General features: G+C 36.2%; 6 protein-coding genes across 16 annotated transcripts; 5 read left to right on the forward strand and 1 right to left on the reverse strand.

Annotated features, from left to right (window-relative positions):
• Nucleotides 1–3,276: 3,276 nt before the first annotated feature.
• Nucleotides 3,277–93,472, forward strand: LOC137399358 (integrin alpha-8-like). 2 transcript variants are annotated; one of them, XM_068085439.1, is made up of 20 exons: nucleotides 3,277–3,639; nucleotides 26,063–26,262; nucleotides 37,899–38,020; nucleotides 38,779–38,934; nucleotides 73,998–74,154; nucleotides 75,300–75,422; nucleotides 76,816–76,929; nucleotides 78,375–78,512; nucleotides 78,895–79,064; nucleotides 79,796–79,884; nucleotides 80,549–80,640; nucleotides 85,129–85,265; nucleotides 85,394–85,520; nucleotides 87,325–87,701; nucleotides 88,248–88,446; nucleotides 88,754–88,874; nucleotides 89,282–89,409; nucleotides 89,808–90,022; nucleotides 90,757–90,942; nucleotides 92,674–93,472. In XM_068085439.1, the coding sequence occupies exons 1-20, from the start codon at nucleotides 3,548–3,550 to the stop codon at nucleotides 92,866–92,868; spliced, it is 3,138 nt and encodes a 1,045-aa protein (XP_067941540.1). In that variant the 5' UTR covers nucleotides 3,277–3,547; the 3' UTR covers nucleotides 92,869–93,472. The 2 variants fall into 2 exon arrangements, with proteins under 2 accessions (XP_067941540.1, XP_067941539.1); XM_068085438.1 differs by lacking the exons at nucleotides 3,277–3,639; nucleotides 26,063–26,262; nucleotides 37,899–38,020; nucleotides 38,779–38,934 and adding exons at nucleotides 59,166–59,294; nucleotides 64,601–65,073; nucleotides 65,917–66,263.
• A 6,200-nt stretch (nucleotides 93,473–99,672) lies between these two features.
• On the forward strand, nucleotides 99,673–115,217 carry LOC137400793 (centrosomal protein of 170 kDa protein B-like). Its single transcript, XM_068087131.1, has 4 exons — nucleotides 99,673–99,687; nucleotides 110,949–111,161; nucleotides 112,408–112,497; nucleotides 115,065–115,217. The coding sequence occupies exons 2-4, from the start codon at nucleotides 111,051–111,053 to the stop codon at nucleotides 115,215–115,217; spliced, it is 354 nt and encodes a 117-aa protein (XP_067943232.1). The 5' UTR covers nucleotides 99,673–99,687; nucleotides 110,949–111,050.
• A 2,110-nt stretch (nucleotides 115,218–117,327) lies between these two features.
• Nucleotides 117,328–164,836, forward strand: LOC137399316 (serine-rich adhesin for platelets-like). 6 transcript variants are annotated; one of them, XM_068085374.1, is made up of 20 exons: nucleotides 117,329–117,563; nucleotides 118,206–118,411; nucleotides 118,812–118,903; nucleotides 119,165–119,374; nucleotides 120,028–120,227; nucleotides 124,204–124,385; nucleotides 127,882–128,085; nucleotides 130,041–130,170; nucleotides 138,257–138,326; nucleotides 142,657–142,884; nucleotides 148,770–149,361; nucleotides 151,723–151,914; nucleotides 152,164–152,298; nucleotides 155,498–155,729; nucleotides 157,403–157,531; nucleotides 158,061–158,282; nucleotides 160,321–160,479; nucleotides 162,100–162,270; nucleotides 162,443–162,656; nucleotides 163,976–164,836. In XM_068085374.1, exons 1-20 carry the CDS (start codon nucleotides 117,378–117,380, stop codon nucleotides 164,251–164,253), a joined length of 4,032 nt encoding a protein of 1,343 aa, XP_067941475.1. In that variant the 5' UTR covers nucleotides 117,329–117,377; the 3' UTR covers nucleotides 164,254–164,836. The 6 variants fall into 6 exon arrangements, with proteins under 6 accessions (XP_067941478.1, XP_067941475.1, XP_067941476.1 ...); XM_068085375.1 differs by having other exon boundaries at nucleotides 119,168–119,374; XM_068085377.1 differs by lacking the exon at nucleotides 152,164–152,298 and having other exon boundaries at nucleotides 117,328–117,563.
• A 4,109-nt stretch (nucleotides 164,837–168,945) lies between these two features.
• On the forward strand, nucleotides 168,946–217,323 carry LOC137399366 (26S proteasome non-ATPase regulatory subunit 10-like). 3 transcript variants are annotated; one of them, XM_068085446.1, is made up of 9 exons: nucleotides 168,946–169,025; nucleotides 182,746–182,875; nucleotides 202,180–202,340; nucleotides 208,424–208,575; nucleotides 209,009–209,236; nucleotides 211,582–211,706; nucleotides 214,780–214,936; nucleotides 216,034–216,236; nucleotides 216,812–217,323. In XM_068085446.1, exons 2-9 carry the CDS (start codon nucleotides 182,765–182,767, stop codon nucleotides 216,947–216,949), a joined length of 1,275 nt encoding a protein of 424 aa, XP_067941547.1. In that variant the 5' UTR covers nucleotides 168,946–169,025; nucleotides 182,746–182,764; the 3' UTR covers nucleotides 216,950–217,323. The 3 variants fall into 3 exon arrangements, with proteins under 3 accessions (XP_067941547.1, XP_067941549.1, XP_067941548.1); XM_068085448.1 differs by lacking the exons at nucleotides 168,946–169,025; nucleotides 182,746–182,875 and adding an exon at nucleotides 186,822–186,905; XM_068085447.1 differs by lacking the exons at nucleotides 168,946–169,025; nucleotides 182,746–182,875 and adding an exon at nucleotides 188,234–188,359.
• LOC137399367 (maleylacetoacetate isomerase-like) lies at nucleotides 172,880–229,755 on the reverse strand. Its single transcript, XM_068085449.1, has 7 exons — nucleotides 229,689–229,755; nucleotides 220,435–220,486; nucleotides 219,128–219,195; nucleotides 217,653–217,814; nucleotides 177,305–177,437; nucleotides 176,571–176,673; nucleotides 172,880–173,253 (listed from the first exon to the last, which is right to left on the reverse strand). The coding sequence occupies exons 1-7, from the start codon at nucleotides 229,695–229,697 to the stop codon at nucleotides 173,115–173,117; spliced, it is 666 nt and encodes a 221-aa protein (XP_067941550.1). The 5' UTR covers nucleotides 229,698–229,755; the 3' UTR covers nucleotides 172,880–173,114.
• A 212-nt stretch (nucleotides 229,756–229,967) lies between these two features.
• LOC137399881 (protein FAM98A-like) lies at nucleotides 229,968–263,635 on the forward strand. Of its 3 annotated transcripts, XR_010979187.1 has the most exons (10): nucleotides 229,968–230,060; nucleotides 241,587–241,732; nucleotides 242,805–243,037; nucleotides 244,827–244,957; nucleotides 245,857–246,031; nucleotides 251,254–251,430; nucleotides 251,732–251,840; nucleotides 256,538–256,687; nucleotides 260,266–260,375; nucleotides 263,420–263,635. XR_010979187.1 is itself a non-coding variant. In XM_068086136.1 (9 exons), exons 1-8 carry the CDS (start codon nucleotides 230,023–230,025, stop codon nucleotides 256,666–256,668), a joined length of 1,140 nt encoding a protein of 379 aa, XP_067942237.1. In that variant the 5' UTR covers nucleotides 229,968–230,022; the 3' UTR covers nucleotides 256,669–256,687; nucleotides 260,266–260,565. The 3 variants fall into 3 exon arrangements, 2 of the variants coding, with proteins under 2 accessions (XP_067942237.1, XP_067942238.1); XM_068086136.1 differs by lacking the exon at nucleotides 263,420–263,635 and having other exon boundaries at nucleotides 260,266–260,565; XM_068086137.1 differs by lacking the exons at nucleotides 229,968–230,060; nucleotides 263,420–263,635 and having other exon boundaries at nucleotides 241,691–241,791; nucleotides 260,266–260,565.
• Nucleotides 263,636–266,622: the final 2,987 nt, after the last annotated feature.

Genomic DNA, 266,622 nt, shown 5'->3' on the forward strand with positions numbered 1-266,622 from the left:
GAGATATCAGTGCTCAAAGTGACAGCATTACAATGACGATGAAATAGACGTGTATAGACGCATGAAATGGTAAACAAGCACATCGTGTTCAACTACGTCCCATTTGAGCTGTTTTGGAGAGGGATTCCAACCTATGACGTTTTTGTGATGGCTGCGATTAACTGTTCATTTTTGATCTTGGAAGAGCTGGTAATCACATTTCCACATATTTTTCACCTACAACACAGCAGAGTAAAACATGGTGAACCTTTTAATACCAAATAACTACTGTTAATTTTGTTACAAATCAACCTTTAAGAATAACTAAAACCATATTTTAATTCAAACTCTGTGACTTTTGGTACCAGCCATTATAGATCACATGGCAAGGATTAGAAGTTCACCCATTGTGCTTCTCCCATGTAAAAATGTTTGCCATCCTTTTGTGAAAGAATAGATTTTAGCCCACAAAAACACAGACTTTTGTACCCAATGGCTGATGCATCTATAGAATTTGTTATTTCAAATGATTTGAATATGTTAAAAAAGACAACTCAGTCTGAACACGTGAACATTTCAGCGGGTCTCATAATCTGGTATAAATAGTGACAGTCTGCTGGTTCTTATTGTCTTTAGATCGCTCAGGTTTAAATTCTGTTGTATTTTGCCTTTTGTCATAATATGACAAAATAATATGCCTTCCATACACAGACTACCAATCTTTTAAAACAATAATATTATTATTATTTTAAATGATTGATAGTCTGTGTATGCAAGGCTTTAGATTGATGAAAATAAAGATATATTGGCTACTACTTCATGTTGGTGGTAAATATAGCTAGCACATTCGACTGGCATATCACCCAGTGCTGATCAAGTAGTTCATAGTAAACTATGAACTACTTGATCAGCACAGCAATCAGAGCTGCTAGAGTTCATAGTAAACTATGCACATAATCCTGCTAGAGTTCATAGTAAACTATGAACTCTAGCAAATTAAACTAAGGTCATACAGCTTGTCTTAATTACTTAATTTTATAATCTTCATTATTAATAATATAATCTATAATAATTTGATAATTTTGCAATCTTCACATAGTCTAAATTGAATAAGGTAGCAAAAAAAAATTATCACTTGTTAGTGTGTATGCAGAGTTCTAATACATAATCTTTTCAATTCCAACCATGACAAGTGCTGCTTGCAACTTTTGCAAAAAAAATTTAATAGTGGATACTACTCTGGTAAAATATTGTCTGTGAAAACGTAAGCATTCATTCACTCTATGCTCTGGTTTTGGAGGAATATTGGTACTGCTAAAACTGTAATAACGTTTAAATGATGATTATATATTGCGAATAGATTATCAACTGACTCTTTTTTAGTTCTCTCTAAAGTTAATTCTTTGATATAAGCCAATTATTTTGACCCTATTGCATCATTCTTCTAACTTATTGATTCTTCACTGTCTGTTCGACCCCAATTTTGGTATTTAAGGTCAGTTTTTACTCCAATGAAAGTTTTACTGTTCAAAGATTTTAAAAATGGGAATACCCGTGTTATTGAAGAACTCATTCCCACTGCATAATCTCACAAAACGGCCTTCGGCATGCATAAGTGTTTGTTTAGTTCATTTTATAAAAGTAAATAATCAAAATATGCAACATATCAATAGTAATGACAAAGAACTAGTACAATTCATTAGTCACAAATTCACAAATGTATAGATAAAGCTTATAACACCAGTAAATCATGAACTACAGAGTTGTAATTTCTGTTAAAAACAGTAAAACTGATGATTCAATAAAAGCAATTAAAACAATGTAATTGGTAGATTGTTAAAATACACAAAATTTTACAAACATCTAAGCATAGTTTAAAATCAAGCGAGCGCTGTAAATAACAATTTAGCAAAGTTTATCATTCAAATCAACTACTAAGATGGGAAATTATCAAACTTGTTCTTTTTGGTGCGGTATGTTTTAATTTAATTTTAGCAAAATGAAAAGTTATTTTACAATTTGATCTACATTGAATCAATACATTCAGACCATAACGAATAGTTTTAGAAAACTTTGGAAATTTTTAAAGCTTTATTTTTAAAACTTTTTAAGATATATGGTGAACATTGGTATAAAAGATGTTTGTATATCTACAGCAATCTATAATGCTTTGAAGTGGTTAAACCTTTTATCTTATTCAGCCAATGTGAACCTTGACAGCATCAGACAGTGTTTCTGTGTATGAAGTTACAGTACATTGAATTTGCTACATTACAATTTTGTTAACGTATACCTATAAACAGTTACCAATATTTTCACAATTTAATTTTTTATGTTTCATAACTTACTAACACTTGATGGATTTTGGAATCTAAAAAAGGGATGTTATTAGTAAACAAATACATCTTACAAATGAATATTCGTGTTGATGTCGCAGTTATATCTAAACCAGTCTCTGTTGTCAAGCCTCATATAGCTGGGCATATCGAATAATACAGTTAATAAACGTTTTTTTTTATACAAACGCAACACTCATTTCAACACAATGTACGCACTACATGTAGTTACAAAAAAATTATTTCCAAAACTTGAGTCATTGTGAAATGGTTCACTTACATGAATCCTGCTTGAAACTTCGCTATAATAAGCTTTGTCTAAATCGGATTGCAATAACCACTTAAAGGAAAATTGCAAAAGTTTGCACGTTGACATAACTTCTTGAAGGCAGTATTGGCACTGTAAGGAGAGTAGGATTCAAACAGCATCTAGTATAACTAGGTTCTATGTTTGGTTTATGAGAGACATCTGAATTTCACCTTCGTATTCAAAGTTTCAACTTTGTTCATTTCCAATTAGCTAAATTATGGGAGTGAAATCTTGCTTTTCGTATTCAATTTGGCACTTGTGATTGAGATAGCCACATCTAAGCACATGACTAAGTGATTTAGACAATTTTTTTGTGCTTGGCAATTGCCCATTTTTAATTTTAAATGTGATTTGCAATTTGTTTTATCCCTGGTAGTCCAGCACAGTAGTTTAGTTGGCTATAGCTTTTAGCATGAATCTTTATAACCAATCAAATATTATTTTACTCCCAAAACCTTCAATTATAGCTCTCATTACTATGATCTTGTCTTATAGTTTTTCAACCGACCACGTGCTACTCGGAACAGCGCACTTTTTTAAGACCCTATTGGCTGTATTAATGTTGACCTTTCACCTTAACTAATTAGCAAATAGAAAGCTGAAGACGCTGTAGAGGGATTTACAGGTCAGTCGCTAAAAGGTTGACTAGGAGGAAAGCTCTTAAAGGAGGATTTATGCGTTGCATAAACAATTTATCTCTACAAGTTGTCTGGTAATTGCTGTTTGTCCTAGAATATTAATCAGCTCAGTGGGTGGACAGCTCCTGATTGGATTGGACCTATGCTACAGGAATGCTTTATCATTATCTTCCAGGACCCCCATCTCTATAGTCGACCAGCTGTACTTGCACTCGACTGTGTCGACTTGATGCTGGCTGGACCAACATAACCACTAGTACAATTTTGAACATTATAATATAATAATGACAACCTTCGTTCAGGCCTTAGCCTTAATTTCACTTGCCACTCTTTGTCAAGGATTTATGTTGGACTTGGAAACTGCCCACATATTCAGGTAGGACTGCTGGTTTGTTGTTTCCAAATAAAACTTTTTCGTGATAATAAGGTAGAATTTTGTAAATGGTGTTTGCAAGCTGTAAGGTTTGTCCCAATGAAGTCGGTGAGGCTTAACACAGGAACATAAATTTTTTAGTTGTTCATAAGGAAAGGCTGTTAACCATAGACTTAGTCATCAGTCACGAGGATTGCCAAGTTTACCTAAAGTAAACAGAAACTCAGTCAATTGAGTAATGTCATGACAAAAAAGCAATAAGTCACTTGTGCATTACATCGAGATTTTACATTACATGCCTATCTCTTTTTTGCTGGCGGACGAATCTCACACTTCAACTCTGTCTGACTGAACAGCATAACCTATTATTTGTTTTTCATCATAACATCATAACCAGCCAATGTTTGCTTGATGCAAACTACTGCTGATATTTCATACCTTTCCACATGCCACTTTAGCACTGCAATCCTCTCCACTAGGTACTATGCAAACATTATTCTTCAATTTTTCACACTGGTTCTAACCTTTCAGCAGATGCTAAGATTCAGCGTAATTAATTAATTTCATTACAAACAGTTACGAATTTATATTATCTCATAAAGGTTTCTGAAGAGCATTACAAACATATGGCTGGTTGAGGGAGCTGGCAAAGTACTGCCCTTGGTAAGATAGGTTAGCGCATTGCCTTGTGGCTGCAAGTAACATAACTTGGTGTCTAACAGGCGTAAGACCGTGTAATTAGTGCTTAGGGCATACTGATCGCTACACATAAATGCCCTGGTGCCAGACGCATTGCAGGTCTGCGCTGATGTCCCAATGACTGGTCATTAAAATCTAATTTCAGCTACACTAATATTATTATTGCATAATATAAAAACTTTGTTGGGTTACATTTGTTCAGAATTTCACATAAGGAAATCAGCACATGACCTACTTGTTACTTAGTCATACATTTGCGTGTGGTAAAGCTGAACTTACAAACCCCTTGTCTCTATCATCTTGATGCCTGTCTAGTTATTCAGCATTCTGACACTACCTGCAGATATCTTCAAGGTAATCCTACCTATCCCTGTAATTGTCAAACTTTCTGAAGTTATGAATGACCGTAGTTTCAGTTGTGCTATGCTATGTTAAATTGACCAACACTATGAATTTTCATAAGAAAATGTTGGCAGGTGCATACTCGAAAATAGCCAATGAGTGATAGCAAGGTTTTAATAGCTTAGTGATTTATTGTTTACAATACATTCTAGAGTCGGTTAGAACATTCATATTAAACCATAACTGTCACGAACAACTTTTATTGTATTTACTAGGTAAATCAGACACGCTGATTCCAATTTTGTACTCAAAATAAAGATTAGTCCACTAACCTTCAAAGTCATTTAGGCTTTTTTAAAGCGTTTCAATATCCGTTTCGAAAACAACACAATCGGCATTACAAGCTCTGCCCATAAATATGTGACGAAACCTAGCTTTTTCAGAAACGGAAATTAGGAAAGTTTAGTCCGATTTAGAATAATACGGATGGGTGTCTTAAAACCCATTATTATCTAAATCCAGCCTGTAAAATAATTTCAGTTTTTTATGAAAGGGATATAAACTATTTAAAATTGCTCGCAGCTTGTTACATGACGTTTAAATGGGCTGGACGCCGAGAAAAACGAGCTCAAAAAGCGCGGTTTTATCACGAGCTAGCGTTGTTATCGCGCTTTTTAAATATGCAATGCTAAATAGCTCATCTACCTTTCAGAAAAGACTGATATTATTTTTAAAGCTGGATTTAGATATTAATAGATTTTAAAACACCCATCTCTATTATTCTAAATCGGTCTAAACATATCTACGTAATTTCTGTTCCTAAAAAGCTAGGTTACGTCAAGTATTTATGGGCGGAGCTTGTTATGCCGATCGTGTTGTTTTCGAGACCGATATTAAAACGCTAAAAAAAATCCTTTATTACTCTGAAAGTTAGTGGCCTAATCTTTATTTTAATTACAAAATCGGAATCAGCATGTCTGATTTACTTAGTAAATACGATAAAAGTTGTTCGTGGCAGTTATGGTTTAAAGCTATGAGTTCCTCTAGCACTTTCGACTTCATGTAATTTTCATCCTTCCAATTGATGGGACTTCTCCGAAGGTTTGGAGCAACATGATACAGCACACTGACTGCAGTGCTGGTCTGTCAGTAGACCTAGTTCTTCTACTGGTTGATACAAATGCTAACTTTGTTTTCACTAGCTTATATTATCCTGATATTTTTTATTTATTCGGATAAAAACCATTCAAATTTATTTTTAATTTTGATCAGCTGACCTGAATAAATACATTATCAGTTACACTTGACCTCAAAAAGGAAAGCTAGTTCGCTCCCACATCAGCTTCACTTCTTAAACTGTTATTCCCAAGGTTTGAGATGTGTATGTTAACTTTGTCGTGTGTTGGAGCAGGTATTCCTAACCATTAGAGAACAATAATTTTATTCAGTGCACAGCTTGAACACTCACAGTAATTCATTACTGTGAGTGTTAATCACAGTAATTCATTACTGAATACTCCAAACTACTGGTTCTTAATCTTGTAGGGCGTATTGTGCCCTACTAGTTTCACATGCGCCTTTACCAAAGTCCTTATTGAAAAATATAGTATGATTTGTTCTCAGATTCAAGACATATGTATGTTTTACTGGTGCACAAAATGAACTGTGCATTAAATTTTCTTTGTTCAAAGAACGAAACCAATACAATTAATAAACTCACAACAAATTACATATCTTTTTTATAAAACAAACATTACCTTGCAGATCAGTATAACCCCTGAGATGGACTCAGTAGACTCCTAGGGTTTGATTGAACTCAGTTTCATAGACACTGCTCTAGATAATCATTGAAACAATAAAACAGGCATCCTGTGTAATTATGTAAAAATTAAATAGATTATTAAAATTACATGCAATAAATAATGTAACGGGCAGCCCTAGCGTAATCAGCACACTTGTGTTTTGAAGAGTTACATGGTGCTGCCATGATTCATGTATTTGGGTTGGCTGTCTATTTTCCTGTTTGCTGTTTATTTGACCTGGTGGATGATTAATTGGTAGGCTGCCTGAACTGGTCATCATTGCCCTATGCACTAACTTTCAATGATGAAAATGTAGTTACAACGCTGTCACCTATAATAAAAGCAACAAATGAATCGGTGAAACCCTATTGCTTACCAATTGCAAAAGTTATTTTAGTGATTTATAAGCTCTAGTCTTATACTTAGCAGTAGTTGTTTACATGTTTACAAGATTGCCACTGTATAAAAGCGAACATACAGCACGTACGTATACAGCACGAACAGTGAAGAGGTGCACTCAAAGGTACGAGTGACACTTTCGACTGTATCTCTCAAGCAGATTGTAGTATTAGCTAGTTTCGTGACAGAGAGTACAAGGTATGTCATTTCTCATTTTATGTAGCCACTATATATTCCTCAACTGCAATTTTATAGTTTCAGCAGAATGGCTATAGTTTAACATTTCAATGATTTGCATCTGTTTGTTACTGTGCCAATACTGAATTTATACCTCAGTATAATATACCGAGGTATATTGGTAAAGATAGCATTGGTAAAAGTAGCATATTATGCTACTTTTACTAATGCTATCTTTTAACAACTGCTTAAAGAGTGATGTAAAACTTTTATATATCATAAAACTGGTGTAAATTTTGACTGAATGCAAAATCTTGTTTATTGATGCTTTTTATAATATGCATAATTCTATTGTAGTTTTTACGTTGTAAACTTTGGCCAATAAAGTTTGCATCAGTCACAAACCCCTCTCATATCTATACGAAACATAGCTACAAATAAATTAAAAAGGTAATATATTAATCCATCCTTCACCTCAGACACATACAAATGAAAGTGTAGTCTTGGCGATGCATAGGTTTGGATACAAAGTTTTTCTAGAGATAAACAGTGTACCCTGTTCTAATATACATTAGACTAGGTAAAGTTCAAACTAACTTATATACATGTATATTTCACTTCCGCTTTTCACTTTGCGTGTTGCATCTAATGGGGGGGAATTTCAAATATGAGTAATGGTTCGGCTTGATGTTATTCTATAGATTTTTTAATTCTGAAATTCATCTAATTTTTAGTTTGTGAACTGTTATGCATGCCTTGACTTTCAACTAAAAATTATTGTTATTCACTATATACATTTAATTTTTACATGTCTCTTTCATGAATAAACAGAAAAGAAGCAAGGAGTGAAAGTATATTATTCAATTAATTAGTTTAACTATGTAACCAGATCATCTCATCAGTTGAATTTAATTTATGGTTCATTACATACCGTCCCGCATTATTTTTTGATGAATGTTGGAGAAGCAAAAACTGTTTTTATCGCAAATTAGTTGTGCCAAGTTGGTCACTCCTAGTTTGATGAATATGCAATGCGCAAGTAAAGTATCATATGCCATTGTTCACCTAGGAAGTTTTGGTACAAAATAAATGTTTACTCTCCTTTAAATAAATGCCCACAATGTAACTCACTCCAAAACATTCGACCTTCAAGTGAGGAGGAAATATTGGGCTTCGTATACCCTTTGCGTTAGAAGGCATTTTTGAGAATCTGTCTCATTTTTCATTCACAATTATGGCAAGAAGCAAAGGAATTTTAAAAAAGTATAAATATTGTGTTGCTGCTTTTCTATGAAAGAAAATAAGTTAAGTACACTGACTCACGTCATCCAATGTTTATGTTTGAAATAGTTTATGTCATCGTATTGTCATTCATATGTTAATCATATAGCCAGTCCATTTAACTTCAACAAGGACCTGTCTGTGGTTGACGTCGTAAGCTTCCTTTGATTCATCTGTTGCTATTATGCAACAGGTTTCTGAATAGCTTGAGTAAACATCTGTAACCAGTATCTGTATCAGTTTATTTGACTTTGCTCAATTCTGTCAAAATCCTCACAAATTGTTCACAAGATTCTATCAGTTTGTATTTTGTCTTGCGGATTCTATTTTGTCTTGTCCTTTTTATAACTTCATGTTTGCCATGACCTGCCAGGCTATAAATTAGACATTATTACCAACCTTCTTTAAGTTTTATTATATTAATCAGAGATGCGTGTTTGGTCAGATACAGTAAGTTTGAACAAAACCTCCGCTTTAGCAAACCTCACCAACCATTTACCGCCAGTTCATAGCCAGTAAGTGGAGAGCCAATGTGCTGGTTGCCTCTGGTTAAAAGCATATTACATGGCATAAGACCTCATCTTACATGGCACAAGACCTCATCTTACATGGCATAAGACCTCATCTTACATGGCATAAGACCTCATCTTACATGGCATAAGACCTCATCTTACATGGCACAAGACTTCATCTTACATGGCATAAGACCTCATCTTACATGGTATAAGACCTCATTGTACATGGCATAAGACTCATCTTACATGGTGACAGACCTCATCTTACATGGCATAAGACCTCATCTTACATGGCACAAGACCTCATCTTACATGGCACAAGACCTCATCGTACATGGCATAAGACCTCATCTTACATGGCAAAAGACCTCATCTTACATGACACAGGACCTCATCGTACATGGCATAAGACCTCATCTTACATGTCACAAGACTTCATTTTACATGGCATAAGACTTCATCTTAAATAGCACAAGACCTCATCGTACATGGCACAAGACTTCATCATACATATTATAAGACCTCATCGTACATAGCATAAGACTCATCTTACATGGTGACAGACCGCACCTTACATGGCACAAGACCTCATTTTACTTTTTTCATTTAATGTCATGTCAAAGACAAATACATTTTTTCTTGTAGAAATGTGAATTTTTATGTATGGATGAAAATCATCAATATTTTTACAATTTGTCAAAACTGGTTCTGGTAACTATAGAATATGAATGTTCCTTTTAATCACAAATGTAAATGAGACCAGCGTACATTCCGCAAACATACTTATTTACCAAAGTGCATATGCGCATGCCTCTTCTTCTGTAAATGGCACACGTTGTTTGTGGTTCTTGCTTTGCTGTCCCTTTCTCGCATGAGTAAGATGTACAGTATGCTTTAAGAACAAACTGAAAACCCTTCTTCTCGTGTAATTGTAGCCAGACATATTTGAGTAGCAATACAGAGGGTATGGAGGTCATTTTACCAACTTCAATTCATCTATTCTGACAACCTGCTTTCAATATAGATTTTGTCACTCTCACTATATCTTAAGCTATATGCAATAAGGTATATATTTCCATTCACATAACAAATATACCTTCATGTTAGTTATTACCTGCACTTAATTAATGCGTTGGGCCTAAAAGTAGTGTGGTTGTCAGTGAAGAGCAAACAAGGCACCCATTACAGTTAGAATTACAAGGGGAGTAGTAACACATACCAGCAACAGTTGAAGTGAGATTGTATGATAGGTACTTATTAGCTGTTAGATATGATCAAGCACTACTTTAGTGATATAATCTGTTGACTCAGCTAATAACATCTTTCCTTGTTGTCAGTTCTCTTTGCTGTTTGTTTCTTCTAAATCGCTGACTCAGTATTGTGCAGCCGTATGCAGAGTTTTTGAGATGATCAAGAATACTGAGCTCCAAACTCTGGACTATACGCTTTGATAGACTACAAACTAACAGCTGTAGAATATGAACACAACAACTATAGACTATAGCTTATAGATTATCAACTGAAGGCTATCAACTATAGGTTATAAATTATAGGATATATATGTAGATCAAAAGGTATAGATTTCAAAATAGAGAGCTGTAAGCTATAGAGTATAGGCTATTAACTATAATAATAATCTATCAAGTGCTACAAAATTATATTAAAAAACAAATGCAAAACAAACAATCTTTATTATGCATGAAAAAACCAAAATAACAACTTTTAAAAAATTATTTAGTGTCATTTGCTGGGTCTCTCTTCCCAGTTCCAATCTGATTGTAGCTTTTACTTTGACTCATCTCAGCTTCTTCTGGTTGTTCAATATCTTCTACGCTGTCTTTTGACCTGCAATCTATTTCTGCGCTGCTGATCTAGTCTATATTAGCGTCCAAGCCTATAGACTAGTTTACAGGCTATACCGCATATTAACACATGTTGAGAAATGCAGTGATTACAGTGACTCCCCACCACCTAGAAAAGAGTAACAGAGTCTGTCTTTCCTCTTGGTGCAACTTCTCTCCGAAGTTGGATAGACTCTCTTGTACATTTTTGTGATGATCTGTTGTAACATAAAAGTAGAGGCGATAAAATATATCATAAAACTAAACTGGAACCGCTGAAACTGCTTCAATTTCCCTTCCGATTATTGAGTGCACAGCGGTTTTACCTAACACTGTTGGCTCACCCAAGGAGTATTTCACAAAACCTATAGTGTGTCTGAGTTTTGGCTCGGTGCAGTTGAAATTAATATCTTCACCATTGCGAAGGGATTTATTGTATAATTGTCAACCAGACTGTTGTATAGAAACCTATTAGTACCAAATATTAGCTCAAACTTATTACTTAAAACAGTTAACAGTTTAAATTAACTTATTATGTTTATGCTTTTCTATGTGCTATTCTAAATGTTTCATCAGTCTCGCCATTTTTATTTATTCTATCTTTTGAGATGCTCTGAAAGATTTTTATTTAAAATTGCTTCAGGAGTGGCGTCATATATATTTTTTGAAATTGTATGTCGTATGTTGAAAAATTCATTATGTCATGGTTATTGTAATTAGAGGTTGATGTGTACCCATGTACAGAGATGATGCTTTAGATGTGTACCCATGTACAGAGATGATGCTTTAGATGTGTACCCATGTACAGAGATGATGCTTTAGATGGGTAGATATAAACATTCTTTTTGAAGCAAATTAAATCATGAGACAAAAAATAAAGAATAATAAAGTTTTTGATTATGTTGCAGAAGTCCATCACAAAATGGCTATAAATTCACAGACCACTTGTCTTAGGTGACATTCAATATAGCTATTTCTAAAATCGTGGTTTAAGACTTGACATAGCATTAAAAACCTGCACGCAATGATGTAGTAACCCCAGTTTTCAAAAGTTCAGAAAATATTATTCCATATATATATTAAATTATATTATTTTTGTTTAAAAAAACAGTCCAATATAATATTTAAACTCATAATACAAGTAGTTGCATCTCAGCCATTATCATTTACTATGGATACAGAACAGTGTATGTCTGTGCATGCAACTATCCTTTTTTTAATGTTGCCATAGTAACATGAACACTTTCTCTGAAGCATTTATTGAAGCCAATTATTTAAAAAACGGGCTCATGCGTGCCAAAGTGAGCTACTCTTGCCAGCTGTCATTGTTGTACATTATACTAACTCACTTGATATCTTTAATTCTAGACTTTAGCCAGCTCGGGTCCCAGATAATTCAATTTATGGAATGAAAGTAATTGCTACAGACATACTGAAAGCCTTCAAGAATTGTGGTCAGCCTTAACCACCATAACCGAGTATTTTTATGAAATATTCACTACATATTGACCCAGTAATTATAAGCTCTGGATTCCCAGTTTATGCAGCCCGCCATAAAAATGTTCATTAGCACCGGTGCAGTAATTGAACCTTTTAATTCAATTACCGCTAACATTAAACTCGGCTGACTAAATTCTCACTAATGCATTTGCTGCTTAAATCTCATCATTTGGCTGCTACGGAGAGTCTCGCAGACCCGTGTTCTTTGTCTCATCCTCAACAGCCACCTCTCACCATCTCTTTCATTGCCGCATTTGACAGCCTCCTTCATGCATCAATTATGAATTCCTCAATGACTCTTTGTTTAAAAGGTTAGGTTATCCTTAGCGTTGTCTTGAGACCTAGTTGTTCACCAAAGCTAAAGCTATAGTATCTTTGTTCAAAATGTGAACTAAAATGTTTTAAATGTATTTTAATTTTTTGTAGTTTTTACCTTCCCGACAAACATATGACAGATTGTTTTCTTACGTATATTTCGCATAGTTTTTTTCAGACAGCAGTATTATTTTTCTCAAAGCAAAGTACCTATTTGATTTAAATATCAATTAAATTAATAATTTAGACAAATTAATTTTGTCTAAATTTTTTCTATAATAGCCATGTCTGTCTGTACAAAGACTGGGTTGGAGGTTGCGAGAAAAAAAAACGTTTTATTTTTTTGGGATTTTAAACCACTATTTTCAGCTTGTGGCCTGATACTCTACGACCTGCTCCAATCAACCGCCTTCAATCGATTTGGAATAATTGTACACACAGTTATTCTCTCTGCTCCGCACACTCGATCTCTCACAGCACACGAGACAGCCAGAGTGCTAGTACATATAATGGTGGAAGGCATCAAAACTGTTTAGCTTCGTTGGAATATCGTGCTGGTCTAGGAAATGCCTTATGCGCTGACACGTAAACCTTGTGTGAAATAAGTCATACTCTTTAGCCAGCTAGTTCTGCGTAGTTTATACATGTACATTCCTTTAATTTATTAATACAGTCTTTGATGGGACAAGCTCAGCCCAAGTAAATAGGGTATCATGCCACTTATATCAAAATGACTGTGCATTTAAAAACAGCAAGAAGGAGGGGACCATTTCTACTACAAAAACAATAAGTCAACACATTGTCAAATATGAACAGACATGAGGAGGAAAATCTATATTTTATCTTTTCATTATATACTAAGTTTTTGCGAGGTGAATGACTCAGCTACCAACTTTTTGGTGTGAATTTTAAAAGGTACTGACAGTAAGCGTGGCATGTTGGTGTTTATCTGGAATGCATTTTATCACTCAATTCCTCATGCTGGCTATTTCTGTTGGCAGTGAGTTCAGTTTCTGTAAGCTGAAAGCTTGTGAGAAGCAATGCGCTTGTCATTTCGATAGCCCTTTTTGCGTCAATTTTTTTTTCAGTATGTAATATGTAGATGACGTGGTAACCAACCACTCTATTGGTGACAAGGGAATATATATTATGTTAAATATGATATGAACAACATTATATATAAATATATATATTATATACTAGTGTATATATATGTATATATTAAAGGTTGACTTGCAATAAAATTCACATCACAGTTATTTGGTATCAAAAGATTCACCATGTCTTACTCTGTTGTTTTATAGGTGCCAAATATGTGGAAATGTGATTACAAGCTCTTGAAAGCTCAAAAACGAAAAGCCGCCGTAGATTGGAATCTCTTTATTTCGATGACGTAGCCATGAAATTTGGTTATTGTCTTGTCACATGATGTTCTCACGTGAATTGAAAGGCCAATAAAAAGCTCAATATAAAACACATCGTAGCACTAGTTTATGACAAACACTTCGGGTTTTACCGAAGACCCCGTATCAAATATAGATGTTCGCTACTTTACAGTTTTGTTTCAGCATTATTCAATCGTCAAGTCGTAATCTAATCATGTGACGACCCAATACTTCGCAAATAATTTTTGCAGCACTTTTGGATTATCACAAGTGACCAACAGGCTCGTCATGATTATCAGACAATGATATGTACTCCTTCAAGCTAAGGCTAAAAAATGAAACGATTTTTTACAGTAAGTTATAAGATATCAGTGCTAAAAGTGACAGCATTACGATGACAATAAAACAGAAGCGTAAGAACAATAGAAATAGTTTTATTGAATGCGTGAAGTATATTTGTGAAAATATTTCGACGAATAAGGTTGCATGAAAGTGTAAACAGAAACCATCTCTCACAACTACATCGCATTTGAGCTGTTTTGGAAAGGGAATCCAAACTACGGTGGTCTCATGTGGCTGCGATTTTCTGTTCATTTTTTAGCTTTTAAGAGCTTGGAATCACCTATTCACATATTTTGCACCGACACCACAACAGAGTAAGAGATGGTGAATATTTTCATATCAAATAACTGTAATGTGAATTTTGTTGCAAGTCAACCTTTAAATATAATCTACTTTATTGGCGAATGATTCCAATATAGCAAGAGTTCAGTTATCGTAGCTTAAAAGCCATGTCTTTATCCAATATCAATGCATACCACCCAACTTAATAAATCATGTATTTTCGTGTAGCCAATTTAACACAAAAACAACCATCGTTCACTTGCTATGGTGAGGAGTATATGATTGAAACCAGAAAGCACCTTCAAGCTTCCACATTATGTCTGAGGTTGCAAATTGGTCGTACTGTAGATTTAGTCGTACTGAAATAATCCCTTTACGTAGATGACCGAGTCTGCAGTGCAGCTCTGAGATATCATTATTAGCTGATTAGCTGCTGTCAGCAGACTGTAGAATGAGTCATAGGAAAGGCAGCGCTTATAAGCTTACATACACATCCTCCTGATTGCACATTGGCCTTTTTCTTTTATTAAATACTGGCAAGGGAGTTGCATGTTCTTGATACCTGTAGATCCATACAGTGTATTTATAGCATATTTTTTTGTCAAAGAATCATTTCACAACAGCTTTAACAGAAGGTCTTTATCTAACTTAAATTGGCTAAAGCAATGTTGTTTATTACTATAAACTATTATAGATATATACGTAATCTAAACGCTGTTTAAATGCAACTTGACTGCAATTCTAAATGTTTTAAACAAGTGGTAGTTCCAAAAATACTGATATGGTTGTTTTAACAGTAACAGCAAGTGTTTACTATAATAAAAACCATGTCCATACCCTCGTCCAAAGATGTAGTTGGAGATTATGAAAAGAGATTGAATGGTATGAGATTCGAACTCGTAGCTTTCCGGGTGTTGTACCACCACTCTAACAATCTCAACAATCAGTCACATTAAAATGAATCTGAATAAACTACAAATGGTTATTATTTGCGCTTTCCTCACTCACCTGACAATCTCTCACGCCCACTAGACTGCCAAAGTACTAGTGTTTATAACAAGAACAATAGCTACCAAAGAAACTAACAGTAAGTTTAATAAAAATGCCTGAAATTCATCCAGTGTCTACCTGAACTGTCCTTAAACTGTCTATGAAAAACCGCAGAGCCCAAACAATATAGGCCTACACGATTGAAACTAGTTATGTGGTTCAACTTAATTTGCAAAAGAAAGTTAACAGTTTATTTTGAAAATTTGTTATTATTGAGGGTGAGCATCCTCAACATCTTACACCATATTTGAGTGAATTTCAAAGCAGTTTGGACAAGTTACTGTATTAGTTTAGTATTTGTTGCTGCCATTCACAGTGGCCATACTCTCCTAGCACTTACTGTAAAAACTGCCATAATTCTCTTTTCTTATTCACAAATAGCTGACAACTTGGCGTTGTTTGGGGAATAAAAAAGTTTTCGAACATAAGTTTTTATTTAACATATACAAAAATTACTATTTTAACTTTTAAATGAAAATTCTTATTTATGTATTTGATTATTTGTATATTTGGCCAGCATGTTTGCGCTGGCTGACACCTACTTATGTTAATTCAATCACGAATTACAACTTTGCGAAATTAGAAGGAAAAAATGTGTAAACTAATACACAAAGCAAGTACTGTAATAAACCTTCGTAATAAACGTGCATAACAAACTCGATATTCGTCTGTTGAGGAAAGGAAATGGCACATGTTAGTATACTATATCCATAGTAAATATAAAATAAAAAATCTTCGTACAAACGATAATGCTGATGATGATTATGATGATGAAGTCCATATTGAATATGAAAAATGCTTTGGTTGGCAGACAACAAAGAAGTGTGATATTAACAACATAAATAATGTAGTCAAAACAAAAACATGATATTACAGGATGCTGCAACCATAAACCATAATAAAATAAATAAATGGTAATTACCTCGTTATGGTCGCATGGCATTATTCCGTTGGTAATGGTAGTTAGAATACATGTATAACCGAACGAACGGTAGTGTGATGAAATGCGCTGAATCTTTTACCTCTACTGGAGAGAGCTTCACTGAATATTATTGATTCAAATCCATCTGTAGTGTTTCCATGACATCGAATAGTAGTCTTAGTGCAAATGCCTCCGCACAAATTTTGCGGAGCAAAATTGTGTCGAATCTGTTCGGATTTCACCGTTTTTATTATTCAGAGTGGAAGAAACTCTGGATTCATTCGAAGCATGGAAACTCAGTAAATGTAACGTAGTAGTTAACTCCTGTGTCGGCAGTTTGGAGGTTCTGAGATTGAATCCTTTAGCAAGCTAAGTTTTCCTTCCTGAAACTTTATTGCTATAGCTGGACAGACAGACACTGACTATGTAGACTAGAAGTTGTGAGTTTAGATCCAGTTTGCAGCGGATTCCTCATTCTTAAAACTTTATTGCTATAGCTGGAGAAATGGATGTATAAACGGACAAATGGACAAACATTGAGATTTATATGTATAGATTACTAATGAATGTCAGGCGTTGCCTGGGTAATAAAAAAAGTCTGCGCAGAAAACTTATTTTTGTTTTAAGGTTGACTTGCAACAAAATTCACATTACAGTTATTTGGTATCAAAAGATTCACCATGTCTTACTCTGTTGTGTTGTAGGTGACCAATATGTGGAAATGTGATTACAAGCTCTTTAAAGTTTAAAAGCGAACGGTTAAGCGCAGCCATCACAAAAACGCCGTAGGTTGGAATCTCTTTCCAAAACGGTTCAAATGAGACGTAGTTGAACGCAATGGCTTCTGCTTCTGTTTACACTTTCATGCAACCTCAACCTATTTTCACAAATATACCTCATGCATTCAATAAAACCATGTCTTGTCCTTACGCGTCTATTTCATCATCATCATAATGCTGTCACTTTGAGCACTGATATCTCAAAACCTACATTGAAAGTTCTTTAAATTTTTTAACCTCTACTCGAAGGAGTACATATCATCCTCTAATAAACATGACGAGCCTTTTGGTCACCTGTAATAGTCGAAAAATGCTGCAGATTTTGTTCGCGCTATTTGGCAAGAAGTATGGGTCACATGATCAGATTACGACTAGATGATTAGACCAAGCCGAAACAAAGCTGTAACGTAGTGAGCATCTATATTTGATACGGGCTCTTCGGTAGAACCCAAAGTGTTTGTCATAAATGATTAAAAACAATAACCACATAGTTTGAGTACGTCGTCGAAATAAAGGGATTCCAATCTACGGTGTTTTTGGGATAGCAGTGATTAACTGTTCATTTTTGAGCTTTTAAAAGTTTGTAATCACATTTCCACATATCTGCACCTACAAGACAACAGAGTAAGACATGGTAAATCTTTTCATACCAAATAACTGCAATGTGAATTTTGTTGCAAGTCAACCTTTAAGCAAGCTTTAACCGAAACTAAAAATATGAGTGTAACGGCACATTTGAAAATTACAAATTAGAACAATAGGATGTAATGGTAAAAAGATTAGCCTTTAAAAAATTAGAAAAAAAACGCAATAGGTGATATTAATTAATACATGTGTGAACCCTCGCCATATGATATTAATTCATTCCAGTGTTGGTATCGTTAGGCGAACATGTATAGAGAGGTATCTAAACCCATATAGTAATTATCTAATGCAAATACCCCTTGTAAAAATCATCAAAATTTTATATACATACAGTAGTACAGTACATATTAAAAATTAGTAACAAAATAATATGTTAACCAAAGTAACTATAGTTACCTACAGTAACTTTCGTGTGTTTAGTGGTTATGGTCTGCAATAAAATGTAACATTACAATTTACTACGTACATTATGTACCGTAGGGAGTTGTTACTTTCAAGACAGACATATAACATAAACATTGGATTTAACTTCGATGAATTTAGCTCACTAAATACATACTTCAAACTAAGTTTCACTATGTAGTTTAATAAACTTCAACTTTGCCATCGGCTGAAATTTTATTACTTATCTGTTTCCGGTTTCATTTTCACGATAACTAATAGCGAATAACGCTGAACTGAGAGAGCGAGCACCATATACCTTTTTTATGCGTTGTGGGAAGGATTTCGGCAAATAGCATATCATCATCTTCATCTGCCTGCCATATTTCAATTTTGAGAGAAATCTTTGTTGATATCGCATGGCGGAAAAATGTCATAAGGCGAGGGCGAAAAAACATTGTGTTCCACAAGGCGAAAAGATGATATAACAGAGTCATCGTAACTCAAGGGCACACCATGTAATAAAAAGTGCAGATTTAGCATGTGCAATCTGAAAAGGATAGGCAGTATGTGGTAAGAGCGATGGGAATGATAAGAATGGCTTAGCTTTGCGGTTACACATGCTTGTTGGTAGACTTGCGGATTTGCAGCTTACAGAGTCGAGAGTTCAAAACCACTACAAAGTTGATTTTTCGTTGCTAGTACTGTATCGCTATAATTGAACAGATGAACAACAGGCAAACACTGAGTATCACCTGAGTTGAACTAGCTTGAACTGCAATATTAAAAGTTTAAACTGTCAATTATACTAGGATTTGTAACTGTTGTCTATTGTGTCACTCTTATGTTTTGTTCTCTATTCACACAATGATTTGGTTATGACACATCCCTGATTTCAGTTTTTTTAAACTGAATACCAATTGTAAAGAATTTGTAAGTCAAATACGTTGTTGTTTGATTAAAATCATGACAAGATTTGGTTATACGTCTGCAGGCAATCTTTCGTTAGTTAGCTATACATTGAGTAAACCTTCCTCTATCAAATTTGTCAATTAGACTTACCTATTAGAGCAGAGCTGTCATCAATTGGAAATTGTGTTTTATTGAATTATTCAATTACATTCAGTCGGCATTTAAGTATGCATTCTTGAGACTAGGAAAGCTCCCTATGCTCCATATCAGAAAAGTATTTTGAGCTGCTTGACCAGTTTTTTACCGATGAAATGATCGCGGTATACATGTATGTAGATTTTGTTGTAGTGTCGCGTAAAAGATTTCCGACACGAGGTGGTCAGATCTTTAGTAGTTCCTTATGATTCCTATTAACTCAACGGGTAGATGCAAAAAAAAACTTCTATACTCCTAGTCATTGTGGTATATCAGCAAAATGAGGGAAGAGGCTAAGGCCTGGCTACACACACACACACACGCACGCACGCACGCACGCACGCACGCACACACACACACACCTATAAAATGTTTCGTTTGTATATCTAGTGGTTTGGCAGCACTTTTTTTAATGCGCCGTGTGAACAATGATGATGTTGGTCTAAACCAGGAGAGATAAAACCGATGCAACTATGGCTGGCTGAAGTAGATCATTATGTCAATATCGATTCATTTTTATTTGTTCCTAATATAAAAAGTTGCATGCGAGCTTGACATCTGAATGTCAGCGACAGCAATGCTTCACACAGACAACTATTTATATATGGATAAAGATATTTTTATGATAACAGTTATATGATAGAATTAGAACAGAAGATTTGATATAAATACATTATATTATTTTGGTACATTGTATTAGATATAACTTAGAACCTTCCATGGAACATTTCAAACAATTATTTTGGTAATTAAATATTTTACAATCATTTTTTGTAGCTCATTGTATGTCATGAATTAGGCATATTTTTGTACTTTTCTGTTTTCGTCGTTAACGTATAGCGTACAAATAAGGCAATATAGCAGTCTTAATAGGTGCAGAAGCATTAATGCTATCACAAATTTGGGTTATCCGTATTAGATGATAAATTTGCCAACCGTAGCTAAATAATTTTCTTATAAAATCCTGTAAAAACATGACTTCACATGAATTAAGTCAATTCTCATTGGCCAATCTATTTGTCAACATGGCGCATTGTTTAACAGCGCCAGAGTGTGTAGGCACAACAATTATAGGCTTAAAACTATGAAGCTTAGAACAAAGATCTGCAGAGACATGTACTTGTATTTGCATGTCAAGATATTGGAAGACTGGATATACACATAAGTTGTTGGATAAAAGCCTATCAAAGGGCTAGTGCTGGAGAAAAGTGCATCAAATATTAAAGATAGACGTTCAGTGTTACTCGGTGCGTTTTTGATAAAAATAAATTTGTGCACTCTGATTGGCCAATATTAGTCTAGTCTTTGTTGATAATAGGGGCTGGGCAAGGCTGCTTTGCAAACAGTTTTAATGTCGAATAAAGTAGGAAGCATTACTTAGGCCGGTATCATGCTGTTGTCTAGTAGTGACTAGCCAAAGCATCAATATTCTCGAAAACATCATACTCCAATTTAGCTCATCACAAGTAAGCTGCAATGAATTACTCACGTAAAACAATCTGTCTATGTTGTATGTAGACACTCCATTGTATAGTCTTAATAGATATGTAGAAAGACTATGGGAAGTTGAATTATAAATTCTCACTCCCTTAAACACTCCCCATAAACACTCTCGTTAGCGCTGTAATATTCAGCACAGATTGCGCAATCCTGTTCTAGTTCCCAGCCCCAGCGTTTCTGAGCATTAAATAACTAATTTTATTGTTTCATTTTCAAAGTTTTTGGTATTGAAAAAATATGAGTGTGTACTTTATCTATTTGGAGAAGTATTCAGGTATATTTTTAGTAATACCAAAATCTATTTATAGGAATACCGAATTCAAGAGCAACTAAAAACAAAACAAAGTTTGGAAACTCATATCAGCAGTGAGAACATGTGTTTCTCACTTGTGATTACACCATCCATCATTTCTACAAGTTGTTTTTCTGAATGTTTTAATGAAGTCATTTTGTATATGCATAAGCTTTTGGTGAAATAAAATCTAATTGTTAATGTTTTGCCATGTGCATTGACGCGCACCGACAGTGGCTCTTGATAAATTCACAATTTATCTACTATACAGCCACCTAAGCTTGATGTAGATAATTTTATATATTGCATCACTGCTCTGAAAACGCTGCATTATTGAATTTACTTTGGCATTGAACTTCTATATATTAGAGTGGGTGGACAACTCCACTGTTCTGATAGTACCATATGGACATAACTGTAAAATATCTAGTTATACATTAGATAAGAATATACACACTTAAGTGTTACCGCTGAAACAAAAAGGATTTTAAAAAATTCTGTTCCTATTTCTAACTAGAAACTCCCCTGTCATACAGCCCACGACCAAAGTGATATTAGAAAAAAGAAAGGGTACTGATGGTTGAGAAATGGAATATTAGCAGCCAAATGGCACTGCAGTGCAATAGGATAAATGCGATGGTAGCTGTAACGTACTGGATGTGGGTGTTATTATATACAACAAACAGCAATAATGAAAGGAAAAGATTATATGTTTATATCTCTCCCCTGCAATAGGAGAAATGCAATACTGGAAGTAAAATGCACTGATATTATTAGAATAACCAATATGATTAATATAGTAATAATAGAAAACCAATGCACAATTTTGTTCACATTTCAAAACGTCATAGCTAACAATATCAAGAAGTTGTGATATTTATATAGATTTTTAGAAAACCTATTTATCAAAACTATTTAAAAAAATAATAACAGTAACATCTGCCCATCATCGATGTTGTTAGTGTGACTATAAGACTTCAATAGTCATCCAAACTTATAATTAAATATTGTAATAATCTCAAAAGAATCGTTAGAAAAAATATCATCGTCATTTCCTTTACTTTCACTGCTTTGGACATCAGTTAGAATACCAAAGTCACGGGCTAGCCGGGTCACGCACTCAAGGATTTCCGCCACACACAAAACACAACAAAAACAACGTTGTTTTTGTTGTGTTTTGTGTGTGGCGAAAATCCTTGAGTGCGTGACCCGGCTAGCCCGTGACCAAAGTGCTCAAAATGTCAGTTACATTGAAATCGGCAAAAAAAGAGATTATATTTCAGTACTTCTACGTTAATTACAGAAACCTTCGGCAATTCGACAATGCTATAGACTGGTGAAATGTGCACATTATTTTCTCGTGAAATGCAAAGGACTTAATGGTTCTATTCTCTGTCGCTAGGCGTTTTGTTTGCCGGTCTTAATTTTAAAAAAAGTAAGGCTTGGCAAGTTTTAATAACGATTTTCGACCAAATTAATCTGTCTATTTGTGTATAATCCGATCATATGGGGAAGTTTTAAGATACTGTCAACAATTTTCAAAGACTTGGTAATATATTTGAATAGGTTTATATGTGTTTTGTATCGTTATTATACTTAAACGACTCTACACAAAAATGGTTAAATTTGTTGATGAGATTTTGATACAAGGGTTTGCGACGTTGTTGATGAATAATTTTCGTGAGTTGTGTGCACATGCATTTATCATAAAACTCTCAACCAATCGCTCCGCTCGTGTTTGGTCGTGGGATAACTTTCTTTGAGTTTTATTGATATGCAAAGGACATTAGTAGCGTCCGCAACAGGAATGAAGCATTGTCAAAGCTCCAAAGCATAGCAGTATTTTCCCATTGTCCCATGGTTATTCCAAAAACAGTTAACTCTCTTTATAATAATATGCAAAGCATAGCAGTATGACATACTATAAGGAGATAGTTGCATATTGTTAGTATTACAAAGATAATATGGACTATGCAAGAGACAGCCAATTATTCTGGCATGATTATTGTTGTCTGCAAGCAGAGAAATAAATTAATAATATGCTACTAGTGCTGACAGGAGGAAGCTCCTTGAATGACCTACTAACACGCGGCGTCAATCAAGTTTGTCTGCTCTGGCTCACTATGTTTATTTTCATTTTCTTCGTTATGAAGCGTTTCACTACAAAAGTTTTTTGCTCTAAAGCAGGGCTTTCAAATCGGGGTGTTCACATCTTTAGGAAATACTTGAGGTGTTTTACGCAGAGTGGAAGAATCAGTCATGAAAATGAAGAATGTGTATTTGTCGTCATACCAACTTGCCTATGTAGATCCAGGGTTTCATCTCTTTTATATATATTAAAAATAAATATCATAACGCCATCAATCCTGAAAATGATTGGCACATTACACTTACCTACAAGAAAACATGTTTCGATCAGAGAATAGCGGAGAAGAGACAAGAAAAAGTCAAAGATCATATAGAAAGTTGTTTTTTGTATGTTGCTGTTGTTTGGCAACGTTAGTCTCTTCTTAGACTGACCTTCCAATAAATAACGTATTGTTTTCATATATTGTTTTATATTAGGTTTTAAACAATTTTTATAACATTTAAAGCAAGGGAATGGGAGATTACCTTTGTCAGTCATAGGGGTTTGGGGATGAAAACGAATAAGGAATCGATGCTCTAAAGGCTAAGAAGTATGTGGGCTTATATTCTGCTACCTGATTTTGTCATTTTACCTAGTTTGGAACATTTAGAAACATTTAAAGTCTCTCGTAAAGTACCTAAATGTCGTAGTAATTAGATCCAGAGTTAGCAGTCACCAGTTAACTAGAGCAGGCAAGCTTGCATAAAAAGCTTTTGCCACTTGCAATCTTTGCTCATAAAAGCGCAGCTATAGAGGTTCTGATTTAAAATGGCTGCATGTGGAGCAAACAAATCCATGCTCTATTTTAAACAACTACCTACATGATAGTTCTGATTTACTAATTATTATGGTTATATGGTTGCATGACAATAGCTCTCGCAGTACTGGTCAAATGTTCATGTGAGAAAACAACTTCTACTTTAATATAGTTTGAGAGGAGTTTGTGCAAGTATTGTGAAATTTTAAACATCACGGCCAACATAGATCATTAGAGTGATATAGATTTTTCTAATCTACTTCAAAAGGGTTGATATTTGAAAAGACTCGGATTGGCTTGTAATTCGTATTACCGTTTATGAGTTTACTATGCAAGAAGAATGCTCTACATTTTTCCAGAATGAAACATGGTATCTGATTCAGCGAGTATCAATTGTTTACTGTCGAACTATGCCATACAAGAATCATAACAAGGCAACAGTAAGTCAATCAAATCAAATAAATGGTTTGACTCATAACATTTAAAATACCTTTCTCTGTTAAGAGAACGTTACTACGTGGAACATTATAAAAGGAGCTAGCGATAATATATTCAAAATAATTTTCTGAGGTTGTATGCAATTTGCTCATAGCACATAAACTGCAATGAGTTGGAAAGCTGTTATGGTCACGTAAAATATGAAAACATGAAATCATTAACTTGTGGAGATGTGACAGCATATCTAAATTCAGTCTTTTGATGTACTATAGCTCCTGTAGGTCTATTCAGGGACTAGCTGGTCATTCTATTACAGCTGCAACCTGTGTACTAAATTACTTCACTTCTTTTCTGAGTTTTAGTGATCTCGATCTCAATGAATGAACATGAACAGGAAATGTTAAAACTATTTTTGGTTTTGGATATTGTTTTGATAATAACAAAACAATATATATAACAATATATATATATATGGTATAACAGCTAGTATGGTCTTTCATGCTAGCTGTTATACCATTAATCTTTGATTATACTTTCATCATATGTCAGCCAGTACGCTCTATAGAAATTAATCGCTTTGCTCCATGTATCACTCTATGATAGAGCCTTGGACACCCCAATGCTTACTAAAATCTTGCCATTTAGGGGCTTATATTTGACTGCAACTCGGCGAGGTTTTCATACTTGTTATTTGCATCAATAAAAAAATTAAAACATTTAAACACAGGTCCATTGATGATTGCGCTTGTAGTACAAGTGCACGTTCATCCCCTTAGGGCTGGTTTACACTATAACCCCGTATCTCCTTAGGGCTGGTTCACACTATAACCCCGTATCTCCTTAGGGCTGGTTTACACTATAACCCCGTATCTCCTTAGGGCTGGTTTACACTATAACCCCGTATCTCCTTAGGGCTGGTTCACACTATAACCCCGTATCTCCTTAGGGCTGGTTCACACTATAACCCCGTATCTCCTTAGGGCTGGTTTACACTATAACCCCATATCTCCTTAGGGCTGGTTTACACTATAACCCCGTATCTCCTTAGGGCTGGTTCACACTATAACCCCGTATCTCGGCGTTAATCACACAATACTTCGGTGATTGTAGAGAATAAAAATGTTCACGCTATTACAAACCCATCCGCGTATGCATCAGCAAATATTCTGTGACGTAATGTTCTTATTTTTTTTTTTAATTTTACGTGAAGAAACTTCTTTGTTTTTTGCAGTCTTGAATCAAATACCAGTCCCGCAGCAACTACTATAAACGGAAATAAGTAAATCAAACTATCAGCGACCGCGAATTACTATGACCAAAATGGTTCACAGGCAGTCGTTGATACTCGGCAAAATATCGGGACGGTTTGTCAGCTACAAACTTTCCCAACGTATCCGCGTTGCTTCGTCGATGCTATCAGTTTATGGTTCACATAATCGATGGTGAATGCCAAAAAGGACAACGCCGATTTAGGGCAATTATAGTTTGAACCAGCCTTTACTATGTATTAGTGTCCAGGTGTACCTCATCGTTTAATTTTATTTCAGTGACAATGACCAGGCAGCGGAGTCGACCATGTTCGGCTACACTTTAGCATTCCTAAACGAGTCTCTCCTTGTTGGAGCCCCACATGTTGCCGAGAGTCAGCATCCTAATATCATACAGCCTGGTGGAGTCTACTCTTGTAACCTCGAAGGAAACCAGCAGTGTTCTCTGCTCAATGTTGACTCTAGCAATAACAATATAGGTTAGTGCTGGACTCTAACTCAGAATACAATGTTAGATATTATACGAAACTGCTGTAGAGCGGGGAACAGCAAACTTATTTTTCTTTTGAGCATTTTAACCGCGATCAAGTTTTGTCGATTTGAACCTTGAAACATCTTGTCATTCAAATCGCCTCAAACATCAAAAACAATTAAAAATGATTGAAAAATATTAATACTTTCTGATAGAATTCGTTGGAATTTTGTGCAAGTTCTTCTCTATGCCATAGCTACCCAGTCAAATATTATACGAAACTGCTGTACAGCGAGGGGTGTTGTGTCAATTTCGCCTTTAAGATGGCTCGTAAGGAAGACATTGACACTCGCTGGTGTAATAATACACTTGCTAGTTGTATGTTGACCAGAAAATAAAGCATTTAAGCTTATTTTTATTTGCTATGCCCACAATTCCTGATTAATTAAAAGAGCAAATAGTGTGTTCAGTACTTGCATAATTGTCCAATAAAATATGAGCGATGTAAATCAATCCAAACAAACATGAAAATGCTAAACCTAGTGTTGATGCTGTTGATACATTAGCACTAAAGTTAAACTTACACAGAATTTTAGTAGATTTGATCAGAAAGTATCAGTATTTTTCTATCATTTGAGATTGTTTTTGATGTTTGAGGTGATCAGATTGCCGGGATGCTTCAAGATTAAAATTGACAAAACTCGATCACGGTTAATAAGTACGGAAGAAACTGACATAATCATGAAAATCATCGCACTTTCGTTTGAACCTGATCGTTTTAAATGTGATCGAATTTTGCCTACTTCAACCTTGAAACATGCTAAAAGTCAGATCAGAGACTCCTACGATGTTTCAAGATTGAAATAGACAAAACTTGATCACAGTTAAAACGATCAGATTCAAGCGAAAGTGCGGTTATGGTGTCTATAATTGCACTTCGGCAAAGGGACCGATAGAATAGAGATGTGTAACACTGCACATGGATGACGACATGGCCAATATGGATAACGACAAAGGCAGAAAATAACAGCTAAACCGCGAAATAAGTGATGTCATTTGTGTACATGTTTTTCTTCTGAGCTCATTAACCGCGATCGAGTTTTGTCAATTTCAATCTTGATGCATCCTGGCAGTCAGATCACATCAAAAACAATCACATGATAAAAAGTTCCGGTATTATCTGATTATATATACTAAAATTTTGTTTAAGTTTGTCTTTAATGCCAAATGTCAGCCTGCTTTGACCCTGTTCTTACTCACAAGTTTTGACCTGCATTGTAAATGTTAGTGATGATGATGATAATAGGTGACTCACCAGAATGTCTAAACATGCAACATTAACCAGTGTATGTACTTGGTTATATTGCCAGAGAGCCCAACTCTGTCTGGCACATTTGAGATTGTACATTGATCATCAAAGGCTAAGCAACTAATTGAACAATAACAGAAAGAATGACTTTGGGTGCCTAGCTTTTTAGATAGCTGTCATAAAAATATTTGGAACAGACCTTTCCACCTGCTTTACGTAACTGCTTGCCCTCAGCTGTCACATGTAATATATGCAGAGGCTGCGATCCCGCCTTGGCTGACACAGATTCTGTTATTTGATATCTGGGAGATGGAATATCTCTCTCAACTTTTGACACTAGTGGCAGGTGGCTGAGATGATCAGTCAATTCAGTCAAATCGCAGCTGCTAAGTACAGTTTGCTTTTTATACTTCATTTAGTAGTTTTTCTTGCAGAATGCCTGATAAGTTTTTAACAGTCTCCTTGAAAAGAAATTAAAAATATTTTAAACAACTCTAAAAAGCACAGTTGTCCTCATTACAATATCATTTATACTAGTACCATGGCAGCCCAGGGTTGATACTCTGAAAGAAACACCCACCTGGCTAGGCCCAGACTTGGATATTGTACCCCCAATCACTTGGTTGGTCAATTTGAAATACACTCCCTATACACTGGGAGTTTCCTAGGAGATGCCCAGGTTCCACGCCCCGCTAAACATCCAGTATGATTCAGAAGCTACAGTGTTAAGAACGCTGTGAGAAACATGGGCCCTTTCACTGGCTTGGCTGTGGATAACCCCCTACAGTAGCAAATTCACTGACAGTGGCCCATGGTCTAAAAACCCTCCTGAAACGTAATTTTGGGCCGAGCCTAATGGGCCTTTTGGGGGGATTATCAACCCTGGGCGTGGCAGTTCAGTCAGCTGTGAGAGATCATCAGGAGTGTCAATAAAGCGCAGAAAATAGGAATCTGCACAATAATTCTTAAATTTGGAAGGTGAATAAGTGTTGCAAGTGGCAGCGTGTTGGGATGTGTTCTTCTCAACCTCTAACTATAGCTGCGGACAGACAAACAGAATTCTTACTATAGTAAAGATTGCTCATCAACCCCACTCAGTCTGCAGGCATACTACATAGATGTTCAGGAATCCTGATTATGTTAGCGCAGCGCGATTACTTTAAATCCAAGTAATGTTGGTGAATTTTACTGTGTAACCATCAATCCTAATCATTGAAGTAGGCCATGTATAGACTTGTATATTCACACTCCGTGGCGCGATGCTAAGCTAATGAGTCACAGAGTATATAGAGCCAAAGATTCTAACACGGTATACAAGAATATTGAGAGTGCTTTCTTGCATGTATAGTTCTCTCATAACTACAGGCAAGCCACGACCTATGAAGTTAATTCCTTCTGATATTTGTTTCAAATTGTGAAAAAATAATGTTGGAGCAATTACTGATATAAAAATGCTTAGCATTTTGTTTAATTCTTTTCAGAGACCAGCAAACAATAATAAGTATTTTAAATTCTTATATGTAGAGTTAAAATAAAGCCATTATATTAAGCTGTGTGAAAATTTAAATCTAAATACATAAACTACTGTAAAACCTTTATATGAACGCCACCCCTATTTAAACACCACCTCTAATAGACTGCCACTTTGACGTTCATTCACATTTAATTACTAAATAGCGTAATAGCATCAGGAGCCACCATTTTTACGGTGTATCGAAGTTCATTGTCTAACTCAAATGTTTTCAGGTCTTTCCTCATAACTTTAAAAGTAGCACAATCAGCTGGTAACAATTGTATCAGTCTGATGTTTTATTCTGATACTTCAATGTATATGAAAAAATGTTTAACAAAAGAATTTAACTTTGACGACATTAATGTCGCTCTGCCTGATGGAGAGTGCAACATACAGGCAACATAAATATCGCTTCATCAGTAAAAGGGTTCAATCTATTTTTCTAAAATTCTAGTTGAAAAATGTTACACCACCCTCTATTTGAATGCCACCACTAATAGAACGCTGCCATAAGAGGAAAGGTTAAAAATACAGTGCTATGACGCTCAAATAAAGATTTTATGGTGTATGTAATAAATAAATTTATTAAGTTATATTAAGTAAAAAGAGTTTTTTATTGTTAATCAACCTTGACGACAGGAAAACAAAAATGCTGGTTCAGCAATGCATAAGTGCATTAGACGAGTGAGTGATACCATATCACGTGCCATACCTTACTTAAGTTAAGATTTCATCTAGCTTCACTTCACTTAATTTATGAATTTATAGTTTCTTTCTTTCGTGGTTTGTTTATAATTTTACTAGCCTTTTACTTACAAATCTACGTTTTGAGAAAATTTGGGCGTCATACAAGGGGAGTTTTTTTATATATCAAGACAATTGCTCGCTCAAAGTTTACATCATACGTAATTAATACATCATACATATTTGCATGTAGAGGTGATTGTAAGTCAAGGTTTAACTGTATACCAGACTGCACAAATGTAAAATATTAGCGTGTCATAGCTATATAAACAATATACAAGTAATGAAATCCTGGGTATAAGATATAATGAGAAAATGCTGGCAGCAAAGACCATCTATGTCAGTAAAGCTCTAAACACATCATTTCTCTTGTATAAGATAAAAAGTTTTTTAAACTGGTTGTTAGTCTTTTGAAGAAAGTGAACCAATTGTGAAGTCTGCGACGGCTATTAGCATTTGTAATTTGTTTTTTATTGAAATACTGTCTATAGTCATTTGTCACGCTTGTACTTGAACAGAAGCGTATCAATAACAAACAGAGTTTATACCACCATTGCTATATACATGTACATGTAATTGACTATTAACTAAGCCAAAAGATTAACTTTAAGTGATTGGTAATGTAGTAACATGGACCATTTTTATAAGAAAGGTTATTGGACAAAATTTGTTTAGGATATTCCCAATGTTTGTCAAGAAACATATCATGCTACAGATATATTCATGGCTGTTTTTTTAGGTATGCATGGCTAAAGTATCCAAGCCTATTACTCTCTGTTGATACTAGTCATCTCGTGCCGCTGTTGCAATATTTCATACATCAGATAATTGTATTACACCTTATAAACGAAGTTAGAAATTGACCTCTTGTGATGTAATGAATGACTGAGATAATTTGTAAAATTATAGTGACCTGTATAATATTGCTCTTGTAAGACTGTGTCTACTTTTGCGTACCAATTCTTGCTTGTACCAAGAATATTCTAAAGGAATCTGATCAGTTCAGTCATTACTTGTTACATTTCAGTAATCATCTGCCAACTGTTGCCAGAGTTATTCAGTTTGTATTTATGCTAGCTTCTAATAAATTATGTAGAGGTCATTCATATCAGTCTGTTGTGACAAAGAGAATTCAATATAACTTCAATTTAAAACAAAAATCCTAAAAAATGATTGTTGCTAACATTTTAAATATAAATAAACATGTAAACAACCAAAAGAGACTGAAAAGTGTGTAAAATATCTCAGTGGTTTATTAACTCAAGCTATTTTGGTTTCAACATAAAAATGGATGAGAATTAATACAACTTGGCTATCAACTATTTTTTCTATACAAAAACCTGTCTACAGTTATTTCTCTGAAGGTTGTCATCGAAACAAGGGAATGTAGTGTATGATAACTAACTTTTATTAGATAATTGTTCTCATTAGCTTGCAATTGTTACTTGGACTTATTTTACTGATTTTAAACAAGCCACTAATACTCTCTGCATTGTTTCACGTGTAGGGAATCAAGGTTCGTTACCACATTGATATCTAAGAATGGAGGCCATTTTACTGGCCGAGTGATAAAATATGAAAAAAGAACATAGAATCTAATCAGCACTTTTATACATACCCTAGGACACTTATGTATTCGCCTCATCTAACTTTCGCATTTTTACCAAGTCATCCTCTCGCAAAAATTTCATGTGCAAAACTAAACTATCATAACGAACGAGCGAAAACGCGAAATTAAATAACTTTGTCCATTGATAGTCTAAGAAACAAATGGCAGCAAGCGATCAAATTGCATTATCGACCTCACCCACACCATTCTACCTGCGGTTCACAATTACAAACTAGTCCCAAATTGAATTTCTTTTCTTATCGGTGAACTGAACCTGAGGAATCTAATTATGTTTGTTCCACTGCATTTATTTTCACATCACTATATTTTCGTACTCATCAGAGCTGCGAAATTAAGTTGCAGCAAAATTTTACTCTGTATGCTACTCATGAAACTAAATACTAGTGAAATATAAGTGTCCTAGGATAGCTGAATTGCATGTCCATAAGGGTTAATGAATGATCATTTTTATCTTCAAAAGAAAGGATAACTCCAAAATCTATCATACCAGTTTTGATTAAGAGTGCTTCATTAGTCATAGAAAGTTTTTAAATTCATGCATTATCTTGCTTTTAGTAAATAACTATAGACAATCTCAGCAGATGCAGTTTTTATGAATGCAGAAAATAATTAGGAGTGACTTGATTCAGGCGTTCATTAATGCATACAATAGCACTAATGATATCTGTTTGATGTTTGATACTTCGGAGTTGCGATTACAATGGGGAGACAACTTCAAATATAATAAGTTACTGGATTGATAATGTGTCAACACTTAAAAGTTGGCTTGCAACAAAATTCACATTGCAGTTATTTGGTATCAAAAGATTCACCATGTCTTATTCTGTTGTGTTGTAGGTGCCAAATACGTGGAAATGTGATTACAAGCTCTTAAAAGCTCAAAAACGAAAAGCCGCTGTAGATTGGAATCTCTTCATTTCTTTGACGTAGTCATTACAGTTTGGTTATCGTTTTGTCACGTGATGTTCTCACGTGAATTGAAAGGCCAATAAAAAGCTCAATATAAAACTTATCGTATCACTAGTTTATGACAAACACTTCGGGTTTTACCGAAGACCCCGTATCAAATATAGATGATCGCTACTTTACAGTTTTGTTTCAGCATTATTCAATCGTCAAGTCGTAATCTGATCATGTGACCCAATATTTTGCAAATAATCTCTGCAGCACTTTTCGATTATCACAGGTGACCAACAGACTCGTCATGATTATCAGACAATGATATGTACTCCTTCGAGCTAAGGTTAAAAAGTTTAACGATTTTTTACGGTAAGTTATAAGATATTTGTGCTAAAAGTGACAGCATTATAATGACGATAAAACAGACGCGTAAGAACAATAGACATGGTTTTATTGAATGTGTGAAGTATATTTGTGAAAATATTTTGACGAATAAGGTTGCATGAATGTGTAAACAGAAACCATCCTGTAACAACTACATCACATTTGAGCCGTTTTGGAAAGCGAATCTAAACTACGGCGGTCTCGTGTGGCTGCGATTAACTGTTAGTTTTTTAGCTTTTAAGAGCTTGTAATCACCTTTCTACATATTTTGCACTTACAACACAACAGAGTAAGACATGGTGAATCTTATGATACCAAATAACTGTAATGTGAATTTTGTTGCAAGTCAACCTTTAAAGAAATTTTTTTATAGTTACATTTTTGTTTATAACAGTTAGGATTAGGAGTTCTATGCAAAAGTCACATCATATATATCATATATGTAAAATTATTTTCTCACCCCTTGTTAACCCAAGTGGGTAGTAATGTCTACTCAAACCTGGGTTCCCTACCACAAACTTTGGAGTTTGAGCACTCGTCTCATAAACTTAAGCCATTCCCAATAGCGCACTGCTTTGCAACTCACTTATGTTGAATGCTGCCACTAAGTGAGTAAGCCGAATTTGACGTTTACGTGAAGTATGTGTACGTGCAATATGTGTACGTGCAATATGTGTACGTGCAATATGTGTTTGTGCAATATGTGTGCGCGCATTATGTGTACGCGCAATATGTGTACATGCAATATGTGTATGTGCAATATGTGTACGTGTAATATGTGTACATGCAATATGTATACGCGCAATATGTGTACATGCAATATGTGTATGTGCAATATGTGTACGTGCATTATGTGTACGTGCAATATGTGTACATGCAATATGTGTACGCGCAATATGTGTACATGCAATATGTGTACGCGCAATATGTGTTCGTGCAATATATGTAGGTGCAATGGCACCCAATGCTCCAATGACTACTAGGATTACAGTTGTTCTTATGTGCCAGCACTTTTCTATCTCTCCAAAAATCACAATAAGCTTTATTAATTTGATATTCACGTAGTTCTAGTTAAACTAGCTTGGTATAACTATCACCACCTCTAGCTGCGCGCTGTCAATCTTGTGTGTCACCAAGACTGCACTTACATTTGTCAGTCCTTTATCATGTAAAGAGGGATCTTTACTATCATATCTTTACTTAGTTACTTTACATTATGTAAAGTAACTAAGTATTACTTAGTTACTTTACATAATGTAAAGTAACTAAGTAAAGATATGATAGTAAAGATCCCTCTTTACATGATGAAGGACTGACAAATTAATAATTACTTAGTAAGTAATTATTAATTTTTTTTTTAATAATTTAATTTGATAATTAATTTAATTAAACGTAACAATACTGAAGTATTGGTATGACCCAGTACATTACAGAATCAGGTTTCTCTGTCTGTTTGCCCGTTTGTCTAAAGCCACGATTAGAGTTTGAGATAAAAGATGCACTCGTCACATCCAGCTCAGTGGAATAACACTGTAACACCTGCACCAATCGACTGTATTCTGGTGTTTCAGAATAATCCTGCAGATAGTCATTTTCTGGGCTTCATCAGCACACATGACATTGCTCACGGTTCACTAGACTGCCAGGGCGCTACTTTATACAAAACCACTTATTGATTATTAATTTATTTATTAAGTTTCATTGCATATACATTAATTTTTACATTTAGCTTTATGTAATGCATTTTTAATGTTGCATATAGTTACTTGGGGTGTTTATCATTAAATCTTTGAGCTGGGGAATAAATTAAACAAAATACAATGTATTATGTTATCATGTCGCTACAAGAAAGTAATAATAATCCCTTTTTTTAATTATCACTAGTTTATGGATTTAGTTTTTTATATAATTTAATTTTTAATCGTCTTCTTTCTGGTACAATTTTACATTTAGCATTTTACTGTTATATCTAATTCTCTAAAGTATTTGTCATTATGTTTTAGTAATGTGGAACGAATTAAGTGAATTATCATGTGTTCTTATGAAAATGCTTGATCCAAAATACAACAGTTATGACACATAAAGCAAATATTGTAGCGAATTGACTTTGTATGTCAATGTTTGGCTGTAAGACAAGTGTTTGTGCATTACACATATATTTGTATAACTATATGTAATATACGCTTATAAGTGCATATATATGTAGAACAAAAAACATATGTATAATACAGGGCATAGGTAGATAAATGTGTGTTTTACTAAAAAACAAGCTGCTAAAACAGGCATAGGTGTACATATGCAGCAGATATGAGAGCATATATGCAATAGACATAAATTTACAGTAGAAATAGATGTTTATATATGCATTTATATGCAACTAGCTGCCTTACCCACCTACAGGAGCATATTCACGTGCAGCATAAGGTTTATTGAGAGTTGTCTTTTATACTGTAAAACAACTCCAAATATGCAGTCTACTGAAATTGTCCTGATCAGAGTATGTATGCACATATACATGTCAATGTTGGGGAGAACAATGGAAATCGGCAATGTGTCTTACAGCTAGATGAGTGTAAAATCTAGTAAATATTCTAGATTCATGTGTCTAGATTCATGCATCCATTCATACCCGTCTATTTTTGCAGTTGACGATTGCACACTTCTGCCGCTGAGCCCCCGCCTCGGCTGACCAGTCTTTACTTGCCGAGCAGTTGACAATCGCGCTCTAGCACTCGCCTTGCAATCAATCGGCCCGCACCCGCCTCGCAATCAATCGGCCCGTGTGCCTCGCGATCAATCACCTTGCACTCTCCTCGCAATCAATCGCCTCGCAATCAACCGCCTCGCACTCGCCTTGCAATCACCTCCCACTCGCCTTGCAATCAATCACCTTGTACTCGCAACTAGTCGCCTCACAACCAATCGCCTCGCACTCGCAATCAATCGCCTAGCATTCAATCGCTTTGCAATCAATCGCCTCGCACTCGCCAACTCATTTATCCGGAAAGCCGCGCCTGGAGACTCTCGCTGTACTCGGGGCGAAAAAAGGTCTCCCGCGCATCCCCGAGTGACGCCACGGCCCCAAGCCTAGCTGGGCTACCCGGCGCTGCCCGAGTAGTAAAAAAAGTATTTGCACACAAAATTGATTTGTATTTAACATATAACAACATTTGCCATTCTAACTTTCAAACTACATATCATGACAGAAGTGTTTTGTGTAGTTGAAATAAATTAAGAGAGAAAATAAAACAACTGTAAAGGTTTTCAAACTATTTCAAACAACTACAACTTTCAAACCTCATATCATGAGGAAAAGGTTTTCTGCCAGCCTAATAAATTAAAAAAATAAAACAATTGTAAAAGGGATTAGATGTAAATTTCAAATAATTAGCCAGTAATAGCTAAATTAAGTCGGTTTTGCAACAATTACAATAAAAGATGATACGGTAATGATACAATTACTACAAACTGAGAAAACAAAATAAAATTCGTGAATATGTTGAATTAATAATAACAATTCTTGCATAGAAGTGTGTGGGTATAAAAAGGTTACTGTCCCACCAGAAACTATCCATCAATTCTTTGAATACGACGATACTAAAAAATATGATAGAATATCATAATAATTTGTAGTTGAAATCTTATTAGAATAATGTCTGCCAAAAATGATTGAATAAAAGAATAATATCAATAATAAAGATTGGAAACTAATCAAGTAATAATAACAGTGATAGGAAAATGAATAATGTTTTAACTTCAACCACGATACTCAATTTATGTTTAAAAGAATGCAAGTTGAAATAATAACAACAATGAAACAAACTTTAAAAAACTTATATTATAAATTCAAAAGTCATAAGAAGTTTATAAATGTAATAAGAGAATTTAAATTTATATATCTTCTATATATATATATATATTTCTCAAAGTATGTAAATGTATGTAAATATGAGAGAGTGGAGAATAACTGATATTTGCAATCTTACAAGTTAAATCTTACAGTAATCTTACAAATGTTTGTTGTAAAATGTGAAATTAATTACGAAAAACTAATTGGTTAGGTTTAAAAGGAAAGATGTGTGAGCTAATACATCTAGCTGTACAACCCAGCGTTGCCCGGGTAATAAAAAAGACTGAACAGAAAATTGATTTGTATTTAACATATAACAACATTTGCTATTCTACCTAAAACAACTGTAAAGATTTTCAAACTTACATTGTCAAACAACTTTTAAACTTCATATCATGAAAAAATGTTTTGTGCAGGTCAAATAAATTTTAAAAATAAAACGACTATAAAAAGGTTTAGATGTAACTGTGAAATAGTTAGCAAGTAATAGCTAAATTGAGTCTGTTTTGCTACGATTACAATATGAGATAATTCGGTAATGATACAATTAATACGAACTGAAAAAACAAAATAAAATTCGTGAATATGTTGAATTAATAATAACAATTCTTGCATAGAAGTGTGTGTATAAAAAAGTTACAGTTTCACCAAAACCATCCATCAAAACTCAGAATACGACGATACTGGTACGACGATATGTTATGTAAAAATAAAATATTGTAGGGTCTTTGTCTGATCGAAGGTGACAGAATCTAGATGCTATTCCTACTCGAGATAATACGATTTTCCGGGTGAAAAGTAGTGACCTTAACAGCAATTTAGCAATTGAACCTTAAGAAAAGCCAGAAATAGAGGTTCACAAAAACGGCATCGTGTTTCATAGAGTTAATAAAATTTAATCGCCAAATTCTAATATCGAGAGAGTCTATTGTCCATATCGTTTTGCCGAAAACGAATCAGCCCTAATACATCGAGGACAAAAAAGCATCGCGTGTCATGAAGCTAAAAGAAAGCCATCGAGTTTGTAATTATTACGTCATTTTTGTTGGAAAACGGCAAACGATGAAAAGGTTATGTATAGAGGCGTGTACTAACCGGAGATTCTCGTTAACGCGCCCTAGATACCTAGTAGCAGGTAATAGTCCGAAAAGTACGATACTCTATAAGGCGGACAATCAAACACGCAGACAGACAACGATTGCCGTTTATATAGTAGATAATAACAAGTGTATATGCCATAGACATACTTGTATGTTTATTTACGCAGTAGAGCTGTTGATCAATATGTCAATGAAATAAAAATGTATTTGCAGCTACAGCAGAATATGACTTTGCTGAAGTGGAAGACAGAAGTTTTCAGTGGATTGGCGCATCTCTAACAACAGATCCTACATCAGGATTTGTCTGCACTTGTGCTCCAAGATTCGTTTATAAGGTACGACATTACTATTGTTATTGTGTATTGATGCTACGAATTATAATATGCGGCAATGATTGTTGTCACTCTCAAATATTTCCCATGTGTACGATTGTTTTTGGTAATCCACTTTTAGGATAGGTAACGCTGAGCCTATAATTAATATCAGTATGGTACATGAATTTGCAAAGATTAGGTTATTATTTATTTGAAAGTACATTTAGGCCAGCTGTTCTTCACCTTGTTAGATGTAATGAACCCCACCAGTTTCATGTGCGCTTCCACCAAACCTTTCTATATTAAAAAATAAAATATTAGTTTTTCACATTCAAGGTATAGGTACGTGCATGTTTTACTGGTACACAAAATGAACTGTGCATTAACGTCACTGTGTTCAAAAACAAACCAATACTATGAATGAACTCACAACAAATTACGTATTTTTCCATAAAGACATGACCTTACAAATCATTGACTTCTGTTGTTAGCTTTGAGAGACCTATAGCGAACACCTGGGTCTGACTCACCAAATTCCTAGTGTTTGATCGAACCCAGATTAAGAGCCACTGATCTCGAATATTCTAATATAATAGTTGTTGGAATGGCTCACCATCTCTCATATTGGCAGCTGGAGAGGCAGCGCACAATCGATTTTTTATTTGAATCTTTGCGTTGAATTATTTAGATATAAGTTAATTTTTATATTAAATAAAAGTAGTTTGTAAAAATGCAGTGTATACAGTTATGTGTGAAAAATAGGATTGTCTTTTCATCAGAGCTTACGAGCTCGACACAGAGAACCGACTGGCATGTGCTACTACAGCTACCAACCAGGAGCAAGTAAAGACTTTGAAGAATACTCTCCATGCAGGACCATGTATGATGAGTTTTTTAAGAGGGCTTACGAGGGCACCCAGAGGGAGGATCTCTTCGTGAGTAAACGTTATTATGCGCTGCTTGAACAGCAGTTTTATGGTTGAAATAATATATTGCAGAGGTTTTCATTAAAAACATTGTGGGTAATTATGGCCAAGGGCAAGCTAGGTGGTAATTCCAAAGGCTTCCAGAGGCTTCCAAGGTGGTAATTTCCAAAAAACCTCTGAGTGATTTTGAGTTTGGTGCCCAATGGGCAGTACTGAGGATGTTGTATTCAGGGATGTCAAATTTAGATTTATTTAGTTATGTCTCTCATGTGTCATTGAGGTCATGAATTTAAAATCTTTAATTCATTATTCAAGATATTCAAATACCAACTTGAAGATAAGCTTACACAAAATTTTAGTAGATTTTATCAAAAAGTATCAGTATTTTTCTATCATTTATGATTGTTTTTGATGTTTGAGATGATCTGACTGCCAGGATGTTTCAAGATTAGCATTGATCAAACTTGATCACTATTAAAACGCAGAAATTAAGCGAAAGTGCGACGTCTGTAGTTGCAAAGAAACCGGCAGAATCAAGACGCGTAACGCTTCAATTTGAACACGATAGCCGATGTCAACTATAGCAACGATAACAACTAGTGACATCATTTTGCATGTATGTTTCTTCTGAGCGTTTTAATCACGATCAAGTTCTATCTTTCTTACTCTTGAAACATCCCAGCAGATCTGGTCAGATCACCTCAAACATCAAAAACAATCGCAATCGATAGAAAAATAATGACACTTTCTAATAAAATCTACTATAATTTTGTCCAAGTTCCATGTTTAGGTTTGAAAGAGCAGTAAACAGGTTTTAACATCTACTAAGCTTCAATTCTCATTATTATGTCGCATATCTGTCGCTATCTGTTTAAAGTTTTTGGATGTTGAACTTGAAAAGAGTATTTTTGGTCATTGGCAGTTTCCGCTAGATATTTTTTACAAACTTCTGTTGCTTCATCTGCGGTTTGTGCATATCAGAAGCTTGTCTTTGGTTTCCGTGGCTAAAGGGTATGCTAGTGATCTAGGAGTATCAAATAGTCACCTTGCATCGAGTCTTCGTGCAGAGTGATACAGCTACAAAAGATTCCATGTCCAGTAAATTTTTGCAAAACAGTTTTTTCATAACAATGTTTAATGTTATTGTCTGCCATGAAGGAAAAAAATGACGTTACTGAAGACAAAAATGGTTGTTCAGCAGCTTTCAGCCCTGTTTTAATATCCTTATTAAAGTTTTGTCTTCAAGAATGACACATTGTGTTGGGAAACTTTATAACTGAAAGTACAACCATAATAATGAATACACAGGTGCATCAGACAAGCTTGTTGTTATATGTGGTTATTTACCTGAGCCTGAATCAAAAATATTTTCTCCAGTTTGGTATTTTGTTAAATGTTTACTTCAAGTCATAACAGTAAGAATTGTTTGGCCGATATGTGACATACAGATTTAGGTTGAGAGCTGATGTTTGCCAACTTCTTATTGCATAATTCTCTGCATTTAATGACTCGGTTTTAGTGGCACTTTAAAATTAAAATAAAATCTCAATAATATCCGGATATTAAAATTATGATACACAAGTTAACAAAACCCTGTAAGTAGCCTACACTCTGTTTCACACTTGATACAACTTACTCTTAGAAATATCTGGTCGGTCATCATGTGACCCTTGGCTTCTATATCTGTACATGTTTATGTTGCAATGTGTCATAGTAACTCTTTTATTCAATGACCTTTGTCCTGAATTGTTCAGCAAGGAGACTCCTATCTATGGAGTGTTTATTGTTGTGGAAGGCCTGTTGAAAAGTGAAGTAGATATTGATAAAAAAACTGATAATGCAAACAACACGGAACTAAAATTTTAACGCCACGCCATGAAGTCTTGTTTAGAGGTTTATGAAATTGGTTTAAAAGTCACCTACTCATGTAGGTGCTATGGTTCAATATTGAAGTCATATATAGCACAAAAACCTATTTACTGCATATGCCAAGTAAAGTTGCATCGGCAAGGAGCCGAAGGCCTTCACTGGATGAACTTCCATTCAACCTATGAACAAGGTAAGTTAGATATTTTACCTTTGTGCTTTTTTTGTATTGCTACATATTGTTATATTGCTATAATTACTGCTTTATTTATATGAGTTGGATGCTCCACACCTATGCTATGCTGTATTCTTATAGGAGTTGTCTACTATACACACTATCATGTTTTTCTTATCTAGAAACTGCATATTACTCGGTCTGCCATTTGTCATTATGATGATAACATTATGTTTTGTGATGTCATTGTCATTATGTCTTTATTTATGATTGCCAATACTTGCACTTGAGGTTGTGTCAGCAGTGGTGTTGTGAAAGATACTGGGCGTATGTTCTGTAGTTTAGGTGTATATATTGCTCCATGTATGATGGAGTTGTGTGCTCTACTTGTTCATTAAAGAGGTCAGTGAAACATGACATGTTTTACAAAGTAAAAGTAAACAGTTAATGAGTGAGTAAATACAAATGATAAATTATACATATAAAAATATACATATACAAATATACATATACAATTATACATATATACAAATGTACGTATACAAATATACGTATACAAATATATGTATACAAATAATCGTATACAAATATACGTATACAAATATATGTATACAAATATACGTATACAAATATACGTATACAAATCTACGTATACAAATATATGTATACAAGTATAAGTATACAAGTGTACGTATACAAATATTCGTATACAAATATACATATATACAAATATACATATACAAGTTATGTATGTATACAATTATACATATACAAATATATGTATACAAATATAAATGATAAATTGTATAATTTATCATTTTTATTTGCTTTTCGACTTTCACTGAATGAGTCGGAGTTTTAATTTATATGTAGATTTTGGTTTTATGCTAGGAAATTCAGATGAGCTTTAGGTCATAAAATTTCAATTATATTATTAGAGTTGTGTGCACTTTATATGACCAAAAATGATGTGGAAAGGTCAATGTTAAAGAATGTGATTCTGTTTTATGACCGGAATAAAACTGGGTGCTACCCACCAGAGTTTCAAGCTTGTACATGTATTTAGCCTCACAACATAACTCGGCTAAAATATCACAAATATACTATACCCTAGGACACTTATATTTCGCTAGTATTTAGTTTCGTGAGTAGCATACAAAGTAAAATTTCGCTGCAACTTAATTTTGCAGCTTTGACGAGGGCGAAAATATAGTGATGTGAAAATAAATGCAGTGGAACAAACATAATTAGATTCCTCAGGTTCAGTTCACCGGTAAGAAAAAAATTTCAATTTGGGGACTAGTTTTGTAATTGTGAATCGCAGGTAGAATTGTGTGGGCAAGATCGATAATGCAATTTGATCGCTTGCTGCCATTTGTTTCTTGGACTATCAATGAACAAAGCTATGTAATTCCGCGTTTTCGCTCGTTCTTTATGATAGTTTAGTTTCGCTCATGAAATTTTCGCGAGAGGATGATTCCGCGAAAACGCGAAAGTTAGATGAGGCGAAAACATAAGTGTCCTAGGGTATATCTTTAAAAAGGTTGGCAAAGAGCTTCATGGTTCCTATTTAATTTGCAGTAATATTTGCTTTTATTGCATGTAGAGTTAACTTTCCAAATGGTTCTCAATTTATTGTAAATAGGCTAACCACATCATAGGCCCACAATCATTAAACATCTCCTAGGAATAGTTATAGAGAAGGAAGTCGTTCACATAAGATCTGGGTAGATCCAATAGTCTGAGGAATGTCCTGCTTGGCATAATAGACATACTGTAGTTAATCTAACAGGTTAGTAATCTAGTTACTAGGGTAGATTATCCTATCAAGATATTGCTGTTTGTTTACACTTGATTAGTCTGATAGATTGTCTATTGCAGATGTTAGGCATAGCGTAGCTACAGATCAGAATTACCTTGCCAACTATGTACACAGGCTACCAAATATTTAAAACAGAATTAGCTTTATTCGATTTTTATTTAATAATGTTCAGAGATTAGCTATAATGTTCAGAGATTAGCTATAATGTTCAGAGATTAGCTATAATGTTCAGAGATTAGCTATAATGTTCAGAGATTAGCTATAATGTTCAGAGATTAGCTATAATGTTCAGAGATTAGCTATAATGTTCAGAGATTAGCTATAATGTTCAGAGATTAGCTATAATGTTCAGAGATTAGCTATAATGTTCAGAGATTAGCTATAACGCAGTATTGTTAGATATTTATGAATCTTATGGCTTGGTTCACACTATATCGCCGTATCTTGGCATTGATGCCACGATACTTTGGTGATCGTCGATAATAACTATGTTCACACTATCACAAACCAATCTGCGATTGCATCAGCAAATACTCCGTGACGTAGCACTCTGATTTTTCTTTTTAAATTTTTGCGTAGAAACCTATTTGTTTGCACGTGCTGGAATCAAAAACTAGTCCCGCAGCGACTGTCGTAAACAGAAATGAATGAATCACGCTATCCGCGACCACGAATTACCATCGCCGAAATGATTCACATTTGAAACGCGATCGTCGTTGCTAGGCGAAATATCGGGAAAGTTTGACAGCTGCAAAATTTCCCGACGTCTTCGCAATACTTCGTCAATGCCATCGGTTCACCATTCACATAATCGACAATGAACGTTGAAAGAAAAATGCAGACAAACGGCGATATAGTGTGAACCAGGCTTAAAGTCTAGTTCTTCTTTGATAATTTTTTAAACAACAAAAAATCATATTCTAGTGAGAGTTGTACTCAGTTCTAGGTATTGGTTAAGGTAGGAAGTAGCAGCATCAGAATATACGTAAATTTACTTAGAACAGCGAGTTTACGCAGCTTAAAAATTTGTGGTTCTGTTGGTATTGTTGATGTTTCGTGTCCAATCTCTGCTCGGGCACAACAATGTGGAAGGGAAAAGTTTGAGCCACTTTATCGTGCATAGAATATAAACAACCTTTATCTAGCGGATTGATGCTAATAGTATCCTTTGCTAATTATATTTTGAGTGATGGCTGGTCAGGCCAGTGTTTCATACTACATGTCTGTTACTTATGGCATAGAGTCATAGACTCCATGTCTATCTCACTGGTGCTTGTTTAAGGCACTTTTTCTGTCAATTACAGGATAGTGATTATGTTGTGATTACACTATGTTTCCATGACACGTCTGATGCATATTTGGAGTTGAGTTACCATGCAAGAAAGGTTTTCTATGAACATTGCATTAAAAAGACTAGACTATGTCACTACTTATTGACCCCCACCGGTCAATAAATAGGAAGCAGTCTTGTCAACTTTGCAGCATAGGAGCATTAGCCATTCGGAACTGCTAACATCAAAATGAAAATGACTGAAGTGGGAAAATGCTTACATTGCATCATTTGCAAGTGCTGTTCCCATCATTCGCAAGCAACATAGCAACAAGCAACATTCGATAAAGTTTTGCCAATAGCAGATCTCACTTAATTTGCACATTTTTGGTGTTTCCATGATGTGGATCTTTTGCGGATTGGCTCACACACGCGCGTCATGGAAACATAGTGATATACTATTACTTACGTCTTCCGAAGTCGTGGAAACCTTTAATCCAGTACAATAATCATTACAACAATTCCATCCACTTCTTTAAAGGTTGACTTGAAACAAAATTCACATTACAGTTATTTGGTATCAAAAGTTTCACCATGTCTTACTCTGTTGTGTTATAAGGGCAAAATATGTGGAAATGTGATTACAAACTCCTAAAAGCTCAAAAACGAAAAGCCGCCGTAGATTGGAACCAGTTTATTTCTCTGACGTAGTCATTACATTTAGTTATTGTTTTGTCACGTGATGTTCTCACGTGAATTGAAAGGCCAATAAAAAGCTCAATATAAAACTTATCGTAGCACTAGTTTATGACAAACACTGGGTTTTACCGAAGACCCTGTATCAAATATAGATGCTCGTTACTTTACAGTTTTGTTATGGCTTGATCTAATCGTCTAGTAGTAATCTGATCATGTGACCCAATACTTCGCAAATAATTTCTGCAGCTCTTTTCGATTATCACAGGTGACGAACAGGCTCGTCATGATTATCAGACAATGATATATACTCCTTCAAGCTAAGGTTAAAAAATTAAACGAAACTTTACGGTAAGTTATAAAATATCAGTGCTAAAAGTGACAGCATTACAATGACGATAAAACAGACGCGTAAGAACGATAGACATGGTTTTATTGAATGCGTGAAGTATATTTGTGAAAATATTTCGACGAATGAGGTTGCATGAAAGTGTAAACAGAAACTATCTTGTAACAACTATGTCCCATTTGAGCCGTTTTGGAAAGAGAATCCACACTACGGCGGTCTTGTGTGGCTGCGATTAACTGTTCGTTTTTTAGCTTTTAAAAGCTTGTAATCACATTCCCACATATTTTGCACCTACAACACAACAGAGTAAGACATGGTGAATCTTTTGATACCAAATAACTGTAATGTGAATTTTGTTGCAAGTCAACCTTTAACTTAACTTTAGCTTTGACTTTGTTAGACAATAGACAGCTGGTGTTTGTGTTGCAGTATGAACACAGGGTATGAACACAGGGTATGAACACAGGGTATGAACACATGGTATGAACACAGGGTATGAACACATGGTATGAACACAGTATGAACACAGGGTATGAACACATGGTATGAACACAGTACGAACACAGGGTATGGGCAAAAATATACAAGTCAAGCGAGTATTAATACTCGCAAGTTTTTACCGAATGTTTCATGCTCGTGAAAGGTGGAAACTGCGCTTGCAAATGATGCGCATGGAAGGGCCGTGCAAGCTATTCTTTTTTAAACATTTTTTCATCTTTCTGTCATTCATATTTTGGTTTGAGCAGTTTCAACATCGCTATGACCTCTGGCATAGAATCCTTATCTTTTTTAACAATGAACATTAACGCAACACGCGAATGTCTGTTGAAACACTTATTGCATGTTAACTCAACGTGTGCGCAACTCCAAATCCCTTTTATAGATGCATAGTGCAACTCTCATAGTTGCATATATCAAGTAGTATTTATGCGCTGCTGCGCATTTTACTGTTCAAGGACTGTACAGGTGAGAGCAAGTCGTAAATAAAAATTATTAATTCCAAACAAAGAATAATTGTGAGGACCTTTGCCAGCGAAATGTGATAGACATTTTGTTATAGGCCTAGTTTACATTGACCAAAATGGTAGACAGTCATAAGACAAGCCTTGACCTTGGGCCTTTGCATAACTTCTCAATAACAGATAGACTTGTAATTGGATTGTGAATAGCTTACAGTCTGCAACAGACATACACAAAATGGCGCACAAAATGAACTGCACTCCTTTTTTGTAAAAATAACATTCTCATGATTTACAACATTATTACTCTTTGTGAATTTAGTCAATAGCCATAAATTATATATTAAATTAATCATCACTTTGTACCAAGTTAAACTATGTAAACCAAACAGCTGTAAAATTATGTTTATGATTATGTAAGCTGAATTCTGAACATTCAATTTTTTTTAGTAGATGAAGACAATCATCTGTACAGATATGATCACACTGCATACAATTTTATCTGCTTATTTCATATCATATTTATGTATATTACGTGAAATAAGCAAATAAACATGCATGTGGTGTGATCATTTAAAAACATAATTTTACAGCTGTTTGGCATATGTATTTTAAATTAGTGCAAAATCAGGATTAATTTAATATACAATTTATGGTTATTGACAAAATTCACAAATGGAAGGAGGAACAATGTTGTAAATAAGAATGTTAGTTTCCCCACAAAGAAGTACAGTTTGTACTATAGTACGATATTTGTACGATAGTGTGTTTTACACACTATCGTACATACTTCATGGATAGCTCCAGTCAACATTAAGGCGTGGTCACACGAGCACCGAACCGACTTAGGTTTGGTTTGGTTCGCAAGTTGTTTTACTTTGGTTCGGCTATGCCACATGTCAGACGGCATCCGAAGTCACTTCGCTTCCTAGATACCATACGTATGGAGACAGGACACTGTTTCATTGGTAGTTTTTATGTATTTGAGTTAAATATTTCTATTGTAAACAAAAACCTTTGAGCAACAATTATAAATTATAATTACGCAGCAGATTTATCAGAAGATCGTTCAGCTGCTCAAAATAAATCACTCGATACAAAGATTTTGCCAACCCTTCCCATCAACATAATTACATTTTTTATTAACATATGAATGTTTTTCTATGCTGAGTATATAACAAACAAAATCAGTCTTTATCATAGTACTGTGATTTTACATAAATAGATCAGTCAAGATACTTCATCAGAATGAATATGACACATTACTTATATTCTACACGGAAAAAAATCAAAACCATTCTCTTACATTTATGCAAAACTTAAGTGCAACATCTTACATTTATGCAACGCAATCACAAGTCTGGGTGAACCTTGTCATAAATTGCTTCATGTTGTTTGTTTAACGAAATAAAAGTATCGTCTCATTTCTTTTTTAACTTTGCTCACACGCACGTAAGGAGAAATGTGACGCGTGCTCGCTAGAATTTTAACCAGCCAATAAGAGCAAGGGTTCGGCCACAAATTTCGAGCAGGACCGAAATGGTTCGTTTCGGCCAGAAATGTCTTCGGCTGAGCAGTTTACAGCTGACAGCGACATCGTTGTGCGTCATTTAGTTGTTTCGGCTCTCGTGTGACTACCCCTTTACTCGGATAAAGGGCCTGATAAGAATAGCTGGTGGGCAGGCTGAGTGTAAACAACAATCATCTACTAAATTCGTGCCAATTAATTTTAGAAGTCTGTCTCAGTGGTTGGCATAAGCAAACATTAGAAGATGATTACATAATACAGGAAACAGCCAAATGTAGGTCTGTAGTTAGGGTGTCCTAGCTCCTCCAGGCCTTACTAGATACTAACTTCTATGCTGGCTATATTACAGAACTGAGCCAGGCAATTAGACTGTATTTGGTACACACTTGGGTTAACAATAGAATTTCAGTAGGTTCTTACTACGGCTTCTATTACGTCTAGCAGCTGTTTATCATAATAATGGGGTAACATTTACCATGAAATGCATGATTAATTAATGCCAACGCTGTAAACATTTCTCACTTCTATCTCATTAAACCCTTTGGATGTTACGTTTCCTCTCATTCAGCAAAAACTGATGGTCTTACTATCAAAGGTTGCGTTACATGATCTTTCTGACTCATCCATTTTCAACCATTCACTTGTTAAGCGAGGCTCATTGATAATTAATTGGCCAACTAGAGGTTCTAAATGCTGGGAGTTGTCACATCTATATTATGAGTTACCTTGTACCAATAGTTTTGTAAAATTAATGATTCACACGCATCTGCTCTTGAATGTTTTAAAAGCTACCGTAAAACCTCTAATTGAACACCCGCCGTTATTTGAATACCACCTTTATTTGAACACCACTTCTATTTGACCGCACTATGAGAGAAAGGTTGAAAAATAAAGCGCCACCCTCTATTTAAACACCACCTCCATTTAACCACCATTGACTATCTTTGATCCTTATGAACCAATAATATCAAGTGATCAGTAGAAAAGTGTCTACAAAACCATATTAATAATGAATTGTTTACATTAATAACAATCAAATCTTTTGTTGTCCAGGGGGTCCTCCAGGGGATCCTCCAGGGAACTCCAGGAGGTCCTCCCATGTTTTGTGACGATTCCCGATGACAGGGATATTTGAAAAGTGACAGACGAGACGGCCATTTATCAATGTAGTTGACGAGGTGACGATGATTGTGTAAGTAGGATTACTAAAGGTACGACTACACGTAACGAATTTTTCATTGCTTCTGAGTTTTGGCCAAAATCACGAAAAGCACAGAATTATTCAGCCGAAAATCACAGAATTATTTGAGCTGTGCATGCCCATCGAATTCATCGACGAAACGCTTTAGCTAAACAAATTATTAGCGAGCACGATTCTAGCAGTTTTAGCATTTAGTATCGTCCAAGCCACGTATTGCGACACACAATAAAAATACGAAGGCAGTTCGACGTGGTACACATGATGTAACTGTTTAAGTTGGGCTATTGTTAGTTAGCGAGCATGAATCTAGCAAATTTTAAAATTTTTGCAGTCCGAGAACATGATTCGACACGCAAGAAAAATATCACGGCAATTCACCATAGTAAATACAATGCAACCGACTTGATTGAGCTAAAGATGGCAACATTTTTACCACAGAACTTTTGTTGCTAAAAAGGAAATTTTTATTATTAAAAAATAAACAATCTGTAGCCATAGTGTCCAAAAGATAAATACATACAATAGCACAATCTAAGCAGTTGCATCGTGTGTACTATGCTCAATTGCACTTATACTTTTAGTGTGTGTCATTATACGTGTCTTGGACTATACTAATTGCAAAAGCTGCTAGAATCGTGCTCGCTAGCATGAGATTCTAGCAGCCCAGAATAATTCTGTGTTTCGTTCATTTCGTGATTTTGGTCAGAACCAATGAAAAATTTGTTACATGTGGGCGTACCTTTACTAACTTATTATTTGTCCATAAATCAACACGATCAAACAAAACTTCACTAGTTTTGGTTAGAAGCATCTGGCCTAGCATTTATGGACTGCCAGGTAAACAGCAATGAAATGCCACGACACTGACAGCAAATCCGTTTCCAAGTCTGTGACTGACAGTGATTATTAAAGACAATCTCGGTCTATTTTCAGAACAAGAAATGTAGCCCTAAAAACCTAAGACGGCTGTCATTCTTCGTGGGGTAATCAGCAACGCTCCCAAACATCACTAATAAGTTTGTGAAGGTCGCTGGTTGAGCCATGCTTTTGATTAGCAGAAGTTAAAGCTGAGCAAGTTTCAGGTTTTTAACGCAACCCAGTGCCACAAGAAAGGATATTTGTATTAAAATAACGAATGTGAAGAGAGAGGTGGTTTTGGTTACCAACTTAAAAAAGGTGACGACTGTGATTTTAAAAGTGACGTCAGTGATTTTAAAAGTGACTATTCTGACGACAACTTTGTGTGGTAGGACCCCCACTCCAGAGCTTTATTTTTCACTAAAACTTTGAAAGCAGCATCATAGAAATGATCAATAACGGTCTCAGGCTAATAGTAGTTCCTTGTTTAATGCGGTCTTTCTACTTCGAAGTAGCTTACATATATAAAAACGGTCTAAATTTACGATGGTAGATGAACTTTGAAAGCAACGCCAAAGAAATAATTACTAACTGTCTCAGGCTAATAGTAGTTCCTTGTTTAACGCGGTATTAATACTTTGAAGAACATGCATATAAAACAGTTTGTAAGTTATGGGCCAAAGGTTACGTTTAGCGAGCAAATTATTAAGCCTTGCATTTGTGTTAAATACAACGCGTAAAAGTTTTGCTCTCCCAAAAATAGTTTGGATGCTAATATCGACTAGTTCAGCAGTGCAGAAGAAGAGTTGAGGCCAGAAGATATTGTGGAAGGTATTGAACAACTAGAACATGTTCGAAAGCAACAATGAAAATGTAGCTATCCAAGCAAACGAAGCAATTATTTTTGTTTTAAAAAATGTTAATTTTGGTTTCTGCATGTAATATAAGTATGGCTCATTTATTATGTCACATTTTCTTAAACATAAATTTGTATGAATATATATTTGTATCATTTGATAGAATATGATTGTGCAGACTTATAAATAGACTTATAAATATGCATATTTATAGCATGTTATCTAATAGCATCCTTGCGGCTATCTTAACACGGCTTACGATGGATCGATGCCCATAACTCCACTTCTATTGCACATAAAAAGCTAATTTTGGCTGCAAACTGTAGCAAACATATCAATGAGTGCAATGAGCTTTATGCAACATTGTTAAATATAAATATAAAATAAAAATGTGTTTTCAAATTTAAAACGAAATAAAAATTGAAAATGCAAACAAATTGCAAAGAAGGACACAGGCTATCATATCATCGCAGGTCAATTGCAAGTATTAGATATCAACTGGTAAAGATATATTTCTCAGTTTCTCCCATGCATATTTATTAAGAGATCTTTGACAAGTTGGTGTTAGGTTAACAGATTTGTTGCATCCAAAAGGTTTAAAATCGCTCCACCGAAAAAAAAGAGAAAAAATAGGCGACATTTGCTTTGCCCGTAATAGTACTAAATTTATTTTCCGAAAGATTCTCATGAGCCATTTGAAAAATACACCGCGAGCCTCTATTTGAACGCCACCATCCAATTGACCACCACTATAGAGGAAGGGTTAAAAAATAGAGCGCCATGGCGTTTAATTAGAGGTTTTATGGGTATTTTTAAAGCTTTTCAATAAGTTTGTGCCGTAACTTAATAATCATGGACAATAATCAGTCAATACAAGTTGTTTTTATGTTCATCATATACTGATTATCATTGCTGTTCATCAGTTGAAGTTTATTAAGGTTTAACCCTTGCAACCACTGCTGCTGCCGGCTTGGTTACAGGACATATTCCTTTTTCTTTTCAAGCTTGCAGACTGATTGCATGTTGTTGCACAACTTGCCACTCAGAAAACGAAAAGGTTTGTGGCTAAATGACATTTGATAATCCTTTTCTCACTGGCACGCCGAGTTGCTGTCAGAGGCTATGAAACACTCGCTGCCCTATATGCTCATTAATTACCTCTGTTTTGCAATACGATATGTTTGTTTACTCTCTGTTAGTCTGTAACAATGACAGTGACAGGAGAGTATGCTCGCTCAGTCTATGGAAGATCGTTAGAAGTTTAAAGTCAAACATATGAAATGAATTCCAGTGTTTCGCGTCCATTTGTCATATCCTATGACTAATTGAATAGAATGGATAGAAATAAGGGTATTGAATGTCATATTTTCCTTGCAGCTGTGTGCCAAAGAACTGAGGCTTTTTGCGTGATATCCTGTGTTTGGTTGTTCCGACGCCCGTCTATGAAAAGTCGAGGTCGGCCAAACGACTGATCGTTATAAAGTGCTGTTTCGCTTCTCTATTATTATTGATCAATCACATTAAGGCTAGCAAGGCTTGATACAAACCAAACATTGTAAAATTTCTCTTTTGTTTCTAGTCTTTCAGAAATTCTCATGTGCAATGATAAGTGTGCAGCTCAGATTTCCTTGTCACGAGTCTGATGCGCTCATGTTAAACATGACAGCTTGGCTCAAACACAAAAGCATTATTCTCATCTCGGGTTATTTGGGTACATTTTTGTTAATCTCTTTCAGACTAGCATCTTTACTAAATAATTTAAATGGGATTACAATAGAAAGTTCGTTTCCTGTTTTTAACTTCTGTCAAGATTAATCTCATGGGAAGGTGGTGTCTTGACATGATGAGAGCTAGCAAAATACCTCTACTCCCCTACTCCATTAATCTGTTGAGTACAGGAGCAAAATACCTCTACTACCCTAGCCTCTCCATTAATTTGTTGAGCCCATTTCTTGCTGGTGAGTGCATTCACTCAGGCTAAATAGGCTTTTTTCTAATTGAAGTTTTTTGGTGTGAAATATTGTAGAACATACAATAGTTTGCCCACGAAGTCATAAATACAATGAAAGGAAACACCTTGAAGTGTATATGAAACCCGGACAAGTACCCTAGCAAGTTAATATTATATATATATACATGTACATGTATATACGGGTATATCGCTTGGCGTACGTAAAGGCGATCATCATTGATTCATAGCATATTGAAATTTGTGTTATTTGGTATTTCTATTCTGATTCAGGCATTAGCTGAGTGAGCACTTGTAAAAATTAATTCTATTGAAGTCTAAGCATTACTTGTGACATTGAGTAGTGCCAACCCTGTTAGCCGATCAGCATTCTTCAATTAAATCACATCCGCAACATATTCTGTGCTAGTTCTGCAGTGCTGTAGTTTTGTTGAATACTCCGGGATATTAATTGTGATATCTGCATTTGTAAACTAAGTCATCAATTCTCTGAAAAAATTTAAAAATGCTACCAGTTACATACCGTGTATTTCTAGTAATTCCTTCTTCATAGGGTTTTAAATCCAAAGTCTATCATCTTTGTTGCCAGGACAACACATGTGAGTACCAGTAAGCCTTTACAATATGCCGGTGATTAGTGTAAGAGCTACCTGACATCAATGCCACTTAGGGTACTTTGCTTTCATGCTAAAATTCTTAAACTTTAAAAGTTAACACTAGAACTAAATTTTAAACATAGAAATATGAAATCTAAAGGGTACATCATTCGTGTAACATCACAATTATTGTTCTGTTATTTGCAAATACACATAAATCCTTTTAAGGCTTACATCACCCGTTTACCAGAAATACCCAGTAGGGTAGTCAGAAGACATCTCATATCTCAGCAGGTTTAGAGAACATACACGCAATTATCATAAAGTATCCTGTAGACCTGCAGTGATTCCATTATATTCACAAACACTCTGGCAGCATACTTGAACACTAATTCCACTTCATTAAAAAGGAGTTCACTAGATGAGTTAGGCAGAGTAGATATGGCTATCAAAGGCTATCAAATATTGCTCAGGCTATTTTAATTGGACACAATCTATATAATTCTTTATGCTACTTCGTAAAATGATGGATTTTCAAGGAAACCTGCAAAAGTTATCTACTTGGCAAGTTGGCAAGTTGAAGGTCATGTTAGGTGATCAGCTTATAACTGCAATAATAATATCATTATATTTTGTATTATGTAATTACTTAAGGTATTCACCATAGTTTTTGGTCTCTGGAATAAATTAAACAAAATTCGATATAATTATATAATATTATTCCAAAATATGATACTTGTTACATGGAGCTAAAAAAGGGGCAAATTAATTTCATATGTTATTCAAAAAGTATTTATTAATAAAACCATGACAATATCTTTCTTTTTATTTATTTGTTTTTGCTTATTTAATTTTTTTGTCATACCATATGGAAAACACGTTTTCATAAAAAATTATGGATTGCCCAATAAAAGTATATATAAACATTGAAAATGAGCAGTTGTGGTAGGTGACTACATATAAACATTGAACATTGCAATCTTCATGAGAGAAAAGTATTTTACATAACAGTGATTTTGATTCCTTATAATTTTCTAATCATTTTACAATCAGGTCAGTGTGGACATCTAACTGCAAACTGGAACTCTTTGAGTTTGTATGCGCTGGATCTTTAGGTCTGCCATAATAGCTGATATCCAAGCTAACAGATTGCATTCAGGCCACTAGTTGCCATCAAGCTAACCCTTATAGTTACTCGACGAGTAGTTTATAGAACTGTCTGTAGTGACAGCAAACCACAACTGCTTACAGTGGTCACCGACCGGACAACTCATCTACATAACAAGGTTGGCTACTTTGGAGTGTTAGAACATTATTTAATCCAATGAGTTTAGGGAAGCCTTTTCCTCCCATTCAAAGACATAAAAGAGAATGCGCCTATCTTTGTTTAGAGAAGAATGTGCAGTCTCTTCCCAGAGTTCCATCTATTACCCGGTGTCCTGTTCAGTGTTTTGGAATGCACCTAACACAACTTCTTCAGCACAAAAATGCAACTTTTAAGTTGCGTGTGGTTGACTGCGAGACAACATATTTATCATAAGATCATGAAATGGCGGCCCATTGATCATGTTTTTGTTCAACAAGCTAATTAACATGTAAACATCTTTTTAAATTAACTGAGTTTTTAGAACTTTTGAATGAGATAGTTGGAGGTGAAACACTAAGTTAGGCATTAAGATGCACATCTGCCTTAAAAGCCCAACTACAATGCTCCCTTTCCATTTCAAATTTTTATATCAAAAGTTGAGAGGAGCAGTATACTTGAGTTCGTGAGAAATCTCAATTTACAAAATCAACTTCTGTGTAAGAAGAAAATCAAATTATGTCGTAATTTTTTTCCGCTCTAAAGAATTTTCAACGACTTCATAACAACTATTGCAGATAATACATTATATAAAACTACTAGCTGTGCTTCTCGGCATTGCCCAGGTATTAAAATCAACTTATAAACAATGAGAAGTAATGAGAGTTGCCTGCCACTTGCTATTAGCCTGGCACATTGTCAATGAAAAATTTGATTGATCTTACTAATGACAATCACTTATGCAATCACTCAACGTAGCATGCAAAGCCGTTGGGTATTTGCTCTCATATACAGACTTATATCGCCTAGTAAACAACTCGATCTCTGTGGTCTAATGGGTCCAGCGTTGGACTGGTGAACTGGAGAGTCCGAGACAAATATTTCTCGGTACGGATTCTTTATTTCAAGATTTTAATAGTTATAGCCAGAGGGACACACTTACACAGTCACTTTGAGAAATATATAGGCTATATCGATGTAAATAACAACAAAGTACTATGTAAAGAAAACAGCCTTCTTTATTAGCAAGTAAAACATGATTTGTTTGTGTTCAAGTCATAGTAATATGTTTTACTTGTACACAAGGTGAACTGTGCATTAACATCATTGTGTTCAAGGAACAAAGCCAATACAATGCATGAACTCACAACAAATTACATCTATATATATATATATATATATATATATATATATATATATATATATATATATATATAAATCTCACAGTTTGTGTTTCGATTTGTCCAGTTATAGCTATTAAAATTTAGGAATGAAAGTACCGTTTCATGCTGGATTTGACCTTGGAACTTCCCATTAGTCTGACAAATAGCTTACCAATTAAGCTATTTGGGCAATGTATCTCGCTAAGTGAGTATATAGACCATTGGGACTATATATGTCGCTATCTGGGTGAAAATACGCATACTGCCTGTGTACGGCGCAACGTCATTTTATGCTCGCTCTCACCTCTCTTATTAGTAACTTTAGCAATACGAATACTAGCTTACTCAAATTAACCAAAGGCAATGTGCCAGGCTAGTGGCAAGTGGCAAGTGGCAGGCAATTACGTTACCTGTCAATGTTTATAAGCTGATTTTTAGTACCTGTGCAACGCCAAGTATTCCACTGGTATCTATGTATATATGAATCTCAAAGTTTGTGTGTGATTCGGCTTGTCCAGCTACAGCTATTAAAATCTTGGAATGAAGAATCCGTATTGCATAAAATTGATCTCGGAACCTCCCGTTCCCCAGACGATATGCTAAACCATTGTGCTACACGAAATTAATGGATTCATCGGACGATATATGTCGCTATGTATGTGAAAATACGCATACCGCTCTGTGTTACGGCGCAATGTCATTTTATGCTTGCTCTCATGGCTCTTATTAGTAAGTTTATTAGCTTGTTCAAACTAACCATTGGCAATGTGCCAGGCTAATGGCAAGTTCCAGGCAACTACATTACCTGGCACTGTTTTATAAGCTGTTTTTAATACCTGTGCAACGTCAAACATTCTGCTAGTCTTTTCATAAAGACATGACCTTGCAAATCATTGTGAGTTTTGCTGTTGCATTTGAAAGACCTCCAGCGAACCCCTGAGACTGACCCACTGAACCCATATGTTAAAGACTAAGCATGAATTTTTACCATAAATTTACTCTTTCTGATTTTGACGCGTGTCAGTTTAAACCATAATTGTCACGAACAACTTTTATTGTATTTACTAAGTAAATCAGACACGCTGATTCCGATTTCGCACTCAAAATTAAGATTAGTCCACTAACCTTCAAAGTCATTTAGGCTTTTTTAAAGCGTTTCAATATCCGTTTTGAAAACAACACAATCGGCATTACAAGCTCCGCCCATAAATATGTGACGAAACCTAGCTTTTTCAGAAACGGAAGTTCGGAATGTTTAGTTCGATTTAGAATAATAGAGATGGGTGTCTTAAAACCCATTATTATCTAAATCCAGCCTGTAAAATAATTTCAGTTTTTTATGAAAGGGGTATAAACTATATAAAATTGCTTGCAGCTTGTTACATGACGTTTAAATGGGCTGGACTCCGAGAAAAATGAGCTCAAAAAGCGCGGTTTTATCACAAGCTAGCGTTGTTATTGCGCTTTTGAAATATGCAATGCTAAATAGCTTATCTACCTTTCAGAAAAGACTGATATTATTTTTAAGGCTGAATTTAGATATTAATGGATTTTAAAACACCCATCTCTATTATTCTAAATCGGTCTAAACATACCTACGTAACTTCTGTTCCTAAAAAGCTAGATTACATCACGTATTTATGGGCGGAGCTTGTTATGCCGATCATGTTGTTTTCGAGACCGGTATTAAAACGCTATAAAAAATCTTTCATTACTCTGAAAGTTAGTGGCCTAATCTTTATTTTGATTACAAAATCGGAATCAGCGTGTCTGATTTACCTAGGAAATACGATAAAAGTTGTTTGTGGCAGTTATGGTTTAAGTTTAAACTCTATATAGAGTTACTATTGCACCACAAGTCTAAAAAAAACACATGCTTTGGAAGTCATTCAGACGCCTTCATAATGCATCAAATTTAATTATCAGCTTATTATTTATAATTAAGACTGAGTTTTTATACTGGAAGAAGCTTATTTCTCTGTTATCAGCCCAAGTGTGATGGCGCTATATTTGTGAATAGGCGGACACACCATACTCTAAATTTGTGTGTGCCAATGCCCTTTATAAATGTTCTTACTAATAATTTTAGGGTTTGTTATCGGCTTCTGTTTCCATGACAATATTGAGATCTGATAAATTTTTAAAATGGAGTTGTCTGCACTTTTGAAGAAATTATGTACCAAGCATGGTTTATAATGGCAACATAAGTGTGTTCCTTTGAAGATCTATAAAGGATCCATCAAACATCAGCCTGATATCTATTAATTTATATGTCGAGTTTTTTGTCATCAACTTTTTATTACAGGATAGCTTCTGGAGTATTCAAAATGCAGAAATGCTTTTAAATGGTTTTTCCTTCAGGGTGTTGAATCATCGATAATAAAATGATATCCATGGGAGTTATGTTTGCCAAACCAAATGATGCCGTTCGTTTTAGTTCAGATGTCTTCAGCATGAAAGAGAACATTGAACTTTCAAAGCTTACTGATACCCATATGGGACAGAGCCAGACAGCTTGCATGTCAATGATCTACTCTTGTGGTTGTCTCTCGTGAGAATATAGGAATTAATGAAGTACTTAGAGATTTGGCCACTATTTGCTTCGCTGACTTGCTACCAGTAAAGCTGTTAAGTATACAATTTGTAAATGAAGTCGTTTCCCAAGAGTTATATGTATGGAATCTCATTAGTTAAAGAAGAATTTGTAACATGTCTTTTAATGCAACTATGAGGCTTTTTATTAGCTGCTCTACAGGACATGTCGCAGAAGTGAAAAGTTGTTTTCGGTTCAATCAATTAACGTTTATATTCAGCCAAGCAGCATTGGACACTGCAAAAAATATTCACTTTTGTTACTCTGCCTTTTTTGTGAATTCCTAAAGAAATAGCTAATCCTTGGATTTTCAAAATGTTACAGTTTGAGAATTATTAATAGTTACTAACAAAACATCAACCCTCGTGTGTGGGGAAGAAGGAATGATTTGTTAAGCTTGTATCTTTCTCTATTGATTCTGTTGCACGAGGATGAGAACATTGGCTCATTATTTGGCAGGTAATACCATAATTAACTGATTAATTGTCTTTATGACTTGGATGCTCGCTGCTGCGGTCGGCTGTGATGTGGAAGTCTGTCTTTCTTAGACATAATGATATGAGGTTAGAATTGGCTGCGCTGAATCAAGGAGTTGTATTTTGGAGTCCAAAGTTTCCTTCGATTGTAGTATGATACAGATTACTTGGAATAATTTGGAGATGCAGCTTTCATTTTCAAATTTTGATTTTCCGAATTGTTTATATGTTCAGACAGAAATCTCTCTTGGTTGCTGTATCCATATGTTATAATTTGCTTGTTTTCTGCTGTTCTCCATCTATGAATCTGCGGTAGTGCGTCTACTGCAAGAAAATACACTTGCGCGTTAAGTTTTTTTTTGCAAATTTATGATTTCAAAAAAACAAAAGCTATTAAATTAAAAGGCATAAAATTATTAAATTAATAACTATAAAGATTGTTAAATTGGCAATAACTAAACACTCATTCCTAGAAGTTTTGGAAATATGTTTGCTCAATAACTTTCCTTCAGTAGGTATGGTTATCGGTCACGCTCAATGCCGAGTTAGTATCAGCTGCGCAATCGAAAGCTCAGGTTTGTGGCTGGTGTTCACTCAAACCCATCACCATTACGAGAACTTGTAACATTTCTGCAAATTGTTTTCTTCACTGTATAAGAACGGATAAAAACACAGCGATAAGAGAAAGGTAAATCTAACACACTCATTTATATAGAGCTTGTTGGTTTGTTTATTTTGGTCTAGGGTGTTCTATCAGCTTGTTCAGAGTCATCTACTCCAATACACTGGGCCACTAGTTGTAGTAATTCAGACACTTGGCGAATCCATAGAAAACTACATGGCATATTATCAACGATCTGTAATGTTTTACTGTCATCTCTGTATCAAGTATGTAGATCAGTTATATACTGTGGGGCGGTATAACTTACAGGAGCAGACCTGCCAACCCAAGAGTGGGGCAATGCGTGAGATTTGGTTTTGGGGCAATTGATGTATCAATGATAGTATATATAAAATTGTGGAAATTGGGGCAAAAATCTCACGCATTTTCATTTTTTCTTTGGGGTGATTGCGTGAGTCTCACGCCCAATGCGTGAGAGTTGGCAGGTATGTACAGGAGCAAAGCAGTCTTTGATCTTAAAACTCTTTTTCAAGTACTCTTTTTATTACTTAAGGCAGGATAGAAACAGATATTTGGTCAATAGTGCTTTAGTGTGAAGGGAAATAGGTGTCAAGTGTTTTATCCGCAAGCTTCACAGCAAGCTTCACACGACACTGAGCAACAGCTATGGACTGTGTGCTTTGAAAACATTACTAAGAGACCAGGGCTATTCATAGGCATGCTCAGGCACATGGGATCTAGGTGTGTTAAGGATGCGACCACCTTTAGAAGCATTCCACGGTATTTCACAATACATCAGTTCTACGACGCATTAGCTCTGCAGTATTTTAGTTTAACAGTGCATTAGTTTTACAAAGCATTAATTCCATAACGCATTACTTCCGCAATGTATTAGTTCTGCAATGTGTTAGTTCCACAATACATTAGGTCAACAATACATTAGGTTCACAATGTATTAATTTTGCAATGCATTAGTTTTGCAATGCATTATTTCCACAATACATTAGTTCCGCAATGCATTAGTTTCAAATTGCATTAGTTTCACATTGCATTAGTTTGGTTGGATGCTCCAACATTACAAATGTGACACCGCTGTCATTTTTTCCGTGGACTAAAATTTTCGCAAAATTTTTAAGCTGTAGAAATTTCTAAAAATAACAATAAAGGTTTGACAACTCCTTGAACAACAGATCATTATCAAAAATTTCCGTTCAAGCAAAGTATTACAACCAAGTGTAACATGTAGACCTACAATTTTGTAGCTAACATATAATGATGTAATGATGTTCTATGGTTTATATTACCAAGCACTACTCATCTACCACGATGCTATTAATAGCTGCATATTTCTCAGTGTTTTTGACAATTTCTCCAAACTGGGTTTTGTGTTCACAAACGCAATTCCACTCTGGTAGTCAAGGTTGAAGACATGCTGCTAAGCTAATCTTTATCCTTGATTTATAAATACTCGCTCTTTACTCTTTATAAATACTCGGGAGATTACTACTAGCCGTTAGTTTTGAATGGGGTGCAGCTGCAACTTTTATTTTAACTTGGTTCCAGCGAGCCAACGTTTAAATGTACCAAATGTGATTAACCAAATTTGTATAATTTAATAGACGAGTTTACTGACTGTTGCTTTAAAACTATCAACACTTGGCCAGTGCTGACTAGTATTCATTTACTCCCAAACTCCCCAATGGGTATAATTCTATTCATATCTTCTCAGGAAAGTTGGCTTCATTTTGAAAGTAACTTTGGGAATCGTTGGAGATTCGATTGCGAAATGCTTCATTCCGTTTGTCGTTTATTAACCATTTCAACGGATGATTTTCTACCTCATTTCACTGCGAATTTAGTCTGCAAGGGGTTTCGCTTTTAAAAATATGCAATATGTGCTTCTGCGATAACAAAGCATTCCATTTACCCAAATAGTTGGTGAGTATAGCGGCATCATCTGGCCTCTTGTCGTACTTGATGATTCAATCATCGTTTTTTTTACTGCCATTGTTGGTTTTGGAAAAGGGAATGTGCCTTTGATCTACCCACATTTTATGGGCTAACCACACAGATGCGTCTATTATAACCAAGCAAACAAATCTACAATTATTTAGCAAGAATTTTACTGTCTGTGTCAGCTAAAGCTGACAGGCTGCCGTGAACTTTGTTCTTTGTCATTCAGAGAGATTTAGTATTATACACTGTTTTCATGAGGCGCATGACTCACATCATGCAGATTTGGAGGAGTGCGTAAGTTGTCTTACCATGCAAATTAAGTGTTTCGATGAACATTGACCCGGCGCCTTGTTGAAAAAAGGTAAGGAATTGTACACTATAAGTTACCAATTAGCAACGCAAACACACGAAACTCGATCGAGAAAGGTCGGTGGAAGTATTGTAAATGTTTAAAATTGAATAGCTGGAGCGGTATTTCAATGCTCATCATTCGCGAGTACTGTTTCAATTATCCGCAAGCATAATGGATTCAATAAAGTTTTGCGTATCGCAAAATTGGCTTAGCTTGCGGATTTATGCTGTTTCCATGATGTGGTTAACTTGCGGATTGGCTCAAATTTGCGAATCATAGAAACATAGTGATAGACGGGTAGCTGTCTTCCTTGGAGACTATGCTGCGCTGATAGAGCAGTGTATTCCAGCAGTGTACCATTTCTTTTTGGCTAGTCAGTAACGCCGTGGTAGAGGTAAACAAAACAGATCATATTATGTGCATTATAGAAGCTAAGTAAATAAAAAGGCCCAGATAGGAAAGGGTTTTGCAAATTCATTTCCTGTCGATGTGCTAGGCTCATTAACCTGTGTTGCACGGGAAGAATTCTAAATAATAATATTCTAACCTTTGTTTACAGATGGCCAGTTGTTTAAATTTGCTATGCTTAAACAGCCATTGCTATGCTATTGCATAAGCATTTAAACCTATTATCTATAATATAAGGGAAAAACGAAGCTTTTCCTAGATAAACATATTTCGAGAACACCTAGTTATTCCTGTGATCATTTAGAATATTTTTAAATGTTGGCACATTTGCGAAAGCTTTACTGAATTCATAGGCCATGCAGCTGTTAGGGTAGTGTTGGTATCAAATAAGAGATTTGTCATTCAGACTAGTATGGCTGTTAGTTCCCTCAACTTTTGTGGCCGGGAGACAAACTGTTTCTCTACAGGTGTACGTCTCTATGCACTGAGACCAGCTATCACAGGAAGGGACAACTCTTAATTTAATATTGCAGTGCTATCAGTTGTTTCTAGCATTTAGTTTCGGTTCTTTGTGGTATTATATAACAAATTACATTTATATTGTATTTGTTTATGTAGGATATTTTTAGATCAAAACAAATTTTTGACACTAACTTTAAAGGCAGCTTACTTCTCGCAAGAGTTAGTAGCAATAATATCCCCTTCATACTTACAAATATGTCAATATCCGCCTGATTATTGGTTGAAGGCAGCTTACATATTATTTTGTGGAAAATATTAAATGTATTCTAGGCTTAGCTGTTTTATGTTTGTTTCCTTTGTGCGAATAGGTCAAGTTATATGTAGCTACTCAAGATCCTGACTTTAAAACTCCTTGTATAATACAACAGAAAGTTGGTCAAAAATGTAGAAAATGGAAGCCTGTGAAATTGGTTTTTCTTCATCTGATACTTGTTTAAAAAGCAAAAAGAAGCACACTTCTGTTACAACCAGTTTGGTTGGCCTTGATCTGGATAGAGAGTTAACAGCAGGGAAGACCTATTTGTATATATTTCACTTATGACCCAATTCTCTGCAACATTGAAGTTAGACAGTTCATTTAGCTAGATAGCTCATACTCATAAAAATTAAATAAGTCACCCGTTGTCGACATGACATATTGCATAGTCAACATTTCACTTGATGGTATTTCTTATGGTGATGAAGACAGGACTGAGTGATGCCTTTCTGTAAGACAGTCATGCATTGGAGTCTTTATCGGTGGTCTGTAGGAAGCGTTGTGGCTCATTACTCAGTCAGGAAATTAGACTTCACAACACATAACCTGGCAAGACATTCAGAGAAATGTCCATTACTACCTGTAGATATGAGCTCCTTTCCGATCAATGCATAACTGTTTAGCTGTTGCATTTAGTTGTTTCACACCGGGAGCTTATATTTGCTTGTATTTATTTTTTTCCGAGTCTTTTAGGCAGCTCTCTTTCTCTTTTTCTCTCTTGGTCTTACTATCAGTTGCCAAAAAATATGATTCACCACTTCACCTGAATTCAATTTTTTCGACCATCATTTTTTGCTGTTTTTTTGGATAAATTTTGTTATAGTTATACTGTTTCCAATGCGCTAAACAATTAACTTTTTTTGGTTGCAATAACTTCCTGATGTACGAAGGTAGTATTTAGAGATGCTTTCATTGTGGAGTCATACTGTTAAAGCTAGTATCCATAGAGCCATGCTCTTGTTAAACATATCCATAGAGTCATGCGCTTGTTATAGATATCAGTAGAGCCATGCTCTTGTTACATATATCCATGGAGTAATGCTCTTGTTAAACAGTTAAATACACATGTTCATGGAACCATAGAGTAGATTTATTGATAGACTCATGCTTTTGTTAGATATATTCAGTAAAGTGTCTGATACCTGTATGTATAAAGTCACGCTCTTGTTAAATATACTCATAGAGTTACCCTTCTGATACTCATACCTACAAAACTATGCTTATAATAGCCTTTAAATAGTTACGATCTTAATAATTACACCTATCTATGGAGTCACGCTTCTGATAGTTATATTCATAAAGTTATGCTAATGCTATATCTTTCCAGTTTTCATAGAATCATGTTTTTGAAATTTACATATAAAAATAGTCATGTTCATGATACTTTTATCCAGATTCATATTTTTATCCATAAATGCGTGCTTCTGATTATCATACTTATAGTCATTCTGCGCTTGTATCATTAGAATCATGGTTGTAATACTATTGTTATATATGATAAGTTGATAGAATGGACAACGAATAATCTCCTTGCATTGATAAGATTGTTATTGAATTAGTTACTTTACGCGCAGTGTTAAAATGCGTGGAACTGATCATCGGTTGACAGTTCAGTCATAAATCATTCTGTAATGGCTTAGTCTTATGTCTCATATATTGCAATTAAACGTGGAGTATGGTAAATGTGACAGACCCGCATACAATGCATCTGCCTATCTGATGACGAGAGCATTGTATCTGGCAGGGAGGCATTACAGTAGTTGAGTGATGATGAGGGCCTGATTGATCATCGTTTATTATCAGTGTGATTTATATCTCTATGTTATTGTTTTACACACTCTTACATTCTCATCTCGGTCATATGTGTATTCTTTACAGCTGAGTGAACTTTATCACTTCTACGAGTCAAGGTTATTGTTAATCATCAGATATTGTTCATCCTGCTCTTCACTTGCCACTGAGGACAGTTTCATCAAACTTCTACTACAGTAATGTTGAGTTAGCCCGACAAAGGCATCTGGTACACTAAGGAACTACCCCGAATTCATACCGATGTAGAAACGCAGCTAGGAACTAGCGAAACATGCTTCTACCTCGCAAATCATGTATATTCGTCACAGACATTCTAATTATTGAATCCTTATTGTCGAGTCTTACCGCTTTTAATCTCGACCTGCCTACACTTAAGCTTTATCGTGGAACTGACAACTCGCAGTTTGGATTTTCTGTAGCACTTCATTTAAACCCTTACACAGGCAACAAGGTAATAGTGGGAGCACCAAGGGATAATACGTCAGCATTCCTTGCAAACGGCATCATCAATGGTGGGGCAGTTTACGGTTGTCCAGTTGGTAAGTTTGGTTTACTCTCTCCATTATTCACAGCTTTCCTAGAGTTCTATGAGATTCTGTCTAGATATTCCAACAGATGCACTGTGCAAATAACATCAATTTTACACACCTTTGTCTTAGTAGGTAAATTTGTAAATCGTGTTACAAAGGGTATGGCATTGCGATATCCAGGAAACAAGGACATAGACTGCAAACAACCAATATATTTTCATTTCTTTATTCCAACCGCTAAATTTTCACACTCCTTAGCTAGCAAAATCGTCTTCATTTTATGCACATTCATCTAAAATTTTTTAGCTCTTTTGCTCCGGAGCACAAAAAGTTGCGTCAAAATGTGAACATAGAATATAAACTAAGTAATCCTCTTTGACTTTAATTGTCAGGAATATCTTGATTGTAGCAGTTCTCACATCGGTGGCTAATTTGTGTAGGTTCTTAAGATGGCCACTCCTGTAGCACTAGTAAGATCAATTCATCTCATGACTAGCAAGGGCAGTGACAGGGTAAAGTGATTCAATTTCTAGCTGAACCATTTTTGACACCAGCTTGTCAGTTGAAAAATATTGATGAATTTTCAATGACTGTTTCCAAGTACCTAGTATAATTTCAGTGATTCTGCTTTACTAGGGGGTTAGTAGCTGTGGTTTGGACATTTCACGTTTCACCAGCATAATGTGTTCTTTGGCTCTAATTTGTCATAGGCTCTTTGTTCCCTTCCATCTCTGGTGTTTTTCTCAACTGTCAAAATCTTTCCAGTGTCTAACTGTAGCTCTCATAATTACCTCATGAATAATGTCCAGATGCACATTAAAAACAGCTGAAATGGTCTTTGTTCTATTACAGGAGATGATTATAACGGGCAGTGCAGCTCTTATGCAGTCGATGACAGGCCAAATAAACGAACAGTTTTTACCGATGGGGTTGAAATGAATTATATTGGCACTGTAGCTGAAGATCGATCAAATCAGCGACTAGGAGCAAGTATATCGACAAATAAAGAGGGTGTCATAGCGACCTGCGCCCCCCTGTATGTCTCGTACGGTCCGAGAGGGAGCAAGCGAGAGCCAGCAGGCGACTGTTGGATCACGAAGGATCAAGGAGCGAGGTTCATACGGACATCTCCTTGTTCTGACGAGTTTCTTAGGTTTTACAGAGCTGTATATCCGACAGCCGAGAGTGATACCGGTTGGGTGAGTCTCATGCAATGGGTAGATCTCGGTTCCACACCATTATCAACAAGCTCATATGGGTGGAGCTGAGGACCTATCGTCACATTTCCATATACCATTTTAATTTTCTTCACGCCGGTAGCAGGTTCTTCTCATGATACCTTCTAATAACTGGGCAAGCTAGCCTCTCTGAAAGGTTGCAGGCTCTTTGTGGGCTTACTTCCAAAGACAAAAAATGGCAGGCTGTCTACAGGCTGGCCTTTGACAGAGGTGGCTAAGTTCTCTAAAGGGTGGCTTTTGACAGAGGTGGCAAGTTCTCTGCGGGCTGGCCTTTGACAGAGGTGGCTAAGTTCTCTGCGGGCTGGCCTTTGACAGAGGTGGCTAAGTTATCTGCAGTTATCTGAAACAAAGGCTGGCCCTTGTTTTTCCCTGCCGCACAGCATTTTTCAATGCTATGCAAAAATGAAACTTCTTCACAGCATTGAAAAATGTGAAACTTAGAAAAGTGTAACTTTCCGATTTATTACTATGGGTAAAAAGACATAATACTGCCTTTCATCTTTTCACACAATTTTTTAACACATGAATTTCAATTGATTTGTGAGCGTTTAAAACCCTATGGCAAAAGACCTAGACTGGCTTTGATCTGGTGATGAAGTGATACGGTCTCAGATTCAAGTATATCACTGTCTGCAAACAGTTTTTTTATGAGGTTATTGAATGGAAGTTGTTCCTTTCTGATAGTAAATAGCGAAGTACAGTCCGACCTTTCGACAGTCGGCAGCTCCGACCACTTCTTTGAACATAATTTTTTTGACTTTCAAATGTCCAGACAACGTCTGGAACCGATTGTCCGAGGAGACTGAGTCTGTCCCAAGAACGACAACATTGACCGATAGACGGCTTTTGCGACAGATGACGCAAGCAATGCCCGCGCGTGAGCTTTCCGTCAGAGTGTTGTACTGTTATTTTCATTCGTTATTATTACTGTTACTAATATTATACTGCAGTGCTCAATGGCAGGTATAACCATATTTTATTCCCTCGTGTATACTGTATATGCATATTGCACCATATTGTAGCCTGGGAGTATGTGTTTGAGACAGTATAGGCTGTTTAATGTATAGTACAGTACTCAATTTTTATTATCCAGACTTTTCCAACATCAGCACATTGCTCAATCTATATTAGTCCAAAGAAATGAGGGGTGTTTGTACCCAGTTTCTGTCAACCATTTGCTAGTGATCTGGAAGTTTGGCAACAGCGTTCCTAGATGTCTTAATTTGTTCTTAGAGCTTGATCCTATTATACTATGGCATCAAATGCTTTGTCATTTGGGTTATCACCAATACTGAAGCAATAAATCTAGCTTCTGCAGTTGTCAACGGCTGCTTAATATCTTCAATGAAGGGATGATGGTAGCCATTATTGTTTGGCAAGGCGTTCTGGCAACGTTTCCGTGGTCATAAATGTCCATGTTTTACTTCATGGTAGTCAGGCTCAACTGACAATCATCTATCCTAGACATATTTTTAATATATGATGACAAATCTGAGCAAGTACTTGACTCTACATAATTATGAAGTACAGTGGACCACCACTATACGACATTAATTCAATCCAATGTTGACATCGTAAGGCGAAAATGTCATATAGAAACCCATAGTAATCGTCTAATGCAAGCATCTCTAGTAAAAACTTCAACATTTTATATACGTAAGGCCTACTGTATTTATTAAAAATTAGTAACAAAATAGTATATTAGTATTGGTAACTATGGTTACCTACAGTAATTTTAGTGTATTTTGTGGTTATGATCTGCTTACGATTATAATTCTTTCTTCTTTCTGTAAGGTCATTATCAATCTCAGGACCCATGGCCAACGAATTGAAGTTATATATGTAGCTATATAGTTATACTAGTTGACTGCCCTGCATTGCAATAATTACTTAATGAATTTGAGTAACTTACCTGGATAGCTAGATCTTTACTAAAATCTTTACTAAACTAGTACTCACGTTTTGGGTCAGCTTAACAATTGCTATGCCCAACTGTCAACAATGCTAATTATTAATCCTAAGCAAGGGCTTGTGAGTATCTTAACCAATGTAATGACTATTTGTCCATTGTATTCCGTGTAGCTTAATGATTAAGTTTGCCGCTTCTAGATCTGGAGGTCCTGAGATCAAATCCAATACCAAGCGGTTCATTCATTCCTTGATTTTAATCGCTATAACTGGATACGGGTTTTTAAGAAAAAGGCAAAAAGACAAACACTGAGGTTTCCATATATACATGTATATATAGTTATGTATAATGATTTAAAGTTTATAGTAAATATTCTATTAACTCTTTCACTACCGCTCTAAATTCGCTATTCTCGCCAAATTAATTCAAACTGATTTTCAAAAAATTGTTATATCGCTAGTATTTAAGCAATATTTCGAGAATCAAAACAGATATTGTTTTACTGTAAAAGCATCTTATTCAGAGCAGAATACTCTACAAAATAAGCATTAAATTGTTTAGTGACTTCCACTCGAGCAAAGTCTTTGTCCTTTTCTTTGCGTTGAGCGAACCCGGTGAGTTTCTTATTGTCATGACAATAACGATCTGTTTTTCCCGTTTTGAAAAACTATTGAAAATGGAATTGCTGATCCAAAACATTTTTGATTGATTGCACGTGATTGACAACAAGGTGGTTTCGTTGGAGACAAAATTTTATTGGTCTAGGTAATGTGTAGGTTTCGTAATGAAAAGAAAAGTGAAATCCTATTGATAAGCCAATACATCGGCTTACGGTCTGTACTTCAATTACCACGAAAGCCTATACATCGGCTTATGGTAGCAAAAGATTTAAGCGCTAAAATGCACAATAAATTTTTACTTTCATTTTTTTCTAGTTTCCGTTTTACTCAAGCATTATCAAGCATTTACGAAACACGACGAACGTAAAACTGAAAGAATAGCATATCGGCATCTTTATTATTCTCGTGTATGCAACACAGCGATCGCCAAATTTGAATTTTGGGAGACATTTTGGTTGTCGTATGGCAACAAAATGCCGTATTGCGGAGACGGAAAAACATCGGGCTCCGCATCGCAAGGCGAAAAAACTCTAAAACAGGGATGTCATAATCTGAGGATGCACTGTAATCGTCAACATATGGTGCCCAAAGTTTGTTAAACCATGGTTTTATTAATTAATGCATATGTATTTCCTTTATATACATGTAGATATAGCTCGGTTCTACGCTGTTTAAATAGTATAAAACAGTGCTTCATGCATTCTTCTTGAAGTTTCAAAGTCATGAATCCCGAAAAGACTAGCCAGAGTGTTAGTAGCGGCGCCAAAAATCTGTGCTTTCCTTGATATTAATGCAAAAAATTATAGTTAAACATGCGCAAACATCTTTAAAGCAGTTCTTTAAAAATTTTGTGATGTCGTCTAGTAATTATATTGAGAAAAATGAAAAATGAAGTGAAAAAGGGAAGCTTGAAATAGTGAACGAGAGGCTGGTCATAGTTGATAATAAAATATAAAAAATATGCAATATAAAAACCAAAAAACTATAAGCTTTGTTAATTTAAAGTTCGCCTAGGCCTATTTGTTAGCTAGCGTAACTAACTAATTAACTAGCTAATTAACTAGCTTGGTGTCTCTACTTCTACCTACACACCATCTTTCCACTGAGTACCCAAGTTCGCTTAATAATTTATTAATTACTCAATCGTTAGAAAGTTTGTTTCATATAATTTAGTTTTCAATTTAATTTTGCAAAATGCATCTATTTTAATGTTATATATTATTTTCTGATGTACTTATTACTAACTTTTTTGGCTGTAGAATGAGTTAAGTGAAATGCTTATGGGAATATTTGTTCTAACGTAGGAAAAGTTTGATATATGAGCAAAATCTTATAACCAGATTAACACTGAGTACACCCTAGCTGATAAGTGGTTAGCTTTTTGCTGATTTTGCAAATGAGCACGTTGACCAATCGGCACCGCTGATTGGTCACGTTCAAATATTTCTGTTCCTATTGGTTATTAGGGCGTATTAGCTTGTTATGCTTAAAAAAGTGGAACTTATGCCGGTCTGATTGGCGATAAAACTATCGTATGTAAATTGAATAATTTCAAACTGCAGTTCAACCAATTTTTAAAACATTTTTAGTTGGTCGGACAAATTTATCGGTCGATATTGGCAAATTCGTTTATCAGATTTTCAGCCAGTGCACATGCTACTTAATTTTGTGTTTAAATTTAAATGATTTGCGCCACATTTTGATTTTCCCGCATTTAGAACTATCATTACTTATCTTTTTCACATTTTTCGTGAAAGTAATTACTGTATACCATCAGGCATTTTTTTCAGAAACCTTCCCAGTTTTGTGCTAACTCAACGCTAACAGAATTAGCCCATGAGATCTGGATGATTTCAAACAAACTCCTAAGAGTTGATGTATGAACAGTATCCCATGTACACGGTACTGCAATACTGTCCTTTGTAGTCTCTCCTTTGGTTAGCTGGTTTGACATACTCATTGATTTGATTCATAGTCGTTATGTCTACGCGGTCTTAACGCAAACACGCAAACGCTTTAAAGGTTGATTTGCAACAAAATTCACATTACAGTTATTTGGTATCAAAAGGTTTACCATGTTTTAATCTGCTGTGTTGTAGGTTTAAAATATGTGGAAATGTGATTACAAGCTCTTAAAAGCTCAAAACCGACCATTTAATCGCAGCCATCATGAAAACGCCGTATGTTGGAATGCTCTCTGTTTTTTCGCTAAAAAACATAGAGAGCATGAGGTTGGCAAAATAGATGGAAAAGTTTCTGCCAGGTTCTTGCGACCTATTTTCACTGATGAATTTGGTAAGGAAAAACTTTCCGGCTGATTGCGCAAAATTCCAAATTTGTAGGACTACGAAATATTCTCTATATCCAAGTAACTTAGTAAGGTTGAGTCACTATAATTGAAGTGTAAGTATGTCACCAAAGTTCTTAGTTGTCTGCATGTACGACAAGAGAATAATATTATAATATTGAATGTGAATATGCTAACTTTTAATAAACTGTAAATGTGTATGTTGCAATCAAGTAACATTCATGTTCATATTTAATTAGCTCTTGTTTATGACAAAAGTCGAAAAGTCAGAATACTAGATTGTGCAAATCATTTCATAGTGTCGTTTGCGGGGAGTTTGGTTACTCACACGTTTAACCTATCCTACTAGTTAACTTTAGTCGGGCCAAATGAACTCTACAAATACATTCTCAAAATTTCTGAAATTTCAAGGGAAACTAGAACTTTCTTTCAAATTTGTTTTGCAAGCTTTCTTAGGATAATTGGTTACCTTTTCCCTTTGAATAAATATGTACATATATTATATTTACTTGCAATATGTATGTCTTGGCATCTTTTCATCAGACATTTGCAAAGTCCATGCATTGCCAATTTGCGATACAACATTGTTAGTGATCGTATCTGAAGGTATTCATATAAAACTTCGCAGACCTTCCTTTGAAGTTCATGCAAAGTACTGAGCACCCTGTCATTACTTCCACTCAATTGCATGTCTCTCTGAGAATGTCTGTCTGGTGTGGGCTCTGTCATTAGACCCACCCAGTCTTGATTTATTAGTTGATAACGTCAACATTAGAACCTGGTTCACACTGGATGCTGTTAAACCCTGGTCAAATTATCGTGACATCAAAAGTTTTGTTTACATTTGTGCATGTGGGGGTTCTTCTTGAACGTCTAGTTTTAGCTCTAATTCACACTGTCTGCCTACAAGAACAGGTTCAGCTTAAGATTTGCATAGGTCAAGATTGTCGCAAAAGCCAGTTTTTCTTATTTTTATTTGTAGCAAGAACTTACATTTAATTTATCTATAGGTGACCTTTATGGCAGAATGTGCCTGTGATAACAGGTTTATTCAATATACCGGTCATAACACTTGAGCAACTTTTCAAGGATATCAGTGACATTAAAACCAATTAGCAGAAGCAGATTGTTCCCTTTTCAAAGCATGATCAGTTATAATACGGCGCTGTCATTAATAACCTTTCAAGCATAGACTGAGGGACTGCTGACATACAACATGACATACAACATGACATACAACATGACATACAATATTACATACAACATGGCATACAACATGACATACAACATGACATACAACATGACATACAACATGACGTACAACATGACGTACAACATGACATACAACATGACATACAACATGACATACAACATGACACACAACATGATATACAACATGACATACAACATGACATACAACATGACATACAACATGACATACAACATTACATACAACATTACATACAACATGACATGCAACATGACATACAACATGACATACAACATGACATACAACATGACATACAACATTACATACAACATTACATACAACATGACATGCAACATGACATACAACATGACATACAACATGATGCAGTTGTAATTCTGCTGGCATACAACATGATGCAGTTGTAATTTTTTTTTACATCGCATAATTTCTGTATTTAGGTGAACACGCTGTAATTGAGTCAAGTCAAAATACCTAAGACACTATATTTGAAAACTTTAGTTATCTATGTATATATTTCTCAAAGTATGTCCGTTTGTCTGCATTCCGGCTATAGATATAGCTATAGGGCACGCTGATTATTTTACAGATGCCGTCACGCGCTACGACGCCCTTGTTAAAAAGTATTTTTTGTGATGTCCAAAACTGTATATGGGGTCAAGGCCAATTCTTTCCGCGCGGACAATTACATTGTTTCTGTTGAAGGAGTCTCCATAGAGTAGAAGTGTATCCGTATTCAAAGTTTTGACGGATAGCTTCTGGTGGCACAGTAACCTTTGTTATATACACGCAGCTCTACGCAAGAACTGTTATTATTAATTCTACATATTCAGGATTTTTATTTTCTCAGTTTGTATTAATTGTATTATTACCGTAGCAAAACCGAATTAATTTAGATATTACTTGCTAATTATTTCACATTTACATCTAAACCTTTGTATACATTAGTTGTTTTATGTTTTTTAATTTATTTGATCTGCACGAAACATACCTCACGATATGAGGAAATATGAGTTTAAAAGTTGTTTGACAAAGTTTGAAAGCCTTTACAGTTGTTTTTATTTTCTAATAAATTTTTTCACCTAACACTTTTTTCATGATATGTAGTTTGAACTTTAGAATGGCAAATGTTGTTATGTGTTAAATATAAATCAATTTTCTGACCAAAGACTTTTTTATTACCTGGGCAACGCCGGGTAGCACAGCTAGTTATATAGCAAAAATAAGTTGAGTCGCTATAAATGTGGGTTACCAATCCGAATGCGTTTTACGAATGTTGACTCTCGTGAACTGACTCAACTGTCTCTTGCTATTGTATTTCAGTTTCTATCTAAATTTGTGATTAGACTTTCAAAAAATTAATACAATGACGCCTAGGGCCTAGGCAGTTTGTCTTTTACCCGCTGCTGGCCAGGTACAAAATTACAGGCTTTGATCTCTTTCCCTAGCCTTCCGTATTTCCAGCTGGTCATGATACTGGGGGCACTTTAGAAGCTCAGACTTGGGCATATTTTTCTAGTTTTAGAGGTTGGTGAACTACGAAAAAATATTATACCCCAAAAGTTATACACGTCTTCCCGCCATTTTAGGATTTACAATAACTTATTTTAAATCATTTAAATATTCACAGGCAAGCTACCACAAGACTGGACATGGAATGTGTGGCTTCTCTGTGGCTCTCGGACCAAACAACCAGCTCGGAATCGGTGCTCCTGGCAACTATTATTTTCATGGTTCCCTCTACAGTGCATCTCCAGTTAATGATTACCAAGACTTTGTGTCGACAAGTAGGTGAAATTACTACTCGGAAATATCGGCAGCCCGATAAAGTCTAGTGGACTTCTTTGCTGTCAGACGACCTGTCAAGAAGAGATTCAATATTGCTGCTTAATTACCTTGTTACACAGTTCCTCGGGAACGTCTTGTGAGAGAAGCTAATAGACTGGCTAATATAGCATGACATTCAGTGACTTTATAAGCTTTTCTCCAACCATGATAGGATTGTCTGCTCTCATGAATTGTATCAAGAATCTGACTTGCAGCGTTATAAATGGTTTTAGTGTCGTATGTTATTGATAGCCATCGCATCACACATTGTTGTTTGTTTAATCTTCGAGCTTGCATTTCCTTTTCATACATTAAGATTTTTTCAGATTCTCCAAGCATGTTTTGCATGTGAAAAACAATCATTGAGGCCTTTACGTTTCTATAAATGTGGAATTATCTTCTTCACAGTACTCTCCATGATAAATGGTCAGACAGGATAAAGGAAGACTCATGACGAATCCAATAATAAAATTTTCAATGTTAGTCAAACGCATCTGTTTTGTGGTCCAAGGTCGGTCAGCGTAGGCTACAACCCATAAAGATCGATTGAGATCTAAAGCCGTGCTTTTTATTTAATTACTGTCCTTGACTAAAAATGGAGTCATCGTTCTTAGAGATTGGTTTTGATTAAATACAAATTTGTTGTATTTCTTAGTCGGCACTAACTGGAAAACTATGTCATCGTACAAAAAAGTGCTAGAAAATAAAGTTACCCTACTCTGTATGGGATACATGATAGCTCCAACTTATACAACAAACGAAAACAAAGAACTTCTTGTTCACTCACTTTTGCTAGCGGATGAAACTGGGTGAGATACGTTGCACCGGAGGTAAGCAAACAGACCAAGATATGAAACAAACAAATGCGCCAAATTACAAAAAGCCTTTCGTGTCTAGAAACATCTTTCGAAAGTAAAGCAAACTTTCTAGCAAAAAACGTTTCGTAACTTCAAAGTTCCGTATGTAGAGTCTTTTGTAAGCAGAGGTTTCATTGTAAATGGAAATATTTGATATCCGGTATTCGATATACATTGTTTAATCGCCCCTTTTGTAGTGTTTTAGAGTGTATGTACGACTGCGTGTCACGTGGCTGAGCTTGTTGCAGAAGCTGGAGTCCAAGTAGATGATAACTCCTACATGTCTTGGGATATCAAGTTTGGAGAGTTTGATGATAACCCTGACACAGTTGACTACGTAGTTTCTATGCCAAGGTCTAACCAACTCAAAGGTAGAATACTAACAGGCTGTACCTACCTAACCTACTGGACTAGCTTGTGGAATGTGTTTACTCTATGCTATTCTGATATTAAAATAGATCGTACCAAAGGTCTTAGGAGTTCTTTCAATAATGTCTATCTTGATTTCCTATCACAAAAAGTACCTTATTTGCTTGTTGATTTACTATGGTAAATATTTCAGTAGCTGAATTTTGATCATTGCAACTCCGGTTATAGCTTTTCAGAACATAGGCTGAAATTGAAATTTTATATATCATTTAGTGGAGTTGCAACGTAACCATCATTTAGCCTCCCACAACCACAATTTGTGTGCCAAGTTTTTTGATAATGCAGGCAAGTCACTGTTGACAATGTCATTCAAGTTATATGTAATTAAATTTTTAGGGAGTTTTAATGACATTGTCTGAATATTGAAGTTCATACATTATCCAGATAAGAATGTTCATTCAAAAATGGCCAATGAGAATCTACCACTGCAGAGTCACTGACATTACATCTATTGAAGATGTTTCTATAGAAGTTGCTATTCCTTTCAAAATCATAGTTTGCCTGTGAACTGTTGTGTAACTTTTTCCATTTTCCTCATGATTTGTTCTTAATTAGGACTTCCAGAAAAAAAACTAATAATTTCTAAATTCTGTTTGTAAGCTCGTTCATAAGGTAAGTATGTGGTAAAAGAAATGTTTCTAATGGAAACCAACCGTTCCAAAAATGCAATCCTGAAATCAAACATGAAAGATTTACGGAAAAAGACAAAGATACTGAGGTCTGTTTAGCTGTGGCTGTAATGCACCACGAGTTTGGGTGTTTGAGCCCCATGACACCAGTCATTGTTATACACGCTTGGCTTTTTCACAACCCTCTGCACTACCATAGTTCTAGGATAGCTGAAAAATTTAACATATCTATAGAGCCGCTAGGTTCTCTAGCTGTTTTTCCCCTGGCATGTCTGCTACAGAAGCTTATCGCACTGATTGATCTATAGGATGTTGCTTCGGAATCATGGCTACATGATAAGAAGTCAACTGATTCAAATTTGCATATTCGGTGAAGTGAAAAACAAGGTGGATTAACATGAATAGAATGGTCTCCTCTCACCTTTCATCTAAGGAAATCGAACTGACAGATTGCTAATATTTCTCTTACTGTTGGAGGTGAAAGAAAAAATGCTGACATGCAGTATGCATAGTTTCCCACCGCTAGTATTCTTACAGTTGTAGTGGCCGATAAAGTGATAGTTTGCAAGAGGCTCATTGCTGGTTCGATATAGATTAGAGTGGATTATCTCAACTGTTTCTATCGCTGTTATGCATAACTTCTAATTATATCATGGTCTATACTGGTCGGGACTGTTTTCTAGCCATTCTTTACCGTTTCTAACAGGAAAACTTGTATTCTGGTCACAGCAAGTGGATCAACTGGCAGTCCTTCCTAACATCACTGGTTATCAACCAGGTGCCTACTTTGGTTACGCCATTGCTGTTGGTAATTTTGAAGGTAAGTGCCTGGAGAAATAATCAATATTGTATTCTCTTTTCTGGTGTTTTGTGCTCAATACCTTGTCTTTAACTATAGTAGACACTACATGAGAGTTTTTGGTAACTAAGAGTGGGGCATCGGCTGTTCTCTAGATCTCCTTGACCTAGTAATGTCAAAGCCCTTTGTTAGGTCATATTGCCAAAAGCTTATCAGTAGATTTCATTTGGCAATATTAAACAAGTTCTATTTCCTCATATAACTCAAAGATTGCATTATATGTGGCGTATAGAGGTACTGCAAGTTGTATATTACGTGTGACGTATAGAGGTACTGCAAGTTGTAGATTATATGTGACGTATAGAGATACAAGTTGCATATTATATGTGACATATAAAGGTACTGCAAGTTGTAGATTATATGTGACGTATAGAGGTACTGCAAGTTGTAGATTATAAGTGACGTATAAGGGTACTGCAAGTTGTAGATTATATGTGACGTATAGAGATACAAGTTGCATATTATATGTGACATATAAAGGTACTGCAAGTTGTAGATTATATGTGACGTATAAAGGTACTGCAAGTTGTAGATTATATGTGACGTATAAAGGTACTGCAAGTTGTAGATTATATGTGACGTATAGAGGTACTGCAAGTTGTAGATTATATGTGACGTATAAAGGTACTGCAAGTTGTAGATTATAAGTGACGTATAAGGGTACTGCAAGTTGTAGATTATATGTGACGTATAAAGGTACTGCAAGTTGTAGATTATATGTGACGTATAGAGGTACTGCAAGTTGTAGATTATATGTGACGTATAAAGGTACTGCAAGTTGTAGATTATATGTGACGTATAGAGGTACTGCAAGTTGTAGATTATAAGTGACGTATAAGGGTACTGCAAGTTGTAGATTATATGTGACGTATAGAGATACAAGTTGCATATTATATGTGACATATAAAGGTACTGCAAGTTGTAGATTATATGTGACGTATAGAGGTACTGCAAGTTGTAGATTATATGTGACGTATAAAGGTACTGCAAGTTGTAGATTATATGTGACGTATAAAGGTACTGCAAGTTGTAGATTATATGTGACGTATAGAGGTACTGCAAGTTGTATATTATATGTGACGTATAGAGGTACTGCAAGTTGTATATTATATGTGACGTATAGAGGTACTGCAAGTTGTATATTACATGTGACGTATAGAGGTACTGCAAGTTGTATATTATATGTGACGTATAGAGGTACTGCAATTTGGATATTATATGTGACGTATAGAGGTACTGCAAGTTGGATATTATATGTGACGTATAGAAGTACTGCAAGCTGTAGATTATATGTGACATATAGAGGTACTGCAAGTTGTAGCTTGTGTACAGATACTGCTTGGCCTGTTGTAGCGGTACACATTCAAGGTATGGCAACGTGGCTGGAATTACTGCTCATTTTTCAGGTACAGCGGGAGATGATGTAGTGGCTGGTTCTCCACTTTACGCTCATGGTGAAATGCCAGAGGTGGGTCAGGTACACGCCTTCTATCAGCGCAAAGCAGGTCAACAGGTAGTTTTTACCGATTCAGAGGTCGCCACTGGTAAGACACTCAGCTCTTGTGAGAGTCACTTTTCTCTGTTGTATTCTCCACACCGATATCATTTGCTTAGATGAAAAAAACGAGAGAATTTCGGAGCTAGTTCACCTAATGATTTTTCAAAATGTTTTGGTAAATGATGTATAATACATACTAATATTGTACAATATTTATTTATAGTACAGCATTGTCATAGTATAACTCACCGTTTACTTGAATCCTGTATCAATGGCTAACAGAGTTTTACATATTTCTGTGTATTTGTCTCGTTATACTCGTGTTATACATTATGTTGCTGTATCATCCTGCTAGGTGGCTCCTAAGCAATGAAAGGAGAACTGAGCAGTTATGTGTAAGTTCTATAATACATTTATCAATATTATAGGAGAAGATGCGTATGGCAGGTTTGGCATGTCGCTTGCTAATGTAGGAGACCTTAATCTTGATGGCTATGATGAGCTCATGGTTGGGGCACCCTATGCAGGCCCTGATAAGCGGGGAGTTGTCTTCCTTTATGCTGGCTCTTTTCAAGGACTCTCTGATAGTCCAATACAGGTACACAGTGTATCTGGTTGGAGCTTATATTATTTTCTCTTGCAACTGTCATGGAATACTTTAATATGATGTTTTAACATATATGTATTTATTATATATTAGAAGTCAATCAGCGATTATACATGTTATTATCACCCCTTAACTGTGACGTAGAAACTGTGAGTTACTTCTGGTAAAACTTCCTTAATTGTTTAGTGAATATTTTTAAAAATCTTAGAAAGGTCATGGATAAAAGATTAAAAAGCCAGTTTTAACTATTAAAATAGAATTCTTCTTGGTTTGCCCATCAATGGTTAAACTGCAGACTGTTAACAAAGTTCTTTCCTGACAAAATCTTTATGCTACAGATTATCGCCTATAAAAATATTTTATCTTTGAAAGTCTGTACACTTATTGTGTACAACAATAATTGAACAGACTTTCAAAGATGTACAAAACAATTGTGGTACAATATGTACAACAAGTCTGTACATATTGTCTCTACAAAAATAGGTTTTGCACATTTTTTGTATTCACAGATTTAAAATTCTAGCTTTTTTTTATTCAGCTATTACAGCTCTTGTGATTTTCTTCCATTCCCATAATTCCCTTAAATTTGAGACCGAAATAAGTCGAGATTTTCATAACCAAAAATTATTATCTGTTTGCTCATAACATGTCAGGGTCTGAGCGTAAGTCTCCAATACAATCATTTTTACTGTACAATATCTGACAAAACAGCTTTATTTTAGGTGATATATTCTGAAGATGTATCTACGAGTCCACCATTGTATACATTTGGTTGGTCGATAGCTGGCAACATGGATGTCGATGATAACAAGTGAGATTCTCTACCTGTATATTTAGCTAGTGGTGCATGTCCGTTGCATGTAAGCTGTTTGGTGCAACTGAAAACGACTGGTAATCTCAAAACAAGAATGTGTTCATTAACTGCAGGAGTTGTCTACTCCTAATAAAAACTTAAACATGAGAGTATAACTCACACTTGTACTAATATCATTACATCAGTTATGATGCCTTGCATAGATACCTTTCGGCGCTTTGTTGTAGTTTATAGCTTACTAAGAACTTGGTCTCTTACATAACAGTTCTTGTTAAATGGGCTACTTTAAGTATAGAAGTTGTGTTCTCTATGGCTGCCACCCTTTGTACAGGGCATACCTCCTCCATCCAGTTTCAATTCTATAAATGTAATGCAGTTCTTATTCTTGTATATATCATTGTCATCACTCTTTTCTCTCAAAAGTAAATGATACAAAATGTACTGGATATAGATTTGTTATGTTTGTTTTAATGCAGCTCAGATGCACCTTGTGTTTCAGATTTTAAGCACTTGTCAGCTCCAGAACCAGTCTTGAATAGTTTATGGTCGACTTGCAAAGTGCCACTGTTATATTCCTTGAGTAGACTCTTTTGTGAGGGTTGTCCGACTATACACTAACTTTAGCTGCTTTAGAGTCTGGGAGTATGTCATATTATTACAGGTTTGTGGATGTGGCAGTAGGTGCATATAAGTCTAACTCAGCAGTCCTCCTCAAGTCCAGGCCCATTATCGAACTCTCTGGGACACTCAGAAGTAAGTCTTTCTTCGTTCGCTTTCATCGCCGCTTCTTTCTTGTCAGATATACAGTGTGTACCTCAATTTTGCGACGTAAAGTTACTCCAGTCCTGGTATTAATATTGGTATCAATATAATTGGTACCAATATGAAAGTCTCGTAACTAGCTTAGATTCAGCTGATTTTGTCTTAAATGAATCTACAACATCAGATACTCTCTACAAATTTACTATTGATCTATTGATTCTGGTAATAAAGTGCAAGCTCTGATCTTTCAAATATATAAAGATATTTATCTATAAATAAAGAAAGAGAGGGAGCGATGTATATATATATATATATATATATATATATATATATATATATACTAATTATGGAAAATCGTTGTACTTGTCTTTGCAGCTACTGTCAGTTTCATGACCTGTCCTGTCAATCATCAGGAAGCTACTAAAATTCAAGATGGTTTACCTCCTGTATATAAATTTATAAGTTATAATATAGGTATTTATAACTTATATTATGTGTGTTTATACCTATATATGTATATATATATATATATATATATATATATATATATATATACAGTCAAACTCGGATAACTCGCCCTCAGATAGCTCAAACAAATGGTTAACTCAAACGGATTTGTTTGGTCAGTTCCCACGCAAGTATAAATTGCTCTAGATAACTCGACCTCAACATCACTAACTCGAACAGTTTTTTGCCTGATAGCTATCGAGATGGTTGTTATCATTTTAGAGTATCGCCTTATTCCAAGCCATTGAGATAAACATAAACTTTTAGGAGTTCTAAGGCGTCGTTATTACCATCATCGGCAATACATTTTCGTTAACAACTTTTTTAAAGGTTTGCAAAAAATCAAATTTTACCAAACATTCGCTTTGCAATGGCCCTTCGAAAGCAAGGAAAAGCGAGGTAACCTTGGATAAACTTAAAGTAAAGTTGGCAAAATTGATCTTGGTTAAAACACTTAGGAGAAAAAGATATCTCTTCTGAGGGTTTAACTGTGGTCAAGTTTTGTCAATTTTAACCTGAGAACGTCCTGGCAGTCACATCACCTAAACCAACAAACAAATTTCAAGTGATAGAAAGATATCTTTACTTTCTGATAAAATTTTTAAAACCCCACATGAGAGGCCTTTTAACTTGCAACAAGCAATCTATGCTTTTGATTTATATATAGTTTTTATATGTACATGTATCTACTGATAAATACATGCACTTGTGACAGTGCTCTGATAGCTTGAACGCTCTAATAACTTCAACACTTTCGCTCAGTCCTGCGAAGTTTGAGTTATGCAAGTTTGACTGTATATATGTGTATGTATATATATATATGTATATATATATATATATATATACATATATATATACATATATATATACATATATATATATATATACAGTCAAACTTGCATAACTCAAACTTCGCAGGACTGAGCGAAAGTGTTGAAGTTATTAGAGCGTTCAAGCTATCAGAGCACTGTCACAAGTGCATGTATTTATCAGTAGATACATGTACATATAAAAACTATATATAAATCAAAAGCATAGATTGCTTGTTGCAAGTTAAAGGGCCTCTCATGTGGAGTTTTAAAAATTTTATCAGAAAGTAAAGATATCTTTCTATCACTTGAAATTTGTTTGTTGGTTTAGGTGATGTGACTGCCAGGACGTTCTCAGGTTAAAATTGACAAAACTTGACCACAGTTAAACCCTCAGGAGAAGAGATATCTTTTTCTCCTGAGTGTTTTAACCAAGATCAATTTTGCCAACTTTACTTTAAGTTTATCCGAGGTTACCTCGCTTTTCCTTGCTTTCGAAGGGCCATCGCAAAGCGAATGTTTGGTAAAATTTGATTTTTATATATATATATATATAATATATATATATATATTATATATATATATTATATCATATACATATATATATATATATACATATACATATATATATATATATATATATATGTATATATATATGTATATGTGGGCATCTTCGAAACTAACTGACAGAGGTTGAAAGTTGAGCACGCACTATATTTCAAACTAATTATAGATTTAGCTACACGTGTGTTAAACACTCTTTAGCAGCTTTATGTAAGTAATTATTTTTTAGATAATTATTTACTACAACAATATACGTATACCGTAAAACTTCTAATTGATCGCCACCTCTATTTGAATGCCACCTCTATTTGTCGCCACTATGGGAGAACAGTTGAAAACTAGAGTACCACCCTTTAACTGAACGTCGCCTCCATATGACCACCTCTTTGAAATTTTTCGATTTTTATGAGCCCGTAATAGCAAGTGATCAGTAAAAATTATCCACAATATCGTATTAATAATGAATCGTTTACGTCAATAACAATTAGTTCTCTCGTTGTCTAACTCCGAGCCTTTTTGTTTTTGTTTTCGTTAAAACTTTGAAAGCAAGACCATAAAAATAATTAATAACTGTATCAGGCTAATAGTAGTTCTTTGTTTAAAGCAGTCTGGATGCTTCGAAGTGTATGAAAAATGGTTTATATTGACGTTGATATATAAATGACTAGATTACTTGACACGCATTTGGCTAAAAGTTTATCATCGCATGTATTTGTGCGAAATGCAACGCGTAAAATTCTTTCTCTATTAAAAAAATAGTTTCAACGTTAATATCGACTAGTTCAGCAGTGCAGAAAAAGAGTTGAGGTCAGATGACATTGCAGAAGGTATTGAACAAGCAGAAGATGTTCGTTCTATCGAAAGCAACAATCAGAACTCAACTGGCCGAGCAAATGATGCAAATATTTTTGTTTCAAAAGCGTTAATTTTTGTTTCTGAATTTGTTATAAGTATGATTCGTTTATGTCACTTGTTCATGAATATATATTTGTAGCATAGATAGATTATTGTCCCACGACCAAACACCAGCGGAGCGATTGGCTGGGAGATTTATGATAAATGCACATGTGCACACAACTCCTGAAAAATTATCCGTTAACGGCCGTCACCAAACCCTTGTAACGAAATCTTATCAACAAATTTAACTATTTTTCTGTAAAGTCGTTTAAGTATAATAATGATACAAAACGCATTAAACCTATTTAAATATGTTACCAAGCCTTTGAAAGGTTACCGCAAATTCTTAAAACTAACCCATCTGATCGGATTATACATAAATAGACAGATTTATTTGGCCGAAAATCGTTATTAAAACTTGCTAAGCCTCACTTTTATCAAAGTTAAGATCGGAAATTAAAACGCCGAGCGACAGAGAATAGAACGATTAAGTCATGCGCATTTCACGAAAAAAATAACATGCACATTTCACCAGTCTATAGCATTGTCGAATTGCCGAAGGTTTTTGTAATTAACGCAGGAGTACTGAAATCGTTTCATTTTTGCCGATTTCAAAGTAACTGACATTTTAGAGTTTTTTTTAGTGTTTTGGTATTCTAACTGATGTCCAACGCAGTGTAAGCAAAGGAAATGGTGATGATATTTTTTGGTGAATGGTGAAGATTTTTATGAGGTTAAAACAATATTTAATTATAATTTTGGATGATTACAGAACAATGACTACGTAGTACAAATTTTCTAAAAATATATATAAATATCACAACTTCTTGATATTGCTAGCTATGACGTTTTGAAATGTAAACAAAATTGTGCATTGGTTTTATATTATTACTATATTAATCATATTGGTTATTCTAATAATATCAGTGCATTTTACTTCTAATATTGGCCAATATTGCATTTCTCCTATTGCAGGGGGAGAGATATAAACATAATCTTTTCCTTTCATTATTGCTATTTGTTGTATATAATAACACCCACACCCAGTACATTACAGCTACCATTGCAGTTATCCTATTGCACTGCAGTGCCATTTGACTGCTAATATTGCATTTCTCAACGATCAGTACCCTTTCTTTTTTTCCAATATCACTTTGGTCGTGGGCTGTATGACAGTGGAATTTCTAGTGATATTAAATTATATATAAATGGATATTTATTATTAAAAACAATCAGACATGCATCTGAAATAAATGAGGTGTTTGTGAAGACTAATGATTTAGACTTTTATGTAGTTGTTGTATCTCTACTGACATGTTAATTAGTGTCAATAGTTTGCAAGATCCTCATCTTTCTTGAATATTAGAAATTTTCACAGATCTAATCTAAATAGAGTTGTCAGTAGATTCTAAACATAAAAACTAGTCTTACTTTTAAGCGTCTTGTATTTTCACTGTACTGTCTGTGGAATGATTATTACCACCTTAAATCATAACTAAACGAAAATTAATTTAACCTTTCATTTAGTTATTATGAAAATAAGGGGTAAAGTAATAAGCATTCTGAATTTTAGGCAACTTCTATGAGTAAGCTGTGTTCACATTTATGTAAGTTCGTTACCAATATTCTTATCACCTGTTACGACTGTCACAAAGGACAATAAGATGTGGTGTCTGTCAAATTGGTTTGTCATCTTTTACAGGTGCTAATAACAAAATTCAACTGCCGGTCCCATGCTCAGATGTTTTTGATAAAACAACAGATGGGAAAGTGCTGTTAGACATAGAGATCTGTGTGTCGTATGATGCAGTCAATGATCCCGGGGAAATAGTTGTAACTGTAAGTACGCTGTTTTGTGGCAATTGTCGCCTAGCCACCAGCTTTGCTCATTCTACTGCCACTGAACCCCTCGTATAAGCTCTCGTATACTCAAGGTACTCAAGGTTTTCATGTATTTATATTTTTAGGGAAAGTTGATGTTCGATTCGGCTACTAATGGTACAAAAAGGGCATTTGATGTGAAGACAGGACTGAGTTATAAATATCTTGATTTTGCCTTACAAAAACTTACTCCGATTTGTTATGACATACAAGGTACTTTTTGCTGATTTTGTTCTTCCTTGACACATTAAGAATTCAGTCGTCGTATCGATTAGTTTTCTTGTTTGTTGGAAAACTCTTTTTCCTGTTATGCTGGTGACTTTCAGAATTGGTGCGTTTTAGTAGAAAATCTGTTTATGTTCATTTAATTATCTCGGAAGATAAAAGGAAGGAAAAGAACTTTCTTATTATGCCTTTTTGTGGCATCCTATTTCTCGCTTGTTCAATAATTGGGCCCGCACCTTGTATATCAGGTAATGGAAAGAGTTGCAACTCAAGTCTGTGTTAAAGGAGGTCTAACGGTGGATGCTATGAATTTTAGGTAGCAATAGTCTGTTCCTATTTAGACTTATTTCCAAACCAGCATCGCCACCCTCATTCTTTTTTGTGTCATGATGGATACAAATTCTGCCAGCTGTGTTTTTGCTTCTGCCTATGCAATAGCTCATATAAGCATATTTAGGAGAACTATTAACCTTGCTGCTTTATGTATTTCTAGTGCAGCCAAAAATGCTAGATTGTGTATGTGCTACTTTGTAATACGTGTATATAAATAGCTTTATATAAAAAACTGTAACGTTGAATACTAAACAATTTTGCTGACTTCGGGATCGTTAGTGGGGTAATTCTTGTAATGTGTGGTTATATACTTACAATCCTCCACAATACATTTCTTAAAGGTTGACTTGCAACAAAATTTACATTACAGTTATTTGGTATCAAAAGATTCACCATGTCTTACTCTGCTGTTCTGTAAGTGCAAAATATGTGGAAATGTGATTACAATCTCTTAAAAGCTCAAAAACAAACAGTTAAAAAACCGCCGTAGGTTAGTATCCCTTTATTTTGATGTCGTACTCAACTTGACGTGGTTATTGTTTTGACACATGATGTCATCATGTGAAATGGAAGGTCAATAAAAGGCTAAATATAAAACGTTTTGTAGCACTAGTTTATCACAAACACTTCGGTTTCTACCAAAAAGCCCTTATCAAATATAGACGCTCGCTACTTTACAGTTTCGTTTCAGCTTCGTCTAATCATCTAGTCATAATCTGATCATGTGACCTATATTTCCCGCCATATATTGGGAACAATTTTTGCAAAAATTATCGACCATCACTGGTGACCAACAAGCTCACTTTTATCAGAGAATGATATGCAACCCCTCGAGTTAAGGTTAAAAAATTAAACTAATTTTCAGGCTAGGTTTTGAGATATCAGTGCTCAAAGTGACATCATTACAATGATAGTGAACCAGATGCGTAAGGACAATAGACATGGTTTTATTGAATGCGTGAAGTATATTTGTGAAAATATTTCGATGAATCAGGTTGCATGAAAAAGTAAACAGAAGCGCATCGTGTTCAACTACATCACATTTGAGGTGTTTTGAGAGGAGTTCCAACCTACAGCCGTTTTCGTAATGGCTGCTATTAACTGTTCGTTATGAAGCTTTTAAGAGCTTGTAATCACATTTGCACATATTTTGCACCTACAATGCAGCAGAGTAAGACATGGTGAACCTTTTGACACCAAATAACTGTAATGGAAATTTTGTTGCAAGTCAACCTTTAAGAATTACATGTAGGTTCAATACGTATGTATGCATAATTATACTACTAGTGGGACAAGCTAATTATACTACTAGTGGGATAAGCAATATATGAACTGCTTCGGTGAGTTAATGTTTTACTTTACTACGTTTTTGATAGAGAGTTGTCTGTTTCCGATTTTTAACTATTCCTCTAAGTATGAAATTGGACCATTTTAACAACGTATGGATTGTCATTTGCAGGTTACATTCAGGCGAATATTAGAGACAAGACCTCACCACTAAATATCAGCATAGACTTTGAACTATCATCATCTACGCCGTATGAAGACGGGGGCCCTGCACCCATTCTTGATCAGTTGACTCCTCCAGCTCTACCCATACAGCTCGAGTTCTTTAAGAGCTGTGAGGTGTGCAGTCCTGACCTCTTGTTAGATATATCAACACCCACTGAATTTTACGTCCTTGGCACTGATGATAAAATAGACATGACTATCCAATTAGGCAACTCTGGTGAGGACTCGTATCTGACCACCCTCAATATTACCCTCCCCAATGGCGTCTCTTATGTCAACCTGGTGCTTGACGAATACCAATGTCTTCCCATTTCCTGCCAACAGGTTTGTGTGCTGTCGGAACTTAAAGGACAATGGTTGAACCTTTGAATGTTTACAAACCTTTTAGTATTTCTATTAGTTGGTATTTTGCAACAGCTGGAAGTGACTCATCTTTTCGATTCTAATTATTGATCTAAATGCTCATATTTAACTCATTCGCTATGAAATTAATTTCTTAATGGAACATAATTAAACATTTGGTACAACCTAATAATATTTCTCAAGGGCGCATATAAATTGTTAAAACTTTTGAACAACACGACTTATAAAAAATATTTTGATACCAAATTAATCAGCCTAAATTTTTACTAATTTTAGGCTAATTTACTAATAGTAATTTTTTAAAAAATTACTCCTATCAGATGCCATAAAAAGGCTACAGAGTTGTTGAGAGGCTACAAGAGTGAGCTTGGACACTTTTGCAGCCCTTTTCCGTGCTCCCATGAGCCTGTTTCAAGTCGGACAAGTTGTCAATATTATTATAGCATTTTTATTACTGCTAAAAATAAGATTTTCACCCTCAAAAGCAGTTAACAATTCTTTCTGTAGGTGTACGTCAATGACACAATGACCAACTATGTTGTTTGTGAGGTTGGTAATCCATTCCCAGCACGACATTTCACCGCCTTCACTGTAGCCATGAGGCTAGAAAACATCCATGAAATTGATGAAACTGACCTGCTGTTTGGCTTCGTTCTTGACAGCAGTTATGCTGATGATCTGAACACTGCTGACAATACCTATAATCGTAAGTCCACTTTAGTCAATACCGAACTCATGAGTGGTATATCTCTGTCAGTATTACAATCGTTGGTGCAAATAGTATTCAAATTTCTGTTTTTGAGTGCAGATTCAATTGTGCATTTCTGTTACAGTTATCCCTCACGTATTGCAGTTAATGAAGTAGGGATAAGCATTCACAGTAAGAAGTTCAAAACTTTGAATTAAAATATGCACGCTTTCGATCAGTAATAGTTTATTAGTGGTGAACTAATAACTAAAATATTGTTAACATATTCAAGCTATCTAACATATAGATCATCTATTTTATATAGTGACTATTCCTCTTAGAGTCGAGGCGTCAATAAAAGTGACAGGCAATTCCAAACCTGCTGATGCCATCATATACAATGACACACACATAGAATCTCACAGAGGACCAGCAGTCGAGCATAAGTATGGTTTTTGCAAATGTTGTATTTAGTTATTTCACTGAATTCTTTTTTAACAATTTTGGGTTACACACCATGTTGCCTGTTCTTATCAAGTCTAGTCTTTTCTATTTGTGGCAAATGGTGCCAGCGCTAGTTATGTCAATTGAGGCAGTCCATGGCACCTGTCATTGGCACCTATCATTGGTATCTTCATTGGCACCTGTTTTTAGCAGCGGTCATTGGCACCTGTCATTGGTACCTATCATTGGTATTTTCATTGGCACCTGTCATTGACATCTGTCATTGGCACCTGCCATTGACATCTGTCATTGGTACCTGTCATACTTGGCAGACACTCGCGCTATTTGTCAAACCAAAAATGGGTGACCACCTACGAACATGATAATAGCTTATTAATGTCTCCTTCAGATATGAGATATACACTGATGATCCGAGTGTGATAGGATATGCAGAGCTGAGCATCTTTTGGCCTATAATGAGCAAGGATAGGGACCAGTACATTCTGTACATGTATAAATTCCCTGAGGTGATTCAAGGTGAATAACATCTTAATGCTATTTATTGTTATGCGCTTGTAAAGAAGAAAGAAAAGACAATTCTTAACTCCGCGCTGTATAACTGTTGTATGGCTTTTTATAATACATTTATATATGTATCTCAATTGCTATCCACATTTGTTAAAAGAGGCAGATAGTTTACCTGCTATTCATACTCATCAGGTCATCTCAGCGCTGAAATATTTATTAAATGGATCAATACAAGTATTCCGTTATAAAGCTGTAAGTCTCTTCCATATCTCACGCTGTGCATTAAATTTAAAATCTGGTTAAATACAGCTAAAATTTTGTATAGTACAAATCTAGAATGGCTGGTAATGGAGTTATTCGAGTGACAGCTTCACATTTTAAACTGTAGTATTCTCTCCTCTCGACAGGCAATGCAAGGTGCTCCGTTCCAGCTCACTATATCAACCCACAAAATATCTCCTCCGATGGTTTCAAGGTTATTACTTTGGATCTATCAAATCAGAGGCAAGAAAGGGCTGTTTCCGCAGACAGCCAGATTACTTGTGAAAATGACAATTTTCATTGTATTGCCATTCAGTGTCAGATCACCAATCTTCGAAAGGAACAATCAGTTATAGTGAAGGCAAGTTATTTGAAACCTTATATTAACGCTTGCTCATTATTAAAAGTTTATTGAAACAATTGTCTCTCTTTCAACCGCATGTTATTGCATTAAAATTCTCTTCAGCACATTGAAGCTTTTTCTCATCTGGTCGATTTCAAATTATCTCCCTTTTTCACATATACTCGTACCTCAATCGCCTAATGTCTTGTCATTATTAGATATGTAGGCAGGTAACCTTATGATTGCTATGGGTACATAGAAAAGTATGTCAGTAACAACTCATCCCAATGTTACTTTTGTAACAAACTTCGCCTCTATCACTCTTAGTACGTCTTCCTGAAGTAGCTACTTTTCTTGGCCATTAGGCATTTAATTCTTCATACAGGCTTTGAGATCACATTGTTTTTTCCTCGTTTAAAAACATTAAAGAAGCATCTTGCACAGAGATTTGAATACATAGTTTTTATAGCAAAATATGTTATTTTTGATTGTATTAAAAATTGGCAAATGGATTGTTTCTTTATGTTTGCCAATTTTACAATTCACTCCAGCTCTAATGGATTACTGGCAATTATTGCAGGACGATTTGATTTACAGGCTAATTTTTGCAGCGACAAAAGGCAAGTTGATATTGCGAAACCTTAATGTTGTAACAGAGAGCATCTTTTCAGGAAATTAACAAAGTTAGCAGTTGTGATGCTAAACAGACCATCATTAATCTGTCATTATAACCGTACTAGCCTTTTTTATAGATCCATTCATTTCTCTGGATGGGCAGCGTGTTTAAAGAGCTCACATCTAACTATATGAAGGAAGCAGTGATTAAAAGTACTGCAACCGCTACAGTTATTGATGTGCCTTATGCTATAAAACCAAAGGATAACCTCACGGCTACCTTCAGCGTCCCGTCCTACTTTGAAAAGTACAAGCCACCCAAGGTAGGTTACAGAAAAGCATTCTAAAGAGAACTTTGTGTGATACACACATCTATCTTGTCCAACTTTCTGTTGTGCAGGTTGTGCACATCCTTTGTGTCATTGTTATTATGGTTGATCGCTAAACCTCGCACTTATTTTTGAGTACCGCATTTATTCAAGTACTAGGTGAATGCCCCATTAGGTGAATGATAATAAAATAATTGATAATAGAAGCCGGCTTGGCACGTAATGGCGTTACGCGTAGTGGCGTTACGTGTAGTGGCTTTACGCGTAGTGGCGTTACGCGTAGTGGCGTTACGCTGTTGTTTCGTTACGCGACTGTTTGACAACTTACCTAGTATACATCGGTAAGACAAAACATGCTTCAATATCTGTATTTCACAAACTATGAAGAAGCCAAATGACTGCTTTTCGACTTCGTAAGTTGAGAGCAAGGCACGTCAATTTTTTACGACACAACAGCACTCTGAAATGTTCACTAAAAACTGGAGTTACAAGCACCCAAAATTATAAACACTTTGTTAACAAGTAAACAAAATTGTGTATTACTCTATTTATGAAATTATTTTTAATCCAAAATTGTTTTATTGCCACAAGAACACAGAGGCGTGCAAAAAAGGTGAAACAGCTGATAAAAATCACAAGGTTATTGCTGTGGTTTCGATGTATACTTTCCTAAAGTCATAGATAAGCATACTATTATAATAGAATTGAGCATGTGAGAAGTATGTTTAATATCCAAATCAATATATGTTATCGAAACAAACACGTTATCTGCACAAGATATCGAAATGTTAAAATGTAACTTCAAAAGCAGTTGATAAAACGTTAGAAAGCAGTCAGTAAAAACTGTCTGTACGTAGATGCGCAGTCAATCGTAGGTTAATGGCCAGAAATATATGTTAGTATCAACATCTGGAGATTTTATTGCTTTACATTTTTAGGTAACAAAGACGTGGTAGTTTATAATAACATTTAAAGGAGGCTTCTGCATATACTGGAACATTTCCAACTATCAAATTGAACAAAAATTTAGTTGTGTTCAAACGTCAAGGGCAGCTATATTTTAGTCTGCTCTAAAGTTCTTACACAAAGAAGAGATTGATAACTGCAAGACGATTGAGAAGTACTAGTAGATGTGACTTCTAACAGTATAGAACACAGTACTATAAAGTAATTTTATAAAAAAATTTGTGAACTGCTGCCAAGGTCTTCTAGAAGTATCGTTTATCAATGTACGGTAAGCATGCTGCACAATCAACTTATATAAACCTAGTCAACTTAATTGAATGCAGATTGCTAATCCTTTTGCTCCAGTATGCCATATTTTAGGTTTTTTTTATGTTCGATGTTTTAAACAGTGACCGCCATGTTGAAGTTAGTGTACATATATTTTTTTTTATTTGCATCAAGTAGCTTTAATTATTTTCAATATGTCCATTTTTAAGAATCACTCTATGGATAAAGGTACTGAATCTAGGATATTCTCTTACGTCTCTAGTTTAGCAAGTGGACATTCAAACATATAAACCTACTGAATGACAACTTTCAGGTTAATAATGCAAACTTTGGTACAGACAACTAGTATAATTGTTACACAGCTGTTATCAAGGCACTGGGCTAAAAAGCCAACTGACTTGTTAAAAAGTTGACAGAACTCCTGATACCCCTCATGTCTTGCAGCATTGACATATTTAGCTTGGTGCTCTCATGTTAATGATGCTTTTGCAGGCACTACCACCACGCGTCTGGAAGTGGATAGCTGTGGGCATAGGAGGAGGTCTTGTGCTGTTGATAATCATCATCATTATTCTCTGGAAGTGCGGCTTCTTTAAACGATACCGTCCATACGCAGAAGCCAAAAGGGAGAAACACAAAGATGGCCAAATACATGAAGTAGAGAGACTCTACAGCAGCTATAATTGAATTCACTAGTTTCAGAGCTAGTGCCAACTACAATTCAAATAGGGAGTTGTGTCCTCTTGTAAACGACTAGATTTTTTGGATCATTGTATGTATATATTAGAAGTAATACCTTCCAAGTCCAAAGGTTTTATGCAAATAAGTTTACTATTTGAGCCATATGTTAGCAGTATTCAAAAGACAGTAGTACTCTGATAGATTGCTATCATAGTACAGAAGAATCATTATCCTGGTGCTAAAATATGATCTGTGCAATCGAAGCAAGGGTCACTCCTTGATGAAACAGAATCACTTTCTTTTACTAGTTGTGGAAAGTTTTTTTAACAAATAGATGTTTATTACTGTAATCTATTTATATATTAGTTACAACCATCTTGAGTGCTGTTGAACTTCATATTTTTGCTAACGTATGTCTTTACCACTGTTAGCAATGATCTAAAGATTCTATGCTTAGTTAGCTGGTAATGGCTGCTGATTTACTCCATAAACTATTTCACTTCTGAGAATATTATTTTCTTTTTACTGGTTTGCTTTTGGCAATTTTGTAATTACTATAAGTATTCTATGGAAATGTTATAAAATAATAATATAAAAAGTGAAACCTGCAGCTTTAGTCTCGTATTTTTCATAGCACTGATGTTACTCGCTGAGCTGGGTAGTAAACACTGTGACTGAGTTGTACTACAGTAACAATTACCTGTGTGACTTCAATTAATAACCCTATTGAATTTTTACTACATTTTATCACATTTAGATTGCTAGTAATGTTGTATTCGCGTATTGTATGTTTACTGCTGCTTCTCTGGATACTCTAATATGAACATTGAACTGCGGGTAACAAGAAAACGTTTGTAAAATTGAATGCTTTGTTCAGATAAGAACTTCGGTAAGAAAGTGCTTATAACAGAGGAGATGTGCATGTTTATGGAGGAAGATGTATATAAATGGTATGTATATTGATGTATATCAATGGTATGTGCATTAATAGAGAAAATGTTTGTGAGAGCATGTGTTGTAGTGCACGCTTAAAAAAAAGGCAGTGCTGAAACGATATACTGTAAAACCTTTATATGAATGCCACCTTTATTTGAACGTCACTTCTATTTGACCGCCACTTTGACATTGTTTGATCTTTACAACCCATAATGGAAAGTGATCAGCAGAAAATGTTCACAAAATGTTACTAATAATGACTCGGTTACATCAATAACAATTGATTATTTTGTTGTTGCTGTGATGGTTGCCATGGTTTTAGTGAAGGTGTATTCAAGAAGATCGATCGTCACTTTCATCGGAACTACACTAATTCAAAATCATCAAGGTCTAAATCCGATCCATTGTTTTCTGAATTGTATTCGGCTAATATACTTCGACGGATATGAAAAACGATTTAATGTTGATCTGCCTGAAGGAAAGTGCAAAATATAGGCAATACTAGCATTGCTTCGCCCGTAAAAGGATTAAATTTATCTTTCCAAAATTCTGATGAGCTAGTCGAAAAATACAGTGCCACCATTTAGTTGAATGTCACACCTAATATAACGTCACTATAGCGGAAGAGTTGAAAAATACAGCTCTACAGTGTTCAAATAAAGGTAGATTAGACCAGGTGTAAATAGAGAACTCTGGACTGTCTGAAAGTTTATACAAACCTTTACATTGGCAGCAAATAACTTGTAGCTGGGCTTGCTTAATCCATTGATGGAATTGTTTAAAACATACTTGCATTTGCGCATAGATAAGGAAGCTTTAGAACTAGTTTTATTACCAAGAAAATGACAACTAAAATTGCAAAGTGCAACACCCAGCATCTCAACTCAGAATGGCCCGTAAAAAATAAGCAATGGAGCAGATGAATATTAGGCTAGTTGATTTCAAAAGATAACCAAAGATACTAAGAGGTAATATGTAAAGGAATGTCATCTGTTGCTAACTGAAAAAATGTCTCTTTGGCCTGTTTGATCTACAACTCCTTACATATACACTAATATACTCTTCATGTCTATCTATCTTAGTAGTTCTTGTAAATTTGTACTTACAATTTCACTCGCAGCAATGCTAATTGGGTATACCGGCATTTGCTGTTGACCAACATACGTAGGACTGAATCAACTTTTACAGTATTGCCTGAATGTTCAGCACAAAAATCTTCTGGTTTTTGTCGCCTCTATGTCTGAGTTCGAACCACACCATAATTGGTGTGCTGATGTTTTTCATTAACAAATCTCAACCATATCGCTGGCTCTATATGCTGCTTTAGTTTTCAAATGTTTCGTTTGCCTTTCCGACTTCCTTCAGAACAAATTAACGTTTTCTTAACAACTTTCCTATCAAATCACTTAAAAATAATACAATACCCAGAAACATTGTATACCCTCCTACATATCCAATCAGAGGTAATTAATTTGACAGTTCAGAAGTCTAATTATTTTACTTTACAAGTCAGCTACGCTGTTCTACAACATATCCATTACAATTACTTCTAGCAAGTTCTATAGAGTGGAGCAGAGTAATAACAACCCTGGGACACACAGCATAGAAGGGAGGACAGCATAGGTGGGAGGACAGCATAGAAGGGAGGACAGCATAGGTGGGAGGACAGCATAGAAGGGAGGACAGCATATGAGGGAGGACAGCATATGAGGGAGGACAGCATATGAGGGAGGACAGCATAGAAGGGAGGACAGCATAGAAGGGAAGACTGCGTAAAGGGAAAACTGCATAGAAGGGAGGACGGCATAGAAGGGAGGACAGCATATGAGGGAGGACAGCATATGAGGGAGGACAGCATATGAGGGAGGACAGCATATGAGGGAGGACAGCATAGAAGGGAGGACAGCATATGAGGGAGGACAGCATATGAGGGAGGACAGCATAGAAGGGAGGACAGCATATGAGGGAGGACAGCATATGAGGGAGGACAGCATATGAGGGAGGACAGCATATGAGGGAGGACAGCATATGAGGGAGGACAGCATAGAAGGGAGGACAGCATAGGTGGGAGGACAGCATAGAAGGGAGGACAGCATATGAGGGAGGACAGCATATGAGGGAGGACAGCATAGAAGGGAGGACAGCATATGAGGGAGGACAGCATATGAGGGAGGACAGCATAGAAGGGAGGACAGCATATGAGGGAGGACAGCTTGCAAGCAGAGGCAGGAGCTAAACTGAGCGTTAGATGCAGCAGAGCATTACCTACAAAAAACAGCAAGTTTATGATTGAGCATAATTGTAAAATAAAGTTTTTAGTATTTTAAACATCTATAGCAAACACAAACAAATAAATATTTTGACAATTTCAGTTTACACTTTTTCCTTGCTAAAAAAACGTCGTATTTTCAAGGATTTTATCAGCAATATGAACTGGAGCTGCTTTACGTTGCTCGTACTAAGGAACAGTATGTTTGATCATCATGTGTTGATAAGCGATGGTTATCCATTGGGAAAAACTTATTGCATTTTAAGGTTTTCAGGATTCTTTGAGATTCAAGAGATTCTTTTTTTGGATCTCAACTGACTGAGATCAGCACTGGACGAAGGATTAGCTTGGTCAACTTTTACATGTTTTTCAGCTGGCTTTGTACACTTGTATGGATGCAATTACTTTTTATTGTCTGATATGTTGCTCACAGTTACAAAGGTGTCAAATCTACCTGTACACGTCGGCTTCTAAAACCTTGTGACTGTGGTTCCTAGGCATTGTCTTATGCCGCAGTTTTTAAGGAGCAAACAGAAAAAATATAATCAGCGTTCAACACTAAATAATCCGCTCAGGACTTCAGTATTGAACGCCGGTCAAACATATTGAACTACCAATAAAAAATCGAGGCATTACTCTGAGTTTATTACTATCGAACTGATTTCATAACAGCAACAAACTGTCTACAATATTAAATTACCATGCTTTATTTACACCAACAAAGGATATAAACGTAATCGATCGGTTGAAACCAGCATAGGCTGCTTAAAACTTATGATCAGTTAAACAAACATTAAAAGTAAAATTGATAATAAAAAGCATATTCATGTAGATTAACAAATTGAGTTCACCCTAATTATATGATACATGTACTAACAGTTTCTACTATTCCAGTTGCTTACAAAAATAATAACGTTAGCATTCACATTTATTGCGGATAAATACTACAAGCCCTTTTTTGAGCTATGCACTGACAACCATAAGTTGTTCCTACAAAACATTTAGTTTCTATAATTTAAAAAATCTTCAACATTTTCACATTGCATGGATGTGCTGCTCCAGGTGTAATGCTTAATTCTTTACACGAGATGTGTAAGAGAAGCACAGTTTAGGGTACCATTTGCAGACTGTAGCGTGCAAAACTGAAGGTTTATGTAATTGTGGCTAACCTTTACAAAGGTAAGGGCCTGCCAGAACAATATGCAGGATAGCCTTCTCGTTAGGCCTTCTTTGATACTGTCAGAATGAATTACTATAATTTTATCCGTTCATATCTTATATATGGCCCACATGTGTTCTACCCGGCAACACCTGTTAAATATACCAACACACTATCATCTTACAGAAAAAGCTTCGCGACTTATACGCAAAGACCTAAACATACCCCATAAAAACCATCACTTACCACCTACCAACTTAATAACAAGCACTACTGATGTTCTTTCCTTACCTAAGCTATCACAGTACTTCACCTGCCTCACTGCTCATTCAACACTTCACAAAAACTGTCCTAAATATTGCAGCTATAGCTTTCAAACCATAAACCATGGTTGCAAAACCTGGACCAGATTTAAATTATCTAGCACCATGAACCACAATAAACTTATTAGTAACCTGCTAAATTCATTTAATAGCCTCTGCACTCATCTAAGAACTGTGGATTTTCCCTAATACCTACGTATTACTACACCTTCAAGAACTCACGGGCTATAGTTTAAATGCTGTCAGATTAATATTAACCCTAATATTTAAATAGGCCTAAATAGCTACACTAAACTGTGATGAACAGTGTTAGCATAGCCACATAACCCTGAAAGGATGACTTTCGGGTTATTGATATTGCCCACAGCTACACTAAACTGTGATGAACAGTACTAGTGTAACCCCATAACCCCGAAAGGATGACTTTCGTGTTATAATTGCTACTTCAATAACGTAGTCCTATGTAATTGAGACAATCAATTGACATAGGATAATCAACTTGACATAGTGATATGATGACTATGGAAAGTTGTACAAACTCAAACAATATCTGAGATAATCAGATATTGATAGACCAACGCTGTTCGGTGATAAGCCGTTACAGCCTAGAATAGCATAGCATGCGACTAAAATCTCTTATCCACAATCTAGATTGATAGATATAACAACAAGCTTAATTTCACAGGTTATAATTCCTTTTATTTACTGATTCAGACTAAAACATACCTGGGATATAGAATAAGGCTTAGAATATATTCAGATAAGAGCAGGAAAAAGACTGAGTAAAAATAAGGTAACACAGTGTTTTATACTTTCTAAACATAAATGGTAGACCAATAAACTTAAAGTCTTTATTTACTTGGTCCAATCATTATCTCTTCATGTGTAGACTATTTACTCTGTAGTTCCGGCGTCAGCAGAAATACCAAGCTGACCACTGTTCTTAGCAAACAACATGATTCATAATTTTGTAATTCAAGTCTAGCGGTTGTTTGTCATGAAGAAGGTGAAGTTCTCAGCCAAACAAAAATGGCCAACATATCGCAGCTATTATATATAAATCTATTACAGAACTCTTCCTCTGCAATATTTTAAAACAGAACTCAGACTACACCTACTACATATAGACTAATAACGTCATTCATCACCTAGCCTTACTTATTTTAACATTTTTGTATTATACTGTACGCTGTTTTCATAACTAGAAATCTGTTGTCATAAATATGCATCACTATTTTCACAGAGCTTATATTTGTCCACTTTTTGTTTAAACAATACTCATATCAATCCTCAAGCTTGATTTTTAAATATTTTATGCTTTCATTTCCAACATTATTATATTAGTTAGACCACTTTTTAATTTTTTTAATTTTGTACACTACTTTTTAGTTAGTTTTCTTGCTATGGTACCTTGTGGAAATCATATTGTAAAATATGATTATTGATTACCACAATAAAGATTGCTCATAATAATAATAGGCTGCAAGCTGTCATTGTAACTTTACGATGACTTCAATGGCAGTTTGTAAAGAGTCACATACTTGAGCAAAAACTGGCGATAGCTTCTGTCGTTTTCAAGCCTGCAGCTCCTTCCAAAAATTTTGACACACTCTATAGCCAATAATATGAGTCCGTGTTCACCTCAAGGGCAACCACTCTGTTTGAAAGTGTTTTCTTTTGATAATTGTACCACACATTACCAAAAATTTGTTTAAAGACTAAAAAACGGTATAAACTGTAAAAATGGTAAAGGAAAAACAACTCGAGTTGAGCTATATTATTAATAAAGGTGAATAAATAGTGTCATGTAGTTGTCCTCTCACAAAAGAAGTTATTCTACTTCTAATTACAAAACGAAACTCCCACATTAAACATACTTTCGTTTTGTACGGAATTGATTAACCTCGCTTATGAGAGCAAAGGCTATGTGGGACAGCGATCGTATTAGCTTTTGAATAACCTCAGTATCAAATTTTTATCAAGCGATAATTATACTGTCCGTTCGACTAACTTATCAAACTAGTCTCTTAGTCTATCATAAATGCGTCCGCCAATCAAATTGTGTCGCTCACAGGATCGCTCCTTAAAACTCTTCATACCAATGCTAAATCTCGCTGGTTACTAGCGAGTGCTACCAAGTGAGTTAATCTTTGTGAAGTACTACTTAACCCTCTATTTATGCTTTTTATGCTAGTTGTAATGATCGTAGTTACAATAAATTTTTTACGTTCAATTCATTGCGTACAAGTGAACTTGTCTATGACTGCTTACGAAGAAAAAATTAATTCTAGTTTCTAGTCGTGTCAATACTGCACGCGACGCCTATGGTGCATGAAATGGAAATACTGAATCTACATTAGTAAAACTGGCTCGTTTCACAAATTATTTTGTTAGTGATATTCTAATTGTTTTGTGGCGTTTGTTCTTTAAGCTTGTAATACACGTATAAGTGCAGTTGTTGTTAATACCACATCTGCTACTCTACTAGGAGAACAAGTTCGCTACTGTAGCCTACATTGCATCAAAACAATGTTATACTATCTAGTATTAAGCGTAGAATACACCCTTACTTAACGCCTATAACATACCACCTACAGTATACGGTATGCAACCACTAGCCTATGTTTATTTGGTACTTTCAGTTAATCGGTTATCATTTGTTGCTAGGTGTAGCTAGAACAGTTAGAAACTTTCCCTGATGTACTTGCTATGCTTATATCCAGACCCCATTTTTGGCGATTGGTTAACTTTTAAGAGGTCCGGTGATGTTTAGTCGTATGCAGTCTGACATTCACTGCTAGGTCATATTCGAATATAAGTATCCCACCATCATAGAAATAACCGACCTGAGATAGCTCGTATACATTCCCTCATTACAAGATTATTGCAATTTACCCAATTTATTTCGTAATGTGCTGCTTTCAGTGCTTTGGTATGGAATGATAGTACAACCTCTAATTACTACAAACAAGCTTTATCATTTTCTAACATACATACAAAGCAAGAAGTTTCATGAATACGCAATAGGAACGCAGACTGTAATTGTGCCTCCAAAACAGTAATTAGAATTTGCGTATGTTCTGTTTGATATGTAGATATGTCTTGCCAAAATATAGCTGCATTATCGCCATGATATTTTTACTACATACTTGAGTCTTTCGTGTACGCACACCGTTCAACCATATTTGGAGGCTGTAGTGAGTTTTTCGAAGACTGCATGCTTCGCTGTTATATATCTCCAATATGGGAGAGATTCATAAGCTATAGGTTATCACAGATCAAACAGCATTGTTGAAAAATGCTATATTCAAGGATAAACTCTTAAAAATGTTGCACTTTTGCAATCTATCTATCGTTCAAGCATCACTTGTTAGTTAGTTGCTAATTAGATGCTATGCTGTAAGCTATACTATAAGCTATAATATGCCATAAGCTATGCTGTATGCTGCACTGTAGAGATTTCCTTGAATAACAGAATGAGTCTTAAGAAAAGATCGAAACTGTAGATTAGAAATCAATTTCTGTAGATTTCAAATGGGCATAATTCATTTCGGACCTTCTTTGTATGTTGGAACTATCAGTCTTATGTTGGATCAGATATTGCCATAATAACACAGTCAAACCTTGCTATATGGCGTTAATCCGTTCCCAACATTTTTTTGTGTGTCAAAACTGTTTCACGTCGGAGAGAATATTTTTATGTCTTTATTGTATTTTATTTAAAGTTTCCTATGGCCCAAAAACTCATGATAAATACATCAGACAAGCACATTGTTTAAAGTTAACTATAAAGACTGAATTTTATGGGAGATACTGAGTTAATAAAATTATCGATGAAGATGTTTTTTATTGTCACTTTGCTTTTACATTAAAAACAAATGGATTGTGTGTAGGTTGAGGTTGTGATAGCAATGTACATCTGGTTTGATTTAAAACTGACAGTTTTAGATAACCGGTTTAAATTTGTTTTTGAGTATGTGATATTTTTTTCTTTGTAATCATTAGTTAGCTCTCTATTTTGTCCACCTTTGCTGTTTTATGCCAACTACTTTATGACACTAGCTTTGGTTTGGTTTATTATAAGCGTTTGGTTGAGTTATTTAATGTCTTGCCTTAATTCCAATTAACGCATATTTCCTTTTTTACTCATCAATCTGCTGTTTTAGGGATCCAAACATTTCAAACTAAAAAAAAAACTTGCAGTTTAATATTTACTGGACACTAAAACTAAACTATATGAAGGAAAACTGCATATAGGCCTACATGCGCTGATTAGTATAACTGCCTGGTTTTGACAAACCCTCGAGTATCGCATGTTGAAAATTAATTTTAGTGGCGTCAAATGTCTGCTCAAATTTTGCATTGTATTTGAAAAAAAATTGTATATTGAGGTTATTGTAAGTTAAGGTTTAACTGCACACTTTAAATTTTAATTCATTTTATATTTTTTCACAGCCCAAAAACATGGGGTAACTCCCTAATACCTACTGTAGATATTTAACCATGGCAATACATTCAATGCATTATACATGTAGAAGAGAGGCGTAAAAATATAGTCTGATAAAAAGTGGTTTTTATTGTTGTTTTACCTTAGAGGAAAGCGTGTGGAGGTGTTGTGTGGGTAATGCTGAAGGAGGGTGGTGTTGAGGTAGGGGTGGTAGTAGGATACACATAGTGTGATTTATTCAAACATTAACTCAGTCTAACCTAGAATCCCGGTTTGAACTTGTTTATCTTTAGTATATTAGCTATTTTTATGTTTTTGTTTTGACCTGCTGTTTCTTAAAAATGTCTTCATTTGTAAAGCAGTATTTGCTTGAAATTCACATTGGTTATAGAAACATTTGAATGTTATTGCAACTATAGGAAGAAGTTGGACTATAGCTAATTTGAGGTTTATACATAGTTTTTTCCTTCTCGCACTAGTTAGTTTGGTTTAGACTTGCTGTGCACACCTATCGTTATACAAATATCACTTTTATTGTTTAACATATGGTTAGATTTGAAGCTCGATCACCAAAAGCCAAATCTGATAATTGTTTTGCTCCTGCTGCAATACCAGCAAAAATATTCCGGGTGCCATTGAAGAGCAGGAATGTTGTTAGACTGCACAAGTTTGCTTATAAAGAATGGCTTCTTCAGTGCTTAGCGCTATAGCTACATTGTAGTTATGATTAGGAGTTCACAGCCCATTGACTTTCTATGAGATAATTCAATAAGGAAAAGTTACATCTGACGAAATCATTAGAGTCAATCAGCTACTAGAATACTTATGACTTTAGATATGTACTGGCTCTTTTGCATATTTCAGCCCTTTGTATAAAGTTGAAAAGCATGTAAAGTTATGTTTCGCTAGTAATTATGTTTATGCATCTACTAAAGGCTGTATAGGTGACCCCATTCATCTTGATATCATTATTCTAGCAAGCTGATATTTTCTGTACCGCGCGTAGAGCAATCAAGGTACGTATAATAATAATCTGAGCAGCAAATCTAGATATAACACTTGAAGAAAACTGAGAATGGAGGCACGCCTATACAGTTAGCTGAAAACCAAAGGCTGTGGTGGAAAATAACCGCGAGAGGAATTTTAATTTATCTTTGTTGATACATCAGTCAATATCTAATTGACTTCTCATTGCTCAAATATGTTTTATACTAACAGCATCAGTATTGGTATATTAGTGGAGGACTAACAACATCAGTGTTAGTATATTAGTGGAGGACTAACAACATCAGTGTTAGGATATTAGTAAAGGACTAACAACATCAGTATTAGGATATTAGTAAAGGACTAATTGCATCATTATTAGGATATTAGTAAAGGACTAACAACATCAGTATTGGTATATTAGTGGAGGACTAACAACATCAGTATTGTTATATTAGTGGAGGACTAACAACATCAGTATTAGTATATTAGTAAAGGACTAACAACATCAGTACTAGTATATTAGTAAAGGACTAACAACATCAGTATTAGGATATTAGTGGAGGACTAACAACATCAGTATTAGTATATTAGTAAAGGACTAATAGCATCAGTATTAGGCTATAGCTTGAGTCATAATAACAAATATTTTTATCAATTATTATTTTTTGGGCGAATGTCTACATTTAGTTCTTACATAGTTTTATATGACACCTTTGGTATAATGCTGGCTGTAATTACCTGTACTATTCATGCTTGGAGATATTGTAGGTTTTCATGCTATGGAACAGAAAAAACACATTAGTGTGTTTATGTTGGAATATTTGCTATAAAATTGGTATTTGCGGCAGCAAGTTAAAAATAGAACACAAACGCTAATTCACAATGCTAGACTAGTAGTTACTGTTGACTACTCTGGGTGAGACTCAAGATTAGTGACATAATAAAGCTTGTGGTCAGCTGATAACCCTGCTAACTGCGGCAGCCAGAGAGTGGCTGCCGCAGTTAGCAAGATAATCTTTTACACTTATTTACTTAGCTCTAGTAACTAGTGAGGGCCGGAATCAATCTTTTAAATGCTGCAAGTAGAAATAGCGTTATGCTATGTTATTACAGCCTAGCTAAGCTTCCAGTTTCTCTGCATGGCTGGGCCTAATGGTTCTACGAATGACTTGCCCCATTGTCCTACATATATAATGGGATATTAGTGCTGCTTTGGCTTGCATTCAGCTCTAAGCTGAGTTTGTCATTGATTGCTCCCGCAGTAAGTCTTGCAATTCGAAGCTGGCCTACTAGTGATAAGAGATGCCTAACAGTATTACAGACCTGAACATTTTGTAGAGCTACAGCCATTATAACTCAGACTATTCCATGTGTGTTTGCATGCCTCTTGTATCATACGTAGATAGAATGCCTGACTAATGCGAAGTGAAATACTGTAGTCTATGAAGCATAAAGTTTATGTTGTGAGATATGGAGAAAATGAAAATACCCGTTCTTTAGAGATTCAACTGCTGTGGACATTTTTGACCATGAATAATAGTAATAATGAATTAATGTCTGTCAGAAGATTCCTATTAGACATTTGTATACCTATCTCGATGAAATACTCATGCCATTAGGTAATAAATGAAAAATGAGTATTCGCTAAAAAACTTGTGATCTGCTGTTAAAAATTTATGCTATCACAAGTTCAGTTGAATGACTTGTGATTTGCTATTTACTTATAAGATTTTAGTAGGAGATAATTTGAGATTGTAGCATCACGTTCAAAATAGGTGTATACAGTGTGTGTAGGCGTTATGGTCCTGCTACATAGCTGTATACAGTATGTGTAGGTGTTATGCTTCTGATACACCAGGGTTGGACAAAACCACGGTTTTTATGAAAAAACCAGATTTTTATGGTTTAAACAGGTTTTTATGGTTTTTATAATTTTACCAAGGTTGTTGCAATTTCAAGTCTAATTAACATCACTTACTATAGCTGCATGATTGAGTATTGAACATACATATGTGGAATCATCTGTTAAAGATGGTACTGTGGGAGTTTGTATGGGAAAAAAGAGAGAAAACACGGAAATTTTGGAATAAGTCCTTAATCAAACATGATTGATGAAATACAGAGCAGAAATCATATGACATAAAGTGTATATTTTACATACAGCTCTATGTATAAGTAGGAATTTTAATCCAAGTGATTAGTCATGTGGTCGTGTAGGACAGAACATAATGCAGATGCATTGCTAGTGTTTGGAGCGGTGGCATATGACTCAACTTCTATCATGTGAATACTAGCATCACTGTCTAAATTGGTGTTTTTAGCTTGACATTTGGCTACGTGAGCTTTAAGCCTATCTGCGTGGCCTCGCGTTATGACAGCGCACATAATACATTTTGCCTTGAAACCTTTGCCTTTTGCAGTTTGAGTGAAAAATTCCCAAACGGGATCCTGTTTGCGAGGTGTATAGGAAATTTGAGACACAACTTTAACTTTTCAAAACACAAAAAACTTGATAAACTGAATTCTAACAATCCAACTACTTTGGCTTGTGCCCAATAAATGAAATATTAGTTGGCAAACTTAAAGCTTTTGCCCAGATGGATTTTATTGTTTAATTTCCAACTATAAATAATCCTTTCTTACTGGCCAGACTTGAGAAAGTATTCATTCATTATTAGAGACGATGATTGGATTAGTATATTTCACATGGTTTTTATATTTCATCATTAAAGAGATCATTATATCACTTGATAAAAGCAATTGAAAATGAAATTCACTAATTCATTGTTGTGATAGGATTTCATTTAGTTTCAACTTTAGCTCTGCCATCAATGTACTGCTGTGTCCTAAATAAACTTTCACAGCTGATAATTACATATAATTGCATTTCTACCGCACATGAACCACTAGGAGCTTAAAATATTATGTATTTCACAAGAAATAATGAAAAAACTGAGAAAACCATAAAAACCAGTTTTTTCGCCTGGTTTAAACCGAGCCAACCCTCTGGTACATAACTGTATACAGTATTTGTATGTGTTATGGTCCTGGTACATAACTGCATACAGTATGTGTATGTGTTATGGTCCTGGTACATAACTGTATATTGTATGTGTATGTGCTATGGTCCTGGTCGTTTGCATTAAAGACTGCAAATCCATCAATGAGGGTCGGCAATTCCTATTTTTGGTCGCATATTTTTGGGACAGTCGGTTTAAGTTTGACATTGCTGGTTTTCTAGTTGTTTTCATACAAATGCTGTGTCTGCTCTAAGCATGGGTTATTAACTTTTTTTGACATACTGACCTCCACCTGTTTCATATAAGCTTTCACCAAACCCTTTTTCATTTGAAAATAAAATAGGATTTATTTCACATTCAAGATAGACAGGTAGATAGGTATATGTTTCACTGGGGCACAAAATGAACTGTACATTAACGTCACTGTGTTGAGAACAAGACTAATACAATGCATGAACTCACAACAAATTACATATCTTTCCATAAAGGCTTGGTCTTGAAAATCAGCGTGACTTTTGCTGCCGCCTTTGAGAGACCCCCACGATCCCCTGAGATTGACTTATTAAAACCCTCAAAGTTCGATCGAATCCAGGTTAAGAACCACAGCTCTAAAGTCAAGGTCTCAGCGAGTTGGTTAGACCTCAACCGACGAATGTTTAGTTTGTTAGTTGGACTATAAATTGACTGTTCTCTTTATATTTGTTAGTTTGCTGTGTTGATGTAGGATTGTTCAAGGGGTGTTGTACAGGCTGATATTGAGTTTAATCTGTTATATGCACACTCCCAAAGGCATCCAGTATCGATACTAGTTCCAATGCATTGGTGCTTCTTCAAAACAGTTTTGGGTTGATCATGTCTCGATGTGAGGCTCCTTTCTTGAAAAATTTCTAGCTGTGATCATATATCATCATTCTGATAAGTCTGTTCACGATTAATAAAAAAGTGGATGAAATAGCTTTGTTCATGTAACTTCAATTGTTTGTATATCACAGGTTCACATATTGTATTAAATAAAAGATAATCAATGATTCCATTGTACAGATGGTGTGGATTTGGAGTTATGTTCTCGTCGATTTACCGTCCGATAAACGTTTCCATCTTGGACACATGAAAACATATTGCATGAGCAGGAAATCTCATAAGCATCATATCACTCAGTCACTGTGCGTGTCCCAAATTGATCTATCTGTGTATATAAATCTTAGTATAAATTGTTTGTTTGTCATTTTTAATTCGTGTGTCCTGTGATAGTGATTCAAATCTAGGAATGAAAAACCTTCGCACTGGAATTGAATTCAAAACACCCGTTCAGCCGACTAGCATGCTATTAATGCGCTACACTGCCCTTATAATCCATCGTTTTTTTGACGCCATCAAGTCGTATGCACATGCGCTCGCTCACGAAAAAGCCGCCATTTTTGTAGAAAACGATCTTTTTTTCTTTAATTTATTAGTACTTTTAAGTGTTGTTTTGATACTATAATAAAAAATTGCAAACAAAAACGTCGTTTTTCAAATTATTATTGCAAAAGCTTCGTGTTTCTAACGAAAAAATTGTCTATAAAGATGGCCGACAACGATAAAATGATGTCACGAAAAAACGAAGGATATCATTGTATATTTGTTCACATACTTATTACAACTGCCAATATTTAATGCTGATTGCTTAAAATAGCACGCTTCATCTAGCACGCTTGAAGATCATGATTTCGTGAGAGATCGTTAGAGATTGGGTCATTGTTTCTAGAAATATTGGGAAAAAAGCCTAATTTTTTTCTTAACACTGGCTTAAGCAATAATAACGGCTCTTATTATAGTAAAGATTTAGACTAGTATAAGTTACTTAAATTTATTGTGTAAAGATACTTGGACAATGGTAATTACATTACCTGCCACTGTTTATAAGCTGTTTTGAATCTTAAACAAACGTGTAGCATAAATTTTTGGCACAATCCGGTCGATCTTTCAGGGCTGACTTTGTTCCATGAGGGAAGGTTTTTTGAAACAATTACAACAATTTAAACAAAATCTATCGTTCAAATTGTCGTAATCTAATTGCATCGACGAAATTTTTGCTGATCCTTGCTGGAGCGAAGTCTGCCACTGGCTCTATTTTCATAGATTTTATTCTGCATCGACTTTCTGTGGATTGAATTTGTGTCAAGGACATTAGCGTAATAAAGCATCAGATAATGTCCCTTTCCAAGTACTGGTGCCCTAAAACATCAGTCTATGTCGGCACTCATCCGCTGCCTTCTCCAATCAGACTGCAAATGCATACATTGTTTTATATTATCCATCTAACATTGATTCCCTGATCACTAACAGATAGAGGCAATTAGTTATTAATATGGCATTAGGTTAGTGAACTAACATCACATCTCTGATCACGCCAGCCAATGCCCTTCTGCGCAGTCACTGCAGATATGCCCCATCTGTCCTATGCTCATCTAGTAACGCCGTTGTGAAGGCCTCGTTGATTTGCATAATGGAAAGCTAGTGAAGTGTTGTTATACGCTACCAGTGTTATCAGAGCTTTTTCTTGGTGGGTGGTATTAACTGGCTCTTATAGATATCCGCTGGTCGAACAGGGATTTACTTTAGCAGTAAGTCTTGCATGTTGATATAACCAAGTTGGGAAATTGATATCCGTATTGGCGTATGTGAAATATGTTGTTTCACTTCATTTTAATGAGTGGCTTGCATGTACACCACATCAAAAACGGATCCTAATAGGGAGAATAATTCCTAATAGGAATAAAGATCAATCATGCATATTATAATTATATAAACGCTAAAGGAATTAACCATTGCCATGTTGAGCTACTCAGCAAAAGTTAGAGCATTGTCATATTTTAAATAATACTTACAAAATACCAAAACAACCAAATTTTTATTGCTGACATCAAAGGTCTCTTAAACGGGTACAACCTGTCATCAAAGGTCTCTTAAACGGGTACAACATGACATTAAAGGTCTCTTAAACGGGTACAACCTGTCATCAAAGGTCTCTTAAACGGGTACAACCTGTCATCAAAGGTCTCTTAAACGGGTACAACCTGTCAACCTGTTACAACCTGTCATCTAGCAAATTCTGACAGATTCAGTCTCGAGGGAGTGAAAAGAAACTTTGTAATTTTGTTAAAAGACGAACTTACACAAGATTTTAGTAGATTTTATCAGAAAGCCTCGGTATTTTTTAAGATTGTTTTTGATGTTGGATGTAATCTGACTGCCAGGATGTTTCAAGATTAAAATTGACGAAACTTTATCACGATTAAAACACTCAGAAGAAAAATATGAGCGAGATGATGTCACTAGTTGCTATCGTTGCTATAGTTGATATCGGCTGTTGCGTTCAAGTTGCAGCGTTATGCATCTCTATGCTATTGGTCTCTTTGCAACTATAGACATCATAATCACACTTTTGCTTAATTTGAGTGCTTTAAATGCGATCTAGTTTTATCAATTTTAACCTTGAGACATCCTGACAGTCAGATCACCTCAAACATAAAAATTAATCGCAAATGATAGAAAAATACCAGTACTTTGTGATCAAATCTAATAAAAATTTTTCTCCAAGTTCATCATTATTCATGCTGCATCACTAGTAATGTATAATTGTTCATGATATATTTGTGGCCTTTGTAACAAACGACACTATATTGCTACAAATATTTGACATGACGTTCTCGGCAGTTCTTTCACACAGATTAATTCAAATATCTGGCAGCGTTGGCAGTCTGTTTTTCAGTCCACTGGTTCAGTTCTGGTTTGATGCTGGTGCTATAACATCCTATTGACATGTATGCATCTGGCAGCAATTCTTTGTCCTTACATAGCATGATGGTTTTATGGAGCGACATTCATGTTAGTCTCCATTTGTATGTAAATTAGCAAGACATTGATCGAATATCTCTGTGAATATCGATATGCTAGAAGTACGATATTTATTGAAATGTTTGGCATGGCCAAACCTTTTACCTGCGTGACCAGTTTAAACCACTGAAACAAGTAATCGTCATCCGCGGATATTGTCTATCTATTGTAATTTGTCTTCAATGGTGGTCACAAACTACGACATGATAGATAAAATCTCAATGTCGTCTGTGTCAATATCTCTGTACATTTTTGTTCAATGAAGCCCAGCAGTATCGCTTGAGACAATTATGAATAAAATCAGGTTGGAAGAGAAAGATAAATATAATTAATAGAAAGAACACGACTGTAATGGATGCTCTATCAGTGATACTGTGAGCTCTGACAAGGAGAATAGGGCTTCTACTGCTCTATCAGTGATACAGTGAGCTCTGACAGGTAGAATGGGGCTCCCACTGCTCTGTCAGTGACACTGTGAGCTCTGACAGGGAGAATGGGGCTCCCACTCCTCTGTCAGTGACACTGTGAGCTCTGACAGGGAGAATGGGGCTCCCACTCCTCTGTCAGTGACACTGTGAGCTCTGACAGGGAGAATGGGGCTCCCACTCCTCTGTCAGTGACACTGTGAGCTCTGACAGGGAGAATGGGGCTCCCACTCCTCTGTCAGTGATACAGTGAGCTCTGACAGAGAGAATAGGACTCCCACTCCTCTGTCAGTGATACTGTGAGCTCTGACAGGTAGAATAGTGCTTCCACTCCTCTGTCAGTGACACTGTGAGCTCTAACAGGTAGAATAGGGGTTCCACTGGTCTGTTAGTGACACTGTGAGCTCTGCCATGGAGAATAGGGCCTTCTTTCTACCCTTGGCTTGTGATAGCGTACATGTGTGAGAATATGATATCATAACTAACCATACTTGTATTGACAACATGCCGAATACAAATACGTAATAGCTCTAGACAGAGTATCAATTTACCCCTGTTGACGGTTCTCTTTTAACTCATTTAATCTCACGTTCACACGGCGATGCCTTTGTTAAATCCTGTTTTCTTTTCGGATATTTTAGTGCAAGAGGATTCCAAGGCCAGTCAGGCTGCCATTGGATGAACTCTCTTACGATGCCATCTGAAGACGAGTCGAGGTAGGAGGGCTAATACTGAGCTGTGATATGACTACATTGGCTGAGTGGAAGCTTACCAGTGAGGATGGAAAGGTGGACTGTTCCCTACCATACACGATGGTCTTCCTTGGCCGCACTGATTGCGACATCAACATGGAGGTGGGCCTATGATAGTAGAGTTGCTGCCGGTTTATTTTGAGTCGGAAGAGTTTCTCTAACTTGCTAAGCCTCTTACACCGCTAGTCAAATGTATTTATTGACTAGCGGCTAGTACTGAGAGGCTTGATTTAGTGTCTTATCATAAAAGAGCATTTCCTGTTGCCATGGGTTACTTATCACAGCTGCAAGCATGATAAAAGGGAAGTGAGAAAACGCGATAACACCAAATGGAATCCTCATAGATTATCGAATGAAAAGACAAATCTAACAAAGTCCGTTTTCAAACATGTTGCTGTCAGTTCTGATATTCTTTCTATATTAACACAAAGCGTTCATCTTGCTAGAACCAGACAATAAAGGGCCTGTCTGTGCATTAACTAAACGACATTTTTCGACTGTCGCTCTGGTAACTGTCCTGCAGCACCTATGGTTGGCGGAACTGTTTCTATTTGCATATTCTGCATAAGCATATGGCGGAGAGGTTGTTGGCATTGCTTGTAGCAACTAGTTACTTTATGAATTCATGGCTAATTACTATGTCTAATGATGAGCATTTCAGATCTATCAGTAACGTATTTATATTGAGCTGATGTCATGTCTTGAACCCTGAAACGGATGACTGGTCTAACATGGGGGTTTTATTAAACAGTAAAGGTTACTGTTGCTTGTAGTTTCCAGTTTCTCACTACTTTATAGAAGTATCTAGTGTTTTACATGCTCGCGCTTTCTTGTTTCTTTCTTAAATTCAAAGGTGCCATGTATTTTGAACTCTAGTTCTTCTCCGTAAATTGGTTCAACTTGCGCCAGTTTAGGCTTTTAATGTTGGAAAACTCAGCAATTGGAGCTCAGCTGACAATCTCTTCTTTTCTAATTAGAGTTTGTATATGGGCTCTGCTTACTAGATATCTAATGTTGGTGCATGGTATAGGAAGAGTGTTGCGTTTGCGTGTGACGGGCTCAAGCACTCAGTTCGTGACACAGTAGATGAGTAAGAGTGAGTTTTCTGAAGGAGTCGCATTGCCTGAGAGTCATTAGAGTATAACCTATCTGTGTTTACGCACTCATTCATAATGAGCAACACTGATTCAGGCTTAGCGTTGAATACACACGCACTGGCTGTCACTCATGGCATGCTTTGACAGGTGCTCATTTGTGTCCCTGATCAGCTGCGAGCGATCATCTGAGTGTAAATATATGGTTAGAATAAGTGGCTAAACGTACAGGTGTGGCATTCGATATGTTGCAGTCGGACAGTGTGGATAAGAGGCATGCTCTCATAACGTTCGATCACTACCAGAACCGGTTCAAGGTGAAAGACTTGGGGACCTCGAGTGGGGTAAGTAGTCTGAGGAGAAGGGTGCAGGGAAAAAGGCTAGATGTGGCAGGGTGGTCAATTAGCGCAGGTGTTAGAGTGTTGGTTTACCAAGCTGAAGGTCACAAGCATGAATCTTGCTGAAAGCAATCTTTTTTCCTAACCTCAAAATGTGACTTCGGAGGTGCAGATGTTACCGCTCAGGCTTCCAAGCAAAATGCTTTGAGTTCGAACCCCGCACGATACAATGTTTTTCATCTAATTATTATTAATTAATAATAAATAATTAATTAGATAACTAGTAATTATCTAATGCGATGACATTCAGGTAAAAGTCATCAAAATCATCATCATTAAAAAGTAGTAACAAATTAATATGTTAACCTTAGTAACTATAGGTACCTACAATAACTTTAGTGCATTTTTTGGTTATGATCTGCCAGAAGCTGTAACACTACAATATACTACATGCAGAGTTATTACCTTCAAGACAGATGTGTAACATATACTCTAAATCTAACTTAACTGAATTTAGCTTACTAAAAACATACTTGAAGGAAGTTTTAGTATGTATTTTAGTACACTTCAAACTTTCAAATAAAATTTTATCACTTGTCTATTTGCGAATCCATTTTTACCATCTACATGTATATATCTAATCAGTACAACAATCGCCAACTTTTAATTTCAAGAGAAATTATTGTTGAAATCGTATAATGAAAAAAAAAATTTGCCCTAGTATGGAGAGGACAAAAAAGCGTTGTGTTTTATAGTCAGGCAAAAAATATTTTATAGCAGGGGCATAGTAACCCGTGGGCGCAAGGTATCAATCCTTCGTTTGTTCGTGACGTCATATTATCGTTGTCGGCCATCTTTATAGGCAATTTTATCGTTAAAAACACGAAGTTTTTGCAATGAATTTTTGAAAACGATGCTTTTGTTTGCAATTTTTTTATTATAGTATCAAAACAACACCAAAAAGTACTAGTAAATCAAAGAAAAACGATCGTTTTCTACAAATATGGCGGCTTTTTTGTGAACGAACACATTTGCAAACGACTTGATGACGTAAAAAAAACGATGGATAGGGTAATACGTCATTTAGTGTGTGCAATTGAGAAAAGGGTATACGGTATATGATAAGAGCAATAGAATTCTAAAGACTGTGTAGCTCAGTGGTTAAATGCGTGGTTAGAAACTTGCAGTTGCAGTCTCCATGAGTTCAGAGACAGTGCCAAGTGAGCTTTTCATTCTAAGACTTTAATAGCTATGGCTGGACGGACAGACAGACAGACACAGAGATTTATATATAGAGATTATTATAGTAAAGTTTATTGCTATATTAACTCTACTTTCCTGCGACTTTCTTTTTCCTTGGCAAGATGCTAGCGGAAGCTTGTTTCTATTGGCTTCAGTCCTGTTAGTATCAGGCTTCAGTTCATTCAGAGTGAGCTAATAGCGCTTCTATAATTCTATTTTCATCTTCTGGTCTTATTCACAGTTAGAGTTATCAATGTGTATATTGATTCAGATTACTGCAGATACTTAGTGGTTACAGCTATTTCTTTTGTAAAATAATGGCGCCCAATGAATATAGAGAAAAAACTGATTGACGCAGATACTATCTTTCTATTGCTGTTACGATACGGAATACTTCGTGGGGCACCTTAAGAAGGGCAAGGTAAATTCTAAGTGAGCTCGGTGAATGACAGCGCCTTACTGTACATTTTATGTCTTAGCTTGTTTTTCATCCATCATTATTCAGTGTCATTGTTTACCCTTTCTTCTGGCTACTGAAAATGTGGTTTTATGACCGTATTTACTAACGAAAATGGGCGACAGTCGTTGATTCAGCTGCCTTAATCACTTAAATAGCTGCTCATTTCCATTACGCTGTTAAACCGCAAGCTTGTCTCTGCAAGATGGAAACGGCGAACGTCTGCATGTCAAGCGTGTTCTGTTACTAGCGAATTTTTGCCGAATGTTTTTCATGCTTGCAAAAAATGGAAACAGCATTAGTGAATGATGAAATACTATGCCGGCTATTCCATTTGTAACATTTTCTAAACTTCAATTGTTCTTATTTTGATTTAAGCAGTTCTGAATGCGCCGCTACGACCTCTAGCGTACGACCTCTAGCGTACGACCTCTAGCGTACGACCTCTAGCGTACGACCTCTAGCGTACGACCTCTAGCGTACGACCTCTAGCGTACGACCTCTAGCGTAGAAATCATTTTTTTAACAAAGTCCCCACGTTAATCCACAACACGCGATTGTCTATTGAAGCACTTATCGTACAATTCCTAATCCACACCAACCACGCAGTGGAAACCTAGTGATACGCTAGAGAGGAGTTTTGTACACCACTCTTTTTCTCACGCAAGGTGGGCCACCGTTTCATTCTTGTTCTATGCAGATGACAGGTCACTGCAAAGGCATTTTAGAAAAATTAGGAATTCGTGCTATTCCGGGTTACGTAGCCCTGAGGTAGCCATGTAACAGTATTAGTTCACTATCTGTGTATTAAGCTATTGTCTGTATAATTCGGTATCATGCAGACCCTATTCTTCAGTGAAGATTGCTCTTTCAGACTTACATCAATGAGCGGCGGATACCTGATGAAACTTTCATTACCATCGAAGAAGGCGATGCCATACAGCTTGGTCGAGATATCCTTTCTATCTCTTGCCTCATCTTAATTGATCATATTGTTTTTCTGGTCCCTTTTAGAGTTCCCTTTTAGGCCTTGTGTCGCTGAGAGGAGCTGAGTCTATTCAGGGTTTTGAGTACTGATGGGCATATGTCCGTCTTCTACCGAGTCAGCGGTACGACGTGACTCATTTAGTTCGCATGTCGAGGACTGGCTGCACACACTGATGAAATGCATCACCGATGCATAGTGTAAATGTTTGTTGTGGATACGCACACTGACGATACATTGTGATGCGTCATGTTGACAAATGTTTTGGCCAATGAGAATTGGCCCGAGTTTTGTGTAGACCATGACGTCATTGCTGTAAGTTACGAAAGTGTCATCAGGGTATTTGTATTGTAACGAATGCTATCAACTGTATGTGCGGCTATTTACGTTTCGATATTTTGTTAAAAGAAAAACTAGAAAATATTAACGACTAATACAAGCAAGTCTAAAAATACTTCAAGTTCATAACATAAATGGAACTATTGAAAAAAGATTTTAACTTACATAATTAATTACCAAAAAGATCCTTGTATATCTGAAATGTTTTATAAACATTTCCAATTTATACCAATAACTTCCTTATAAATGTTATGAAGGAGAATAAAGTTGTCCATGTATACGGTAAATAGCTGTTTGCGTGAAAACCGGTTGTCATGGCTGATCGGAAGCAAATCTTAAAAGCAACTAACATCATGGAAACTAACATGAAAATGAATAAAATTAAATCGAGATCGTAGTAGTAATTTATTTTGGCCAATCATGTGTCGATGGGTATCTCTACTGACGTAGACCAACTTATTCGTTTAAAAACCATACATCAATTATTTTGCCGACACGTTGGCTTTGCAAAAGATGCGTTTCGTCGGTACGTGTAACCAGGCTGCTGGGCTGGCAAAGGCTAGTTTTTTGTCAATGTTCAATAGGTTTTTCGCTCGAGGCACATTGAAGGAATCTGTTAGTTGATGCATTATCTGCACTATATTTATGCCCAATCAGTATGCCTAGTTTCTGAACGTAAGCTCCCTGATTGGAGGAAAATTTAGCTGCCGTCAATGACCATAATTTACCATAATTCGATTAAGTGTCTGAAATATAAACTTTAGTAAGATTTGTTGCGTTATTTGTCTGTTGGTTGACCCATTTCACAAATAGCTTTTTAAAATCTCATCCGTGACATCTTATTCTATGCGCTGCTGAATATCATGGTAATATCTATATCGGTTAAACGAAGTATATGTCAAGGTCAATAGATGACTTAGCCTCTTCTCCGAGTAAATTGCTGGCTATATTAATGACTGCCATGTGACCATTATTTTTTGGCATAATCGGGTCGATCTTTCAACACTGATTTTTTATATTGCATTGGTCTAGTTGTGTCCATCAAATTTCTGTCCATCTTAAGGTCTGATGTGGGGTTTCAGCTACATCTTTATTGATGTTTTGATATATTGCCGATCAACTTTGTGTGATGAACAATGACTTAATGAAAATTACTTTAAAAGTAAAACCTTATGCATGCCACTATCATCGGCTTTTTGTTCCGATGTAGGCTGAGCTCTGCAACTTGTCCTTCTCGCTAAAACTCGTCATTGGTTATGCTTTAAATGTGTAGTCATTCCATTGATCAAGTATCATCACATGACTGCTTCCTCTATATGAGATAGGTTTCTCACAGGAAGTTAGTGAATGCCATGAACCGACCTTTGCCGATCTGTCAGTCATAAAACTGGAAGCATGAAAAGTAAGGCATGTCCTCCTTTGCTGAAGGGTATTAATTTTATTAGAAACCTTCCAAAACAGGCTTTTTCCGAAATCCCTGATCTACATTATCAATTGACGAGTTAGATCCTAGGTGCACTAGATGAATATGCTGCTCTAGTAGATCGTTGCGCTGTTATGTAGAGATGTTTGCAAACACTCATTTTTATAATGAGCTTGTATAACTGTGTGATTGACTGTACAGACCTTTGGTTTAGTCCGCTCTGCCTAATACTGATGTCTCGACAGTTTGAGATCTCTTTGTGCTGCTGATTACGTCGTCCGCCTTGTACTAACTGAGAGCACTTGAAGTTATGTCTATTACTAGTTTGTAAACAGACATGACCAACAATCACCTTAACATTGATTACACATTGCGGAGCTTTGCAAGTCAGCAGATCATCTCTTCCTTCAACTCGCTCAACCCCTGCCTCTCTCTCAGCCATGACGCAGTGCCAAGCCTTAGAACGACCCGTGCTACCATCCCCCATCACCCACTCCCTTTCGCTCGACAGGGTTCACTACTCACACTCTAGCTCCAGCAATCACTCACGAGAAGATAACCTCTACAGCCAGCCCAGTAAGAGCCGAGCCTTGTGGGATAGACGACCATCGATTGCTGAGTGTCAGGTGTGTATGATAGTGGTAGTTGTGTCGTTAGGACGTCTGCTGGCTGTTGTATTCGTTTACCTTTAGAGGCAAAATAGCTAAAATTCTTGTTTTCAGGCTGTAAGCTATGTGACTCATTTGTTGTACCGATTTCATTAAAATGCATGTAATACCTCAAGTTTAGGAAATGTTGCTATTTCCTGGGAAGTTGGTTACGAGGGGCAGGCTGAGACACAGATCTGAGCATCTGTAAGCCTACATGTAGAGTGTACTGTTATTTATCTAGTAAAAGATAAGCCTTATCTACTGATGGATGACCTAGTGTTGATGACTATCTCTTGGAATGCTGCCACATTCCTACTACCACCTCTAGGCTACCAATCAGTATTACAGACTCGTGTTATATATGTGCAGGAGCATACAACTCCGTATCAACTCAATTATTGTCTAGAACAATGCGAAAGGTTTTTGCCATGATAATAATTTTTGGCTATCAGTTTATTATTCATTTTATTCATTCATTTACAGCATTCACCTTTACAATCACATACTATCACTATATATATATATATATATATCGAATGTGTAGTAATAATTTGTGTATCATCTTCCCAACCTTGATTTTGTTGCTGCTGTTAAACAATGTCATACTTTGCTCTCCAGGGCTGTATTCGAGAACAAGATTTGCATCACACATGTGGAGGAAGCTCTGAGCTCAGCTTGCATAACCAGAGTCTAATTAAGGAGGAGGTAGTGCGGGCAAGCCCTGTCTCTCCTCTTACTCTACGCAATCCAAGGCTATCACCAAAAATATCTAGTCCGACAGTTTTCTATCACCTGACGGCTGATAGCGACCAAGGCATCATCGAGTGAGTTATGTTTCTGTTTATGCTTATTTGATTAGGCAGCTTGTGTTGCCATAAAACAGAACTCTGGTCTGTTCGATAGGCATGTTCCCAAGTCTTGTCTATGGGCAGGTCATAAGATTTGACAGAAATCCAAAGTTTAAACCTTCTACTAGGTTCTGTGTTACATAGAAATGTCAGCTCCTCATGAATACAAATCCTTTCGTTATAGCTCACAGGGTACAAGATTGTATCGAAAACTTGGTTTTTGATGTTGACCTAACTTGACTGTAAAACAATCACAAGCTCTGTATTAGCTGCTATGTTGATGCATCTTCTTGGCTGTTCCTCTCATCTCTCTACTTTGAATGAGTGGATTATTTGTACAATGGCACTGCTAATAATAGATTAATGTATTTTGCAGAAGACCTGCTGCAGAAATTGAGCTCAATTCTGGGACTCGCAGCGAGATGGTAGCTTTTGAACAAACTACGCGCAACCTTACTGACATTGCAGGTATCTTGTTGCTTGATGTCAACTTCTTGTTTTGATGTTTATAGTATCTTGTCATGGCAACAGTAATAGCTGCAAAAACGTCATTTCCTGTTGTGACTCGAAATGGCGTCAACTGATGAATTATGATCACCGTTGCATGTATTCAGTTCTGCTCTCTCTGCCTATCATTGTTTTAAAGGATTTCTTCTAGTCTAACCTCACCACTGTTTCATTATCTCACTCACAAACACTAATGGTAAAGTAAACTGGTGTGATTGACAGCAGGCAAAAGGGGAACCCCTCTCTATGGACAACCGGCGTGGTGGGGAGAATCAGGGGCTGACGAGCACAACAGAAAGTTGCTGAAGGACATGCAGCGACAGGCAGAAGAGGAACGGCTGCAGAAAAGGGAAACAGAAAACCTATTGACTGATCTGAACAAACCTTTCAATGGCTTAGAGAACAAGCCGTCTTCTGCCTCAGCTGGGCCTGGTATGTCTACATAAAGACCTACAGTTGTGCTAAGTTGCAAGCATGTACAACTCGGTGTAAGTTAGGAATGTTGACAGAAGAAGCTAGTGAGTCTAACGACTTGCTTATCAGAGGGGTACTTTTCAGTCCTCATGGACATAGCAGTACATTTCCAGTTTGTCATAACTTGATTGGTTGATTAACTTGATACAATTCTTAATAGATAACCAAATGGATGATTATGGTGTCTGAGCACAATGAAATTAAGTTTTGACTACTTGTGATACTGTCTCACTTAGCATCTCTCTGTCTCTCTAAGGCTACATCATTCTGTCTCTCTAAGGCTATATCATTCTGTCTCTCTAAGGATACATCATTCTGTCTCTATAAGGCTACATCATTCTGTCTCTCTAAGGATACATCATTCTGTCTCTCTAAGGATACATCATTCTGTCTCTATAAGGATACATCATTCTGTCTCTCTAAGGATACATCATTCTGTCTCTCTAAGGATACATCATTCTGTCTCTCTAAGGATACATCATTCTGTCTCTCTAAGGATACATCATTCTGTCTCTCTAAGGATACATCATTCTGTCTCTATAAGGCTACATCATTCTGTCTCTCTGAGGCTACATCATTCTGTCTCTCTAAGGCTACATCATTTCTTGCAGTTGATGGAGACACATCTAAATATCTCTCTTTCACCGTCGACATAACGAACTCTGCTGACTCGAGTGCTGACAAGGCTGGGCTAGATGACCCTCTTTCCTCTGGTGGCAAACTCAGCAACTTTCTGCCAGAGAATTTAAAAAAAAGTTTTCGAGAAAGAAGGGAACGACTTGCCCAGTCATCAGAGAGAACTTCTCAGGAGGTAGAGGCATATTTGCTTTCTTTTAACGTGTTTTTTCTGTGGTAAACCTGTTAAGGCTAATTAACTTTATCACTCAACTTTTTTAGTTTTTCGATACAGAATTATTAACATGATTCTCCATCTGATCTCTCTTATAAGAAGTAGCATATTTTAAGGTTGGATACAAACTGAAAACTCGACAATCAGAGAAGCACATTGCTTTTACAAACTACAGTATTTTCCAGACTATAAGTCACTCTATAGTAGAAGTTACATCAGCCATAAAATGTATAGCAACTACTGAATTCCCGGTGTTGCACTGGTAATAAAAAGGTGTTGCACTGGTAATAAAAAGGTGTTGCATAGAAATTTATTTTTAATTTGCTAAGTTTCTGTACCCAATAAATTTGAGTAACATAAACTAGTCTAAATTTTTACTATAATAAGAGCCATATCCATCCCTTTGAAGCCAGCGTTAGGAAAAAAGATTGTGTCATGATCTCTCACACAATCATGATCTTCAAGCATTCCAGCTAAAGTGTAAAGCGTGCTATTTAACCAATCGGCATTAAAGATTGGCAGTTGTAATAAGTATGACCACAATTGGTCCATTGTGTAGCAATGTAGCCGTTTGGCGTGGTGGTTAGACATGCCTGTCTGCAGACCTGGAGATTCCGAGTTCAATCCAGTGCGAAGTCATTCTTTGTTCCTATAACTTTATTGCTATAACTGGACACACGAATGACAGACAGACAAACGCAGAGATCTGTATATGTAGACGCAATAAATGCCTGAGTAATAAAAACGTCTTTGCGGAGAAAACCTAAGTTTATTTACCATATACACCATTTACCATTCTAACTTTTAAACTTCATACCAGGAGACAAGTGTTTTTGGGCCATTCAAATAAATTAGGAGAAAAAATAACAATGAGTACATGGAATTGTGTGTATAAAAAAGTTTACTGTTGCAGCAGAAGCTCGTTGTATTCAAAGTTTTGATGGACGATACTGGTACCTCTCGATACTGGTACAAACATAAAAAGGAGATATCGGACTGTCTTTGTCAGATACTTTGTCTGACCGAATGGAGAGATAAAGTAAAGGCGATTTCTACTCCAGATAATACATTTGAAAAGTATTTAGCTTTTACAAATTTACCGAAACTAGAAATAAGAGTTTAACGAACAATTGAAATGACATGTTTTAAAATTCCAAATTAAAAAAATAGGTAATGGTAAAAAAAAAGCTTTTAAAATTTTTTCTAAAAAATGACATTAGTAAAAGGTAATGTTAATTAATAATAAAAAGTTCATACTTAGCGTGTGCAAACACGCTAAGGATATAACTATATGTAAGAGCCATAGAAATGATAAGAATGGCTTAGCTTAGTGGTAGACTTAGCTTGTTTGTAGGCTTGTGATTTGAATGTCAAGAGTTCAAATCTCCTGCAACACGGATTTTTTATCGCTAAATTTTAATCGCTATAATTAGACACAGTGATGAAAACTAAAAGACAAACAAACACTGAGATTTGTATACATGAAGAATAAAACATATGTAAGCCACATTGGAGTATACACACGTAAGTCACATTTTTTTGGAAATAAATTTGATAAAATCAAACACCAAGAACAGACATGTCATTCAAAAAATTTATGTGATGAACAATTAAAAATATAATAGCGGCAGTGATCGGCTGAACGGTATGCTTACGCTACATGACACAGTTGAGCACGTTAACATAACATGTTCAGCTGAACGTGTTAACATAACATGTTAAGTAATGATTGGTAATAATTCGGGCAAACTTTTGTCAATAAAGTCAATTTTTTTTACATGTTGGGATCACTTTAAAACACAAAAATATCACATATGAGCACCCTAGGTACATTAATAGCCAAGTTATAAGGTCAATAAATTGTCAATTTTTATCTTATGTCGATTTTTATGTTTGAGGTCAATTTTTTTATTTTTGGGTCAATTTTCACTCTTTATGCATACTGGGAATTCAGAATTTCCCTTATTAAGGTATTTGGGTATTTCCCTTTCCTAATGGAATTTTGGTATGTTTTTTACTCTTGCTTTATTCTCGCTTGTATAGGATGAGTCAGCATGACATGATGAAATCTGCTCAAGCCACTGGTTGTATTTATAGCATGCCCAATTATATGACTAGTATGCAGTCAGTTTTACACTAGCAAGGATGCCAAAAGCTAAGCAATCAGCTCATGGGAAGGTTCTTCAGATTATAAGAGAGTTTCCTACCAAGTTTACCAAGATACCAGGCAATGATCTGTATTGTAAACTTTGCAGTTGTGTAGTAAAATCTTCTAAACGATTTTTTGTGGAAAGCCATCAGAAAACTGTCAAGCACAAGAAACAAGTGGAACAGCCAAACCAGTCAACGCAAAAGTTCTTACCAGCAGCATGCAATGCATCCAATATGTAGCTACATGTATTAATGTTATGTTTTCAAACCACACTTGGACAGCTCAATTTGTTAATTAGAAAACTATTTATTTGAAATTTAAAGTCAATAAAGTCAATTTCCCAAAACAATAAAGTCAATTTTTTTGATTTTGAAGTCAATAAAATGTTTGCCCTAACTAATAATATGTCCATATTTTCACACATAACTGCTTTGGAGTATAAGAAATTGAGTATGAATGGTTTTACACTAAGTGAACTGAGTAAATAGATATGTTTTTTGTATCATTTGTGGGTCCGAGGCTACAGGCATGGAGGTTTTTTACTATTTAATATATCACCAGTTAAGGACTTAGATGTCATCTATGGGCCCAAAGCTACAAGCATGGAGTCTTTTACTATTTAATATATCACCAGTTAAGGACTTAGATGTCATTCTTACACAAGACGGGGGTGAGACTACTAGTGAGTAAGTTAGTATTAGTCACCCACTCAGGCCACTTTTACTGAGTTACTAAAAGACTTGCTGACAATCTGGACACTGGAAGAATTTGAATACAGTGCACTCTCAGGTTATGACCCTGTTATACGATTTTATAGCGTTACGATGTCACACAAGATGTTTTTCATCCTCGCCATATGACATTTTTTTCGCCATACGATGTCGACAAATAATTTTCTTGAAATTAAAATTTGGCAGTCGGTGTGCTGAATACGTTGAAACTACGAAAATGTTGATATGCTATTTGCCGAAATTTCTCTCACAACGCCTGAAAGCGATACGATGCTTGCACTCTCTCACTTCAGCGCTATTTGTTATCAGTTATAGTGACAACCGGAAACAGATAAGTGATAAGATTTTAGACGAGGACAAAGTTGAAGTTTAGGTTAGTAAAGTTAATACTAAATACTAGCTTCAAGTATGTGTTTAGTAAATTAAATTCAAAATTTATGTTGCTCGTCTGTCTCGAAGGTAAGAACTTCTACGGTACATGCTACACACAGTACATTATAATGTTACATTTTATTGCAGATCATAACCACTAAACACACTAATGTTACTGTAGGTAACTATAGTTACTAAGGCTAACATATCTTGTTACTAATCTTTATTATTTGCACTATTTATATAGAATATTGATGGTTTTTTACCAAGGGGTGTTTGCATTACGTAATTACTACGGGTTTCTATACCCCTCTATACGACGTTTACGCTATAAAATGCCAACACTGTAACGAATTATGGCGAGGGTCCACTAGCTATAAAAAGCCTGTATTAGCTGGTAAATAAATCAATTTACATGAAAACACAAACTTATAACTGCTTTTGATAATTCTATTGAAACTAGCATATAAGTATCTGTTAGGAAACATGACGTTGATCTAATCTTTAGTTTGAACAGGTTCAGCCCAACTGCAGCAAATCTAACTTCATGATCACTGGCCCTTGCAGTTGATTTTCTCTTCTTGAGCTTTGATTACGGAATCAGAATTAGCCTCATGTGTGACCGGTGTCTCCTACTTGTTCAGGCTTTTCATTTGCATACTGGTTACTGTTTATGTTGCAGAACAGTCCTGCCATCCAGAGACGCAGCAAGTCACCTTCCAGGTCGAGGGAGACGAGTCAGGACAAGTCAGCTCTCTTTCTCATAAACAAGATGTTGCACAGCTCTTCGATAGGGGCGAGTGACAAGGCACCCGATGAGCAGACTGAGTATTCTATGTATCCGGAGGCTAAGGTCATGAATAGGTCAGCAGTTGGTGATGTGTTTACGTTAGAGGGTTCATACATTTGTGTTGGCTGGTAGATGGTAGGGGTAGTTAGGTTGGTTTTCTGTAATTTACAGAAATTGTGAAGAGCACTTACTAAGTCAGTTAACCAAGCTGAAACGCTAATTGATTGTAATCTCTAAGTTATCTGTCCTTTTCCTGGAATACCTCTGGTCAAGCGAGCACAGGTTAATTTTGGGTAGTTTTGAAAACATTTACCCTAATTTTTTTCCTTCATGTCTAGCTATATGTAACGCTACATGTTTAGCTATATGTCTAGCAATATGTTTAGCTATATGTAAAGCTATATGGAAAGCTACATGTTTATGTTCATGTTCAAGTACATCTGAAGTTCAGGATTGGTACATGTATATTACTAGGGTTGGCTAAGAACCTTGTTTGACTTATCTGACCATCTATTTATCTATCTATCTATCTATCTATCTATCTATCTATCTATCTATCTATCTATCTATCTATCTATGTATTGAGAAAATTGTGTTCACATAGATTTAACACTTTTTTCATGACCACCTAGTTTTAAGGCTAATTTAGCATCCATCCTTTCAGGTACAAGCCACAGATTCAATACAAAATTCTTGTAGGTGAAGGTCAACAAAACGACTCATTTTTTAGATTTAATAGTTTTTTTCACAAGCAGAACTTGCAGACAATTGCGGAAATAATGGTTGCAGCTTGTATGGCGACATAGATGTATGGCGACATAGATGTATGGCGACATAGATATATGGCGACATAGATGCCACACGTAGTATTACAGCATACTGATTAACTGGATACCCTCCATTGATTGTATTCTGTGTATACGCTGTTTGTACAATCTGCTGTGTGCAAATTAGTAGACTGAATTACAGGAAAAAGTAAATCGATGAAATACAGTTACCACTTAATAAATATATTTGTAAAATTAAGATTCATTAACAATTTTTAACATTAATTATAATTTTGCTAATATATTGACTTCGCTCACGCAGTCACCCTCTTACACCGATATGTCTATTATTGGCACATCAGTCAGGTGGAGTGAACAAGTTCGACCCGAGCCAAACATTCCCATTTGCGTCATACAGGTGTACGTCTATTACAGCAATAGTCACACTCACATCTTCCCAGTTTGGTGTTAGTGCTGCGTTAAAACAACTTACAGGATGGAGCATGTTTTAGCAAACGTCCTTAATACGAGTTAAACGCTAAGCTAAACCAGCAAATGAGCCATTCTCCTGCCTATTCTTATTGCATTTGTTCCCTAATTTACAGCTTACAGTAATTCATGAATAGTTCACTAGTGAAATTTGTTGCCATAGCGATAAATAACACGTTTTTCACAGATGTGTGAAACATGCATGTACAGTCATACTTCAACTTACGAGCTTAATGCGTTCCGAGACTGAGCTCGTATGTTAATTTGCTCGCATGTTGGTGCAATTTATTTATATATAGAACAATTAAATATATATTGCTTGGTTTCCATACTCTAAAAAATGCAAATAAAACACTCAAAACAAAATATTGTAACAGAAAGAACATGTTGGTTATTGTCCTAACTTACCACATGCTTTCAAAAAGCAACTAATAAAAAATAATGCAAGGAAATATGATTAATTAAAATGTAAAATTAAATACATACAATTGCAGCTATATGCTAGCATTTGCCAGGGAGGGAGATATAAGTTATCCTTCATTACGACAGTTGACTTTGATAAATCTGGATTTTATCAATGTCTTAACAGACAAACTTAGAAGCAAACCTAAAAGCAAACTTTCATTTTCAACTTAACGTAATTAAAACCGGGAACGGTTTTAAAAACGGGAATTAAAATTTCTTCGGCGTTCATAGATTGAAGTTTCTCGCTGGTTAGCTAATCTTTCCTTTGTTTCGCTTTCACGACCAGCCGGCCGTTTTAAGATAAACCTATCTAAGGACGTTTGCCTTTGTCGCCCTTTCAACATGTTGCGATCAGGACGAACACAGGTGTCGTCATGAAGGGTTAATGCACGACCACTAGGCAACTTGTCCGAATGTCTAGTTTTACAGTTTTGATAGACAGAACCGGCCTTTTCACATAGCATCGTTTCAGTTACGCTGTCACCGGCCAATTGTTTATCTTTTGTCCAATGCCTGAGCAGTCTCTCTATCAGTGGTCATGAAGATCGCTGTGCCGTTTATAAACTATCGTTAATCCTTTTGCGAACTAAATGCCCTGAATATAATCCATCTGTTTGATAATTGTGGATGTATTTCTGTCAAATTGCTGAGCTAGCTCAATCACGCATATATATTTCGCATATTTTTCAATAATTTCCCGTTTAATATCAACTGTTATCATTCGCTTTTTCTTTGCATTATTTTTCATTTTACTGGCAAACTTTCGGTCAACGCACAGTACTTTTAATTCACATAATTCTGCACTGAAAATCGCGCACAAAAAACACGATACAAAAGTATAACCTGAGCAGTTGAAAAATACAGAGTGATGCTGTTCTCATAAAACACCTCCGGCATACTTGGCAAGTGACGCACGTGCTCGTATCTCAAACATGGCTCATATGTTAGTGCTAACACTTGCTTAAAAGCTGGCTCGTATCTCAAGTTTCTCGTATGTTGGAGCACTCGTAAGTTGAAGTATTACTGTAATGGTACTCTAAAACAATATGCTGCCTGGCATCAACATTACTTCCTGTAAGGCTCGGTTTGTCAAGGAAGGTTTTTATGTCGGGACTCACAGCGGTCCATCTCTGTTGATTGCAGGTCTGCGTTGTTGTATGATAACAGCAGGTAATCTCATTGTGCCAATCAGTGCATGTAGATGGTTTCTTGGGCTTTTCATATCACTGTGCACTAAATGCTGGTAGGACTAGTTGCCTAGTGGTGGGAGGTAACTTGGTCACACCGTGATAGAACATGTATATGCACAGCAAAAGCAGCGTAAACAACTTTTAGCTATCATCACACTGCTTGTCTCATATCAGCTAATCCAATCTTCTCGAGTTATTACAACTTTAAATATGGATTCCGATTGTTGTTTAATATTTTCAATATCATCTGTTTCCTGGATATGACTGTCTCTGTCTCCGTACATGTAATGAGGCCTTAACTGTTATCATCTTAGGTTTATTGCTATTGGTTGACTAAATTAGATGTGTTGAAAATAGGCTTTTATTGCTAGCGATGTGCTGTAAAGAGACAATAGATTGCATGACTTACTGGTCAGAAAATGGGTTGTGATGCCAAGACCGCTGTACTCCCCTCTTGAGCCAGTCTTAATTCGCCAAAACATCTATTTGTTAGCAAAATCGTTTCGTGAAACCCAATGTTTAGTTTTAAACATCTTCGCATAACATTTGTTTTGTGTCAATGCTCAACCACCAATTTTCAAGAGTTGTCCGTCCTTCACTGACACACTCATCCACTCGTCAAGCTGTGAAAATGTTTCTAAACTGCTCTTTTCCTGCAGGTCTTCCACGATGCCTGAACTTTTAAACGGTGCCTTCGACCCTGAACAGTTGCCTAGATCCAGAACCTCCAACAGTCTGGCAGTGGAAGAGGGAGACAAGGTCTCTGAGAGTGGCACATATACAGTCGATGAAGACAACAAGGAGCTCGAGAAGGCGAGAGAAGATATTGATAAGATATTTGGGCTTGACAAGCTTTCACCAGGGTATGTGCTCTTACCTATTTTGGCACTTGTTTAGTCACATGTTTGTAAATATGAGAGAGTGGATAACTCCAGAAGTACACTAAACCAATTTTACAGATGTTAGCCTCACCCTTATTTGCGTAGAGAATTTTAGACATGTTCAGGCCACTTCCTTGCCATGGACGCAAAGCTATTACGTCTCTTATCATCGTATGTAATTTAATAACGGTTCCCTTAATCGTAAGCATTTTCCCCTTTTTCTTAGGTTCGTTAGATGATCTTGAGAGTCGTGGGCATTTCAGATGCGTAATGAAGGGTGTCACGAGCATGTTATGCTTTTAATTAACTTCGCCAAATATAACAGACAAATAGCGAAATGCTACGGCTGCTAGCAACGTGGTCTACAAAAGGATCTCACTGGGCCCGAGTTTGAGAGAAATTTATGTTTTTTATTGTTTTTATTTTAATTTGTTGTAATGAATATTTTTTACCTGACAACGTATTTAAATCATGCAGCACATGAAGTCCCTTTATGGTTCGCCTTGAACCATGAAGATACCAGTGTAGCGAAGTATTACTGTCGGCAAGGTTTAACATCCCAGTTGACAAAATGGGTGATATCTGAAAAATTTGTGACCTTTCCATCAAATACCAGTTTAATAACTTTAGAAAATGTATCTTGAACAATTGTAATTCATAAAAGTAGGATTTGCTTCCTCTTCTCAATCCATACTAGCAAATTATTATCAAATTCATACACAATTATTTAACTGTCAGTCGGTTGGCAGAACCTACATGAGCCCTTGACCAAACCAATAATTTTAAATACTGCTCAGCTCATGCGTTCAGTGATTGGGTTGTGAATCTCCCTACTTATGTTGTCGCCAGAATCGGCAGCTCACCAAAATATGGTTATCGCGGTTCATCAATTGACAGCAGTAACTTGGGTAGATGCACGGCTGATGCTGCAATAGCTGTTGACCGTGTGTCATAAGTTTTTTATAATTGTTTGTAGAATGAACTTTATTCTTTTGATTACATCTTGTGCCACCTAAAACTGACAAGCAACATTTAAAAAAAGGATCGGTTGCACAGGCTGGTGCTCTGCACCATTGTTTACCGTCGTTGGTACTCCTAGCTTGCTAGTGTTTGCTCTGTTTGCATTTATATTTCTCACATAAATTGGCCAGATCTGTTGTATTGAAGAGTTACTCGCAATGAAAATTCTTTACATGTCTGATAAAAATTTTAAGGGTTCATTGAATGACTAAGAATGCAGGATCTAGCTGAATTATCGCAAACGCAGGTATTACTGAAAGTAGTTGTAATAAGTGTGAAAACCCTTTAAATAACCCAACATAATGAATTATGACAAGAAGGTTGTTACAGATTGACTGTCCAGCATAGCAAACTAAGAAAGTTTTTAGCTTCTGCATCTGCATGCGCTGTTTTAGCTGAGACAAGCGATATAGGTATTAGGCTATTCCTTACTTGCCTGATTACACCTCAGGGACTCTTATTGTACTTGAGATATTTTTCTTTGCTGAGATTGTATATTGTACTTACCACAGGCTGTCTGAGGTTAGTACAGGGATTGTACATTGTACTTACCACAGGCCATCCTTGGTTAGTACAGTGATTGTACATTGTACTTACCACAGGCCTTCTGAGGTTAGCACAGAGATTGTACATTGTACTTACCACAGGCCGTCCTTGGTAAGTACAGTGATTGTATATTGTACTTACTAGAGGCCTTCCTTGGTAAGTACAGTGAGTATATATTGTACTTACCACAGGCCTTCCTTGGTAAGTACATTGATTGTATATTGTACTTACTACAGGCCTTCCTTGGTAAGTACAGTGAGTATATATTGTACTTACCACAGGCCTTCCATGGTGAGTACAGTGAGTATATATTGTACTTACCACTGACTTCCTGTAGTAATTATAGTGATTGTATATTGTTCTTAACACAGCTCTCCTGTTTTGGAAAAAAGAGAGACTCCAGAGAATGTTATAGAAGTGAATGGAAGCTTGCAGGTGGAAATAGGCAGTAGTCAAGCGCAGGACCAGCTCGTGTTGGATGGCAGCAGAAACTCTCACAAGGTAGGTGATGCCTTTTTGCAGTTGGTTTGTGGAGCAAGACGATAGTGAGTTTTTTGATTTTATCTCCCTAAAACCACATAGATTATAGTCAGAGATGCATTAGATATCTCAAGCTGCAACAGTTTAGCATATGTAGTTTTTGTATTATTTCTAAGACCTGTACCAACACCCAAATGGTATAATAGTTGTCTCCTAATAAATTTTTCTCAGATTCCAGGAAGGGCAACTTCCCGTTTTCATGACTGCCAGAGATCTACTAGAATTAGTCTTTCTTTTTGTGCAAGAAACTTGCCTCAGCATCAATAATTTCTATGTTTTAACCAAAGGCTGTATCCATTATCGTGTTATTATCACTTATTATCACTGTTATGCATTACTTAAGCGTTACAATTATTTGGTCTTATTGACCATCAGGCTAGTTAGTTGTGTACTGATAGGTAGCACAACTCCCAAAGATTTATGACTAATGGCCATCCATTTGCTCACTCTTATGTTGTACAATTTAAGGTTAAATTATTACTGTTATACATATACCAACCTAGTTTTGGTTTTTATTGAGGTCTGAGCATTAGTCTGTCTATATATGAAATTATTCAATTTTTGTATTTTGTGGTACACAGGCTAGGGTCGATTATTATAGTACTACTTTCATCTTATCATTTGTCCTTTGTGCTTAAGCAAACAGCTGTATTTGCACTGTTAAGTTATCAGATATTGAAGAATGGTAGAACTGCTCCAGCGCTCGCTATCTGGTGGTTTTTTGCCTTAGTTACTTGAACTTTGGCTACATCTCTATTCAACTCATTACAGTGTATCGTTTGCTTGGACTACAGGCTATAGCTGAGCTCGTGTTTGTCCTCTAGTTAGTAGCGCTAATTTCAGTTGCAGTTTGCGCTGCAGTCAGGACTGGTAGTTTAAGGAAAGGTTTTGCCAGGTTTGTCTGATAGGCAACTATGCAGCTCTCGGGGCACACAAGCCTCCAGTGTATGCGTACTCACCTCAGCCAGCTCGATAGCTTCTTCTTGTCTGCTGCAGTGGTAAGACATGCTGTTTTATGGGGCAGCTAATGTTTTCGTTTAAGAGATACACCTAAAGATTATTAGAAGTTTGTCATGGTACCACGGACTGTTGTTCAAGTGTGTTAGAAGTTTGTCATGGTACCATGGACTGTTGCTCAGGTGTGTTAGAAGTTTGTCATGGGACCATGGACTGTTGTTCAGGTGTGTTAGAAGTTTGTCATGGTACCATGGACTGTTGTTCAAGTGTGTTAGAAGTTTGTCATGGGACCATGGTCTGTTGCTCAAGTGTGTTAGAAGTTTGTCATGGTACCATGGACTGTTGTTCAAGTGTGTTAGAAGTTTGTCATGGTACCATGGACTGTTGTTCAAGTGTGTTAGAAGCTTGTCATGGGACCATGGACTGTTGTTCAAGTGCGTTAGAAGTTTGTCATGGTACCATGGACTGTTGCTCAAGTGTGTTAGAACTTTGTCATGGTACCATGGACTGTTGCTCAAGCGTGTTAGAAGTTTGTCATGGGACCATGGACTGTTGTTCAGGTGTGTTAGAAGTTTGTCATGGTACCATGGACTGTTGCTCAAGTGTGTTAGAAGTTTGTCATGGTACCATGGACTGTTGCTCAAGTGTGTTAGAAGTTTGTCATGGGACCATGGACTGTTGTTCAGGTGTGTTAGAAGTTTGTCATGGTACCATGGACTGTTGTTCAAGTGTGTTTGAAGTTTGTCATGGTACCATGGTCTGTTGTTCAGGTGTGTTAGAAGTTTGTCGCCGGACCATGGACTGTTGTTCAAGTGTGTTAGAAGTTTGTCATGGGACCATGGACTGTTGTTCAAGTGTTTTAGAAGTTTGTCATGGTACCATGGACTGTTGTTCAAGTGCGTTAGAAGTTTGTCATGGAACAAGTCATAGTGGTTGAGTATTACAAGTCATAGTGGTTAAGTCTGGCAAGTCGCAATACGCAAATGGTAAATTTTTCAACTTCATTATATCAAAACCAAGTATTTTGTTTCCCACAATGTTGTCAGCAGTGTAGTATTACTCAAGTCAGATGGAGCAGTCTTGTGCGTCTGAACAGCCAGAGATATTCCCAGTGAACTGCCTGATCTCTACCTCTCCTGCATGTTCTAGCCCTAACAATAAATAGTCATTTTGTATACATAATAGGAACATAGTATTGGGCTGCTCGGTCAGATTCTCTCATCTCATATTACCGTTTCACTAGCCATGGATCAGAATAACCCTTTTGTGTCATGTGCAGTCAAGTGTTGCTAGTGCCTCTGCCACCCCATAGAGTTGTACGCTAGTGATATCTGATCAGACCGGTTATAGTAATGCTTATTGGTATTGATAAGGCAGGCTGCATGCTCTGACCCTGATGACATTTAGTCAGGCTTGATTTAGTCAGAGTCGAGTCATTCAGTGCTTTTATCTTTGCCACATGTTGCTCAGTGACAGCGGTTGACACTTGAGAGGTTTGTAGTGATTTCCTTAGCTTCGGCGATTGTGTTTAATCGAGTTTTGTAATGCTTATTTTGTATGCGTGATAGGTAGCTATTCTATCTTCTATCATATGTTATAGGTAGCTATTCTGTCTTCTATCATATGTTATAGGTAGCTATTCTGTCTTCTATCATATGTTATAGGTAGCTATTCTGTCTTCTATCATATGTTATAGGTAGCTATTCTGTCTTCTATCATGTGTTATAGGTAGCTACTCTGTCTTCTATCATATGTTATAGGTAGCTACTTTGTCTTCTATCATGTGTTATAGGTAGCTACTCTGACTTCTATCATATGTTATAGGTAGCTACTCTGTCTTCTATCATGTGTTATAAGTAGCTACTCTGTCTTCTATCATATGTTATAGGTAGCTATTCTGTCTTCTATCATATGTTATAGGTAGCTACTCTGTCTTCTATCATATGTTATAGGTAGCTACTCAATCTTCTATCATATGTTATAGGTAGCTACTCTGTCTTCTATCATGTGTTATAGGTAGCTACTCTGTCTTCTATCATATGTTATAGGTAGCTACTTTGTCTTCTATCATATGTTATAGGTAGCTACTCTGTCTTCTATCATATGTTATAGGTAGCTACTCTGTCTTCTATCATGTGTTATAAGTAGCTACTCTGTCTTCTATCATATGTTATAGGTAGCTATTCTGTCTTCTATCATATGTTATAGGTAGCTACTCTGTCTTCTATCATATGTTATAGGTAGCTACTCAATCTTCTATCATATGTTATAGGTAGCTACTCTGTCTTCTATCATATGTTATAGGTAGCTACTCTGTCTTCTATCATATGTTATAGGTAGCTACTCTGTCTTCTATCATGTGTTATAGATAGCTACTCTGTCTTCTCTCATGTGTTATAGGTAGCTACTCTGTCTTCTATCATGTGTTATAGGTAGCTACTCTGTCTTCTATCATATGTTATAGGTAGCTACTCTGTCTTCTATCATATGTTATAAGTAACTACTCTGTCTTCTATCATATGTTATAAGTAGCTACTCTGTCTTCTATCATATGTTATAGGTAGCTATTCTGTCTTCTATCATATGTTATAGGTAGCTACTCTGTCTTCTATCATATGTTATAGGTAGCTACTGTCTTCTATCATATGTTATAGGTAGCTACTCTGTCTTCTATCATGTGTTATAAGTAGCTACTCTGTCTTCTATCATATGTTATAGGTAACTACTCTGTCTTGTACCATATGTTATAGGTAGCTACTCTGACTTCTATCATATGTTATAGGTAGCTACTCTGTCTTCTATCATATGTTATAGGTAGCTACTCTGTCTTCTATCATATGTTATAAGTAGCTACTCTGTTTTCTATCATATGTTATAAGTAGCTACTCTGTCTTCTATCATGCGTGATAGGTAGCTACTCTGTCTTCTATCATGTGTTATAGGTAGCTACTCTGTCTTCTATCATATGTTATAAGTAGCTACTCTGTCTTCTATCATATGTTATAAGTAGCTACTCTGTCTTCTATCATGTGTTATAGGTAGCTACTCTGTCTTCTATCATATGTTATAGGTAGCTACTCTGTCTTCTATCATATGTTATAAGTGGCTACTCTGTCTTCTATCATATGGTATAGGTAGCTACTCTGTCTTCTATCATGTGTTATAGGTAGCTACTCTGTCTTCTATCATATGTTATAAGTAGCTACTCTGTCTTCTATCATGTGTTATAAGTAGCTACTCTGTCTTCTATCATATGTTATAGGTAGCTACTCTGTCTTCTATCATGTGTTATAGGTAGCTACTCTGTCTTCTATCATATGTTATAGGTAGCTACTCTGTCTTCTATCATATGTTATAAGTAGCTACTCTGTCTTCTATCATATGTTATAGGTAGCTACTCTGTCTTCTATCGTGTGTTATAGGTAGCTACTCTGTCTTCTATCATGTGTTATAGGTAGTTACTCTGTTTTTATATTCTTTAGCTTTTCCATTAGTTTTCTTATGGCGGTGTATAAAGCTGTATGTAACTAAGATGTAAGATGAAAGACTATGTTTACGCTATATAATCAGTGTTTCAAGTTGGTAGTTATACTTGAAATATTTGTATCAGCTCACTTGGAATATTAAGTCAGCGATGTGTTGATTGACACTTATTTCTGATGCTGGCAGGCTTCAACAACAGCATTTGCTAATTAGAATGTTTTGATAAACTTTGTATTATTGAGATTGCTAATACAAGCACAAACATGAGGTGAGCACAAGTCTAAAACCCAGCGGCTCTTGTCAATGGTGTTGACTGTATGACTAACTTTTAATTTTGCTGGGCCAATCGAGGAAGCTTTCAGGTTAGTTGGTTCAGTTGGAGAAGCTTTCAGGTTAGATGGTCCAATCAGAGAAGCTTTCAAGTTGGCTGATCCAATCTGAGAAGTTTGTGGGTTAGATGGACCAACCCGCGAAGCTTCTAGGTTAGCTGCTCCAATCAGAAGCTTTCATGTTAGCTGGTCCAATCAGAGAAGATTTCAGGTTGACTGGTCCAATCAGAAGCTTTCAGGTTAGCTGGTCCAATCAGAGAAGCTTTCGGATTAGCTAGTCCAATCTGGATAACTTATGGCTGTTGTTGGTATCATGGAAATTTCCTAATTTTCCCCTTGCATTCAGGAAAGCGTAAAATAGATTTGTGTAAGTTAGAAGTTGTAAGTGTTAAACTATAACCATTGTGAATTAGCACTCGTCTTGTCAGTCAGCGATTCGCTCTACACAAGTTTTTACAATTGATGCTACATATATCACGGAATATTAGGTATAGTGGGTGTTGCTTCTATTATGTTTTCCTTCAGCTGAGTATGAATGGGAAGTTAGCCTAGCATTTACTCTGACCCTGAAAGCTTCCTTTCTCTGTCATCGTCCTCCCTTCTATCAGTCGCTCATTCATAATTTCTCTCTTTCGAAATGTTTGTCCTTTTTCAATATTGATATTGATTAGCCGAGAGGAATTTGCACAAGGTTTCTATTGTTGTGTTGGCTGCATGCAGAGTGTTACTAGAGCTCGCTAGTTTGAAGTGATTAGGAGGGATGGGTGCGCTGGAGTAGGGCAGCTGATGCCTACCCCCATTTCTACTCTAGCTCTACTCTTAGTCTGCAGAGATGGTGAGTCAACTGTATAATGTATGTACTGGTTATTTACTCTCTTGCAGTTGCGATCAACATGACCAGGATTGCTCTATGGTTTGGATTTAATAGGCGTTTGCTATTACTGTTGCTATCCACCAGTAGGTGAGCCAGATAGGTATGACCCCACTGAGCAGCACCCGTGGGATAAGAAAAATGATAGGTGCCGTTGCTCTCTAATTTCTAACGTGATTTTATCTACGACTGCGTGCCATTTTCATTTGTGATCATTTTTAATTATTACGATAGACGAGATACGTTTGTAGGATAGAAAAAACTGATGTGTGTGTATCAGCCAGCAATACCTACCTAACCTTCAATTGAAGAATTGTAGCCCTGTGTCATTCATTTAGGTATCTAGCGGCATGTAAGATTTAACTAATTGCTGCCACAGCTAAGAATCTGCAACAACGGTACAAGATTCCCTGTTGTTGGCAGGAGTCTGTCAGCTTTTTAGGTCGACACTTTACGGGGTCGTATCTTCTGTGATTCAACCCTAAAATGTCTACGACTTCATGCTAGAGTTTAAAAAACCGAGCGGTTACTTGGCCTCTGCATCAAACTGGAGATTAGTAAAGAGAAAGTGGGAATAGAGGAAGGGTGGCCACTTTGGTTGGCTCTGAATAGTAGCAAAGTTGTGTGGCTGTTTTGATCTATTCTGTGAGTAAGAAGAATCGTTAAACTTGTCACATAAACATACAATATTGGAGTATATGCGTAGCTCCTCTGGTTCATCTCCTTTCATTAGGTTTAATAGTACTCTTTAGTAGGTTCCTTTTTACTAGTTGAGGGATGACTGAACAATTCAGCTTCAATCTCTCTCAGTTGGAAGTCTTTTACTGTATCTACGATCTAAGGCTATTCTCTAGAAGAAGCTTAAGTTTGGTTCATATTCAGGATGTTCTCCCGCTACCAGATATGTTTACGCATTTTACTAACATTGTTGGATTAAAAATACTGAATCGTTTACCTCCTTCATATGTCAGTGACATGTTTCAATTCTCAAGTACCAGATATACGCACCACGATGATTATATTTTGTACTTAGCAAAAGATGTACTCAACAATTGTATTGCTAATTCTTATAATCTTTTGTCAAAAGAGACAAGATGTATACCTCAACTTAGTAGTGTCAGGTCTTCCTTGGATGATTTTTGTTTTTGCGTTTATAACACCACATCGCAATACCTTTTTATTTGTTGATTTTTTGAGGCACCATATGTAAAACATTTTGTTGATAAAATGGTTTTGAACGTCCGATGAACGCATATCTATATATATATTTCTCAAAGTATGTGTGTACGCATTCCGGCTATAAGGAACATTTCAATTATAGTTTATGCCATTGTTTCCGTGAATGGAAGAGCCATTTCTCTTGCCATTTCTCTACTGCAATCGTCTTAGAGGTAAAATTCGGGTCCACCCTTCTGGTTACTCCAAACCCATCAGCAAATGGCTCTGTGCATATTTGATAGCCTTCTTATTTGGTGTAAACAGTGATGAATATATAAGGGAACAGATTTCATATCCCTCATCAGATATCGTGTCAACACAGTTTATATCACCACTACACCGTCTACCTTTTGACTATCACTATCGTCGTGAGATTATATAGGTGATAGTGTGGGTTCTTCATATGAGATACTCGCACGCTTATCTCATCTCACTTAGCAACACTATATTAATTCTTACGCAGCTGGTTGCTGGGGTTACGGGCACTCACTCTACCCACAACCATGCATATCCAGGCTGTCCCAGTCTGTAGTGCTCAGGACTTGCTATAAAGACGGTCAAAAACTGCTACCAGCAATTTTATTCAACTAGCAAGAATATCTTTCTATCCCAGCTTGGCTTTGAGTCTTACTGGGCAATATTTACACATATAAACTGGTTGACAAACAAAAGGACGATCTTGTCAGCGGATATACCTGGATTTTTAGTGATTTTTTGAATGGTGTCACATAATCTATTATATTAGTGACACAATGGCAGCCTGACAGTTTATCTGAGCTGAGGTTGAGGTAATATTTACAAGCTGCTGGTATGTCCTACTAAAACCTCCTGGCAGTGTATCCCGCTGTATTTAGAAACATTACTGTTGCTAGTAAGTGCTATGTGATGTCTTACTTAGAAGCAAGTCTGATTATATACATTCCTACTATGATCTGAAGGGTAGATATGTTGGCTGGTGAATCGATTACACATCATTAGGATTGACTCAGCTCTCTGTATTTCATCGCAATGTTTTAACTAGTATCATCCAATCATCAGAAACACAGCATTCATCATCCATATACGCTACAATTTTCATTATCCCAGAGAAGAGAGGAAATGAATTGAATTGTATTCAAAATAAATGCACTAGAGATGTGATGCAACCTGCCTGAGGCTAGCCCGTGTTTGCACGCTGTTTCTTTTGCAGGAGAGTGAGGCAAGCCCAGAGGAATTTCTTTACGAGTCAACGAGGGACTCTATTCCATATAATAACAATGGTAGGCTTGTGTATACTAACTTCAACCTTGCCTCTTGCTAGAGTTTATAATTTTATATAATCTAGGGCTACTTGTCTCCTGTATCGAACTGCAGATGAGTGAAGAGATTGAGTAAAAAGATGACCATTTTGGTTGGCTTGGTGCTAGAGATCATTGAGATCATTCACTATGTATTCATAGCCCGTATTTGGAATTGTGTGCACGTGGAATTACCGTGGCTTAGTTGCGGATTAATGCGGGCGCTTTGTTAAAAAAGAAAGAATTCAAAGCAAGGAGTAACAGCAGCGCACTCCTGTATTGCTTAGCAGCACGCTTTGGAAATAAGAATGACCTAAGCGCGGAAAATGTTTAAAATGGAATACAGTGGAACATCGGTTCTTGAACATAATCCGTTCCAGAAGGTTGTTCGAAAACCGAGTTGTTTGAGATCCGAAACAATTTTGCCCATTAGAATAAATGTATGTAAATTTTAATCCACTCCAAGTCGAGAAAACAACTGTTACAGTGTTTTTTAATATTTTACACCATAAACTGTACTGTATACTGCATACTATAAATAAAAACGGGTAGACATAGATCAAGTTTAATTTTCATAAAATATTTTCTATCTATGATGAAAAAACATAAGTGAACATTTCGTATGTTTTGCTCTCAAAACATCAAAAACATTAAAGGTTAAGATACAATACCAAAAATTTCAGAAATTGATAATTTAACAGCACAAAAATGTAACAGATCAGTTATATGAAAAATCATAGAAAAAAGAACATATAAACAGCAATGGCACGTTTACTTCACATCGTTGAAGGAGGATCTTCCTCCAAAACATTTTAGGGTAACTCGACTGGAGGGGTTATCTCCTTAGCAAATCTCTGGTAGAGGAGAAGTCGTCCCAGATGGTTCCTTCTTTTTTGTAAAGAATTTATGAAGTGTAAATTGCTTCTCTGTTTGTTAACGAATGTTTCCATGCCGTTTCTGGAGCTGTTCCAGTTCCAATGCGCATGCTCCAGTTTGGTTGAGAACCACATTTATGTTCGAGAACCGAAACGAACAAATCTCAAAATCTTTGGTCGAAAACCGGGTTGGTCGAGAACTGAAGCGTTCAAGATTCGAGGTTTCACTGTAGCCTGCGTGACATTTTCTTGCGCATCATTCGCAAACATGAAAGATTTGATAAATTTGGGAGGAACAAAACTCGCTTGACTTTGGCTTTCTCCTGTTTTTATCCTGCGGCTGATGCAAACTCGTGCCATGGAAACATAGTGATTGTAAGCTTGTATCAGAAATTTTAAGTTCAGTAAGGCTAGTAGAGGTCTGCATATGACCGACTCAACCACTGTATTTGACCTCTAGAGCTCTGTCGCGAGTCAAGTTTGAGTAGTTGTCGCTCTACTTACATGAGCCAATAGACATGCTGACGGTTTCGTTGCTTCGCAAGCTCATGTTTTCGTTGTGTTTTATGTCTATTAGCAGTTTTCAACAATGGAGCTACATGTCCAAAGAAGTACGTGATTTTCACTAACACTTTTTATTGTAGCCATAAAACAAGTTGTTGTAATAGCAGGTTTGCTGTTTAGATAGAGAAGCTTTTCAAAAGAAGAAAATTGTGTTCGGTATTCGCATAATTAGTAAATGAGACGTGAGGGATATAAAAGCATTGCAAAGGGCTAGCGTGCTAGTGTTAGTCACTACAATTCCATGTCTCCATTAATCTGTTAGTTTGTGACATTTGCATTATGGAAACAGCAAAAACCCGCACTTCCGAGTGAGTTTTGCTACTTCACAAATTTCTGTTGAATGTTTCCTGCTTATGAAAGATGGAAATGGCACTTGTGAATGTTGTGCAAGAAAATGCCGCGCAAGCTATTCCATTTTAAACATTTTCACATTTCAGTCATTCTTATTTCTAAAGCATGCTGCTAAGAGAGATGTGCGTTCGCCACTAGTATCTCTGGCGTAGCATTCCTTAATGTTTTTAACAAAGCGCTCAAGGTAATCCTCAGTGTGTGAATGTACATTAACACACTTATTGCATGACGGGTATAACTGGAGTGGCTCAGAACCTCGTCACTTGACGGGGAACTTTCTGTTTTTGTCACATGTCTTGCACATGCCCAGTTGCATTTAATCATGTATCATGATTAATATTAGACACTGGCCACAATGCTATCTTCTATCACAGCAATATTGCAATAACCCACTACTAATAACCCAATACTGTTAAGAAATATAAGATAAGATATTATGCAAAAATGTGCATAAATAGTTGCAGAATCTTGCATAAGATTATTGTACACAGAGAGGTATTTGGAAAATGTATAGAAAAATAGAGAAATGTATAAAAAATATAAATCTCAAAAAAAATTGGTAAGATTTGGCATGAGATATTAAATAATAGACAAAAACAGAAAATTCCCCCGCCATGTGACCAGGTTCTGAGCCACTCCAGTTATACTCGTCCCTTATTGCATGGTAACTCAATGTGCGCACAACTCCAAATCTGCATCATCTGCTCAATGGAAACACTGAGTATTTGTACTAGCAGTAGCAACCATCAGCATGTTTGACCATGAAGTGACAACCACACAAGATTGAATTGCATCCGGATTACCTCTGACCAACTGCACTGAGGAATACGCTAGAATAGCCTAGGTTATGCAGCTACAGGGTTGGGTGGCTCATCTAATCGTTGTCGTAACTGTTTTGATGGCAGCGTTGTTTTCCACTCGTCAAACATAATCTATGTACTTTTTTATCATCTCTGTTTGTTACATTTATGTTCGCAATAAATACTGGGATTTACACTTTATCATCATGTATCAGGGTTTTCTTCTCGACGATTTTTTGTCTAATATGTGCACAGTAAGCCGAAGGGATTGTCGAGGCAATGCAGATATGCCGGAAATATGGCAGCAGCAGGAAAAAACTGTCAAACTTTTTTGATATTTCACTGAGTATTCGTGACAGCCTGCGCAATGTGCACCACTTCGGGGATGATGATTGGCCGTCACGGATTGCTTGATCTATATTTCCTTTCATGACAGTTGCTGCGGGACTAACATTTCATCATTTTTCGTGATCGCATTGTATAATGAGAATGTTATACGATGGACTATTCGCAGATGAGTTTGTAATAGCGTGAATATTGTTATCATAGACGATCATCAAAGTATTGCGTGATTAACCCCGACATACGGCGATATAATGTGAAAACACCATATGAACCTATTCGTCTCAAACAGTCATAGACTTTGACGAGGCATTCGTTTTCCAAAACCACCCTACAGTATGTTTCACTTTAAAGATTTCACCGATTTTCCTTGCTGCCAATATATTGTTCTTAGGAGCCATTATTTCTTCAAAGAAATAATTGTGACCATTTTCCATACAGTCAGAGAAGGTGATATGTAACCAAATTTAATAGACTTTAGTTGATTGTGTTGGAACATTGGAGCAGCTGGTTCACAAAGTAATACTTGGCTAGCATATTTTAAGTGGGCCGTAATCTATGCCAGTGTTCATTGCTGTTGATTTACAATGTAATCTACCCTCTTTTGAGGTTGTATATATTTAAACATTTAATAATTAGTTTTATTTTAGTGTCGCTCTGGAGTGACAATTATATTGAATAAAGTTTCATGATAGCCAGCCAACTGATATGAATGGCTTCTGTTAGGAATATAACATGCAGTCTGAAATACAAACAGAACATTAATTTGATAGATTATTCATCAATGGCATGAGGATAAATGTCATACGTTCTTGTCAAAGGACTATCATTACCATACCATCGTTCATCAAAGGCTGCCACAAATGACTAATCTTTGAAGCAGCGATTGTGAGCGATGACTCCCTATTACAATGTTTCCATAACACGGCTAATCCACAAATCATCTGCAGGATGTTAGCACTAAAAACCTGCAAGTCAAACGAGTTTTGTTACCATGTTTTGTTTTTATCATGCTTGCGAAAGGCGGAAGCGTTGTTTGCGAATGATACCCTACTCCATTTTAAACATTTTCCCACTTCAATCATTTCTATTTAGATGTGATCAGACGAATGCACCACTGAGATCTCTGACGTAGCATTCCTTCTTCAACAAAGAGCCCAATGTTAATCTGAAACATGGAATGAGAACAATTATCATATCTTAACTCAATGTGTGCGCAGTTCCAAATTCTCATCATCCGTACATTGGAAACATAGTATATATCGATACACGTTTTGCTCATATTTTAGTGTTAAAGTGCTGCCATCTAGTCATTCATGTCCCAATTGAAAGCCATCATAAATCTATAAAACTCTACCGTAGTGCATTTGAATGCTGTAGATATTATAGCGGCAAAGCCTCCTTTGTCACCGACATCGAGAGCATTTGAGCAGCGAGAGAATTCTCCTTCAGGAAGAGGGCGGCGACTTCCTGTTGTGCCTCGAGCGGGAAGAAGTGCCGAGCTGAGACATTCCACTGAAGTGACTATCGGCAAGTCGAACACAATGCCGAAGAAGAAGAAGGACGTGCAGCACTCAAAGGAAAAGATATTACAAGAACTCGGGATAGGTAAGTGATTGTCTAGTCTCTAGTACGAAATTCTCTTTAGTAGTTAAGGCTCTGCTGTATATGCACACCTGCTGTATATGCACACCTGCTGCTGTATATGCACACCTGCTGCTGTATATGCACACCTGCTGCTGTATATGCACACCTGCTGGGTGTCCAGAAATTTAGTTCCTTGCTACCCAACTAATTTTTTTACTGGTACGTAATTCAATATTTGGTAAAACCTACTATTTGAAAAGGGGCACATAAACTGTCATAAGTTTTTAACTACGGGTTCAAAGGTTTGCTAGTTCTGTATAAAAAGCATTTTGTTACCAAATTGATCAGCATAAAATTCTACATCAGCTGATGCCATAAGAAATGCCACAAACATGTACCGGAATGAACTTGGACACTTTCTTGGGCATTTTCTCGACTACCATGAGCATGTCTGAGCTGGACGAGTTATCAATATTATTATAGCTTACAGTATTATTACTACTGCTAAAATAAAATAATCACTCTCTATCACCCAAAGTCCATAGGTCTCAAATGTGTGAAACCTTCATAGCTGTAATACGTCTGACATTGCTAAGAAGAAATTGCCATAAAAAATTAAGTGTTTGCGAAGCGAAACTATGCTCAGGATGGGCTGTAAACATCTTGCCTATTGGTTCAACTCATTCAGAAAATTGTGTCCTTTTGTTAAAGTACTGATACGATTGGCTAATTGATTAATTGCTCACTAGTCAGCAATGTTTTGTGCGAAGCCATACCAAGTCGTAGTACCAAGCCGCACTATGTGGCTCATGGTACACAAAGAGTTAATGGAGTATGTCGAAGAATCTTATTGGCTACAGAAAGTGTAGTAGAGATCTTGCAAACCAGTTGCTATAAGCGATACTACTACCAACTTGTGACTTACCCTAGGACACTTATATTTCGCTAGTATTTAGTTTCGTGAGTAGCATACAGAGTAAAATTTCGATGCAACTTAATTTCGCAGCTCTGGTGAGTGCGAAAATATAGTGATGTGAAAGTAAATGCAGTGGAACAAACATAATTAGATTCCTCAGGTTCGGTTCACCGGTAAGAAAAAAATTTCAATTTGGGACTAGTTTGTAATTGTGATCCGCAGGTAGAATTGTGTAGCCGAGATCGATAATGCAATTTGATCGATTGCTACCATTTGTTTCTTGGACTATCAACGAACAAAGCCATTTAATTCCGCGTTTTCGCTCGTTCGTTAGTTTAGTTTTGCTCATGAAATTTTCGCGAAAGGATGACTCCGCGAAAACGCGAAAGTTAGATGAGGCGAATACATAAGTGTCCTAGGGTACTATCAATTTGTGACTTGGTATCAACTTGTGACTTACTATCAACTTGTGACTTACCATCATTTTGTGACTTACCATCAACTTGTGACTTACTGTCAACTTGTGACTTACTGTCAACTTGTGACTTACTATCAACTTGTGACTTACTATCAACTTGTGACTTACTATCAACTTGTGACTTACTACCAACTTGTGACTTACTATCAACTTGTGACTTACTATCAACTTGTGATTTACCATCAACTTGTGACTTACTGTCAACTTGTGACTTACCATCAGTTTGGGACTTACTGTCAACCTGTGACTTACTATAAACTTGTGACTTACCATCAACTTGTGACTTACCATCAACTTGTGACTTACTATCAACTTGTGACTTACCATCAACTTGTGACTTACTGTCAACTTGTGACATACTGTCAACTTGTGACTTACCATCAACTTGTGACTTACTGTCAACTTGTGACTTACCATTAGCTTGTGACTTACTATCAACTTGTGACTTACTATAAACTTGTGACTTACCATCAACATATGACTTACTATAAACTTGTGACTTACCATCAACTTATGACTTACCATCAACTTGTGACTTACTGTCAACTTGTGACTTACCATCAGCTTGTTACTTACTGTCAACTTGTGACTTACTATCAACTTATGGCTTACCATCAACTTGTGACTTACTGTCAACTTGTGACTTACCATCAGCTTGTGACTTACTGTCAACTTGTGACTTACTATCAACTTGTGTATGGAGGTTTAGCCTGAAGGTCATAAAAGTTAGTGCTAGGATTTTCACATAATATTTTATACATTCCAAGGCTTATTATAAGCATATGTTAGCTTGTTAGTATGTAACATTGTATATTGTGTTTATCATTCCCGGGAGTAGATATCGTAATGGTACCAACCATTAGTAAGCTTATAATGTCGGATTCTTTTAGCTTCTGCCACTGAGTATCGTTGCAAATAATAAATTATTTACTGTTTGTTCCTTTGCTGGATAGGTTTACACTATGAAAACTAAGGAGGTCTTACAAAGTCTAGACATTTCATAAAAATCATTGAGAGGCTAAGACTTCACTTTAATCAAAAGTAATTAATAGTTATGTAGTATATTGTCCACGAGACCAACTAATGATATAATGTTTATATTTATGTAGTATATTTTCCACGAGACCAACTAATGATATAATGTTTATATTTATGTAGTATATTTTCCACGAGACCAACTAATGATATAATGTTTATATTTATGTAGTATATTGTCCACAAGACCAACTTTTGATATAATGTTCTAGGTAATGCCTTATTACTGCGTCATTTCCGGTTGCCTGAGGCTTTTCCAAAACTTAGTTTAACGTAGCCTAAGTTTATATATATATATATATACACTTAATATATACTTATACTCTATATATATATATATCTATATATACAAATCTCAGTGTTTGTCTGTCGTTTGTCTGTCCAGGTATATCGATCAAGTTTTAGGAACGAAAAATGTGCTTCGCACTGGAGTTGAATTCAGAATCTCCAGGTCTATAGACCAGCGAGCTAACCCAATCACTAAGCCATCCTTGCCATACTATGGTATAATATGACACATATTTATGCAGCTCTGCGAAAATATTATTGGCTGTAACGCCTTACTGGCTTTACAGCTATTATTATTATAAAAATTTAGACCAACTTAGGTTACTAGCTTACCTGGTAAGTTCCTCAAATTCATTAGTTAATTATTTTATAATGCGTACAACGTCGGGCATTCAGCTAGTATATATACTAGCTGAATGCCCGACGTTGTACGCGTAATAAAAAATATATATATGAAGTATATATATATATAATTCCATAATTTCAAGTCGATTGGCTAGTTAGTTCTTAAGATATCACCAAAATACCGAGGGCACTGTAACCAGCCGAGAAAGGAAAATGGCTGCCAGAACATTAGTTTCTAATGACACATTGATTGAAATTCTTGGTAATGAAGGATCAAAAATTAAAAAAAACTAGAAGGCTTTTTCTCAGCGACAAGAGTTTTACATTAAAACTAATTGTTTTTCTATTTATAACAAATACACTCTATCAGACTTAGTATTTATAACAAATATAGACACTCTATCAGACTCTGTGTACTGCAATCATTATGTTTCTTCTGTTACCTCTTAAACATCATGTTTGAAAGAGTCTGATAGAATTACTCTATTTTATTTCAGTTCTTTTCATCAAGTTCTACAAGCTTGGATCTTTAATATAGTATGTATATAATGCCATGACCAAACACGAGCAAAGTGATTGTTTGGGAGATTTATGATAAATGCATATGTGCACACAACTCACGAAAATTATTCATGAACGGCCATCCCAAACCCTTGCACCGAAATCTCATCAACAAATTTAACCATTTTTCAATGGAGTCGTCTAAGTACAATAACGATACAAAACACATATAAACTTATTTAAATATGTTACCAAGTCTTTATTATTTGTGGACAATATCCTAAACCTTACCTATCTGATTGGATTATACACAAATAGACAGATTAATTTGGCCTGAAATCGCAATAAAACACTTGAAAAGCTTTTTTTAATCATAATTAAGTCCGGCCAACGATACGCCAATAAAGCCGTGCGACAGATAGTTGAACTATTAAGCAGTGCGCATTTCACGAGAAAAACGTGCTCATTTCACCAGTCTATGGCATTGTTTAATTGCCGAAGGTTTCTAATATTTTTCCGTTTTTAATATCTTGCAAAATATTTAATTATAAGAATAATTATTTGATTTTATAAAATTATTATAAGATTTAATTATAAGAATAATTATTCGAATTTATTCGGAGGTTTCTGTAATAAACGTAGACCGTTTGAGGTGTAGACCGATTTACAGGTACGAAATTGTGGTACACAGTTTATCAGCCTATATTTTTTTTGTCCAATTGCCAAAGGTTTCATTAAATTATTTAAAACGTTAGCCAAAATTCTTTACATCTTATGTACAAGCTAGAGCCGAACTACAATGCCCCTTTATGACGAGAACATTTTTTTATTTTACTCCAGTTTGCAGAAAACGTCCAGACGCGTGAATGCTCATACTTTCAAAGATTTTGGACTCCGCTCTTCACATTGTTAGCTGCAATTGATTGTGTTAAAGGGCTTGTAGTGTTGTAGTTAACTACATCGGTGTGCAAAATGAACTGGGACCCCCCACTGTTCATTAAAACAAATTTCCCAAAGTTATTTATAATTTGTTGTTGCCATCTTTCTCACTTCTAAACAAACATAAATTCTGTACCACTGGGTTCTAAATCTTGTGAAAAGTTGAAATATCCCATCGAGTAATGTTTAAGATGCACCCATATCAGAATAGATGCAGTTTCTTGAACCAATATAATAAAAATGGTTGGGTTAGACATCACCAGGTTTGATGAGATGATTTATTTTTTTTAATATTTATACATATAAATTCTTTGTTTCCAAAATTGTAGATATTGCTAAACAAAAAATAGTAACTAAAAATCTAAATGCTGCGATCATATCTGTAGAGATTGTTATCTTCACCCATTAAAAAGATGAAATGTTTAGAATTTAGCTTACATAATTATTCAAACACATAAATTTACAGCTGTTTGGTTTGCATATTTGAAATTAGGACATGATGAGGAATAATTTAATATGTAATTTATGGTTATTGACGGTGTGCGCAATAAGTAAAAATGTTGTAAATGAGAATTGTTGTTTCACATTACCAGTAGCGTTGTAATTAAGTACATTACTAGTAGAGAAGAAGTTATGCATTTCCTGTAACCATTCTGCGCTAGTGAGTGCAGAATGGTTGCTTTTCAAATTATCATTAGCTTATTCGCAAAGAGTTTGCGCAATTGATGTTCAAATATAATTGTTTGAAGTAGGGAATACATTTTAATAGATTGTGCAAGAAGTTGAAGAGGCTCCTACTCAACTTGCGCATGTTAAAAGCCCTTATAGTTGTTATAAGTTTTCTTGAGGAAACGAATTTCAGTTTTAACACAGGTGTGCTGCCTTTCCTTTAGGGTCTCAGTGTGCACAGACTGGAATAACATATGTAGTTTAGTTCTGGGTAATTTATTAGACTTACAGTACTGTAACAGTAGAGACCTGTATAGGTCTCTACTGTACTGTAGAAGCCTATTGTACAGGTCTCTACTGTGCAGGTCTATAATCTCTGTAGGACATTGTGCAGGTTTTTTGCACCTTTTTGTTCCCCTGGCTATATGTAACAACTTTTCAGAGAAATGCGGATAGTAAAAGTCAATTTATTTAGGAGGCACTTGTTTCCATGATATTTCACTCACAGTACAATGCTAGTCCTTTTTTAGTAAGGTCTCCGCATCAGGCACTCGTAGATCTATCAAAAGGAAACCTCAAAGCACTCTCTAGCTTGAGCTTTTTGCATTTGTGTTATATTAAGCACTCGATATCGTAATAGCAAATGTTGTGAGTACTATGTCCCCTAGGTATATTTTCTCTCACACATGTCACTGAAGACAGAATTGTCACTGATGACAATTGTTGTGTGTTTAGGAGAGTCTCCAATGATAGAGACAGAACGGCCAAAGCTGGTTGAGGAGCTACTTACGTCTCGAACTTACCACAGGGATAATGATCCCATCATAGTAAATAAGACTACCCTTTTCGATAAGATCATTTCCTCGACAGCGATGCCTGCTCCTTCGCAGTCAACTGAGCTGCCAATGCATTCCACGGTTGAAATCGGAGGGAAGGACAGAATGAGGTCAGTGGGTGGCCAGTCAGTGGACAGCGTGAACACAGACGTACTGCTGCAGAGTACGGATGAGTTCATGAAGGCCATTCATTCCTTCTCATCTGACTCGGCCTCCGCTAGCCGATCCAAAAATCCCGCCCTAGTTTCATCAGGAGGGCCAGCAAAATCCACAGTTTCATCAGGAGGACCAGCAAAATCAACAGTTTCATCCGGAGGGCCAGCTAAATCAACTGTTAAACAATCAAACTCCTTTAAGAAATCTACTGCTGATAGACTGAGCTCTAGTAACAAACACAACAGTGAGGGAGGCGGCGACACGACCACCCCGCGTAAAGCTGCTTCAAGCAAAGAACCAAGTAGACGTTCTGTGGCTGAGTCAGTGACAAGCAGGTATTTAAGTTACTTCTACAGAGTTGACAGAGCTGGTTTGTATTATCCCTGTTTGTTATCATTGATGTGTCTCATTGTTATGTATCAATGCTGTGGCATGGCAAAGTTTGGGCTATTGCAAGTAGGTGTAGCTTCCCGAGCAGCAAACACTAGAAATCTTGCCGCTCCTTGATTCAGCCCTAATAAAACAGTTTAGCCAATAAAACCTGAATTGTGGAGCAAGTTCACAAACACGGGAGTTGTCCGCTACCACATTTAAAATGCAGTGGCGAAAGATTGTGTGTCCATACTGACAGATACTGACCACAATGCAACAGGAAAGCTGGTCCAAACTAAATATGATATTTCAAAAGGAACAGACTAGAACATACCTGAACATGGCATGTAGTTGGTCTAATGATCTGATACCTGAACATGGCATGCAGTTGGTCTAATGATCTGATACCTGAACATGGCATGTGGTTGGTCTAATGATCTGATACCTGAACATGGCATGTGGTTGGTCTAATGATCTGATACCTGAACATGGCATGTGGTTGGTCTAATGATCTGATACCTGAACATGGCATGTGGTTGGTCCAATGATCTGCAAATATTACCTAAAACATTAAAAACTTTTCAAAATTAAAGAATTAAAACTTTGCATACTTTTTATTTAAAGGTTGACTTGCAACAAAATTCACATTACTGTTATTTAGTATTAAAAGATTCACCATGTCTTACTCTGCTGTGTTGTACGTGCAAAATATGTGGAAATGTGATTACAAGTCCTTAAAAGCTCAAAAACGAACAGTTAATCAATCGCCACCATCACGAAACCGCCGTAGATCGGAATCAGTTCATTTCTCTGACGTAGTCAATCTATTTGGTTATTGTTTTGACACGTGAATTGAAATGCCAATAAAAGGCTCAATATGAAACTTCTCGTAGCACTAGTTTATAACAAACACTTCGGGCTTTACCGAAGAGCCTGTATCAAATATTGATGTTCGTTACTTTACAGTTTTGTTTCGGCTTGGTCTAACCGTCTAGTCGTAATCTGATCATGTGACCCATACTTCCTACCACGCAGCGCGAATAATTTCTGCAGCATTTTTCGATTATCACAAGTGACCAACAGACTCGGCATGTTCATCAGAGAATGATATGTACTCCTTCGAGCTAAGGTTGAAAAATTAAACGAATTTTCACGGTAGGTTATAAGATATCAGTGCTGAAAGTGACAGCATTGCAATGATGATGAAATAGACGCATAAGGACAATAGACATGGTTTTATGGAATGCGTGAAGTATATTTGTGAAAATATTTTGACGAATGAGGTTGTGTGAAAGTGTAAACAGAAGCCATCTCGTACAACTACGTCCCATTTGAGCCGTTTTGGAAAGAGATTCTAATCTACGGCAGTTTCGTGATGGCTGCGATTAACTGTTCATTTTTGAGCTTTTAAGAGCTTGTAATCACATTTCCACATATTTGGCACCTACAGCCCAGCAGAGTAAAACATGGTGAATCTTTTGATACCAAATAACTGTAATGTGAATTTTGTTGCAAGTCAACCTTTATGTTCTCGCCTTTATTTCATGTTTCAGACTATTGAAGAGGAGAATATATTTCAAGTTGAATTATGTTTTTTGTTTTAAGTTAGTTTTAATTAGACATGGTGTTAACTCTGTTTGGCCTAATTATTGTGTCTTGTCGGATGACTTTTGTAAGGAATAAAACATCCACAAGGAATAGTTATAGCGACACAAATACACCGGAACACTTGTAGACATTGAACATTCAACCCTTCATTTGGTTAGACTCGACTTTTAGATATTATCTTACATGAAATATGATCAAATGTCTCTAAGGTATTTTTCCTGCGCATTTGAGTTTCATGAATCCATTTATGATTTCTTTCATCATGTAAATTCATAGAATTTCTTTAGCAGAGCCAATTTGCTTTGAGTAAAATAAAATATTAGCAGGCTTTATTTCAAAGGTACCATCCAGCTGTGTCAGCTGTGTCAGCTGTTGTTAACGCATTTTGTGTGTATGCGTGCGCAGTAATGTACATTCACTTGTCTTCTTGAACCGTTGAGATCATGGCAATATGATATTTATATAAGCTTCTGTTCTGGCAGTTATTTATAGGACCAGAATAACTTACAAAATGTATTTTTAAGCACCAGAGAGCAGCCGCTAAAATATCTATTACCACAAACATTTTAAAGTATGTTTTTGTTTTCGATGTCATGCTTGGATGACCTTCTCCATTTCTTTCGTTTCGCTTCTCAACAGTCAGATCTATTGCTCGCTTGCCAGCTAACTGTATGTTATAAGATGGCCTTAAAACCTATACTATCAATTCCTTCTAGGCTAGCTGGCACTAGGACAAGTCAATCGAAAGACTCTGAAGAAGGCAGCGCTGACAGTCTCAATAATAGCAAGTCTACCTCGGCAACTCGGGTGGGGCCTCTGTCTTCCAGCCGACCTAACAGGACATTTGAGTTGCGCAGAGCAAGAACTGAATCTGTGGAGAGTGAGAATTCTGTATTGAGCACTCCGAGGTAGGTAGCACAATTATTAACCCTTATTCCTACTTGTATTTATCTCCCCCTGTATTTGTTGGGTCTAACTCTATTATCTCTAACCATAGAACACGCATATGCCTCTTTGTATTAATTGGAGTTGTCTCTTCCATAACAATTTGAATTTATTCTTTTGCTCAAATTTAATTGTGGAAGTTATGGTGCTTCTTGCTAACATGGGAGTTGCTTCTCCTTTCACTTTGATACTGGGAACTGTCTCCCCTTCAGGACTAATGGTGGAAAGGCTTCTGGGAGGTCTGCTAGATCTATTGATAACACTGAAGTTAGCTTAGGTGCTAGAATAGTTCAGAAGAGCAGAGAGATGGGGGCGGTAATGGACCAGCCTAAACAGGCTCTCAGAAGGTACGCTAACCTTAATAACTTCTCAATACTAGCACACTTTCTCTCTGGCATAGCCTGTGGCACTAGCCCATGAATGTAGAACCTGTGGTTTTACTAATCAATTTTCGTACCGATTTGGGATTTCTGTTGTTCTCATCTTCCAATTGATTTGAATGGAAGGTTTAGGTTTAACGCTTATAATATTCTAGAATATTCTATAGTACTTATTTGCAGAACTGGATAAAACTGGATTATCCATTAGTTTTAACTCTCCAGTCAAACCCCTGCTTATAACTATCATACCATATGAATCGATCAACATGATGTAAGATTTGAGGATATGTTTGACACCACGCTTGAAGTAATTTTCAGCATATAAAATTTGAAGTTTTTTTGAAGCAACTAGATTCGTAAGTGAAAATACCGAGGCTCAAGAAGACTCAAAAGAAAATGTAATAAATTGTCATAATATTAAAATCTAAAAGTTAAGTTGGTTTAAACTTTACCGTTTGAGTAAGTTACACTGTGTGTCTCTATCATAACTATGTCTGCGAACCTTCTAATCTCCAAGCCAACCCTTTCACTCATGTGTCTCTCAGGTATAACCTATGCTCTGCCAAGCCATAATATAGTAAGGATAGAACATGTTTTTATACATGTTTTACTGATTATCACTTAAATAGTTTAGTTTAATACTTAGTTGAGCTTTACTTAATTAAGTAAAATTACTAATTACTTACCCACAGTAACTTTAGTATATTTAGTGAATTCATTGGTTATGATCTGCATTAAAATGTAACATTACAATGTGCTATGAGCAGTACGTACCGTAGGAAGTTCTTACCTTCAAGATAGACGTACGGAGATAACATAAACATTGAATTCACTTCAAATAAGTTTAGCTTACCAAACACAGACACACTTAAAGCTAAGTTTTAGTATGTACATGTATGTTTAACTATTTTACTGAATTTCAACTATTTATCACTAAAATTTCATTACTTATCAGTTTTTGTTTCGCTTTCACTATAACTTTTAGCCGACTCTATTAATTAAAACCTTTTTCAACCTAATTCGCCAAGAAAGCCCGAGTGACGCTGTTTTCAAAAATGTTCCGTTTAATACGTAATGAAGGGGATTTTTGTTAGCAGGTTAAGAGAAGTTGTCTGAGCGCTAATCTTCTGTTTGAAGGGATCGCAACTCCAACTTTGCTACAGGTTTTTAAAAGGAAATTATTAGAGATGCTCCGATTCTAATTTCACCAGCCGATTCAAATACCGATCCAATATACTGATTCTTATTGAAAAATAATCCGATTCAGATCTTTTGTGTTGCATAGGTAATTGTTCATTTTATTATGCAAATATAAATACAATGCAAAGAAATTATAAATATTGATGTATTTATTTGTTCGCATTTATGGAAAAAAGATATATATGTATATATATTCACATACTGAAATACCGTGCATCTAGTAACAAAACAGTCCATGTTTCTTGTAATTTGTTAATAATAGTAGTTACTGTTAGTGGTACAGCTTTCTTTGTAATAATGAAGTTTCTCTTCTATTGCTGAACGAACTGCTGCGCCTGTACAAGTTTAGAGCAAATCAATGTTTCTTTTAATTACCGTTAGTGATTCAATTCTTTGTGAGACGTCTCTATCTTCTATCACTATCGATGTAGCCAGTCGTACTGAAGAAGCACTCACTTTCCACAGATGATGGAGGACAGGCTAAATACCGATAAACCACTGAGGTTATTTTATGCCATACAAACGACACAATATATCGTCAGGATCAAGAGAGAGATAGATAACTTTATGCATCGAATGCTCAAATTACTTTCGTAATGCTAGTAAATAGAAACATTACACCGCATTCTTGTTTCTAATGATTGTTCTTTTGTTCGTGATTGGCTGCAATACATCATATTGCTGTAATTGGGAAATACCGCATGTTGTGATTACGTCCTGACTAAAGCCAAAATATTCCTCAGCTGTGTGGATGTTTATTAGGCTATAGACATGAAATAGATTGTGTGACAGGCTCGGAATTCATTAGGTAAAAAGAAGGAACTTGCAGCTGATGATTTGTTATTAGTGTAGCAGGCTAAAATACAGTTTTTTGCTAAATAGTTGATCTGTAAAAAATATCTGAAGTTTCCGATTTTTTAAGAAAAGATCGGCCGATACTGATTCAGATACTTAACACCCATATCAGCACCGATACCGATTCCGGTATTAAAATCCGGGCAACTCTAGAAATTATGACCGTTTTTCATATGAGAAATGCCGAACTGAGAGAAATCGGTCATCGTGCTTCTTTCAAACAATGAAAATGTTTCACATGGTGAAATAAAATTTGTATGTTGAGGTGAAAAAATCATCATGTTCCACCTCGTAAGGGGAAAAAATTGTATATCAGAGCAATCGTATCCTGAGGGTGCACTGTAACGTTCTATCTAAAACGGTGATTAGTAACCTTGTTGGGGGCTACTGAACTCCACCAGGTTCATATGCGCTTTCACTGAGCCCTTCTTGATTAAAAATTAAAATATGATTGTTTTGCATCTCAGACAGATATATGTTTGACTGGTGCACAAAATGAACTGTGGATTAACGTCGCTGTGTTCAAAGTGCAAAATCGGTTCAATGCATGAACTCACAACAAATTACACACATATCTTTTCATAAAGATATGGCCTTGCAAATCGGTGCGACTTCTTCCGTTGCATTTGATAGACCTCCACTGAATTCCTGAGACTGACTCACCGAACCTCTAGAGTTCAATCGAACCTAGATTAAGAAACACTGACCTAGAAGTTTGACTGCTAATTAAGTCAAACAGGGTGAAATAAGCAACTTTCATGCTGGAAATAGTGCGATTCAAATAATTTTATTGCTCGAGTTTCTTGGAAATACTCGGCTAAATACTTAGTTTATTGTTTTTGTGCAAAGTTTCTAGTTTATTGTTCGATAAAATTACTTATGGCAAGGACTTTCTGTTAACCAAAGATTTGAAGGTAAGAAATTCAACTAGAAATAAGCAAAAAAATTACTAGCCAAAGTGAGTAGATCAGAAAAGGTGTTGAATTGCATATGATTCAAAGTGGAGGATTAGACATTGGAACATATCGATAGATTGGAAGATCTTTATATTGAGTGTGCAGGAAGTTTAGCATCAGAACTGTGAAAACTGGTCCACTCAATACCTCTGCAGGACAGATGGAGGGAGGTACAGCATGCGAGCCACAAGTACGACGAGCAAGACCTCTGGTGCTAAGACTTCCAATGTGTCATCGTCAAAACCAGCAGCTAAGAAACTACCCTCACGGCCTAACAGCAATTCTATGATAGCTCGAGCTGAGCGGGAGAAGGAGGCGGGAAAAGAGAGGGAGAAAGCGGCTTGGGATAGGAGGCGGAGTTACAATCCAAGGAAGGCGGTGCAAGAGGTAAGTTACCTTCAGGTAACTCGGATAAAATGATACTCTTGTATTTCTCTGGTCACTCAGAAGCCTGGAAGGCAGCATTAAAATAAATCTTGAGTTTTGTATGTAAGTAGTATTCATCTGTTGACTTCTTACAACTATTAGCTACCTTTGCCATCACTGGTGCAGCTCCTAAATATTCACCTGGGTTGTCTTGTCTCAGTTTCATAACAAACAATTATTGGGAGTAGAGAGTCAATTTTTACTTTGACTAAAACTAAAGAATTTGAAGCTAGGATATTTCAAGTTCCATGAGAGAACCTATTACTATCGCTACGTTTCCATGAAGCGCATGATACGCATTCGGGCTGTGTGCAAGTTGAGTTACTTCGCGATTGAAGTTTCAATGAACACCAGCATTGAATTGCATTTACCATCAGCGCTTGACCCCATAGGTCAAGTATTAACCTAATTAATGACTCTATAAATAGCTACGCAGTCTTGTCAAGCTTAGCAGCAATCGAAATATTGACACATTGCGACTGCTCAAATCGAAATAAAAATGACAGAAGTGTGAAAATGTTTAAAATGGAATAGCCTGAGCGATATTTTAATGTGCGTCGTCATTCACAAGCTTCCATTATCCGCAAGCATGATGGATTAGATAGAGTTTAGCGAATCGCAAAACTCGCTTAGCTTACGGATTTATACTGTTTCCATGATGTGGTTGACTTGCGGATTGGCTCAAATTTGCGCATCATGTGCGTCATGGAAACATAGTGAATAGGCAACTAGATGAAGACTGCTGATTGGCTTACAGTGATAGACTATTCAATTGTTTAAGTGATAAGATATTTTAGATTAACAGAAAGAAAGAATAAGGATGTTTGTATGAGCGATATTCACATTCTGATCACTTTAAGTGAGGGAAGACTAATAACATTCATCATTTTGTATTTATGGCTGAAGATATTCTAACAAAGTACATATTTAATCACTTTCAGTTTATAAAAGAAACTGGCAGTTTTTATTTGTTACAGCCATCTTGTTTGTTCTTGGTGACACAGTGATACGGTTGTTATGTTGTGCTCACTAGGGCACCCCGGGTTAGCACGCTCCACAGACCGCTCCTTGTGAGAAAAATGTTTTCAGGATTGCTCGAGGAGCGAACAGCAAGCAGGATTGTGTGAGGAAATAAAAGTGGAGCATGTCACAGTTGTTCAGTTTACAAGACAGTGTTCGCTGTTAACACCCAGTGGAATATATATATATACATGTATATGATATATATAATAATATATATACATGTATATGTATAGACAACTCCTGTCATTCACGTGGTGCACCATATGTAAGGCTATTATTTCTGCGGATTGCTCAAAATCTCGTACTTATAGCACATCGGGTGCTCAGTGTAATGCCCGTATCACTGTGTTGTCACATTTGCATCTTACATTTGCCAGTTGCAGGCAAGAGTGAGAATAATTTTGGCAGAATCGGAGACTGGTTATTTGTTACTATTTGTTACTTATTCACTGATGATCATGCCATGGCATAAGCTCGCTCGCTGTTTCTGCTGCATATCCTTGATAGCTTTTGTTGATGCCCAGCAACGTCTCATGCCTTGGTACTGCCTTAATATGCCTCTCCGCCTTACCACTTCATCTGCTTGTAATTCTCGTTGACTGGCTTTGTAGAAAGATTTCGCAAAGCAAAATGGTGACACGCGTAACCGTATAAAAAGTTACCCACAGTGTTCTGCACTGCGTATTACCCGTAGACAACAAACGCAGCCGGCGTTTCCGTTGGCTCTGCCCAACGTGCAGGTTATTAGCATTTGTAGCGCATGTAGAAGCTTGTGTTGTCTTTTGCATGGGGTTCCGGTTAGCGCTCTTCGTGTCACCACTTCTGTTTTTTCCCTTTCTTGCCTCTAACATTTTACTAACTTTTTATAGTATCCTTTGCCAATGCGAATGTCGTCTGCTCATATATACCATAGCCATTGCTTGAATATACGCAGCTTATTTCTAAATGGAGAAATTCACTAACACAATCACACTCATAGGTTGTGAAGAAAAACTGCATTTGTTCTAGTTAACTCAAATTTTAAAAGCACTGAAGGAGTAGCTCTTTTGCAACGGTTGCTTTCGCAAGTTAATTATCTGAATTCATTCTTAATGAGTTTTGCTGACAAATATTGGAGTTGTGTCATCAGAATGGGGGAAACAACTACAAAGCTCACTTCATTTAGCCTAGTGCAGCCGCACTCCTGTTCAATCTCTCACTAGAGGCGGAGGTCTGGCAGGTTACCATTTTCTTTCCTCTAACAGCCAGCTTTATTAAATGTGTTTGCAGGCTAAGGCTAAGAAGCCAGACTCTCGAGGAGGCACCCCCAGCTCGGCGGATGAATCCTCGCCATATTCCTCACGGCCAAGGGCCAATTCTTATAGCGGGGAAAATACTAGTCGGGTAGCTGATGTAGCAAACCTGAATCACCATGAATCCTCAGATATGAGGCTAGGGGCTGATGTTTTTGATCCGACGGAATCAGATTGCCTAAAACTGAATTTAGAACAGGTACTCGGGACCAGAGACCAGGCGTGCTTAATTTCACCTCACCTGGTGAAGCAGTGTAAAACTAATGAGTTTTTATTAAGTGAATCTGTCTCAGTACTTCATTCATGTCCAGCAGACATTGTGCTGTTTGCTTATCAAGACTCTTTGTTGTCCTTTGAATGCTTGCTTGTTACCTTGGCTAGGTTATGTAGTTCACCTCAGCATCTGGTCTGCTGTCAAAGTACTAACGGCTTATGGCAATAGCTAGTCTGTTGTGCGCTGTTAGCTGCTCTCACCCCCTTCACTGCTGGTAGTGTTTTATTCAACTTTTACAAGTTGGTTCCCAAAGAGTTGCAACATCGCTGTTCATCAATTTCTGGTGAATGTTCTAATATGTACTACAACGAAACTGTTGACTTGGATTGTCGCGTGTGAGCAGCCATTTATCAATTTATCCTTTGAAAGTCAAGAATTAAACTGTATGTATCGGATATAAGAGAAAGAATTCACAAAAGCTGATAGTTTGTGTGCTTAAAACGGATGAACAAGTTCATGTAAACTGAAGATATTGGGGTAAACTTCATACAGTTTAAATGAGTAGAGACGCTGTGGTTCACAATAGCTTCATGTGAAGAGCGGTATCACTGTCGAGTTGATCTTTCCGCTTGCCGTTAGCCCAAATCTTAACAATAAACCATATACAGTTTTTGTTGATAGAAACATATACGGTATGTATGTAAGCCCTTACCAGGAATCACTGCGGCAATGTTTGCAAGCCAAAGTTAACAAACATTTAATTGGTTGAGTCCTTAGCGCTGAGATTTACGCCTGCGGTTTTGTAACTCCTAATGAACCAATATTCACCCATAGGGATGCCCTTTTTTTCTAATTGGTAATAAAATGGTTGTTCTTTATTTAAGTGATGAGATGATTTCTTGCAATCCTGTTGCAATTGAGTGGTACTACTTGTTGACTACTATGTAGTGATAAGGACTACTGGCTTCCAGTACTTGTTGACTACTATGTAGTGATAAGGACTACTGACTTCCAGTACTTGTTGACTACCATGTAGTGATAAGGACCACTGACTTCCAGTACTTGTTGACTGCTATGTACTGATAAGTACTACTGACTTCCAGTACTTGTTGACTACTATGTAGTGATAAGCACTACTGACTTCCAGGACTTGTTGACTACTATGCAGTGATAAGCACTACTGGCTTCCAGTACTTGTTGACTACTATGTAGTGATAAGCACTACTGACTTCCAGTACTTGTTGACTACTATGTAGTGATAAGCACTACTGACTCCAGTACTTGTTGACTACTATGTAGTGATAAGCACTACTGACTTCCAGTACTTGTGGACTACTATGTAGTGATAAGTACTACTGACCTCCAGTACTTGTTGACTATTATGTACTGATAAGGACCACTGACTACCAGTACTTGTTGGCTATTATGTACTGATAAGGACTACTGACTTCTAGTACTTGTTGACTACTATGTACTGATAAGCACTACTGACTTCCAGTACTTGTTGACTACTATGTAGTGATAAGGACCACTGACTTCCAGTACTTGTTGACTACTATGTACTGATAAGCACTACTGACTCCAGTACTTGTTGACTACTATGTAGTGATAAGCACTACTGACTTCCAGTACTTGTGGACTACTATGTAGTGATAAGTACTACTGACCTCCAGTACTTGTTGACTATTATGTACTGATAAGGACCACTAACTACCAGTACTTGTTGGCTATTATGTACTGATAAGGACTACTGACTTCTAGTACTTGTTGACTACTATGTACTGATAAGCACTACTGACTTCCAGTACTTGTTGACTACTATGTAGTGATAAGGACCACTGACTTCCAGTACTTGTTGACTACTATGTAGTGATAAGCACTACTGACTTCCAGTACTTGTTGACTACTATGTAGTGACAGGAAAGGTTTTATAATATCTATGTTCACATGCAACCTTTTTCTTGTACAACATTATTAATTGTCTGTAATTCTTCACCTGCTTATTATTATTTTATCTTTGCAGGAAAACGTCATGGAAGATTCACATGAGCTGGAAATAGCTCAGCTCTCTCATAATGTTGCCAAGGATTTGGAACTACTCTCTACGGCTGACAGTGATCCTCCAAACCGCTATAAGGCAGCAGCCAGAGCGGAGGTGGCCAAACCATCACCAGAAACGGAGGTGAGGCGAGCAAGACTGGCTCGGTAGAATAGACTGGGTTCTATTGTATCTGTTTGTACATAAATTGAAAAAATAAGATTTACTAACTCTATCATATATTTGCAACTATTCACCTAACCACTATTCAAGTTTACGTGAATAACTTTCACAGAGTTTCCTGTGAACAAAGCATGAATTGGAAATCCTTTGAAATCCACCTCATTTCGATTGCCATGCCGATTGTTTTAGAATCTCACTCCTTTTAAAGAGAGGGATTTGTGTTACACCGTACTTTTTTCTACTAGACTCTCATCTTTTTCCATACAATCAACTTTTCTATTGATTTCTCATTCATCTTCTCTTTGCTTTTCTTTTGAAGTCCATCAACTCCTGTTGCAATACACCAGCCTTTATTCTGTCAGTTCTAAACCTTTGTGTTGCAATTCAAAGATGACCAAAGCACTGGCTATCTTTCATCTTCACATCAACCCTTTGGCAATTCCTTGTCAAGCTTTTTGAAGAATATTTTCATTTTAACCTTGTAATTGTTATACAGTGGTGCATTTTTTATGTCAATGCTCTCTGGGCATCTAGGATTTGGCCATTTCTTTGCATGAACAAGAAATGCCACTGAAATGCCTAGTGTTATTAAAAAACGGCTAATGAAACTTGTAAATTTTCTTACCTGAAGTAAAAGAACGTCTTCACATAGGTTTTCTATGGTTTTCTATTTTTCTATTATAATGTTATCAAAATGTGCAATGGATGAATTGATTAGATATTTGACATGTTTTGCTTAACAGAAATTTGATTATTCACTCGTACATCTTTCAAATAATGCTGAAAAAATCTTCTGTAATGCCGACAACTCCATGCGCTATCTAAGTTTTGATATACCATCTTCATCTGACTGTATTTATAGAACTAACTGTATCTGTAACTGTCTATATATGTAACTATATCCAGATTGTGATATCCTTATAACATGAAATATAGAAACACAGCTAATGTTCTTTTGTTGGAATAATTGAACAGTTGTACCACTAGATGGCTTGCTATAACCTGTTAACAGTTACACTACTACTTGTTTGTAGTTCTACTTGGAAGTAAATATCTCCAATTTACTGTAGATACTCAGCTTGCTCAAAACGCATGTAGTTAATAACCTACTAGTAAAGGACAACCTCTGAATACAGGAATTCACTAGAATCAACTACAGCTAATGTAATCATGCTAACGCACCACTGTAACAGTTAATCATGATCAGAACATGATTAGCAGTGGTGATCATGTGACCTAGCTTCCTTACTCACTTAGGAGTTTTATTCATTCGGTTTTCAATGGAGGGTTAAATTAATGTAGTTATAAAAACCATTGTTCTTTCATTCAAAAGTACTTACAGTTGCAATAGTTATGAGTAGGTAAAATAAGGAAGACTTTAATGAGCACCCAAACAAGTATTGCTAAGGCATTTGTATAATATCAGGAGCAGACAATTACTATATAGAACTGGAACTGCTCATCTCAATAGCCAGCTCCATACTTTGCCTACTCTTTGTGCTACGCCATTCATTTGATCTCTATTAGTGCTTCCATGATCAGTACTCAGGACTCTCACTCTGTTGAGCACTTGTTTCGCAGGAACTTATCGAGAGCATGTTTGCATGCCAGCAGCAGAAATCAGCATTTTCCAGTTATCGCTCAGCTGCATCTGCGACTCCAGAAATGAAGTCCCCTGCACTCAGCCCGGTCAAGAAGAAACTTTCATCGTCACAGCATTTTGAAAATGGTTCCTCAACCAACATCGATCACGTAAGTGCCTAACATGATTTCTGCTATGGTGTTGAGAGAATGTCCATTTATGTAATAGTTCATTTGGTTTGAACAAGTTTCCATTCATCATTGCTGCTGACGTTAGCTTTTTTAGACGAGCATCGGGAAGTGACTCTATTAAATCCAACTGGACATATATTTTGTTTTGCAGTCATATAATGAGCTCGTTCTCACGTCGATAAAGCGCCTCTCCACCAAGCTACAGAGCTACACGGGTAACACTGTCGATCGGCTGAAGGAGAATGGTTTGTCTATAAGTAGCTCACCATCACCCACTGCTGATCTTTCACCAGACGATATGCCCGCTAACACCACGCTTGCCTCCATACTCCAGACCCTTAAGAGCGTCGAACATAACTGCAGAGGTATGGGTTACTTCTAGACTGATCCACTTTTCACATTTTATGATGTCATCTCAAATATGCTGTTCACTGTTGTACGCCATCTCTACACACACATACACTTATGCTAGCGGATGTCTCGTGTTGGCTAATGGGAATTCGCTTCAGTTGATCAACAATCTTACTTTTGTGCTGCTATTTGCATTGCTAAAAATTTCCTCGAGGAGAAAAATTCGAAATACCAACGATAAAAATCAGCTACCCTAGGACACTATGTATTCGCCTCATCTAACTTTCGCATTTTCACGGAGTCATCCTCTCGCGAAAATCTCATGTGCGAAACTAAACTATCATAACGAACGAGCAAAAACGCGAAATTAAATTGTTCATTGATAGTCCAAGAAACAAATGGCAGCAAGCGATCAAATTGCATTATCGATCTCGCCCACACCATTCTACCTGCAGTTCACAATTACAAACTAATCTCAAATTGAAATTTTTATTTATCGGTGAACTGAACCTGAGGAATCTAATTATGTTTGTTCCACTGCATTTCCTTTCACATCACTATATTTTCGCACTCATCAGAGCTGCGAAATTAAGTTGCAGCGAAATTTTACTCTGTATACCACTCACGAAAACTAAATACTGGCGAAATATAAGTGTCCTAGGGTAACGCAATAGAAATTAATTTATCAAAAATTTTGGTTAAAATATCAAAATTTATCAAACAGAAAAAAACTTTGGTTTTCAAGAGTTTTATTCAGCTCAAATATTATCCTGAAATGTTTGGTAAGCAGTTCCAACTGACACCAGTGGCCATCACATATCTCCTACAAAAATATCATTCTCCATTGATAGATAGCTGTTGTGTTCAGTCCTATCATCGTTGTTTGAGAGCAAACCTCAAATAAACTTCAAAAAGGACCAATTAGACACGCGTAAGTCTATGCGTGCCTAACATACATCGGCAATGCGTCAGCGATGTATTTTGTTGGTATGTGCAGCTATGGCTGTGAAATAACTCTGGAAATCTTGGTGATAAGATCAACAGAAATGTATTTGGCCAAGTTATTTTAATTTCACTGCCACTGTTTCCGATTTGATTCTATTTTGTTTTTTTCAATTTAGCATTAGGGTCAAGTAAAGATAGCAATCCATTTTTCCTCTGGAGACAATACAATGCTCGTATGAAAGTAAACTTTATATCAGTATCAGCAATGAATATCATCATCTCACCTTGAACTTAATTCGTCCAAGGGATCAACAGCCTAGAGGTGGTTCACTGCGCTGCCACAAATAATCCCATCATTTAAATTGTATTAGCTTAACATCTGTTTCAGTTATGGACAAAGCACTTTTCACCTCGTCGCTGCCCCAATCTGACCTTTCCACTGTCCGCAGCAGTGAACACGAACACTATTTAGCGGAGATCAAGAGAATACGCAATGAGATAGCCGGTTTTAAACCGATTGATGACTCGACAAAAGGTACTAAGCCGAGCAAAGCTCCCACGAAGTTATTTAACAACAACAGCAAACCATCCGTTAGTAAGTCGTCACGGACTGCACCCACCAATAACGCCAATCCTAGTTACAAATCACGAACGGTGTACTACTAACTCTATGGTACTAGTATGGTATTTTATTCCTGTGTTGTAGCCAGACACCTGCGTTTATTGTCGACAATTACTTCCTGCACTCATCTCTATTATATTTGTGATAAACGAATCTATTTGTAAAATATTGATTTTGTACAGCGTTGTGGGCACTCGCTCAACAATCATTGTTTTGTGCATGTTTATTATCTTATTTTAGCTCAAAACGTTTCCAATTTTTAAAATTATACCGCTTATCTGTCGAGTTTCTTGCTGCTCGACGATACGTTAAACCTATTTATACTGCAAATGTACAAGCGTACGCAGTTGGATGTAAATATTTGCATGTCTTTTCTTTTTGCACAATCTATACAAGCTAGCAGTTCAAGTATCTATTCAGTATTTTTCAGGGCATACAAAAATGCCAATCCCATCTCCTCTAGGATTAAGTCATGTGTTCGCTTACCTTTTTTGCTTTTATGTTCATCAAGTAGATGGACTACTTAGAGAAAAGTATATTGATGTTACTTGTATAATTCGTCTTTGATGTTTTCTTACATCGATCATTTGCAACATTTGATAAGGTAATACATCGATGCTGAGTTTAGCCTTTGAAGTCTTGAGCAAAATTAATAGTACACGTCCTGAGTGTTTACTAAGACAGTGATGTAGGTAAATCTAAGTCTATTTATCACACATTGCTGAAAGTAATATCACACAATGCTCTCTATTTCCAATCTACCACATCTGCCTTGTGGTAGATTGGAAACGAAAGTGGATTAGATTTTGTTAAAGATATTGTGATATTACAGAGATAATGCATTGGTAACACAATGGCTAGAACTAGAGGCATTTGGATTCAAGTAAAAATTGCTGGAGTCGTCAAAAGATGAAGTTTGTTTGGTGTCGCTTGGACACAGCTACACACATACATATCAGTTACACGTGATACACGTGATACGTAACATGAGTCACATGTGATACATATCATCAGATATACGTAATACATATCATTAGTTATACGTTCACAATTGCTATATGTGCTGAAATGGGACACTTTAAAATCTTTTTGACATGTGTTGAATTATTTTCGAAAATGTTTAACAATGCATACAACTTTGTTGAATGCAATGTATTGGCACAACTTATGTAATACATTCTGGAAGTTTGCGATCAACTCAGTAGACACTTGTAACAAGGTGTCAGCTACGAGGACAATGGGCACACGCTTATAAAGAGATTTCTGAAACAAACTACCTATATGGACTAGCTAGGGAATAGAAACCATAAACATCTGCTTTTGCCGCACAGGAAGCTCTAGGCAAGCACTCCAACAGTTGAGCTGTTTACAAAGTCGCAATATTAGGTGGAGTATTCATTATTAAATCGACATCGAGGGACTAAAGTGTAACAAATAGCTTAAAGCAGCAAATGCAAACAATAAAGTAAAATCGTTATTAGTATCGTTGCAGCCACTTCTGTTCAAATTATGAATCGCATAGACTTCCTTTATTCAATATGCTGGGTGACTATATTCGCGTGCAACAGTTTTTATTCTTGTGATTATAAGTATAAAGATAACTAATTTATAGGATTATGAACCTTGCTGACCAGTAAGTAGGTCATGAGTACCAGCAGCGGCTCAGTAATAGTGACCAGCGTAAGTTTGAATTAAACTCAAAACACGAATGCTCTTCCCTCTTTCATTACACAGCTTCAGATACCTTTAGACAAAAAATAAATATTCTTTATAATTGCGATACACCAACTTTTTATCGCTGTAATAAAAACTGGACACTCAGGTTTGATATGCAATCAAGTTTTTAAAGCCGATTGTAGGAAGGTCTAAACATTCATTTTTCAAGTATCAGATATCCACGACTTCGTGATTTGATTTTGTACTTGGCAAAAGATGAACTAAACAATTGCATTGCTAATTCTTTTAATCTTTTGTCAAAAGTGGTAAGATGTTACTACGATGTACTAGGTCAAAGGTTAGGTAAGATGTATAATAGTCCCAAGTCTTCCTTGTATAAATTTTTGTTTTTGCGTTTATGACATCGCATGCCATTACCTTTTTCATTTCTATAATTGTGTGTGCAACCATATGTAAAATATTTTTTCTATAAAAAATGCTCAATAAAAGTGTATATATACAATTATTTTGAGAAATAGTGTGTACTTAGGTTTTCTTAGGCACTATGTGTTTCTGCAGGGTGAACTCTAAAAGCAGAAGCGCTCTTTATTATCGTAGCTTAAGTAATTAGCTTTTAGATAATTATTTACTCCAGCAGTACATATATATTTATATATGCTGCTGTATTATTTGAATTCTTTTGACAATGATCAATAAAATCCATAAAAGAATAACTAATGACAATACAGATCCGTTTCAATTCAAGACTAGTTGTAAACAAACTCAGATAAAAACTAACTCACTTAAAAATCTGCACTTCAAAAACCTACCATATCTAGATGCATATGGTCTGTCTGTATGCCTGGCTATAGCTATTAAAATCTTGCATCGAGCTGGATTTGAACTCACAAGGATTGCAACCGTAGGTTTGTAATACCATGGTTTAGTCACAAGGCTAATTATATACTGTATACACACACCCTTTACCCGATTTCACACACTAAACTCTATGAAACACGGTGCTTTTCATCCTCACCGTACTAGGGCTAATTTGTTTTCCGCAAAATGATATCAACTATTATTTATTTCAAAATTAAATTTTGGCAATTGTATCTCAGCTCAGCCTCATCCGTTACGGTAAAAATGAGTTTGCAAAAAGATAAGTGATAAAATTTTGGTTAAAATGTTACTAAAATGCATACTAAACTTGCTTCAAGTATGTTTTCTGCAAGCTAAATTCATATGAGTTAAATTCAGCATTCATGTTACACATCTGTCTTGAAGGTAAGAACTCTGCACGTAGTACATTGTAATGTTACATTTTCTTGCAGATCATAACCACAAAATGCACTGAAGTTATTGTAAGTAACTATAGTTACTAAGGTTAACATGTTGTTTTGTTACTATTAAATTTTTTTAATGATGATGATTTTTACCAGGCAGTGATCGCATTAGATAATTACTTTGAGTTTTTATACCACTCTATACATCTATACAATATTTTCGCCTTATGATGCCAACACTGAAACGAACTAAAATCATATAATCGTTTACCAAATAATTTTGGATTGCAATCGTTGCAAAACAGACTATATTTAGTCATTACTTGCTAATGATTTCACATTTACATTTAAACACCTTTACAGTTTTTTCTTCCTAATTCATTTTAACAAAAAACTTCTTTCATGATATGAAATTTAAAAGTTACAGTTGTTTAAAAAAATGTGAAAACCTTCACAGTTGCTTCTTTTTTCTCTTACTTCATTTGAACTACACAAAAAACACTTTTCCCATGATATGAAGTTTAGAAATTAGAATGGTAAATATATATGTTAAATAAACACTAATGTTCTGTCTAAAGACTTTTATTACCCGGGCATTCAACTAGTATGTATATATATTATATAATATACATATATATTATATATATACATCTATATATATATAAACGTCTATGTACATATATATATATTGGGCATAAAAACTACTTTAAAATGTTTATTATTAAACATGCAAAGAACAATAACAGCATACATTACTTTACCATATTTTATAGGCAAGATAGTTTGCTGAGCTTCTATGAAGTTGTGTACTCTTAGCACTAGCCAGACTCCTTGATCATCCAAAGAGTTTCCGTGTTGTCATTTGTGTTTTACCGATTGGATAAACTTTCTTTTTACAATCCCTGATGAAGTTTCCCTAGTTCTGAGTACAAGCACTAATGTCCATCACTAATAGACTACTCAAAACGCAAAATATGAATTTTATTGGATGTTAAGCATATATTAAAGAATTTGCCGTACTGTCACGAGCAAAACCATAAAAAAACGCATTTTCTTCAGCTTGTCTCAAAGATGTTTCAACAATAGAGCTAAGAATATTGACATGGCTTCACTAATGACCTGAATGATTTGACAACAAACCTTGACATAGCATGGCTGTCACCCTACTATTTTGTCAATTTCATCTTCACTCGCTTGTAAATGCCAAATCAACAGCCCTCTCTGTTTATCTTTTAAAACATGTAAAGTTATTCTCAAAGCCACAAATCTATAGCATTTGCAACTGACTGTTACGGCCATAACGAATAGAATAGCAGATAGTTAATGAGAAGGGGATTAGACTAGTGGTCCATCCAGGCTATAACTACGCTGTCAAGCAGTAATGCAGCAACTGCATTATTTATTGATCAGCGGGTACCATCAATATTAATGGTGAACTTCTCAACACATTATGGACAATAACTGAGTTCTCGCGAGCACAGAGAAGATATTATAATGAGTAAGACAGCATCAGGGGAGACCTAAAACATCGGCAGCACAAGGCTATTAAAGCAGACTTATTTATACAAGAGTACCAGAAACAACTGCTTAGGAGAGACAGTAAGTATCAAATATAGTAGGCATTTGTCGACTGCAATAAACATATATAGCATGTTTATCTTATAACAATATCAGCTGTATACGCGTGAGAACATATACTAAGGCTCGTAATGCGGTTTTACTCTGCGGTGTTATTTTCGTACTTGAGTAGTCAGAGGATTGTTCATCTTGTTGCGCCAGTTGAATAACAAGAGTAGACTTCCAACTAACAACGCAAGCTAGCAGATTAATTTAACGGGAGAAACGAGAGTCTGACAAAACCAGATGTCAAAAACATGGTTGGTTTAGCTTTTTCATTGCTCATAGATGTATCTCTGAACCAGACTTTGTTAAAAAAGATTGTATATTTTGTTCTCGTGTATAATGCATGTTTAGCTTGCGGCTCAATTTCTAAACTTAATGTAATTGTTTAGAGCTCCTAGCAAGCGTTTCAACCAATTTTTATGACAGTTGCTCCTTACAAAACTATGCTAACTTCAGTCATGGGAACGTAATCTTAGTTTCTCATTGCTGAGTACTGTGAGTTATGCATTAGTTAGCATTATTATCTGCTCTAAGCGCGCACTAGACATTTTAAGATTTTCGTAGGTCGTACATTTTCAAAGTAGAAAAAAACATTTGTTTAGGATATTCAAAGGTTGTTAGTGTGTGATTCATTTTGTACCAGATCAAGTTGAGCGACACAAAATTATTAAAATCTAAGTCTGCACATTCCTTGTTATAAATCTATAACAAGGAAATATAGCTTCACTTTTCTCTACAAACCCTCACACGCAATAGTTTCTGCTACAAACTACTTCTGCTATAACTACTGCTTTTATAGTTTCTGCTATAAACCCTCACAAGAGTTATTGTAGTTTTTGCTATAACCCCTCACACGAGTTATTATAGTTTTTGCTATAAACTCTCACACAAGTAATATAGTTTTTTTGCAATAAACCCTCACACTAGTTATTATATTTTTTGCTATAAACCCTCACACGAGTTGTTATAGTTTTTGCTATAAACCCTCACATAAGTTATATAGGTTTTTGCTATATACCCTCACACGAGTTGTTATAGTTTTTGCTATAAACTCTCACACAAGTTATATAATGTAGTTTTTTGCTATAAACCCTCACACGAGTTATTATAATTTTTTATGGAAATAAGAACTTTTATGAACTTGCATATGACATACGAATAGCTTTTAAAGCAAAACCGGCGTACAGGGCGACTCTATAGTCAAAACACGGCGCATATAATTTTAAAAAGATGTTGCCATCTTTGTTGTAAAAGTGGAAACTGGGCACTTCAATATCAAACTATCAGATAAATAAAAGCTAGTTTGAAGAAAGTTAGCCGCAGGATTTGGGTACAAATTGAAGAGGTTTTGATTGGTAGCTCATAAGTTTTGTATGAAAAATATGTGCCCTACACTATAATATGTGCCCTACTGCACTATAATATGTGCCCTACTGCACTATAATATGTGCCTTATAATATAATATGTGCCCTACACTATAATATGTGCCCTACACTATAATATGTGCCCTACACTATAATATGTGCCCTATACTATAATTGTCGTTTGGTTATTTATCAAACGGTTCAAGTACACATGTATATATTATTTGTATGTACATGTATTGTGCATGTATTATATGTATGTACATGTATTGTGCATGTATATGTATTATATGCATGTACATGTACTATATGTGTGTACATGTATATATGTAGGTACAAGTATCATGTATGTACATGTATTGTACATGTATTGCATATGTACAAGTATTGTGTATGTGCATGCATGCATTGCGTATGTACATGTATTATAGAATTATATCTTGTCATCTATGTATAATAGGTAACAATATTACAAATTTGCAGACAACCATGCAACAGCTTTTTATTAAGGCCATGACAGCGTGCGGATGCGCTGATCACTATGGGTAACAGCGTTGTTCTAGAAGCACCATTGTGTGGGATCTCATGATGCCTTTCAAACGCATCATTAGACCCCACTGTACTTTGTTCATCTAATAACTCCTCTAGATGCAGCATTGCTGGCGTAAAGAAGCCATTTCCTGTGCTTTTCATAGACAGTTGAGATTTGTTGAAGATTATTGATTTTAAGAGAAGCGGCAAAGTTTTTCAATTGATTGACAGCATGTGCAGGACAGCTGATGTCACTGTTAAAGCTAACAGCACTGCCAAGACAGATAAGAGCGCTGATAGCAAATCATTTAGAGAGAGTTAACTACTGTAGGTAAAGTGATTAAGATATATAACAAAGTGTCAAACAAGTGTTAAAAGCTGAGCTGGATTATTGTAAGAGGGCAGCCATGACTATTTGTAAACACCAAACACACATTTTAGCAATTTGTATTGATGTAAAACGTCATTTACCAGTTTTATGTTAATTCTTCGTTTTGTGAATAATTTTTAATGAAATAATATTTCTTACAACATTTAGGTCACTGAACAAAAGAATAGTTGCAAATTTAGGAATAGAATGCAATTTTGAGTTGTCTTCTTTATTATGTGAACTAATATCCTGGACTAGTGTGTCGTGAGTCTAGACCATTAGTCTAGTATGACATGAGTCTAGACCACTAGTCTAGTGTACCGTGAGTCTAGACCCCTAGTCTAGTGTGGCGTGAGAGATCGTCAGGGGTGAGATCTAACGCGCCAGAAGATGACCACTTGGCTCAGGCGTGTGAGTTACGTTATGAATTTGAAATCTGTTCGACGCAACTTTTTTCAACCGCCAATCATGGCTTCAGACAGACGGATGGACGAACATACAGACAGACAGACATACAGACAGACATACATGGCTTTTATTATCATAGATTATTATTTGTGATAGTCTAAGATCTAAGGCATTATAACACCTTCAGTGCTGAAAATTTCATCTTAGAAATGCAGAGTCTGTTACACTCCATGGCAACAACACATGGAGGTTGTTAGCATACTGAAGTATGACTGGAAATTCATGTTTATTATATGAAAAAGCCAACCGGAACTTATTATGTACAAAATAAACAGCTGCACATCTTTAATATAATATGAAGGATATTTAGCGGAAGGCTAGTTACACTTCCATGAAAGTATATATTTGCGTGGTTAAACAAGCATCAGTTAAACCAACTTGTTTACTAGTCTTTTAACATATCAATGAGATATTCAAGTTATCTGAAATATTCTGTATAGAATCACAAATTTCAGGTTATTTGAAGCCTGTATTCTTTTGTAGCTTTTTGAAAAACACTAAACTAATATATGTTAAACACTAAACTAATATATGTTAAACACTTGATTAATATATGTTAAACACTAAACTAATATATGTTAAACACTTAACTAATACATGTTAAACACTTAACTAATACATGTTAAACACTTAACTAATATATGTTAAACACTTAACTAATACATGTTAAATACTACAGTTCTGTAGGCTTATAGCTTCCGTTTAGCTTTAATCTCCACTCACAAACATCACGTGTGTTATATATATTATTTTGATTCCATCCATTATAACTTTCTACCTATTCCTAACAACTCAATTTTCATAGGGCTGGATTTTAATAATGGAAATTTAAAATAAAGGAGTTGAATTCAAATTTATTTGCATATCCTAGTGAATTTACGCGTCTCTGATGATGTGTGTGTCCAGTCTTGAATATCTCTTATATAGCGGATGAGGATAAAAGGTATCCAGTTTCACCAAAATGGGCGGATACCATCAATTCATAGTTTTGCCTAAGGCTGCTTGTTTAAACCTATTTTTTATCTAGCTGCACTAGTGAGTGACAGCATATTAAGTCCTTACCCTTTATACGATTGGCTAAATTATTGACAGCGATTCGATTAAAAAAGAAAAGCAACTCGTAGATAAATCAAGTAACTTAAAAATGACTCGGATTAAAAAATAAAATGAAGTAAATTTTATAGGCCTAATTTTTAAATTTTATGGAAAGCTTCAAGACTGAAATTGGCATGCAAGAAATGCCAAGGTGAAAGACTTTTGTGCTCAAATTATTCCGCTAATGCGCTTCATGCTGAGGTCACCAGAAGGTTAGTGAAAGCTTGAGTTTTTAAACTCTAGGGGTATGGCAAAGACTGATGGAAGGCCCAGTTGTCAGTTAAACATATGTTTATTTGTGTAGACAATGGGGCTAGAGCATTATAATAGGCAACATTGGAATGTTCATTGACCAGTTAAGATATAACCTGCTAGTAGTTGCCTGCCCTTTCACTCCACCCACTTGTAAAGGTACCTGTGACCTTAATACTAAACATGACCGCTGTACAAAAGGAAAACAATGAGAAATGCAGTGAAGTCATGCAAAGAGTCACCAAGTCAGGTTTCTAGTCCTCTACATCCAATCAGTAGCCCTCAGATCCTCAAGAGTGTCGGGCTGGGCATAGGCATCAGCCTTCTTGAATGCCTCGAGTTGTCGGCAGTTCTCCACTATCCTAGCTATATGGGGAAACTCTGACATATCCAGCCCAAACCTGTCAGTGATTAAAAATATAGACTAGAAAGGAAAAGATGGATTCACTATAATACGTATAACGATAATCCAAATTGTGGAACCAACCTAAAATATTTAAAAATCATCTTCACAGATCTAGCCTTTTCCTTTTTAAACCATAACTGTCACGTTAAACTTTTATCGTATTTTCTAGGTAAATCAGACACGCTGATTTCGATTTTGTACTCAAAATAAAAATCGGTCCATTAACTTTCAGAGTAATGAAGGCTTTTTGACAGCGTTTAAATATCGGTCTCGGAAATGACACGATCGGCGCAACAAGCTCCGCCCATAAATACGTGACGTAACCTAATTTTTTAGGAACGGAAGTTAGGAATGTTTAGACCGATTTAGAACAATAAAGATATGTGTTTTAAAATCCATTATTGTCTAAATTCAGCCTTTAAAATAATCTCAGTTTTTTCCGAAAGGTAGAGAAGCTATTTAACATTGCATATTTTAAAATGAGCTCAAAAAAGCGCAATAACTACGCTAGCTTGTGATAAAACCGCGCTTTTTGAGCTCACTTTTCTCAGCGTTCAGCCTATTTAAACATCATGTAACAAGCTGCGAGCAATTTTAAATAGTTTATATACCTTTCATAAAAGACTGAGATTATTTTACAGGCTGGATTTAGATAATAATGGGGTTTAAGACACCCTTCTGTATTATCCTAAATTGGGCTAAACATCCCTAACTTCTGTTCCTAAAAAAGCTAGGTTTCGTTACATATTTATGGGCGGAGCCTGTTATGCCGATTGCGTTGTTTTCGAGACTGATATTGAAACACTTTAAAAAAGCCTTAATGACTTTGAAGGTTAGTGGACCAATCTTTATTTTGAGTACAAAATCGGAATCGGCGTGTCTGATTTACCTAGAATATACGATAAAAGTTGTACGTGACTGTTATGGTTTAAGTTAAACAGATCAAGTTACACATTTTTGAATAAGAAATTTATTCCACTGTATTTTACACGCATTTTCATATAATTTTAAAGTTAATAGAATGTTAGAATTGATACAATGTTAGAGTTAATACAATGCTAGAGTTGATACAATGCTAGAGTTAATATAATGTTAGAGTTAATATAATGTTAGAGTTAACATAATGTTAGAGTTAACATAATGTTAGAGCTAATATAATGTTAGAGTTAATATAATGTTAGAGTTAATATAATGTTAGAGTTAATATAATGTTAGAGTTAATATAATGTTAGAGTTGATATAATGTTAGAGTTGATACAATGTTCGAGTTGATACAATGTTAGAGTTGATATAATGTTAGAGTTGATACAATGTTAGAGTTAATGTAATATTAAAGTTAACACAATGTTAGAGTTAATATAATGGCAAAGTTGACAAAATGTTACAGTTAACACAATGTCAGAGTTGACAAAATGTTACAGTTAACACAATGTTAGAGTTAATATAATGTTAGAGTTGATATAATGTTAGAGTTGATACAATGTTAGAGTTGATATAATGCTAGAGTTAGCACAATGTTAGAATTAATATAATGTTAGAGTTAACACAATCTTAGAGTTAATACAATGTCAGAGTTATTCCCACAACGAATAGTTGTGGGAATAGTAATACAAATAATACTAATAATTGTTTACTAACTCCTGAAGATACAAAATTAGGCATTTTGCCAGCCAACATAAACATGTTAGCAAAACTTTCATGTAAGTTTTAAATTGCGCCAATTAACAGAAATAGAATATTAATTAAATAAATGCTAATATAATAGTTACCTTTTAAAGTACTGCATCAAGTGCTTAACCCAGCGGCTGAACTAGTTAAACGGTCTTCCGAATACTTTGGAAATAAAGTTTCAGGATTTAAATTTTAAATGGCTTGTAGCTCCTTTAATTAAATATACATTGAACTAGTTGAAACTATGAAGGGATGAAGAGGTGGATTTTGGAAAACTTTACTGTACATTTGACGCCAGTGTATAGCTGGGTAAGCATCACATGAAATTCTTCCCAACCAGAATGTTAACAAATGTTAAGCAAACCATATCCCAGTCACCAAATTCACTGACACAAGAGTGTCATTAAATTCACAAGATGTCACAAGATGAGTCTCACAAAGTCATCAAATTTCCCAAACCAGACTCATTGTATTTTTCTGAATTATTTTTAACATTTTAACAGAACCAGTGTAGACAACTCTTATATACCACTGTGCAAAAGTGAGTAGACAACCCCAATATCAGCAGTACTACATTTTCCTCAAGTTTGCAAATGAACTCTAAAGCCTTTAACCCTTTCACTGTCATAGACGCATTTATGCGACTTTCCCAGCAATTGCGTAGTAATTTAATTTTATTATTTGTTGACAACATCCAACAACCAGCGATCTTTAGGACTTTTATGGTATTGACAGTGTTGTCCCAAGATTTCTCTATAAAATTAGCCCAAAATCACGAAGCCATTTTAAACTTTTGTTTAGGAATTTCCAACTTTAAAACGAACATTTTTTCTTTCTGACGTTCGAACTATTCAGTGTTATTATGGCCTTTGTAAGTACCTCCCGAGTTAGAAAACAGAGAATTACTTATGTTGATGACATTATAGCCGATTCATATTTTCGTGATTACACAGATAATTAAAGTAGCAGCACTGACTCTGATGGTGATGAAAGTGATTGTTTTGTAAGAGTAAGGAACATTGTAGAGGATCGTTTTTAGCTTCGTAGCGATCGTAGCTTCACATAGCTTTAGCATTGTACAAAATATGGATACACTTAATTCTTTTGCATAGCACTATTTGCTAATATGTTGGCAAAATAAAATATATAACAAAAACGTTCTAGATAGAGGTTGAAGTTGAAAAACATAAGACGCTTTTCTCTACTTAATTTTTTTAACTGCTTCAATTTGTTCCATCGATTTAAAATTGCTGTAAAAATCATATATTGATGATTTCATCCAGTCTTTCAGAAGGCAATAAACGCTATTTTCGAAGGCAATGCAATTAAAACCAAATAAATTAAAACTTTCCAAAGCTAATCATACTTAATACAAACATTTTTATTTGTAAGGAACTTAGGCTAAATTTAATTATTAATATGCAGCACCTATTACTTTCCTTAATGTTTTATTTGAGAGTTGTCATACCCAAAACATTTGTTGGAATCGCTGTGTTGAAAAAAAGTATAGATCTTTGCACATATTTTTGAAATCCCTTTTTTGTCAGATACTAACTAAAATTACTTTACTTTTACATAAAAGCTAAAGAATTCATCCAGTTGCTAGTGGCAACTTGACTGTTGTATGTAGGAAGACGTTACCTCCTAGCATTGTAAAGTTGTGGGATGAGACAAAGGTCAGCCAAGGTCAACTCATCGCCGAAGCAATACTTGCCGGCTGTTGGGGCAACCATCTTTTCAAATCCTGTAAAATGAGCAGAAGTTATTCGAAGTTGTAGATTGCATTCAAGAGTTGTCTTAACAGACAGCCCAAATATTAGCTTTGTACTCTATTAGATATAACAGGAGAAACATCTAAAACAATATGACACAAAGAAAAATTATCTCAAGAAATGATCCGCCCATTATAGATGTAAAACTTGTAAACGCGCCGCCGCCTATACACTCAGACATATTTTATACTTTGCCATACTCCCTATTAATAGTCACCCTTTAATTTAAATATTATTTTTAAAAGTAAATATAAAATTGTTTTGTTAAAGAAATACCAAATATTGCATTATTAACTCTTTAATAAATACAGCAGGTAATATTAACACAAATGAATTATATAAAAAAGAAATTATATGAAAATCTAGTAAATTAATGAAGCAGAGACGGTGCGTTTTGGATGAGTCAACATTCAGATAATTAAAGAGGAGTTATAGAGACTCCAACAATAGCATTTATTCCAACAAACCGGCTCAAGACATTATAAACATCTTTCAGGGTATGTTAGCTTTGAACACCCAATAATCTTTGAAACATAGACAAGTTTAAGATGTTACAGTGCATGAGTGAGTACAGTAAACAAGTGAGAGAGGGAAAGTGTGTACCGGTGAGTCCCTTGGTTATCCAATGCAGGGCCCATGCTACCTTATCCAGGTTCAACGAGGCAGCATACTGAATGACTCCGAGATTTTGCAGAGGCTGGGTTGAACTGACGATCACGTGTGACAAGGCCCGAACCTTTAAAACAATAGCTCAACTTCAACTAATCCGACCACAACTGAAAAAGTAGCAATAATACGGGTGTCGACCAGTTACATATGAATCAAGGCTTTAGTAGCTACTACGTGTTGGCAGCCATATTCGGGTGATACAGTTAGTTTATACCGATTACACAACATATGCAATTATTTAAATCTACATGTATTTAAAAATCAGAACCTAAGTTGCGTGAGACTCGCCCACTTACACGGACAGTTTATAATGTGTCATTAACTTTCTTTTGACTTTGATTAATAACATCCATAAGCGAAGAACTAATGACAATACAGATCCGTTTCAATTCAAGACCAGTTATAAACAAACCCAATACTTTGGCATACTTATAAACCTATCAGCAATGACACGGCAGCAGTTCCTGTCATTTAAAGACACAAATAAAAAAATTAGCCCAGCTTACTAAAAAGCACATAATTTCTACATTCTTTTTCTCTTTTCCTATTTAGGGGGCGTTAGGGGCCCCCGCAAAAGGTATATCCTAGTATGGATTATATTGTCACCATTTGCGCATGCGACTTGACACAGGAGCAACATAATTTCTATATTGACATAGTTTATCTAATAGAGCCATTAAACTAGGCTACAAGAAATACAATTACAACAATATATATCTTTAAAATTAGCAATAGTTTATTGTCAATATATAAATTATGATATGTATGAATAACTTTCTATTGGAATAACTTCCTAAAACATAAAAATGAACAGACAGAAATCAAGAAAAGGTGAAATTGGTGAGTTTTTAAAAATATCACATCAGCTATATGAAACCTGTTAACTTCACATTACCATAATTTAGAGCTCTGCATAGGTTCCAGTGTTTTTGAAAACAAATAGTCGTTAGATATGAAAGTGGCTTTGAGTTTCCACAGAAAAAATCTTTTTTTGTTCAAATTAAATAATGAATAAATCCATAATTATTGTCACCAGAGTAATAGTACATATATATTTATATATCTCTATATATATACAATGTATATACATGATTAAAACCGCAAGATCCGGGCAGAGTGCTCCATGATAAAATCAGAGCAAGTTAAAATCAATAAAACAGACCATAACTTCGGGTAAAACACTTGATTACTATCAGTTTTATGCTTGGTAAGAGCAATTTTCAGATACATATATATATATATGTAAAACGACCATGTATATGTAAAACGACCATGGTACTGAATATATGGTGCTGTTACAATATTGTGATGTCATTGGGTATTATTACAGTAACCTTATTACAACAAAAAATATTGAAAAAAGCTAATGAAACCTCATCCACTCAAGCAAATCCACTCGAGCAAAATAAAATATGGCACAAATAATTATAAACAAGAGTTGTAAGCAAAATAATTTGTTCTTAATAATTAATCAATTTTAATAAAAATAATTTTAATAACTCTGCTAGTGCTAAAGTATGTTTTATAACCTGTCCTCAACATGGCCTAACATATTAATTTAAAACTCTGTAGATGCAGACTCGATGTGAAGGCGGTGTAGAGATTTCAGGCGACCAAAATATTTCCAAGTATTCATCTAAGTCATTAATAAATAAAAATGTGTAGCTACAAAAGGCAATCAGCTAACCCCAACCTTCTACATACGACTTTTAGAGCAGGCGATTCAGAATAATTCAGAGATTGGGTGGTGAAAATCAGGGCTATAGAAATTGTTAGATAATTCGTAAATGTTCTTGTTAGCTGTAAGACCAATCTTTAGGAACTTGAGAGCAAAGAGGTATGAAGGATGTAAAGAACATTGAACCAATGCTTGAATGAACTTGAAATAATATCCTTCCAAAGCCTGCCTCTGAATTGTTCTCATAAAGACTGTCCACTTGAGACGACATAACGTTTACTCGCTTCGATGGATGATGGCGTAATGACTCCATTCAGTGTCTGTTGATAAAGTTTTGTCAAACGATTGTAAAAGAAACCTAACTGTTTGGCAGTTCGTAGTTGACATTACAGCACAATTTTAGAAAGTTGAGAATGTTGGTGATAATGAATGCTATAGGTGGAACTTAGATAGGATTTAATTTAAAAATAAAAAAGATACATTTACATAATTAAGTAAACCTGTACTAGTTGAAATAGACGAGCGTTTAGTTAGTGATCATGACTCAAATTAGTCTTCAACAAGGGGGATAACACCGATGCTTAAAAGCTGAATGAAACGCACTAGACGGGAAATAGGAGGCGCTGAAATGCTACTACTCGTTGGAGCCTTGCAATGAACACTTTTCGAAGTGCACTGGAGGTGCGAGAGACTAGCTAAGTCTTTTGTATCTGGCATACTTGAAAACTAATTTTTGCCAAGTCTGAAATAAAAATTGAATCTTTCAAGTGTTTGTTTTAAAAACTTCATTCGTAAAACCATTTTGATTCAGAATGACCTTACATTATTTTAGAGTGTCTGAGTTTTTATTGTACGTCAAACTTTGACTGTATTTTGAGTCAGTGCATTTTAGGTTATGTTATAAAACATTCTTTCCACCAATCAGTAAACCAATAATGACAAAATGCAGGAGTAAAAAAACGCAAATTCTCTGTTAAATCACCGCGGCGCCAGCTACAGTTTCAGCGAAACTTCGCGGTTTGTTTCTAGTCTGCTTCAGCCTCGGCACATATCAGTAGCATCAACTCAAAAGTTTAGACGACTAGAACCTCTCAAACTGTGACACGAGGTACTTGCCGCTCCTCATGAGTATGACGGGCTGCCATATCTAGGCCATATCTAGGTAGAGTGGATATAAAGTCATCACTATAATGTTTAATTATAATGTGACGCCCGTTCATCGATTAGAGTCACATTCCCATTTTAAATTATAGCAAAGTATTGATTAGGATGCATTTGTGAAAGAGAAGTAACAGCCTCTTCACGGCGCTGTCGATATTTCTAACATGGCATGCCCTTCTCTAGCAACCCATTATAATTAACTCAAGTGTAAATGATGCAAATCTGAATAAAATTTACATTTTGAATTTTAATGAAATGAGATTTCTCAAGCTGCGAAAAAATTTAAATATCTCTTTATGTTGTCAAGTAAAACCTTTGTTTTTGTTCAGAAGTTCTTCTCTCTCAAAATAACCTAAGAGAACAACAGCAATGTATAAACAACATGAAAAGCAAGCATACACAAAATAAGACATGTTGGGACAATTAGCTAAGGTTTGTACAAGAGGCACATGCTATATCTCATTTAAAATATGAAAAATAATAGAAATAAACAGAAACTGGTGAGACTGAGAGTGGGAGGAACGGGTCGAAAGAGGGAAGGGGTGGGTATATATAAGATATCCTCGTAAGCAAAGTATACGATGCATTGTTTCATGGCTTTGTCATGAACTGGACTCGCAAAACACTACATTACCTTACAGTAAAACCTCTACTTATGATCACCTCAACATACAGTAAAACCTCTACTTATGATCACCTCAACATACAGTAAAACCTCTACTTATGATCACATCAACATTCAATAAAACCTCTACTTATGATCACCTTAACATACAGTAAAACCTCTACTTATGATCACCTCAACATACAGTAAAACCTCTACATATGATCACCTCAACATACAGTAAAACCTCTACTCATGATCCCCTCTACATACAGTAAAACCTCTACTTACATGTATGATCACCTCAACATACAGTAAAACCTCTACTTATGATCCCCTCTACATACAGTAAAACCTCTACTTATGATCACCTCAATATACAGTAAAACCTCTGCTTATGATCACCTCAACATACAGTCAAACCTCTGCTTATGATCACCTCAACATACAATAAAACCTCAACACATTTGAGCTAAGTCACCTAGTTTAAACTTCACCTAGTCTATGTTAGAGAGTAAGTTACAATAAGCTAAATTACCTAGTTTAAACTTCACCTGTAGTCTATGTTAGAGAGTAAGTTACAATAAGCTAAGTTACCTAGTTTAAACTTCACCTAGTCTATGTTAGAGAGTAAGTTAGAATAAGCTAAGTTACCTAGTTTAAACTTCACCTAGTCGAAGTTAGAGAGTAAGTTACATCACATTGTCTCCATCACCAAACCTGCGAGCTTACAGTAATAACTAAAACCTCTTATTATTGATTATTGCTCTTATAATAAGATGATCTTATATACGGTTCCGTATTTTGCAAAGAATTATATATGGTAATAGATATATTTAACGCTATAAATACCTGTATATAATAAACTACCTGTGATATCTCAGAAGCTATCATAGATGCTCCAGCCGTGGTGCTAATTAAAAAAATTACAGTGTATTCTCATGGAAATACTTGTTTCAACCCACAACGTTTTACCCATGAAGGGAATCTTGGGATGAATCTACTCACAATGTAGAGGATGACTCCATGCCATAAAAATTAAACTAAGATGCTGAATTGAGCAGATAATTAAGCAATAGCCAATCGCATCATGTATTTTCAATATAACTTAAACTCCCGCAGTTATAAATGGACAAACGCTGTTTCAACACAACATTTGATCTAAATCAGATTAAAATGCTATTTTAACACTTTCAAGGATAAGAGATAATTTAGGGAATCGTTTTTTCTAGCTGATCCTACTTCTGAGTGAACTCGACGGTGTAATTTCGTTTGTTCTTCTGTTCTGATTCACACAAGTATTACGAAATTCCGATCGCTTTGTGCAAAATACATTTTCAGTATAATTGCAAAGTTTAAAGTCCACTAAACTATTAGTTCCTCAAATATTGCCGAAACATCGACAGCACTTCTAATTGACCGACAAAAAAAAGGCTGCTGACAGAATATTATAGTTTCTAATGAAACGCTGATAGAAATCCTTGGTAATGAAGGATAAAAAATAGACCAAGTTAGAAAACTTCTCCTCAGCAACAAAAGCTTTTCACTAAAATATGTTTTTCTATGCATAACAAATATACACACTATCTGACCTCTAAAACATCACTTATTGAAAAATTGTGAAAAACAACTAGTTGCTCTCTTTGATTTCTGTTTTTTCTTCGAGTTCCACAAGGTTGGAGCCTAAAAATGACATTTAGCTCAACAGAAATTGCGCTATTCAAAGTACCTTCACAGTGGATGGAAAGTTATCAATACAGTCTAGGATCATGGGACCTGTTTGTATATACAAACTATTGTATATACAAACTTGTATATATACAGGACTAGGCATGAAAGTGTCAAACCCGCATAAAATCTAACTTCCTTACTAGATGGATTGAGCAATAATAAACTGCCCACATACTCCCTCAGCACCTCTATGCTTCACAGAGAGACGAGTTTAGACCGAATGGAGCCATCACCCAAAAAGAAGAGTTGTCGTCACCGCCACAGTCGACGTTCGGAGAGAGCGACGAGGAGATGGTGGAAACACTATATCATGCTGGATTACAGCATACACGTGAGTGCTAATAACTGTGGTACTAGCTTACCGAATACTTCCTTTGCACTGCACCCGGCCACTGAACGCTGTTTTTAACAAGTTTAGCTTGACAAAAGAGTTGCATATATCGCATACAGTATTATATTGCTATGTGTGTAAGAGAGTTGTGGGTCCTTTCATTTACTGTATTTTTAACACCATATGTGGAACTCCAACATATGTGGAAGCCCAAGATCTTCTAAAGAAATGGATTGTCTGCCTTTCAATAAAGTGCACCCTGGGTGTGGACAGAGTTTTAAAATCTGTTCGATGTCCTTGGTAAGGGCACTCATGTCACCACTCCGTAGACCGTTTTCCGAAACAACAATGAAACCCCCTGCTAAATATAAAGCAGAGGTGTGCTGCTAATTGCTATTTACTTGTTTAAAGGTACGGCTAAAGGTACCGATTTTTTCGTTGATTCTGACTGAAATCACGAAATGAACAAAAAAACACAGAATCATTCAGCTAAAATTCACAGAATGGACAGAGCTGTACATGTACCAAAATCGACGACGAAACGCTTTTAATTAGCTAAACAAATTATTAGCGAGCACGATTCTTGACTTCTAGCATGTTTTTCTTGGACGAAAGAATCGCAGTGTGAATAACTGGATAAATATTATTGCCATCACAAATTGATGATAACCTATAACAAATAATTACAATGCTGGTGATATGTCTATTGAAGATATAGCGAGGTGTATGTATACATGTGTATAAAATATTTTATACACACAATATATTTTCTTGTGTGTCGTAATACGTGCCTTGGACTAGATAAATTGCAAAAGCTACTAGAATCGTGCTCGCTAATAATTTGTTTAGCCAATTAAATGCGTTTCGTCAACGATTTCGGTGTGCATGCATAGCTTTGACAACTCTGTAAATTTCAGCCGAATAATTCTGTGTTTTTTGTTCAGTTCGTGATTTCGATCAGAATCAACGAAACAATTGGTACGTGCGGCCGTACCTTAACAAGTTTAAGAGTGGACTACTGTTAGTATTATAAAAATTATATGACTCGATTTTAAATAAGAAGCTAAATATTCGATGAACAGATTTAAAATTCTATAGTGGATAATCAGAAACAGAGATTTGAGATTCTTGCTAAAAGAATTATTTCATCAAATAAAATCGGCCGACATTTTTATTGGTTATTACTATTCCAGTGACTAGAAACACTACCAGTAGCACAAAGTTGTATTGAAGAGCAGCACCATTTCTTACCACCTTAAAGGTGAACTTACACAAAATTATAGTATATTTTATCGGAAAGTATTGGTATTTTTCTAGCATTTGCAATTATTTTTTACGTTCGAGGAGGTCTGACTGCCGGATGTTTCAAGATTAAAATGTATAACACTTGATCACGGTTAAAACGCTCAGATCAACCGAAAGTGTGATTACAATATTTATAGCCAGAAAGAGACTGACAGAATAGAGACGAGTTACGCTGCAACTTCAACGCAACAGCTGATATCAACTGCTGCAATGATAACAACTAGTGACATCATTTTGCAAGTACTTTCCTTCTGAGCAATTTGACTGTTATCAAGTTTTGTCGATTTTAATCTTGAAACATCCTGGCAGTCAAACCACCTCAAACATCATAAACAATCGCAAATTATAGAAAAATACCGATATTTTCAGATAAAGTCTATCAAGATTTTGTGTAAGTTGATCTTTAATGGTTTGATATAAATATGGTTTGAATGACTCGCTAAGAAGGATAACACTAGGGGGATTATAATAGCATGAGTTGGGTAGAAATTATACTGTTCACAAAAATGATGTAACAGTCTGATGGCCAAGTTATACAAAAGTTATATGTTATATATGTTATGGCCACGCACATCATGAGGGTTAGGAGTTGTGCGTAAGTTGTGTTACCGTGCAAATTAAGTGTTTTTAAGAACATATGCATGATGTGGATTGACTCCGGCGCCTTGTTGAAAAAAGGTAACGAATTGTACGCTATAAGTTAATAATTAGCTACGCAAACACATGAAACTCGATCGAGAAAGGATGACGAAAGTATTGGAAATGTTTAAAATTGAATAGTTAGCGCAGTATTTTAATGCGCATCATTCGCAAGTACTGTTTCCATTATTCGCAAGTATGATGAATTCGATAAAATTTAGCGAATCGCAAAACTCGCTTAGCTTGCGGATTTTTGCCGTTTCCATGATGTGGTTAACTTGCGGATTGGTTCAAATTTGTGAATCATAGAAACATAGTGATAGGCAGCAGGTACAGTAGACATTTTCTGTGGCTGCACACTCTGATGCTACCAAATGACGCATCTGCCTTGAGAAATAGATTGACCAATAGGAATTTGTGTTCATCGTGTGAATGCCATGACATCCTTGCTATATCTTCAATAGACATATCACCAGAATTGTAATTATTTGTTATAGGTTATCATCAATTTGTGATGGCAATAATATTTATCCAGTTATTCACACTGCGATTCTTTCATCCAAGAAAAACATGCTAGAAGTCAGCGAGAAAAATCAGCCAAGTAGTAAAACTAAATGAATCATACAAGACAAGAACTTTGGCTTGCATTATAGTTTAAAATTATCTAAAAGGTTTTACGCACAACTCGAATTTATGCCAGTAACATTCACATATCTGCTACTAGTGAAAACGTATATAACATTACATATATAAACATAGCTTGTAGTTTGTTACAGGATATTTAATAGACTGAGCGCCGAGAAAAATGAGCTCAAAAAAGCGCGATAGCAATGCTAGCTTGCGATAAAATCGCGCTTTTTTCGAGCTCATTTTTCTCGGCATTCAGCCTATTAAATATGCTGTAACAAGCTACAAGCAATGTTAAATTGTTTATTTACCTTTCAGAAAAAAGGCTTATTTTAAAAGCCTTTTTTTGAAGGCTGAATTTAAAGAATAATGGGTTTTAAAACACCCATCTCTATAATTCTAGATCGGACTAAACATTTCTAACTTTCGCCCCTAAAAAGCTAGGCTACGTCACATATTTATGGGCATACCTTGCCGTGTCGATTGTGTCATTTGCGACACCGAAATTGAATCGTTGTAAAAAAACCTTCAAATACAAAAATGACTCTGAAAGTTAGTGGACCAATTTTTATTTTGAGTACACAATCGGAATCAAGGTGTATAATTTACCAACCAATGAAAAGACAATGAATGTTGTTCGTGGCAGCTATGCTTTAAACATATATGAACGATGGCGATCCTTCAAAAGCTGCTGATGCTATTTGTCAATGTTCCTTGTCTCCGGTCAGTTTTCTGGAGCATGAAGAATGCGGGTGTAAATTCTTGTATTAAAAAAGTATGAAAATCAAAAAATAGGAAGATATCATTTCTTGACGGTGTCTCTTGTCATGACAGACCAATCATTGAAGTAAATAAATCCAGCTTCTGATTGCAATTTCTTAATCATACGCATCCATGACAACAATAGTGCGTACACCGACGCTTATCGTACCAAATACATTCGGGAATGAAAAGAAAGGATGGGCTATTGTAAGCTTTGGACGCATCATATCTAGTCGATATTGTAAGCAGTGACAGCAATATTGACAGTAAGAGTTTCCTCTAAGTGAACAGTGATGGAGCACTTGAAATACCAGCAGACGTCAAGCGACTCTGGCTAGCTTTATTAGCCTTATTCTCATCTAAGCTAGTCATCCTACAGCATCAGTTTGTTGAGAACAGTTCACATTTAAACACAAACTAAGAAAATTTTCAACGTTACGATAACAAACGGTAGTCACTCTCATCGCTGCACTCAGTTGAAGCGCAGAGGGAATAACTAATGGCCAACAGGTTACAAGATGCTATTGAGGGTGAAGCATTTGATGAGATATCTGTGAGCAGCAGCAAGAAGGACGGCGTAAAAAAAGACAAAAAGAAGAGATCATCAGCAAATGCAAATAAAGATAAAAAGTCCAACTCGACGACAATGATGTCTGGAGTTCACCCACCCAAGATGACTGAAGTCGCACATACGTATGTAAGTTAGCCTAACTTCCAAATATATCTGCTAAACGGCATAAGGGAGCGATGGAGATAGGATTTGTGTAGTTATATATCCGTTACAGGGTTGAGTGTTCAAAGTTCTGGAGATTAGCGGCTGTTTGAGAAGTTACGCCAAATAAACTGCTACACCGAGCAAGCACACGCAGTCCTATAAATATTCCCAACTTTAAAAAAATGTTTATAATAGAATGCTACTGTATATCAAAATGCATACCTAGAAGTTTGGAGTTGCGCACCCACTCACTACTATGTTACAATAACAAGATAACTCCTAAAATATGCAGACGTACTTGTCTCATGTCTCAGTGGCAAGTATGTCAACAGGTTTTGGTTAACAAACATTATTAAACGCTCTGGGAATGCAATAGCATCAAACTTACACATTGTGCGCTAGTCCACTTGTCACATACGTGTTACAGGAAAATCTAAAATGTCAAGCAGTTTATAAGAAAATTCTCAAGTCAGCCACATATTATCATGGACAACGCTTTTTCAGTCCATAACCTCTTCCAGCACAATACGATCTACAGGCATCACACTTGAATGTTTTTAGTTGCTATAGCGACAATTTGACACACCTTCATTAACTAACATGACATCAGATTGATATGCCCTCATCAACTAATGTGACATCAGCTTGAAAACCCCTCAAAAGCTAACATGGCATCAGGTTGACACGTCCTAATCGGCTAATAGGACATCAGATCGACTCGTCCTCATCAGCAAACATGGCAATAGACTGGCACGACCTCAGAAGATAATTTGCTAGCTGGTGGACACGCCCTCGAAAGATAATTTATTAGCTGGTTGACACGCCCTCAAAAGTTGAAGTGACAACATTGAAATGCCCTTAATAACTACTCGTACATTAGAAAGACTGTCCAAATAATCACATGTAATTTGAAGTTGCCTCCTCCGTGACCAAGCTGAGCTAATTTATCCAGAAAAAGCGAATATGTGATGATTTATGCAATGAAATTCGATAAGCTTAACAGCTCCTACGCGTCCTGTCAATAGCCCTTGAGAGCGTAGACAGAATGCAACAAAATCAGATAGCAAAGATAATACCCGATTAACAATGTGGTCAATAGCATCGATTGGCACGGCAGAGCGCATTCCAATAGATGAACGCAACAACGAGACTATATTAACTGTGTAATAACTATTATTACTCGTAGAAAGAGGTAATTAGCATTCGCTAATGCTGGCTGGGTGCGCTCGGCCAGGGTTAACGTGCCCGCTGCCAAATGTTCTTCTCAGACCCTTCGTGCAACATTCTGTAACCCGCGGACAAGTCTGACGGCTGACGCCTCTCACGAGAGAGAGATGATCAGAAAAATATCATCTAAACTTACTCGAGCCTTCAGCGAAAGAGATGGACGCAGGTCAAGCCGACAGCGTAAAAGCAGATCAGAGTTGATAGAGGAGGTAAGAAAAAACCTTTGACCGTGACACTGGAGTGCTAGCGAACTAAATACTACCAATATCTCCTGCTAGTAAACATTGACTTCAAATATCAGTCAAACCAAACATTTCATTGAGGTAATCATTCCAAAATAACATTTATTTTATCAATCTTGCTTTAAATATTTCAAATCTTCTTAATTTCAAGTTTCAAATATAAAGTTGAAGCTTTTAAAGGCAGTGATTTAACCCTTTCACTGCCGTCCATGTACAAATTTAGCTATCGGCCTAGTGTCAGCCATTTTACCAAAAATTGCTGATATTGCTTCATGATATGTATACAATATTTTTTCAATTTCAAACTCTATCTAGAACACTTTTGTAACATACTGTATTTTGCCAACATTTTAACTAACACTGCTATGCGAAAAATTCAATGTATCTATACTTTGTGCGATGATAAAGCAATGTGAAGCGATCACTCCGAAGCTAAGACGATCCTCCACGATGTTCCTTACTCTTACAAAACTATTACTTTCACCACTATCAGAGTCATTGCTGTTACTTTAATTATTTGTATAATCACGAAAATCTAGATCTGAATTGGCTATAACGTCATCAACATAAGTTATTACCTGTTTTCTGACTCGCGCAGTACTTAGCAGAGCTTACACAAATATTTATTCCATCTGAGGCCCTGTAACGAATTCAAGGTCATAACAATATTTTTATACAAGAAAGTCTCTCCTTGTTAAAGTTATATCATTTCTTTTAAAAAAGTGGTTACAAATTAGCTGCCATATTGTCAGATATGATCGCATGTAAGAAATTCTCCAAAATTCTAGTTGATTAGGTTTACAAACCAATTATACACCTCTAGGATCTTTCATAATGCTCTCATTCTATTCTGTTTGTTCATTGTTTTGAATTGGAAGTGGGCAGCTTCTTTCAGGTTTATTATGTCTAAAAATGGCACTATATTTTCAGTTTGGTTTTAGCTTAAAATTACTTTAAATTGATATTTTATTGATGTAACATAAATGAGAAGAGTACGAGTGATCTTTGAACATCATTCTTCAATTCTTCACAGTTTCTATTGGTCAAAGCACCCTTCAGATGATCAAATTAAAAGTCTTGCTCACTTCCATGTATCAAGGGGAAAATCGCAAGAGCATGGAGAAACAGTAGTCGGGAATCCTTTTGTAAAACCCTAATTATAATTTATTTGGAACGACTCTACAGGGAATTGTCTCAGACAGATTTCGAGATTGCGCATGATGAACTATCATAACCCGCAGCCATGTTGAGGTCATATCTAGGCAGCAAATCATGCAGAGCCTTTTAAATCTGGGTAGCATCAATCATATTAGTCTATGACAACAGCGTATGTAAGACAATCAATCGAGCAGCGGTTGGTGAGATTTCACAAACTATACACTTGAGATTAGTATACTTAATATATTCAATATCGCTGCCAGTCACATTCAGGCATTTAATTAAGCTCCATGTAAGAGTCATTCACTACGGCTGCTGCAACAAGTCTTGAGCTGTTCAGCTCCCCTTTCGCTGTCTCTTCGCACTGTCTGTTTGCCAAGTTGCGTTCACATGAAATCCGACTTCACTCATTGGACACAAAGGAGTAAATCAACACGAAAAATCGCAGTAAAATGACAAAAAACAGCCATGCTGAGTCATGGTATAGCACTCTGGCAGCTTCGATCAAAAGGATTGGCAAAGAGCAGTCGGTCACAGTGCTGCCGCAGCGTGAACGCTGGCTACTGGTCACCCAGGTAGAGTAAACTATGTTTATCTTAGTCCAAAAGCAAAGAAATAGCCTAGCATCGTGCTTTAACCTAAGTTCGTACATGTTTTATTTATATATACCATTTACTGATTTTCCATACAGTGATAGCGTAGCAGCACACTCCCATATGGTGCTGCAATGTCATCATGGAAACAGTTGTGTAGCTCTCCTTCTGTGGTGATTCAGTGTCGTTGTTTGGAAAGAAGATACCCATGTGCCATATTTGAGCCATGGAAACGACCTTGGCGACCAGCGGCGTAGCACCTGTGCGTGCGCATGGGTCTAGCTTTCCTGTTGCGTCGCCCAAACACCGCTCTACTATAGCGCCCTATGGAGACATGATCTGCTTGTTAGCCAAGTGTAGAGCTTCGGCACTGGTACATCCAGGTGTCGCTACATTAGCACGGTATGGAAACTTAGTAAATGTTATACACGACTCTAAAGTGCTTGCCGGACCGGCGCATACATAGCTGACTGTACCATATGAGAACCGAGTTCACCAGATGAGGTAAGCGGCGAGTGATTAACTCTGGTCGACATAAAAGTGGTTCACACCCTCCTTTCCTTATAAGAATGTGTTTCAGATCATACGTACCATTTTGGTTGGTAACAGAACACGGGCCACAAAGATGAAATGGAAGTGGAAATGTTAAAAATGGAGCCCAAGTATGACATTGGCAAGCTCGTGTTACAGTGTGCCGATACTCAGATGCTTTAAAGAAGAGTCAAGGTCTAGTCGGTCTACAGGCTAAGAGAGATAATCTCAGAGTCAAACGCAATCAATTACACACGCTTTTATGTGAACAGTTGACTCGCACTCTGGAATGAAATCTCTCGCTCTCTGTCTCAGGCGGTCGAGGTGACAAAGACCGTCTATGATTGTAGCTGTTACATCTATTACATTTATTCCATAGAGCCGCATGCGAATATTCATGTGATTTTCGGCTTGCGCTAGACCAGATTTGCTCTCTCGACAGGGAGGGTATGGCATCCAACAGGGAAGAACCAGTCGTGACATGCATTTCCATCCTGTTGCAGTAGCTGGCTGATAGATAAGCTTGTTCATCCTCGTCCTTTAAATGCTGCCACGGTGCATCACTGATTAGCCTGTCTTGACAAGCTGTTGTTTTTGCGTAGTTGTCCCCCCGTCGAGCGGCGAGCAACAACAGCTTGTCACAAGACGTACTGCACCTGATGCATCAGCTGCACTTATAAGGAGTTGTTCTCTTCCGTCTACGCAGCTTGGCTGCGACGTTATTCCGGTCGCTCCATTGGTAATCATAACGGATTTCACGCAAAAATTTATGCAGAAAAATTAAGATAAGAACGTTTAACTGGCGACCCCTCTCTGCAGTAAACTTGATTAGAACTTGAGAACTTAGGCAACAACAGCGACTAAACATGTCGTTATTTGTGCGCTCAGTCAGTTTTATTTCTATTTTTGTATCAGTCAGTTTTATTTGTTCTTATGGATTTTATTTTAAGTTTATTTTATTTTTAAGTTCTACTAAAATTTATCACAAAAACTGGTCTTTGGTTAAACGTTGTAATCTTGTTTTTTTTCTACATAAACTTTTGCGTGAAATCCGTTATAATTACCAATGGATCGACCGACATAACATCGCGGCCAAGCCGCGTAGACGGAAGAGAACAACTCCCTATAAGTGCAGCTGATGCATCGGGTGCAGTACGTCTTGTGACAAGCTGTTGTTGCTCGCCGCTCGACGGGGGGACAACTACGCAAAAACAACAGCTTGTCAAGACAGGCTAATCACTGATATAACGCAGCGCTTTCATAGATGTTGTTTTGGTTCTGGGAGACTGTCCAGTTCAACCTCCCATTTGTATGATGGTTGATGGTTTAGTCGCCGTCGGTCTGGCTCATATACAGATGGCTCCAGGTTACATGTATTACTCGTAGTGATGCCAAAATAGCTAAGTGACACAAGACAGGATGAGACAAGAAGCAAATTGCGAGACGAGATGGAGACAACATCGACATACCGAACACATGTAGATTTCTCGCCAGCACAAGTGCTACAACCCCTCATTCTGTTCGAAAACCGAGTTGTTCGAGATCCGAATCAATTTTGTCCATTAGAGCTAATGTATGTAAATTTAAATCTGCTCCAAGTCGAGAAAACAACTTTGGTAAAGTATTTTTTTAACATTTTACACTATAGACTGTACTGAATACTGCATACTATAAATAAAAACGGGTAGCTATAGATCAAGTTTAATTTTAATAAAATATTTTCTATCTATAATGAAAAAAAAAAATTAAACATTTCGTATGTTTTGCTTTTAAAACATCAAAAACATTGAAGTTTAAGGTACAATACCAAAAATTGCAGCAATTGATAATAAAACAGCAAAAATGCAACAGATCAGTTATATCAAAAAATATAAACAGCAATGGCACGTTTACTTCACACCTTTGAAGGAGAATCCTCCTTTAAAACAATTTAGGGTAACTCAACTGGAGGAGTTGTCTCCCTAGCGAACCTTTTCGGTAGAGGAGACGTTGCCCCAAATGGTTCCTTCCTACTTGTAAAGAATTTATGAAGCGTAAAATGCTTCTCCCTTTGTTATCTAATGTTTTCACACTGTTTCCGGAGCGGTTCCGAACGCTCAACTCCAATGCGCATGATCCGGTTTGGTCGAGAACCGAATTTCTGTTCGAGATCCGAAACGAACAGATTTCAAATTTTTTGGTTGAAAACCGAGTTGGTCAAGAACCAAAGCGTTCGAAAACTGAGGTTTCACCGTAGATTCGTCTTGTTTAGAAATATGATTATATTGACAATATCCTCCTCACTGCGATTTCGCTTCTTAAAACTAATGCCTCCAGCTTTCCCCTTTTCATCAAAATCAATGCCATGCCGCTGTTTCAGGTGATGTTTAAATCCAGTTGTGTTCGATTCAGTTCACTTTATCACAGCTTTACATTGTGCGCGCATAGCCTCATAGTTCTTCAGTCTTTCACAGTGTTTCCACACTTCTGACGTCATTTCGCTAGCAAAAACTTCGTAAACTACTAAAAACAACTAGACGCTAACTAGAAATAGCTCGTAGACGACTAAAAATAAAACTGGCCTTTAACTGTGGCAAATAAATCAATAATCATGAAATATTGTTTACAAAAGATGCATATGATCTCGAACTATCACTAGCGTTTAACTTAAGAACCCAATTTGCGAGAACAACTTGAGGAGGTTTGTAAATAATGGGCAGATCATAAATATGGAGTTGTCCAACCGTGAGAAAAGATAAATGCTGCGGTGTTTAGATTTATTGTTAAGACCAGATCCAGAGATGAGATCGTGTCTCGACTGAAACATTCTCGAAAATTTGAGACCAGAGTCTCAGGTACAGTGTCGTAATGCTATTGGTACAAGACACAGGACAGTGCCTGCCTCATCTAATTGTGCTGGTAGCAGGACATAATACCCTTAGAAAGGTTGCAAATAGGTGGACATAAAACTAGGCATTGTGCTGGTCTGGGAGAATTAATCCTGTCGTTGTATGTCACAGCAGGGTGTACAGTAACACCTTCACTAGTGTTACATGCTACGAAGTTTTGTCGTATTTTTCATCTTCGTAGCATGTAAATGGTTTAAAACTTCAAATCTTCGATTCTTCGAAGCGATTCAAGCCTCTGTTTCCAGGTGGATATTTTTGAAAACATCGTATCAACAAGGAGTACTGCGTACCATGTAAACATTGATATTCATATTATTTCACAAATCTTTGCGTTTGGTAGTTGGATTTTCATCGTCTTCATTAGTGACGTCCTTACAGCATCTCTACGCAGCTCTGTTTTTAATGGGCATGTTTTAAAAATATTATCTCCGAAATATCAAATATTAATTCTGAAATAAAAAACAACTCCGGATTTGAAAGAAAATTTTCTTACAGGCTTTGACATTGACATTTGACCTTAAATGTATTTTAGGAGTGTCAGCCCCGATATAAATTATGCGCCTCGTAGATAAAAGCGCAACAGACTAATATAGAAAACGCAGAGTTGTGCGACAATTTCTTCGTAGCATGTAAACTCGTCAGCTACAAATAATTGCGAGTTATGCGAACACCCCTGCGTATTATGTAAATCCGTCTTCCTCATTCCTACAATCGAAACCCCAACTTCGAAGATCAAAACGATCAAAACCCCAACTTTGAAGCTCAAAACTTCGAAACACTAGTGCTTGAGACATACTCTAAGAGATACTCAAATAAATCTGAGCCAGTCTTTGCCTTGAGATGAGGGACAATTTTGAGATATGAGCGTACAAGACAGCTCTTGATACAGCCGCTAGGTGGCCGCGTATGTGAAAAGCCTCAAACGGTAACAGCATCACTCGGTCTTTTTCATTAGATCAAAAAAGATTTAAAAACGCCGACAAAAGGTGAAGATGAAAGCGAGTCTAAGAGTGAGACAAACTGGAAAAGATAATAAAAAATGAAAACGAAGACAAAATAAGAATTAAGTTTAGAGTAAGATTAAAACTTATTTTAAAGTGTGTGCATACTATGAAAAAAATTCATTTAAGTGAAATTGAAAGTTTATGCAATTTAGCGCCTCAAAAGTGTAGCGCACCGAATATGCTGCCGTCAAGTCTCTGTCATACCGCCATTAGCCACGGTGTCTGTTTCGAAGGAGATACTGTACTGTACATAATAATATTGTTATATTTCATAGCAGTCCATAACCACTAGATATGCATTTGTTACTTTGTAAGCTTGGATAATGAATTAGAACAATTAAAAACATGGTTTCCCATTGTAATATATCGCTTTACATGTTTTTTTCTTAAGGAATGAATAAATTTGTATAAATGTAGTTATTTTTTATAGGAACTATTGCTTTGAGATAAGAGTGAATTGACATACGAGCTTGGTCTCGAGGGCATTAAGTGTGTATCTAAAGGTATTACTGTATATGGTACCTCGTAGCAGGGAATAATGAAAATATATTACATGTTATAGTAAGGTATTATAGTGACACCATAGGTATTACAAGTTGAAGGACATGATAACATATACAGCCGTGTAGATTTATTTGTATTAGTACCTTGTCGATCCATTAGCTGATCCAATCAAAACTAGTGTCTGGCCTGCTCAAGTTTTGTCTTTAATGATTAACTAATGCTATTGAAAGATTAAGTTGTGCAAATCTTCTCTAAACGTCTAATGCCTAGCTGAAATAATGGCAGTCGCAAAGCGAGGCCAGTAAACGCTCTTTCTTTTCTTACCTAAGGCTACGTAAGGAAGACTATGACAACGTTTAACCCACCTACCCAGTCGATTATTTTCAATACATCTATTCAAACATCAGAAGTCAGATTGGTTCAGTCTCTGAGAGAGCCGCGTAAGGTAATTTTAGCCATGCCCGAATAGGTGTACAAGTGTGGACAACTCCGTGTGAGAACACAATGATGACTGCCTTTGTTCTTTAGCTTACGGGGTAGTTTTGTCAATGGCCGTTTTATTTTCATTTGTAATCGCAATTGAAAATACAAAGGAAATATAAAAAGCAATGATGTACTGTTGTCTTGATGAAAGACAAGCTATGGTACATGGTTTCGTGGTGCTTATCATTAATAGTGAGACTACGTAATTCATACGTAATTCATACAAATCGCATAAATTTTAATGGTGGCCATCATGTAAGGTTTACATTTACTGTTTTCAAAATGCGATTACCATAGGACACTTATGTATTCGCCTCATCTAACTTTCGCGTTTTCGCGGAGTCATCCTCTGGCGAAAATTTCATGAGCGAAACTAAACTGTCATAACAAACGAGCGAAAACGCGAAATTAAATAGCTTTGTTTATTGATAGCCCAAGAAATTTAAAAAAAATTTTTTTATTGGTGCACCGAACCTGAGGAATCTAATTATGTTTGTTCCACTGCATTTATTTTCACATTACTATATTTTCGCACTCATCAGAGCTGCAAAATTAATTTGCAGTGAAATTTTACTCTGTATGCTACTCACGAAACTAAATACTAGTGAAATATAAGTGTCCTAGGGTAATGCGCAAGTTTGCATAATCCGCGAGATGGAAACAGCAAAAACCCGCAAATGCAGCGGGTTTTGTTACTCGTAAACTTTTATCGAATGTTTCATGCTTGCAAAAGATGGAGCAGAACTTGCGAATGATGCGAATGAACTCGCATCTCTTGCGAAAATTCAAGAAAATGTCGTGTAAGTTATTCCATTTTAAACATTTCTCACATTTTAGTCATTCCTAATTCGAAATCGTCAATCCGCAACATGTGAATGTCTATTAATAAACTTGTCGCACGATAAATCCATGTGCACAAAATTTTAAAATTTGCTTAATCCGCACAATGGACACGTAGTGTATGCACGATGTGTACTAGGACTAAGGCAAGTACTAGGACAAGTACTAGGACTAGGACAAGTACTACAGAAACATAGTGTATGCATGATGTGTACTAGGACTAGGACAAGTACTAGGACTAGGACAAGTACTAGGACAAGTACTAGGACAAGTACTACAGAAACATAGTGCTTGTCTGGACCGAATTTCTACCGCATTTGAATAATTTATATCAGTTCTAGTGTATAGCTCTTGCTTTGCTCCTTCAAATAAAAAAGAGCATTTGGGTAGCCATCACAGAAACCATGGCCAAGTCACAAATCACGAAGTTGAGTTATTCGACTTCGAAGCTGCACTAACTAAATTTATAATATTGGTAACGATTTTTGCAACACGTGCATCCAGACCAATCAAAGAGTGATCTTTCTGAATCTGAAGTCAGTTTAGCCAATAAAAGTCTCCAGCCCATGGAAAAAGCCCTTAAAACCGTTGCTATGCTAAACAGGAAGTACTAAAAAATGGCGTCCGATAAAAAGTAATCGTTTCTTTTTTGCCGAAATTAAAGTTAACTCAGACATTTTGGACACTTATAATGAGTACTTTGGTATTCCAACTGATGTCAAAAACAGTGAAAGTAAAGGGAATGACAATGATATTTTCCTAACAATTCTTAGAAGATTATTATAATATTTAAATATAAGAATAATTATTCGATTTTATAAGATTATTAAAAGATTTAAATATAGGAATAATTATTCGAATTTACAAGATTGGAGTATATAGAGTCCGATGGTGTGCAGTATGTTACTGTTATTATTTTCTAAAGACTTTGTTGGTGATACTACGGCTGTGTTTAAAATCGCGATACTGTCAAGCCGTTTTTAATATCTGCCAAACTAAGTAATACATTTCCTGATAGATATACAGCTATTTTTATGACAGCCAGATTAAAAATCTGTTCAGATTTTTAATTTCAGCATAATTTTTTGGATATAAATACAGAAATCTAGATAAATATCCCAACTCCTTGATATGGGTTGCTATGACGTTTTTAAATGTAAACAAAATTGTGCATTGGTTTTAGTTTCTCAAACTTTAACACCCGTTTTCTCAGAACTATGTTTTCGCACTAATAGTGAACGCGCATTAAAGGTTGACTTGCAACAGAATTCACATTACAGTTATTTGGTATCAAAAGATTCACCATGTCTTACTCTGTTGTGTTGTAGGTGCAAAATATATGGGAATATGATTACAAGCTCTTAAAAGCTCAAAAACGAACAGTCAATCGCAGCGACTCGAGACCGCCGTAGTTTGGATTCTCTTTCCAAAACGTCTCAAATGTGACGCTTTTGTGAGAGATGGTTTCTGTTTACACTTTCATGCAACCTTATTCGTCGAAATGTTTTTACAAATATGCTTCACGCATTCAATAAAACCATGTCTATTGTTCTTACGCGTCTGTTTTATCGTCATTGTAATGCTGTCACTTTTAGCAGTGATATCTTATAACTTACCATAAAAATTCAATTAACTTTTTAACCTTACCTCGAAGGAGTACATATCATTGTCTGATAATCATGACGAGCCTGTTGATCACCTGTGATAATCGACAAGTGCTGCAAAAATTATTTGCGAAGTATTGGGTCACATGATCAGATAACGATTTGCCGATTAGACCAGGCCGAAACAAAACTGTAAAGTAGCGAGCATCTATATTTGATACGGGGTCTTCGGTAAAACCCGCAGTGTTTGTCATAAACTAGTGCTACGATAAGTTTTATATTGAGCTTTGTATTGGCCTTTCAATCGCGTGAGAACATAACAAAATTTTGTGGTTACGTCATCGAAATAAAGAGATTCTAATCTACGGTGGCTTTTCGTTTTTGAGCTTTTAAGAGCTTGTAATCACGGTTCCACATATTTGGCACTTACAACACAACAGAGTAAGACATGGTGAATTTTTTGATACCAAATAACTGTAATGTGAATTTTGTTGCAAGCCAACCTTTAAGTTTATTGACCATAAAATCTGCTGTAATTAAGCTAGAATCAAAATTCTTTTTGCAAAATAACTGAGAATTTCCTCCTTCTGTTAGTTTAGCTAACTCCAAATCTCACACATGCGACTTAATCATGGTATCTGAGATCATGACCCATTTTGTCAAGAGTTAAAAATGAACTTGCTCTATATTAAGAGATCAACCTTCAAATCATTGGCGATCGTCAGAAATTCATCTCTGCTAGATTGAATTGATTTGTCATTAACTGATTGACCAGTAGCGGATAGCCGGTCTTTGCAGCGATTGCATATTTACCATTTATTGGTGGGCATACTTCTGCCTCGCTAATAACTACGATATAAAAAGGAATCAATAACACTTGGCTGACGTATTCCTAGTAAATCTGGGTGGAAGTTTATAAATCGTGAACTAGACTTGAATGAATCTAATGAATGAAATGAGACGGTTAATTACAAGTCAAAAATTAAAACTATCCTTTCTTTCACTTTAACTACAAGTTAAAAGGCGGACAGCTCGCTTGTATTTTAAATGCAGCTTTGTCAAAATTACGTGAATCCAGATCTGAACTAATATTTATTCAGGTCAACAGTCCTATGAACGGGTTACGAATTTCCTGGAATACCAATACCAAACGTAAATAAACCTCATCCTACAAATCGCTGGTATGAATAGGAGGAATGCATTCAGTTTGCTTGCAATTTTTTCCTGAAACTAGATTAGAAATGCTACTCTAAGTAGCCTGAGGTAAACACAGACTCAGACGAGTATCTATATATTTAGCCTCAGCAACATATAAATACTATCTGATGCCGCTATTTTATATCAGCTGACAACGCTGCCAGCTCGACAATTGACTGACCTATGTCTTTCATCTCATTCTAAGAATAGCTCGGAGTTGAGCAAGGCTTTCATTATCGATAGCGCTCACTCGATTTCTGGTCAAAGACAGACGAGCCCAATCATTAGCAGCTGGTTCTGCCTTATTGCTCATTTAACACGAGAGAACTAATCGACGCATGATCACACTTAATAAATATTGACGATCTGCTATATGTTATTAGCTCGCCTCTAGAAGCAGCAAATCGACATGCAGCCTGTGACCTGTCAGCCAGTTTTCTGAGCTAATAGTTTATTTTCAAACCATAGCTACATAGATGTAGGTCGACAGCTCAGAACAAAGTGTGAATGTTTTAATGGCAGCACAACCTGAGCATCTTGCCAATGTTATAAACACTTGTTATTTTCAATAATATCCCCTCCCTGCTGATGTCTAGCACAATAAAGTTAAGAGCCTCTGGCCATTTTCAACAAATGTTTGTCAGTTTTACTAGGTGTGGAGATGACAAGCATAGCACTTCAGTAACTTATAACAACAAAAGTGTTCCCTCATTGATAATAGAGTTAGCCTACGAAGTACAGTCATACATCAACATATGAGCTTAATAAGTCCCTGGACTGAGCTCATATAACAGTTCTCTCATGTCTCAAAGCAATATCCTTCGTTTTTTCGTGACGCCATTCCATCGTTGTCTGCCATCTTTATGAACAACTTTTATCGTTAAAAACACGAAGCTTCTACAATTAATTATTGCAAACAATGCTTTTGTTTGCAAACTTTTTATTTTAGTATCAAAACAACACCGAAAAATATTATTAATCAAAAGAATGACGATGGTTTTCTACAAAGATGGCAGCTTTTTCGTGGACGAGCGCACGTGCAAACAGGGTGATGACGTAAAAAAACGATGGATTTCCTATATAAAACAACTAAATACAAATTATTCCCCAAACTATGAGAATCCAACTAAGAACAGGATATTACGATAGAAAAAGGTGTTTTGAATTGTTGTTATTCACTATCTGCGCTTACAAAGTAACGAATACCTATTTAAAGCCTGAGTATCTATTTAGTAGCTGAGAAGGTCAATCGTCATGATCATCAGACCTACACTCTCATTCGGAGTTTATGGTGTAAGATATCATTTAGACTAAGGTCTAATTTTATCGTCAAAACGATAAAATTAGACCTTAGTCTAAATCTAAAATTAGACTAAGGTCTAAATCATGTCAAATGTTTTCAAATTCATTCATAATGTGGATTACAATCTGACCTGAAAAATTTATTAAAGCGTTTTGAATGAATTTGATGAATGCGTTTGATGAATGATGAGAATACTCTTCAGGAACACCATTCGACGTAATAGCAGCCATTGTTATGGCGTATTCTAACTTTAAAACATTTAAAAAATGTCTTTAGAAATTAAAAATGTTCTGCCCTTTTTTCGACTCCAAAGCTTTACAGTGTTGTCTTCAAAACTTTAAAACGATACCCTCAAAATAATTAATAACAGCACCACAATAATATTTTATAATCAATGTAGTTCCTTATTTAACTCGGTCTGATACTTTGACATATATAAAAATGGTTTAGCAAAAATATTAAGACCGACAGCATTAATGTCGATTCGCCCAACGGAGAGACTGAAATATAGGCGACACTAGCATCGCTTCACCCATAAAAGAGTTAAATTTATCTTCCTAAAATTCTGACAAGCTAGTCTAAAAATACAACGCCACCCTTTATTTGAACACCACCTCTAATTAAACGCCACTATAGAGGAAGGGTTGAAAAATAGAGAGCCATGGCGTTCAAATAGAGGTTTTGCGGTCGTTGATAGACTTTAGATAGTATTCTATTGTAATATCGTAGAATGCTTATTTTTAATTTGCTCTTTTGATGACCGGAAATTTTGTGCTCCTTTAATCGTACTACAAAAAATAGGTTACTTCTGGGCATCAACTGAGCTGCCTCATAACTTCAGACTAATGGCATTCACTTTTCTTTTTCCATATAAAGTAAGGCACTTGTTGGCTAGTTCTGGGGCACACACCAGCACCTTTCAAGAGCATTTCCCTTTTTAAAGATGAGCTTATTATACAAAACTTTAGTAGATTTTATTAGAAAGCATCGAGATTTTTCTATCATTTGAGATTGTTTTTGATGTATGAGGGGATTTGACTGCCAGGATGTTTCAAGATTAAAATTGGCAAAACCTGATCACGGTTAAAACGCTCAGATCAAGCGAAAGTGCGATAATGATGTCTATAGTTGCAAAAAGACCAACAGAATAGAGACGCGTAACGCTGCAATTTAGATGGAATAGCCAATATCAACTGTAGCAAAGATAGCAAATTGTAAATGAATTTTTCTTCTGAGCACTATAACCACGACCAAATTTTGTCGATTTTAATCTTAAAACATCCTGGCGGTCAGATCACATCAAGCATAAAAAATAATCGCAACTAATGGAAAAATGCTGATAATTCTAATAAAAACAGTCAAAATTTTGTGTAAGTTGATCTTTAAATGACATGTTCAAAGGTGCCTGTCAGGTTAACAAAACTCCGAGCATCCCAAATAATAAAATTATACAAGCAAACTCTCATCCCATGTCTATGTGTTACAAATTAGCTAAAATCTCAAGTGCAGACAGAACCTTTTTTCCCTAAATGCTCTCAGTGAACAGCCTTTTAAAGAAAAGTGTCTGTAGGAGTAATGATATCTCCAGAAACTAGCTTCAATTGAATTTTGGTGGTTATGATGAGGATGGAGCATTGATCAGTATTTGGAACAAGAGATTCATGATAACAATTCCTTTGCAGGGGGATACGAATGACCCAGTTATAGAGAAGCTCCTAGAAACCGTCAACAATGAGAATGACCAGGAGTTAGAGCAGGTGCTGAAGATAGAGAATAACCAACTAGAGAGAATTAGACAAACAGACATCCGTGGGGCCTCATTATTGCACTACGCCTGTAGCAGGTATGTAAGCATGACAGCTAGCAGCAGCTATGTATGTATGACAGCTAGCAGCAGGTATGTGTATAAGAGAACATGCAGCAGGTATGTGCGTATGAACACTTCCAGTCAGTATGTGTGCATGACAACTTGCAGCAGGTATATGTATATGACAACTTGCAGCAGGTATATGTATATGACAACTTGCAGCAGGTATATGTGTATGACAACTTCCAGCATGCGTAAGCGTATGACAGCTTTCAGAAGGTATATATATGCAAATGACAATTTGCAGCAGGTATGTGCATATGACAGCTCACTTCAAATCATAGTAGACTAGCTGTAATCGTACAAGTAGTAGTTAAGGAAACTACAATACCTTCCATACAATCACTATAGCAACTTATAGTACTAGTTTTATAAAGAAAGTCAGGTGTGTATGAGTGTGGGTTCCGCTTATAGCAGCTAGCAATAGGTGTGTTTATAAAATAGACTGCTAGCCCCCTGCCACTGAATCTGATCCGAAGCTTTCCAAAAACCGAATCAACTAAATTGGCAAAAAAGCCGCGGCACGGGTCAAAACCGAACTCAGAAAACTAACACCGTTCGAGTCAGATGATTACATAAGTACCATTGTAAACACAACGATTGAATCAACCATTTGCAAAAAAAATAAAGAAAATGTTATACTCGCTAATGATGCATTGTCCAATTAAACATGAGATTCAGTTGTGCTTGATGGAAACACGTAGATTGCTTCTGAGACTTCTTCCAACTAAAACATTTGGTGTCAGATGCTCCTGTTTGGTCCATACGGGGTCATAGCTTTACAGTAGTACAACTTGAGGTATATGTAATGGCAGTTTGTATGCCAAGCTAGAACGAGTCATTCTATGACAGACTTCAAGTGATTTGACAGGCTACAGCAGGTTACACTAGTACGACATGTTAGAACAGAAGCACGTAGGACACCGTTTGACAAAATTATGTGCACAGGTGACAGTATGGAGCTAGTGGTTGAATATACTTAAAAGCCTGCTTACAATCTCTGCAGCCATACAGTGTGTGCAGTTATGAAACTGAGTGAAATGGTATGAAATCCGCTATTTTTGCATGGGCCTCACAGGGACAATCCAGATCAACGATATTTAGCACATTTACTATGTACGGCTAGCAAGTTCTCAACACCGTGGTTCAGATAACTCCTTTTTCAAAGGTTCTAGTAAAGAGGCAGATAACTTTGGTTGTATGTTTGCAAACGGCATCCAGTTAAAGATCCTTTCCCGATGACCAATGCTAACAGTGCAACATGTTTTGGCAGTAAAAAAGAAACCAATACTTTATTTAGAATTAAAGTGAAAAATTAGAAAAAGACATGAGCAAATTAAACAAATTCTAATTAAATTAAAATTTAATTCTTTAAAGAAGTTCTTTAAAATATCTGTGCAACCATTTAGTATTTTCCACAAAAAAGAAAGTGAACGTGATGTGAAGAAAAGAAAGCCTGAAGTGAGTGAAAGTGAAAAATATAGTCTTGAAGATTAAATATTTAACGTAAAATATATCACAGGAAAAAAATATAAATAAAGTATGCTGAAGTAAAGTTCACGCAGTTGGAGTGGAACAACTCCATATCCTTATCACCAGCTTTACTGATCAAACTCCATTTTCTGTATTCCCATGTCTACGCCTCTATTCATCTGTCTTCAAATGTCACGGCAACATGACAAAAACATCAATTATTACTCTATCGATCTGGTTAATTATTACTCTATCGATCTGGTTTCTGACGTAAAATTTAATTTTTACAGTTTTATATGCTGCATTTCATTTGATTTTTTTCCTAATTATTTCCAGAATTTATCAATAAGTTTTTCAGTTGTAAAACCAGCTAAATATGTTTTTATGCTTTTGTAAAAATATTTGCTCTGAAAAGTGACGATTTTGACCCGCACAAATATTGAAACGGATTAACTTTGCATACCGAGGTCTGACTTTTTATTTAATAATGCTGAACAAGTCAACTGGCAAGTGCAGCAAACTGTTGTCATACTAGAATTCTATTGTTTAAAAACATATATTGGATTTTGTTCTAAAATGCTCATCAGTGTCCTATAAGAAGTTGTCTTCTTTTTGGTCTTTCATTCTTGTCAGTTTTTATGGCCTCCTCTGCAGTTGCAGGTTTTATGGTTTTTAGTGCCTCAAATAGCTAAATGAGAGGTGCCTAAGATCATCTATGTAGAGTAGAAGCAATTAGCAGGTATGCAGCTTGTCAAATAGGAATACCAAGGTATATACTTTAGCCAAAAATATGTATGTACTACAAGTAGTGGTCATTAATAATACACGTCAGCAGCTAATTATGTATTCATAGCCCACTCACCGTGAAGGGAAACGATTACAAAATAAATCGCATTTCAGGGCTGCATTCGCCAGGGTGTATGTTTCTATGGCATGGTTAATCCGCAAGTTTGCACCATCTGCCAGATGGAAACGGCTCAAAACCGCAAGCCAAGCAAGTTTTTTTACTGGATTTGAAATCGTGACAGTTGCAATCGCAAGTTTACAAACAAGCATCTAACTAAAAGGCTCTGCGGTTCTTCTAAGTCTCATCTATTTTATCTACGTTCTCATCACGATTTCAGGCTACAAGCAAAATGGGGTTGAGCTTTCTATTATTAATTAATATTACCTTTTGCGTTTCTATTTCTTTAAAAAAATGTTTAGAAGGTATTTAAAAATCCATCACCTATTTTTTTAATTTGTAATTTTAAAAAGTGAAAAGCGATGAAACTGATGTTTCAATTTCAAATGTCCCGTTACCAGCTTCAGTTTCCGGTTCTTCCTTATGGCTATAAAACTTATGGCAATGACTGTTGTATTATCTCGAGTACAACGAATTATCTCAGACAACGAATTAGACAAAGACAGTCCGATATCTCAATTCTAAAACATCCAGTATCGAGAGGTATCAGTATCGTAGTATTCAAAGTTTTGATGGATAGCTTCTTTTACAACAGTAACCTTTTTTATACACACACTTCTATGTACATTATACTTACATACTTACTTCTATGTACATTACATTAATTCACCGTATTCATAATTTTTATTTTGTTTTCTCAGGTTGTAATAATTGTATCAGTATTAAATCATTTTTCATTGTAAACATAGCTAAACAGACATTACTTGCAATTTATTTCACAATTAAACACCTTTACACTTGTTTCGCTTTTGTCTTAATTTATTTGAACTGCACAAAACACTTTTCTCATGATATAAAGTTTGAAAGTTAGAATAGTAAATGTTATATGTTAAATAAAAATCAACTTTCTGTGCAGTTTTTTTTATTAACCGGGCAATGGCGGGCATTCATCTAGTCTTTACTATAGTAAGAGCCATGTCTGTCTGTCTGTCCGTCATAAACACACTTGAAGGTTACAAAATAAAGCTACAAAAAGACGTTACAGGTTAAAAAAGAGACCCAAAAAAGATTGCTTTCAACGGAATTTGAACTCATGACTTCAAGCTTGTTAGACCCACACTACCACTTATGCCAATCAACCACCTGCCGCATTCTGAAACAATGGTGAAATTAGTCATTTATTATATTATTATTATTATATTTATTTACGCATGATGGTCTCTCATGGTAAACTGACCTGCCAGTTAGTAATAAAACTATCTGCAGCCTAAACAGCAAAGATTGCTAGTTGGTACATTATAGACCGATTTCTATAAGCAAATTCAAGGTTGGGACATGTTGTTTTAGGAGTTTGTTGCAGACGGCGCCTTAAATTGACTAGAATTTATTGCCTCGTGTGCAGAGTTAGACTGTGAAATTCATTATAAGTGTTCAAGTGCCATACACAAAGAATAATTTCTGTTTTCTGTCACATGTTTAGGTTTCCAGTGAGCAGTTTAATTTCTTTCTCCCATCTTATTGTCCCTCTCCAATACACAGATATATATGTAAACTTGATTGATTGATTTTCCACACTTTCTGCTCATTTTGACAGTGGGAATAATGTTGTACACACCAATACATCAATCTCATGTATAAGTCGATCTTATGTATAAGTTGATCTCATGTCTATGTCGATCTCATGTATAAGCTGATCTTACTTATAAGTCAATCTTATGTATATATTGATCTCGTGTATATGTCAATCTCATGTGTAAGTCGATCTCATGTGTAAGTCTATCTTATGAATAAATTGATCTCATGTCTATGTTGATCTCATGTCTATGTCGATCTCATGTATACATCAATCTCAGGTATAAGTCGATCTCACATATAAGTCGATCTCACATATAAGTCGATCTCACATATAAGTCGATCTCACGTATAAGTTGATCTCATGTATAAGTTGATCTCATGTATATGTCGATCTCATGTATAAGTAAATCTCATTAATACATTGATTTCATGTATATGTCGATCTCAAGTGTAAGTCGACCGTATGTGTAAGTCAATCTCATGTATACGTCGATCTCATGTATAAGTCGATCTCCCGTATAAGTCGATCACACGTATAAGTCGATTTTCCGTATAAGTTGATCTTCCGTATAAGTCGATCTCATGTACATGTCGATCTCATGTACAAGTCGATCGCATGCATAAGTTGATCTCATGTATAAGTCTATAGGTATTTTAAGACAAAAATGACATCATAAGTAGTACTCATGTACAAGTTAATCCCAAAAAAACTTACCATAAAATCGTCTCCCAGAAACTCAACTTATATGTATATATGGTAAGTATCTTCCAGAAGGAATCTTTGATACGGGTTTTTGTTTTATGATTTTGTAAGGCATAATTAGTGAAACATTTGCTTAAAATAAAATTAATGTCAATAAAGTAATATACATATTTTTTGTTACTACACGCGAATTATTATAGTAGAGTCTCAAATGGATTAACAGTTTAACTTTTTGGTGAAGAGTTCAACAGAAATATTAATAGAGAGTTGCTCTAATATCTCGCAGATGATTACAATGTCTTTAGTTATATGAGAAGGCCTGCAAAAGGTCATTCATTGTAATTTCAAATTTCATGCCAGTAAAATATTGCAATCGAGTTTCCAAAGAACTTATGTGTGCGGTGTTGTTACTAACTTGAAACATATTAAACGATAGCTGAATAAAATAGTCCATCGAAAATTCATCAGTTGTATATTTATAGCAAAAAACTGCCTTATGCATTCATGAGAACCATTTTTCTTTTTTTTCCAAGAAGTGACCTATTAGTGGTACACTCTGTTGAAGTAATGGAGATGATACTTCGCTCATTTAGTCTCCAAAAGTTCAATTTTCCCATGACATGCTCCAGTCTAGATAACCACTGAGTGGTTCACGTAACACATACGTGTAAGAGTTTCGCTCAACTACAAGGGCACACAACTACCAGCTGTAGTAGTGAATGTACTGCTAGCAATTCTTATATGATCCTATGTACTTAAAACCTCTCAGTCATGATAATAAACTAAGCTCAATTACTACGGCTGTATTTATAGACAATGACCAGCATTTAAAGATATTAGAGTACACGGTTTGCGCTGCTGCTACAGCAAACTATTGCGCGCTGCAGTGAGCATTAAGCCTGGTTTCCATATGACAGCGCAATGATCGTGCGCGGCCCAGTGATCGTGCGCAATGCAATTCTTGGGCTGCGACGCAGTGTTTCCATAGCACGCGTAGGCGCCATGCTTGCATTGAACAGGGTGGATAATTTTCTTACTTTTTTGTACGGGAGACCGATTTCTTCGGAAAATAGCTCTTCGTTTGAATTGTGGGATAGGTTGAAAAGGTTGAGCGGTGTATTGTGGGATACATCATCACGCGCACCCGCCGCAAGGATCCATTCCGTTGGATCCTTGCGATCAGCGTACACAGGTCGCGCAATCGTCATGCATTGACGTTTCCACATCACAACTGGCCCACGCACGACGTCGTGCGCCTTGTTGCACGCCTTGCGCTGTCATATGGAAACCAGGCTTTACTCATAAACACTACCATTGCGCACTTAATTAACTACTATTATACAGCTACTGTAGTAACAATGTTGACTTGAGAGCATCATGTATGTCACTTCTGTACATTTACAGGAACAACACGGCAGTCGCAGATGTGCTTATACGCTATGGATTTGATGTGAATAAAAGAACAACTAAAGAAATGAATTTGTATATAGAAGCATTCGATTATGTATCCAAGTTTCGAGTTGGCACTACCCCGATATACATTGCGACTGTTTCAGGTGACTACATTATAGCTACCACGTGAGGCAAAAACTAAAATCTCTTAATAGGCACAAACATTGAGCAAAGTTTTCTGGCGACATCACGTAGAGCTTTCAAAAACAAAATTCTTTCTTACTCAAAGACGTGCAACAAATTTGTTCCACGCATGGAAACAAAGTCTATCAAGAATTTCTTTTTTCAAATGTTGTGTATTAGCACAAGTTGTGACAACTCCTATTTTAAAGTTCTAAGTTTTCTTGGCGCTAGATTGGTAAAGAAGTTATCTTCTACTGTTACAGATGATAAATAGCAAACAAGTTTCAGACCTTGGTAGGGTTACACTGAATTCACCAGACAATTACCCTGCATCTATGTTTGACGCAAGCTGACACAAAGTCTCTCTCCGTCAGCATTCTTGCAGATCAGTGAGTCTTTATGTTATCTTGGCAGGTCTTAGCAATGTAACCAATATACTAGCTAAGAATGGAGCTAACGTAAATATAGCTGATATCGAGAGTTACACACCCCTTCACAACGCTGCTTGGCACAGTAAAACAGAGCTCATTCGTCAGTTGCTAGCCAATGGAGCCAAGGTCAATGCACAGGACAGCACCGGCAGCACTCCATTGAGGAAGGCAGCTTATAGGGGGCACATTGACTCAGTCAAGCAACTGCTAGGTAAGGAATGACTATCGATAGGTGTAAAGCTTATCCGTGATTCTGATACAGACTCTACCGTGTTCAGTAAATCCTGTCTATAGCAACAACATCTTGTTTGTTTGAAATGTCCCAATAGCAAAAATTGTTAGATTCGATAGCATTGCACTTCATTAAAAGTTTCCAAAAATGATAAAACGATCGTTGTGTTGATTGGATATGACCTTGATTGCATAGCTTCATAAGTCAATGTATCACACTATGTATACATTAACATAGTGATACATTGACAGTGATGGACAATCGACAGGTTTGAATCGTCTGCAAGATGGAAACGACACAAACCTGCAAGTAAAGCGAGTTTTGCTACTCGCAGATCTTCACTAAATATTTTATTCTTTGTATTATATATTTATATATATATAATAATATATATATTTATATTATTATATATAATACAAATTTATAATACAATAAATATATACAATAATAATACAATAATATATAATACAATATTTATATATATATTTATATATATTTTTATATATATATTTATATATATATTTATATATATAAATATTGTATTATATACTATTGTATTATTATTGTATATATTTATTGTATTATAAATTTGTATTATATATAATAATATATATATATATATATATACAGTCAAACATGGATAACTCGCCCACGGATAGCTCGAACACATGGTTAACTCGAACGGTTTCTTTGGTCCGTTCCCACGTAATGATAAATTGCTATAGATAACTCAAACTCAACACTGTTAACTCGAACTGTTTTTTGCCCAACGGCTATCGAAACGGTTGTTATCGCTTTAGAAAATCACTTTATTCCAAGCCATAGAGGTAAACCTCAACTTTTCGTAATTCATAAGCATCGTTATTACCACCATCGGCAAAATATTTTTGTCAACGACTTTTCTAAAGGTTTGATGAAATTTGATTTATACCAAACATCCGCTTAGCGATCGCCCATCGGAAGCAAGGTAAAGTGAGGTAACCTTTGCATAAACTTCAAGAAAAATCGGCAAAATTGATCGTGAGTAAAAGCTAAAAAAAAAGATGTCTTTTCTTTTGAGCATTTCAACAACGATCAAGTTTTGCCAATGTCAATCTAAAAAACGTCCTGGCAATAACATCACCTCAAACAACAAACCAATCTCAAGTGATAGAAAAATCTCTATACTTTTTGATAAAAACGTTTTAAACTTTACATTAGAAGCATTTAATTTGAAACAAGCCATTTGTGCTTTTGATTTATATTATAGTTTGTATATGTACATGTATCTACTAATAAATAAGTAAATACATGGACTTGTGACAGTGCTCTGATAACTTGAACGCTCTGATAATTCGAACACTTTCGCTCGGTCCCGTGAAGTTCGAGTTATCCATGTTTGACTGTATATATATATTTATATATATTTATATATATATATATATTTACATATATTTATTTTATCCTTGTGGCAAATATTAACAGGACTTCCAAATGATGCGCAAGAAAATCCCGCGCAAGCTATTCCATTTTTAACATTTTTATACCTCAGTCATTCTTATTTCTATTTGAGCAGCTCCGAATGCGCTGACATGACCTCTGACAGAAATTTAATCTTTTTAACAAAGCGCCCGCGTTAATCCGCAACATGTGAATGTTTGTTAAAACACAGTAACTAAACGATCGCACAACTCCAAATCTGCATCATTGGCACTATGAAAACAGTGATTGACATACCAGTCTGACTTGTGTAGTCACCGATGTATCAGTATGGTGCCCTTTTCAAATACCAGTGCCATAAAACTACTGTATATGCAGATCACACAGCAGTCTTGTAAAATAAATGCTGATCCAGGCACACTCTAAACTGGGAGAGTGTCTGGACAGTCTCACTTTTGCAAACATGATTAAGGAAATCAAAACTAATTTGTCTGTGAAAAACATTCTAATATAAATTGCTGTCATTTTCTAAAGGCGATCCTTTCATAGAAATACACTATGAATACTAACATAGTGAGAGTTTTTACAATAAATGCTGTTAGAGTGACAAGACCGAGAACTTGGGTAACCTGCGCCTGCCATGGCTGATATTCCTCCTAGTTCGCCATGGATAACTGCAATAGTGTTATTGCAGGTATGGTGTTATTATAGTTATTGCAGTTATGGTGACAGCTAATAGTGGTATGCAGTTACGGTGACAGTTAATAGTGGTATGCAGTTATGGTGACAGTTAATAGTGGTATGCAGTTATGGTGACAGCTAATAGTGGTATGCAGTTATGGTGACAGTTAACAGTGGTATGCAGTTATGGTGACATTTAGCATGGGACCACTTGAACCTTTCAGTTGCTGGAGCCGATCCAAACATAAGAACAAAAAAAGGAAGGGCAGCGATTCATTGTGCTGCCTTATATGGACACACGGATATCATAGCTCTGCTGTTAGCACATGGTGCGACTGTCAACATCCAGGTGAGTTCCCATATCACTACAGTCAAAGGTTAGCGTCGATAATTGACCAGCTTTCATAGTCTTTGTTAACAATTCAGCTGACAGATTTGACTTCAAGTAGACAGTATTCTAAAGGAACCGTCAAAAGGAATAATTGCAAGAATTGTGAATGTTGTTGTCTGTGAGCTGTCTTTTTGTCTGCGATTTGTCTGTGAGCTAGATATTAAGCCCGAGCTTGCTTAAAACTCAGCCCGGTCCAATTAATTCATAGAGAGCTTTTACGCCTGGTTCCCATATCGATTGCGAGACCCGGCGGTAATCTTGCGCAGCAAAACGCTTGCGATGCTAAGCGCTTCTGTTCACATATAGCTGCATCGCTAATAACCACATAAAAATGTTCACTCGCCATGCCGTTTTGATAATGGTGACCTTCACCTGTACAGCGCATTTTGATAAGGTTTTGCCAGTGGCTTTTCGCGAAATTTGAACAGCGCTAAACTCTTGCATTGACCGCCGGCAACTACCGGTGGTACTCGGCATGTAAGTTCACATTTCACCGCAGCAGCCTGCGGTGCTGTAGCCGGTGCTTTGCGGCGTATATGGGAACCAGGCTTTAGTCATCAGTTGGTAGTGAATTACATTATTGACCAGCAAGAAACTGTTATTATGAATCGAAGAAACTAATTGTGAGACACAGAGAAACTTGTTATTGATCAACGAGCAACTGACATCATTAGGTAAAGAGAAACTGCTATCATTGACCAAACAGAAATAGTTACTATTGACAAAAGAGTAGCTGATATTATTAGCCTATTATTATACTTAATAGACTGTTATCATTAACCGATGAGAAACTGTTATTATTGGTTAATGATGAACTTTGAAAAACCATAAAACTTGTTACCATTTGCTAATTACACGTATTAGTTAAACATATATGTAGATATACCATCATTAAATCCAACCTGTCTACCTCGTCATCGTTAACAAGTGTAAAACTACTGTCAGTGAGCTTCTGCTCAAGTGAAAATTGACAAAAACATTTATTAATAAAAAAAACTTCTGTGAAGTTGCCATTTAATGTTTCCAGTACAGTAATACTTCAACTTACGAGTGCTCCAACTTACCAGTGCTCCAACGTACGAGAAACTTGAGATATGAGCCAGCTTTTAAGCAAGTTTCAGCACTAACATACGGGTCATGTTTGAGATACGAGCACTTGAGTCAGTTGTCAAGTATGCCGGAGGTGTTTTATGAGAACAGCATCACTCTGTATTTTTCAACTGCTCAGGTTATACTGTTGTACCGTGTTTTTTTTGTGCACGATTTTCTGTGCAGAATTATGTGAATTAATCGTACTGTGCGTAGACCGAAAGTTTGCCAGTAAAATGAAAGATAATACAAAGAAAAAGCAAATGATAACAATTGATATTAAACGGGAAAATATTGAAAAATATGCAAAATGTGTATGCGTGATTGAGCTAGCGCGGCAATATGACAGAAATACATTCATAATTATCAAACAGAAGGATTATATTCAGGGCATTTAGTTCGCAAAAGGACTAACCATAGTTTCTAAGCGGTGCAGCGATCTTCATGACCGCTGGTGGCATTGGACAAACAACTGGCCGGTGACAGCGTAACTGAAACGATGCTATGTGAAAAGGCCGGCGCTATCTATCCAAACTGTTTAATAGACATTCGGACAAGCTGGCTAGTGGTCGTGCATTAACCATTTGTGACGACACCTGTGTTCGTCCTAATCGCAACATGTTGCAAGGGCGACAAAGGCAAACGTCCTTAGATAGGTTTATCTTAAAACGACCGACTAGTCGTGAGAGCGAAAAAAAGGAAAAATTTCTCGTTAACCAGCGAGAAACTTCAAATTATGAACGCCGAAGAAATTTTAATTACGTTTAGTTGAAAATGAAAGTTTGCTTTTAGGTTTGCTTCCAAGTTTGTCTTTTAACACTTTGATAAAATCCAAATTTATCAAAGTCAAATGTTGTAACGAAGGATAACTTATATCTCCCTCCCTGGCAAATGCGAGTGTTAACTGCTATTGTATGTATTTAATTTTACATTTTAATTAATCACATTTCCTTGCATTATTTTTATTTGTTGCTTTTTGAAGGCATGTAGTACGTAAGAACAATAACCAACATGTTCTTTCTGTTACAATATCTTGTTTTGAGTGTTTTATTTGCTTTTTTAGAGTAGGGAAACCAATCAATGTATATTTAATTGTTCTATATATAAATAAATTGCACCAACATGCGAGTAAATCGACATACGAGGTCAGTCTCGGAACGCATTAAGCTCGTAAGTTGAAGTATGACTGTATACCGAATGCAGGTTCGTTCAGTTGAATACAATCAAAACTGTATTTGTACAATCTAGTATCAGATAAGCTTCGTTTTACATATGGTTACATAAGGTTTAAAGTGTCTGGCATCTATGTGATAAGTGCCATAACTTCAAAGGCACCAAATTCAACTTCAAACTTCAAATTCAACAATTTCAGATGTTGAACTCTGAAAAGAGAAATATTTAAGAATTCTCTTGTCAGAACTCTTTAAAAAGTGTTGTGTAGAGAACCTCTATTCACCAAATTCTCTTTAAAACATTTACATACACTCAAAAATAGCATTCGTGTGCACTTGGTGAAGCATGCTTAAAATTGACAAAATAGCACAAAAATAGGGAGTTGTCTGATCTTTGACTAAATCCTTCAATGAAAGAGAAGGTAAGTCAAAGTTCATATTTCACGGATAACCACAGGCAATAGTTTGTGATAAATCTACAAACGAATTTTAGCTAAACCCGCTAAAAGAGCTATTCAGCGTGGTCATGAACGTGTTTTAGGTCTTTTTCTGCCCAGCGGTTTTCCATGGAGCGGTGGCAATACCAGTAGCAGAATACGTAGCACAACTCCAGTTGAAGACAGTTCTAAATTTTGACACCCTTTGTCTATCAATCTCTACCAGAAAATTGATTCAATGCAAAGATTAATGTTCAGCCTAGAATTTGCCTCAAGAATGTTGGTTGTGTTTGAGAACAGAAACAGGAAACAAAGATATGTCATCACTTGTAGGATAACGACGATATAACTCCCCTGCACGCTGCGGTTTACAATGGTAAAAGGCTGGCTGTTCGACTCTTGCTCAAATCAGAAGCAGATGTAAACAGACAGAGCAAGTTTGGCAACACTCCCCTACACCTGGCTTGTATGGAGAAGTGGTTTGTTATAGGTATGACTCATACCAGAGTATCGAAGACCAGTGTACCATTTGCGATTTGACAGTAGAAAAATTATATTCTTTATTTTTTTTCTGAAGTGCCTATTCATTCATTTCTTTTTAATTCTTTTTTAGACATTTTCATCAATCAATCTGAATCAACTTAAACTTCTATCATTTTCTTACTCACTTACTCAAAAATATAATTACACCTGTCCATAAACACAACAAACAGACACAGGAGTTAATACGTGGATTATGCTGAGGAATGCGAGAGTGTTTATGGACAGATGTAAGTATATATCAGAGTAATAGTGAGTCAGAGAATGATAGAAATTTAAGTTGATTCAGATTGATTGATGACAATGTCTAGGAAAGAATTATAGAAAAATGAACGAAAAGGCACTTTACAAGGAAAAGAAAGAATCTAACTTGTCTACTGGCAAATGGCGCACCAGTCTTTCATACTAGAGCAATACATTTGCTAGTTTAAATAGTTTAATAATGTTGGGGATAATAACTCCCAATTTATTAAAGTGCACATGTGTGTTCATGGGTATGTGTTCACGCAAAACGCTATGCTCACAATACGCTATAGTTACATAACCAGCATATGCTCTGTGATTTGCACCCGGGTCGTTAAAATATTGGGTTTCACAACTCTGTCTGGTTCCTGGGAACCAGCCTCTTACGCACCTACCTGCAGGATATCTGACTACAAATGACAGATAGCTAGTTGGAGGTAAAAAAAAACTTGAAAACGGATAATAATAAAATGATGTTTGTACTATGCAACAAACAATGCAATGTATTGTGCAATTGCAACAATGCATTGCAATTGCAAAAATGCAGTGCAATTGCAGCAATGTATTGCAGCAATGTATTGCAATTATGCATTGCAATTGCAACAATGCATTGCAATTGAAACAATGCATTGCAATTGCATTCATATTTGATCAAGGCTGCACTACCAGTATATTTTAATTGCAACAACAATGGATATTTTTTATTTATTGTATATGCAATAAATAAAAATTATATATTGTCAATTTTACGACGACGCATTATTAATCAATGCACAAATAATACTACTCCCTCTCATATTGTAGTGGGATTACTCGCGCAAGCAGGCGGTAATTACAACATCGAGAACAGGTTTGGTGAAACGCCAATATCAATAATGGAAACCGGAAATGCCGGTAAGCGAGTGTGCTGTTTCGGCAAGAGTAAAATACCATCCATTACAGAACTAGAGAGAATGGAAGCTGAACATCGAGACTCGCAGTACGTTACACAGTCATCTGCCAGCCAGGTAAGATCTTCGAGGGATAATCCAATGCAAGGAATCTCTAAATTCTATTGCTATGAGAAAAGACTCACAATCTTATTATTCATTCATTCGCTTATTCTCTGTCCATCCATTTGACCCATATCTATACTTGCTTAATTTTTGCTCAAGCTGTCCCTCTGACATGCTGCCTCTTGTCCAACCTACTCAGCAGCTTTCATAGATGCATTCATAGATGCATTCATAGATGCATTCAGCATTTGTGTAACACCCAGTCTTTGCCAACCTACCGATTTACCACCGATATGCTAGGCTTGCAGACAACCCAGATCTGAACGAGCCATTTAATATGTTTCCATTGTACGTATGACACAAATTTCCCGTCACATTTCACAGTCACATTTCACGGATCGATGCGAGCCCTTTGAAAAAGATAAAGATTTGTATAGTTGCAACTGATGCTGTTGAAATTAAAGCAACAGCATCAGTTTCAAGCTGTAAAGGTAGATACGTAGTCAAATGAAGAATTGGAAGTAGTGCATCCATTGACAAATACCATACAGAGTCCCTATCTGATATATATATGTATATACATTTAGGTGATCGTGAATGGAATAAAATCACAACTGCACGCAGTGCCGGAGTCCGCAAACCAGCAATCTCAACCTCAACCATCGCCTCCCTCTCATCAATCTCACGCTTCTCACCAAGAAAGTCGGGAGAGAAAAAAGAAGTAAAACCACAAAGTTCAAATCTATTCTATAGCGAGGAGAGGCCTATCTTAGCCTTTGGTTCAAGAAATCAATATGCTAGAAATCAGAAAACGAAGTACCAAACTGAATATTCAGCTAATTATAAGAGATTTTTCAAACCTGTCAACTAAACCAAAAATTATTTTTATAAATAATTCAGAAGAATGATATAGTAGTCAAACTGATCATGACAAAAATATCCGTGAGATAACCTAATCTACATACAAGCAGCCAGCACATGTCCTCTGTATACAACTAAGTGTCTTTCTTTCATATTAGTACCAAAGCATTTGTAGCTTGCCCTACATGAATTCCATGCTTATTAAGTGTACACAATGTATCGAATCCATGTTCCGATGTCCTAGGTTGACTGTTATTCCTCTTTGTAAATAACAAAATCAGTGTAACTAATGATCGCAACTCTCTTGCATTCATAAGCAAACCTACCTAAGCGTCTACCTGCGTAGTGCACTGACATCACTAAAACACAGACAGGCAAAAGATGATTAGAAAATGATGCTTGAGTGTTATCCCCTCTCGGTTTTAAACTTATATTAAGATACCTAGCTAGATGCGTACGATTGTCAAATATCAACTTCACTGTACGCTTCGCCCAACATCCTTTCGAAAAGAAAGTACATTGGTCTAACTAATTATGGCATACAAAACATTGAACATCAAAACTAACCTTAGCCCGAGTTACAGGGTCAGCGGGAAGGAGTTTGGGACCTTCTTCACGAGTCTCCTCAAGATATTCCATAATAGCCATGGAGTCGGTCAGAGTATGGCCATCTATTATGAGGGTGGGCACATGACCCATCGGGTTCATGGCTCTGTATTCATCCTTGTGCTACATACATGTAAAACAATGTTACACTCAGTTAACAGAAAGATGGATATACCGTTTGTTTTATGTAAACTAGCAAGTTATTTATGCATAAGCTGTCAAAACTGCATGCCAGGACATCTAAACTTATCATCATAGAATATGGTTATAACGTTTCCATGGAGATCAGAATTAACTTGAGAAAAAGATGGCTCAATAGATCATCAACATATCTTATTTTAGTGTGTACATGTACTTGACTAGGTGAACGCCCAGTGTTGCATGGGTAATAAAAACAACTTATAACCAGTGGGAGGTAAAATAGTTGCCATAGGCTAAGTTCACAAACTAGGCAACAGCAAAATTAGCGAAGTGGCTAACTTGAGTAACCTAAGCTAGCAACTAAAGCCTCTAAGCTTACTTAGGATTACTATAATAAGAGCCGTAAAACCAATATAAGGCATGACGTTACAGTTTACGTTATGAGTTACATTTTAAGCTTGTAAATTTTCATCAAATTAATTAATACATGTGTTATCACAATTATTGCATTAAATAGCAATGTGGCTGCTTGGCCTAGTGAGTTAGATCGCCTGTGTGCACACCTGAAGACTCCGAGTTCAAACCCAGTTTGAACTGGCCTTTTCATTCCTAAAACTTTATCGCTGTAACTAGACACACAAATAACAAATGACCCTGAGAAAAACACTGAGAGTTGTATATATAAACTAGAGAGTTGCAGTACCGTTTTTACTCAGTTGAGGATATCTGTATACCAAAACCAACACTGCACCGTTCTCTCTATTAGGAGATAGAACTGGCTTCTAGCAACAAGTATTTTTCAACCATGTCAAGGTTGCTGACAATTATAGAACTATATAGTCTATAACAGTGTCACTATACAGAGTATATAACAGTGTTACTATACAGAGTATATAACAGTGTCACTATACAGAGTATATAACAGTATTACTATACAGAGTATATAACAATTTCACCCTACCGAGTATATAATAGTGTTACTATACATAGTAAAAAAATATGGTAAGGGATGATCAAAAGAATTTCAGTTTGTTCACCAGTTTCATCATCAGAGAATGTTTGTTTAGGAGTGACTAAAGTGGTATGCAAAGATATTTAGAGATATTTTATGGAACAAGATGGTAATTTTTAAATGCTTGACATTTTATTGACTTCCATCTTCAGATTGTAGCAGTTTATAGTCTAGTCAGACATAAGATTCCACGGACTTGCTGGGGGAAGTTCGGAGTACCACAGTAGTCAGTACAAGTATTAGAAAGAAGCAACACGGTTGAACTTATAAGAATAGAACAAACCTGTTCTCCTCCATCTTTGACAAGGTGTACTGCAGAATAGTCATAATCAATTCCCTTGAGAGCGAGAGCTGCAAAAATATACATGTACCAAACTAAAGAGTCTCACCGATCCAAACTAAGATTTTTATGCATCTAGGTTGTGCATAAGCCACTTCTACCAGGTAAAGGGTAAGCACGTCGACAGAAAGTAAGGCTCAAACACTAGGAACAAATAAAAAAAGACAGTGGGCGTTCTAGAAGATTCCATTTAACCATTTGTTAAATAACTAACAAAAGAACAACTTTGGGCTAATCACAATAAACAGCATAACATTGGATTATGGCTGTAGTAATAACTAGATTAGGATAAATACAGTAGGTGCTACACAAAAGCTAGAACTGTTTCAGCTTTAAAAAATATCAATCAGATGTCAAAAAGGTGTCATTCAGGTGTCAAAAAGGTGTCAGATGTCAAAGAGGCGTCAATCAGATGTCAAAAAGGTGTCGATCAGATATCAAAAAGGTTTCAATCAGATGTCAAAAAGGTGTCAAAAAGGCGTCAATCAGATGTGAAAAAGGCATATATCAGATGTCAAAAAGGTGTCACAAATCCAAAATCATGTTCTGCTCTGCATACTTTATAAGTGATTTTATTAAAAGCTAAGTTCTTACTTCTACCTATTAAGAAAGCTATATACAATTTATGGAGCTAGTGGAGTTGAACATTCGATAACATTTAATAACAGAAAGGTTGAACAATACCTAAAACATGTTAAATGACTTGTTCTTCTTTTAATAACGTCTCTGCTAAATGCTCCCTAAAATGTGTGTCACAAATTAATGAACTCGTTCCTGAGCAAATGCTTTTGTTTGAGTAATTGGGGTTAACCATAAAAATTCCATATAAACAAACATATAGAAATAATGGCATCAATTCTTTAAATAATTGATGCCATTATTTCCAGAATAGTACAGACTTTGAAACTCGATTCTATTGTTCATGAAAAATAGAAAAGCTCTTCATATTTCTGCCTTTTCCATAATGTAAAGCTTCAATCTGAAAAGTGTTACAACTTGGCAAATGTCAAGTTTTTATAACAAAACATCTATGTTTGACTGAGTATCAATATCTTTAACAATCCACAAGAGACAACGCAAGCAGCATGTGAATAAGATCAATACATTTCAGTAAACTGAATGACAAAGTGGTCCATGAATGACCGAATGACTATTGTACAGTATTTGGAAAGTAAAAGGAGAACATCTATGGACGTATTAAAACTCTTGTGAATAGAATAACAGTCAAAACCTACTTTATTTCCTCTTACCTATTCGAACTCTCCATGAAGCGCTGCTCCGGAAATAAGAGTAGAGAACTGGCTAAAAAAGACAGACTAGATGAAGGAGAATAATGTACGGTTCTCTTGGAAGCCACAACAGACGTTGTTAAGTACAGCGGTCTCTAACTTTGTAAAATGTATACAACTCCTCCAATTTCATGTGTCCTTCTTTATTGAAAAATAAAATATGATTTATTTCACATTCGAGACAGGTACCTAGTATATGCTTTCCTGGTACACAAAATAAACGGTGTATTCACATCACTGTGTTCAAAGAACAAAACTAATACAATGCATGAACTCACAACAAATTACATATATTTTCATAGAGACATGACCTTACAAATCAGTGTGACTTCTGTTAACTTTGAGAGACCTCCATCGAATCATTGAGACTGATTTACTGAACTCTTAGGGTTCGATTGAACCCAGATTAATAATAACTGGTTTAGTAAGACTTTGTTATATGTCAGTACATGTACCTATGCTACAAACAAGCGTATGCATAATATGTATACTGCCATATCGAGTAACATTACAGTGACTAGTCCACACACAAATGTGTTATGGGCTGTGTCCCTAACGTTCTTTTCGCTGATATATTTCATAGAATATAAAAAGGCCAGGTACAATCCCACCCTCTCACATCAACATTTGTCTAAGAAAAATGGCAACTTTGTAGTCAAATGGCAATGCCTAACACTTGCGAACTCAACAACCAAAGTTTTAATATAAAATATATGGCAATATTCATCAAGTTTAGTTTAAGTTACAGTCATGTTCTTCATTCATCCACTATGCTTGCTGATACACAAGTATACACAATTGTAGAATGCTTTACATGTAAAATAATCATGTACAGTGAGGACTTACTGTACATGATTATTGCAGTCCTTACTGTACAGCGCTGCATACAGTAAGGACTTACAGTACATGATTATTGCAGTCCTTACTGTACAGCGCTGCATACAGTAAGGACTTACTGTACATGATTATTGCAGTCCTTACTGTACAGCGCTGCATACAGTAAGGACTTACTGTACATGACTATTGCAGTCCTTACTGTACAGCGATGCATACAGTAAGGACTTAATGTACATGATTATTGCAGTCCTTACTGTACAGCGCTGCATACAGTAAGGACTTACAGTACATGATTATTGCAGTCCTTACTGTACAGCGCTGCATACAGTAAGGACTTAATGTACATGATTATTGCAGTCCTTACTGTACAGCGCTGCATACAGTAAGGACTTACAGTACATGATTATTGCAGTCCTTACTGTACAGCGCTGCATACAGTAAGGACTTAATGTACATGATTATTGCAGTCCTTACTGTACAGCGCTGCATACAGTAAGGACTTACTGTACATGATTATTGCAGTCCTTACTGTACAGCGCTGCATACAGTAAGGACTGCAACAAGCTCCTAAATGTTGCTAAGTAAAAACTAGCGTATTAGCAAACAAAAATTGCCCTCAAGTCCAGACAAGCTTTATTGTGAAAAGTTAATATAGTAGAAAATAAATAAGACAATTGACCATTCTAAACATTTGCTTATGGCTCCTGAACACCTATTTTGCAACTGGTTGTTAATAAATTGTGTTTAGATGTGTCCCAATTAACGATGACAGAGCGACAGCCTTGAAAAATATTTTTAAAAAAGTGCCTCAATCTCGTTTAGGAACAAGACACAATTATAGGGTTTAGTTTGGCTATCTTATTAACAATATATAAAATAATGGTGAGAAATCATGGGAGGTCATCCAAAGATGTTCCACCAGACATCCCATCATGAGTCTGATGATCAAAAAAAATCTACTAGTTAGGAGATAGTTTCATCATTTGCGATTTACAGATTAACATATTTGTGTTTGACAGATTAACATATGTGTTTGACAGATTAACATATCTGTGTTTGACAGATTAACATATCTGTGTTTGACAGATTAACATATCTGTGTCTAACAGATTAACATATCTGTGTTTGACAGATTAACATATCTGTGTTTGACATATTAACATATTTGTGCTTGACAGATTAACATATTCGTGTTTGACAGATTAACATATTCGTGTTTGACAGATTAACATATCTGTGTTTGACAGATTAATATATTTGTGTTTGACAGATTAATATATTTGTGTTTGACAGATTAATATATTTGTGTTTGACAGATTAACATATTCGTGTTTGACAGATTAACATATGTGATTGACAGATTAACATATCTGTGTTTGACAGATTAACATATCTGTGTCTGACAGATTAACATATCTGTGTCTAACAGATTAACATATCTGTGTTTGACAGATTAACATATCTGTGTTTGACATATTAACATATTTGTGCTTGACAGATTAACATATTCGTGTTTGACAGATTAACATATTCGTGTTTGACAGATTAAAATATCTGTGTTTGACAGATTAACATATCTGTGCTTGACAGATTAAAATATTTGTGTTTGACAGATTAACATATCTGTGTTTGACAGATTAACATATTTGTGTTTGACAGATTAACGTATTTGTGTTTGACAGATTAATATATTTGTGTTTGACAGATTAATATATTTGTGTTTGACAGATTAACGTATTTGTGTTTGACAGATTAATATATTTGTGTTTGACAGATTAATATATTTGTGTTTGACAGATTAATATATTTGTGTTTGACAGATTAATATATTTGTGTTTGACAGATTAACATATTCGTGTTTGACAGATTAACATATCTGTGTTTGACAGATTAAAATATCTGTGTTTGACAGATTAATATGCTTGTGTTTGACAGATTAACATATTTGTGTTTGACAGATTAACGTATTTGTGTTTGACAGATTAACGTATTTGTGTTTGACAGATTAACGTATTTGTGTTTGACAGATTAACCTATTTGTGTTTGACAGATTAAAATATTTGTGTTTGACAGATTAACGTATTTGTGTTTGACAGATTAACATATTTGTGTTTGACAGATTAACATATTTGTGTTTGACAGATTAACATATTTGTGTTTGACAGATTAACATATTTGTGTTTGACAGATTAATATATTTGTGTTTGACAGATTAAAATATTTGTGTGTACAAATGACAACAAATTAAGCATCTGAGTGTAATAAACATCCAAGATTGAAGTTTGTGATTTTTATCGTCTTACGTAACTTGTAACAAGTCATTTATTATTCACACTTCTCTGAGACCTGTCAAGGCTTGTCAAGACTTATGGGTAAAGATGACTGCTACAACTACTATGCAGCAACTGAAACCCATTCATAGACCATTTTGGTTAATTAATTGACTGTTAAATGTGAATTTTAGGCACAGGTAAAATGTTTACTTCCAGTGACTGAGTCAATCTTTGAATAAGTTGGCTATACTTCATAAAGAAGCCGCCTTACCTCATTATCGTTCTTTATTCTGAAATACTATTACCTAAATGATGCTTCCCCAGATTTTGAAGACTAAATAAAAACACTCCAGTAGGAATAAAATACTACTAAAGATATTAAGTGTGAAACAGAGCTAGTACAGTAAATGTACTATAACTTTCAAAATCTGATTCATAGATGGATTATCACATGATCTTTCACAAACCTAAACTTAACATAGACCTATTCCAGTAGGCATAAAAAATATTTAAAGATCCTAACATTGATATGTATATGGAACTATGAGAGTAAGCGTAACGTATTATTGAAAATTGTAAATCTTGAAATATAGCTGCGACAGCGTGCCAAAATCAGAACTATTGCAACAAGTAGAGAGTAATTCTCCAGATTTTGAGCCGTGAATGATATTAGCAGAAAAAGACATAAAATGATGCTAAATTAAGCCTACAAGTAAACTGTTCAAGCCACATATTAAAATGTATATTAAATAAATAAAAATTTAAATAAATAGATTAGATAAAGATAGATAAATAAATAAAATTTTAATAAATTTAATTTCTAAATAAAATTAAAAATATTATTAATTTACAGCAATTTGTTTGCATACAGCCTTGTTTCAAAAATGCTTATCTACATATATAGAATCAAGTGTTTGTCTGTTGTCATTCCTATGTCCAGTTAATAGCGATTGGTAACAATACACATATTTGCAGTCCGGTGCGCCATGAGAGATCATGATGTCTAATAATTACACGCACAACTATTCCTATGCGTGGCATGCATGGTTTAGTGGTAGGGCGGGTACGGGTTCAACATTCTTATGTGCGGGTTCAACTCCTGTGAGGTGTAATATTTCTGCCTAACGCTCTTAACTTGCTTTGAACAGGCATGGCTCTTATTATAGTAAAGATAAAATTATTAAGTTTCAAGTTAATAATTTAAGTTAAGTTTTATGTTTTAGCTCAAGTTACTCAAATTCATTGGGTAAGGAAACTTAGTCAATGGAAAATATATTACCTCTCACTGTTTGTAAGCTATTTTCAATCATGAGCAAATATGTAGCCTAAGAAGTAAGAAATTTTTTTCAACAATCTATTTTAGCTATGCCTCGAGCTTTCGAATATTTGACTTGAGCATTGGCCAGACACACACAGAAATAAACAAATAACTTCATTTAAAAGTTAGAATAGTCCCACGACCAAACGAGCGGAGCGAATGTTTGAGTTTTTATGATAAATGCATGTGCACACAACTTATGAAAATTCTTCATCAACAACGTCGCAAACCCTTGTACCGAAATCTCATCAACAAATTTAACCATTTTTCTGTGGAGTCGTTTAAGTATAATAACGACACAAAACACATATAAACCTGTTTAAATATATTATCAAGTCTTTGAAAAGTGTCGACAGTATCTTAAAACTTACCCATCTGAATGGATTATACACAAATAGACAGATTAATTTGGCCGAAAATACTTATTAAAACTTGCTAAGCCTTACTTTTATCAAAATTAAGACCGGCAAACAAAACGCCGAGCGACAGAGAATAGAACCATTAAGTCGTGCGCATTTCACGAAAAAATAACGTGCACATTTCACCAGAAATTAAGTTTCTGGGCCATTTGGTTAGTGCGGCTGGCATTAAGCCAGATGTAAAGTAGAGACAGTTCTAGGCTTGAAGTCGCCGGTTAATAAAACTGAGGCTAAGAGGTTTACAGGGATGGTAAATTATTTGAGCAAGTTCAGTAGCGAGTTGGCAGAGTTATGCACGCCTATATATAAGGTGTCAGGGAGTAGATCACAGTGGTATTGGGGTCCAGATCAGGAACAGGCTTTCGAGAAGGTTAAGATAGCTTTGTCTAAAGCACCCGTTTTGTGTGCCTTTGATTTGAGTAGGAGGCATAGGGTGTCTGCAGATACCAGTAGAAACGCAGTAGGGGCAGTATTGCTACAATTGACGGAGGGTAATGTGTGGCAGCCAGTGGAATATGCGTCGAGAAAAATGTCTGAGGCAGAGGAAAGGTATGCAATGATAGAGAAGGAGGCATTGGCAATTACATGGGCATGTGAGAAGTTTGACTACTATCTAGTAGGCAGAAAGTTTGAGATTGAGACTGACCATAAGCCACTTATTTCACTGTTAGGTGAGAAGGACTTGTCAGCCTTACCAGTCAGGGTTCAGAGGTTTAAAATGAGGTTAATGAGGTATGACTACACAATATTTCATACACCCGGGGAGCAAATGTATTTGGCCGACTCTTTGAGCCGACCTAATGGCAAGTTGGACAGCAAAAATAAAATGGGTAGCAGTGAGGATGTAAATACTGCTGTAGTTAGCAGTGTGACTACTGACAATTTTACGGACAGTTTAACGATGGAACTAAGGTCGGAAATGTTGAAAGATGATGAGGCTGCTGAATGTTTGAAATTTGTTACGGAAGGTTGGCCGAGAGGTGGCAAAAGGTTGGGCAGTGAGCTTCTAAAGCTTTATAGTGCAAGGGAATGGCTTACTGTACGGGATGGTTTACTTTTCTTTAGAGACAGGGTATACATACCTAGGTCTATGAGAAAGTTGTACTTAGAGAAGTGTCATGTTGGGCACCAGGGAATTGATAAATGTCGTCAGAGAGCTAGGTGCCACTTCTGGTGGCCAGGAGTTAGCGTAGATATCTACGAGTTCATAGGGCAATGTGATACCTGTGTCATCCATGGGACAGTCAAGCACCAACCCATGGTTGAATATGAGTTGCCAACAAAGCCTTGGGAAGTACTCGGTAGTGATGTGTTTGTATTAGATAGCAAGTTATATTTGTTGATAGTTGATTACTATTCCAGGTGGATTGAGGCACTGCACATCAACGCTCAAACATCTAGGGAGGTAATAGCGGTTATGAAGAAAGTGTTTGCTAGATTCGGTATCCCTAGCATTCTGCGGTCAGATAACGGGCCTTGTTATGATAGTCAAGAGTTTAGAAAGTTTGCAGATTTGTACGGTATCAGGGTAATTACTAGTAGCCCTCGATATTCGCAGAGTAATGGTTTGGCAGAAAGTGCAGTTAAAACAGTGAAAAGTTTGTGGAAAAAAGAGCGGGATAAGGATATGGCATTGTTAGTGTATAGAACAACCCCTTTGTCAACTGGGTACTCACCCGGGGAACTAATGTTTGGCAGAGCGGTTAAATCGAATTTGGGTGTGAGCAGTAAAGGGGAAGTAAATTACGAGGAGTTCAAAAGTAGAGAAAGGGAAAGGAAGTTGAAATTGAAAAGTAGTTGGAATATCCAGCATAGGGTATCAAAATTGCCGGAATTAGAGCCAGGACAGGTCGTCTACGTGAAAGCGCCTCCTGACACAGGAGCAGCAGGTACGGTGGTAAGAAGGGACAGTACACCAGAGAGTTATTGAATACGGGTTGGTTCGGGTGAGATCAGGAGAAATAGGAAACATATTTTTCCTCTTAATAACAATCTCTCCTGGGGTTCCTCTAACGATACTAACACCGGTAGTCAGGGTGCTAACCATAACATCCCTAATGATTTCTGTGAGTTGTTTGAGGATAGTGAGGAAGGTGAAACACAGTACTGGGTAGACAACCAGCCTAGGCCTGGTGGAGGCGGGGAGAGAATAGGTGGTTTAAATGATGAATCGGAGGAACCACCCGGTGCCACGGTTGGAAGTGGCCTAGCCAGTGGTGATCCTGATGTGAGTAGTCGAGATACCCAAACCTCGCAGAGTACTAGAGAAGGGGCAATAGTCAAAAGCACAGTCACAAGGAGTGGTCGGGTCAGTAAACCCTGGCTAGATAAAGATAGTTTTTACTATTAACCGTTGTTAAAAGATGGTTGCCCTCTTGCAGATTGTTGTAAAGAAATTTCATCAAAACTACAATCTCAATGGAAAGCAGTTCAGGTGGTGATGCTAGTGGTGACGGACGACCGGAGAAGAGCAGTGAGGAGAGAGTGGGGGAGAGGAAGGACGGTAGTGAGGCTAAGAAGCCTGTGGTATATGGCAGTAGCGGTAAGATTTGGTGCATGATCTGTAGAGTTAAGCGAAATCACTTGGCGGTGAATTGCCCTGGTAATGCTTGCAGGAGGTGCGGGAGAAGTGGACACTGGCAGAAGGACTGCAAGGTACCCATCTGCCAGTGGTGTGGCGAGACCGGGCACGCGGTTAGTGGATGCCCCCGTCGAGGTACAGGTGGTCCAGTGAGCACGGAGGCAGGGAAAAGGAAGGGCAGTGAGGAAGTACCAGCGCCTCAGAGGAAGGTGAGGAGTTATGCGGAGGTGAGTGGCGGTGCTAGGCAAGCTGCTGCACCAGTACCCATTATGGGGAAGGTGAGCTTTTTTTAGCAGACGTGACCAGTGGTGGGATGATGGACATGGAAGGTTGCCGGAAGAGGATCGCTAGTATTGAGCGAGAGGAGACGGAGGTACGTAGGAAGTTCGAGACAGAGTTGGTCAGACTGGCTGCCGAGCGCAGGGCAGCGGTCAGTGAGTTTGAGAATGCAGAGGCATTCAGGGCGGCCATTGAGCAGTTGGCCGAAGTTCAGAGGAGGATTGCGGGTAGTAGGCTTGCACCGAAGGAGGGTCAGGCCGTGGTAAATAGGTCTGGGCCTATACCAATTCCCAGCTCTGTGACGCCACCCCCTGAGCAGCCGATTACGGCCCAGGGGGAGACTTCCCACAGGATGCCTGTTAGGCCCGTCTCCACTGGGGAGAGCGTGGTCAAGACGGAAGGGGCGGAATCTGAGGTTGAGGAGTCGTTACCGGCCCAACTACCAGTTTCCGAGCCAGTTGAGAGTAGTGGTGGTATTGGTGGAGGCAGTGTTGTTGGTGACAGAGGTCACGGTGGTGGTGACAGAGGTCACGGTGGTGGTGACGGAGGTCACGGTGGAGGTGACGGAGGTCACGGTGGTGGTGACGGAGGTCACGGTGGTGGTGAAGGAGGTGGAGGAGATCAGGAGAGTAGTGCAGCCGAGTACGACAGCAGCCCCGGGTTGCTCGAGAGCGATGGTACGCAGGATATGTTGATGGACCAAGACCTGGGTTAAAGCGTAAGGTAAACTTCACCAGCAAGGTGAGTCGCTGAATGAGTTCCAATGTATTTCTGAAAGGTTAGTGGCCCATAAAAAAAAGAAAAGAAAAAGGGCATGTTGTCTAATCGAGCTGGTGAACCGCGGGCTACGCTAATGCCCGAGGTCATGGTAGTTACAGGTAGTTACGAGAGGTTACGGGAAGGTACGAGAGGTTACGGGAAGGTACGAGAAGTCAAGAGGAGTATATAGGCGTCGGGAGATTCAGAGGAGGTTCTTCTTTGCTTCAACCACATGTGAGTACGCACATTTATACAACAAACACCTTCAATAGTAGTTGAACTAGTAATAATCAAATTAGTTCCCACAGCAAAACTGCGTCAACTAAGCATAGTCAAAATAGAATAAGACGACAAACCAAATTCAGATCACAAAGCAAATTCAACACTGATGTTGTGTGTGGGTTCGGCTTAGTTACGCATAACGTAATTTCTCCCAAAACACTCATAACAAGGCTACTGCAAGCACAGCAATTTTTTTTCTAAAAGTAGACAAAAACAAAAACTGTGCACAGTGCAATTATCATATAAAATAAACATACAAATGTTTGATTGGTAGCACTATTTCAAGCAAAATATAATACGATGTTTTGGTAACTTTTTGCAGTCACCCAGCGCAGCCCAAGCGCACTACAAGAAAGTCCACGGTACATTGGACAGACAATAATTTTTACAGTGTTTAAATGCATACTTTTCAAAATTAATAGAACTATCATGGTATCAAAGATCACATTGTTACCGGTATGAATTACCTTTGGCATTGCTAATACAGTTTCCAGGTTCGGCGCTTCACTAATTGGCTTTCGCTGCTTTCTCACGAGCTAATTGAAAACCACAAAAGCGGAGACGCTATAAACTCAAAGCTAATTGGTAACACGTTAATTCGCCGAAAACCCAAGTACGACAGTATGATTGGTTGTCTAAATATACGCGTTACAGTGTATGTACATAGTAAGAGGGCTTCCCATAATGTTGACGGCTCGCGTTATAAGATAAACCTTGACCTATTGTCGACCTTTAGCCGTGTAGCGCTCAACGGATAAGCTGCGCTGATCTCATTTTTGACCGATATCGAACTTTCAAGTGATGCTGAATAGTATTTTGGACGCCTTAGAGGATATAGGGTGAGCTGTCAAATGGCTAACTTAGACCAACACACAAAATTTTACAAGATGCGTATAATTAAAGTTTGTTACATGATTGTTAGTTACATAAGAAATTCGAATTAAGGCAATGTGGTTTGGGAACCTTGTTATGTGTGGTTGTGGAGAAATTATGTTATGCATAACTAATCCGAATCCACACACAACATCAGTGTTGAATTTGTTTGTCATATTATTCTATTTTGACTATATTTAGTTTGTGTACTTTTGCTTAGCTTGTAGGAACTAATTTAATTATTACTGGTTCACAGAGCTGCCAACCCAAGAGTGTGGCAATGCGTGAGATTTGGTTTTGGGGCAGTTGATGTATCAATGATAGTATATATAAAGTTGTGGAAATTGGGGCAAAAATCTCACGCATTTCTCACGCATTTTCATTTTTTCTTTGGGGTGATTGCGTGAGTCTCACGCCCAATGCGTGAGAGTTGGCAGGTATGCTGGTTCAGGTACTAATGAAGGTGTTAAGCTATTGTAAGTAATGCTGATATTTACCAGTACAAGTTACTTCTTTATTCTATAAGTCAAACAATTAAAATACACAACTTAAAAAATTCTAAAACAATAGCATTAATGACAAACAATTAGAATAGCTAATAAAAATTACATCCTTACTCAAACGGTCGTCTATGCTTGTTGATCAGTCCTGTACAGCTGTTAGTTTCGACAGTCAAACAAGAGTTGTGAGAGGTCATAAGTAGAGAGTGTCGGCAGTTGAGATAGTGGCGTAAAGGAGGCTCAGCTGGTGGAGGAGAAGGAGGCTCCATTGGTAGAGAAGGGAGAGAGAGACTCCTCAGCAGGCAGATGGGAAAGCGTCCAAGGAGGCCCTCGGGAAGAGAAAGAGAGTCGGAGCTCAAACTAGAGCCGGAGATAGAGATGGGGATAGAGAGATGCTGAGTCATTAGAGCTGTTCTCTTTTATAGATATCTGGCATGTGGGATGGTTAGCCTGTGGGTGTAGGTTGAGTGTCAAGGTTCGATGCTTTTTGTCAGGCGTGTGAAGATATCTTGTTTGCGTAAGTCTTCAGCTGGTGCACGTGATGTTGACATGTAGGGTGGAGCTCGTGACTTACTCCTGATATCTAGGTCATGTTTGACAGGAGTGGCAGATCTGTATGTGACTCATTTGACTCGTCTTTAATGTTTCTCTGGTGGCTTCTTGATGATAGTGGTTGGTAAGTTTAATTGCTTTGACTTCCCTTTGGCATGTTCTCCATCTGGTGTTGACGCAGTTTCTATGATTGATTTCTTCCAAATTTGAAGTTTCTAATTTGCTTTTGACATTTTCTAATTATTGAATCTTTTAATGTCTTTGGGTGTCTTGCTGCTTGTACGAATTATATGCTTATCCTGTGGTCTGGCTACATTCCCTGTTGGTATCTTGTTTTCGCAGTATTTCCATACAACAACCTTTTTATAGCAATTCTAAAGTAAAAGTTAACAGTTCATTTTCAAACAGCACAAGCTATATCATTGGATTTCACAAATATCAATGATATTTGAGTTTCGATGGTCTCCGCTTACCCGTATCAAATGGTCTAAATTAGATTAAACATTACTGTTTGTTTTTGAAAATGTCTACTATCAAACTATTATTTATTAATCTTTTTGTTAGTGAGGATAATGCAGTAAATGCACTAACACAGTGTTGCCATTATATGGGCAAGTATTTTGATTACTTGCCCCTAGTCAATAAATGATGTAGCCTGTAGATGTTCCTTTTATTTCATCTTGTACGTATTTGTTGTATGATGAGGCCAACGAACCTGTTTGGTGACCTTTTGTAGAAGGGAGGCTTTACATTTTTACTATGTTAAATATCACTGCTCAGCTAATCCGTATGACTTCAATAATTTCTCAAAAGGGCGGTGGCATAAGACGTCCATGTAGCTTTGGCTTTACAACCGTGATAATACAACCTGCATCTTTTTTGGGCAATGCAGGATCCACCATATAACTCAATCAACTGCTTAACTAATAAGTGATAGCTCCCTTACCTGTTCCCCGCCTTACCCATGTTGCCAGTCTCCTCTGGGTGACACTCGCGTAAATTTGACTTTCGATTAAATTTGACTTGCCTTTTTCGGCTGCTTTCCTGGCTCATCCAACCCAAACCCATTGTCCTAGTCAGTCTCCTCACTACTGCCATTCTGATTACTGTCACCAGTACTCTCATTGCCACCATGACTACTGTTACCAGTACGTTCATCGCCACCAGACTCGCCACTGCTTAGCTCCGAATTGTCAGAGAATTAGTACAGAGTTTGGATCAATAATGACTCCTCAACCACTGCTGCTGGCTATTGCATATTTATCTCGCACGCACTAAAACGTGTCAGCAGAACAGGCATTTCATGACAGTAAACCTGCGCATGCTTGACTGCTGAGTGCACAGAGGGTTCTGCTACTAACTCGGGTATTGGTATAGTCATAGACCTATTTTTCCCAGTCTGCCCCTGACAGGGTGCCAGTTACTCTTTGCAGTTTTCCTCTCCATCTTAGCCAACTGCTTGACAGCCGCATTCCTCAACTTTGTTTCGACTGCCTTTGTGATGGCTTTCAGCCTCACTTGTCCTGCTCACACTTTCTTCTTGCCCTCTTTGTTTTTTTTTGTATATTTCCTTATCAAATCCATATATCATATCCATACACCTCAGCCAAAAATGAGCCAGCCTTTCCGTTACAGGTACTGGCCTAGCTCCCTTCCTATCACCTTGGCATAACTTTTTCTACCGGAGGTATTAGTGGATCCAGCCTTCTAGCCCTTTCATAACTGTGGTCTCCACTAGCTGCATTTATACTTGTATGTAGACAGCCACTAACTGCGTATCCTATTTTGCTGCACCAGTGACAAAATTGTATGTTCCATTCGTCCTCCAAAGTCATGAATTTCACCACATTTCTAATGAGCATTGCTAAAACTATGGCATATGGTCACATCTTGCTTTATGAACCATACAACTTACCTCTTTTACCGTACAGCAAATGCTTTTGTTTCACTTGCATTATTACTTGTAGCCACTTGACCACCACAATCTCCACTATCCTGTTGTTTTGCACTGTTTTTGCTGTCATTTCACCATCACTTGTCCAACCTGTCCTCACTATCGCTCCTCTTCTCCTGTCTTTCACCCTTATCATCTTCCTTCTGAATTGAGTACCGTGGACTACCAATAACTAATTTGATCTTGTAAGACTACCAATTTCTAAATTATTTTCTGCAATATCACAATCCATTATCAAAATGTTAACGTTTAGATTACCAAAGCGAACAAACACTCGATTTATTACTGATACTACCATCTAATGTGTTTAAGCATTGATTTAGTGCTTCAATCCGCCTGGAATAGTAGTCAACAAGATTATGTACACCTTGTCTCGAGAGAAGAACAAATTGTCATGTTCGGTAAACCACTTTTTCCCGCTATAACGCTTTGCAAGTTCAGTGCCAGTATTTTTGTTATTTTTGCGCAACCTATAACACATTCTAAACACCTCACAACATCACTGCTTTTCAACATTTCAAATTTTATTTTTATCTTAGATCTTTCTCGAAAATTTTCACAAAGCCTGCATCGAAATAAACCACTATTTCACCAATTTATACCATTTTTACTACAATATTGTCCATTAAGTCAACTCAATTAGCCAGCCAAATTTATTTCACATCCGGTTGTGAGAAAGATTGCGTACTCAACTTTGCTGCGATCTATTTGGGTACCGGTTGCACTGACCAATACCCAATAACTTTAAACTCACTGCTTCTAAATTTACATGTCTCGACTGAGCTGCTAATTTCACTCTGCATTTATCTTAACCTTGACTAATGCCCATTATCATCTTTCTCATATACTACGATATTAACTATAAAATATTAATCCTTCCGCACTACATAAAAACTTTTCCTTGTAAATAAACACACAACCAATTTCAGTTGAAGAGAACAACAAAAATCAAAAATATGACAACAGGATCATGACCTTCAAAAAAACCATATCTTGCATTATGCCAAGGCTATTATGCGAAATCCAAATAAAGAATGTAAAGCATGTTTATAAACAAGGAAGTGGAAAATAAAAAGAACTAAAAGACTAATTGCTAGACATGGCGGAATATCTTAGAAACTAAGGCTGTTGAAGATTTTGGTACTTACAAAGTGAATTGGCGGTGCTTGTAAATACATGTTATGTTGTTATTTTGTAGTTGCACCATTAAAGATGTGATTGCGTCAAATTCGAGTTGATTTTAAAAGGAAGTATTTTTCTTTGTTTATCAGTTGATATGTTGTTTGTTGTGTTAGGCGATCTCATTGTCAAAATATTTGAAGATTAAAATCGAAAAAAATTGGTCGCGGCAAAAACGCTTAGGCCAAAAAAGCATGCCCAGACTTGCCCAAAATGATGTAACGCGTGATACAACCTGTCTCTATCTCTTGTATTCACATCGGCTATTGCGATAAAAGTCTAGTCCTACGCCGCTCTATTGGCATGTATATTTTATCTTGTATTTGCTCGTGTTGGCTAGAATAAAATTTTAAATCCAGCTACAGTTACATTATTACCAATGTCTCAAACGCCTCAAACAAGGAAAGTTAAAAGCTTGTTATATTAGCTTCTTCTAAATACTGTGTAAACACCTTAGTACCAACTACTAATTCTACCGGTCTACGGTAATTCTGTCAAGCAAACTATGTAAAATAAGCTCTTTGTATCGGCACAGCACTGTCGCTACCTACACTAATGATATACAGCCCCCCAAAAGCCCCGCCCACATTATGCCTGTTGCCTATCCTTGGAGGGGCTGTATATCATTGCCCACACCGAAAACTAGTTTCATTCCAAGTTCTAGTTTCTAAAATAAGCAAGCCGCGTCTTTAAAAAGAATGTGGCGAAACCAGCTACATCCGTAAAAGTCATGTACATTGTATAGTCGACTGTCAACGTTATCGAATCATTATTGGTATCAATGTGTAAAAAAATTCACTGGTCACATTTGATTAGTTGATTCAAGTACTAAACAAATGGTTGGACTATGCCAAAGTGCACGTCCATGCAGCTCTGATTGCTCTTCATAAATTCATTTTATCAGACAAGATTTCAGCACAGGTGTCAATGGGGCTTTTGATGTATTCAATGTTCTGAAATCATGTTTTGCATTATCTTCAACAATATTATTTTATTATATAATTTTTACAAGCAAAAAAGTTAAATCATCATAAAGCTTTAATAAAAATATCCATCCAAGTCGTGGCCACTCACATAGTTTCAGCTCATACAATAGGACAAATTCATCTACTGCAGCAAACTAAAAAAAAACATCATGGTTTATGCAGCACACATTCAAGTCTCTCTTTCCCATTTATGGCAGTTCCAAACTGACAAAGCTGCTTTGGCTGGTGGGACCACATAAACATTCTGTAATCAATAAAACAAATGCAACAAATATGTCACTCTAACACGTATCTACTGAAAGCTTTCAAATTTGGAGTTAGATTGCAAGTAGAATTTTAAAAATGAATAAATGTTTAAAGAATAGAGAAAGTATGATATTATGATGCTTTATTATTTATCTTGAGGTGTTGACTGATGTTCTAAAAAAAATCAAGGAGATTGACCCACCAGAAGCTGAGATATAGCCAGCCAAACACAGGTCTACCCAAAGACATAAGTGTTTTGGTAATCCTCATATTAGCATCATTATATGACATATGAAATCGACTTGTGTGCCATTGGTCAATTAAGCCAACTAATGCGCTCTCTTATAACAATCACGGTGTTTTAATTGGTTTAATCCCCGGAAGTATAGAGCAATCAAATTGGGCCTAACAATCATTGCTCTGAGAATTCCGAACCAGTGTCTCGGACGTGTAGATTAGTTTTAGCATGAAATAATTACATGCATCTATTATTTCGCAATATTTTGCTATTTTGCTAGTTCAGCTTAGTTTTGTTGTTCTCCCACTTAGCTTCCATATTCAGACTCATCTTTAGCGCTGTTCAGATTTTTTTATCTATAGCTATTAAATGGAATCAATTAAATCAATCATCAATCTCGGTTATCATTTAGAATTTTCTACAAATTATATTAATTACATCATTTATTCTATACACAGTTATATTATTATTTTGTATAATATGCATTATGATTATTATATTAATCATAAAAAATAATTTCTCAATTTAATCATAAAAAATAATCATAGATAAGATAATAGATAGATTCATGAATCAAATCAAAAGTTATCGTTTTCTTTTCTTACAGCAAGAGCAGCACGGTCAAATTATTCTTTTCAAAATGATGGCTGTAGTAAACTTACAGTCCATTAATAGTGGCGATAATCATGAAGCTCAACTGAATGCTGTTGTAGGTACACAGTAAAAAAGATGATGAATGAGCAAAAATTCATGGTCCCATTTCTTATTCTAAACAAACTGCAAATCACTGATACCGTATAATATAGACTATACACGCGCCGTTCGTTGAACAGAGGATCGTCTTAGCACATCCGTGGAGATAGAGTTAAAATTTGAGGCACAATAGTCAAAATCTGCTCTTCTGCTTTGAAAAATCATGGCAAGGGGTTGTGGGTAACTGCCTTTACCACACAATGTTTGCTTGGTTTTCTTGAGAAAACAGAATTAGTCTATAAATTCTTTACTATCGCTAGAAGCGTTTCACATCTCGTAGCCTAAAACAATCAGTATACGCAACGGAGGTAAGGGTGCGCAACTCCGGCACATGTCCAATAAGTCGCTTTCATTTGTCACAATTCTCTGGATGTTCGAAGGGTTTTTCCTTTGATTTGTTATTTGGTAGACCTGTGTTTGGCTGGCTATATCTCAGCTTCTGGTGGGTCAATCTCCTCGATTCTTTTTTAGAACATCAGTCAATACCTCAAGATACATAATAAAGCTTCATAATATTCACACTTTCTTTATTCTTTAACGAAAGCATAAGTACGCTAAGCCAATGATTCGAAGCTTTGGTTCTGGAAGTTAAAGATGTGCTTTGATCAATCGATTTTCTTCACTTTCTACAAGTGAGAAGTGAACATCTAAAGTCAAATCATAAATCTAATTTACTACCTAAAACTGCGAAAGAAAATTTGAAGCAAATGTAGCTAAGTGAAACGGTAAAACATTATAAAACGATGATTGGTGATAGCCAAAAGTTATAGTTCTATTAATTAGTACATGTATTAATGATTACTAAAATCATTACCTTTAGTATATTCATCAATCTAAGTCGTTGTATTGCTAGATGCTATGGATTAAAAAGAAGCCGTCAAGAACTCACCGTGCATACGTATCTTGCACGCTTGCACAGGAAATTACATTATAACCTCAAACAGGAAAATATAATCTGAACAGTATATCTATAGGAGACTCAAAGTAAAAGATAAATTTACCTCCATTTTCTTATCTTCCTCTGGAGCACTTTAATCACCTGATGCTCAGAAAACTCAAAGACACCTTCGCCGTAACTTTATAGTAATTTTTACATTTCTGTTGTTTGTCAATAAAACGTGTCGATCGAGTCATTCATTAGAGTAACGATTTAATTTAGTAAATATTGATGTCCATGCGATTTAATAATAGAGTAAAATCCCTAAATTTGAGATCACAGACAACGCGTTTTACAAGTGATAACATTTATTACGACCTATATAAAAATTTCGTGCTGATGATTGGCTAATAAAGCGATCTTATATTTATCGCCTGTGGACTCTTTTCAGATGTATCACTAGTTCCGTCACAAATGAAGCACCCGCTGGAATCTGAGCTTTTTAAAAGATGGTCTCATTCAAACGCATATATCTCTGGACAGAGTTAGTCTACAAAGACAAAAATTACATCAAATTGTAGCTGATGTTTTAGCCTTTTATTGGTCTTAATTTCATTAAATCGACCTTTTTGATGCAACCACATCTTTAATGCCATAATTTCTCTGAGAACGTGGAGATCCTGTGAAACATCAACTAATAGTGTGGACAAACAAGAAACATTTTGTTGTTCTGATTGATGGTATTCTATGATGTTGTATGGCTTTGGCCTTCTCGGCTGCAACCACCAGTGTAGTTAGCTTCGTAGTAGGTTTCCAAGTTAAAATATTGTCGAGTTTTCTATCCATATGCTGATTTGTTTGAACATTTGTTTGAACAATGAATCATTCAAAAACTGAAATTCCACTGTATTTCAAAATGGTTAATTATTTGTCACACAACCTCATGTACATTACTAAGTATTAAATGCATGTAAATTAGCAATAGATATTAATGTATGCAAGGTCTAGCTTTCATACATACACAGATCCTTTATTTATGGTGCGTGAAAAAGGTTTTAGATAAATTTCATTCTAGCATCCAACATTACAAAACTTTAGATTACTTTTATATAGATACCATCATTCCATTCATTAGCGCTATTATAAAACTTGAAAATACTTTAGACAGTCTATTTCTGTCTATATCCCAGACAGTCTAGATATTTGTTACTGAGATGTAAAACACTTGTGCTGCCAGATCATTCGTTCTCAGTTCAAGATGCTGCTCAGCTAACCTTTTAATATCTTGAAAAGTCACATAGAACACAGGCCTGAAACAATAATGCAAGCTTACAACAATAATATACAGCTGCTTCAGTATCACAGAACTGCCACAATAACACAAACTTAGCACACAAACTCACACATCACAATAACAGAACTACCACAATAATCCAGATCTAAAACAATAACACAGACTTACTACAATAATGCAAACCTACCACAATAACGCAAACTTACCACAATAACACAGACTTACCACAATAACACAGACCTACCACAATAACATACAGCTGCCTCAGTATCACAGAACTGCCACAATAACATAGAACTGCCGCAATAACACAAACTTACCACATTAACTCACACATCACAACACAAAACTGCCACAGTAACCCAGATCTAAAACAATAACACAGAGCTGCCACAATAACACAAACTTAGCTTACTAACTCACACATATCACAATAACACAGAACTGTCACAATAACCCAGATCTAAAGCAATAACACAGACCTACTACAATAACGCAAACTTACCACAATAACACAGACCTACCACAGTAACACAGACATACCGCAATAACATAGACATTCCACAATAACACAGACCTACCACAATAACACAGACCTACCACAATAACACAGACCTACCACAATAACATAGACCCACCACAATAACACAGACCTACCACAATAACACAGACCCACCACAATAACACAGACCTACCACAATAACACAGACCCACCACAATAACACAGACCTACCGCAATAAAGTTCATTAGTGCTTTATACTTTCTATAACACACTTGATAGTTCTAATCGGTAGCTTTAGATTGAAGTCAGACTTCAAGTGTGCAATTTTGCTGTTAAACAGACGGTAAAGGTTTGTGTTGATTGCAAACTGTTGAAGTTTATTTTGTAACCACAAGTTAATATGTGCTAGAAAGTGAATAAAAAATACACAGATGAACTTACCATGTTTCTGATAACTGTGATACATTCCAAATGTACGGTGAAAGAAAAAAATCTCTGCCCTTTTCTTAGTCTAGGATGAAGTTCTCAAGTTGGCTCAATTGGCTCTAAACCACCTTCCAATCCGACAATGATCCAAAAACCATTGAAGGTGTCTTTGTTTTACAACCAAAACTCAATTATATATCTATGTTCTAAGGAGTCATAACATGTGCTGATGTGAGTAGTAACGTAACACGAACTTTGCATCAACACGTATGATTGTTGCTCTCACATTCATGTCTATACACAAAGGTAATGTCATTAATTTTGTATTGAATTGTGATTGGTACAAAGTATCATACTTTTAACTGGACTCTGTATAGGGTTTTTCTGATATGCAAGGTGAAGAAGCATTGCTGGTATACATAATTGTGTCTTTCGGTCTTCAACTAGGACTGATGTTAAAAGAAACTTCTATCAAATTTCAGCTGAACAAGTTGAAATTTCATTTAAATTGGAATGATGAATCAATAAAAATTTAATTCAGTTAAGTCAAAATTTTTGTTATATAAAGTAAGAATATATTCAAACAAGAAATTTGAAAATCAAAGTTTAATGTGTCAACTGATTGTTATAAAGGAGAGGGTGAAGTCTTTCCTTTGTATCTTTGGATCTTTATCACACCGGGTTATATCAAGTGTAATGATAGACTTAATTCCACCTTATGGTACCTGACTGTCGGCAGTCATGATATTGTTAATTATTCATAAGGAACGTTGGCCATGAAGATAATTTAACAAGATCATCTTCCATTTTATGTTTATGTGACTTGATTTTTACTCTCTGTACTAGAGATGCCCCGATTCTAATTTCACAAGCCGATTCAGATACCGATTCGATATACCGATTCTTATTGAAAAATAATCCGATTCAGATACCGATTCAGATCTTTTGGTTGGCATAGATAATTGTTAATTTTATTATGCAAATATAAATACAATGCAAAAAAATATAAATATTCATGTATTATTTGTTTGTGTTTATGGAAAAAAGACATACATGTATATACAATCATATACTGCCATACCGTGCATCTAGTAACAAAACAGTCCATGTTTCTTGAAATCTGTTATTAATAATGGTAATTACTGTTAGTGGTACAGCTTTATCTGTGATAATTAAGTCTTTCTTCTACTGCTGAACGAACTGCTGCGCCTGTACTGTTTAGAGCAAATAAATGTTTCGTTTAATTACCATTAGTGATTCAATTATCTCAGTGAGGCGTCTTTATCTTCTATCACTATCGATGTAGCCAGTAGTACTGAAGGCTCACTTGCCACAGATGATGGAGGACAGGCTAAATACCGATAAGCCACTGAGGTTCATTTATGCGATACAAACGATACATCATATAGTCAGGATCAAGAGACAGATAGATAACTTTATGGGTTAATGCATCGGCTGCTCAAATTACTTTCGTAATGCTAGTAAATAGAAACATTACACCGCATTCATGTTTCTCATGATTGTTCTTTTGTTCGTGATTGGCTGCAAGAAATCATATCGCTGTAATTGGGCAATACCGCACTTCGTGATTACGTCCTGACTAAAGCCAAAATATTCCTCAGCTGTGTGGATTTTTACTAGGCTATAGACATGAAATAGATTGTGTGACAGGCTCGGAATTCATTAGGTAAAAAGAAGGAACTTGCAGCTGATGGTTTGTTATTAGTATAGCAGGCTAAAATACGGTTTTCTGCTAAATAGTTGACCTGTAAAAATTATCTGAAGTTTCCGATTTTTTAAGAAAAGATCGGCCGATACCAATTTAGATACTTAACACCCATATCGGCACCGATACTGATTCCGATATTAGAATCGGGGCAACTCTACTCTGTACATATTATAAAGTAGTAAAGAAAGATAACACCCTTCACACTGTTTAATAATCAATAATCGTTAGCTTATTTTTTTATGTCATATATTTTAGCTATGAAGGAGAACTAAACCCAAGTAATATTGAGGAAGTATTAAAACAGGGCAGTCACTCACCAGTCTACACATCACTGGTTTCATTTTTGGTTCAACATCTCTGTGGCTTCTATGGTATCCAGGAGTCTGTCACACCTGCTACAGGTGAGCGCGACATCTCTGTGGTTTCTATGACACCCAGGAGTCTGTGATGCCTGCAACAGGTGAGTACATTTCTGTGGTTTCTATGGTATCCATGAGTGTCATGGCTGCCACAGGTGAGTATAACATCTCTATGGCTTTTATGGTATCCAGGAGTCTGTCACGCCCGCTCCAGGTGAGTGTGACATCTCTGTTTTCTATGACAGTCAGGAGTCTGTCACGTCTGCTACAGGTGAGTACAACATATTTGTGGTTTCTATGACACCCAGGAATCTGTCACGCCTACTACAGGTGAGTACATCTCTGTGGTTTCTATGGCAACCAGGAGTCTGTCACACCTGCTCTAGGTGAGTGCAATATCTCTGTGGTGCCAATGACACTCAGGAGTCTGTCACACCTGATCCAGGTAAGGGTCCCAAGTCCATCTATGCACTGACGAGATAATCACATAGTAATGCCAATCAACATATACGTATATGCACTATTTCTAACCACAGATCCATGGATTCTTATTGAGTTCTGCTCCATACAGTTAAGAGAGCAATAAATTGCTTGTGATTGTCTGAAGAGTCATGTCCTGAAGATTGCAATGATGTCTAGCTTTAAGCCTGGCTCCCATATTGATTGCGATACTCCGGCGGTAACTTGCGCAGCAAAACGTTTGCGACGTAAGGCTCGGCGGCATATGTTCACATATAAGCTGCATCGCTAAACATAATCGCGTAATCAAATAAAATGCTCGCTAACCACGCTGTTTCCATAATGGTGACCTTCACCCGTACAATGCATTTTGGGAAGGTTTTGCCTGCGGTCTTTAGCAAAATTTGAGCAGCGCGAAACTATTGCGATGCCGCCGGCAACTACCGGCGGTCGTCAGCGGCACCCGGCGCGTAGGTTCCCATTTCACAGCTAGTAGCCTGCGGTGCTGTCGCCGGTGCTTTGCGACGTATATGGGAAAACAGGCTTTATATGATCATTATCATTGAGAGGAATATATTGGAATATTCATTAGTGGCCTCATTATATACATTACGCTCTACATAGATGCAGCTCTGATAAGTACATTCCCCTGTAGATCAGCCAACAGCTGAGTCTAACTCATGTTTCCTTATGGAACTGAGTGGGTTCTTAAGGGAGTATGGCTGCCCACACCGTAAGCTAGTCGAGGGGCCAGTGGATCAAAGGTTACAAGACAGTCAGAGCAAGCTGCATCTAATAGACTACCTTCTGTCAGAGTTCCAGGCTGCCCAGATCTACTTCACTGACAAGCCCCAACAAGTGGTTAGGCAAAGGCCCTATCAACAAACAGTAAGTGTGTGATGTTGTACTTGCATTGCGCACGATTCTGAAATATTGTTAGCCATTTCTCAAGTAGAGAGTAAAAGTGGAGATGCTGATTAAAACGTGAAATACAAAAATAAAACAATATTGAAAATTAGTTGAGTTAGTTTAAAGTTCAGTTAGTTTAAGGTAGCGCAAGACCCACCACCTATCTTCATCATCACCAGTTCTTTTGAATCTCTGCATCTCTGTATCTACGTTTACGTGGTCCTAAGATTTAGTGGCAGACAAAAATTGCCTTTTACCAATTATTAGAGTTAGTTTTTATTGGCCAATACTGTGTATGTTTTAATACTACCGTAATTTCCCAGGCAATATTTATTAAAGAGTTTTTGTTTTGGATTGCGGAATGAATTTAATTGTATTTTTATGGAAATCTTTGTTCCAACATACAATTGTTTCAATATACAAATCGTATAGCTCTGATAATAGATTTTATATTTAATGATTTGACTTTATGTTTATGCTAGCTTAAAAAGAAATGCGTAATCTATTGTACAGAAGAAACCTGGCAAAGGTCATTTCCTCACTCCTATGAAAATTATCGCTAGATCAATATCAAGGTTGTTTTCTTAGCGCCAATCTTTGCCAACTTTGCAGTTTCTGTTGCATCATCGATAATTACATAGCTGGCAATCGTTTTGATAAGTGACTGTTTTTTATTTGAATAAGAGCTCTGCTGCTGTCTGTTCAAGGCGGTCAGTCATGTATGGGAGTTAAAGCCATGGCAAACTACGGCCGCATCATTCAATGTAAAGACAGTTATAACCATTAAAATTATTAATAGGTCTGTATAGGTTGGTTCACACTATATCACAATATGTCAGTGTTAATCCCATAATACGTAGTGGTCGTTTGTGATAACATTGTTAACAATATAACATCTCCGATTGCATAATAATAATCTGAATAATCCGCGGCATAACATCGTTACACAATGAAATACTGGTCCCGCAGCAATGATGATGAAGGAAAATATAGGTCATGCAATCTCACCATAGTCACTCATCATCGCTGAAGTGGTACACATTGCTCAGACTGTCGTGGATGCACAGCCAAATATTGTGAAGGTTTGACAGCTGCAGTGTTTCTCGACGTATCCGCGCTACCTCGGCGATGGCATTATTTGACGATGCCCATAGTTGAAAAATAATCCTGAGAGGGCAAACTTGACAAACTCGATATATTGTGAACCAGTCTTATAGCTGTGTAAGTCATGAGATTGTTTCTTTAATAGTTTGTAGTTTTTGGCAAAAAGACAATAGGCTAAGATATTAAGATTTTAAATGGAAAGGTAGAGGCTACCCAGTGACAGATAGTATCCATCGTTATTTCACGTCATCAAGTCGTTTGCACATGCCCTCGTTCACGAAAAAGCCGCCATATTTTTAGAAAATGATCGTTTTTCTTTTATTTAATAAGACTTTTAGGTGCTGTTTTGATGCTATAATAAAAAAATTGCGAACAAAAGCATCATTTTTAAAAATTCATTGCAAAAGCTTCGTGTTTTTAACGATAAAATTGTCTATAAAGATGGCCGACAACGATAAAATGATGTCACGAAAAAACAAAGGATAGTCCTAGATGGTTAGCGTAATAAAACATATGGTAGTTCGGGACTAGTTCCCATTGGTCAGCATTTACATGTTGCAGATGTGTTATACTTTAGTTTTGATAAACATTTCCGTCTGTAGTTCTGGTTGACTTGTGTTGCTGCTCAAAGTCGTTTAGGTTTCAGATGAATTTACATTGACAGACAGAGCTGAGTTGCTCAGAGAACTTAAAGCAGACGCTTATATGTCTTGGCTTCTCTAAACCTCCTCCTTCCATCACACCCTTTGATCTCTTCAGCAAGCTCGAGGCCAAGCTTCGTGAACTGATCACCAGGTGAGTCTCATCGATGTTCATTCTTAGTTGTCAGTAGTAGCCTCTGTCTCGTGTCTGGTTCACCATACGAGTCTATCGCTTTTTCAGTCAGGTGTACATGTATCTTCTGTTCAAGTTGAATTATCGAAGTTAAAGGAATGATTGTATATACTATCTTTCCATGGACTATTAGTAATAGATGCGAGGTAAATGTTGCGCATTATATTATATTTATATTTATATAAATATGGCATTTGTTTTCCAATCGCATACCTCTAAGAATCATAGGGGATATCCGCTGTTTGTTTGGGTTGATATGAGAAGCCCTGGTTGTAGGTGTCTCGTTGACAGAGGCCCTGCATATGCCTCAACAACTCATCAATGAAAACATGGCCTAATCTCTTTATCAATATTTAAATATTTTGTAATTGCTGAAGGTTAGTTTTTGCATTCACCCATAAGTTTTCCTTTAATTAATAAAGTAATTACTGTGCGACTGATTTTAGTTTTGATGAAGACTCCGAGTTTATAGGAAGAGTCAATGGTTGCTCATCATGTGTCCTGGTATTTTTGGCTGAAACCCTGTTTAATGGTTTTATGACTTTGCCTAGAAACTGATTGCGATTATGCATTTTTCAAAAAAATTCATCTCTGTTTTTATATATAAGTTTCATGAATAAGTTGGTTTCTCTCTAAAAATTAATATACATGTATATGCATACATACTATTTATGCATATATCCTATATGTAGTATATATACATACACCCTAAATATGCATATTAAGGAACAGATTGTGAGAAGTTTGACCCAAAATTTCAGCAAATAGCTGTCAAACTAAATATTTAATATCTTTGGCCTCCATATTTAGACTGATATTGCGGGATCTGTTTTTACTCCCTCTCCCTTGCCTCTTTTTAGATTTCCTTCTGCTGTGGGAACTCCACTGCTCAAGGCGCAACTCACTGCAGCCCAATGGCAGAAAGTGTTACACTACAATAGTCGGCTTACGCAAGAATATAACCTTAGGCAAGAAATGTTACGCAAGAGGCTTGATGTAACCATACAATCTTTCCTTTGGAGTGATAGAGCGAAGGTATGTTCTATTGAGGTTTTCACACACTCACTTAATAGTTGTATATACTGTTAAACCTGTATTTGAGTGTCATATTGTGCTGTATTTGTCAACCCTTCCTTTATAGTGACGTTGTATTAGAGATGACATTCAAATAGAGGGTGGCACCTATGTTCCGATTAGCTCGTCAGAAATTTGGGATGATAAATTTTGCCCTTTTACGGGTGAATCGAAGCTAATTTCGCCTATATTTTGCACACTGCTTCGAGCACAGCGACATTACTTCCGTCAGTTTTCGCATTTTTTGCTAATCCATTTTTCATATACCGTAATACCTTTAATTGAACGCCATGTCGCTCTATTTTTCAACCCTATCTTCATGGTGGTGGTCAATTGGAGGCAGCGTTAAATAGAGGTTGGCGGTCTATTTTCCAAATGGCTCGTCAGAATTTTCAGAAGATAAATATAGCACTATTACGGGCAAAGCGAATGTCACCTATATTATGCCCACTTTTTCCAGTGGACCGATATTAAACAGTTTGAATGCAATAAATATGCTAGCTTACCTCCAACTTGTCAAAGATCTCTTAATAAATATGCATCGAGAAACCGAAAAATATCTCTACCAGTTGATATCTATTGCTTGCATTTGACCTGCAATGATATTATAGCCTGTGTCCTTCTTTGCAATTTGTTGGAATTATATTTTATTCTAAATTTGAAGACATTTTTATTTTATATCTATATTTAACATAATTGAATAAAGGCTTATGGCACTCACTGATATGTTTGCTACAGTTTGCAGCCAAAACTAGCCTTTTATGCGCAATAGAAGTGGAGTTATGAGCATAGCTCTATTGTATGTTATTAAATAACATGCTATAAATTTGCATATTTATAAGTTATACAATAATCTATCAAATGATACAATTATATATTCATGAAAAAGTGTCATAAACGAACCATACTTATATTACATGCAGAAACAAAATTTATGGTAACCAATTAACGGAAATTTCAGTACCTTCCACAATATCTTCTGGCCCCAACTCTTCCTCTGCACTGCTGAACTAGTTGATATTAGCGTCCAAACAATTTTTCAGCAGAGCAAACTTTTACACACTGCTTTTAGCACTAATGCAGTGCTAAAAGTTTGCTCTCTAACTTAACCTTTGGTCCAAAACTTGCGAATCGGTTTTTATATGCATATCCTTCGAAGTATTAGGAGTACAGAAAGACTCACTACTATCTACTAGTACAGTCATACTTCAACTTACGAGCTTAATGCGTTCCGAGACTGAGCTCGTATGTCAATTTACTCGCATGTTGGTGCAATTTATTTATATATAGAACAATTAAATATATATTTATTGGTTTCCATACTCTGTAAAATGCAAATAAAACACTCAAAACAAGATATTGTTACAGAAAGAACATGTTGATTATTGTCCTAACTTACCACTTGCTTTCAAAAAGCAACAAATAAAAAATAATGCAAGGAAATGTGTTAAATTAAAATGTAAAATTAAATACATACAATAGCAGCTAACGCTAGCATTTGCCAGAGAGAGATATATAAGTTATCCTTCATTACAACAGTTGACTTTGATAAATTTGGATTTTATCAAAGTCTTAAAAGACAAACTTAGAAGCAAATCTAAAAGCAAACTTTCATTTTTAACTTAACGTAATTAAAATTTCTTCGGCGTTTGAAGTTTCTCGCTAGTTAGCTAATTTTTCCTTTGTTTCGCTTTCACGACTAGCCGGCCGTTTTAAGATGAACCTATCTAAGGACGTTTGCCTTTGTCGCCCTTTCAACATGTCGCGATTAGGACGAACACAGGTGTCGTCACAAAGGTTTAATGCACGACCACCAGCCAACTCGTCCGAATGTTTATTTTTATAGTTTTGATAGATAGCAACGGCCTTTTCAAATAGCGTCGTTTCAGTTACGCTGTCACCGGCCAATTGTTTATCTTATATCCAATGCCTGAGCGGTCTCTCCATCAGCGGTGGTGAAGATCGCCGCGCCGTTTAGAAACTACGGTTAGTACTTTTGCGAGCTAAATGCCCTGAATATAATCCTTCTGTTTGATAATTGTGGATGTATTTCTGTCATATTGCTGAGCTAGCTCAATCATGCATACACATTTCGCATATTTTTCAATAATTTTCCGTTTAATATCAATTGTTATCATTTGATATTAAACGGAAAATTGCATTCTTTTTCTTTGCATTGTTTTTCATTTTACTGGCAAACTTTCGGTCTACGCACAGTACTTTTAATTCACATAATTCTGTACTGAAAAGCGTGCACAAAAACACGGTACAAAAGTATAACCTGTGCAGTTGAAAAATACAGAGTGATGCTGTTGTCATAAAACACCTCCGGCATACTTGGCAACTGACTCACGTGCTCGTATCTCAAATATGGCTCGAATGTTAGTGCTAAAACTTGCTTAAAAGCTGGCTCGTATCTCAAGTTTCTCGTACGTTGGAGCACTCGTAAGTTGAAGTATTACTGTATAGAGAGACCCACTACTATCTACTAGTACAGAGAGACTCACTACTACTTATTAGTACAAAGAGACTCACTACTATCAACTAGTACAAAGAGACTCACTACTATTTACTAGTACAGAGAGACTTGCTACTATTTATTAGTACAGAGAGACTCACTACTATCAACTAGTACGGAGAGACTCACTACTATTAACTAGTACAGAGAGACTCACTAGTATCTACTAGTACGGAGTGACTCACTACTATCTGCTAGTTCAGAGAGACTCATGATTATCTTCCAGTACAAAGTCGCTCACTACTATTTATTAGTACAGGGAGACTCACTATTTTCTACTAGTATAGAGTGACTCACTAGTATCTACTAGTACAGAGTGACTCACTATTATCTGCTAGTTCAGAGAGACTCATACTATCTGGTAATCAAGAGTAACTTTCAACTAACAATGATATTACTGGGACATTCCGTAATGTTATGCGTAAAATAGCGTTCCAAGCAACTGTTCCCATAGTGTTCCACAAACTTTATTTGTTGATCATTATTGTATTATGTTGCAACAGTGGCGCACAATTAGTTTGCAGAAAGTTGTGCAAAAATACTATCGTAACATTCTATAGAATGTTACTGGAATACACTTTGCTACCGTTATCATAACATTGCTATAGAATATTGCTATTGAATGTCCCAGCAATGTTCCATGAAGGTTACTTTGGAATGTTTGAGCATAAACGGCCATAAAACATTAACATGCAATGTAACTGGAATTTATGGTGCAACATCATTTTTACCTTCAAACGAATATCCAGGCAATGTTATAGGGTTATTACTTTGCAATGTTGGAATGTAAACATCCATATATCTTTGACTTGCCTTGTAACTAGAACATTATGGTGTGAAATAATTTTCATCTTCAACTGAATGTCCCAGTAGTGTTGTGGGAAAGTTTTTTTAATGTTTGAGAAAAGTTATACGCATGTTAACATCCGTATGACCTTCACTTGCAATGTAAAGGGAACATTATGGTGCCACACCATTTCTACTCTCAAGTTAATGTTACCACAGTATTCTGACAGGGTTTCTCTTATAATGCTGTTTAACCCTTTCACTGCCGTCCATGTACAAATTTAGCGATCGGCTTACTGCCAGCCATTTTACCGAAAATTGCCAATATTGCTTCATGATATGTATACAATATTTTTCAATTTCAAACTTTATCTAGAACATTTTTGTTTCATATTTTATCCTACCAACATTTTAACCAACACTGCTATGCATAAAATTCAATGTGTCTATACTTTGTGCGATAATAAAGCTATGTGAAGCTACGATCGCTACGAAGCTAAAACGATCCTCAATGTTCCTTACGCTTACAAAACTATTACTTTCACCGCTATCAGAGTCAGTGCTGCTACTTTAATTATCTGTGCAATCACGAAAATCTGAATTGGCTATAGAGTCATCAGCATAAGTAATTATCTGTTTTCTGACTCATGCGGTACTTAACAAAACTTACACAAAAAATGTTCGTTTTTAGGTTGGAAATTCTCAAACAAAAATTTGAAATTGCTCCGTTATTCTAAGCTAATGTTATAGAGAAATCTTTGAACAACACTGTCAATATCATAAAAGTCCTAAAAACCATGTGTTATATTGTCAACGAATAATAAAATTAAGTTACTCTGCAATTGCTGGGAAAGTCACAAAAATGTGTCTACAGCAGTCGGCCATAGAAAACGCATAAATGCGTCTACGGCAGTGAAAGCGTTAGTAACATTTTCATTGTAACATTTTACTCTTGTTAGTTAACTGGCTCTTTTAAAACTTTTCTCAATAGCCTAATAAATACATTGGCAACAAATTTTTAAAAATAAGTTAACTTGAGTTTTACTATTATTGCCAGAAATGCATGATCTATTTTTTTGAAGTTGTCACTCCTTGGAAATAAAAATTGTTCAAAATCAGATGAAATGCAGCAAATTAAAAGATCCATTTATCTTTTATTACAAATATAGGAACAAACAATAATAATGTATACATATTATGCTAATTTTTAAAAGATTTCAATTTAAAAATTCAATTTTCACATTTCATGAAAAGATTGCAAAAATGACTAAGTTCCATTAAAACGCTTTTGGCATTAGTGTGCATTTGTTATAGCGTATACTATCATGATTGTGTGTACAATCATGATAAACATTTCACAAGTGAATTTGATTGTGTTTTATACTATTTATTTTGTTATTACATGATGCTGTCATTTGTGTGTTTACCAACAATTTAACTTGAGGAAAAAATGTTGTGGGAAGGTTATGCTCGATACATTGTAGTAAGGTTATAGTCAATTTTGTGAAACGTTATCAGAATGTTTGAAAGTGTCTACATGTTTACATCCCACTAATGTTCTGCGCGCAGTAGCGTTTTTGGGATGTTAGCTAATATCTTTGAGGCAACATCATGGAAGGAACGTTTGTGGAATATTATGTAACATTCTGCCAATATTGTAGGAATTTTGTGCGAGATCATTTGCTGAACGTTGTACATATGTTCTATGTGGAACATTACCCACAACGTTGCAGGGACGTTAACGTGGTGTCGACACACATTATCTTGTGACAATGTTGCAACGAAACGTTTCTGGGAATTTTCGGCACATCTCTGGAATGTTCTGAGAATATAAAATTATTAGTTGGGCTATCATTTGGAATGTTGTTTGCTTGTTTAGGCGAAAGAGGAAGAGGTGATGAAATCTTACCAACCTTTACAAAGAAATCTAGCTCGGGTGAAACAAGTTAGTCTTTCAGACCTTCTCGCTGCCAGGGATTCTTTACTCAACATTGAGAAGACAAACCTTAATAGGAGGGGTGCTGAAACCCCAATAAATAAAGTTATAATGGGCAACGTAAGTCTCACTCTTGTTTCTCACTAATACACCATTTTGTAAGCTCCTCCGCCATTATCTTTATCTATCTAACCGTTGCTATCCTGAAATTGGTAGGTACTTATTTATAATCGGATTATTCAACTCGATGTTACTAAATTACTAAAGCTACCAAGTTACTAAATTCTTTCTAATCAGACTATCCAATGGCTTTGATGATGTTGTCTAATTATAATGCTTTCATTACTGTTATCTCTCAGACATTTCGTCTCAGGCTTATCTCGAATGAGTGAAATTTTACACTTTGTGGCGTTTTATACAGGTACCGGATAGAGGAGGCCGAACTGGTAACATGCAAGTTCCTCCTCCTGAGATGCCATCCTTTACAAAACGACAAGCAGACACGGGTGCTCAAGGCCAGAGACCTCAATGTGAGTTGTAGCATTTTCAAATGAAAGTTGTCTCATCAAAAAATTAATTATACATGTATTGTGGTTGGTATTTGGAACTGCAATCAATGGGACCAGTTTTATGTTTCATCCTGCACAATGCCAAGATAATTTATGCTTACCGTAAAATCTTTATTTGTGCGCCACCTCTAATGCAACACCACACTAGAGGGGAAGGTTTGAAAAATAGAGTGCCACTTTTTAATTGAATACCACGTCTATTTGACATTCTTTGATCTTTACAAACTCATAATAAAAAGCGATCAATAGAAAAGTGTCTACAAAATAGTACTAATAATGACTCAGTTACATCAATAACAATTAATTATTTTGTTGTTGCTGTAGCGTTTGCCGTGGTTTTCGTGACGATATGCCTGATAATATCGATCATGCCAATCATCAGAATGACAATCTGATTCGAAGACACCCAGGTCTAAATTCGATCCACTGTCTTCAGATTCTTCCATTAGGTGGTTTACAACCTGATTTGAAGTCTTGGAAACGTTTTGAGGAACGATGGGAATACTCTTCAGGAACACCGTACGACGTAATAGCAGCCATCGTTATGGCGTATCAAAGTCAGTTTTTTAACTCCAAAGCCTTTAGGTTTTTCCTTAAAGGTTGACTTGCAACAGAATTCACATTACATTTATTTGGTATCAAAAGATTCACCATGTCTTACTCTGCCGTGTTGTAGGTGCCAAATATGTGAAATTGTGATTTCAAGCTCTTAAAAGCTCAAAAGCGAAAAGCCGCCGTAGATTGGAATCTGTTTATTTCTCTGACGTAGTCATTACATTTGGTTATTGTCTTGTCACGTGATGTTCTCACGTGAATTAAAAGGCCAATAAAAAGCGCAATATAAAATTTCTCGTAGCGCTAGTTTATAACCAACACTTCGAGTTTTACCGAAGACTCCGTATCAAATATAGATGCTCGCTACTTAACAGTTTTGTTTCGGCTTGAACTAATCGTCAAGTCCTAATCTGATCATGTGACCCATACTTCACGAATAATTTCTGCAGCATTTTTCGATTATCACAGGTGATCAACAGGCTCATCATGATTATCAGACAATGATATGTACTCCTTCGAGCTAAGGTTGAAAATTTAAACGAATTTTTACAGTAGTTTATTATAGGATATCAGTACTGAAAGTGACAGCATTACAATGACGATGAAACAGATGCGTAAGAACAATAGACATGTTTTTATTGAATGCGTGAAGTATATTTGTGAAAATATTTCGACGAATGAGGTTCCGTGAAAATGTAAACAGAAGCCATCTTGTACAGCTACGTTCCATTTGAGCCGTTTTGGAAAGAGATTCCAAACTACAGCGGTCTTGTGTGGCTGCGATTAACTGTTCGTTTTTAGCTTTTAAAAGCTTGTAATCACATTTCCACATATTTTGCACCTACAACACAGCAAAGTAAGACATAGTAAATCTATCTTTTGATACCAAATAACTGTAATGTGAATTTTGTTGTTGCAAGTCAACCTTTAAAACTCTGGAAGCTTACCATCGCAATATCTAATTACTGTATCAGTCTAATGGTTTACCTGGTAGTTCCTTGGCAAACTTGGCCTGATACTTCGACGTATGTTAAAAACCATTTGATAAAAATGCTGAGGCCGACGGCATTAATGTCGTTCTCACGGAAGGAGACTGCAAAATATAGGCGACATTAGCATGATATCATGGTACCATGCTGCCATGGTACCGTGTGATACCATTGTATCATGATATCGTACCTGTAGCAGGGTACGATAAGGGTACCCTGTTACGGGTACTTTTATCCATAATAAGGGTACCTCATTACCCTTTTGGAATATGGGTGAATTCATCGTAAAAGGGTTAAATTTATCTTTCCAAAATTCAGATGACCTTGTCAAAAAATACGGCACCACCCTCCATTTAAACATCACGTCTAATACAAAGCCACTACAGAGGAAGGGTTGAAAAATTTAGCTCCATAGCATTCAAAGAGAGGTTTTGCAGTGTTTTTTGTGGTCAAGGTATAATTTTAGTTTCTCATTTGTATTTTATGGAGTTTGTTCTTGAAATATCATTTCAAGCTTCTTTAGTCTTACTACTAAACCTTATCTTTATTTTAAAAAGATAAGGTTTAATACTTTATCCTTTTCCTTAACTTATCTGATATCCTTAGTTTCTCTATAGTTTTATATAAACTTGGAGAAACTAAGGATATCCACAGTGTTAAATGTTAGTCAAATGCAAATACAGTAGACGCTCCTATAACGTAAATTCCAGATAACATAAAAATTTATGTGAAGTTTTTGCTTCCTACTGCATAAAAATTCCATATAACGTAAAGTGTCAAGTCGGGCGAGTTTTCAAAATCGATTTGAATGCTATTTTATTTCGCCGCACTTACGGAAAAAAGAATGCCGGGCGCGATTAGCGTACTATTTATTATATATAACTTTCGCGACGTTCTAGTTCGTCATAATAGATCGTTAAATGTGTCGACAAAAAGGCCTACAACACCTGCTGCTGGATAGCTGCGCAATTGTTCATAAATACAAAGACGATCGGTATTTGTAGGTGTTACAGCGTCGGTCTACCAGTATTATTGTCACGAGTTGGAGTATCGTCGAAAATTGTCTTTATCCTAGCTTTGACCCCTGGATAGTAATAGACAACGAACAGGTAGAACTGCTTTTTATAGTAAAAATATTTTTGTTTTGCCTTATTGTAGAGGTACAAAATATTTGTTACTAGTTTTACTTTGCAAAATAGACTTTGCTGTTTAGAAAAATAAACAAATCGTTGTAAATGAACGTCGAAAATGTGTACCTCGTATCAGCTTGTCGTAAATTTACCGCAATCATGGTCTATATAACCAGTGAGATTGATCATAAAAAGGAGAAAGTTGTTGATGCAAACCAATAATTCAGCAGTTGCGATACAGCCCACAAATTAAAAGAGTAAAGTAAAGTTTTTCCTTTTTTGCATGATCAAAGGGGTGAGTTTGGAAAGATCTTAGCACAGATTAGGCAATTTACATGTATTTTAATGTTCTTAAAACATAAATTCACAATAATAACGTAAACGTTCCTGGAACGGATTATGTACGTTATAGGAATGTCTGCTGTACTGAAATCTAGCCAGAGTAATATGACAATGTTTAATAAATGTGTAACAGGAAACCTGCTAGCAGTGCTACAGGACCTCGAGGCATAGTTATAGGGGTACTACACATAGGTTGGGTGTGATGGAATAGATAATATGCATTGAGTTGTTTGTACAGTGGCAATATCTTTAGCCCGGATCTGTCATAGAAGTTATTTGTTTGAACTCGAATTAAAAGCAGCGCAGTTGAGCCCAGATCAGAGGGTTCTTTGATTGGCTCATTATCTATCTTGAAACAGTGAGCTTAAAAACATCAAAAGCTCGAAAGATTTCCTAATCACATCACCAACCCATGGGCTTCACCCCGGCCTCAAGGTCACTCACTGCCAACCAGAGCAACAGTCTGTTAACTAAAATGTACATCAATAAAGTTGTGATAGGCAATGTGAGTCTAGCTTGTTTTCCTCGCTTACATACCATTTTGTGCTCACCAATATCTCAACTCGATAAGGGACAAAGTGAACAATCTATGTATGCATAGCTTTGGCCAAAGAAATACATAAGTCAGTAGTAACCATATAGCTGCAATCAACAGCTTTTATCGATTGTTAACATAAAACAGCTGAAGAAGAGAAAGCCAGGGTATGGTGGGAAAGTTTGTAAAGGAGGCATAGTTTTACTGGCTTACAGAAGTAGGAGCATTCTTACCAGCTACTTATAGCAGCTGCAGCTATTCATGTATATACGGTGATGAATAAGTTGTGGCCTTATTTGGAGTTATCTATTCTTGAGCGATAGTGTGTCCATAGTGGTCCTTCCTTCAGGTAACTGCAGGCTGCTACCTGAAGGAAGATACTGCTGGATCGCAACTTAACTGTTCACCTCTGCGTGTTAGGAGAATGCTGTGTAAAGCCAATGACTATGAATACGGCAGGCTAATAATAATGATAACAACAAGAACATTAAGAGAGTGGAGTCATTTGAAAGTTCAATGTTAGGTTGTTGAGTTGATGTTTTCATAGGACATTGCACGAGTAACACGCGATTCAATGATGGAAATAGTCAATTATGAGCCAGGTTTTGATATGTTCTTCAAAAACCTTCAACAATCAAAAAACCTATCATAATAAGTAGTTTTTTAGTTTTTCTTATGTAATATGAGGGCCATTTTCAAAAGTTGCTTTTATTAAATATTTGAATAAATTCTACCGGAGGTTTTACTAATCTATGAAAAGTGTTTTTATTACTGCTATTTTATATCGGTTTGCCAAATTATGTTTAAACGTTGCACCTGCTGCATTGTGCTATGCCGACTTGTAACCACGCGGAGTTGTAACCCCGCATAGTTGTAACCACACACGGAGTTGTAACCGCGTGGAGTTGTAACCACGCGGAGTTGTAACCATGCGGAGTTGTAACCATGCGGAGTTGTAACCACGCGGAGTTGCAACCACGTGGAGTCGTAACCACGCGGAGTCGTAACCACGCGGAACCGTAACCACGCGGAGTCGTAACTACGCGGAGTTGCATGACAAAAGTATTTTCACTGCTAGCAGTATTATTCATCCAAGTGTGATTGCAGCTGGAAGAGGAGATCGATACCAGGGAGGATCTGGAGGAAATCGTGTGCAAGGAGGTTGGTCAAACACTGGAAAAAAGTCAGCAGGGTCCAAAGCAACGGGTGGGGGACGAAAAGACCAGCAAAATAATTAGCTCTAGCTTACCTTATCAGGTATGTGTATGGATAAGGGTTGAATTATTGACGATGTTTAGTTTATACTATAGACTGGCTTTATCAGTTACTATCAGGTACGTGTCGATGAGGTTTTAAATTGCCGACAGCGTTCATGTTACTGTATATTATGACGCAGGTTGTTATGTCGCGAAGACATTGTTTAAATAGTTGGAGGGATAAGAACATTGAGGATGGGAAATATGCCCTTTTCATTTTCTAAGTCGTAATCATCTTTGACTGTCAGTAAGATTTTCTTGATTGGTCCGACTGCTATAATTCATATGAAATAGTTCAGGATGATTAAAAGTTGTAAAAAACCTGTTGTTTAAAGAAGATTGTAGCCTGGTTTAAGAATATGCCTTGCTGCGTCCCCTGTTTGTGATGAATTCCAGCTAAGGGAGTGGGTGAGCCTGTTCATCTACTAATAATTGATGGGAGAGGGAGTTCTGCAATGTTTGATATAGAACATGTCTGCTACATGAGCTGACATCATCATATACCTACTGATTTTAGTGCAGCTAATCACTGCTTCCTGTTGGTAATGTTAGCCTTGGCAGTATTATTACAAGTTTCGTCATTTCGGATTTTTGATGACAATACGTTCAAAATCGTTGGCACAAGTTGCCCAGGAGATGGTTATTCTTGTACGTGTAACCCTTAGCCTTAGGCCTTTAATGATGCCCGCTAAGTTACTTGTGATATACTCTATATATTTATTTTGGACTTTTACTACTATCAATTTTCAACTAAGTTGTAATGGAGTCATGCTGAAGGGAACTGCTGTCGCTGATCTTGGAAGAGATGATTGACTGATTTCTGATTTTGGTCTATCAGTCTAGTTGTTCTATATTGACGCATATATTACTATATGAATCTTAAAAACACCATTGCTCACTAATAAAGGTGTGCTTTTTAGAATTTAAAAAAATGACTGCTGATGAGCTAGATTTCTCGTTAAAATCTGCCAGTAATTTTATTGCTATTCCAAAAGCTGAAATGTAAGACGGCTGTCGATTGACCTAGCATGCCTCAGTACACTCTTCAAAATGGTGGCATTGTTGTACTCTTTTGAGCATTTTGTAGCCTGTTTTGTTTCGCTATTTGTGATTGGTTGATGATTAGGTTGTAAATAATGATACGTTGTGCAGTATATTTTAAAATTATTCATGTTAAGGTATAAGGATGATACTCGCGTGCCATGCGAGATGTCTGGTTTAATGTTTGGTATTTGGTGATCTTATTTGTTCTCGTAATGAGGTTAATTCAATGTTTTGGTTAGAAGAAAAAGGAAGCAGGTCTGTGAATTAGACCTAGACTATAGGTGCTAAATACCACACTTCATATATATATAATATACATGTATATATTCCTCAGTTTCTCGTCTGTCTGTCCTTCAATATGTCCAGCTATAGCTATTAAAATTTTGGAATGAAAATTTCACATTCTGCTGGACTCGAACTCACAAAGATTGCGACCTCAGGTTTGCAATCCAGTTCTCTAACAATGAGACTACGAAAACTTTTACAATTTGTTGCTCTTACTACATAACGTAATACACACTCTTCTTTTTTCACACCCAAATGGCGTATTAATTGAAACTCTATGAAACGCGATGATTTTTCGTGCTTTCGTGAACTTCTATTTCTTGTTTTTCGTAAGGCTCAATTGCTAAATCACATTCAACGCTTTTCACGTGAACAATTGTATTTTCTCGAGTAGGAATAACCTCTACATTCTCTCTCCGTTCGGTCAGACAAAGACATTCCGATATGTCATTTGTACCAGTGTCGAGAGGTACCCAGTATCGTCGTATTCAAAGTTTTGATGGATATCGTTTGCTGGAACAATAACCTTTTTTATACACACACACACACTTCTAAATAACAACAATATGGCGGCTTTTTTGTGAACGAGGGCATGTGCAAACGGCTTGATGACGTCAGAAATCGATGGATATGTACGAGGTATATATATATATATACCAATATATATTAGGTATATATATATATACCAATATATATTAGGTATATATATATACCAATATATATTAGGTATATATATATATACCAATATATATTAGGTACATATATATACCTAATATATATTAGGTATATATATATATATACCTAATATATATTGGTATATATATATACCTAATATATATTGGTATATATATATATACCTAATATATATTGGTATATATATATATATATACCTCGTACATATCCATCGATTTCTGACGTCATCAAGCCGTTTGCACATGCCCTCGTTCACAAAAAAGCCGCCATATTTGTAGAAAACGATCGCTTTTCTTTTATTTAATAGTACTTTTTGGTGTTGTTTTGATATTATAATAAAAAAATTGTAAACAAAAGCATTGTTTTCAAAAGTTCATTGCAAAATCTTCGTGTTTTTAATGATAAAATTGTCTATAAAGATGGCCAACAACGATAAAATGATGTCACGAAAAAACGAAGGATAGGTATATATATCTAGTATATATATCTCGTATATATCTCGTATATATATAGGTGTGTATATATAGACCTAGTAAATATAACCTATATAGGTTATACTGTAGCCTATATACTAGGCTATATATTGAATGCCATGGCGCTCTATTTTTCAACTCTTCCTCTATAGTGGTGGTCAAATAAAGGCTGGCGCTCAAATAGAGGCTGGCGTTGTATTTTTCAAATGGCTCGTCAAAATTTTAGGAAGATAAATTTAGCCCATGCGTCGGCGAAGCAAATGTTGCCAATAGTTTGCCCTCTTTTTTCGGTGGAGCGATATTAAACCATTTGGATGCAATAAAACTGCTTGCATTGGCTGAGTTGACTATTTAGCCAATGGCAAAATTAGCAAATTGACTAATTGGAATATCTTAAGCTTGTCTAAATCTCTGCTATATTTTGACAAGCTTATACTTTACTATTATAATATCTCTTTTCTACAACTCACTTTTGTTCACTCTAGTCGGTATTTGACAAGCTTATACTTTACTATTATAATATCTCTTTTCTACAACTCACTTTTGTTCACTCTAGTCGGTATTTGACAAGCTTATACTTTACTATTATAATATCTCTTTTCTACAACTCACTTTTGTTCACTGTAGTCGGTGTTTGACAAGCTTATACTTTACTATTATAATATCTCTTTTCTACAACTCACTTTTGTTCACTCTAGTCGGTATTTGACAAGCTTATACTTTACTATTATAATATCTCTTTTCTACAACTCACTTTTGTTCACTCTAGTCGGTATTTGATCAAACCACATTTGATATGCAGGTGTTATTACACCCAATGCTTCAATCGCTACCAGACTTATGGTTGTTCTTGTGTGCCAGCAATTTTAAATCTCCTCTCTGAGTGGGAGATTTCTTCTACTTTTTCTTTTCTTTCCTGGCTATATAGTATGTGTACATATGTTTCAGCTATTAAGTGACAGCGTGCCCTTACATAACATTCGTTGTCACTGTTGACAAGTTGTGAGATTTTTTGACTCAACTATTGTGATATGTAAATCACAATAATTTGTCTGTCTACCAGTGTCATGATGATAATTTGTAGGCCACAAGCTACACAGACCACTACCAGGCTTAAGAGGTGAACTTTACAGGAGCCTTGAACAAACTCTGTGTTCTTCTTGAGAACCTACGACGTCTATGAGCGCTGCTAATGTATATATATAGATGGATACAAATTACCATTATGATATTGATGTGTTGTTTCTATGATATATTTAGGTCAATATGTTGCACACTCATTTATTTGGTTTTTGCTGATTCATCCATCTCCATATGCTCATATCTCTTCTAGCTTCGTGCTGAATGAATACAACCGTTGATGGCGTTTGCTGTTTACCTGCAACTCCAGCTATATAATTATTATCTATTCTTTAGCTGTTTTAGTTGGTTTCGATCTTGTCTATCGGTTGTACTAAAGCTAACGGTTTTTTAAAACTTATAAGCTGGTTTTTTTAGTGTTACTGAGCGTTAACATAATCATAGCCATTTGCGGAAGATTCTAGTCACAACTCCTACTGATTCAATTCTTTTGTGTAAGCAACTGCTTAATAGTTTGATGTTTCAGTATATATCTTGATATTGCCCCAGTATATTGCTCTCATTATTTATATATATGTATAGTATATATAGCTAGTATATATATATGCTAGCTGTGCCTCCCGGCGTTGCCCGGGTATTAAAAATCAGCTTATAACCAATGAGAAGTGATGAGAGTTGCCTACCACTTGCCATTAGCCTGGTACATTGCCATTGGAAAACTAAGTAAGCTAGTTAATAAGCGCTAGGCTTTTAATGATGGTCCGCCATGACATTCTGTCAGCGTTGTCCAGCTACACCTAATTTAATAACAGCTATAGCTAGAGGGATACTCATACTTTCACATTTATATATATAGAAGAAAGAAGATATACACTATATATACATGTACATATAGTGTATATCTTCTATACAATGTATATAAATGTGAAAGTATGTGTGTCCCTCCAGCTATAGCTGTTATTAGATTCGGTGTAGCTGGACAACGCTGACAGAATGTCATGGTGGACCGTCATTAGAAGCCTAGCGCTTATTAACTAGCTTACTTGAATTTTACAAATACATGTATATATATATAATATATATTTACATATATATATATGTATATATATTTATATATATACAGACGGTTCCCTACTTACGAACATTCGAGTTACGAACAACCCGTACATACGAACAGGTCTGCGCGTATGTCCGCCGCTAATACCGACGGTATTACCGACGTATTAGCGGCGGAAATAGGCACTACTCAGAAGCCCAATCCAGCATCCACCTTTCTCTGCCCAGTTCGTTGCAGCGCGTAAGTGCGTGAATGTATCTCCAGTGCGTAAAGAACTTTTTTATTTTTACTGTACGTATTGTAAAGGAATTTGCCGGCCTTTACTTTATTGGTTACCCTACTAATATAGCACTGAAGCAACTTACGAACAAATTCACCTTACGAACAATCGTTCGGAACGTAACTCGTTCGTAGGTTGGGAACCGTCTGTATACAGTCAAACATGGATAACTCGAACTTCACGAGACCGAGCGAAAGTGTTCGAATTATCAGAGCGTTCAAGTTATCAGAGCACTGTCGCAAGTCCATGTATTTACTTATTTATTAGTAGATACATGTACATATACAAACTATAATATAAATCAAAAGCACAAATGACTTGTTTCAAATTAAATGCTTCTAATGTAAAGTTTAAAACATTTTTATCAAAAAGTATAGAGATTTTTTTATCACTGAGATTGGTTCGTTGTTTGAGGTGATGTTATTGCCAGGACGTTTTTTAGATTGACATTGGCAAAACTTGATCGTTGTTGAAATGCTCAAAAGAAAAGACATCTTTTTTTTTAGCTTTTACTCACGATCAATTTTGCCGATTTTTCTTGAAGTTTATGCAAAGGTTACCTCACTTTACCTTGCTTCCGAAGGACGATCGCTAAGCGGATGTTTGGTATAAATCAAATTTCATCAAACCTTTAGAAAAGTCGTTGACAAAAATATTTTGCCGATGGTGGTTATAACGATGCTTATGAATTACGAAAAGTTGAGGTTTACCTCTATGGCTTGGAGTAAAGTGATTTTCTAAAGCGATAACAACCGTTTTGGTAGCCGTTGGGCAAAAAACAGTTCGAGTTAACAGTGTTGAGTTCGAGTTATCTAGAGCAATTTATCATTACGTGGGAACGTACCAAAGAAACCGTTCGAATTAACCATGTGTTCGAGCTATCCGTGGGCGAGTTATCCATGTTTGACTGTATATATGTTTTTATATATACATGTACAGTGAAACTCGGATAACTCGCCCTCGGATAGCTCGAACACATGGTTAACTCGAACGGGTTTGTTTGGTCCGTTACCACGCAATGATAAATTGCTTTAGATAACTCGACTTTAACTTCGTTAACTCAAACAGTTTTTTTGCCCAACGGCTACCGAGACGGTTGTTATCGCTTTAGAATATCTCTTTAGTCCAAGCCATAAAGATAAACATCAACTTTTAGTAGTTCTTAGGCGTCATTATTACCACTCTCGGATAAATATTTTGGTTGACGACTTTTCTAAAGGTTTGCAAAAAATCAAATTTTACCAAACATCCGCTTGGGAAAAGCCTTCTGCAAACAAGGAGAAGCGAGGTAACCTTCAGATAAACTTTAACAAAAATCGGCAAAACTGGTTTTTGTTAAAACGCTCAAAAGAAAAATGTCTTTTTTTCTGAGAGTTCCAACCGCGATCAGGTTTTGCCTATTTGAATCTGAAAACGTCCTGGCAGTCACATCACCTAAAACAAACGAATCTCAAGTAATAAAAGTAAAAGATTTATACTTTCTGACAAAAATTGTTAAAACATTACATGAGAGGTCCCTTAACTTGCAACAAGCAATCAATGCTTTTGATTTATATGTAGTTGTATATGTACTGATAAATACAATAATACATGTACTTGTGACAGTGTTCTCATAACTTGAATGCTCTGGTAACTCGAACATTTTCTCTCGGTCTCGTGAAGGTCGAGTTAGCCGAGTTTCACTGTATATCTCAATATAGCCCCAGAATATCACTCTCAGTATATGTGCGTGTTTATATATATATATATATATCTCAGTATATATACAGTGCGTGTGTGTGCTTTACAGCTGGTTATATACAAAGTATTACTAATATTTAGTGATGCTGATGAGAAGACAATGGAATGAAAAAGGTTGGTAATCAACAGTGGTGGTTGGTAACCTTTGGCAACTGACAAAATCCTCTGTAAACAGCAGCACATGGCTACTAACAGAAACTACGGAGATGTTGTTGAAATAAGAGTCGCTAATTCTGCTAGATTCTTTCCTCTAACATCACAAGCAAGTAGCAACTAACCCTAGTGTCTTACAGGATGTGTAATTGATGCCTACTGATATGGAAGAACTTGTTTGCGCTAGAAAATACAATCTACTACATTCCATCTCAACTTTCCATTCATTCTTTTGCTTTCTCCCTTATCAGGCTTATAGAATCTCAGGCTATGCCTTGAGGTTCTATAAGGCTGCAAGCTCGTGTTTCATGAGAAGGTATTTTTACACGTCATATGGTTTGTTCTATGCAGTTGGCGGACTGCCATACAAGTGTGATGGTATGTTATTATAGAAGGACATAGAGAGTATGCACGCGATTTTAAGATTCCAAATTGAAGGTGAACTTACCCCACTGAAGTGATGCAAATGAAAATAATATCAATAAGCTTCAATTTGATGTCATTTTCGTCTATGTAGATCTACAAAGTCGAGAGACGATAGTGTGAATAAGCTCCTTTCTTGGAACACTCAGATTCAAGCGGATGTGTGATTATGACATCTATAGTTGCAATTCGGTAAAAAAACCAACAAAATAGAACCGAAAGGTCTGCAACTTGAACGCAATAGTCGATATCAATAGTGAAGAGCCAGGCCACTGCGCAACTAGTGACTTCATTTTGTTAGCGTTTTAACCGTGATCAAGTTTAATCGATTTTAATCTTGAAAGATCCTAGCAGTCCGATCAACACAAACTTGAAAAGAAATTACAACTGTTGAAAACATACCAACACTTTTGGATAAAATCTCCTAAAATTTTGTATAAGGTCATTGTTAAGGCACAAGTTAAACAGGAAGGCCATTACTTTGTTTCAAAGATGCTATGAAACTCAGACCACAAAGACTTCAACATCAATCCATCCTACTTGACAACCCTCTCCAGAGACAGTGGCAACTGGAGGTCGGGACTCCATGCTGGTCACCTTCACGATATCGAAGCTAACCTTGAGAGTTTGTCACAGAAGTGGCGCCATAGATGTGAATAAATATTGGTGCTGTTTACACTTGTGACAGGCGCACGCCAACACAAACCTTGTCACATCTGATTGATCAATGGGTGTCTTTTCTTGAGGAGTTGTCTTTACTTCAAGTATTAACTTTATGTTAGGATTTGTCCCAAACTTTTCTATCTTTACTATAATAAGAGCCACATCTGTCTGAGGGCACTCTTAGAAGTTGGGAAAAAATTGTGTGACTCAGGATTCGAACTCGTGGCATTCAGATTTGCCATCCTATGTGCTACAACCTACACCAGTCATTTACCTTCCAAGATTCTAGAATTATTGCGCTGACAGTTGTTCTCAGCGCTTTATTGGCACATCTGACAATCTTTTGCAAGCTTGAGACTGCCAGGGTACTAGTTAGCATAAAGTGAGGTGATGAGAAAAACATTTATTTAAAAAAATCCTTGTTAAGCTTAACTTTTTGTTGATATCTTATTGTGTTTGTACTTTATTAAGGGTCAGACAACTCTTGCTAATATTTGCTTTACAGTGCTCTGTACAAAATAGCGCTTTTTGGTGAAACGTGTGTGTATGAGTGTACAAGCCTAATAAAGTGGCAGATTAATGGTAATTTTTGTAGCTCATTTAATAAATTGATAATAAAGTGGTAACTGTGTTGTACTAGATTTTATAATACAAAGATAATCCGCAGCTGAACAGACAGACATGGCTAATTAAAAATGGACAACTACCAACATGAGGGTAGTACTGTAATAGCAATAGGGCTGAGAGTGAGTACTGGACTAATCAGTGGCGTGTGTCAGTGAGAAAGGTTGCCCTAGGTAAATACCCTCTTTATATTATTGAGAAGCCGTAAGATTGATAGTTATTGGAGTTTAAAGGTTTATGACTCTGTAGTGCATATAATAGAGCTACCCTTATATGTCGTGTTCTCTCCCAAGTGTGGCAACATGAAAAATAATATTTTGAAGGTCAACTATGGCACTCGCATTATTCAAATCAACTTTGGGAACTTGCATCTACTTGATATTTCAAGTTGTATGAATTTTCTAAATTAATACCAAGCAAAGACTTTTCATAAATCTTTCACGTTTTGAGCTTTTAAGAGCTTTTTGTAATCACATTTCCACATATTTTGTACCTACAACACAAAAGATTAAGACATGGTGAATCTTTTGATACCAAATAAATGTAGTGTGAATTTTGTTGCAAGTCAACCTTTAAGTAAAATTTACATAACGGTGCTTTTCATTATAGCAGTGTCTACTGTATTGGTAGCCTACACTTGCTATAGATCTATGGTCAGTATTCCTGACATGTCATCACAGGTGCTACAGATTTCCCCTGTTCATAGATTCAGGGTGATTTGCAAACCGAAAGAACTCTTTGTTATGTAATTTATTACCACTTGCTGTGCCTTTAGAACATTTTGATAACACAGTTGAAACTTTTATTATTTTCCGGCCATCGTAGGTAATTTGTACAACATTGATCCCCCCCCCTGTAGATGTTCCCATATTGTTCATGTGGACGCAGTTGCTAGCTTGGGCAGGAGAAACCGTGATATAGTAACAAAAGTCAAAGAGAATTGTATAGGACAATGATCTCCGTGCCCACTCATAAAATATACCATCTCATAACCATTCCATAGCATAAACACTGCATTTACTAACAATAGTGGTTAATGGTTGGTTTTTGGTTCCTGCAGGCTCTTATGAGTCAAGTAGGTATAAACGCAGGTTCTTCAACTATAACTTCTTATAACAAACATGCCCTCACAGGATGCTGGGCCGGCTAGCCCTGCTAGAGCACAGTAGAATGTTTATTCATTTGCGAGGTAATTGTCTGCCATGTTGCATAGGTAAATAATTACTTGTTTACATCCATATTGTTCCTTTTCATAAATGCCAGCTTATAATTATTACGGATCAGTTCTAATGTCTTTACATAACTGAGTAAAAAATGATGCGTGATTTCATCACATGCTTTAAGACAAAAAAGATTATTGATACAGTGTAATAATGACCACAGCCGTTGTGTATTGTAGAGAGAAAGCTTTTGGACTGACT

This window comes from Watersipora subatra, chromosome 7, assembly GCF_963576615.1.
Source record: "Watersipora subatra chromosome 7, tzWatSuba1.1, whole genome shotgun sequence".
Lineage (NCBI taxonomy): Eukaryota > Metazoa > Bryozoa > Gymnolaemata > Cheilostomatida > Watersiporidae > Watersipora > Watersipora subatra.

Bases quoted from the DNA above. Each gene is read 5' to 3' on its own strand.
- LOC137399316 (XM_068085374.1), top strand. From the start codon at position 117,378: ATGACGCAGTGCCAAGCCTTAGAACGACCCGTGCTACCATCCCCCATC. The intron at 128,086-130,040 runs GTATGTGCTCTT...TTCTTAACACAG, and splicing joins CTTGACAAGCTTTCACCAGG to CTCTCCTGTTTTGGAAAAAA. The intron at 155,730-157,402 runs GTAAGTTACCTT...CTGGCTTTGTAG, and splicing joins CAAGGAAGGCGGTGCAAGAG to AAAGATTTCGCAAAGCAAAA.
- LOC137399366 (XM_068085446.1), top strand. From the start codon at position 182,765: ATGGAGCCATCACCCAAAAAGAAGAGTTGTCGTCACCGCCACAGTCGA. The intron at 208,576-209,008 runs GTGACTACATTA...TTATCTTGGCAG, and splicing joins ATACATTGCGACTGTTTCAG to GTCTTAGCAATGTAACCAAT. The intron at 214,937-216,033 runs GTATGACTCATA...CTCATATTGTAG, and splicing joins GGAGAAGTGGTTTGTTATAG to TGGGATTACTCGCGCAAGCA.
- LOC137400793 (XM_068087131.1), top strand. From the start codon at position 111,051: ATGACTACATTGGCTGAGTGGAAGCTTACCAGTGAGGATGGAAAGGTG. The intron at 111,162-112,407 runs GTGGGCCTATGA...GATATGTTGCAG, and splicing joins ATTGCGACATCAACATGGAG to TCGGACAGTGTGGATAAGAG. The intron at 112,498-115,064 runs GTAAGTAGTCTG...TTGCTCTTTCAG, and splicing joins ACTTGGGGACCTCGAGTGGG to ACTTACATCAATGAGCGGCG.
- LOC137399358 (XM_068085438.1), top strand. From the start codon at position 64,806: ATGCTTCTACCTCGCAAATCATGTATATTCGTCACAGACATTCTAATT. The intron at 75,423-76,815 runs GTAGAATACTAA...CGTTTCTAACAG, and splicing joins AAGGTCTAACCAACTCAAAG to GAAAACTTGTATTCTGGTCA. The intron at 90,943-92,673 runs GTAGGTTACAGA...ATGCTTTTGCAG, and splicing joins AAAAGTACAAGCCACCCAAG to GCACTACCACCACGCGTCTG.
- LOC137399881 (XM_068086136.1), top strand. From the start codon at position 230,023: ATGCTGAATAGTATTTTGGACGCCTTAGAGGATATAGG. The intron at 246,032-251,253 runs GTATGTTCTATT...TTGCTTGTTTAG, and splicing joins TTTGGAGTGATAGAGCGAAG to GCGAAAGAGGAAGAGGTGAT. The intron at 251,431-251,731 runs GTAAGTCTCACT...CGTTTTATACAG, and splicing joins ATAAAGTTATAATGGGCAAC to GTACCGGATAGAGGAGGCCG.
- LOC137399367 (XM_068085449.1), bottom strand. The intron at 219,196-220,434 runs GTAAGAGGAAAT...ATATTTTTGCAG, and splicing joins TTCATGGAGAGTTCGAATAG to CTCTCGCTCTCAAGGGAATT. The intron at 176,674-177,304 runs GTACACACTTTC...CTCATTTTACAG, and splicing joins GATAACCAAGGGACTCACCG to GATTTGAAAAGATGGTTGCC.